Consider the following 216,741-nt stretch of genomic DNA (forward strand, 5'->3'; position numbering starts at 1 on the left):
TGGTTTAGCTGAGAGTTCTGCCTATGAATCTGTTGCAAAGATCTGTTGCATCTTTGGGAATTGGAGCTGCATTTATCAAAAGGGCGGCCACCGCTGCGTTATTAGGGGTGTGTGCAAATATTTGCACGCCTCGCCTGAGAGGCTGCAGCTTGTGCGTGTTAGTTTAATGAATGGTGACTCCCTATAAATGTTTATGGGCTTGGACACTCAGAAGTACATAATATGCACGGGGGTGGAAGGAAAGCCCTTTGAGCGTATGCGGAACTGGCACTGTTGCAGGCACCACTCTTTCGCCCTTTGTAACAAATTGACCACCTACACTCCGGAACTCCCTGCCTAGTGACATCAGGCAGGCAGGTTCCATGACTGTTTTCAGTGCCTGCTAAAAGCAATTTTGTGTAGGCAAGCCTATCCAAGATATGCAGAATGTTTATATGTGTTTTAATCTGATTTTTATCTTATTGCTAAATCTAATTATTATTTTAACATCTTAAATACTGTAGTTGTTTTAAACTTTTTTTAAGTTCAATGTTTTATTTTTTTGTAAACTGTTTTGAGTGATGGAGGGTTTTGGTTTTTTAGGAATCAAGCAGCATATATATTTTCTTTTTTAAAAAAGAAAATATGTGTAGCATGTGTTAAAGGCAGGAGAAGAGAACACAATTGCTGCAGTTTGGTTGGCCTAGAAGGGTCCCTTTACAGTAGCTCAGCCTTTGCTAAACTGGCCCTTTCCAGATGTTTTGGACCACCATTCCCATCGCTGGCTGGGGCTGATGGGAGTGGTAATTCAAAACATCTGGGGGGGGGCAGCTTGGCAAAAACTGCAGTAGCTGATTTCTTCTTTACCCCCTCCCCCCAACACATCAAAAAAAGAAAAAGCAGAAGCCTCTGGCACTTTGCCGAAGAGGCCATAAGGTAGTTAACTGCATAGTGTGCTGCTTTAGCAGGAATAACTTCTGTGGTTTTTCTCTCAGCAGGACTGGCCAGGTTCCCATCTGCAATGTGTTCTGGTTGGCCTAAGTGCCCATTACCTGCTACAGTTCCTCATTCCAAGTGCCGCGTCCTGCAAGCGGTTGTAATTCATTTGGAGCCGGTGACCGGCCAAACAAGTGAAAAAACCAGCGACCGTGTCCTGAGGAGCAAGCACAGGCTTAGTTTCGCTTTCCAAGAGACCAATTAAGAAAACTGGCTTCTATTGGAACTGTCAAGAGACACTTTTATTGCCTTTCCCTGACTCTTCCCTTGTCCTATTTGCCTTGATCCTTTGCCATCTCCTGGCCCAGTCAAAGCATGCCTCGGGGAGCGCTGGGAGGAAACTTGATTTCTTGGGATGCCAACTTTGCCCCCTGAGTGTTATTCCTCCAGGGGAGCAAAACATGACCTTGCAGCTGGCAAGGGAAGGACAGGAGAAGCACATATTCTGCTACGGCTTGGGCCAGTCGTGAAGTGTGCATGGATCAAATAGCTCCTTGCTGTTAAGGCTTTGAGAGGGTGAATATGCAAGATCAAGAACCCCATTCGCTCAGCCTGGGGACATGTCTGCTACAAGGACAAGAGAAGAGCCCCGCTGGATTAGACCAAAGGGGCATGAAGAATTACTGTCAGTTATTTTGTTGTTGCTGTGCATTTAGAAAATAAAATATTTAAAAATAATAATTGCTGTCAGCATCCGAGATTGAAGTGGGGGTTCCTTTCTGAAACTGGAAGCAAAGTTAACTGGCAGCACAAACCTAACCATGTCTACTCAGAAGTGAGTCCTGTTGAATTCAGTGGGACTTACTCTTAGGTGCGTGAGGTTAGAATTGGAGCTGGAGACTCTTACCTGTTGTGCTTTCTGCTAACATATCAGAAACTGCCCATGTCCATGTCATACAGGTGAGAACCTGGTCGCTCCCCCCCCCCCGAAATAAAAATGCTATTACTACAAACTTGACAGTAAACTTTGACTTAGTAATCAAAGGTATCCATTTACTTCATTGTTCTTGTTCTTGCAGGAAGAATCTGTCTCACTTGGGTTTATAGCTGTTTATATGGTGTTATAGCTGTACATGGTGCTTTGGAGGATAAGCAAAAAAAGGTTGTTTTCTGCCCCCAATAACTTACAACCGCAGTGTGGCACAGGAGGTAACCTTGGGTCTCCAGATGTTGGACTACAGCTCCTATCATCCCTGACCAATGGCCCTGCTAGCTAGGGATGATGGGAGTTGTACTCCAACAACATCTGGAGACCTAAAGTTGAAGGCTGGGCTAGAGGAAGGAGAGACAAGGGCAAAAAGTGATGATGCACACAACTGCATTTGCAGGTAAATAAGATTTCATTGCAGTTTGGGGAAGGTCCATAGCTAAGGTCTTTAAGCAGAGGCTTGACAGCCATCTGCCAGGAATGCTTTGATGGTGTTTCCTGCTTGGCAGGGGGTTGGACTGGATGGCCCTTGTGGTCTCTTCCAACTCTATAATTCTGTTCTATGATTCTAAGTGGTATAACATCTGTCTTGCAGGCAGAAGGTCCCAGGTTCAATCCCCAGCATCTGCAGCTAAGGCTGGGACTGTTCCTTGTCTGAAACCCTGGAGAGCCACTGCCAGTCAGTGTAGATAATACTGCTAGATGAAGAAGTTGAAGCTCCTTATATACCTAGAGAACATAGTGATGCTAAAGAAACAAACCAGGCAGGGGTTGATGGGGGTTGGAGGCCAACAACACCTGGAGTGCCACCCCTAGTTCTCCTCCCTGCTCCAGGGAGAGTTCTGGAATCCCTGGACCTGACTCATAAAAGAAAATGCCCCACTTTTGTGTAGGTTGGCAAAGCAATTATGTCAATGGTTGGGAGGAGATGATAAGTATTGGCAAATAGATAAGTATTGGCAAATATTTAGCAGCTGCAAATAATGATGGAACAAGAAAGGAATTTCATCACGTGGCCCAATGGGTGGAAGCAGCAAGGAGAAGGCAAGCTGTGTTGGGCGCTGCAGGAAAGCGAAGCAAGCTTTTGGGGATTGGGGCCACGTGCCCTTGCCACATCAAACAGCACAGAGGCACTCCAGATAGACGGGAATGGTTCTATCTAACAAGTTTGATGACTGGCTAAGATTATATTTGCCATGTCATGGATTTGCACTGCTCCAACAATGGACAGGGTCTTCAATTTCAGGTGCCACTGTGGTGTAGGAGATGGAATACGGGATTTGAACCAGCCAGTTGCTATGGCAATGGCCCAGTGCCTTCTATACAAGCGAGTAAGGCATGTCAGTTTATTAGTCATTCAGTGAATCTGTCTGTTACATCCATTATGTCTCAAGAGTCTTGAATTGCTGGAGCAACAGAAATGTACTTCCTCCTTGTATATATCTGTATCTGTATCTGCAAAGCCTAAAAGCTGTATGTATATAGACTGATGTCTGGAACCGTATTACTGAAGCCTGATCTTCTGCAGCATTAAACTATTTTGGACCTTAAGTTGCCTCTGTGTGGTGACTGGAACTGGATACAACTTCTGCTACATGGGTAGAATCATAGAACTGTGGAGCTGGAAGGGACCCTGAGGGTCATCTAGTTTCACCCCATGCAGTGCAGGAACCTCAACTAAATCATCCATGACAGGTGGCCATCCAACCTCTGCTTAAAAACCTCCATGGAAGAAGGGTCCACCACCTCTCATGGGAGTCTGTTCCACTGGTGAGCAGCTCTTACTATCTCACCTCAGATTCCTAGCAAGGTACCCATTTGTAGACAATTTGTCTTAACCATCTTTTAAAGCAATCCAAGTTGGTGGCCATCACTACATCTTGTGGGAGGGAATCACACAGTCTTAACTGTGTGTGTGAAAAAGTACTTTTTTTGGTCTATTCTTAATCTTCCAACATTCAGTTGCATTGGATGCTCCCAGGTTCTTCTATGAAAGGGGGTGAAAAACTTATCTTATTTCTCCACACCATTTATAATGTTATACATCTCTCATCCTTTCATACAAGCCCTTTGCATGTTGCCCTGAGCTCCTGGGAGGAAGAACAGGATGCAGATACAATTAGGAATACAATAGTTTCTGCCTGAAGCAGGGCATAGGTTCTCTCTGGCAAAGGCAGAAACGTGCAGAAGAGTGGGCTTTCCTCTTCTTTTTCTGGAGCTAAATCTCTCAGGAGAGAAGGTGTTGAATAAACTGGATCCTGATCATCTGCCAGGCCAGAAAAGTGGAATGAAGTAGGTTGCTCCACTCTGATTTTCGCAGCAACTTCTTTTGTGCAATTCTGTGATGGATAATTACCGGTATTTGGCTCTTGCTACTTACCTTTTAGGGACGCAGGTGGCGCTGTGGGTTAAACCACAGAGCCTAGGGCTTGCCGATCAGAAGGTCGGCGGTTCGAATCCCTGCGACGGGGTGAGCTCCCATTCCTCGGTTCCAGCTCCTGCCAACCTAGCAGTTCAAAAGCACGTCAAAGTGCAAGTAGATAAATAGCTACGTACCGCTCCAAGCAGGAAGGTAAATGGCGTTTCCGTGTGCTGCTCTGGTTTGCCAGAAGTGGCATTGTCATGCTGGCCACATGACCTGGAAGCTTTACCTGGAAGCTCCCTCAGCCAATAACGCGAGACGAGCGCCGCAACCCCAGAGTCGGTCACGACTGGACCTAATGGTCAGGGGTCCCTTTACCTTTACTTACCTTTTGCTGCTTACTTGTGTAGCATCTGCTCCCTAGACTGCTGTCCCCACTGAAGCACCAACTGTTTCTTCTTGCTCTCTGTGCCACTAACAATAGGACATCTATTTTTAATTTTACTTTCAATTTTCCTCAGCCTGTTTGGTCAACGTGGTTATTAGGCCACGAAGCATATGAAAGGCCAGCAACTCTTGAGTTAATGCATGCTGACATTAATAGCATAGATTGGGGGTTATTTTAATTAAAACATTAATGAAGAGGAAAATGAACTTTTTGTTTTCCCCATGGCTCGAGAAATTAAGTATCTTGGCCATCTGTAACTGAGGATGCTAGAAAAACACATATGTGGATACACACAGCCCCACAGCTAAGCTTCAAAAAGAAATAATCTGCTGAGCCGTTCTCCCATCTGCACCGCATCCTTTTTACAGCTTTTACGCAAGAGCAAGGAGGATATAAAGCACAAGCCAGTCAGAGATGCCTGCAACATAACTTTCAGGCTGCCCTTGCAGGCTGGCGCAGGGGACTGAAGAAGAGGGCCCATTCTGCAGAGTTTTCAGTTTAGCCTTGAGCTAGAGACGCTAACTGGAAACTGCATGCTGCTTCCCCATTTTCTGTGTAGGAGATTTGTTATGTACTGAGCTGAATCCTAGAACAATAGGATTCAGAATCAGCGGGAGCTACCCAATCCAACGCCAGGTGGAAGTGAATCCGCAACCTGATTGGCCTGCTGGAGCAGCCAATCAGGCGGCTGGCAGAAGTGAATCTGCTACCTGATTGGCCTGTAGGAGCAGCCAATCAGGCTGCAGGCAAAAGTCAATCCACAATATAATTGGCCCACAGGTGTAGCCCTGAAGTAGCCAATCACGCAAGGCCCATTGTGTAAATAATGTATATAAGCAGATGGTTTTGGGAAAAGAGCCATTCGTCTTCTCTTCTCCTCCTTGATGACTATGAGCTGAATAAAGAGCATGAAATTCACTCTTGACTCCGAGTATATTTCACTGGCGACGAGGATGGGATCCTGCTGAGCTGACCGCCACCACGCACTGCACCGCAGCACCGCCACCTGCTGCACCGCTGCATCGCACCGTGCATCCAGGCTTCAGCTCCAGGACCCAAGGAACCCAGAATGGCAACCGACAGCAGCTTCTCGCCATTCAAACCAGCATCAGGAGACTGGGAAGGGTACGCCGCCCGTTTCAACTTCCTCCTGCAAGCGAAAGAAGTCACCAACGATGCCATGAAGAGGGCGACATTCTTCAGCGTCTGTGGAGAGGAGACGTTTGAAATCGCCCGGGCTCTCCTTGCACCTAGAGATGTCGCTACCGTCTCTTACAAAACAATAATGGAACGGCTGAAGGAGCACTTCTCACCACAGCCCTCGGTGGTAGCTTGCCGAAATGCCTTCTACGCAAAACGGCAAGCCCCGGGGGAAACCATAACTGGGTTTGTGACCTCCCTCCGCCAAGCCGCCCGGTTATGCAACTTCTCAGAATTGGAGAACATGCTTCGTGACCGCCTCGTCGGTGGCCTGAGGGACGAGATGTTGCAACGACGCCTCTACGCCAAAAAAGACCTCACGTTCCAGATTGCTCTGGAGGAAGCCCTGGCAACCGAAGCCGCCGAGAGGTCAACGCAAGAGGCACGACCGGCCCCGCCATCCCAACCGAGGGTCTACCACGAAGACCTCACCGACGAATCCGAATCTGACAGGGAGGAAGTACACCGAGTACAGCGGCGCACTCAAGCAGCACACACACCACAGCAGCCTCGACGAGAAGGAGGGAACTGTGCAAGCTGCGGGGAGAACCACGAGAGGAGGACCTGTCGTTTCCGCAATGCAGAGTGCAGGCAGTGCAGAAAATTGGGACACATCGCCCGGGTGTGTCGGGCTCGACTCACCCGTCGACAAGCATCAGATGACCGACCCAGGAGCCCCAGGTCACATGGCACCATGCACCAAGGCAACTCGACAGAGATCACGGACTACCAGGTATTCCAGTTGCCCCATCCCAGCACAGAGAAAATTTATATAGAGGTACAGATAGAGGGAGCCCCATGCCGCATGGAGCTGGACACGGGTTCAACTCTATCCATAATCTCGGCCCGAACATTAAGGGAACTGTGCCCTAATGGGGGTCCCAAACTAAGGCCGGCCCCATTCACCCTCCGGGACTTCCAGAAACGTAAGGTCCCTACTATGGGGGTGGGGACCTTCAGGGTGCAATATCGAGGGCGAAAGCAACAATTGGACTTGCTGGTAGTTAAGGGCCCCTACGTTAGCTTACTGGGACTGGCATGGTTTGGACCTCTGGGGCTAGCCGTTACCGGGGTGAACCGCACTAGCTTACAAGTGGACGTGGACGCCATATGCAAAGAGTTTCCAGGGGTTTTCGATGGGGCATTGGGACGATATACTGGACCCCCCATTGCCCTACAGCTAGACCCCGCTGTACGACCCATCAGGCACAAGGCCCGCCGGGTCCCGTTTGCCCTGAAACCCCGCATAGACGAGGAATTGGACCGGCTCGTGGAGCAAGGAGTGCTGGAGCCGGTGCCCAACGCCCCCTGGGAAACTCCAATTGTCACACCCGTCAAGCCTAACGGTTCGGTCCGCATCTGTGCAGACTACAAATGCACCATAAACAAGGCTCTCACGGCCCATGCATACCCAGTGCCAGTGGTCAGCCATGTCCTCGCCACCCTGGCTGGGTCAAAAATCTTTGGCAAACTGGACTTGGCCCAAGCGTATCAACAGTTGCCTGTGGACGAAGCCACAGCAGAGGCTCAGACGATTGTGACGCACAGAGGGGCATTCAGAGTAAAGCGGCTGCAATTTGGCGTTAGCGTGGCACCAGGCATATTCCAGAATCTAATGGACTCTCTCCTTAAAGGGATTCCTGGTGTCACCCCCTTCTTCGATGATGTACTGATCGCCGGGCCCACACCAGAGGAATTTGAGGACCGCCTCCGCTCCTCCGTCCTGCACCGTTTCCAGACGGCGGGCCTCAAGGTGAAGCGGGAAAAGTGTTTACTGGGAGTGCCGCAGGTGGACTTTCTGGGATTTAAGGTGGACGCAGAAGGGGTCCATCCAACCGGTGACAAGGTACGGGCCATTTGTGAGGCCCCAGCGCCCAAGAGCAAGCCCGAACTTCAGTCATTCTTGGGACTATTGAACTTTTACCATGCCTTCCTTCCCCATAAGGCAGCGGTAGCGGAGCCCCTACACAGACTCCTAGATAAAAGGGCCCCTTGGGTGTGGGGCCAGCGACAAAGGGCCGCATTCCAGGCAGTCAAGGACTTGCTCGTCTCGAACTCGGTCTTAGCACACTTCGACGAGAGGCTGCCAGTGGTGCTGGCATGCGACGCCTCTCCCTATGGCATCGGCGCTGTCCTGGGACACCAACTCCCGGATGGAAGAGAGGTGCCGGTGGCATACTTCTCCCAGACGCTTGCTGCAGCCGAACGAAACTACTCACAGATTGACAAGGAGGGTCTGGCAATCGTGAAGGGCGTAAAAAAATTCCATGATTTCTTGTACGGGCGGCCCTTTACCATAGTGACTGACCACAAGCCGTTGCTTGGCCTGTTTGCCCCTGAGAAGCAGACCCCCCAAGTGTTGTCTCCACGTGTCCTCAGGTGGTCAATTTTCCTTGCCGGCTACCAGTATGCACTAATCCACCGCCCTGGGAAGGCGATGGGCCACGCAGACGCCCTCAGCAGGCTACCACTACCAGAAACAGGCCCCGACCCAGCGCCTGCGCAAGAGGTTATGACCCTGGAGCTGCTTCCCGACCGACCCATTCAGGCACAAGAAGTTGCGCACCATTCCACAAAAGATAGGGTCATCTCCCGGGTCCTGGACTGGGTGTGGCGAGGATGGCCCAGCAGCAGCCCCGGGCCAGAATTCGCTGGCTACACAAACCGCAAACATGAACTGTCGGCCCACAAGGGGTGCCTGTTATGGGGAAGCAGGGTTGTTGTTCCCCAGCCCCTCCGCAAAAGGGTCCTCACAGCCCTACACGAGACACACCCAGGGGTAGTGAGGATGAAGGCCCTTGCCAGGAGTTATGTGTGGTGGCCGGGGATTGACAGAGAGATAGAGGCCTGGGTCCAACACTGCCAGACCTGCCAAGAATCCCGCCCGGATCCCCCAAGGGCCCCAGTCCAGCCCTGGGAGTCCGCCCGACATCCATGGTCACGCTTGCACGTGGACTTCGCTGGCCCCTTCCAGGGAAAAACATTCTTCATAGTGGTGGATTCCTACACCAAATGGCTGGAGGTCGCACTGGTACCATCCACTTCTACGGCGGCAGCCATCCGGGTACTACGTAAGCTGTTTGCGACCCACGGGCTCCCTGACACCCTCGTCTCGGACAATGGAACCGCATTCACGTCAGAGGAGTTCCAGACCTTCACAGCGCAGAACGCCATCCGCCACATCCGCTCAGCACCATTCCACCCTGCCACCAATGGCCAAGCGGAGCGCATGGTGCGGACCACCAAGGACAGCCTCCGCCGCATGACACAAGGGGACTGGGAATACCGCCTTGCCGCATTTCTTCTAGCACAGCACAGCACCCCAAGCACAACGACGGGCCGGAGCCCAGCTGAATTACTAATGGGCCGGCGCCTTGCAACTAGACTGGACCGACTTCACCCCGACAGAGCTCAGGATGAGGTAGTGGTGGGGAAAGGCAGGAACCCCCGGACATTTGTGGCCCAGGACCCAGTGTATGCAAAGAATTTTGGGGCAGGCCCAGCATGGGTACCCGCCACAGTCACCAAGGTGACCGGTCCCGTGTCGTACGAGGTACTAACGGAAGGGGGGCAATGTTGGCGCCGCCACTGCGACCAGATACGGCGACGATTCCCAGGAGGAACCCGGGAGGAGAGCGGGACAGAGGGGTCCCAAGGGGACAGCAGGGCAGTGAGGCCTGTAGAGCGAGAGGGGTGGGCAGAGGAAGCAGAAGCAGTAGGCACAGAGGGGCGCCCCGAGGCTGGAAGGACACCGGAACCAGAGCTACAACCTAGTGGTTCAGTGGCGCCAGACCAGACAGCCCCGGCACAGCCAGCAGCCTCGGAACACGAGCCAGAACCAGAACCCCTGACCAAGGAACACCCCAGGCCACAACGCACACGGAGGCGGCCAGCAGACCTTGGGGACTACGAATGCAACTTCCCGGGCAGGACTGGAACTTAGAGGGGAGGGGTGTTATGTACTGAGCTGAATCCTAGAACAATAGGATTCAGAATCAGCGGGAGCTACCCAATCCAACGCCAGGTGGAAGTGAATCCGCAACCTGATTGGCCTGCTGGAGCAGCCAATCAGGCGGCTGGCAGAAGTGAATCTGCTACCTGATTGGCCTGTAGGAGCAGCCAATCAGGCTGCAGGCAAAAGTCAATCCACAATATAATTGGCCCACAGGTGTAGCCCTGAAGTAGCCAATCACGCAAGGCCCATTGTGTAAATAATGTATATAAGCAGATGGTTTTGGGAAAAGAGCCATTCGTCTTCTCTTCTCCTCCTTGATGACTATGAGCTGAATAAAGAGCATGAAATTCACTCTTGACTCCGAGTATATTTCAAGATTGGAGGCACAAAGGCACGTCACTGATTGCTCTAATTTGCAACCAGGTCAGTAGTCCTCCTGTTCTAGTGCGTCAGTTCCTTCCCCAGAAGTCTTCAGACTGGGTTAAAATGAACCTCTGGTTTCTCCTTTAGCACACCAGTGACCAGGATGCATCATGGGGAGGCGTGGGGAGAAGAGTGAGCAGGAAGATTCCAGTCAGATGTTAGGGTCAACACTGGCAGGGGCTGATGGTCAGGAATCCCCCCAGTGGAAGTCTGGAGGGCTGGCAGTTGCGATGTGAAATCACAGGTATCTCATAGAAGAATTGGAAGGGAGCCTAGTCCAACCCCATGCAATGCAAGAATAATCAGCTGCATGGGGTCTGTCCCAAGCTGCAAACACTGCTGGGTAAATGGAAGCCAGGATCCAAATATGAAAGTTATTGATCAGCAAGGCAAAAAGGTGGCAGATTATAAGCCCTGTCTGCTTCCTGGCAAACCTCATGCGTAACATCTGGGACTGAAGTTGACCTGTTTTGAAAGCATCTGTGTGCAGCTCCCAGCCAACTAAAAGGGAAGAAGGCAATCAGGACTGGGAAGGTCCCAGAGCCAGCAGAAGCACGAGTTGGCAAAGTAGCTCAGTGACAAGGCATCTGTTTTGCATGCAAAATGTCCAGGTTCAATCTAGCAGGATGGAAGTTAGTAAAAATGAATCAGTGGCAATATTAGGCAAGCTCAGTGCTTTTTTCTGGGGGGATGCAAGGGGATGCATACCCCTAAAATCTAAGTTTGGCCTCATTGAGGGGCGATATTATTTCAGTAGGAGTAGGAAAATGAGAGTATCCCTAAACATTTTTTTTAGAAAAGAAAAAAAACTAGGCAAGCTTAACAGTTTTAATGCTTTTTGGCTTTGTTTACCAAATACAATTAAGCAAATAAACATGCTTTATTAGATCACATTGCAGGGCATCTGAATGTTTGGAAGTTTCCCAATGCAAATGTCCCTAATTTGCATAAACATTGTTCCCCAAACCCCACCTCACTAGTTCAATCCCTGGCATCTCCAGGTGCAGCAGAAAAGGACTCTTGCCTGAAGCCCTGGAGAGCTGCTGCAAATCAATCACTGTAGGAGTGCTGAGCTAGATAGACCAAAGAACTGTCAGAATAAGGCAGCTCCCTGTGTTCAGTATGCAGTTATCATGCAGCAAAATCCCCTGCCTTTTTACTTGGAAGTACGGTAATTCCCACTGGTTGTGGTTAGGACTGGAGCTAGACAGCCTATACAGACCAATAGCACAACCACAATCCTAGCTCATATCTACTCAGAAATAAATCCTGTTGAATTCATTGGAGCTTACATCCAGGTAAGTGGGATTAAGATTGCAGCTTTAGGTGCACTTAAACATTGACTTCAATGACCTTAGGCGTACCTAACTCTGTATGTGGATGGAATTTTTACTACCGTACTTGCAGCTTCTGTCTTTGTTTCTGGAGGATTCTTGTCCCAGCCCCGCAGAGGCCAGCAACTGACATAGGGCTGTTTGTTAAAAGCCACATTTCTGGAGCAGATTCATCTGTCCCCTGTTGTTCTTTGCACCAGTCTCCCCCTTCTGATAAACACACACGTATCTGGGTGTTTATCCTTGCACTGAGACATCTATTACTGTTAGGCATGAGAATTTTTATTATTATTATTAAGTTCACATTTAATGGCAAACTTACCAAATTCACACTTTCTGAAACAATACATGAATACAGGACATAGCCATCCTTTGAAATTTATGCTTCTCCAAGTCTTGCAAGGGATGCGGGTGGCGCTGTGGGTTAAACCACAGAGCCTAGGGCTTGCCAATCAGAAGGTCGGTGGTTCGAATCCCTGCAACAGAGTGAGCTCCTGTTGTTTGGTCCCAGCTCCTGCCAACCTAGCAGTTCGAAAGCACGTCAAAAGTGCAAGTAGATAAATAGATACCACTCCGGCGGGAAGGTAAACGGCGTTTTCGTGCACTGCTCTGGTTTGCCAGAAGCAGCTGAGTCATGCTGGCCACATGACCCGGAAGCTGTACCAATAAAGCGAGATGAGCGCTGCAACCTCAGAGTCGTTCCGACTGGATAATGGTCAGGGGTCCCTTTACCTTTTAAGTCTTGCAATACTTCTATACGAATCCAAGGCAGACCTTTTAACATCACAGTAATCCAAGTTTATGCACCAACTACCGGTGCTGAAGAAACTGAAATGACACCAAAGAAGGATGTTCTTCTCATTATAGGGGATTGGAATGCTAAAGTAGGGAGTCAAGAGATAAAAGGAACAACTGGCAAGTTTGGCCTTGGAGTTCAAAACGAAGCAGGGCAAAGGCTAATAGAGTTCTGTCAAGAGAACAAGCTGGTCATCACAAACAATCTTTTCCAACAACACAAGGAGAAGGGGACGACAAAGGACGAGATGGTTGGACAGTGTTCTTGAAGCTACAAACATGAGTTTGACCAAGCTGCAGGAGGCAGTGGAAGACAGGAGTACCTGGTGTGTTCTGGTCCATGGGGTCACGAAGAGTCAGACACAACTAAACGACTAAACAACAACAACAAGTCTTGACCAGAAAACACCATCGCTTACTACAAAATCTAAACCATGCTGAAAGGAGAGCCATAGAAAATCTCAGGAACAACCCAGACATTATAATTAAAGAGGCAGACAAGGGTGGAGCTGTCGTCATCATGAACAAAACTGATTACATCCAGGAGGCCCACAGACAACTTTCCAATACTGCCTTTTACATGAAATTGGACTCAGACCCCACACAAGCATACAAAAAAGAACTGAACAAGATTATTAAGGAGCTACCCCTACACATCCAAGAACAGATCCTCACAAACACACCAGCGGAACCTCGGCCAGGAACTTTCTATCTTCTACCCAAAATACACAAACCAGGAAACCCAGGACGCCCCATCATCTCAGGTATTGGCACCATTACAGTGGGTGTTTCCGGCTATATGGACTCTGTTCTGAAACCATATGCTATCAGTGCTCCCAGCTACGTACGTGACACCACAGATTTTCTGAGGAAAATACAATATTTGAACAATCTTCCTAACAATACTATACTAGCCACTATGGATGTGGAATCTCTATATACCAACATCCCACACAATGATGGTTTACAAGCCATAAGGAACACCATTTCAGATAAAACCACAGCGGACTTTGCTACCAAACTCTGCCACTTTGTCCTTACCCACAACCACTTCAAATTTGGTGATGACCTGTTCCTCCAGATCAGCGGCACAGCCATGGGCACCCGCATGGCCCCACAGTATGCCAACATCTTCATGGCAGATTTAGAACAACGTTTCCTTAACTCCTACCCACTCAAACCTCTCCTGTACCTGCGATACATTGACGATATTTTTATTATCTGGACACATGGACAACAGACCCTGGAAACCTTCCACCAGACATTCAATGACTTTCACCCCACCATCAACCTAACAATGAACCAATCTATGCAAGAAATACATTTTTTGGACACTACTATAAAAATACAGGATGGACATATAGACACCACCTTATACAGAAAACCAACTGACCGACAAACATATCTACATGCTTCTAGCTACCATCCCAAACATACCAAACAATCCATCGTATACAGCCAGGCCTTACGTTACAACCGCATCTGTTCCAACTCTACAGACAGAGAATCTCACCTAAGAGATCTACAGCAAACCTTTTTAGAACTAAAATATCCACCTGATGAAGTTAAACAACAGATCAACAGAGCCAGACAGATACCTAGAGAGAACCTGCTGCAAGACAGACCCAAAAAAGAAAATAACAGAACACCACTAGTCATCACATACAGCTCCCAAGCTAAAACAGTACAACGCATCATCAGAGATCTACAGCCTCTCCTGGACAATGACAGCTCCCTTTCTCAAGCTCTGGGAGGAAGACCTTTCATTGCCTACAGACAGCCACCCAATCTTAAACAACTCCTCACCCACAATAATACAACCACCAGACTTAACATGGACACTGGTACCAGAGCCTGCAATAAACCCAGATGCCAACTTTGCTGCCACATACACCCAGACAACACCATTACTGGCCCCAACAACATCCAACATACCATCTCAGGACTATTTAATTGCTCATCTTCTAACATTGTGTATGCCATCAAATGCCAACAGTGCCCTTCAGCTCTCTATATTGGACAAATAGGCCAAACCCTACGCCAAAGGATAAATGGACATAAATCTGACATCAGGAACCAGAAGACAGAAAAACCAGTAGGAGAACACTTCAATCTCCCAGGACATTCTATACAAGATCTCAAAGTAGCTGTCTTACTACAAAAGAATTTCAGAAATAGACTGGAAAGAGAAGTTGCTGAATTGCAACTTATCACCAAGCTCAAAACCATGGAGGGACCTGGTTTGAACAGAGATATCGGATTCTTATCTCATTATACATGATAAGCGATCTTCAGCCATCTCAACCCTTGCTTTTTCATGCAAAACCATTTGCAGTCGTTTGCGGTCATCAACAGCTATCAGTCAGTCAATCACCCATTTCCACCACCCTTCTGAGTGATCCCCCCTCCCCACCCCCACCCCTCCCCACCCCTTCTCTACATAAGTGCCTGGAAACTTCCATTTCACTGTATCTGAAGAAGTGTGCATGCACACGAAAGCTCATACCAAAATAAAAACTTAGTTGGTCTTTAAGGTGCTACTGAAGGAATTTTTTTTATTTTAAGTCTTGCAATGTAGTTCTCCAGCCAAGTAATCTGTGCAAAAATGCATATACCAGTGTGCATATAAATACATTTATTAGTGAAAATGACATACAAAAATGCATTATATTAGAGAAAACAGCCCTGCAAAAATGTGTATGTTAAGAAAATGACATTAGGAGACATTCATACTAAAAAATCTCTTATAAATCTTAACAAGCATTTTAAAAAAATTGTGGAAATGTGAACTTAAGATTGGAAAAATGAGAAATTGAGAGACACTAAAATTCAAATATCCACCCATCTCTATTGCAATATGAAGGTGGTGGTGTTTAACATTGCCCTCCCCCCCCCCTTGAGCACAGCACTTGAGCTTTGTTTTTATTGTGGTTAATTCTGTGGGAAAAGGCGAATGTGCCCTGTTATTTCTTGAGACCTGGCCTCTGTGAAAAGAAATCTGATGGCTGGCACCATTCGCAATATCCAGCAGGCCACTGAGTGAGTCCTATCAACATGTTATTTCATTCTGCCATCTGTCACGTATTAATTCCAGCTCGTAGATTTATCTGGCCATCATTCATATAGAAGTTTTGGATAAAAGCTCACGACAAGATTTGCCACTCTATACGAGGCCCCTCTCAGCTCCAATATGCACACCATGCTTACCTTTGGTGTAGCATGTCATGCCGGAATTGGTTTAAAAAATAGACCACAGTCCACCAGTGGACTATTTACCAATAGCCAATGGATCATTTGAAGCATGCTGGTTGTTGGGATTCTTGCAAAGAATGCTAGCCAGCCAGGCTATCAACCTTTATTTATCATATTCAACAAACCACCTTCTCATGTTCTTATTAAGCAAGACAACAGCAGACTCAGAATCAATCAACATGGGTGGGTTATGCATTAACTGTTAAAAAGATCCTGAGTATGTACTCTTGCTTTGTAAATCTAATACACACAGGGAGACTTTGTGGGCTGTTTTGCCACAATAAATCTGCTAGCCTTTAAGGTGGCACAAAGCTCTTTGTTATACTTATTTCAACAGACTAATGCAGGTACTCTTCTATAAAAGATTAGTTATTGGTCAATCGCATTGGTATTTGCACATAGTGCCAAGATAGTTCAGTTGGTTAGATGGTGGTGCCAATGATGCCAGGGTTGCAGGTTTGATCCCTGTATACATATTTCTGAATTCCAGGGGGTTGCACTAGATGATCCTCAGGGTCCCTTCCAACTCTGATTCTTTAACTCTATGTTTGCTGGCTAGGAGACCAAGGTTTGCTGGGAATGTACACCATGAAGTTCCCAGAACATTACCAGCCTAGCCCCACCCACAGGCTGGAGAAAGAGCAGTTGCAGGGAGTCCCTGTCCCCACCCCGCAACAGTCAGCTCCATGGCCCATGGCCCTAGCATTTGTACCATTACAATATATTGTCAACAGCCCTGGTGGTCATTTGACTGCAAGGTGGAATATAGGAACCTTGGCCTTATATGCCAAGCCAGACCATTGGTCCACTAGCTCTACACCTGGAAGCAGCTGCTTGTCATGGTTTCAGGCAGAGGTCTCTGGAGCTACCAGGTGTTGAATCTGGGACCTTCTGCCTGCAAAGCTGAACTGATGCTCTACCCGTGGGTGTCCCCTTCATACATTGTGGGGCTCACCATGGGTAAACACGTTCACATTTAGTCATCTTATAATATGTGAAGCAGCTCTGAGGCTAGACTTCACCCAAGTGGCCCCATAGTAAAAGGTTACTTGGGAACAGATGCCTGAGGCTTCCATCTGGTTCCTTGTCTTTCAAGGCAATTTGCCTTCCTTAGAGGAGTGGCCACCTCCTATCTCCTCCCTGTCAGCACCCCAAGTTCTCAGATGGGTGGATTTGGCACCTTCTTTCTACCTTCCTTTTGTGGTGACCACCAGCCAGAGCTTTCAAATCGGAGAGCTGTGCAACTCTTGCTCCTTCTAACTTGCCCACCTTCATACTTCATCTGCTGCCTGGTTCTTTAAAAATGGTGGCCTCATTCCAACCTGGCTACTGCTAACCAGCTGAACTTCATTTGCTTGTTAATGTCCTACCTTCATTTTGATTGGACGGATTAGCTGAGACAACTTGAAGTGGTGCTCCAAACCCCCCAGGAATGTTGTAGGGTATGGTGCTTATCTGCAAAACTGAGTTTGAATGGAGCAGTCTGTAGGTATGTGTGCTATTATGGTGGTTACTTTGCTGTGTTCCTTCCTACCCACAAAGTATCTGTTTCATTCATTCATTCATTCATTCATTCATTCATTCATTCATTCATTCATACACTGTGTTTTCAGCTGAGCCCAGGAGAACCACCTGGTATGGAAAAGTGTTGCAATGGTGGCTTCCAAATTCATCCTACTTTTATGTTTTACTGGGCCAATTTATCTAGACAAACCTTTGAGTTATGTAGCATTGTTAACAGTCTGTAATCATGCAGTTCTAGGCCAAATGCTCTTTGGATAGTACGTTTGGCCATCATTCTTTTCCTCAACCTTTGCTTTACCTAGAGAGTCAATGGCCTACTTCCTTATTCTGCCTGACAAAGAACTATGCTTTTTGTTGGCTTATTCTAATTATTTATTTTCATATGCCTGTATTTCCCTGTGCTCCCAACTATTAATAGTCTGGTCCCATCAGTAAACCACTTATGATTATTATCATCATTTCAATTTCTATCCCCCACTTTCTCCCAAAGAAGCCAAGGGCAGCAAACAAAATGGCAAAACAGTATAGTTTTTGAAAAATAAAAACAAAAATTCTGAAAATGGTTTCCAAGTGCTCTTAGAGGGGGGATTTATCCAAATCTCGTGTATATCTTGCAGACCATGGTGTGTTCTTGTTTTCGTTAATCAGTAAGTGCTGTAGCTCAGTGTAGTGGCAGAGCATCTGTTTTGCATGTAGAAGATCCTGAGTTCAATCCCCAGCATCTCCAGGCAGGTCTGGGAATTTGTTCTAGTCTGAAATGATGGAGAGCTGTCAGTGTGGACAATGCTGAGCTAGAGAGCCCAATGGTCTGACTCGGTATGAAGCAGCTTCCTGATCTCCTAAGGCTGCATATGAATATCTATGGCTGGAGTGAGGAATGTCTATGGCCTTCAGCCCCCCCTCTCTCTGTGTGTGGTCCTGAACCCTCCCCAAACCATGCACCCCCAAGTGCTATTCTGTGACCTCCTACTATGTGCTTTTGCCTAGTCAGAATGTGTCATTGAACTGCAGGAATGCCTTTTGCATTTGTGGCTAGAGAGACACATAAGAGGAGCGTAGAAATCTGACTTTTGCATAGCTTGCATGTAACCCACTGTGCGAAGATGACACATCTCCTGGCCCTCTTTTGCCCCTGGCCCTGCCAACTATTAACATAATTGGCCCTTGGGAGGTTGCTTGGCAAGGGAATGGGTCCCTCTGGCTGAAGAAGCGTGCCCCTCTCTAACCTAAGGGGGTGGTAGTTGACAGCTCTTTCTCTTGGGTGTAGGTTCCACCAGCTTCAGCGCTCAAGTCTGAAAAAGCAGGTGCAGTTTTCTATAGTTTCATGCTGCAAAAGGGCAAGTGCACAGCTTTCAGATAACTCTTAGTTGTTGAAGGGAAGCAAAAGGATCCTAAAGTAACTGCTTGCTATTGATGTTGCCAGCTCTCAGGTATCATACAACTGCATTTTGCACAGCATGCAATTAAGATACTAGCAGCTTGAATAAGAGATGTATTTTCCCCTGAGGTCCAAAAAATTACGGTTTGGAGTGCTCAAAAAAATGGGATATTCATGCTGTGAAGGGAAAGACCCTTGAACCCCCTACAACAAATTGCTGTGTTTACTGTTTAGGGGGGGGGGGCTCATCGGCTAAGGCTGTTGTGATGCGCCCTCCCTTGTTTGCATTGAATAAAATAAAATAATTTCCTGAAGGGTTGTTCAAGGGCACCTGCAAGAGCTGGATAGAGAAAAAGGCAATTTATATGGGGAGAGCCCTCCCTTCCCTGTGAATCCTTTAAGGGATTAACTATGGTAGGTTGGGATTAAATTACTATACTTGGTCATTAGGATCCTGTAGGGTTGCATTGCTATGCTTGCCTTTGATGGCGGTTCTCTGTTTTGCCTCCCATTGTAAAAAGCAGCAGCCCCCAGTGGCTGGGAATTTGCAAGGGAAGGGTCTTTTACCTGCCAGGACATGGCCAGAAGGGCTTCCTGGGAGTCTTTGGTAAAGGCTCTAAAAACCCCTTCTTTAAAACAAGGGTATACATACAAGCACTTCAGAGCATGAGCAGAGTGTCTTTCCATCCCTACTCTTGAGGCAGGAGGACAGGCTATTGGCTCATGTGTGCACTTTATACTTTGGAGGGGAGTTGGGCTCTTCTTTTGCTAGAGGCATTTGAGCAGAGGCTGGACAGCCACTTGTCAGGGGTGCTGCAGCATCCTCCTCTATGGGAGGCCTTCCACTGGGCAATGGATTGAAGTAGATGACCTCTGGAGGTGCCTTCAAGCTCTGTGATTCTCCTGAGTTGCTGCTGTCAGCTGCCCCACATATATATGGCATCCAGGGACCTGAAAATGTGCTCTCTCTCTCCCCCCCCCCCTTGAGCCTTGGTATTCCCTTTTCAAGATACTGATTTCTTGATGTTCCTCTCTATATAAATATAGAGCTCCACTCATGTACAAAATTATCACAGTTTGTTCCTGTGAAGGGGGCTCTGGCTATTTAAGAGCAGCCCCGCTAGATCTCTTCAAAGGTCCACCTAGTCCCTCCCACAGTGCGATCAGAAGGTCAGCAGTTCGAATATGCACAATGGGGTGAGCTCCCGTTGCTCTGTCCCAGCTTCTGTCAACCTAGCAGTTTGAACGCATGCCAGTGCAAGTAGATAAATAGGTACCACTGAAGCGGGAAGGTAAATGGCATTTCCGTGTGCTCTGACACTCGTCACGGTCCTCTGTACTCCAGTAGCGGTTAGTCATGCTGGCCACATGACCTGGAAAGCTGTCTGTGGACAAATGCAGGCTTCTTTGGCCTGAAAAGTGAGATGAGCGCAACACCCCATTGTCGCCATTAACTGGACTTGACTGTCCAGGGGTCCATTACCTTTTTCTCTTACCCACTCCATTCCACAGTGACCAATTGGATGCATTTTGGTTTCTAAGTTGCTTTCTGCATGTGCTTAGAGACACACTTTTTTAAAATGGCACTCTCTGCATGCACCCAGAGGCATCTTTTAAAATACATGGCAACTTTCTGCATGCACTCTCAGAGGCACTCTTTTTTGAAAAGCCACTCTGCATGCTCTCAGGGGCACTTTTTAGTAGCCGCATGCGCTCAGAGGTCCTTTTTTAAAAAAGCCACTCTCTGCATGCTGCTTAGAAACCTCTGTGCCGGAGCTGAGGCTAACCTGGGAGAGGGCGCCCTCGGCTTTTTTGTCCTCCGCAGGGCGGAGCCGGGCGCGGGCCCGCGGGGCGTATCTCCCCACCTCCTGGGCGCACCTGGCCTCTCCATAGGCTGCGGCTGCGGGGCTCCCTCCTCGGCGGGCTGGGCTGGAGGGATGACAAAGCAGCCGTGGCGGCGGCCAGCCCAGCTCAGCCCTCCCCTTCCTTGTCCTCCTCCTCTTCCTCAGGCTGCCCAGCAGCGCCGCTGTTATGGCAACCAGCCCGCCTCGCCGGAGGAGCCGATGATGGAGCAGCGGCCATGGCCCGAGCGGCGGCAGGAGCAGCAGCGGCGGCGGCGGGAACCGAGGGCGGCAGCGGGAGCGGCGCTCGGGCCGCGGTGGCGGCGTCCGAGGAGCGGCCGTCGGGGGAGCCGGCGGAGCTGTCCCTGGAGGAGGTGCTGAAGTCTTACGAGCAGCCCATCAACGAGGAGCAGGCCTGGGCCGTGTGCTTCCAGTGCTGCCGCGGGCTGCTGCAGCCCGGCCCCGTCGAGGAAGGCGCACCCGAGCAGGAGGCGCGCCGCTGGGGGCCCGCTGGGCGCATCCGCGACACCGCCGACATCCGCCTGCACCGGGACGGCGCCGTGTCCGCCTGCGGCGAGTTCGGCGTGAGCGGTGAGTGGGGCGTGAGCCGGGCGGCACAGCACTACGGAGCCGGGCCGAACGACCCACAAGGGCGGCGGCGGGGATGGAGCGAGGAGAGCTCCCCCCCCCCCGGACTCGGGCAAATCAACCTTCTCGTCGGTTTCTGCAGGGCTGCCAGGGAAAAAGCTTCAGGGACTGCGGCTGAGCGCTCGGCCCCTCCCCCGTCTTCTCAGCCCGCAGGAATTAAGTTTGAGGGCGGGGAGCTTTTAGCTAAGAGCTAAGTGGTTGGGGGGGGGGAGCAAAGATGGCCTCTGTGTCCCGCAGTCCCGTAGCCACCCCCCTTCACCTGCTAGTCTCTACCTGAGAGGCTAGTGGGCGGGTGTGTCCAGAGCTCTTGACATAACAGGGGGTGGGGGTGGGGAGGACGATTCCTTGGCAAGGGAAGAGCCAACAACTGAACTGCCGGGCTAATACCCTCCTTTCCTTCCTCTCTCCTTTCCTTTTTTTTAAAAAAAAAGTCTGGAAGTATTCATTGGTGATTTGCTTTTGTGATTCCTGTTTTAGAATCTACTAATATACTAGTGAAGCCCTCCAAGTTCATCTAAGCAGGAAACAAATATATTGGGGGGAATAACTTTTGGTGTGCAGAGGTAGATTTAAAGGTGTTTTGTTTTGTTTTGTTTCCTTTCTGAGCCTGATATGTGTTCCAGAAGTAAACAAAAAGGTGTTATGGTGGGAAGTGAAATCTTGCTTCGGCAAGATAAGGGGCATGTAAAGACTCTCTGTCTTTTTAATAAACAACAACCTGGACTTGTTGTTTCTGAAGGGCAAAAGGTTTTAACAATTGGGTTGGTTCTGAATATCTCAAGGAAAGAACTGGAGGTGAATTGTGGATGGGGCCAGCCTCTCCCCATGTGCTAACTTAAAGCTGTTTTCTTGGAGCCTGAAAGCAGCCTGTTCCCAAGTAGACAGAGGGAATCCTAAAGGCATCAATCTGTCAGATGTGATGGCATTTGAGGACGCCCTGTTCTGTAGGAGTTGGTCTCTGTGCATTTTGGCCTTTGTGTTCCTGCTGATCCTTGCATATAAACAGACAAAACTTAATTCTTTGGAAAGGAAATTGAGAAGCAGAGAAGAAGTAGTTCAGATTAAGTAAGCTGAAGGGACTGTTTTCTACATGCTTTCACTTCTATGAATCGAATGATTGTGTGTGTGTGTGTGTGTGTGTGTGGTCTCCACTTGAAGGTGAAAGGCACTTAAACTGCAGGAAAGTAGATACAATATCATCATGCTTTAAATCCAAACCAAACAAGCCTCTTAATGGAAGACCCACCAGGTATGTCGTGACTGCCTTAAGCACTGCAAGGCTGTCCCAGGGCCAGCGCTAACATGAGGGAAGATGAAGCAACTACCTCAGGTGGCAAATGCTATGGAGTGGGTGGGGAGTGGACAGAACTGTGTGTGCCCTTACAGCCTGCTTAAACTAACCTGCTGCCTTTGAGTGCAATTGTGGAAATCTAAGAAAGCTGGCAGTCTGGTTGACTTTTGTACGCAGGGGCGAGGAGGTGCAGTCATGGCCATCTCAGGCAGCAAAACGTCTTGGACCGCCCACACGTTGCTGTAGAAGAACAACTTCTTTTTTTCTTTTTAAAAGTTTTAACACACTTTTATTCGGAAATTAAAGCTATACGTATTGTGATAACATGCCTTAATATAGCAGCTTTTTAACAAATCCTTATCCAAATTAATTATATAATTTTATTATGTGTTACCCAACCTATTTGGATGCTTTTCTTTTAAAGCAAATCTCTTCCCTGCCCCACCCCTCCCCCACTTGCCTGCTGTCACGCAAGTCCAAAGTCTAAGCTTCCCCGTGCACCTGCAAACTGGGTGGGGATCCTGGATTGTAGTAAGTCCTGGATTATCTTTCATGTGTGAGCAAAGAGATCAAAGTATCTCCCAAGGACACATTTCACATCCTTGGTATGTTTATGATGTGTGTAATTACACCAACGGCCAACACAAATCTGCTGCAATTTGCTGAGTGCTCTCATGTGCTAGCATAAACACAAGCCATCCAGTGCTTGAGAAACACTGCTTGCCTTCATCGTTTAGTACATCCATGCAAGGCAGGTGTAGATGTTTAAGAGCTATAGATTCCGCCTTCTTATCTGTCTCCAAGGTAGGGAAGTGTTCTGGCCCCAAGGGGTGAGCCAGGCCCTGTGTGGCCTCAGGGACATCAATGTTTGGGTGCTTAGCACCTCACAGTCACCAGCCACATGGCAGGTGATGAGAGAATTGTGTATTGAATCACTGCAAAGCTGCTCCCTTTGTGTCTTCTCTGAAATGTAGCAGAGGAGACATTCCCACCAGCGATGCACATAACTAATGCACGCACACATTCTTTTTTATGCCCTTGCATGCATCTCAAGGCTTGGGGCAGGCAGGAAGAGCTGCAGAAGACATTGTACCTGGAAACCCACTGAAGGGTTTTGGGAATCAAATGCGAAAGCTACAATACGTATAAAGCATCAAAAACGGCACAATATGAAAGCTATTAGCAGAACTAAAATAGACAGGATGTGTGTGACATGAAAGCAGCATGAAAGGAAATTAAAAACCCCAGGGGGAAAGAGGGGGGGGCTTTGACTGGCAGCACTGAAATGACATCAGTGAAGCATGTGGAGAGCATTGCGCACAGTCAGGAGGCCACCAGCAAGAAGGCCCTTTCCCCTGCATCCTGTTGACACACCCTGAAGGGGCAGCCAAAGGACAGAGCCTCTGCTGAAGATCTTAGAGTGGGGTATCTAGTGTAGTGTCCTCCAGATGTCATGGGACTTAAACTCCAAGCAGCCAGCATGACCAATGATCAGAGCTGATGGGAGCTGTAGTCCAACATCTGGAGGACCACAGGTTCCCAATTTCTGTCTTGGAGTATGGGCAGGCTGGTGTTGAGATGAGGTTTTAGACTACAACTCCCATCACAACTCCCTTTTGTGTGTGACTTTCCTGTTGTGCAGCTGAAGAAATAACAATGAGGATGTGCCTACATGTGAAGGATTGAGATGTTCTCAACTTCAAAGCCACTGTCCTGTTGTCTAAATTTGACAGCCTTATTGTCCTAATCTTCATATATCTGAATCAGTTTGGGACGCAGGTGCCGTTGTGGGTTAAACCACAGAGCCTAGGGCTTGCTGATCAGAAGGTTGGCGGTTCAAATCCCCGTGACAGGGTGAGCTCCCGTTGCTCGGTCCCTGCTTCTGCCCACCTAGCAGTTCAAAAGCACATCAAAGTGCAAGTAGATAAATAGGTACCACTCCGGCGGGAAGGTAAACGGTGTTTCCATGCGCTGCTCTGGTTCTCCAGAAAGCGGCTTAGTCATGCTGGCCACATGACCAGGAAGCTGTAGACCAGCTCCCTCGGCCAGTAAAACGGGATGAGCACCGCAAACCCAGAGTCGTCCACGACTGGACCTAATGGTCAGGGGAATGCAGCGCATGGAAGGAAAGGGGGAAAGTGTTGCCTTAACCCTCAACCTGTGATCAGGTGCATGCTCTAGTTATCTCTAGCTTGGACTACTGCAATGCGCTATACATGGGGCTACCTTTGAAGGTGACCTGGAAACTACAGCTAATCCAGAATGGGCAGCTAAATTGGTGACTGGGAGCAGCCGAGACCATATAACACCGGTCTTAAAGGATCTACATTGGCTCCCAGTACGTTTCCAAGCACAGTTCAAAGTGTTTTTGCAGACCTTGAAAGCCCTAAACGGCCACAGCCCAGTATACCTGAAGGAGCGTCTCCACCCCCATCATTCAGCCCGGACACTGAAGTCCAGCGCTGAGGGCCTTCTGGTGGTTCCCTCACTGTGAGAAGCAAAGCTACAGGGAACCAGGCAGAGAGCCTTCTCGGTAGCGGCGCCCGCCCTGTGGAACGCCCTCCCATCAGATGTCAAAGAGATAAACAACTACCTGACATTTAGAAAACATCTGAAGGCAGCCCTATTTAGGGAAGTTTTTAATGTGTGACATTTTAATGTGTTTTTAATCTTTGTTGGAAGCCGCCCAGAGTGGCTGGGGAGACCCAGCCAGATGGGCGGGGTACAAATAATAAATTATTATTATTATTATTATTATTATTATTATTATTATTATTATTTACCTTTACTTTACCAATCCTCACTGAAATCCTTTCCATTGTGCTCATCCCCCAGAAAGCACTTCACAATCCCACATGTTTTGACATCTCTCTGGTGTCTGCAAAGGCAGGTAGCAATTCTATTTCAAAATTCTAACTCTTTCCTGCTCATCCCAAGAGAATGAAATACTGGAAGGAATGCATGGGGAAGGTAATTGTTTTCTGTTTTGATGTTCTTTGTCATGTATGAAAACTCTTAAAGAATAAGAGATGCCTGGAGGGACAAAGCAGAATGGAACCTTTTGCCTTTGTCCTTGCGGGGGCTGCAGCCGGTTGCGTTGGAGTCTTTGCAGGAGTAGCTATTGCTGATCTGCTTGTTCTGATAATATTTACTTAGAAGCATTGCACAGAGTGCCTTAAAAACTGGTCTGCCCGGTTCTGGGCTATACATAGCCTAGGCTATGATTGTTAGCAGCAACTTAAAGGGCCACTGACTTCTTGACCTTCAACCAATGATGCAAAGCGAAGGTGACTCTTTTGGTGCATTTAAATAATTCCAGCCCAAGAGCTCTCTCTCTCTGCCCCCAGGCACCACTGATGTTTTAGTGGGGAGGAGGCCAAGAATTGCATCAGTTTAATGGCCCCTGAAGGAACACGGTGATGAACAGTAGCAGTATATAGCAAGGAGTCTTTGCTGCAGTAGAGAGAAGCTCAGTTCCTATCATGTTCCTTTCCAGCATCCATGGTATCCTGAAAACCTTCCTTTATATAGCTAGGGGTGCTTCCAGAAGGACACTTCTTAAAAATCATATATGGGAAGTTCAGATCTGATTTCTGAGTCACACATTACTTCCCACAATTTCCCATCCACACTAGAGCTTGATGGGATGTATCTGTGCTGAGCTGCTTTGCTCCTCCTCTCTGCCATGCCTCCCCTCCCCTCCTCTACCTTTTCTGTTCTGAACATAAGAAGGGCCTGCTGGATCAGATCAGGGGCCCATCTAGTCCAGCATCCTGTTCTCACAGTAGCCAACCTGATGCCTGCAGAAAACCTGCAAGCAGGATCTGAGCAAAAGAGCACCTTCCCCTCCTGTGGTTTTTAGCAACTGTTACATAAACAAAGGCAGAGCATAAACATCCTGGCTAGTATCCTCTGATAACCCTCTCCTCCATGAATTTGTCTAATACTATTTGAGAGCCATTCAAGCTGGTGGACAACATCACTGCCTCTTGTGGGAGCAAGTTCCATAGTTTTAACTATGCACAGCATGAATAAGTCCTGACTCTTTTGGGCATACCTGCAGGTATTTTTGCATCTGTGTGCACTTCTAAAAAAAAACAACCCACTGGAAGTCTGCAAGACCAAATGTAACCAGCCTTTAGTTATCACGCTTAACAATAGATAAAATGCAGACTTGTGCTTTTGAGGAGGGTGCAACTTTTCCCATTACTGTATTTAAAAAATAATCTTAATGGTGAACCCTTGCACAAGAACAATGTTTAGCTGTATCAATCTGCAGTTTGATTTGGTGAAGGTTGCTGGGTAGCAATATAAAATAATAATAATACCCAATAGGCCTCTGTAACCATTAACAACACAACCACCTGCTTTCCTCAGCCGACCCCAAAACAGAGCAGCAATTAAATACTGGAATGAAGAGTCTTGTGCAAGACCAGCACATAATTTTGTGAAGTGTTCTTGATGTGTGGCACTTTCTGCTGCAATCCCCAGCATGTTCTGTGTGGAGATACTGAGAGAGCAGTTCCTCTGAAATCCAGAGGATTTCCTGTTGAAATCCAGATGTGCTTTCAGTCTGTCTAATGTAGGCATGCCTGCAGATTGTGCTCACGTAAGGAGCAAATGGAAATAGGGGCATTAGAAAAAGGCTACTCAAAGTGGTGGTCCACAGAATAGTGCCAGTCCATAAGCCATCAGCTGCCAGTCTATGAAAACCTCATCACAGCTCAAGTTGGGTGAGATGCCCCTGGGACCAATATGGTGTTGGTTCCTGACACATTGTGGTGGGGGGTAGGAATTGCTGGTCTGCCACATCAGATAGTTTGAGAAGCAAGACTAAACTCTGTTACAAATGACTGGGTTGGTTCCCCACCCCTTATCTTTTCCCCCTTTGTCCACCAGAGACTTCTGTAAAGCTCTAAACCTTGCTTATATCTACTTCAACCTAATTTAAATATACTATTTACATACTATCTCCTGCGAACAGAGAAACTGTAGTGACTGAATTTGCATGTTGGGGACATTTTAATGCCAAATGCAAAGAGAAATATTTCCTGCTTAGCCTCTGCAGTTCCTCTTTCAAGGACTGGAGTCAATGGTGAATTGTGATATATGAGAGATACTAGGAACTGAGAGAGGGGCAAATCCATTCACCAGCTGACTTTGTGCCCCTTTTACAAGGATGCAAATCTGAGCTGCTGCTACTTTATTCCTTTGTGTGTCTGGGGTTTTTTTTTAGTTCTTATGCCACAGAATTGCTGCGTGGTGCTGCCTACGGAAAAGTTTAGGAGATGCTTTAATTTCTCTGAAATGTCTCGGAGTTGCTGAGAATCTGCTGAGTCTGTTAGACTGTGCTTTGCTGATGCGGCTGCCCTAGCAAGTTATGCCTCTTTAACAGCTTTTGCTCTTGTTGTCATGCTGATAAATGGAAAACAGGACTCTTGCTCCATTCATGTGGCTGTATGAAGCCATGCTCTGCTTTCTTCCAATGCAAGGCAGCCAATCTGGTGCAGCTCCAGATATTTTGGAGTACGATTCCCATAGCCCCAAGGAGGATGGGACCTGTGCAGTCCATATCTGGAGGGCACCATGTTGCCTCCCCCCCCCATCCTAGAGGTAGGAAAACCTTCCCCAGTCTGATAGTCTCCAGGTATTTCAGGCTACAGCTCCCACCTGCCCCAGCCAGAACAACCATTTCTTACTATAATACCTCTTAGCCATGATGCGAGTTGTCCAAAATATTTAGAGGGCACCAGCTTGGGGGAGGTTGTAGTATCTGCAAAATTTTGAGTGCATTGATCGTTGGCTATGGAAGTACTTCTAAACAGAGATGGCTTATTTGAGCCTTCTTTCCCCCAGCACCTCTTGGACAGAGAAATGATGGGAAGGCACTTAAACAGAAATAACAATAGGTTATATTGTTCTGATTTATATCCTTGGACCTTTGCCCATAATATTCCTCAGAGCGGCTCACAATCATTTTCAGTATACAGTAAAAACAACTTTTTGTTGTTGTAAGAAGCGCTGCCACCACTACCACCACCAGAACTACCCTTCCTCCACCACCTGCGACCAAACAAACCCCAAACCAGTCTAAACAGCATTAGGGAGCCCTACAGAAGGCATCCTCGACCTCTGCTTGCTGCACATGCTAAGAGAGAAGGAGAGCTTCATCCCTTCAGTGTCACTGGAGACAAGAGGCACTTGTGTGGGCCAGGCTGACCTCTCTGGAGGGCAGCCTATAAGTGGCTCATTGATTGGGGAAATGGCAGGAAATGGGGGGTCTGAGCTCCCTCGGGTCGCAGGGGGCATGTCAGCAAAGTGGCGCTCAAGCACTGCGGACAATTATAGAAAGTGGAGCAGGGGGAGCCTGGCTTAACTGCTTTATCCCTGTCTGGGAATTAAAACCTGCTCCATTTAGTGCTCTTCCTCCCCCCCCCCAAAAAAATAAGGCTGCGCATTCATAAATGGCAGGTTCTCTGAGGACTATGGTCCCCAAGTGGGTGGATTTAATGGCCTGCCTTTTCAGGGCTAATTTCTGTCTTGCCAAAGATGCACTTGGAAAAGCCCTTTCTGCCCCAGAGAGCCTTTTAGTTGCCTTTTTGACTGTTGGTGCACCAGCTGCCATGTGTCTTTTTTCTGTTTTGTTTCTTTTCCAAACTCCCACCACTTGCGCATTTTTGCTTCTTCCCCTCCCACCTCTTGATATTTGGAGTTCACAGCCTGTCCCTTGCAGAAGTGGAGGAGGCTGCTGCTGCTGTTCTTTTAATGTTCACAGGCAAACCCTGATTGTTCATGTTTCATGTATGCACTTGAGCCTGATCTACAGGTGCAGCAGACAGAGGCTTTCAGCCATGCAGACTTCCACCACCCCTTCTTTACCAGTGTGGCTCTCCATGATGATTCACTGCCAGCCAGCCAGGATTGAAGAAGGCAATACTTAAATGGCACATTTGGGCTTGGAGAAGCAGTAGTGTGTGCTTGTGTAAAAAACAGAAAATCATCATTGGTACAATGACAAGCCATAATTATCCCTGACCATGGATGGTAAAGCAAGAATAAACGGGGTTTGCAATTATTATAATACCTTTATTTATACCCCACCTTTTTCCCTGACAGGGACTCAGGGCAGCTTACAAATAACATACTGGTAGAAACAGCTAAAAACATAGCAGGGTGAGAGAGTCATTAAAAACATTTGAACACCAATAGAATAAAAACTATATATAAACATAAAAGATCTAAAGGAACAGGAAAAGGGAGGGTTTTTTCTCCTGTCTGACCAATGAAAAGAGACTTGGGGAGGAAACTGATGAGATCTCAAGTCCCCAGAAAAATAGCCACTGGAAGTTAGTTTTTGTTTTAAAGAGATTGGGGAGAGGAAGAAGCATTACTGGGCAGTTAGTTGGCTTGGATAGGGTTTCCCAGTCTTTAATCAGCTTGGCTTGGGACAGAGAAACTGCAGCCGTGGGGAAAGGCGAATACTACTCGTAGCCCTCTGACCATAAGAGATGTGAGTGTTTTTATGTCAGTGTGGTTCAGTCTGGCCTGCATCAAGTACAGTGTTGCATGCATTATGCTGACTGGGCTTTCTGTGAGCACCCCAGTGCTGTAGCTGAGCCAGCCATTCATTTTATTTGAGAGAACTGTGGCTTTGGCACCACCTCCCTTAATGCATTGAAGTATTAACCTCTTACCCTTGGTCTTGGTTCTTAAGCTGTCCTGTAGGCATCATTGGACAGTGTCTACAGCACCCTTTGAATTTCTGTCTTGTCTGTAGTAGCAGGGAATATGGGCTCCTGCTTTGATAAGGGAAGGAGGCTGGGCTGGAATCCAACAAAGGTGCACAGGTGAATCTAGGTCCTTTGAGTCTGGCCTGGCTCTTGTGGTTGGGAAGAGCGTGTGTACAACAAGGTGATATAGCAACCACAACTTGACAATATGAGATATGGTTCCAAAAGGCAGCAATCTTAATGGTGTCGTTTTCCTCTTGCAGAACTCCCATTGACCTTGACGCCCTCTGCTGAAGCACAGGTATGTTGATTCTCTCCTAGGAAATGAGGGGTCACTGAAACTTGCCCCCGAAAGCCAGCATTATTGGATCATTCTGGTGACCTGCTAAAAAGCCTTTTTCTCAGCATGTGGGTGAAGTCATTCTGCCTTCAGCCAGTTGGAGGACCGCATAGATTTTAAGTGATCAGTGCAGAAAACCTCAGACTGCTAAGAATATAAGAGCTTTGGAGCTGGATCAGGCGAAAGACCCCACCTTCTGGTATTATGAGAGAGGGAGAAATGTGTCTTCTGCAGGCCATGCATTTTCTTTAAAAGCTCCTATCATGCCTTTCCAACTTTATGTGAATGAAAGCGCTTTGCAGTGGTGCAAACAGAACCCTTCTGATTCTGAGTGATTTCTGTGTGTCCTTCTCCTGAGAAGACCTTTGGGAGAGGCTCTTTCCACTCTCTTCCTCCCCCCCACTTCCCAAACTCAAAGCAGCTGCAGCTCCACCATCAGCCCATCTCTCCTGGGTGCCTGTCGCCTTGGTAGCTAAGCCCAGGGACCGGTGCTCAAGCAATGAATAATTCACAAATGCTGAAGCATAACTATATTTAATGAGCTGTCCCAGGCCAAATCAAGTCCCTCCTTGATCCCATTAGAAGTGGCCAAAATGGTAGCTGGGAAGACAGGGGTAGTTTGGCTTGAACCAAAAGCAGCCAGGAAAGGAGATCCTTTGGCAAGTGCCATGCACCTGCTGGATCTGGTTTGGAGATCTTACAAGGGTGGAGTTTAGGCCCTTTTTATCTCTTTGCACACCCTGAACATGTGTGTCTCCCTCTCCCTCTTTCCCCAAGTCCTCCTCTTGGCCTCCATGGCTCAGCTTGACATGACAGTGTCTTTGTTTTTCTCCTATCAATGTACACCTCCTCCCTCTATGCCTGCCCACCCCCACCCCCCACTCAACTTTCCCACAGGGGAAGGAAGCCAGCTAACAGTGCAGCTTCTGTTTCTGCTCGGAGGCTCTTGGCTTTTCACATCAACCCTGTTCCCTGTGGGGGGCTCATGTTCCCCTTGACTTCTAGATAATGGAGCCCTGGTGTTCATGGTGCAGAGAGCAAGGAAAACAGGAGGGGGAGCAAAATGCACACCTTTCTTTGGGAAATAAAATGAATTGTTTTTAAAAATCATTTAAGGATATCCCCAATAATACCAACAGTAAGAACAAGAACAGTATACAACACAATACCTGCAACTAAGTGTTGCAGTATATCCTCCCTCTCAAAAGGAGTGCTCCTGTTCAGAGTTTCAGCCACTCCTCCATCCCACCCTCCAGTCTCTGGCTGTCACTCATACTGCCCTTATGCAGCTGCTGGGGGGGGAGAGGATGTTCCTCCCTCTTCTTAGGGCAGAGGTGCTAACTTGAATAAAAAATTGCTGGGGAGGGCAGGTAAGCCCCCCCCCCCCTGCATAATTGATCACATGATATGGCACACACTCACCATTCGAATGGCAATGCCCATCAACTTTGCACAGGGCCCAGGGCCCTCAAATTTTTATTGGGGTGTGTATGAAAGGACCTTGATCCCTAGGAGTTGGCTCCTATGTCTTAGGATATTCTTTTTCAAATCTTTGCAAACCTCAGGGCTTCCTGCAAGCATGCAGATACTTTCCTGTTGTTGCTCAGTGGCTCCCTTTTGCCTACAGTCCTGTCGACACAGCACCTACGTTTGCTGTTAGAAGGGGCATTCCAGAAGGCTCTTTCTTTCTTTCTTTCTTTCTTTCTTTCTTTCTTTCTTTCTTTCTTTCTTTCCTGTAGATTTTAACTCCATTTCTCAAAAGTGCCAATGATACAAATCTGGTGAGTTATCCCTGGGAAAGTGTTGAACAGGACACGAGAAGAAAGAGGTATCCACAGTCTTAAATAATAGCAGCTCTTCTCTCTCTCCTCCTGCCTGTTCCAGCCGAGGCTTTGAACCTCTGCCTCTCTTCCTCAGCCTTGAAAGTGAGGTTCCCATAAGAACAAAATAAGAGCTCTGCTGCTGGATCAGGCCAATGGCCCATTTGGTCCAGCATCCCTGTTCTCCCAGTGGCCAACCAGATGCTTGTGTGAAATCTGCAACCCGGACCTGAGTGCAGCAGCCCTCTTCCTTACTAGTGATTCCCAGCAACGGGTACACAGGGCCTTACTGACTCCCACAATGGAGGAAGGACATTGCTACATGTAGCCACATCTTCCATTGATTTGTCTAATCCGCTATGAAAGCCATTCAAGTTGGTGGCCATCACTTAATCTTGTATCCTAATGGCACAATCTCACGCAAACAACCCCTTTGCCTTAACCACCTGTGTCCATTTGCTTGCAGATGGTGCAATCGCTTGGCTTTGCGATCTACCGAGCGCTGGACTGGGGTCTGGATGAGAATGAGGAACGAGAGCTCAGCCCTGAACTGGAGCGACTTATTGACTTGATGGCCAACAGCGATTCAGAGGACAGTGGCTGTGCCACGGCAGACGAAGGCTATGGCGGGCAGGAGGAGGAAGAGGAGGCCGTGGCAGAGGGCACCCTGAGGGCCGTGTCCACCTTCAGCCAAGCCATGCGGCTATGTGCTATGCGCCTCACCCAGCCCCAGGAAGCTGAGGCCCACTACCAGGCTGTCTGCAGAGCCCTCTTCCTGGAGACGGTTGAACTGAAGGCTTTTCTGGCCAAGATTCGTGATGCCAAGGAGGTGAGCATTGCAAGTGGGCTGTGTTACTCTTGCCACATGGGCATTGATGGGAGGGCATTCATTGCAGCATCAGTGCTGCTTGGCCCCAAGAAGGAGCATGCGTATGCTCATGATATATTGTCTGCTTGCTAGGGGTGTCAGAGATTTCTGTTGGAAACAGAAACAGGAGTGGAAATGGCTGGTGTTCTCTTGTTCGTCCCATGCCCGGAATGGAAATCAATCTATTGCATAGAGTCTATGTTCACTACCGGCATTTCCAGTCCACAAATGATGCATAGTCGATTACTCTCCCGCACCCCAATTTACATTGCATTTCTTTTGCACTGAGATGAATGGGCTGGAATAATGTGACTACTACAGAGCTTATATATTTTATGTAATTAATTACATAATTTACACAAACCCGCTACCACCAACAGTGAAACCCATAATGCCGTTTTCGGTGGAAAACAAACTGCAGCAGAAAGGAAGCAGTGCTGCTTGTGAGGACATAGCCCTCTTGCATCCCTACTATTCACATGGCAGCTTGGAGAGTTACACAATGACATGCCTCTGCCTGCAAGGAACTAACAGTTTTTAAAATGCAGTGGGGAAAACAGAGAAAGGGAGAGTCAAGGGAGGAAAGGAAGATTTGTGGCAAACGGCAAACTACAAGCCTTTAGCTTGATTGGAGTTAAGGACATGCTCCATACAGGACAGCATTGCAGCTTTGTTGGAAGATGCACGTCATGCATGACAGCGTCGCTGCTTTTTGCCTGAAGCTGCAACATGGATAAGCTTCCTACAGAGCAGCTAGAGGAAGGATAAGGATGCTCCAAACCCTGCACCCACCTGTATCTGCAAAGCCGTGACCTTGTTGCTCTGGGAAGGGGAGGCATAAATTGTCTGCAGAGCTGCGGCTGTTGTTAAAGAGGCTGTTTTCCGCCTCATTGAGCTTATGAGGCTGCTCCTTCTGCCTGTCAGCCTGGTGATGGCACCTGTGTGTCCCAGCTTGGTCTGTGTGCAGGCTGCCTAAGTTGTGATGGGTAAGCTGGGAAGAGGAGATGTTCTGGTGGCAGTTGCAGAACAGGGTAGATAGGGATGGTGATCCTGTGGTATCAGAGAAGGGAAGCTGAGATCTGGGCTGGAGCACAAAGAGGTAGCTGAGTAGTTAACGGCACCTGGGCTGGGGAAGACCCCCTGTCCAAATAATCCTGGAAACTGTAGTTTATCCCTCAGAGAACTATAATTCCCAGCACCCTTAACAAACTACAGCTCCCAGGATTCTTTGGTTGGGTAGGGGAACTGTGCTTTAAATGTACAGTATGTTGTGTACACAGCCTTAGTCACTAAGCTTGCTGATTAATGAACAGTGACATTTCCCACCTTGTGCAGACTTTCCAAGAATTCCAGGGGAGGGCGGAGAGATGGAGAGAGTAGGCATTGGGCCACATCCTGATGCACCACTTGTCCTTCCTTCTCTACCCAGTTCCTGGTCTCTCGCATGCAGCCCATCCCAGTTGTGTCAACAAAGGTCCTTCCATGAGAATTAGGCACCTTCCCTACTTCCTTCAGCTGTTTCCTTGTATAGCCTCACTGGACTGTTGCAAAAAGCCAGCAGCAACAGCACCTCCTCCTGGCCAGTATCTCTGATCAGCAGCAACCTCTAGCCTACTGAGCTGCCCTCCTAGAATCTCAGGGAAGCTTTTCTTCTGGGAATGGGCGGAGCAGCAATTTGCATTCCTCTCATTCCAAAGGTTCTAAATGACACACCCGCAAAGAGACATCACCTGTCTCCTGGGAGGAATAAAGGAGGGCAGGCAGGCAATGCTGTCACCTAGCTCATCCAGCACAAAATAATAAGTGACATTCTTCTGGGCTTATCTCATGGGTGGAAACCTATTAATGCTAATTAACTTGTTGCTAATTAATAACTCTCCAGCCAAACAGTTCAGAAGCTACTCTAGGAAACGATTTTATGGAAACCCAGAATTCCTCCTGGCACATTTTTGTTTCTCTGGAGGGGTGAAGTCTGGCCATGCCTGCCCTTCCTGGGGATGAAATGTAACACAGCTCTTCACAGCCACTGTCCTTAAGTCAGGGATGTGTGTCTGTCAGTTGCTGTTAGATGCCTAGCTCCCATCAGCCCAGTGGGAGTTATTATTAACATGTTAGAGGAATTGTGGTTAATAAATGCCTTGTTCAGCTATTCGTTTGATAACCATGCCCTCTGCCTGTTCCATCTGTCTGCAGTAGAAATATGATGTGGGTTTCTCTAGTGGGAGCTGACAAAAACACATTGCAGATTTGTTAAGTGGAAATAACTGTTTGTACGATCGTGTCTCAGTAAAGCAGCTTGGTGGCTATAGAATGCCAAAAATATGGCCCTAGGGCAATTAGTGTCTTTTTGGGTGGTGGATCTCAGTAGATTTCACATCCTGACAGAATCTAGGAAAACTAACAAGTTCCCCTGGGCTGTTGGTCAAAGAGCCTGTATTCTACTGCCACTCTCATTGGTGACACTCTCTGGGGAGATGGCTGAGTGGCCTGTGCAGAAGGAAAAGCTAGCCTGTTTTTGTTGCCTTGTGGTGTGCAGATGCTGACGAAGCTGAAGGATGAGGACGAGAAGCTGAAGGACCGATCAGCTGCAGATCTAGACAACCTGAAGAACACAGACTGGGTACAGAGTGATGGGGTGGGGTGGGGTGGGGTGGGGTGGGGGAGTGTCACCTGGATAAATGGCTGGTGGCTCTAGGCTAGCCCCAGTGGGCTAACCATGGCAAGAGCTTCAAAGTTGGCCAATGAACTTCCGTTTCTTTTCCTTGGAATAGTCCTGGGGCTGTCAGGAGAGGCACCCTGCATACTGGTCCTGCTAGGTGTGGCATTGATTGCTACTCTAGCTTCACCTGGTCCAAATTGGGGAAGATTGCAAGGAGGGAATGTATGGGGCGTGTGTGTGTGTGTGTGTGTATGTGTGTATGCTAGGGCTATGTGGCACAACGGCCTTAGAGAGAGTTCCCCAAGGTGGACCCAAAGATGGATTGCAGAGGCTCTTTCTGGGGTAGGATAGGGCACGAGGTTTATGCCAAGCCATTTCTCGTCAGCGACTGATATTTCTCTGCCTGCTGCAGGCTCGGCTGTGGGTCCAGCTAATGAGGGAGCTCCGCAATGGAGTCAAGCTCAAGAAGGTCCAGGAGAAGCAGTTCAACCCCTTGCCCACTGAGTACCAGCTGACACCCTTCGAGATGCTGATGCAGGACATCCGGGCCCGCAACTATAAGCTCCGCAAGGTCATGGTGAGTGAGGAGGGTGGGTGGGTGGGTGTCCCTGGCTATTTTGATAGCTTCAGCAATAGGGGCCCTTTTTGTCTCTACCCCTGCCTGCACCTCCCAAAGCCTGGTCCTGCTGGACTGTGTAAAGTGACAGGGGAATGCCCTGGAAAGAGTGGGATAACACTTGCTTTGACATCAGTGCCATCTAACCTCCCCTCAAACAAATCAGGTTGAATGCTCAATAAACAGGTTGTTCGGAAGCGCCTTCCCAGTGTGTGGCTCCTGGGATTCAGCAGGTAACTGGCTCTGCCCCCTGTGCCACCTGTTTTGGTTCCCCCTGATGGACCCACTAACAGGGGGAATTCCCACAAACCTCAAGTCTGCCCATGCCTGGGCCATAGACCGAGTCCATCCATCATGCTTGGAAATATTTCCAGAGACCCTCTCGGGAGGGAGCTAAAACTGGTAGGATCACACATGTAGCAGCTCACACTTTCAATGCTTCTTAAGGCATTCACCAAAGGCAAAACTGGGGACTGGACAGGTGCTGGGAAAGAGGGACACTTGGATAGCATCCAGCTGCTAATTCTTCTTCTTTGGGGCATCTACCAGGTGGACGGCGACATTCCTCCCAAGGTGAAGAAGGATGCGAATGAGCTTATCCTTGACTTCATAAGATCTCGGCCACCCCTGAGACAGGTAGGTGGAAAAGGTTATTCTTAGGAAGAAGCCCCCTGCCCCTAGTTGTGGGTTGGCCCTGTAGTCTGACAGGGGTTTGCTTTTGGATCCAGGGAACCAAACATTATGAACTTAAGAGGCTACTGATTCCCTAGCCTAGCAGATTGGCAGGTTATTTCCTGGTTATTTACCCGCTGTTTTGCAATCTCCATCTAATTTGTGGGTGGCTCAACTACGGTATTGGGAAACCCTTTGAGAACCTCATGCCAATAAGGAGTGTGGTCAAGGTGGGCATGGCCCACCTAAGGTGTATCTACACAGTGTCTGCAAGAGAAGAATGGGCATCTTAAACCACACTCTGGGTCCCTCCAGTGTTTTCTTCTTAGGGGGACTGTGCTGTGCAGGAAAAGAGAATCCTCCTGTGAAACTTTATTTACTTTTTTCTTGCCACTGCCGTGTGACTGCCACTGGCAAAATCACAAGGTGTCTCAGGTTGGGCAGGCAAATGAATGCCTATGGGGATGGGCAGTTTGCCCCCTCTGTCTCAACTGGCTATGCTAGGGCTTGATCCTGGGCCCCTTCTGTAAGCTGAGCATGTGCCCTGCAACTTGACCAATGGGGGTTATATTTGGACATGTGGAACTTGTTGTGCAGTTGCTGTATCTTGGTCACTCTGTCACCTTAGTTTTGTGGGATCAATGTGCCTTAGGGATCCTTAATAAGGAAGGTGGCAATTAACTACAGTATATAGCCCTTCTGAAAGTGAAAAACTGCCCTCCCGACCTGGCTGCAGGCTTCGGAACGGAGGCTGCGCCCCATTCCTCAGAAACAGAGGACGCTCCATGAGAAAATCCTGGAGGAGATCAAGCAGGAAAGGAAGCTCCGACCTGTGGCATCACGGCACCAGAATCAGAAAGGTAAGCCTGTGATGATGAGAAAGGCTACGGGGAATCCTTAATGCTAGTGTGCAACATGTCCATCAGTAGAAGGGGCTGTTCGGGCCATATTTGTATAAGGTATTTGTATGCCGCTCTGCTCTGTCATTCACATTTTGATGCTGGGTCCAGAAACTACATGGGAAATGGGAGGGGCAAAAGTTGGGACCTAAGTTATTGGGTCCACTGGGAAACTCCGAACTCACAGTGCAAATCTCAGAAATGTCAAGGTGATCCAAGAACCTGGAACAACTGAAGAGATTCCGTTTTGTGGAACCAGCGGTTACTGGGACTGATGGAAGATGTCTTTGAAGCTGTCTGAATGTCTTGGATCAGCCAAAACATACGGAGGGCACGAGGTTAAGGAAGTAGAGTTAGTTACACAAAACACTCTCCAGTGAGAGAAGAAATGTCAGTTATGCTCCCAGTGTATTCCAAAGGTGGTACTCAATGCTAGTCCTGCTCAGAGTAATGGACATGACTAAGTAATTTCAATAGGTTATCTAGTATTCTAAATAGGATTTGGTTAAATACCAAATGTACCCCAAATGTATTTTTTTAATAAAAAGAAGAAGCAATATCAAAATATTCAATATGTCCAGCAATTTATAGATAGAAAGGGGCTGTATCCAATGTTCGTCCTACTCAGAGTAGATCCAGTGAAAGTAATGGACATTTTAAAGATGTTTCATCACTTGCTGCTTTCCTCCCTGGGCTTCTTTGGGTGGAGAGGTAGGATATAAATAAATTGGGCACATTAATTTCATTGGGTCTTTTCTGAATAGGATTTAGATCAGGGGTTCCCAAACTAAGGCCTGGGGGCTGGATGTGGCCCAATCACCTTCTAAATCCAGCCCGCGGACGGTTGGGGAATCAGCATGTTTTTGCATGAGTAGAATGTGTCCTTTTATTTAAAATGCATCTCTGGGTTATTTGTGGGGCATAGGAATTCGTTCATTTTTTCCCCAAAATATAGCCCCCCCCAAGGTCTGAGGGACAGTGGACCCAGGGCCGTCTTAAGCGTATCTGGCGCCGTGGTGCGAATATCCCTCCCCACCCCACCCCGTTTCGCAGTGCGGCTGTCTGCTGCAGGCACAGCATCGTGGCACCGCCGCCCGCCCCCCCGGCGGCCCGGCACCCTGGCGCATTGCGCCACCCAGCCTTGCCTTAGAGCCGGCCCTGAGTGGACCAGCCCCCTGCTGAAAAAGTTTGTTGACCCCTGATTTAGATGGCCACAACTCTAGAAGTTGTTGTGCTCCTACTGGGCCCTCATGGTGCTGCCATCCTTGTTCTTCTCCTCTTCCAGGGTTTGGGTCCCTCCCCTGCATCCTGGATGCCTGCTCCAGCAATGTGACCTCAACTTCCTGCATCAACCTCTCAGATGTCTCTGACGCCAATGCCCTGCCCCAGCGCCAGAGGCCTAGGGTCTTGCTAAAGGCTCCCACGTTGGCAGAGATGGAGGAGATGTTGACCTCGGAGGTGAGAACCAAGCCTTTTGCCTCTCTTGACACCTTCAGGAAGAAGAGTTCTTTAGCCCAGTGTTTCTCAACCTTTTTTGGGCCACGGCACACTTGTTCCGTCAAAAAAATCACACGGCACACCACCATTAAAAGACGGGGCAAATCCTGGGGGTTGGGAATGGGTGGGGGACTGAGGAATAGGGAGGATGAGGTTGGTGTACTTGCTGAGAGAGCCCTCGAGCACCGCCTCCGTCGTCCTGCCTGCCGCCAGCCCCCCGCTCCCTCCTGGGCTGGCCGCGGCTGAGCTGGGGCTGCTGCTGCTGCCGCCACCGCCGCCTCCCTCCGGCCTCCCCGCTGGTGTAGCCGCCGCCACCGCTGCTCCTTGGCAGCCCGAGAGCCCTCCCCGGCTGGCGGAGGAGGACGGCGAGGAGCCCGCCGAGGTGGGGCGGCTGCTGCTGCGGCTGCTGCTGTTACTGCCGCCGCTGGACGGGGCTGCTGCTGCTCCAGAGTCCCCGCCGCCCTGCGCCGCTGCCTTCTCCATTGAGCGCGCGGGGAGAGCGCGAGGAGGCGGCCTCGGCCATGAAGCGCTGCCTCGCTCAGGGAGCGAGCGCGAGGAGATGACGGAGGAACACCCTTCGCGCCCTCGTGCCCTCCAGACTGACCCAGCCGGCTTCCTTTCCGGCGGGTCAGCGCTGCCTATTGGCGGCCGCAAATCGCCCTTCTCGTTGCCTCACGTTGCGGCACAGCAGCCACCGTCTCGCGGCACAGTAGTGTGCCGCGGAACAGTGGTTGAGAAACGCTGCTTTAGCCTGATGCTGGGCTGCAATGGAGACATTTTTCCACCCTATTGCTCCTTGGTCCCAGCCACCATGTTGCCTTGTACTGCACATGGCACCCGGAGGTGCCTGGCAATGGTGGGGATGCACTTTGTGGTGGTGCGTGTGGAATCAGCCTTCAACTGCATTGCCTGATGTTGCCAGTTGGCACTAGGGATGGAGGATAGATTAGATTTTGTTGGCATTTTCACGAGAAGTTACCTAATGCACACTTCCTGAACCGAAATAATTACCCTTTTAAATTTGCACTGCTACAAATTTTGCAATGCAGTTCTCCAGCCAAACAGTCATGCATATATGAAGGGGATGCAAGCATTGCAATACATAACATACAAAAATGCATTGTGTTAGAGAGAATTGCTTGGAAAAGTGTACATATTTGTCAAAATGGCATACAAAAGGAAAGGCACACGGAAATGCTGGTTTTTCAAGAGGATAAAAAATATATAATTTAAAAAACACAAACTGCTGCATATATGCGGAAAAATTAGAAAACTGAAATGGGCAGATTCACCCATCTCTGCCAGTCTCTGGGATGACAAACTTGAGAGTGTTGTTGTTCTCCTGTCCTGCTTGTGGGCTTCTCCTTTGATTGGGTACTGTAAGAGCAGATACTGGAGTAGATGCCCAGCCTGACCCAGCTGCTGCAGAGATTTTCTGATGTTCTTGGGCTCAAAAGCCATTCCCTCAAGTGCAACCTCTTGCATCGATGAATACACCTATTCCTGCTCCCATTTCTCTGCAGGAGGAAGACTCTCCAAGCTCTGAGGCTGTACAGGAACCAGGTCCACTGATGCCCCTGAAGCGTGACCGCTCCTTCTCAGAGCGAGACTTGGCCCAGTTTCAGAGCGAAAGCTGCGATGGCCAGCCTGACTCAGAGTATTTGGGACCTAGTGGGTCTGAACCGAGACCCCGCTCAGGTACCGAGAGCCCTGCATGGACCGGCATGGAAAATACGGGCAAGTGCACTCCCCTCCCCCCCCTGCTTTCCAACTCCACCCAAGCCTTTCTTCCTAACTCTCCACACACTGACACTCTGGTTCTAAGTTGGTTAAATGCATGGGGTGTTTGCAACCTAAGAGACCCAGCAGCTCTGCACTAAAATAGTGTGAGTCCCACACTGACCAGTGTGGAGGAAATGGGCAAGTCTGTCTCTGTCTGTCTCTCAACGTGCACATATATCAAGATGGCACTGACTCTGGTCTTGTTGGCATTCTGTCGTTCTCCTCCAGGTTCGGTTCCAGCCAGCTACCAGCAGGCTCCCTGTGGTGCCAGTCCTTTCCCCCCCAAGCATGGCGTCCTCAGCTCCGTGGACGAGAAGTCGGAGGCTGGTTCCAGTACTGCCCCAGATGTCAACTTGAAATATTTGTGGCTGGTAAGTATCCGGCATGAACCAAACTCTCATGGAGTGTGGTGTTCCTGTGCACTGGGTGAACTCCCAGCCTCTTGATGTGAGGCTGGGCAGGGAAGGAGCATCTGTTCCCTGTCCCGCTCTTAGTCTGGCATGCCCTAAACGTGCAGTAAGTTGAGATGTTATCATAACCTGGAAGAAAACTTGCATAGAATGAATGGCCTAGGTGGAAGGAAGGGAGAACTGCTAGGTACCTGTAAGGTTTGGAGCATGGGCTCAGAGACTCAGATTTGCCAAAAATATGCCAATTTATATGTATAGATACAGATTTACAAATTAAATATGCCACAAAAGGCAAACCAGACAATATCTCTGCTCCAGATCACTCAAAATAAGTTCTTCCTTTTCCTCCCACCCCAGACAGTCCCAAATTGGTTCCTCTTAAATTCATCTGCCTTTAATTAATTTCCTTACCGACACTGCTCCAGATAGTCCCCTTCATTTAGTTCATTCGTTAGCCCCAAATCATTGAGAGAGAAAGTCATCTTAAAATAATTTATTCCTCCAATTAACATTACACCACCAAAATGCTTGTGGCAACCAGGAAAAGGGTTTGGGGCCTGAGCCCCTTTCCTCCACAGCCTTATCAACACCCCAGTGGGTGGTCTGAATTCCATGGGGGATGGAAAGATCTGTCTGTTTCAGTTTTCTCTGGTTCCCATTTTTCCAAATTGTTGGAAACAATTTAAAGAACAGCGTAATATACTTAGAGCCACCCCCGATTTAAGGGCTCTTCCGCTGAAGTAATAGGTGCAGATCCAAGTTTTGCTCTCCTGTTAAAAAGGAGATAGCAGGGGAAGAAAGACTTGGGAGAATTGCTGCTGGTCAGAGTGAACAATGCTGGGCTAGTTGGACCAACAGCCTGGTGGTCAAAAGTGGCTCCTATGTCCTTCTGTTCGCTCCTCTCTACAGCAGGAGTTCAGCCACCCTGTGGAGAGCCTGGCACTCACTGTGGAGGAGATGATCAATGTGCGGCGGGTGTTGGTGAAAGCAGAGATGGAGAAGTTCTTGCAGAGCAAGGAGCTGTACAGCAGCCTGAAGAAAGGGAAGGTGAGAGTTGGAGGAATCGGGATGGGGTGTGTGTGTGTGCTGCTGAGCAGGGGCCTCTTGTGTTGAACAATAGTCAGCTTGGAAGCTCAAGTGTCTCCTTTCCACCCCCCCCTCTCCCCTCTCAGATCTGCTGCTGCTGTAAAACCAAGTTTGCTCTGTTTTCCTGGCCCCCGACTTGCCTGTTCTGCAAGAGGTGAGCAAGCTCTGTTTGTGTGGTCAAGGCCCAGGAGTGTTGTTGGTTGATGGCTGCTGAAGGGGCTCCTTCCTTTGATCTGATGTTGGTTTCCCCTTTTTGGTTTTAGGTCTGTCTGCAGCTCCTGTAGTCTAAAGGTAAGAGACCTTTGGCTCTGCCCATGACATGAATATGCCCCTTGGTGCAAGAGCAAAAGGGGAGCCCAGTTGTGGCTCAGAAGATGGTTTTCTCCCATCTTTTGAAGATCTACACCAGATAAGGGCCATCCAGGTGTCATTGAACTCCCTTCATCCCCAGCCAGTATTATCCATGGCTAAGAATGATGGGAGCTGTAGATTGAAAACAGGTCCCCTATCCCTGACCTACAATAGACATCTCCTTCCCAATACAGTGGGATACAGTGCAGGCCCTTGCTGTGGTGATGACTCCCTGTCATGGCAGTGATGTCCAGTGCTTCTGCTCTTCACCTTTACTGAGAACCTTTCTTATGTCCTCCTAGATCAAGATGCCTTCAAAGAAGCTTGCCCATATCCCTGTCTATGCCCTGGGCTTTGAGACCCTGCCAGGCTCATTGGGTACAAAGGCACCTCCATTCCGGAGGAGGGAGGCTTTCCAGTAAGTAGGACCCCCGCACACTCTCTGCATCTCTCTCTCTCTCCCCCCCCAGTTCGTTCATGAAGGCACTGTGCTTTGTGTGATTCCTGGTGGAGGTAAGGGCCATAAATAGAACAGTGCAACTTTTTTACTACCCTCATTCCTCTGTCATCCAGGATTGGAGACAACACGCCTTGCCAGCGGCGGAGCTTCATGCTCCACCACTGGGGGCGGAGAGCAGGCGCGCTGCCCCCAGTGACGCGTGTGTTTTGGGGGCGGGGGGCGCCGTGCGCAATGACATGGTACGCGTTTGGGGCGGGGGGGCGCCGTGACGTGCACCGTGACGTGGCGTGCGCTGGGGCGGGGCGAGCGTTTTGGGGCGGGGCGGGCAGTGGCGATGGCACCCCTGGGATCGCGTCGCTCAGGGCGCACCGCCCCCACCGCCCCTATCTTCCTACGCCCCTGGGCCTTGCTTTGTTGCAAATGCTTTGAGAGAGAAATTTGCCATTGCAAATGTTATGTGTTCTTAGCCAGGTCCAAGAAGGATATAAGGTGGCAAAGTTTCTCCCAGGGCACTTGTGTGCTCATAATTCTATAAATACACCACAAAAGACTGGATTAGTTTTCTTTTAAAGAAGTCTTCTACTCTTTGTGGGGGTAAGCTTGTTTGCAGAAGTCTTACTTGAGCTACAGGGGGCTGAGAGTTCATACAGCTGAGCAGCAAAGCTCTGCGTAGAGTGGAGCTGGTACCATCACTCTGTCTTCTTGAAACCATGCAGACATTTGAAAGCTGAGGAGGTTGGTGTTGTTTGCAAGATGGGATTCAGGTGGCTTTAGAAATGAGTTACTACTACTACTACTACCGTATTAAAGGACTGAACTAAATAGTTGCACTAGTGGGAGCCAGCACAGAGAGTCCCACTAGTGCAACTGGGCATTCCTTCCAATCTCCTCCTCCAGAAATAGCTATGGGGAGTTGAAAGAACCACCAGAATAGTGCATGATGGGAGGAGAGCAGAGTTTATTCCACCATGAAATTGGAAATGATTATGCCAATGGAACTATTGCCTTAGCACAAATTCACCTAATAATAATTGTCATCAATATTATCATCATCACTCACCTTTCCTCCAGGGAGCTCAAATTGGGGCACTATGTGGCTCTCCCCCTTCCCATTTTATCCTCACAAACAACCCTGTGAGGTAGACTAGGCTGAGAGGTAGGCTAGGCAGTGCACTTCATGCCTGAGTGGGGATTTGAACCCTTATCCTGCCTGCCAGCCCAGTGTTCTAACCGCTACGTCGTCGTCATCCCAGCTGAGCCAGGGGGCTGTCAGTAACCAGGCTTAGTTGTCTCTCTTGGAGCGTTTGTGACGGATCCCCCTCTGCCCCCTCCCCACTTGCCTTTCCAGCTCCTTGCAGGGCACGCGCTGGCGCAGCGTGGAGGAGGAATTCCCATACATCTATGCGCATGGCTCTGTGCTCAAGGATGTTTGCAGCGACTGTTCCGGGTTCGTCACGGATGTCGTCAGCTCCAGCCGCAAGAGCATGGACATCCTGAACACCACCCCGTGCAGGAGCCGCAAGACCCAGTCCCTTTACATCCCTTCCATTTAAATGACCCACCTCTGCTGCTGGTCTCCTCCACAACCCCCCTGCCCTCTGCACCCAACCTTCATTCTTTGATCCTCTGTATTCCCCAGCCCCCAGCAAGGAGGATGCAGGTGCTCTCAGGCCAAGGAATCTTCAGCTGGCTTTGTCTGGACTTGTTGCCTCCTGGCTTCCTTGCTTCTCTGTCCAGCCCATCTCCTCCTTTCCCTCCATCCCAGCCTCCCATGAACATCCCCTGCCTGGCCTGCGTGCGTGTGTACATATATACATAACCTTATAGAGACACTATATTTATATCTGTCGATCAGCTGCTGTGGTCCATGGGCTACGTTCGGTCTGGGAAGGCCCCTGCTTGGCAAATGAGGACTTTGCTGAAGTCTTCCCACCCACCCACCCACCTTTTTTGGATTGTAAGAAAGACTGATTTGGGGCAGGATAATTCCAGTGTTTGGAAGCCTGGCCATCTCCGTTGCTGAAAATGCGACCTAGAAATCCCAGAGGCAGCCACCCCAGAGGATGACCTTGTTCCCTTGAGGGCTCTGCCCTCTCAGTTATACTAGCAAGAGAAGCTCTCTCTGAGATGTCTTACCTGTGCAGCTTCTAGTCTTATGGGAAGCAGGCCCATCGTGCCATGACCTGTCTGCTGCTTTCCAATATCTTCCTCCAAGCTGTTTCTTTCCCCGCCTCCCCTTCTCAGTGATGTCTTGATTATCTGCTCCCTCCCAGCACCAAGCAGCAGGAGGTGCTTTTAAAAATGTGTTCAGACGATCATTGTCTGTTTTCTAATCCTTGTTTTCTTTGGGCTCTTTGGGTTTAGGAGGCAGGGGGTATTTTGTCCCCCATGACTTAATGTGTCTCTCCCCCGATCCCCCTTCCATGAATTAATGTGTTTTGTTTTCTACAGCAAATAATAAAATGCCTAATTTTTGTAATCATTTAGACAAAGGCTGAACACTTCCCACACAGTGGGTTTTGTGTGGCTGCCAGGACTACAGTTGGGGGGGTGGTGGTGTTGCATGGCTGCTAGGGATGAGCCAGGCACCGACAATAGTATCAGCTGTGTGTGGCAGGATCCTGCTGCCAATGTCTCCTCGTGCAGAACAGGACTCTGGCTCTCCAAAGGCTGATAAGATGAGCAGTCTATTTCCACATGTCCCGTTCCCCCACTCCATTCAGGATTGCCTTGAAAATAGAAAACAGAGGTGGACAAAGGAGCTCTCCCTGTGAGGACAGAATGAAAGCCCATGCCAGGCCTAGGCTAGTCTTGCTGCTGCCCTTAAGAGAATTTGGAGAGAGGAGATTGGGATATGCAGGGCTGCCCCCGAGTCTTTCAACCACCTTCCCTGTCAAGCCTGCTGCCGTGGTGGCCAGCACATGTAAATTGGCCATGGCATCCTGAGCTCATCTTCCCTTGATAGCTAATTTCCAAACCCTGGAAACACCCCAAAAACAGAGGCTGTAGATGCAAAATCCACATCCCTAATATGCCAAATTAGCTTATCAGCACTATACATTTAAAGCACTATGATACTACTTGAAATAGTATTGGCTTCCCCCAAGGAATCCTGGAGCATGTAGTTTGTTAAGTGTACTTAGAGTTCTGAAGAGACTCCTATTCCCCTCACAGAGCCACAATTCCCAGCATTGTTTAACAATCCTTTGCAGGGAATTATGGGAACTGTAGCTGGGGGAATACAGGTCGTCTTATACCTCTCAGCACCCTTGACAAGCTACACTTCTCAGGGTCCTTTAGGAGAAGCCATAATTATTTAAAGCGGTATGATGCTGTTTCATATGTATAGTGCAGATGGGGCCTGAGACTATCGAGTGCGGCTAGCGGAATGGGGAGTGGATCAATTTATCTTTGACAGGTGGATAGAAAAGGGTCTTGCTTCTCCTACCCTTTTGTCTTTTCCCTGGATTGGTTTTATTCAACCTGGAAAGCAGCACTTCTGCCGTCTCTGGTCTGCTCTTATTTCTGCCAGGGATGATGACAGATCTGCCTTTGAATGTTCAACAGTGTGAGACCAGGCTGGGATGAGCTAAATTCCTCTCTAGCAATGGCCGCTACACCAGTCCACCAGTGAACCATTCGGTCTTCCGAGTGCATGCAGCAAAGACATCTAAGACCCTGTGGCTCTCTGAGGATGCAATTTATTATGGTATAAGCCAGAGGCAGACAACATGGTGTCCTCTGGGAGTGGTAGACCACAACTCCCATCAGCCCTATCCAGCATGGCTAATGGACAGGAATGATGAGAACTGTGAAAGGCACCCCAACTTAAGCTTTCATGGACTAGTGGACCACTGCATCTGACAAAGTGGATTTCTAGTCCCCAAAAGCTGATGCCATAATGAATGAAGTCTTTAAAGTGCCACAGGACACATATAGAGAGCCTTGTAGCTCTGGGCTTTATCCTGTGGCATGGGCCATGGGCTGCAAGGTGCCAGCCTGGTGTTGCCCATTTGTCCTGTTGAGAAAGTGGGCTTCAGCACTGCCACTTGGGTTTGGCAAGAGCCTCTGGGGCTCCATTCCTGCATGTTGCCTACCCACAGTGGCTCTGCTGCACAGGATCTCAATCGGCCACTTAAAACAACCTTGGACCACTTCTGTGGCTCAGAACTAGCACCACCTCCTGCCAAGCCTGCACACAGTCTCAAAAGCTACACACACATACACACACACACTCTCTCTCTCCTTCCTCTTCCTGCCCCAGGGCTTCCTAAAATGCCCCTAGTTTTGTGTATAGCACCATAGAGCTCCACATTTTGTATTTTGCCAATACTTGGAAACGCCAAATATACAGTTCATGCAGTCGGTGCTTTATAGTGGAACAGACCATGTACCTGCAGGTGCACAGCTGGATGTGCAAATACCTACTTGTACAACCAGTCAGTTATGGGGTAAGAATTAAGTGCTTGTCAATTTGCACATGATGCAAGTGGAAAAAGCAAGGACTGAGTTACACAGGGGGTTGAGAGAGGATGTTGTAGAAACAAATCAGGTGGGGTGTTATGAGGGTTAAAGAGGCAGCCAGATGTTTGCAGGTGAGCGCTCAAGCCAGTTTTTCCTCGGTGCTGAGAAAGGAAGGTAATCCAGCTATAGGAACCACTAGTGCTTTTCACTGCCACTGCTACTTCTATTGCTGTTTGTGCCAATCTGCTTGCTTGGCGTCTTGCCTTGGCTGCATTGTGCTGGCTGCTGCCTCTGGAGTTCAACATGCCTTATCACCCTGCTCACCTTCTTTGCAATAATTCATTGCACTCTGTGTCAAAAGGGGTGTGTGTGCTCCCTCCTTTTTCTTGTATATCCTGCCTGCACTTACTCTCCCCCTCAACTAATGTTTTATACGAAGCCTGTACTGTAAAGAGTTGTAAATAAAATGTAAAGTGAAACTGATCTGGTGGTGTGGCCTTGCTAATAAACACCTCTGGGCAGTGAGAGGTTTCAGATTCATCCAGCCCTAGTGGTGACTGATGGTGCTTTCCGTGATATATATATTTGCACATATATAAGGGGTTGAGTGGGAGCATTAAGACTCCAAGAAATCCTGTTCCCCAATACCATAACTTTGGATTCTCAGTGAGCAAGTCAGGCCTCTACACCTCTTCCCAGCTCCAGACCCAAGACTGCCAGATTTTGTTGTTCTCTTTCACACCTTCATGATGTCAGAGGCTGAGATCTCCTACCTGAGTGACAGCTTTTTCTCTAGAAACTGAGAAGTGGCTTTCAGGTGTGCATATATATGCCACAATGTCTGGATTAATAATCCAAACAGATAATTTCTATTCTCTTAGTCCTAAATATTTTTATTGCCATTTTCCTTTTTACAGTGTCTCCCAATTACAAGGAGTGTGATACCAAAAATCTGTAATAGCATTTTGACAAAATAGAAATCACTGTTAGGCACTGTTACTTCATTTAGAATTTACTGCACTCTCTAGCTCAGAAAAAAACGAGCAACAGCAACAACAACTGAATATACAAGACCACTGTGGTATTTATACATGTTGCTACATTTCCCAAGCTTTAATGGGCAGTTTCTTTGGAAAGCCAACTAAATAAATAAAAGGCCAAATGAAAGTGTATAGTCTAGTTTTGTTTGACTTTGCCTGCGTTTCAGTTGATGAGTACAGTAATCTTTTCCACAGTGGCAGTTCTAACCATATTAAAGCAAGCAGTCAAAGGCCCAGATAAAAGAGAACGATGCTCCTTTCTTCTTCTCAATCTCAATATCCACCCCAACTTGGGTGGCTTTATACGAGGATTAGGCAAATTCATGGAGGGCGCGGTTATCGACGGCTACGAGCCACGACGGCTAGGCTCCCTATCCGTAGTCGGAGCCAGCGATGTTTCAGTTGCTAGAGACCACAGGAGGGGAGAACGCTCTGGTGCTGGGGTCCCGCTTGCGGGTCTCCTTCAGGCAACTGGTCGGCCCTGCGAAAGCTTGTATGCGGGACCAAATGGCCGGATCCAAGAGGCTCTTCCTTCGCTCTTACGGTAATTCCAGCTGGAATCGAGGACCTGCGCACGCGCAGGCCGAGGCGAAGGCTTTGCTCTGCAGCCGCGACTTATTCCGCACGCTCCCGGTAGCACCAAATAACGACCGCGTAGGCAAGCGAGGCATGCGCAGAGCCGTCCGGCTCGTCGGAGTTGTCCTCTCGGGCAGCGGCGCGCTCACGTCACGAAGAAGCGCCTTTGCTCTCTTTCGGGTCCTCCAGGCGGCTTCCGGTCCGTCGGCGTCTCTTGCCCGGGGTGTTACGGTTCTATTATGTCGCGACGGGCCTTAAGGAGACTGAGGGGGGAGTCGCGGGGGCAGTCGCCTCTGGGAGGCCTCGATGTGGGAGGCGAAGAGGAGGAGGAGGAAGAGGACGGAGGAGGTGGAGGAGGAGGCGGCGAAGTGCCGTCGTTGTCGGGGGCTGGAGGCGGCAGGAGGCGGCCCCGGCAAGAGCCGGCGGGTCGGGTCACCAACCTCTTCGAGCTGGTGAGGGTCGGGTCTGCTGAACTGCCGCCAGTGTGGCCCTGAAGCGGGAGGAGGCTTGCCATAATGGCTCAGGAAGAAGGAGAAGAAGAGGCAAAGGGCCGCAACCCGCTTCAGCTTCCGCTGCTTTCCCGTAGTAGCCTGATAGATGTTTCCAAGAAGCTCAGAAGCAGCAGGGCGTGATGGCAGGCAGCAGACTTTTTATTTATCCTACACAGTTGGAGGCAGTTTATGCTCCTGAATGCCAGCTGAGAGAGTTGCTGTTGAGCTTAGGTCCTACTTGCTTGCTGCCCATAGGCCTCTGGATGGCCATCGTGAAAAGAGAAATGTTGGACCAGATGGCCCTTTGGCCTGATCCAGCAGTTAGGCACTTCTCCCTACCCCAGCAAATGGTATTCAGTTGAATACTCTCTCAGTATGTGGAGGTGCCACTGCTAGCTGTCATAGCAAATCAGAATTTCCCAACTGGATCAGCCCTAAGGTCATGTAGTCCAGCATCCTGTTCCCCATAGTGATCCAGCAAATGCTTTTGGGAAGTTTAGAAGTAGGACCTGAATTCAACAGTCCCCACCCCCACCCCAAAATCTGGTACTTATAGGGATTGGCTTTGTATTGGGAAGCTCTATGTGCCATGAAGTTGTCTAATCTTTCTTAAAGCAAGCTGAGCTATTGGCACATATTGTGTGGTGACATTAAGTTAATTTCTCCATTGCATGAAAATGCACTTTCCTTTGACTGCTGCTGGTCAGCTTTGTTTACTGGCCCTGCATTCTAATATTATAAGAGAGAGGGAGAGAGAGAGAGAGAAATGGGCCCATTTAATCTCTTCTCTTCTCCCCCCCCCCCCCGTTTTATAAACTTGGAAATCCATCATATATTGAATCAGGCCATTGGTCTGTCTAGCCCAGTAATGTCTGCTCTGAGCATAGCTGCCAAGTTTTCCCTTTTCTCACGAGGAAGCCTATTCAGCATAAGGGAAAATCCCTTTAAAAAAGGGATAACTTGGCAGCTATGACTCTGAGTGACAGTGGCTCTCTGAAGCATCAAACCAGAGGGCTTTCCTAGCTCTGCTTTCTAAAGTGTGTTTTACAAGAAATTGAACTTGTGATTTTCTCCATCAAAGCATGACCTGTTTTATCACCAATGAAAGAATCCATATCTCTGCATAATTCTGCTAGTCCGCAAAATGAAACAAACACAACCTATACTTTTATTTCATGGAATGATTAGGGAATATGTCCTGTTTGTTCAACTGGACTAATTTTTACCTGCACAGATAACCAATGAAGAAGCAGAGGATGATGTAGCATCTAAAGATGACAAAGATGATTCCAGGCTGCAGGAGGAGGGTGACACAGGGAACAAAGAAGGTCTCAAGAGTGACAGGCGGAGAGAAGGAGGTGAAACAGAGCAACCGGACCAGATGGCAAGTACCCTGTAGGCAGCTGGGACAGTAACACATATAACTGTGCAAAAGAGTAGTGAGTGCCTCAGATGTATCCCTAGAAAAGTCAGGGTGCTCTTTCCTTGGGAAACCCTTATGCATATAATGTGAGGCTGTGTAGATTCTGCTTCCTGGACAGGAAGGCTGCTGTGACATAAACTGACAAACTTGACTTTCAGGAGTCTGATGTGTTACATGATTGCATCTAATTCCTAGGATAGCCACTATGCAAATGTGTCCTGTGTGTTAGAATGTGTGAATCAAGAGATGATTTATTTAAAAAGAAATTCTGAAGTAATGCTTAAGTTTTTCTCAGGACTAGATCCCTTAGTTATGTTTCTACTTCTGATTTGATGCTGCAATGCATATATTTTAATTGTACCATTCACTTTTATTTTTAAAAGCCTATTTCAAATAACAAATCACGAAAGAAAAAGAAGAAAAGAAAGAATAGGAAGAATGCATCTGGCGAGTCTCTGGTAAATATGAACTAAGATTGTGGGTTTAGCATATGAACTAAGATTGAGGGGGGTGCCAAGTGAGGCTGGCTAATGCATAAAGGAAGGATAAGACAGGGCTGGATGAATCCCACCCTCCTGGCCACCTTGGGATTTGAAATATTTATATACCCTTGTGTAGGATTAACTCTTTAAAATGTGGTGGGGACGTAATTCTAGCCCCAGTGAAAGCTGACCAGTTAGATGTAGTGAGCAGAGACTAGATGTCATGACAGATACACAACCACACCATATTGGTAGAAGCAGGTGAAGAGACTTGTGCTACAACAAGTTAAAGCAGTATGTTTGGGTATGTGGAAGGCATTACAGACAGCTCCTTTATCAGGGGCTCAATCTCAGAAGATTGCAACTTTCTTTGTAAACTTTCATGTTTCTTAACAGTGCCCTGGAGATGAGGATGATGCAGAAGACATCGAAAGCATCCTTGTGAGTATTGAGAACTCCAATGGGCCACCTTGCCAGAGCCAGAGCACAGTTGTCACGGACCATCGGCCTTTGCTCTACATAGAGCACAGGTAAGAGGTCGAGTCTTAAGAAGGCGTTTTCCTAACCTAGGGACACTTGGGACTGGGAGCAAGTTGACCAAATGAAGTCTGTGGCTTGTGGAATGTTTGTGGGAGAAACCAAAATTCTTGCACAAAAATACTTTTGCTTTAGAACGGAGGTGGCTAAGTTGCAACCTTCCATATGTTGCTGGCCTACTGCTCTCAGCATCCCTGACCATTGGCCATGCTCAGTGGTCACAGGTTTCCTCCTCTGCTTTAGAGAGTGCTGTTAGAGCTTTTGTTGCTTTCTTTTTTCTGTTTGTTTTGCATTTAGACACCATTCACAGAAGTCCTTTATCTTCCTAATAAAGTCCATGTTTTATATTGTCACATCCACATGTATTCTGTGTGCTGTGGAGGTTTTGATATCTTGCCCAAGTTTCTTGAGCTTGCTCTTTATTTGCCAACAAAGTACCTTCCAGCATGCAGACTGTTTGTCTTCCCCAAAGATGAATGGGGAAAACAATCAGGGTCAGTGAGCAACTCATGTCTGGGAGTTGAGGCATGTTTTGCCACCTACCTTAGATTTTCCCAGTTGCTGCTTTGTGAACTATTAAAGAGACTGGAGAAGGACCTGGTTGCTGCTGTGGGGAATAGAAGTCCGTGCAAGAGGCAGCATATTATAGCCAAGGTAGTACCCTTCATATGTTGTGGACTGCAGCTCCCAGCATCTCGATGAGTATTGGCCATACTATCTGGGGCTGATGGGAGCTGTGGTCTGCAGCATTTGGAGGGCACCATGTTGCATATTCTTTATCGGGGAATTGTGGCCTGACAATGTCCTGGGATTAATTTCTATTTTTTTTCTATTTCTTTTACTTTGGGTTCCAATTCTTTGGAAATCCATAAAGCATCTATCCTTGAACTGCTGTCATGAACATGGGAATAAAAAGTGATCTGTTTATCAAACTAATGTTTTACTCTCCAAATCTCTATCAGATTTAAGATTTGAACCAAATCAAAGAAGGTCTTTGGTAATCTGCCTTCTTTTGTATCCTTTTTCCAATCTGATCTCTGTCATTTTCGAAAGCTGAACTTTTGAAGTAGCATGCGTTATGTAGAAGGGCAGATCAAATGACAAGCTTCCCTCAGTTTATTATTACATGAATGATGCACCATTTTCACTCTGACCATTGAAATGTCTGCCTTAAGTCCTCCTTTCACTTGGGAGGCGGGGGTAGTGGACCTGCCTGCATATTTCAAACCTTTCTCCACAACAGGGGTCAGAAATATATTTGAATCAAAACAGAGGGTTGCATTCTAAGAGATCAGAATTCTGCACCATATTTCAGAGAGTGCAACTGAATTCCAGCCCTGTTTACGGTTGCTTGTAGGATTGCTGGCAGTTTAGTGGTGTGTTAGATGTCTTGCACTGTTTGATCAAGAGAGGGCAGTATTGGCATTTTCTGTCTAGAAGCTATTTTGTAGCAATACTGAAAGCGCAAGGAGTGGTGAGATGAAAATACAGTATTAAGCTGCCCTGCTTCTTGCTGTGTTTGTTTACTGTAGTCCTTATTGGTTCTGCCCTTTTAAATATAGCCTCTGCTCCTCCAGTAGTAGAGATAAGTGAAACACTCAGAAGAGGTATGGAAAGAAATGTAAGGCTAGGTAGGGTGTTTCAGCAAAGGGGTTGCTGAATATATCTTTTGGGGAGGGCCTTTGCCATGTCTCACTACCTGTAAGCTTGAATCTGTCTCCCAGAACATCTTCATCAGGGACAGGAAAATTTGTGGCCCTCCAGATGTTGCTGAACTCCAACTTCCATCATCCATGACCATTGGCCAGCAATCTGGAGAGCAATGGGTTTCCTGTCCCTGACTTACGCCTAAGCAAACTGAAGCAAATTGGTGTTTGTCACCCGGCTGCCTCTGGCTCCATTTCTGCTCCTTCCCTTGTTGCATTAAAAGAGCCCTCTTGTAACAGGCAAAAGGCCTGTCTAGTTCTCAAAGTGGCCAATCAGATGCCCAGGGGAAGCCCAGAAGCAGGACCTGAGTACAACAGCGCTCTCCCCACCTGCTGCTGAATTTTAGATTGTAAGCTTCTCAGGGCACAGACCTGTTTCTTATTCTTTGTATATAATTAATAGAAATAAATAGGTGGATTTGTATTACATTTTTTCTCCAGGAACTTGAATCCAGAAACAGAGCTGAAGAGATATTTTGGGGCCCGAGCAGTTCTTGGTGATCAGAGGTAAGTTCAAACTCTAGAAGTGTAAAGCATGTGCTTAGTTAGGTCCTGTGGGAGACTAAAGCATCTGCCAGTTGGCCTATAAAAACATGCTTTTTGCTTAAAGTTCTTAGGCTGAGGAACTCTGAATGCCTCTTGCTTAACACTCCACTTTTAGACTGCCTCAGAGACAAGGGATATTGTGGAGATCTCAGACATCACAGAGTGCTGAAGATGAGGGAAATGGGACCTTCTCAGCACAATAGCTTCAGTGTTTCCTTAGAGATAGTGTCAGTTTTTAACCCTTTGTGCTAATCTAAGCAATCTCTTTAAAGCCCAGCCTACAAGTGTGAGGTGCCTGGATGCGGACCAGTACTTGTAGGTCATTCTGATGTGGTAGGAAGGAGGACATGGTGGTGACTTTGATCCATGATTATGCTGCTGTTCCAAGTGCAGGAAGCAGCTTATAATTTCTTCAGGAGGGCAGGGAGCCAAGACAGATATCTGAAGGTTCAGGAGCCATGGTCCCAGTTCTGATAGGCACAAGCCAGCAGTGTGCTGCTGTCTTAAATACCTGTCCTGTTGAGCTTCTTTTCCCTCACCGCCTTGCCATTCCCCAAGTATCAATTAATCAGCTGAATTTACTGAGGCACTACATATGACTCTCTGGTTTGTTTACAAAGAGCGTGTGAGCAGCCTGCAGAGTTGAACTTAAACATGTTTCCTCTCTGCGTGGGAGATCTTGTGGGTGTTTGCTTCTTTTTGGTGCATTTTATAATTTTTTGTGCTGTGCTTGTAGTTGGTGCTTCAGCAAGATAGCGGCAACTACTGGCAGAGCACAGGAAAGTGTAGAGCAACCTTCACTAACCTGGTGCCCTGGTTTGTCTTACAGTTCTCATCAGCCCCAGTCAGCAGCTTGTACTGGCTGGGGCTGATGGGGGTTGTGGGAGGCAACAGGTGGGGAAAGGCTGAAACAGAGAGAAATCTGCTAATGAAAAAGATGGCTTCCTAGTTAGGTAGGTGGGAAGGAGACAATATCTGACCTTCCTAATTCTGAGACACCAGATTGCATTTTTTCCCCTTATGTTATTTGTATAGCATAATAAATTTACAGTAATATCTATAATATATGGTTCATTATTAGTGGCTGGTACCAGATTATATTTATGATACACAAGCAGGTAACCACAGGAGGAAGCCAGGGCAGGTCAGTCACATGACAGAGCCCTTTCATGGTAAAAGAATGCTTCAAATGAAGCCATCAGCCATGTGGACTAGAAGACCAATCTGGAAATTAGATGAGGGCTCAGGTAAATAAATGCCCCTTAAGACAGGGCTTATTGGAAATCTGGATAGGAGATGAAATGCTGAGCCATCATATGGAGCAGATTGAAAATTGTATTTTTTGTTTTGTTTTTAATGTTTTATTGTGGGGGATTACTGTGTGTATTTTTATTGTTTTATTGGAATGTGGCCACCCTGAGATTGTTTGCATTAAAGAATGGGATATAAATTTTATAAATAAAATAAATATTGAAAGTAATTTCCATCAGTTTGTTCAGCTAAAATAACATTGTATTTTAATATTTTGTTGGAAGCCACCCAAAGTGGCTGGGAAAACCCAGCCAGATGGGCGGGGGATAAATAATAAAAATTATTATTATTATTACTATTATTATTATTATTATTTTATTTTAAATAAAAAATTCCTTCAGTAGCACCTTAAAGACCAACTAAGTTTTTATTTTGGTATGAGCTTTCGTGTGCATGCACACTTCATCAGATTATTATTTTATTTTGCCTAAGTGTCTCTGTTTGTTTGTTTGTGTATGTGTCTCTCTCTGTGTCATTGTGGTAAACCTTGTGGTATTCATTGGTCTTGCATTCAGTCTCCAAGTTCTATTTCTTCTGCAGGCCACGGCAGAGGCAGCGCCAGTATGTCCGCAGCACGTGGCTGACAGTGCCCAAGAACACTTGGCCACGCCATAGCAAAACAGGTGAGAGGCTTTCCCTGCTTCCCTCAGGTGCTCTGTGCACTCCCACTGGCTTAAACACCTGCGTTGGAAACACATGCCTGGTTGCTGATTCCATCTTCATTGCTGTTACTTTAGTGCAATCTTCCCCTTCCACTTAGTTTCCTCCAGATGTTTTGGACTACAACTCCCATCAGTCCCAGCCAATTTGAGAAAGGCTGTTTTATTTAGTGTGTGAGGAAGTACAACTTCACATGTCAAGTAGTAGGACTGTGTGTGCTGAGCTGACATGTAGGAGCAGTGTGTTTGTATGTCACTCCATCCACCTTTCTCTTTATGTGACCAAAAGGAGGTCTCTTCCTCTGTGCCTGGAGTCATTGCACAGTCTAGCTTTCTGGAAGATGTTGGAAAGGAAAATTTATCTCCTTACCCAAGTATCTATAACCCTGACTGCCCACACTTCTTTGCCTGTGTGCTTGTTTGGAGCCTCAATTTGTTTTTAAGCCTGGAGAAAGCAAGAATCCTTGCTTTGGCACAAGGGCAGGGAATCTTTGACCTCCTAGGTGTTGCTGAACTACCACTCCCATCAGCCCCAGCAAGCATGGCCAGTAGCCAGGAATGGTGGGAGTTGTGGTTCAGCAACATCCAGAGCAGCCTTCCTAAACCTTGGATTCTCAGATGTTGTTGGACTCCAACTCCCCCTAGCTAATGGGAGCAGTGGTCAGCAATGATGAGAGTTGAAGTCCAACAACATTTGGGGACCCGAGGTTGAGAAAGGCTCATCTAAAGGTTTCCCACACTTGCTTTAGGGCAGGCACCCCCAAACTGCGGCCCTCCAGATGTTTTGGCCTACAACTCCCATGATCCCTAGCTAAGAGGACCAGTGGTCAGGGATGATGGGAATTGTAGTCCAAAACATCTGGAGGACCGAAGTTCGGGGATGCCTGCTTTAGGGAGTCAACTAACAGAACTAGTTAAGTTTGGGTTGGGCATGCTCCCTTAGGTGCTGTAAATATATTGCATCGTGCATTAACAGCCCTCTTTCTCTCCCCTTCCCATCCCCAATTCTGCCTAGGCATATCCATGGCGCTGCTAGAAACAAAGCGAGGGGTACAACACTTTGCATTTGAGCACCATCGAGAATACCAGCAGGTGCAGTTCAAGTTCTTGGATGCCGTGGAGTCCATGGATCCAAACAATCTAGTGGTAGGTTCTCAGTCAGACAAGGCCCTGCTGCGATGATCAGAACCCACCTGTAAGAATGGCAGCCGTTTTTTCTGTTGCCAGTACCTGGTCTCTGAATATCCAGCAGTCTACTAACCTGTATTGTATCAGGCGTGTTGAATGTTTTACAAGAAGGACCTTCCTGTGTCAGAGCAATGGTCCAGGTAGCTCAGCATTCCATCTGTGGAATTGCTCTGATCCAAGACTGGCAGTGGCCACTGTAAGAGGTTCACAAGCAGGGCATGTATACTGTGATGTCCTTACACTCTGGTGGTCAGAGGTGGACAGCTGGAAAAAGTGGTTGCAGCCAGCATGGGCAAGAAGTGCCATGTCTTGGGACCAAATGAGATGTGTCTTTGCTCACGTAGTTTGCCATGGCTTGCAGGGGCAGGGAGCCAAGTCAGATTGTATCCCTTTGCCCCATAGCCACAGTCATGATCGGAATTTCTCCTCTCCCTGCACAACCTGAAGGGGAGCTTCCTTTGGTATTCCCCATCAGCAAACAGAATAATTGAATCGTAGGCATAGGTGGGTGAGCAATTCTGGTTGCGAATGTGGCAGGGGGAAATGGTTAAGAAGGCTCCTTCCCCTTCTGTTTTTAAACTCAAACACAGCAGAAAACAAACTGCATGACAAATGTCTAGTTTGGCCTTCGGAGTACAGGACAATGAGTTTGTTATTACATGGAGATCTATGACAAAAGACAGCAAACCCTGTTGCATTCTGGGCTCTAGTCCTTCACAGTACATAGCATAGTCACAGATCCTGCATCCTTTTGCCCAGATCTTATGCACAATGTTTGTAAGATTTGGACTGAAGGGTTCAGTGACTAAAGAGACCCTTGGTGGTGGTGGGTTTCTAAAGCATTATCTGCTGCCATGTTTTTGTGTCTTGGAAGATTTTGCTACTAGTGACTGATGTTTCCACCCAAGCCTTTTCCAAAAGCAAGCTATATTGGTAGCATCACAACATCCTGAGGCAGTGAATTCCAAAGGCTGACTCTGTATTTTGTGGGAGGGTAACTGGAAGTTCTTCCTTTGTATCTCTCTTTCTGAAAATTCAAAAATCACTTTTGTGATATTGCGATATAATTATGTTTGTTGACGCTTTGGTCTGTACTCCTGGTCCTGTGGGGAATCATAGAGTTGGAACGAACCCCCAAGGGTTATCTAGTCCAGCCCTCTGCAATGCAGGAATCTCAGCTAAAGCATTCATGACAGATGGTCATCCAACCTCTGCTTAAACACCTCCAATGAAGGAGAGTCTACACCTCCCAAGGGAGTCTGCTGCGCTGTCGAACAGCTCTTACTGTCAGAAAGTTCTTGCTGGTGTTCAGTCTCAATCTCCTTTCTTGTAACTTGAAGTCATTGGTTCGGGAAGAGGCAGTCTGTTCTGTTACTCTATGGAGCAGAACTCTGATGTGGAACAAGTCTCTCCTGCAGCACAAAAGTTGCCCTGCCTGTCATAAAGGAACTTCGATTTCCACATTGGGCTTGCAGCCATTGTTGTTGACCTGGATTAACTCATCTAGAAAGCAAGCTGAGGACGCCCCTCGTGCCTGGGACAGAAGGTGGGGGTGAGCAAAGAGAGCACTGAGTGGATTCTAACAAGCAAGATTTGAATAGGCAGATGCACTATTTTTAAACTTCGTTTTCCAGCTTTGAAGAAAGGAGTGCCTAATTTCTCTTGGTACTGTAGCAGAACAGGCTCTGCTTTGAGGCTTTTCCGACCATATCCTGATGAATTAAGTTGGGCAACAACTTTGATGGCACACACAAAGCACGCAAATCATTCTTGGCCTAATATTAGCATAATCAGGACATTGAGCTTAGAGAGCCCCCAGCCTCCCCCCCTTCCCCTTCCTCAATGAGGGCATACACGGCTCTTTGAAACTTCACTGTTCTGTTTTCTAGATAGAAGACCCTTTGTCTGGGGAAGACTCACGCTTTGCACTCTCACCACTCATTGCTTGGGCATGGGATCTATGCTTGATGGGCGTCTTTGGCTTGGGGCAAAACAGAAGGCAGCAGTTAGAAGCTGCAGCTTTGCAAATTCAGATGACACTCTCAGTTGTCGCAATGCAAGCCTTGGCACAGTGGGTCATGGTCAGACCAAATGTCTGCTGAGTTCAGCATTCTGTGGCCTACAAGTGGTCAGACAGATACCCCACAACTAGAGCTAGGTGATCCTGTTATTTTCCAGCTAATTGTGATCGGGATGGGAGCAGGTTGAGGTTGTGATTTGGGAGTTCATTCAAGGTGAAGTGCAGCCCATTACAGTTTCACTTAATACATCACTTCGGAGCAATCAAAGAACTGAATGTTTCACATCTTAGAGTAATTGTTTGTTCCCTAGCCTGTTATTGTGTAGCCTACTGTTTTCATGAAATGTCATCCTCCGGGTCAATAAAATATGAAGAGAAGGAAATGGCCATGTCGCAAATTTCAAAATGCTTGCTTCATCTGTCTGCTTGCAGCTTTTGCTCCAGATGAACCCTTCGCATGTAGACTCGCTCTTACAGCTCAGTGATGTCTGTCGGATGCAGGAGGACCAGGAGATGGCCAGAGACCTTGTTGGTAAGAAGCTGAGGGCAGCCAGAGGAGAAGCTGGGAGGGCTGTGCTGTGTTGCTTCAGCTGCTCCTGGAATTATGGTTCTCCGCAAAACAGAGGAGGGAGTCTAGAGGGATGCATGTGTTCTAAAGAGGGCCATGCCTTCCAGAATAGGGGATTGTGGGAGACATATGTGTCACCAGCTAGTAATCCAGAGCATTGCTCTTCACCCCCTAGGATGCAACTGTTTCATAGGACACCTGGATTAGGAAGCACCTTCCACTTCCTCTTTGGAATCAGTCTTGAAGGGAACAGGGCCTTCTCAGTTGTGGCACATCATCTATGAAGACCCCTTTCAGTTCATCATTGTCCCACTCTAGCCATTTGGACAACAGTAGAATACTTTTTTTTAAGTATTTCTAGCATTTAGTGGGAGCTGGGTTTAATGCTGATTTGACTGAGAAATGGGATAACAATATTTTTAAAAAAAGGAACTCCAGGATAGGGGTAACCAATATAGCATCCTCCAGATGTTATTGATTCACAACTCCCAGCATCACAAATGGTCAGAGATGATGGGAGTTGCAGCCTACAACATCCAGGTGGCATCATATTAGCTACCCCTGCTCTAGTGCTACAGGAGGGAACCCCCCCCCTAATTTCCTAGGTAGCTTGGACCAGAGTGGGATTGCTCTTGTGGCTACCCACAACAGCAAAAACCAACAGAACCAGGCAGAGGGCCTTCTCGGTAGTGGCACCCGCCCTGTGGAACGCCCTCCAATCAGAAGTCAAAGAGATAAATAACTACCTGACATTTAGAAGACATCTGAAGGCAGCTCTGTTCAGGGAAGTTTTTAATGTGTGACATTTTAATGTATTTTAAATCTTTGTTGAAAGCCGCCCAGAGTGGCTGGGGTACAAAGAATAAATTATTATTATTATTATTATTATTATTATTATTATTATTACACTATAACTTGCTTTCTTACTGTGTGTTATTAAATCTGTATTGCATAGTTTGTTTATAATGCATAGTGTATACATTAGATTTCTGTTCTAATACTTCAAATGCATTTGCATCACTCAGGCAGCTTGCAACAGTTAAAATCACAGTATCATTAAAAATCCACAATATTGTTATGTCTGGGCTAGACATGGAGGAAGGCCTGTCTACCACAGCTGAATGGCAGTTGCAGAAAACCACAAAAGTGGGGACTGCTCTTGTACTTGAGTCCTGTTTGCTGATTTCCCATAGGCTGGCCACTGTGAGAACAGGATGCTGGACTAGATGGGCCATCAGTCTGATCCAGCAGGCTTTTCTTAAGTTATGATGATCTTAGGCAGCATGCAAGTTGGTAGGGAGGAAGTAGTCCTTCAGGTATCCTGCACCCAAGCCATATGGGCTTAAAGTATTAAAATTTAATACCTCGCCTTGTTTTTGAAGAATATCATCAGTACATGAAAGAAGGTGACTCAGCCATGCCCCACTCTTGATGCCTCTTTTGCAGAAAGAGCCCTCTACACCCTGGAGTGCGCCTTTCACCCAATGTTCAGCCTCACCAGCGGGACCTGCAGACTGGACTACCGGAGGCCAGAGAACAGGTAAGAGTCCCATTGACAGTGCCAAATGAGAATTTGCTTGCTCAGTCAGGACTTCTCACTCTAAATATACAGTAGATGAATTTTGCAGAAGCCAGGAAAGGAGTCGAACCAGAATGTGTTGCCCTTCATGGCTGATCAAGCCTGTTGAATCTGTTTCAAGTTGCATTACTGGGCCTCTGTTTATGCCCTTTTCCATGCTCAGACTGAATTGTTGTTGTTATATTGTTAATCATTAATCTTTGCTTTTTTTGCTGTGCCTCTCAGAGCCTTCTACCTGGCTCTGTTCAAGCATATGATTTTCCTAGAGAGGAGAGGTTGTCCTCGCACCGCCCTGGAGTTCTGCAAACTTATTCTGAGGTAACTACTGGTTCTTATAAGGCAGCTTTAGGACTCTGGTCTGTCTTTTAGACTTGGTGGGAGGACTAACCAGCACACCTGTTTCCCACCTCTACTCTGAGCAGGAGTGTGTTTACATAAGGTAAACACCATTAGGTCCAGTCGCGACCGACTCTGGGGTTGCAGCGCTCATCTCGTGTTATTGGCTGAGGAAGCCGGCATACAGCTTCTGAGTCATGTGGCCAGTATGACAAAACTGCTTCTGGCGAACCAGAGCAGTACACAGAAACGCTGTTTACCTTCCCGCTGTAGCGGTCCCTAATTATCTACTTGCACTTTGACGTGCTTTCAAACTGCTAGGTTGGCAGGAGCTAGGACCGAGCAACGGGAGCTCACCCTGTCACGGGGATTCGAACTGCCGACCTTCTGATCAGTAAGCCCTAGGCTCTGTGGTTTAACCCACAGCGCCACCCACGTCCCCTTAATTTCTCTAAAAGTTTTTAAGGCGGCAGTTAACTCCCTTATGTAGACACAGAGAAGGGTTGATTAATTTGCTGGTTGGTCTTAAGGTAAAGGGACTTTCTTGCTGGTTGGTTTTGCAATAGACTCACGTGGTTTTTAATCTCCCCACCCTTGCATTCCACTCCCATCTCCAAAGCCTTGATCCAGAGAATGACCCGCTGTGCATACTGCTGATAATTGATTTGCTGTCGCTACGAGCAAGAGAGTACGCCTTCCTAACACGCATGTTTCAGGAGTGGGAGGTGAGTTGCTAGTGGGTGACCCTGGCAGGAAGTGTGCTGAGAACGGAAGAGTCTGGCTGAGTTGTCAGAAGGTTACCCTACCACCTGCGGAAGAATTAGGTGTGAGTCACTCTGGCCACAGCCTGTGGTGCTTCCGATTCCTCTGGAGCTGGTCATGACTGCAGCCTGTTCATGAGCAACTCTTATAATGCAATTTTCCACTAGAGTTACTGTTGGCTTTCCGTGTTTGGTTTTATGGACTGTTAATGGGTTGCATTTAACTGGTAATTTTCTTTGTGGCCCCATTTAGGGTCAAAAAGTGGGGTACAAGTTTCTTAAAAATCAGCTCAGCTGTCAACCAGATACTTACGTAGCTTCTCTTCCTCTTCTCTCCCCCACCTTTAGGGTCATCGGAACCTGTCTCAGCTCCCAAACTTTGCCTTCTCGGTCCCTCTGGCATATTTCTTTCTGAGCCAGCAGGAAGACCTCCCAGAGTCGGAGGTCAACCAAGCCCACGAAAGAGCTGCCAGCCTCATTCGGCAGTCACTGGTCATGTTCCCGAACGGTGAGTCTGTCTGTGTAAAATGTTCAAAGATGGGTGTACAGAAGGCCGCAGCTGTGAATAAAGCCCTTCATATTCCCTCTGCAGTGGTGGCTCAGGGAGGGCAGTAATGCTAAACCTCAGAGGGGGTTTGGTTGCTTTAATCAATATTTCTTGTGACTGGTTGTCTCCTCTTTGCCCACGCTTTCCCTTCAAGACACTGTCACGCTTTAGCCAGGAGCAGCACATGGGTCCTCCCTTTCATCATGTTGCGACTGCCTCATCCCTGGGAGGGGCCTGCCCAGTTTCCCCTTCCAGCCCCAGGCTCCGAAGGGATATAAGATCTGCCAAGACAGTCTTGCATGGCTGAGCAGTGAATGTCTTCTGCTCCAAACAAAGGGAGTCCAGTTTGGGCTGTTGACCCATGACAAGGCACACCCTTTCTGCTCCTTCACAGCGACTTCAAACAAAACCCCTTAAAAATAATAATTAGGGGCCAGAAAAAGGTCTCTTGTGTGGCTTTAATGGCACCTCACTCCTTGCAAGTCCATTTCATTCAGAACTTGTTTCTGTGGTGGGAAGAATAAAAAAAACAAGAGGCAGAGCAGTAGGATTGTGATTATGAATGAAAGCTGGTGAGTGAGGAGGGTGGAGGGTCTTTTGCTCAGGTTCCATATTGCAGAAACAACATTGTGACCCATTCTGAGCACCCTTGCAGCAGCATTTGTGGGGGTTGGAGGTCTTTCCCTCTCATTTCTTTCTCTTCATGCCTCTTCCAGTTCTTATGCCTTTGTTGGATCGCTGTAGTGTGCAGCCAGATTCCACAGTAGCATCCCATGCGTTCTTCGGACTGGATGCCCAGTTAAGGTAAGGAGTGTGTGAAAATGCCCTTTGCAGTCCAAGAAGATGCAAGTCTTACAGGAATGGAGTGAGGTGTTTTATGGTGTCAGCAGCTGAATCTTCTGGGTCTCAGATTTTGCAACCTATTGAGTACTAGCAAGATTGGAGGGAGGTTTTTCAAAATACCAAGGGAAGCATCAGAATCAGAGGATTGCATGTCAGCAACGTGAAGTCAAACTGGGTGCTTGTGTTGTCAATTTCTGGGGCTGATTGGAGTAAGCAGGAGAGCAGAAGCTTCTTCTAATGCTTTCAGCAAGCTTCAAGGGATCTCTACAGCAAAGAGGCTGGGAAGGTTTCTGTTTCAAGACTGTCTGGTCTGTTGTTGCCACAGTGTCGGAGGGGCAGGTCACAGTCTATGGAATGGGCATAAGGATGACTCTGCCTCTGACCCTTTTCCCCAGGACAAGGGCAGAATAAAAGTGTAATGTGTTGTGCTCTGCTAAAAGTGAAAATGCCTTATTGGGTGGCTCAGCTCCACTGTCTTCATCAGCCTTGATGCCTAGGAATTGGAACTGATGCCTTCTACTCTTGTTTCTCTTCCCGTGAGGAGTTGCCCTCAGCAAGTCTACCTCTAAGGCAGCAATGTGCTTTAAGCTGCCGTGTTTAAAGGTGTCTCATTTTCCCTCTGCAGTTCGCCCCCTGTGCTGAACCAGCTGGTTGCCCTCTATCTTGGGAGAACCCATTCCCTCTGGAAGGACCCGGCTGTCATGGCCTGGCTCGAAACAAACGTGCATGAGGTGTTGCGGATGGTGGATGCCAAGGACCCAATGTTGGAGGAGGCTGAGCAGAAGTGAGTCTCTGCACCTGCTCCAGGCTGATGGCGGGCAGAATTCATTCCCGCTCTGTCTCCAAGCATTCCCTGCCATATTCTGCTGACTCCTGCACCCTGTTACCCTCCTGTTGAGAGAAGAGAGTATTCAACAGCCGGTGGGAGGAGGGGGAGAGAGAGACGTAGCTGGGCAGTGGGCTGTGCTTGGTGCCTGCTTAGATGTGCCCAGCTAATTTGAGGGTGTTCGGGAAAGAAACCTTTTTGAAGCTATCCAGAACTGCTAACTGGACTGACCGAATGCAGCTACTTTTGGGGGATTCTGGCAATCTGTGAGCAGCCCTAGGTGCCAATGTGTTTCTGCAGAGGAGGCCTTTGCTGACATGTGGCTGGGGAAAAGAGCTCTGAGTGATGCATATAGCAAATTAGAGCCACTTCTCTGAAATCCTTTTGGCCCTTAGGCGAAAGGCAAGGTACCAGAACGCTCCCAGGAATGTCTACCGCCATGTGATCCTCTCGGAGATAAGGGAAGCCACAGCAGCATTGCCTCCGGTGAGAGAATGGATGGGGCAGGGGCATAGCTGCACCTCACAAACCTATTTTTTATGGGGAGCATATCCTGTCGGTATCTCTTCTTCTGATTCTGCTCAATATGGCCTTTCTGGGTTCCCATATCACACTTCTTTCGGCATAAGAAGCTGGCTGGCATTGAGCTGCCAATGGCCCATCCTGTACAGTGTTGTTAGCTGGAGAGCCGAGGGTTCCCCCAGCACTGTTGCCTGATACCATTTAATGGGAATGTCTGGGATCTTAACAGCTCTACTGCCAGGTAGGCCCCTCCCACCCGCAAGGGGCCTTGCTAGCCATCCCAGGGCTGCATCTGTCACCACCTTCAGAGCAGCCACATTTTTTCTTTCACAGTTCTCCCAGCTTTTACAAAGTTCTCTTCTCCTTTTGTCTCATATTTCTAGATTGTAAGCCTACAGACAGGAACCCGTTTTTTATCATCGTTTTTTGTGTACAGCGCCTAGTGCATATTTGGCACTTTATAAGTAATCCAGTAGGTAGCAGCAAAGGGAGGGAAGCAAAGCAGGGCCACTCCATCGGCTCTGCCCAGAGATCACTTACATCAGGCGCCTCTCCCTGAACTGTTTCCACTCAAGCTGGCCATTGTGGGAACAAATATTGTAATTTTAAGAAGGGGTGCCTGAATTTACTTCTCTTTTCCCTTTGGGGACATGTATTTTAGACAGGAAGCCTACTGACAACGATTGTCTTGTTAGTTACTGCTCTTCTGTAAGCTGTTCTAGGAGCCTATTCGCTGAAAAGCAGGGTAAAATTGCTACAACTAAATACAAAGATGGTGATGACTTCTGACCTGGATTCCATTTCCTTCCCTCTCCCAAGGAAGTGACCTCCCAGCCGATAATGGGGTTTGACCCCCTGCCGCCTCTGGACTCCATTGTTTCGTACACAAGGCCAGAAAGGTACCGCCTGTTGCTGCTTCCCACACACCTCCATCTATTTCAGTAGTTTGGATATTTACTTAGGTCTGTGTCAGCCTGGGGTAGACAAAAAAACCCAGTAAGGACCAGAAGTGGTCCAGTTCTCTGAATCTTTTAAACATGCATTGTGTTTACGAGTTTTTATACAGGCAATGGAAGCTGGTCCATTAGGGCAAATAGGGCACTGCTCCACCACTCTCAGTCTTCCCTCAGTAAACTCCCCCATTTACTTACAACCAGCCTAGCAAGTGTCACTGCCTGTCAGCTTCCTCCTCCTCAGCCTCAATGCTGCTCTTGTAGAACTCAGCAAGGAGAAGGATGGGAACAAAACTAGAAAGCTAGAATTAGTTGGGTCCACCTCTCACTTAACTCTGGCTCCTCTTGGTCTCCCTGCTTTCTAGTCCCAATGGACACCAGGCCAGCCTGCCTGCCCATCACGCTCATTATTGTCTTGTCTGAGTAGCAGAGGTGCTCCGGGGAATCAGGTAGAGAATGTTCTTCCCCATCGCCTCCTATTGGAGATAACAGGGATGGAACTGGGACCTTTTGCCTGCAGAGTACATGCTTTGCTCATAAGCTGTGGTCAACCTCCTCCTCAGTGCATCAAAGACCCACCCTCCCTCCCCCATGTTTCTTTGTCCTTCCCACGCAGTGGGCCAAATATTTATTCTTTGTGCATTGCCTTTTGTATCCCACCGTTCCTCCAAGCAGTTAAGATGACATAAAATCTGCCCCTTGCCCCTGCGATTGGTCGAAGTTTACCCAGTGAGTTTCATAGCTGAGTGGGGATTGGAACCAGAGTCTTCCTTATCTTAGTCCAGCACTAAGATCCGTTACACCAGACTGTCTTTCTGGATAGTAGTCCAAAATTGCACGCTCCCTGGCTCATGAAGTGCCATGACGTACCCCTCTCCTAGGAAAGAGGAGGAGGAGGTCCATTTGTGACCAGACTTTCTCTCTTTTTTTCCAGGGCAACCCATCCAGCCAATGAAAGCACTTTATCTCTCTTCTTTCGCTCACTCTTGCCAAACTTCAACTTGCAGGTATGTGGAGTGTGAAATGACTGGCCTAGGTAAGGCAGACATGCAGGTGGCTGCATGCTTCTGAGTACTAGATGCTGGGAACGGCAGGAAGGGAGAGTGCTCTTGCACTTGGGTCCTGCCTGCAGGTTTCCCATAATGGGCACCAAGTTGGCAACTGTGAGAACAGGAGGCTGGACTAGATGGTCCCCCTTTTGCTTGATCCAACTCACATCAGCCCATCTAGTATGCTTCTACAAATGCAGTCTGCCAGGTTCTCCCCCTGAGAAGACTGGAGTGTCCAGGCCATCCTCCCCAAGTGTATAGTATTTATAAGGAGCAGAAGAGGTGGGAGGTGGAGAATTTTCAGCAAAGAGACTGAGATGAGCTTCTTTCTAGCATTTCTTCTGAGGACCCCAAAGACTGGGCTGGTTTTCCTTCAATACCCAGCACCACTTCCAGTCAAGCTGCCTTGTTTAACTCCTTGCCCTGTGCTATGTTTCAGGGAGAAGTCAGAGCTGGTGGAGAGGAAGAGCCGGGCGCAGGACAGAATCTGAACCAGGGTGTGAACAGACTGATGGCAGCCATGCGGGACATGCTGGCAAATATCCAGTTCCAGGAGCCACCACGGGACGACAACCCCGAGGGGGATGGGGGAGAATGGGACTAGGCCCTTGCACCCCAGAACTGCCTTTTTGCCCCTTCTGTAACTTCCCTTGCCACAAAATAAACAATCATAAGCCAGAGGGGTAGAGTGCCTCTGTGCCTTAAACACGCACACACCAGGAAAAAAAAGGACATGGTTATCATCTTGGCACAACTGATAGGGCAGAAATAGCCCTTTGCTCTGAAAGCTGCACACAGTTGCTTTCATGAGATCCAGGTTTCGCTAACATGCGACTGTCCTGCCTAAGGAGAGGAGCTGCAAGCAGTAGACTGGGGAGGCACACATGCCCCCATCTGAATTCCTTTCACAGAGAGATTTATTGTCTCAATTGCCTTCCTTTTCTCAGTGGCTCCTGCCATTGAAACCACATAGGTTAAAGCACCAGCCTTCAACTATTGGATCAAGACCCACTACCAGGTCATTGCCTGTTCCAAGGTGGGATAGTGCAACAGCAGCAGCACCACCACCATATAACTATATGGTGTGAGGGGGGTGGATGTGTTACCAAATGCATGTCCTGGATTTGGAAAGGTTGAAGGCCACGGGACTAGTGGATGTGTTTTAAAGTTGCTTGGAGGTGTTCTGCTAATCAGAAAGGATCTTTAGTGCAGTTAAGATATGCTTTGTGGGAGGGAGGATATAGAAGTTCTGTGTCAGTGACTTGCTCTATCAAAATAAGCAAGATATAGAAGATCTGTTTCTCCTCATGTTGTTATTCAACGTTTAAAAATAGCTGCCTGGAGCAAACTTGATGTTTGGGGAGGAAGTGTTTAAACTTTTTCACTCCCTGACCTTTTTCATGAACATATTGCCCACCCCAGAGCTGTTATTAGTTCCTTTGGGAAAAGATGGGTACCCAGATTGTGGCTGTCTTGTTTCCCCACTATATTACACCCCAAGTTTATTAAGTGTATTTGTCGGGGGGGAAGGAGAGGATTGTGAAAATGGGGGTGGGTTAGGAGTTTCTCAAGCACTGTGTCCTTGATCCAATGTGCCCTCATGCCTGCTCTTAATATGCTTTTGGGACATCTGCTGACATCTTTTGTCATTTGGCTCTTTTTGGGCACCTGTGCTTGTGACCTGTGGGATTGGCATAAGGGACATTAGCACTTTTACTCTGTCCCTGCCTTTAAAGTGAACATCGCAAATCAGCTGGATAATGCAATTTACACGAGCAGGAGCGGCTGCCATGTTCTGAGTTTGACCAAATAATACAAGATTCTACTGAACATAATGAGGATAAAGTTGTTGTTGCTGCTGCTGCCACCTTTAGAGAATGTCCACAGACTTATCCTGGAGCTTAAGCAGTGTGTGTTGTTGTTGTTTAGTCGTGTCCGACTCTTCGTGACCCCATGGACCAGAGCACGCCAGGCACTCCTGTCTTCCACTGCCTCCTGCAGTTTGGTCAAACTCATGTTCGTAGCTTCGAGAACACTGTCCAACCATCTCGTCCTCTGTCGTCCCCTTCTCCTAGTGCCCTCCATCTTTCCCAACATCAAGGTCTTTTCCAAGGATTCTTCTCTTCTCATGAGGTGGCCAAAGTATTGGAGCCTCAGCTTCACGATCTGTCCTTCCAGTGAGCACTCAGGGCTGATTTCCTTAAGAATGGATAGGTTTGATCTTCTTGCAGTCCATGGGACTCTCAAGAGTCTCCTCCAGCACCATAATTCAAAAGCATCAATTCTTCGGCGATCAGCCTTCTTTATGGTCCAGCTCTCACTTCCATACAGTGTGAGCCCCTCAATATTTTCCTGCAGCAGAGTGGGTGACTGGCAGCCCTCTCTAGTGGGTGCAAACCCCAAGTCTCTTCTTTCTTTAAGGGACCAGCACCCACAGTCCCATCCAAACCTCACTCTGGAGCTACCCTGCATTATTTCTGCTCCCCTCGTAGTTGTAGCAGAAGCAAAAGTGTCTGCTGTATCAGGCTGGCCTCTGCACCAGGCATGCTTGACTATTGGCCCTGGCTTTGCAGCCTCGGACCAGACGCCTCCTGAGCAGGGGGTGGGACTGTGTTTTGCCTGCCTCTCTTGGCATCAAAGCAGACATGGTGCATCTGCTACTCTCTTCACACTTTGAAGTACTGCCTCTGGCTTGACTCTCAAAGGCCTCATTGATAAAGCTGTAAATAGAACTATTGGCCGGTTGCTGGCTTAGAGGCATGAAGACATCCGCCCAAGAGAGGATGGTTATAAAACGTATTTTCTCTCCTGTGCCTCTTTCACTTCCTGGCTCAGCCACCAGGCTCTGCTCCCATCCAGGCAACCCCATGCCAGTGTTTTAGGGCTGCACCAAGTGGTTGATTAGCTGATTAAAAACCTTTTGATTGGCTGAAAACAGTGCACCTGATTAATTAGGCAAAGCTTTTTTTAATGTTAATTATCCATGATAAAGATACCAGTACTTCTTTTTATTGCAGACATTCAGAGGTTGGTTTTCAGTATGACTCATTTCGGAGTGCCTGGCAGATACCCTCTCTAAGAGCACATCAAGCCCCTGCTATGAATAGTGACTTGGGGGGGGGGGCTAACACTGGAAGGACAAGAGCAATGAAATTACTCTAACTGGCAGCTGCAGCCTCTTTGGTTTGGGGAAGAGTTGGGATCAGAATCCTCTTGCATCAACTTTTCATTTGGCTTGGCCTTTTGTGGGCTGATAGAGGAGGTTAGCTTGGACTGTTTAATTAACTTGGGAGCTGGTCTAGTGTGCCACTGCTCTGCTAGTGTGTGTAGGGGGAAGTGAGTTACAGAGCATGCCATGTTTATGGGGATATAGTGTCTGTACAGCTTCCAAAGGGCAGGGCGCCAACCTCGTGCCTCAACCAACTGAACCCATGGGAGTCCAAGGGCCTGCTTAAATTGCAGCTGTTTCTTACACACCACATGCCTGGTGAGGGATTCTCCTTGCAAAGACTGAAAACAAGAAGTGGAATGAGCATAAAACCTCCCATGTCTTTATTCTACTCCTCCGCCTTGCACAGGACTGGAGTAGCTTGGTTAGTGCTGCAGCTTGATCCAGATGATTGCTCTTACATTTTCAGAGGGACAGTGGCTGTTGCTGCTTTGTCCCTGGTGAGCTCTGCTTCAACCTGGGATCATTTTCATGTTTGCTGGGCAGCTTCTCTCTCTGGAAGAATGCCAGCTTGTCAGGGGAGAATATTGACTGGGACTGTGATACAGGGGTGAAAGTGTTAAATCCCCTTCCCTGTGTGCTGCAATCCTGATCCTCATTCCCGGTGACCCTTATTATAAAAGTAAAAGCAAGACCTATTCAGTGTTCCCCATGCATTTAATGTCTGCAGCTGGCTCTCTGAATTAGCATCTTAATAACATCACCACATACTTTGGGCAGGCTAAAAATGCTTCTGCCCTAATTCAAAACCCAGAGTCATTAAAGGAAATTACCCTGCTCACCCTGGAATGCTGTGGCTTATCTCCAGTACAAACTGGTTAGCAGAATAGCATGAGCTGGGATCTGTCTGGAAACGGGATGTTAGAGCAGATGGGACATTGGTCTGAGCCAGCAGGAGTATATGATTGCTTACCTCCCCACCCTTCACTCTAAAGTCCCAGGGCAAGTTGAAACACTTCAAAATGGCAGATACACTTTAAGGATCAGCTTGTCTATTAATTGTCCACAAAATATGAAATGACTTCAAGTTATTCTCAAGCCATTTTTACACGAAAGTGTGTGTTTGCATGAATAGGTAAAAAATGGAGTTTGCTGTCCAAGTAGTTCCCACATGGTTTCTGTTTTCCCATCACGGGGGCTGTCACAAGGGTTTGCCTGTTCTTGTACCCAAAGTTCACCCATATTTATTGAAGAGGAAAACCTGCCCCATACCTTAGGAGTCTACTGGAATGGCTCATCTTGTCAGCATCCTGCTCTCACCCTGGCTATCCAGATCCCGGGTTGGGGGGTGGGGAGTAACGGTAAAGGGCCCCTGAATGATTAAGTCCAGTCAAAGACAACTATGGGGTTACAGCACTCATCTTGCTTTCCAGGAGCTGGGACAGAGCAATGGGGACTCACCAACCTTCTGATCTGCAAGCCCAAGAGGCTCAGTGGTTTAGACCACAGCACCACCCACGTCCCTACCAGAAGGAAACTCACAAGCAGGACCTGAGTCTCAGTGTCTGAGTCTCTAGTGGTTCCCAGTGAGTGGTATTCAGAGGCCTACCACCTCCAATGGGAGGTAGCACACAGCCATCATGGCTGATAGCCATGGATAGTCTTATCCTCCATGAATTTGTCTAACTCTCAGGGGCATCCCCTGAGGTGTGTAGTGCCAGTGTGGTGTAGTGGTTAAGAGCGGTAGACTCGTAATCTGGGGAACCAGGTTCACGTCCCCGCTCCTCCACATGCAGCTGCTGGGTGACCTTGGGCAAGTCACACTTCTTTGAAGTCTCTCAGCCCCACTCATCTCACAGGGTGTCTGTTGTGGGGGAGGAGGGGAAAGGAGAATGTTAGCCGCTTTGAGACTCCTTCGGGTAGTGATAAAGCGAGATATCAAATCCAAACTCTTCTTCTGAGAAAAAACGCTGCCCTGTCACCACCTCTTCCACTGCAGCCCACCCACCGCCATGCACCCACATAGCATCACATGTCTGCCACCTGCCAGCCACTGGGCAGTACATGGGCGCACAGAGGAAGAGGCTGACAAGTGCAGGACAAGCTCCATGGAGGCCGGATTGGCCACTCTCCCAGCTTTCTGGAACTTGCCACCCTGAGGGAACTGCCTCACCTCATGGGTGGGCCAGCCCTGCTAACTTCAGGATGGTGGCCATCATTACATCTTGTGGTAGCCCTTGTATCTACGGGTGAAGGGTGGTATACAAATTTAATGCATATTATATATATATATATATAGCAAATTCCAGACTTTAACTAAGCGCTGGGTGGAAAAGTATTTTCTTTGTCTGCATGGAATCCTCCAACACTGAGCTTCGTTCAATGGGCTGGTGTTATAAGAAAAGGAGAAATACTTCTCTCTATCAACATTCTCTACCCCTAACCATTTTAAACACTTCTCTTCTGTCCTCCCCTTACTCGCCTTGCGTCTAAACTAAAAGCCTCCAACTGTTGTAAAGGTAACTGGAAAAAAGTGATCTTGAACATAGTGACTGATTTTGTTTTGAGCAAATGAAATAACTATGACCCCTTTAGGGTCATAAATTCTCTGTGCTTGCAAAACAAAGAGCCCATCTTTTCCTAATGAGGAGAAGCACGCCCCTCTTCATGATATACCACGCTGCTTTGAATTAGTCTGTATCTTGTAAAATGAGCCAGCGAAACACGCAATGCTCTCTCCACAGAGTGAGTTGTTTGTGTCTCGCATGGCATATCACGTAAATAGTTGCATAAGAAGTCACACTTGCATGCCAAACTGTGCTGCTTACAGGGCAAGCTTGACTGCCTTTTGCATGCTCTGCCCTACTAGGAATTGCTAACCCAGAGCTGGGGGGAACCGGAACAAAGCAAGGAAGCATTAGCATGCGTGAATGTTGAAGTGTCATGGAAATGTGATGCTTGCGCACCGTCTAATTGGTGAAATGAGGAAAGTTCTGAAATGGAACTTATTTGTGCTGAGTCAGAGCCAGGTTTCCCATTTGCCTCTGGGTGGCCACTGTGAGAATGGGATGCTGGGCTGGATCGGCCATTGGCTTAATCCATCAGACTCATTTTACATTCTTGCATTAACAGTTTTAGGGGACTTACTGGACTCTGAAGCTTTGATTTGGAGTGAACTGTACAACCCTACATTTTAAGATTTTCAGGAGAGGCCGTTCTTTTTGCCCTGCCAATATCTGTAGCATGTTTGGCAGAACTTAAGGCAGGGCCTTCCAAGTGGCTTCCCCCAAACTCTAGAGTTCCTTGCAAGGGAGGCCCATGTAGCCTCTGATTACCTTCTGTCAGTAGGAAGAAATAGGAAGAACATAGGAAGTTGCCTTCTATTGAGTGGCCCTTCTAGCCTAGTATAGTCTGCACTCTGGCTGGCAACAGCTCTCCAGGGTTTCATGCAAAGGACATTCCCAGTTCGGTTACCTGGAGATACTGTCAAGGATTGAACCTGGGACCTTCTGCATACAAAGCAATGTTCCACCACTGAACTTTGGCCCTCTCCTAAAGGGGAATATTTTTAGTCCTCTTGATTTATGGCCACATGCAATGCTGCTATGTGTTCTACTGTCTGTTGTTGTTTGTATTGGTTGCACAGGAAAGTTGCCATTCCTCTAAATTCTTCAAAGCAGACCCTTTTTGCCAGACCATATTCACAGAGTAAAGTTTGCACTGGCTGCCCATATGCTACTTGGCCAGGTCAGGCAGCGAAATGAGAGATCAGGTGGTCCCTGAGATATCCTGGACCCAAGTTGTTAAAGGGCCTTGAAAATAAGAACAACGAACCTGGCTGGGTAGCATATGGGCAACCAGCACAAGCTTTCCAGCACTAGACTTATGTGCTAGCAATAGTCTATCCCAATCAAATCAACAGTCTAGCTGCAGCATTTTGCATAAGCTGGAGCCTCCAGACCAGGCCAACAGAGAGAGCATTGCAATAATTGAGTCTTGTCAATCAAGCTGGACAATTTCCTCCAGTAGAAGTTGTGGGGAATCTTCTGCAGCAGGAAAAAAACCCGGAGTGTGTCAAACATGGGTGAAGAGCCACTTGACTCTTCTTCCACCTATATGCAACCCTGCTCCTTGGTACTTGCATAAATGTAAGTTGAAGACGTCACTGAGATGGTGAGTAATGCTTCACTGCTGGACCCCCTTTTGCTTGGCATGGGAAGGGCAGGATGTTAATGAAGAGGAAAACTCAGCCAGGCTTTAAGGGCAGTTTCATAAGTTCTCCCTGCCATTCAGCGCCCTTGCCTCCTGGGCTGTTATCATGTGGATCACCCTCCGCCCCTCTGCTGATGGGAAAGCTGGGCATACTGTATTCCTTTAAAAGTAAGGGAGATAAAGGGTTCTTTCTTTGCTGTGAACTCCTGCTAATCAGTTTACTTTGGTGCAGAGGCAAATCAAGCAATGGTACCCTTGGAAGGAAAATAGGACTTGGGAATTCAGAGCCGGGAGAGGAAGAAAGAAGCTTGCCTTTTCCCTTTTCTTTTTCTGGGACAGAGAACCAAAGGAAGAAACCAGGAGCAAGAGAGCAGAAGCCAGGAAGACACGGGTGTTGGGCTCTCCAGCGTATTGTGCCAAAGAAGGTTCACTGGAAGCGTGTTGCAGACTCTGCAACCCCAAACCTTTGTGTGGAGCATATCTGGTCTCACAGCTCTGTTCTGAGACATCTATCCATCTATTCCCTTGGAGGAAGAGTGGCCACAGAGGTTTCTTGCAGGTTCCACAGCCTACAGGTGAGTTCCTGGACCATGCTAACTATATACTTGTCTCCCCCAAGAGAAAACTCTGTTGCAAAATCCTGCGGGTCTCCTTTGTCTTTCTGTAGCATTCCCACCAAGGTGCCACCATGTCTGTGCCATCACCCCTGAGGGTGCTGCCCAGCCCCCCGAATGCCACTGCAGTCATTCCTGTGAGCAACAAGACCAATGAGACGTTCTGCACAAGCAGCCAGCAGGTGGTGATCCCTGGCGAACTCTTCCTGACCCTGGGGATCCTGAGCTTTGTGGAGAACTTGTTAGTGGTGGCCGCCATTGTCAAAAACCGGAACCTGCATTCGCCCATGTACTATTTCATCTGCTGCCTGGCTGTGTCAGACATGCTAGTGAGTGTCAGCAACCTAGTGGAGACTCTCTTCATGCTTTTGCTGGAGCATGAGATGATGGTTGTGCAGCCCACCACCGTGATGCACCTGGATAACGCCATGGACATGCTGATCTGCAGCTCCCTGATGTCCTCGCTCTCCTTCCTCGGGGTCATCGCCATCGACCGCTACATCACCATCTTCTACGCCTTGCGGTATCACAGCATCATGACCATCCAGCGAGCCGTCACCATCATCGTGGTCGTCTGGGTGGTCAGCAGCATCTCCAGCACCATCTTCATTGCCTACGATGGCAAGGCGGTCATCCTCTGCCTGGTCATCTTCTTCCTCTCCATGATCACCCTGATCATGGGCCTTTACATCCACATGTTCAGCCTGGCTCACCAACACGCCCGCAGGATCTCCAGCCTGCAAAGGAAGCAGTCGGCGCCCCAGTTCACTAGCATGAGAGGGGCCATCACCCTCACCATCCTGCTGGGCGTCTTCTTCATCTGCTGGGGCCCCTTCTTCCTTCACCTGATCCTCATCCTCACTTGCCCTGAGAAGCCCGCCTGCAACTGCTACTTCAGATACTTCAACCTCTATCTCATCCTCCTCATTTGCAACTCTGTGGTGGACCCCATAATTTACGCCTTCCGGAGCCAGGAGCTCAGGAGGACTTTGAAAGAGGTGGTCTTATGCTTTTGGTAAGGAGCAGGCGGCACTGGGGGTCTGACGGTGCAAGTAGCCACTGGGGCTCTCCTGCCCTCCCCAGAAGCAGCAGAGGCAGCCACTTTGCAACTGGGAGCTCAGCGCCCCCTGGTGGCACTGGGGATGGGCAAGCAGAGGAAGCCTCTGGGAGGAGGTGCCAGGCAGCGTTCTCCACATCCCACGACCAGAAGGAGAAAATTTTGTGCATGTGTGTGGTGGGAAGGGACGTTCTTTTGCTTCCTGGCTGCCTTCAGCCTAGAGGCATGGCTGAGATGTTGTATAACTCTCTGCTATTTCCTTGCTAGTGATCTAGGGAAGCCATTCGTTCTTCCTCTGTGAGGGTTCCATGCTGTTCCCATCAAGGTGTGTAGAGCAGAGGGTGAGGATGACAACGGCAGGTGCAGCAACATTTTCCCAATCCAGAAGAAGGAAGTGTGTGTGTGTGTGTGTGTGTGTGTGTGTGTGTGTGTGTGTGTGGCTATGTACACACTCCCAATTGTGCTGCACCCAGTGCACAACAACCTCTGGTTTGGGAAGGGGCACACAAGTGATGTTAACCACAACCAATATTGATCCTCTCCTTTCTGAGGAAATGCTGTGTTTTGATGCATTCCCCGCCCGGCCCCCCAAACCAGCTCCAATTTGACTTGTGAAAAGATACAGCCTCACTGTGTTTTAAGCCAGTAATGTGTGCACAGCCTAAATATGTGTTTTGTATGTCAAGGAGCTTTGCAAGGTAATAAAGAGGAATGTTTCAGAGTATGTGTGCCCCTTGCACTTTTATTCCACCTTCTTATTATCTGATACACAATATTTTGTGGGGTTTTGTGGTGTATGTGGCATAAATGTGCAACTAGCAGGTTCTGTGTGCGAGAGGAAGTTGCGAGGGGGCTGCAACTATTTCTAAGAAGTGAGAGCTCCATCTGACCAGGGGCTTTTGTTTTGTTTGAGCTCTGACACAATGAGTCATGCCTATAGAAAAAAAATTGGGTTTTACTCCCAGCCATTCAGCAGTCTGACTAGTCTCTGACATGCCATTCCCCCTGGGAGGGAAAAGGGCCTCGCCTCTCTCCTCTCTCCTGTTAGTGGGCTGCAGCTGAGGTGCGAGAACAAAATCACAAGGTCCTTTGCATGCTCACCTCTGCCTCACATGCCTACCCATTGCCCATGCACCTGATGTATCATGCATATGGAGCATCCCTTGGCAATGGCATAGAGGTTCCATGCACAAGTCTGTTGCTCATGTTGCAGGCTGGAAATCCAGAGCATCCCTTCTACCCCAAGCTAGTGGCTCCCTGCCTCCATTCACAAGCTCCTGAGCAGCAGACACATACATGTTCTGTGGCATTCCCTCCCCCCATCCCTTGTTATGCAGCAGCCTGGTTGTTCTGGAATGTGGGCACCATCTATTAGCTGGAGATGGCACTGGTGTTTGCTACCCTTGCCTTTCAGGTCCTCTTGGGCAAACATCCTGAGCTGGTTCTATGTCCCCATCCAGGGAACGGCCATTGCTCAGTAGTAGAGAACCTCTTCTCCTCAGTTCAATTTCTGGTGTCTCCAGGTAGGGCTGGGAATGTCTCCTGCCTAAAACCCTGGAAAGCTGCTGTCAATCAGTGTAGACCAGGGGTCAGCAACCTTTTTCAGCCGTGAGCCAGTCCACAGTCCCTCAGACCATGTGGTGGGCCAGACTATATTTTGAAAAATAATAATGAATTCCTATACCCCACAAATAACCCAGAGATGCATTTTAAATAAAAGCACACATTCTACTCATGTGAAAACACGCTGATTCCCGGACCATCTGCAGGCCAGATTGAGAAGGCGATTGGGCTGCATCCGGCTCCCAGGCCTTAGGTTGCCTACCCCTGGTGTAGACAATACTAAGCTGGAAATCATCTGATACAGCATAAGGCAGCTTCATATTATTCCGGCAGGGTGGCTAACCTTTTTGTTAGGGAAGGACCTAAGTTCAGTGCTAAAAATAACAGCAGCTTTGCATGCAGAAAGGCCTGGGTTCAAGTATGGCTGAGAAAAGACTCCTACCTGAAACCTTGATGGGCAGCTGCTGCCTGTTAGTGCAGACAATGCTAAGGCTAGATGGTTTTCAGTGCATCCATTCCTTGCCAAGGCAGGTGCTTTACCTGAGAAAGAGGGCAAACCGGCTGTTTGCCCACTGCACAGTCACACTCACACTTGAGTTCCAGTGTCTCTCTCCAAGGCCTGATGTGATTCTCCTTCAGGCAAGCCCTTTCTCCAAGCTCTGTCATCTCTGAATACTGCTCCCTGCTGCTCACTCTGCAAAATAAGAGAGACCTCTTTCTGGGCAAGGCTACTCCCTAGGGCAGCAGCCACATTCACCATTCTGGGAATTCAGCTGCTGTGGGGAATGATCGCTGCTGTGGGGAATGATCTCCGAGTGCTTTTCCTTGCTAGGAACTTGACTGCATTTTACTGCCACTCCAGATGTAGGAGGGACTGTGCAGGCAGGAAGCCTGGTAGAGAGGCTGGCATGGGATGACCATGAACAGGCCCTGAAGTGCAGAAGGGCTTAGAGGCCAGCAGAATTTATCCTAACCTGCAGCTAGAAATGTTTTCATAGAATCATAGAATTGTAGAGTTAGAAGGGGTCCTGGGGGTCATCTATTCCAACCCCCTGCAAGGCAGGGATCTCAACTAAAGCACCCATGGCAGATGGCCATCCAACTTCTGCCTAAAAATCTCCAAGGAAGGAGAGTCCACCAAGCAATGCTGGATTACCAAATAGACAGAGGAGGCATCGGTCTAGGGGGCCCATGCCTTTTAGGGGCCCAATGACAACAGGTAAAATAATATTGATTTGATCTTGAAAGAAAATTACAGTCAGGCCTTCTTAGTTCAATGCTATCCCACTAGAGCAGGGGTGGTGGTGAGATTTTGACAGTCTAGGGGCCTCCACAGGATTTAATCCGGCACTGCTTCCAAAGGAGTCTGTTCTCTTACCAACAGAAAGTTCTTCCTGGTGTTTAATTGGAATATCCTTTATTGTATCTTGAAGCCATTGGTTCTGGTCCTACCCTCTGGAGCTGGAGAAAACAACCTGGCTCCATCCTCCATGGGACATATCTCTTCTCAGTCTCCTCTTTAGCAGGTTAAACATACCCAGCTCCCTCAATTGTTCTTCATAAGGCTTGGTTTCCTGACCCTTTGTGCATTAGGTGGAAAAATTGTCCCGTGGGAACTATTTGTGTGCATGCAGTTTGAGAATAAGGAATTATCAGTAAGGCGCTAGATTGTTCTTTGGAAAAGAAATAAATGAGATTTCTCCCTCCTCCCTGACCCTACCTCTTCCTGCTTTCTGAAAGAATAATTTTGGGGTGGAGATGCTTGTGGAGCGGATGGAGGGGCATCAATATGGGTGTGAAGCCTAGACCAGACACTGGGGGGCGCTGGTGTCCAGCAACAGGAAAGAGAGAAGCAGCTTTGCCTTGGTGGACAGCAAGACTTAACCCTGAGCCAGCCAGGATCCAAGCCCTGCCTGTGACATGTTGCCAGTGATAGAGCCCACGTGAAATCCTCTCAAAGAAGTGTTGGTGCCCTTGAGCACGTACAGAGTCCTGCCAAGAGGTCTCAGCCAAGCACCTGGCATCCCTCTGTGATTTAAGGGCTGGGCTTGCAGATGGGAAGATATCATCAGGCCTAGGCTTGCTGCTGGCGAGTAGCCCCCTCTCCTTGTATACTGGCTGGGGGGGGGGGGAGGACACTGAACGACCTCCCAGCTTCCAGCACTGACATATTCCTCGGGCATAGGAAATGAGTGAGTGACTGTGGGCCTTTCCACCTTCAGTTGTATACAGGTGAAGTGGACCTTGGTGGGGGACAGGGCCAGATTTAGGTTTGATGAGGCCCTATGCTACTGGATTTAATGGGACCCTTTATATGTCCAGCTGTCCTTTGTCAACAACAAATTGTAGCTGTTTTTTGTGCTGAATATATGCTATATGCAGGGCCCATTAGTTACATCATAGGAGCCTACACAGCACAAACACTGTTGCTGTATGTAGATATTATTTTATTTCTTTTTTTATCTTATATTTTGGAAAAGTACATCCAGTTTTTTTCCCTTTAATTTTTTTGTGGCCCCCCCAAGACAGTGGGGCCCTAAACTATAGCTTGTTTAGCTTATATCTAAATCCAGCACTGGTGGGGGAGCCTGGAGAGCGTTGCCTCTGAAGGGACCCACCCGTTCCCCTGGCAAGGAGCTCCTGCTTGTTGCAGCCTGCTGTTCTTCCTGCTGCGGTTCTCGCCTGTCAGAGAGGGGGCAGCCTTTCCTCCCCCCCCCAAACACACACATACACTTAGGGAAGAGGTCAGCAGAGTCTCCAGCCACAGGTCTTTGTTCTCCCCCAGGAATTGCAACAACCCAGACACAAAGGAGGGCGTAGGGGGGAAATGACAGGAAACAGATCTGTGGGGCCCCTCCCCATCTCCCCACCCAGGAAAAGGGGGAGAGTAGGGAGAGGCAGCTTCCTGCCCGAGCTGGCTGAACAAAGGGGAGGCGTGCGGGAACCCTCCTCGCTCTCTCCTCCTGGCTCCTGCGCACCTGGGACCGCGAAGGGGCTTTTGTTTTGCCGGCTTTCCCCACCACCATCCGCACCATCTCCCCCCACTTAGGCGATGGCCCATCTCCCGTAGCCCCATAGCTCTCCGCCCTTGTTCCCGATTGGATTGCCTTCAGTTGCCCCTTGCACATTGCAAACAGCCGAGGAAGAGAGGCCCTCGACGAGGCCCCACCCAGCGGGCAGGCGGCGGGCAGGGGCGGGCTAGGCACTGCTGAGTCAAGGGGGTTCGGCCAGCTGGCAGTTAGTCAGCAGCAGGTGATTTAGTCAGCACAGAGGCTGCGGGCAAAGAGTTGGCCAAGGGGCGACAGGTTCGAAGGAGGCGCCCATCATCAGAGCCTCTAGACGGCTCACTGGAAGGAAACACGCGTGTTAAAAACCGATTGCACCCAAACCTCAGCAAAACACACAGAGCTGAAATGCAGGATGGCCCCTCTAAAAAAAAATTCTCCCTCTGCCTTTAAAGGGCCGGGTAGGCGGGCGTGATATCAAGACAAGCGGAGAAGCCCCCGATCACAAAGCAGAGCGCTGCTGGCTTGCTGGGGAGTACGGAAAGAGGCACGCCAAGGAAGGATGCTTTCGCGACACCGTCCGAGGCCATCAAAGGCAAATCCAGGACTGGGGCGAGGCTGAAACTTGAGACCTGATAACAAAGATGCCCCACACCCAAGAGACACCCAGGAAAGTGGCTGTCCCCCTCACGCACCCCGAGGTTCCGCAGCGGCCCACTCTGGGATGTGAACCTCCAGGTCGCTTCAGGCAACAGCCTGGGATGCCTCCTGCATCAGCCGCCTCCCCTGGGCCTTTTCTTTTGCAAGGGCCTTTTCCTAGATACCGGGTTGCGGGCGGGGCGGGGCGGGGCGGGGCGGAGGAAGCGCAGGCCTTTCCCTGCCCCAGCCTGGCCACCCGCTTTGTGCAAGGCAGCGCGGCTCTGGCCGGCGCCGAGGGATGCGCTGCTGGTGCTGATGCTGCAGGGATGTTGCAGTATTTTGCGGCGACGCCTCCTGATTGGCCGCGGCGTCGACGCTGACGTCAGCGCCCCGGCCTGGGTGCAGCAGGAGGCGCCTATAAAACCCGCCGGCAGCAGCCTGGACGCCTCCGCCAGCCGCTCCGCCAGCTGCAGCCGCCGCCCACCCACCCGCCTGCCTGCCTGCAGCCGCCCCCCCGTAGCACCAGCCGCAGCAACATGAGGGAGATCGTGCACATCCAGGCGGGCCAGTGCGGCAACCAGATCGGAGCCAAGGTAAAGGCATGGGGAGGCGGAGACGCGCGCTGCTGGGGCTGCGGAGCTCCCCGCCGCCCCCCGACGGCTCCTCTAACGGAACTTGGGGGCTCCCTGGCTGACCCTGCCCGGCATGTTGCGGGCCCCTTGGAAAAGAGCCAAGCGTTGCGACGACGAGGCGCCCGGCTGCTCTGCTGCTCCCCTTGCCCTCGTTCCGGGCGAGGTAGCCAGGTGTCATCTCGCCAAGGCGGTGAGGCCGGTTCCCTGCCTTGGCACCGGGGTGGGGCGTGCGCTGCGCTGGCGGCGGCGGCCCCTTTGTTGTGGCCTCGTCTTCCCCCAGCCCGGCTGTGGGCGTGGAGGCACCCCAGGGCTGCGGGGCACAGCCTCCTGCAGGAGGTGAACGTGCCCTCCGGCTCCCTAGGAAAGGTGCTCCTTTGCCTTCTTGCCGGCTAATCATGGGTGGCCCAGGCCAGCGTCTCCTAAAAAGTCCAGGCATCCCGCTGGGCATCCTGACGCGGCTGTCAGAGGCCCGTGGTCACCCTTTGTTGTTGGCGCTTCTGATGGGAGACAAAAGGAAGGAGTGGTCTTCCTCCCGCCCCCTCCGCCACGCCCAAACAAGCAAGGGTGCTGCCACACCCAGGAAGCAGGGGGCCCTCCCGATTCTCTTAGAACAAAGAAACCCTTCCCTCTGCCTGTGACCTTGCAAGTTCCTGCTGTAACCTTGGCTAGGTCAGGAGGCAACTTGGGCGATCTGGCTATTTATTTACACTCCTTTCCCACCTTTTCTCTAAGTAATGCCTCTCTTCCCTCCTTCAGCCTGCTATGGGGTAATATTTCAGCTCTGCTTCTGCAGGGGAAGGGTGGGGCCACTTTTTTTGCCCTGTCTCCTTGTCCCATTGGGTTCAGGGGAGTGGCTATTCCTAAAGACTTTCAGGAGCCTTTTCCTCCCTTTGCCAAGTGGTTCTGTGGATGACAGATGGAAGGTAAACAGATTTCAGCCTGTGATGCCCCCACCCCTGGACAAAGCATCTTTGCCTCCCCTCCCCCTTGCAGCTTCAGGTAATGCAGGACACAATGGTGAAGAGTTGCCCACTATTGGAGACAAAGAGATGGGATTCTGAGGGTCCCGTGGCATCTTCTGATATCTGAAGCAAACAGAATGTTTGATGTCATGGGAGGATCCTCTCCTGTTTCTTGATGGGGCAGTTTTTTTCTAGCTATTTGTTAAGTGAAATGGCAGCTCTTGGCTGGTGCAATTGGGCCAGGGAGAGAAGCAGGGAGCACCCTCTCTCTGGACAGCAAGGGATGATCTTATTTTTGTTAGGGGAAATGTCCAAAGGGAAATGAACAAACCTGCAAAAAAAACAGGGGGTTTCCTCAAATGGGTTTTCAGTTTCTGTTTTCCCAGGAGACACCTGCTGCCATGACTTAGTGTCACAAAGACAGCTAATAATCCATTAAGTCAAACCCCCTCTCTCCCTGCTCTTCTCTCCTCCACCCTTCAAACCCAGACATCTGTGCCTGCTCTGAATAAAAAGGAAGGCCAGCCTGCTGCAGTGTGATTGTACCACTTAATGCTCTATCCCCGTGGGGCAGGGTAGCAGCACAGCAGGCTGAAATCAAATCAGCCCTCTGGAGCTCTTCTGCAGCTGGGGCTGGGAGCTCCCCTGCCTCTCCCCTGTCCCACTTAGGAGAGAGGGGTAGTCTGGTCATTATGCTGGATGCAGGGAGGTGGGCGAGGGGTATGAAGAGCACCTGCTACTCACCCACAGCTAGTAAGCTATTTAAGAAGCTGAATAATGAACCTTGAAAGACTGCCAGTCTCTTCCCACCACCACCCGGAGCTCCAAGTCTGTGGCAACTTCATCACATGTCTCCTGGTGGGGTTTGCCACACCTGCAGCAAGGAAGTCAAAATGCCCAGGATTGCACTTGAGATTCTCAGAAAGAAACATTCTCCTCTTTTTTCTTTTTCTTTTTTTTAAAAAAAGAGTTTTCTACCCTCCACCCTCAAATGCTGAACGTGGAATCCTGTGGAAAACCAAAGGAAGTTGAATGGATTTCACATGATCTGAGACAACCTTGGATTCTGTTGCAATCTTCCCTGAAACTGGGTTACTAAGGCAAGGGAATAGGGTTAGGGTGCGACTAAAATTCCCTGGTTCTCCACTGTCTTGCTGCTCCTGAGTCAGGGATTTGAGGGCAGGCAGTCATCAGTTGGAGTGGTGCTGGAGGCTACCGTAACATTCTGCATTGTTTACCTAAGCAGCCTCATGCATATGCCAATCTGCATGAATAATTCATTGTAAACTCACAAGTTCTGTAATTGACACATCTGATCAACACAGGATAGAAGCTGGCTTTGGTATGGAAGCCTGGCTTGGCAGCCCCTGAGATATTTAAGGATTGTTCTTTTGCTCTTTTTCTAAAATAAGAACAACTTTATTTAACCTATTTGGATTCCTGCATCACTCTAGATACGGTGTGCCCCCAGATAATTCTGCTGCCAAATCCAGGGTGTTGATTTCAGAAGCCTTCTCTGAAGCAATGCCTGTGCCACGACAAAGAACTATGCTTTATTCATGCCTTAAGATGGACAGTTCACTTAATTATGCATTGGTGTTCCTTTGAAACCTCTCAGAATATGGGCAGGAGTTAATTTGAAAAAGAGAGACTACAGTCACTTTTTCACATCTGAGTCTTTCCTTTCATGGAGCTAAGGGCAGAGTACGGCAGATTGTTATCCATTTCATTCTCTCAGCAAATTTGTATGGAAGGCTGGGGGGGGACCCTTGTAAGACCCATGCAGTGAGCTTTATGGCCGAGCCAGGGATTTGAATTTGACTCAGCCTGTTCCAAGTCAAATGACACCAAATGAATTGACAACAGGGCTTGGCCCTTGCATCTGTTTGCAGTCCTAGGGCTTAGTCTCACTTCCGTCACTGAGTAACCTTGGGCCACCTCTGCATATATAAGATTATATCACTTTCCAGATCTGCTTCATTTTTAGAAGCAATTTATTGGTGAAGAGACCTTCTCAAGGCAGATCTTTTTGCACTGGGTGCTCGGGGGGGGGGATCAGCCTTGTGGCATGTGGCTGACGCCATTGTGTTTACAGTCTTCCTGACCTTGCCGTCAATTTCAATTTGTCCTTTTAGTGGTGGGAGCTCCCTAGTAATTAAAGCTCTGTCCACTGGAGATGGTTAGCATTCATGACATGCATCTACCTCCCCCCCAGTTCAAACTAATTTAGCAAGGACTGAGCAGTCTCCTATAGGTTGCTGTAAACAAGCCTTTTTCTCCTGTCCTCCTCACTGCCTTGCTAAAAGTCCTTCCGTTAGTGAAATGCTCCACCAAAAGAAGCCCTCTCTGTTGCCCTCTAGAAATGCAGCTTAGCCCTTGCTTGCAAGAAGCAATTAGTCCCAAGGTAAAAAGTTCTGGAAAATGCACCATTAGCGGCTGTCCTTCCTGAGGGAGATAGAGTGCTCTTGCTGCAGTCTGCGTAGTTCTGTGGCTCGTAATAAGTTTGCGCCAATAACCAGCAGTGTGAAGTCATGTGCTTATTTGCCGGTGAGATGACTCTGCACAAATTTAGCTGCTTTTCCTTTGGCCTTTTTCCCAAAGCAAAATGCTGTGTTGCTTGTCAAAATGTGTACAACAGCCTGATCAACTCTTGCCCCTACCCTTTTCTTCATGGCTAAACACTGCAGATGACGGCAGGAGTTTCAACATGCGGCAATACCCTGTCTGAATGTTCTCACTTTCAGCAGCCTTAAAATGCTAAAAGCTCAGCCAAATGGTTAGTTCTCTGTCTACTTTACTGTGGTGTAGACTCTGCTTCCAAGAAACAAAGCTAGGAAAGCAGTATCTTTAAGGTAGCAAGAGGTCATGGTTTCAGCACCATGGCCAGATCCCTAGAACAGCACACAGTGCTTGCAAGAAGGAAGCATTTCTGCCCTGGGTCTCACTGTAGGCTGGTGAGAGAGCCCTTTCAAGGATGGCTTTTCTGAAAGGGCTTTTAGCAACCTTCAACTACCAAATGCAGCTACAGCTCCTGATGCGGTGCTACTTGGCAGTTGGGAGTAGCAAATCAAATTTATTTGTGTATTTATTTATATCCCATCTTTCCTCTGTGTTGTTCAAAGGGATGTACTTGGCTCTCCTCCTCCCCATTTTATCCTCACAACAACCCTGTGATGTAGGTTAGGCTGAGATGTGATGGCCCAAGGTCAGCCGGTGAGCTTCCTGACTTAGCAGAACCCTGGTCTCCCAAGTCCCAGTCCAATACTCTTAACAGCTACACCACACTGGCTCTCTACATGTCACTCAGTTAAGCACCCCCCACATTCAAAAGAAATACTTTCACTCGCACAAGGAGTGGCACACTGGATAAGATTTACAGGATAAGGTCAGTGCTCCTCTTAGCCCAGCATGGTGTCTCCAACAGCAGATCAACTCAAAATGCTTTCCCCCCAATGTGTGTAATGAAAAAGCTAAACAGCCCAATGCGGGTGGGAATTTCCTTTGTTTCTAATGGCATAAAACAAAAATGTCCAATTCTTTAGCTGACTTAACATGTAGAAATGTTAACTCTTTCTATCTTCCCCTCTCCACTCTTCTTTCAGTTCTGGGAGGTGATCAGTGATGAGCATGGTATAGACCCCAGTGGGAACTATGTCGGCGACTCTGAGCTGCAGCTGGAAAGAATCAGTGTTTATTACAATGAAGCCTCTTGTAAGTTGTGCTCCTACCCCAGACCTGGATGCTCTTCCTGATAGGCAGGGATATTCTAGTATACCGAGAAACTTCCTCCTGGCCTCCTCTCAGAGAGGACACTGGAAGGTTTTCACCATTCTAAGCAGATGATCATGACCCTTCCCCTAAGCACTTGTAGTGGCATAGAGTATTCCAATGCATCCTGCCACCTCCTTCCAAGTGAGGGGAAAGCATCCCAGGGCTGCCACTCTCCCCTTGGAATAGCAGCCAGTTTTGCAGCAACATTGCAAAAGGTATTCTTCCTTGTCGCCTTTATTGACCAGCCTAGTCCTCTTTTGAGGCAGAACGCTACAGATCTGATTAGCAGTCCTGGAAATGACATGGCTGGTGCTGAGTGCTACCATGGGGGACATGGGTCTCTCTAGTCATGAGTCATGGGCAGGCTGTTTTCAGCATGCATCCTTTAAGCATAACACTAACAGGAGAATGAGTTAAGGCAGCAATGATGGTGGGGAAGCCTGTGACATTCCAGATACTCCGCAATGCTCATCAGCTCTGACAACTGACTACCCTGGTTGTGGCTGATGGGAGTTGGAGTCCAACAACCTCTGGAGGGCTGATACAGACTCCCCATCCCTAGTTTAGAGGAAAAGATAAAGAAGCTCAGTCCCACAGTGTATTCTCCTTGGTAAAGGATTCTCCGGATTGTTGAGCAAGAACATCTAAAAAAGGCTAGGTGGGAGCCTGATGTCGGGCAGTGCCCAATTTTGGCTTTGGTGAGCATCCCCACCCCAACACAATAACTCCTGTTGTAAATCAGCAAGGTTGTCTCTCTGGCTGATTGCAATGAAGACAAATCTTCCTTTGGTTTTTTTTTCCAGCTCTCAAATATGTTCCTCGTGCTATCCTGGTGGACCTGGAGCCTGGCACTATGGACAGTGTTCGTTCAGGTGCTTTTGGGCACCTCTTCAGACCAGACAACTTCATCTTTGGTATTGTTTCTCTGCTTTCTTCTGCTGCCTGGCTCTCTTCCCTTTTCTTTCTATCATAGCTTCTCTCAGATGTCATCTAGTTTTCAGCCAAAGAAATAGCACAGTTCAACCTCAGACTTGCATAACTAATACTAAGTTGTAGTATTTCGAGGTTTTTGGAGCTGCAGGCAAGGAAGACTGGAAATCTTGGGACGGGGCAGCTGGTTTTTAAGGAAAGGGTTAGGTCAGATTCTTTCCAGGGTAGAGAATCTCCACTCCTTGATCACAGCTTGCTGCTGCCTAATACATCTTTATTTCTAAAGGATTATATAGGTGTTTCAAACACATAAGCTAAAATCAAAAGGCAAACATCTTCAGCAGACTCCATGCACACCTAATTTGTATGCTTGGCCTCTATCCTCTGTGCTCCCCACACAACCCCTGCTTTATAGGCCCTTCCCATGCCTGTCACTGTCCCATTTCTCTGGGCATTTTAAGTCTCCAATTAATGAGAATCTTACAAGAGCTACAAATGGAGGAAGTTAAAAGTGGCACAGCAAGCTATTGTTGCATACTTTTTTTTTTACTTTTTTAAAATTAACATATAAAACACATACATTTACACAATACACATACACAACACACTACTTTATTTTTGTAACATAAAACATACCTACATTACTCTATATCAGGGGTCCCCAAACTAAGGCCCGGGGGCCGGATGTGGCCCAATCGCCTTAAATCCGGCCCGCGGACAGTCTGGGAATCAGCATATTTTTACATGAGTAGAATGTGTCCTTTTATTCAGGGCCGTCTCAAGCATGTTGGGCACCATGGTGTGGAGATCGCTCCACTGCCCCCGCCCTGGTGGGCGGGCGCAGTGTACAGCGCGGCGCCCCCCTGCCAGGCCGGCACCCTGGCACCCGGCGCCACCCAGCCTACCCCTAGAGCCAGCCCTGCTTTTATTTAAAATGCATCTCTGGGTTATTTGTGGGGCATAAGAATTCGTTCATGTTTTTTTTCCAAAATATAGTCCGGCCCCCCACAAGGTCTGAGGGACAGTGGACCGGCCCCCTGCTGAAAAGGTTTGCTGACCCTTCTCTATGTAATACCTACCTATATTATACATATCAACATACCTACACACCTACCCCACACAGACACCCACCAAGTGACTTGACTTCCAGCCGTTCTTGTTATGCTACTTTATTTTTCCAACTAGCTTAAACGCATTTCATTATTTCTTTAATCTCTTCTTCTATCTTGACTTTACTGTACTCTCCTTTCACTCTAATCATTCCATCATTTTAGATAGCCAATCTGTTTTAGTTGGGATGTTGCTGCTTTTCCAATTTTTGGCAATCAATAACCTTGCTGCCGTAGTCGCATACATAAATATTGGTCAGACCGTTCTTTTTATTTCCTCTGACATGATACGTAGGAGAAAGGATTCTGGTTCTTTTCCAAATGAAAATCTAAACAACTTTTTCAATTCATTATATATATTTTCCCAGAATTCCACTTTCTCTTTGCACTCCCACTACATGTGTAGAAAGGTTCCTGCCCCATTGTTGCATCTCCAACAGACATCACTACAATTTATACATTTTTACCAGTCTGGCGGGTGATGCTGTGGTCTAAACTAAACCACAGAGCCTAGGGCTTGCCGATCAGAAGGTTGGTGGTTCGAATCCCCACAAAGGGGTGAGCTCCCGTTGCTCTGTCCCAGCTCCTGCCAACCTAGCAGTTTGAAAGCACGTCAAGTGCAAGTAGATAAATAGGTACCACTCTGGCTGGAAGGTAAATGGCATTTCCGTGCGCTGCTCTGGTTTGCCAGAAATGACTTAGTCATGCCTACCACATGACCCAGAAGCTGTCTGCGGACAAACGCTGGCTCCCTCTGCCTATGGAGCGAGAAGAGCGCCGCAACCCCAGAGTCATCCGTGACTGGACCTAATGGTCAGGGGTACCTTTACCTTTACCAGTCTGACCGGGGTCAGGTACCATCTGTATTGCATTTTCATTACATTCTCTCTTAAATTATAGCATGCCGTAAATTTGATCTCTCTTTTCCACAGCCGTTCCCATTGGCTAATCATAATATTTTCCCCTAAATCCTGGGCCCACTTTACTATCACTGTCTTCACTTGCTCCTCCTTTATCTCCCATTCTAGGAGCAAATCATATAATTTGGAAATAAGTTTACATTTATATTGGATTAAGTACTGATCCAGTCTTGAAATTTCTTTCTCAAATCCTTTTTGTTTATCTTTTGCCAATCTCTGATTAATTTGTTGTTGTTTTTTTACTTAAGTCCAGTGGGCTTTCAAAAATTTCAAACTCTAATTGGACCAAAGATAACAGGTGTCCCTGAATGTTATGCCATAGGGATGAGTAGATCTGTACCTTTCCCAGTTGACAGGACAGGGCACACAGATCAGTGTTGGTTGCTACACAAGATGGTGTTGGTGTCTCTTCCTTCGCAGGACAAAGTGGTGCTGGGAACAACTGGGCAAAGGGTCATTACACAGAAGGTGCTGAGCTGGTGGATTCCGTCTTGGATGTAGTGCGAAAAGAGTGTGAGAACTGCGACTGTCTACAGGGCTTCCAGCTCACTCATTCTCTGGGTGGGGGTACGGGGTCTGGCATGGGGACTCTCCTCATTAGCAAAGTCCGTGAAGAATACCCAGACCGGATCATGAACACTTTTAGTGTGGTGCCTTCCCCAAAAGTGTCTGACACCGTGGTGGAACCCTACAACGCTACTTTGTCCATCCACCAGCTGGTGGAAAACACAGACGAGACCTACTGCATTGACAACGAAGCCCTCTACGACATCTGCTTCAGGACCCTCAAGCTGGCCACGCCCACCTACGGAGACCTCAACCACCTCGTCTCGGCCACCATGAGTGGCGTCACCACCTCTCTGAGGTTCCCAGGGCAGCTCAACGCCGACCTCCGTAAGCTGGCCGTCAACATGGTGCCCTTCCCTCGCCTCCACTTCTTCATGCCCGGCTTCGCTCCGCTGACGGCCCGCGGGAGCCAGCAGTACCGAGCCCTCACTGTCCCTGAGCTCACCCAGCAGATGTTTGACGCCAAGAACATGATGGCGGCCTGTGACCCCCGCCATGGCCGCTACCTCACAGTGGCCACTGTCTTCCGAGGCCGCATGTCCATGAAGGAGGTCGATGAGCAGATGCTGGCCATCCAGAGCAAGAACTCCTCCTACTTCGTGGAGTGGATCCCCAACAACGTCAAGGTGGCCGTGTGCGACATCCCTCCAAGAGGCCTCAAGATGTCCTCCACCTTCATCGGCAACAGCACGGCCATCCAGGAGCTCTTCAAGCGCATCTCGGAGCAGTTCACCGCCATGTTCCGGCGCAAGGCCTTCCTCCACTGGTACACGGGCGAGGGCATGGATGAGATGGAGTTCACAGAGGCAGAGAGCAACATGAACGACCTCGTCTCCGAGTACCAGCAGTACCAGGACGCGACATGTGAAGAGGAAGGAGAGATGTATGAAGACGACGACGACGAATCGGAAGCCCAGGGTGCCAAGTGAAGGGCTGGGGCCACAGGCAGCGCTTGGGTTCCTCCCAGTGAGGGCCAAGCAGTGACATGGGCCTGTCGTTCATCGCCATCTTTGCTGCTCATTTGCTGAGTTGTAGACAACCAGCTCCTAGTTGCTTATGATTCAAGGGTTCCGAAACTTAAAAGCTGTTCAGTATTTAATCCCCTTCCTCTTTCTCCTCCCCCCCGCCCTATCTTCCCTCTCCTTTGCCCCCAAGTCTTATGAGTTAGTGCAGCTCTCTCTGTCCATAACTTTGATAACTTCAAGGGCCCTGGTCTTTATTTTTTACTGGTCTCTGTCTATTTTTATGTTTTGGAATACTTAATAAATCTATTGCTGTCCAGCATCTCAGGTGTCTCCTTTCTCTCATTTGGGATAGGGGAGCATGTTTGTGAAGTGGTGGGAGGGGTTGGAGTGTTGGGTAAAGGAATTGAATGAATCTTGTGGTATGGCACAACCACTCCCTTGGAGAGTGTTGGTGTGTGTACAGCCTTCCACAAGCTAGTGTCTTCATGGTGCTTTGGACTACACCTTCCCTCAGCCCCAGCTAGCACAGTCACAGGTCAGGGGTGATGTGGGTTGGAATCCAAAACATCTAGAGCAGGCATCCCCAAACTTCGGCCCTCCAGATGTTTTGAACTACAATTCCCATCTTCCACAACCACTGGTCCTGTTAGCTAGGGATCATGGGAGTTGTAGGCCAAAACATCTGGAGGGTCTCAGTTTGGGGATGCCTGATCTAGAGGGCACCAGATTGAAGAACACTATACTAGAAGGCAAATGCCAGCTGGAAGTCAATCACACACAGTTGCTTGGCAACTGAGGGCAAGTATCAAGGTCCAGGCTTGGCTTTTGACCCATCCACCTTGCAGTGTTTCCAACCAGAGAAATTCAGCAATTGCACTTAAGGCGGTCACTTTAAACACACACACACACAAACCCCCAACAACTTTAGACAATTTCATGCAGGCCAATCAGTGGTTACTAATGAAAACAGCTTCATATTCAAAGAGGGGTGAGCTTTGGGATAGAAATCCAGGCCTCCCCTCTTATCAGTGGGAGGTCCCCTACATGCAACAGAATGGCCTTGCCATAATTGGAAAGTAAGTAACACATTCCTCTATGAGCAGGAGGGTCGTGAAGTCCAGCATCTAAAATGATTTAACGCCACTGCTATGTTTAGATCCTGGGGTCAAGCTGGGAGGAGCTTTGAAATGGCCACTGCTGCAGGAGGCAACTGCGCATCTGGCTCTGCCTAAGAACTGATTTACTCACAGGACTGGCTTCAGCACATGGTGAGCCTTTGGCCAAGAACCGCCCCCCCCCCACCTGAATGTGCTTGTATAGGCCATAAGTTGTGCCACAGAATTTGTGGGACCAGATCAAGAGAAAGACAATGTGCAGCTTCGTTAGGAATGAGCACTTGCCTGTGGGTGTTGCGACACTGGTGTGTGTTCTCTCAATGGGCCCCTCAATTAGCTGAGCCTCAAGAAATGCCTAGTGAGAAGGCATCTTGGCAGCAGCTGTGATCTGCAGGGCGAATCCTAAAGTGTGGATTGGCTCAGTGATGTGTACAGCACACCCGATGTCTTCAGGGTGGTGGTACAGCCTATTCTAATCCCCCACCTACATGGCTGAAGGGAATGACACCAGGCAGAATGCAGACCTTACCCGGAAAATAGTAAATTAGAGTTTTGCACTGGAAAGAACACACACCTGCCTCTAATGACAACTGCTAAGATTCAAATGTTTGCTGCAACAGTGGACCACCTTTGTAACTTACCACAGAATAACCTGAAGCTATGATGGCTCTTGGAATCCAGTTGAACCAGCCTTCACCAACCTGGTGCTTTCCAAACATTGTTGGACTACAACTCCCATCAGCGCTGATGGAATCTTTAGTCCAATGACATTTGGAGACCACCAGGTTGAAGACTCTAGGATCCATCTTTTCTACCTTACTATGGTCCTGCTGCTGTGGACTATGGCAGTCTTTCTGGAAGTTCCTTCTGAGCAGTGTCCTGCAGGATGGCCCAAAGCTATGTAGTGCCTCCCTCAGCAGCACCATATCAAAGATGCCTCCTGCTGGGACCCACCCAACATTGTTGAGGTCCAATGGTGTATTCTGCACTCTTTCACCTGCCGCAATGGCATTCTCAGGAAGGTGCCTTATTCTGAGTCATTCTGCCATCAAGCTCAGCACTGTAGACTCTATAGCTCCCAAGGTTTTAAGACGCAAGGAGCTTATTTCCTGCCAGACACAAAGATGCTGCTGACTGAACCTCAGGCTGTCTGCCTGCAAAACATATGCTCTACCACTAAGTTTATGACACTTCCCCAGGGAACACAAGAAGCCACCATATACCAAGTCAGGCCTTTGATCCATCTAGCTCAATATTGCTCACACTGATTGACAGCTCTCTGGGATTTCAGGCAGGAGTCTCTCTCCCATATCTGGAGACACCAGGGATTGAACCTGTTACCTTCCTCATGGAAAACAAATGCTCTACCATGGAGGTTTTAGCCCCAACTCGAAATGTAAAGGGGAAGTTTCTACCTACCACTTTAGGTTATTTTTCTATACATATATAATTTGTGTATTATAAATGCACTACAACAGGATGGGCTTATATAGTGAAATCTTACTACTTAATATATCTGACGTAACCACAGGTGCCCCCACATCTATGTAAGCTGTTCACCGATGTAACGACGGCCTGGTAGGCTGACCCTTTACCGGTCACAAGAAGCACCAGGACCTTTCAGGAGCCTCGGCTTGTTTCTTGGCATTTGCACCCCACCTTTTGTGGGCCCTGCCTGGCATGGACCACCTTCGGGGTTTGCCAGCCACAAAGACCATCCCATCCTCCTCTTTCCTCCTTGTCCTTGCATATCCTTGGGAAGGGCTTTCTCGGGCCTCTCTTGCGAGACAGACACAGACTCCCTACACATCTAGAACTTTTATTCACTCCCTCACAAGAAAAGTCCGAAGGGATCCCTTCGTGCAAATCAATTAAGTGAAATGGGGCTGTGGCCGCGGAAAAGGGCTCCCAGAACTTCTGCCCTGATGTTTACATTAGTCAAAGACTGTCCTTAGTCGAGGTCTTGTTGGAGGGAGGACTGACAGCTATCTTTGCACGGAGCTTGCGCGGTCTGCAGTGCACTGCAAGGAAGCGGGCTGCTCGGAGCCAGGATACCGAGCCCCCTTCCCTCTGCGAAGCGTATCTCCTTTTCAATTTGCAAGGGCTTGTCTCGGGCCCTGCAAAGGGACCCGCACGGCTTTCTGCAGAGGCTCCTCCAGGCCGCGCGGGGGCAGCAGCAGGCCGATCCGCGCGGGCCAGTTTGGGCGGCGCTCGTCGCTGGCCAAGGCTTGGCTGGGGGAGCCCCGCCGAGTTGCCATGTAGCTAGCCGAAGGAACGGCGCGTCCGGGCCGGGCAGAGGCGCGGGCAGCCGGGCAGAGGCGCGGGCAGCCGGGCCGAGCCAGGCCGCAAACCCCCCACCCCCATGGGCGCGCAGGTAAGAGCCGCGGAGCGCAGGGGGCTCTTCCGGGCTTCTGCCCCTCGGGAAAGGGGGTCCCTGGGGTCGCGGAGTGGGGGGGGGTGTTAGGCGCTCCCCACTCTTGCTGCGCCCATCGCCGTCGCCTCGGATCTCCAGGGAGCCTCGGTTTCCCCGTCTGCCAACCTTTCAGGTCGATGGAGGCGCGGTAGGAAGCGGCTCGGGGTTGCTTGAGGACGCGGTTCCCCACCCTCGAAAGTGGGAGAAGTAAACCCTGCACCTCCTTCCTCTCCCCCTCCCGCGCCTCGAGATGTGGCTCTTCTGCTCCCCACGCAGGACCCTCTTTCCTCCTTCGACCCCCCGGCAAGAGACTCCGCCCGGTGGGACACAGCAGGTCTTGAGCGTGCAGCCTGACTCACTTGCTAAAGCCCTCTGCCTTCGCTCCTGATCTTGCCCTCCCTCTGGGACCGCCCTTCGCGTCTCTCCCCCCCCCCATAATAATCCAGTTGTGGGCCCCTTCTGATCTAGGGATCCCCTCCCAGGGATCTCTGCGTTTGTTTTCGTTGTTTTCACCCGCCCGAGGCCTCTCGCAGCCTCTTCCAAAAAAGCACGAATCCCGTTTCAAAACGTACGCCACACGAAAAAGGACGTGGCCATTTAGGGCTGAAAAACCTCATTCTCCCTGCCTTGAAAGTGTGGTTTAATATCCAGATAGACTCTGGTCCCAGGTGACAGGAGGGGGTGGCCTTTGGGGCTCCTCTCTTTGGCTCTGCAGTTCCCCATTTCTGCTCCCCTGATTCTCACAGCCCACCAGCAACGCCAAGACACTCAGTCCCCGGGCACTTCCTCAGTTGCCTTTCTGCCTTCTGCATCTGTTCTTTCATGCTGCTTTGGGTGCCTGGAAATTCCCTCTGTGCCAGCTTTTGCTGTTGCACCAAGCATACATGTGTGCATGTGGTGAGCACCTTGGACACTATCAGCCTCATGTGATTGGTAGGTACAGAATGTGGGACAAAGGATGCTTTCTAGCTATGGTAATGGGTTTGCTGGTACACTGGCATTGTCATCTGTTTATCTACAGAAAAGTAGGCTAAGACAAGAGCCCACCAGTTGCTTTGGCAGGAAAGTTCATCGCTCAGTGGTTAGAGCATCTGCTTTGCATGCAGAAGACCCCAGATCCAATCCCTGATGGTATCTCTAGGGAGGGATGCAAAAAAGCTCCTTAGTCAGAGCCCTTGGATAGCCCTTGGATAGCAGCTGCTAGTCAGTGTAGACAGTACTGAGCCAGATGTACCAATGGTCTTACTCCTTCGTATATTCCTAAAAGTGTGCAAGCAACAGTGCCATACCAGGTGTTTTGCACTATAACTTTCATTAGGCTCAGTGAGCACTGCTGTTGCTGGCATTTGGAGGGCACCAAGTTGATGAAGGTTTAATGTGTTATTCAAAGTATAATGTTATATGTAGCACAAATTGAAGTATTTAATCAGGTTTACTCATTTTTCAAAAAGAAAAAGATTTTAAAGTCAGCCAGATTCCCCCCCCCCTGCTGCTTATATTTTATTTTGTTTATTTCGCTATTTATAGATTGCCTTTCAGGCTGTTCACATCATACAACTCTGAGGTTGTAAATGTAAAATTCTGTACACGTAGAAAACTAAAACAGCAGCACCTTAAACAACAACAACCAGCAGAATAAAACTGAGCTGGAAGCAGGAGGTTTTTCTTTAAAAAATGCCTTAGCAAACATCACCTTTCTAAAGTGATGTGGACAATTATCAATGACAAACTTAGTTGGTCTCTAAGGTGCTACTGGAAGAAGAAGAAGAAATTTTATTTCATGGTGAAAAAAAGGTTTCTTGGATTCTATTTGAGTTGTTTCCTGTGGTTAGTAAAGGGAAGGTGCTAATAGCCCAACAAAGTGGAGATGATGTCATTTTAAAGGTCCTTAGAGCACGAGACAGAAGGGAAGAGCAGCTAATGGAAGGTTCTTACATATGCACTTAAATCTCAGTAGAGAAGTTGGAACAGAATGGTAAAAAGAGATTTGTACAACAACATGCTTGGAAATCTGTATTTCTTTGATAATAGTTGTCATAATAAGGATAATAATTTTTGTGTGGTTGTCACCCTACCAACTGATTCCTTGCCATCAAGGGACAATGAGACAGGGATGGTTGATGTCATGCTGGTTTCAAATTCATTTAGCTGGCTTTCTTATTAGCCCTTCTCTGAGGGTCCCTAGATAACCATCAGTGGTCATGTGATGTTATGGACAACTCCATTGTTGGAAGCTCCAATTCCCAAAGAGAAAGGCTAAGCATGGTTACATATAAAAAGTAGTCTCTCGAGCAAGTGTGGTTGTATGCAGCAGGGGTGGTCTTGGCCATGTGAACCACTCTTCGTCAACAGTGTTAGAAACGGGGATAGAAAACCTAGGAGCCAAATGACTTCTGGGTTGTAGGCACTTTTAATTTATTATTTTGATAAGCATGAACTAATATGCAATTCACATAAGTGACACATTGTTAACGTAACATTTTAGCAGAAATTGTTAATACATGTTTAATTTGGGGTTTACAATAAAAAATATTGGTACCGTACTTCAGTTTTCAAAATATTCTACTCTTTATTGTTAAACTCCTTAACATATTGTCTGTCCTTAACATATTCTTCAAGGCTTCAAAGCACATACATTTCAGTAATCCTTGAGTGTCAGCCAGGTGTAAAAAATGGCACCCAGACTTTTTGAGGTGCTCGCAAATGGGGAATCTTTAGGTGCAAAATGTGCCTGGTGCCCTGCTAATTTCGAACCCTATTCTTCAACCTGGTGGCCTCTGGGTGTTTTGGATTACAACTACCATCAGTCCCAGCCAGCATAGCACAAAGGATTGTATTCAACTAAGTCCTACTCAGAGTACACCCATTATAATTGGTGGTCATGTCCATTAACTTTGAGGGGCCTACTGTGAGTAGGAGTGGTAGCAAATATGACCACAAATGTCTGAAGGGCACCAAGTTGGGGAAGTTTGATGTAGCCTCAAAGTGGACAAAGTTTGCCTAGCTGTGCTGTCCACTGGAGTTCTTGGGGATTCCAGGAAGGAACTGGCAGTGACCTCATTGTGCAGGAAGGGATGACACCTGACTGATGCACAGGAGCTGCCCAGCTGGATGCCTGCATGACTCTGCACAGTTATTGTGTAGCCATCAAAAGCTGCAGAACTGGCTTTACTACAATCTGGGGGACAAACAAACAAGCCTGAGAAGGTGCCTATGAAGGCAGGAGCCATATGAGAGACACCATCCTGAGTGGCTTCTGGCTGGGCAGGGTCCTTATTAGGAGAAGACAAGCCAACTTGTCTACACCAGGAGTGGGGTCTGCCTAGTCCTAACGTGTAACACCTCTAGCCCCTCACCTTGGCTTCTGTGTGTGGCTTTGGCAGGTCGGACTGCTATGGAATATGACGAGAAGCTGGCTCGTTTCCGGCAGGGCCACCTCAACCCGTTCAACAAGGCCCCGCTGCAAAGCCAGCATGACCAGAAGACTGGGGAGACTGGAGAGGAGTTTCAGCAGAAAGGTGAGTAAGGCAACTGAGTTCTCTCCCCCTGGGTAGGGCTCATAAGGGCATAATATTGAAGCTTGAAGTTAGACCCACTTAAGAAGAGGGGGCATCTGTGTATGTGCAGAGCGTCTTTTGGGCCAGTGCCATCTGCTCAGGCTCGCAGGTGCTGTCCAAAGTCTCTGGCCTTGTCTGCTCCTGCTTCCTACAATCCTTTGAAATGCAGGTACCGAGAGTTGTACCTGAAGCCCTTTGGCATGTAAATATTTGGTACTTTTCATATATATATATTTTAAGTGATGCCCTGTATAAACCCCAGAATCAACACCACAGTCACAAAGATTCCTTTTGGTCTTGTGGGCATGGAGGAAGACAGGAGACTATGGCTTTTCAAATTCAATGAGTAGGAGGGGACACGGTTCACCCTCCAGATAACTTCTATGAAAGATGACCTGCTACTTCCTACCCTTAGTGGAGAAATGAGGTGACCCCCTTTCTGACATGGGCCTCCTAGCCACAGAAAAAGAGGAGCTAGAGGAATGGCAGGGGGCAAGAACAGATTTGGACCCAGGCAGGTTCTGATCCCTACATAAGAACCTGCTGAGTCAGGCCAATGGCTCATCTAGTCCAGCATCCTGTTCTCATGGGGCCAACCAGATGCCTGTGGGAAACCTGCCAGCAGGATCTGTGTACAAGAGCAACACACACACACACACACACACACACACACACACACACACACACACAGTGGTTTTCAGCAACTGGTATTCAAAAGCATTGCTGCCTCTGGCTGTGGAGGCAGAGCGTAGCCACCATGGCTAGAGACATGGCTGTGCGTAGCAGCTCCTCATACATTCTTTCAAGAAACTGGACACACCCTTGCACAGCTTTGGGTGGCTTCTTATTGTGGGGCAGGCATCCTCTGAGACCCAGGCAAGCCAGTGTTTGTGTGTGAGAGGGAGGGAGGGAATGTTGCAATTCTCTACCCTCCTGACACTTTTGTTTCTCTTTGCTCCTTGTAGGCTTGAAGCTGGGCTTGTCCCCCGAGGAGGAGGCTGAGTTCCTGTGCTCGGAGCGCACCATGGACTTGGGTCTGGCAGAGGATCACTTCTCGCGCCCAGTGGTGAGGAGGAAAGAGGGATGCTTCTGCATTCCGGCCTTGGGCTTGCTGCCCCCCTCCCCAAATTGTACCTAAAGACTTTTACGTATCTGGGGGAAAGCAACACTTAAAATCCCTGACACCAATCCAAAGTCCCCACACTTAACACCACACATTAAACAGCCAGCCCACCATTCCTTGCCTAGCAGAGCAGGCCACCTCTCTGGCTCCACCAGATCACTGGGGCTATGAGGATATGGCCTGCCTAGACCACTTGGCCATGGGAGTGGGCAGTCAAGGTTGTCCCTCTGCCTCTGCGCTGATAGTCCCTTGGTGATCTGCTCTTCCTTTGCAGGGCTTGTTCCTGGCTTCTGATGTTGAGCAGCTGCGGCAGGCGATTGAAGAGTGCAAGCAGAGGATTTTGGAGCTCCCTGATAACTCGGAGAAGCAAAAAGATGCCGTAGTGCGGCTCATCCATCTGCGGCTCAAACTCCAGGAGCTGAAGGTGCACAGACAGGCTTGTAGAGGGGCATGTCCTAGCCATAGAATGGGCTTGAGGGATAGAGCTCTGGCGTCTTCTTGCTGCTGGAGGAGTGACAAATCCAAGACTTCTTTCTTGCTTTAGTTCAAGGTGCAAAATTTGTAGTGGGTGGCAAACCTGCAGGTGCACCGTATGATCACGAGAGCCAGCATGCTGGACTGGATGCAAGATTGCTGTGGACCTCAGAGGCACCAGCTGAATCTCTGCTCAGCCATGAGTTGCTCAAAAGCCTCAAGTCAACATGCTGCTTCTCAACCTCAGTTTGAGATGAGACAATCCCCCACCCTGCATCTCTGGGCTTCTAGATCAGAGGGCCTAGCCCCCAGCAAGGTTGAGCCGCAGCACATCTCAATTTAGCCACTACACCATGCTGGCTTTCTGTTTAAGATCCAGCTGTTTTAAAGATATCTTTACTGCTATCTACAGGGTGATCCTAGGGGTGGAACACCTATGGGGGTCATCCAACTGTTGTTGTTGGACTCCAACTCTGATCAGCCCCATCAACTGATATGGCCAAAGCTCAAGGGTGGTGGGAGCTGGAGTTCAGCAATGCTTAGATGGCCACTGGCTCCCCACCACCAATTGCTTTAAATAATACTTTTTTGCAGTTGTTTTGCAGCCCTTTGGGCAGTGGGGAGGGGCACAGCTTTAGGGCAATGGCTTGGACTTCCAGAAGTGGGAGAGATGGCGGATAAAATCACAAGGCCCTTGTTGGGGGCCGTGATTGAACATCCCTACGTGGCCTGCCTTTCCCTGCTGCAGGATCCCAGTGAGGATGAGCCCAACATCCGGGTGATTCTGGAGCATCGCTTCTACAAGGAGAAGAGCAAGAGCGTGAAGCAGACCTGTGACAAGTGCAGCACCATCATCTGGGGACTCCTCCAGACCTGGTATACCTGCACAGGTGAGAAGCCACACACCCACACCCCCTCCCCTGGGGACCAGGAGTAGGAGGAGCTCCAATGGGAGATCAACTGCTATTCCTCCTTCCAGAGCAGCGGTGGGGAACCTCTGGCCTAGTGGCAGGGGGGCAGGGGTCCTATGATGCCATTTCCCCCAAGCCACACCCAAATATAGGGCGGATGAAGACACGGCTGAAAAGGACCAAGTGTGTAACCTGTGGCCCTCCCAAATATTGCTGGACTACAGCTCCCATCATGCCTGATCATTGGCCATGCTGACCAGGGCTGATAGGAGTTGGAGTCCAGCAACACCTGGAAGGCTACCTGCTGTGAGGCTCTTGCCAGAAGAAAGTTGTCTGCATGAACTGGATAGAAATTTAAAGACAGATGCTTGAAATAAAGTCTTATTCTGGATGCAGCATGGCCTGGATTCTGCAGTGCAGTGAAAAAATACCTACCAACGAGTGTTCTGGCCTCATCCTTTTAGGAGGGCACAAATATTACTCTCCTTTCTCATTCCTGTTGGCCTCCTCATTGTTCTGCCGATCAGGAAGCAGAGGCACCGTGAGTTCTTCCTAGGCTAAGTGGGGAAGATCCTGTAGGTTCTAAATCTTATTCTACCTGCCATGGGTATTGTCTCTTTTTATGCAGTACTGTCTTTTTATGTCCTGTGGAACTCCCTGGCACACAACTTTCAGTTTTCAAGCCCTCTGTGAATTAGCTTGAGGTCCTGCTGTGAGGTGTCCCTGGAGAGACCTTTAGATGGGGGGAGGGCTGCTGCTGTTGGGGCCCTGGGGCTTCCTCATGCTTTCCTCTTTTTCCTCCCCAGGTTGTTCCTATCGCTGCCATAGCAAGTGCCTGAACCTCATCACCAAGCCATGTGTCCGCTCCAAGGTCAGCCACCAGGCTGAGTATGAGCTCAGCATCTGCCCAGAGACAGGGTTGGACAGCCAAGACTACCGCTGTGCCGAGTGCCGGGTGCCCATCTCGCTCCGTAAGTGTTGGGGTGGGACTGGCTGGGGCTATCCAGACCAGGGGCTTGCCAGGCTTAATTTGGCCCAACGATGCCCACCTGTCGGACACTTGATGTCAGGTGTGGGGCAGGTAAAGATGTGGCTGGGCCAGAGGGGTTTTGTGATCCAAACAGCTGGCCAGCAGCACCTGCAAAGCCCTCTGCATGGCATTTTGCAGCTGCCCACAAGCAACTGATTGTTGGGCTTTGCATAACTCCATGTTATGTGCAAGCTCCAATGATCAGCTGCTTGGCCATGCAGGCAAAAAGGGCCACCAGACATCATTGTTATGCTGGGTGATTGATGGGTGAGTGGCCCTGGCCAGATCCAGTGCCCCAGCTCTGACCTAAACCTGGAGCCTGTAGGGTGCCTTCTCTGCCCTTTCCGTATGCCCACATGGACCGAGGGAAAGTGCCATGAGTCATGGTTAGATACCTGCCACCCCACTTCTGGAACCTCTCCAGGCACTAGCTGTGAGGACTTAAACCAGCCTTGGACTAAAACTCCCATGAGCCTCAGCCAGCTTTGCTGTCTGATGCTGGGACAGAGGGTAGTTGTTGTCAAACAGTATATGGAGGCCAATCTGACCCATGTTTTCCCATAATTATTTTGTAAGTTGGTGAATTCTCCAGTTGAGATTTGGCATGCATTTTAGTGGCAACTGCTTGCTGCCCTCCCTTCCCTTCTCACATAGAAATCTTTTACAGTGATCTGTAAATCTGTGGTATTACCTGTGCACATTCATGCAGGGTTGTTTTTGTTTTTAAATGAATGGTGCGGTCTTACCCTTTTGTTGGTTCATGCAGGCATGGCTTAGTTGTTTTGCTCAGAACTCTGTGGCTTGGACAAGGACTCCGAAGGGGCAGGATGTAGTGGGCTGGAAGTGCAGCTCAGGAGCAGAGTGAATACTTTGCATGTCAGGAGTCCCAGCTGTGAGCCAAGGCACCTCCAGTCAAAGAATCCCAGCAGCAGAAAGCTTGGAAAGCCCCCTCCCTGTAGCTGTGAGCTGCTTTGCTGCCAGTCAGAGTAGACAGGCTCTAAACCTTACTGGCCATTTGTTGCCAGAGCTCTGCCAAGCCTCTTGGGAGTTTTGAAGATAGTGCTGCTTACCTCGACTGATCTGCCTCTTTCCCTCTGTCCTGCTGCAGGGGGAGTTCCAAGCGAGGCCCGGCAGTGTGACTACACTGGCCTCTATTACTGTAGCAACTGCCACTGGAACGACCAAGCTGTCATCCCTGCCAGGGTCATCCACAACTGGGACTTTGAACCCCGCAAGGTCTGTGCTCAAGTTTCCCAATACCTGTTGTCAGAAGATGTAGCAAGTGGCATTAGAAGAGGACAGAGCAGGGATGGGGAACCCCATTGCTGTTGCCACTGTTGTCCATCCTTAATTGGTGACTGTGATTTCCAGGTATCTCGGTGCAGCATGCGCTACCTTGCCCTGATGGTGTCACGGCCGGTACTCAAACTGCGTGAGATTAACCCTCTTCTGTTCAACTATGTTGAGGAGCTGGTGGAGATTCGGGTGAGCATACGAAGAGTCTAAGAGGGTACACTTGGCCTGAAACCTCTTCTTGATGTGTGCATGGGGAAGTATTTGGGGTTTGAATGAGATGTGTCCTGTAGCACCCAAAAGAGAGGTTCACATTACTGGGGAAAGACTGCCTGGCCAAGTGTTTCAAGCGAGTCTTTCTCTCCCTCTGTAGAAGCTGCGCCAGGACATTCTCCTTATGAAACCGTATTTCATCACCTGCAAGGAAGCTATGGAGGCTCGGCTCTTGCTCCAGGTCAGGAAGAGAGATGGAGCAGCCAGCAGCAGTTTTCTCTTATGTCCATTTTAAGCCCTGTATAGGGGAGCACTTACAAAACATTGGGCGCTTATGTGCTCAGCCTCCCTTACAGATAAAACCAGGTGGCTTGAGGATTTCATTTATTTGTTTATAAGCATATTTCTAAATGGAGTGCTCTATCATATATATGATAAATGTCAAAAAATGGTAAAGCCTTAAAATACAGAACAAATGACCAAAACTGAACCACATTAACTCTCTAAAAATGCTTCGGGAAGCTGGGATGTTTTCAGCAGGCATTCAAGGGACAACCATTAAACAGAGGAGCCTTTGAGTTCTTTACTCATACCCCACTCACAGTTCCACACTTTTTCTTGCCCTCTGCCCCAAATTCATCCACTTGTGGTGGACAATAAGCAATCGTGCTCTCCCTTCAGCTGCAGGATCGGCAACACTTTGTGGAGAACGACGACATGTACTCGCTGCAAGACCTGATTGACATCAATGCTGGTCGCCTCAGCTGCTCCCTTACTGAGACCCACACGCTTTTTGCCAAACACATCAAACTGGATTGTGAGGTGAGGGTTCAACGATTGGCATTCAGAAGTACTGGTATTGCTTCATACTGCGCATTATTAAACTGTAAAATTTACTGCCACAAGATAATGGCAATGGCCACCAACTGAAGTAGTGATAAAAGGGAATTGGGCAAATTCATGGACAAAGCTATCAGTGGCCAGTAGCAGGATGGTCAGGTGTAAAAAGGGCCATCCCTCAGCAGATTTAACACTATGTAGGACAACATACATCTCCTAAAATGCCCAGTGAAGGAGTCCTGTCCTCTTTCACTTCAAGCCACCTCTAGCTACTAGTCAGGGTGGCTCTATGCAATCTCCAGGATCAGAGGCACCATGCCTCTGAAGGCATGTTGCTGAGGAACAAGAGTTGGAGAGTGCTGTGTTGCGCTCCTGACCTGTCTGTGGGCTCCTTTGAGCCATCTGATTGGCTTCTATGAAAAGGGGTGCTAGACTAGTTATATTTTTGGTCTGATCCAGCAGAGCTGCTCTTACGTTACTGTGATTCTTAGCAATTGACAGGCCCATTTTCCACCTCCGTGAATTTGTCTAAGCCCTCTTTAAAGCCTTCTAAACAAGGGGTCAACAACCTTTTTCAGCCGTCCACCGTCCCTCAGACCATGTGGTGGGCCGGACTATATTATGGGGGGGGGGGGGTTGAACGAATTCCTATGCCCCACAAACCCAGAGATGCATTTTAAATAAAAGCACACATTCTACTTGTGTTAAAACACCAGGCAGGCCCCACAAATAACCCAGAGATGCATTTTAAATGAAAGGACACATTCTACTCATGTAAAAACATGCTGATTCCTGGACCGTCCGTGGGCTGGATTGAGAAGGTGATTGGGCCTGAGTTTGCCTACCCCTGCTCTAAACTGATAGCCATCATCACCCATCTTGTGGTAGTGGAGTTCCTTACATCATATGTTGTATGATGGTGGATCATCTTTTGTCTGCCCTGAATCAATTTCATCACATGATCCCAAGTTCTAATATTCTGGGACATTGTACTGACCTTTGGCATTACACAAATACATTACTGACAGGTATTCTATAAGAGGAAGAAAAACTTGTTTCTTTCATGCATAATTTTATAATTTTATTTATTTAAGAATATTTATAATTTGCTTAATCTTAAAGACAAATCTTTACCTCCACCATGTCTTCCTCATTCAATGCAGCAGTTTATAGTACATGGCATTTCCCCAGAATATTTTGCTGTTGGGAAAATGCAATTCCTCCTTTGCAAGATTAGCACACCCATGTGGTTGTATGAGTGTTGTAGACACCCAGTAGCAAGCAAGAAACCTCAATGGTGTCATTATGAGCCCAGCAACTCCACCCAACCTCTGTTCACTGACTCACTGGCCTTCCTTTCTCATTTTTACAGCGGTGCCAAGCAAAGGGTTTCGTGTGTGAGCTCTGCAAAGAGGGGGACGTGCTCTTTCCCTTTGACAGCCACACCTCCATGTGCATGGACTGCTCAGCTGTCTTCCACAGGTGAGCCCCAGAGCGGTGATCTGGCTTGCTCCAGTGCTAAATGTGTGGGTTCAAGTCAGGCAGTGAGAGGTAGCTCCTGCCTCTCATCCAGGTGAATGAAACTGATGAGCCTTTGTGTCTCCTTTTGCAGGGACTGTTATTATGACAACTCCACAACATGTCCCAAGTGTGCTCGGCTAAATCTGAGAAAGCAGTCGCTGCTCAGAGACCCCAGTGTGGAGCTGCAGGCTTAGAGGTGCCTTTCCTTGGCTGGAGGGAGATGGCACAAAGGAATATGGCAAGCCCAGGATGCTGGGTTTCACCTGTACTTGCCTAGGAAGAGGTCAGCCCAGATTGGCAAGGAGGAGAACCTTCACAGGAGTGCAGCTGGGAATGGCTTCTCTAAAGGTTCCGGGAAATGATGCTGCAGGACAAGTGTCCTAGACTCTCTCTATCACTATAAGAGCCTTTGAGACTGCTCAGCACACCAGACTTTGCAGACTCTCCCTACCTGGAATCACGAGACTGATTTCAAGAAAGCACTGTCCTCACAGGACACAGTTTTTTGGATGTGAGGAGAACAAGCTTTTGGGCCAGGGTTTATTCATGGCAGATCCTGCTAGACTGAAAAACTTTGGAGAAAGGGCTGACTGACTGTGATGTGAAACATTTGGTAGCAGTTTTCTTTGGCTGTTGCTTATTAACGCCACTGCTCTATGCTGGCACATGACATTGAGAGTGCCCCTGTGGCTTCCGTTTTGACAGTGATACATCAGCATGGAAGATGATCTGAGGCAGGTGGGCTGAGGGATGATATGATATCTAGAATTCATTCCCTCTAACTTAGATGCATAAAGTATCTGTGCTGGAGATCAGGTATGTGGGAGAGAAGAGAAGATGCCCTTTTCTCCGTCACCATCCCCATGGCTTTTGGTGATGGCAACACAAGGACTGGATGGTTGATGAACTTGGAACTTGGAACAGACCCCAACAGCCAGTAAGAAGAGACTGGAGTGGGGCACTTCAACCACAGTAATTTATCACGAGCACTAAAATCACTTTAAATAAAGCCGTGTGAAACTCTGGCTGTGTTACTATGATTTTAAGTTCTGCCTGCACAGACCTTGTCTTCTGCAAATATGTTACCTTCCTTTTCCTCTCCTGGAAGGCTTCAATGTTGCATCCTCTGGAGCTATCCAAGACAGATTGTGGCCAAACATAACGTGAGGGTAGATAGCTAGTGCCACTACTTATTAAGATAAATTAATTTGGGATCACATGTCCAAGTAACGGAGACCATGTTGTAAAATGTGATGCATATGTGGTAGTTATCTGCTTTTCCTTCTTGGGGTGCCCTTAGCCCCTTTGTCTCTATGAACTAAGGAGCTTCAGGTGCAAGGAAGTTGCAAATACAACGGGTTCATCTTTGCTATGTGTACAGCTCAGTAACTTGCAACTGAACCTGTAAATTGTGTTAACTGTAACATGATTTTATTTAGTGGTTTGAAAGCTCCAAGTGATCTGTTGTAGCTGTTTCATAAATGTAAGTCCATAGCTGATAAATAGGTATGTGCAAGTTTAGCTTGGATTATAGATGGATTATAGAGGGATGTGGGAAGAGGAAACATGGGTTTCAACTTCTTTTTTCTTCTTTTTCATGGGTTTCATGCTCAGTTGGTTGAATAGAGAGTTATTTTAACATCACAAAGCTGCTAATATTCCAGGCCCATCCAAGCAGGTACCACAGTAGTCCTGCTCCCTTTTGCTTGATACCGCAACACAGTGTTACCAAAAAAGATTTCCTTGCCCTGCCACAACCTATTGGGCATACTGGGGGAGAAGGGACGAGGTACATATGAGATTTAGCAGTCAGGTAAGAACCAAAGAGCCCTGCTCCCAACTGACAAAATGGCTATCTAGACCATCATATAGTTTCTCACAGTAACTAACTTCATGAAAGCCCACAAGCAGGAAATAAGCACAAGAGCACTCTCCCTACTTGTGCTCCCCAGCAACTGGTGTTCAGAGGCTGAGCACTTCCAGTACAGTATTGGGCTAGCCCCCAGGCATAATGGTTGGTAGCCACTGGTAGCCTTATTCTACATCAATTTGTCTAATCTGCTTTCAAAGCCATCTTGGTTGGTGGCCATTGCTACCATCTTGTGCTAGCAGATTCTCTAGTATCAAAGTACACTGAATTGTGAGCAGTGAGAGCTTTTGTAACATAAGGCAGAAGATCTTGATTCTATATCTCTGAGCGAGTCCTATGTACTGGATTCCTAGTTCATAGCATTCTTGACACAACCTCTCCCATATTCTGGGGGTTGTACCATCTCTGGCTGACAATTTGAGGGTAAAATGTGGATGCTGCTGTATCTCCCGTTGGTACAGGAAAAAGAAGGTGGAAAGACAGACTGGGCTGAGAAGCCAAGCAGAGGGATTCCTGAGCAAGGGCTGATGGTTAGGGAATGCTCATTATGCCTTGGATATTCTCTGTTTCAAGGCTGGCCCTGGTCCATTTGAATTACTGGGGGGGGGGGGAATCTGCCTCTGCATAGCTGCAGAGTAAATTTCCCTGAATACTGTACTGAGTAGTCAGAAAGGTTGCCACAACTTCAGATCCTCAGGTATCTGAAGAAGTGTGCATGCACACAAAAGCTCATACCAAGAACAAACTTAGTTGGTCTCTAAGGTGCTACTGGACAATTTTTTTAAAAAAAAATTCTATACAGTATTTCTACTGCGTCAGACCAACACGGCTACCTACCTGAATCCACATCTGCATAAATAGGTTTGGGGTGGGGGGATGTACTCCTCAGCCCAGTAAAATGCCTCAGGTAATTTGCATTTCACGTGTACGCTGGGCTCTGACAAAATTTTATGGGATACGCGGCTAAATTCAATCCCGGAACTACATGTCGCCATATCAGAGTGCTGCAGCCTGTTTTCCTGGTTACACAAGTTGGTTCACATACCTCCTATAGCGAGAAACGAGAACGATAGCGCCTGCGCAGTGCAAGCCCGTAAGATAAACAAAAAGCGCATGCGCTTACGGCGCCTGAGTGATAGGACAATAATGGCTCATCGGCTGGCGGCGGCGGTTTTATCGCCACCTTTGGCCGCATTGTGGCGAGGCCACTGCCACAGCCGCGGACTTGCGAAGTTGGTACCGTTCTGGCAGGTGAGGAAAAGGCGGGTGCTGTTTTGTGTGGTGCACTGTCGTAAATACAACGGCGCCCACCCTATGTTCCCCATAATGGTCTGAGTTAGGAATGGTGGTCGCTGATTATGTCATCGCCGCGCGCCAGCGCTTCCATAACAGGTATAGACCATATTCAGTGGGCGTGGTCAGAACGCGGCTCATGTAACCCGGGCTCTGGATTGGCAGAGAAGGAGAAGCTTGATTTTTATAGTGGCATTAGAGTTGCGGATTGTATAGAGATGTGTGCAAGTGCTTTTTATACAATTCAGTGGGTTACGTTGCAGGGTTGGTGTAAAGCTGCTCAGCGAGTAGGGTTGATTTATGAGCGCACAGGATCCCGATGTTAGCCGTGCGCTTCTCCGTGTGCAATATGCCGATGTTTTAAGTATGGACGACGACACGCCCTTGCTGAGCTCCCCACTGCTCAACAATAGCAGGCCACATAGCATAGTTAGTTCATTCCCCTATCTCTACCTTATCTTGGTACCTTATCTTGGTACCTTCATTCCCCTATCTCTACCTTATCTCTACCTTATCTTGGTATCTGAAGAAGTGTGCATGCACACGAAAGCTCATACCAAAATAAAAACTTAGTTGGTCTTTAAGGTGCTACTGAAGGAATTTTTTTATTCTACCTTATCTGTATTCCTTCTTCAACATGGAAATAATTATCCTTTAATGCCCCTGAACTATGGGGATCATGGCACAAAGCCTTTCCTATAGGACTAGCACAAGCCATTCTCAGCTTCACCTGCACACTGGCAGAGAAGGGCATTAAACTGACCCTCCCATGGGCCGTGATAGGTTCTTTTTCTGGAATAATGGTAGTTTTCAGCTTCTGGTTTTAGAACTCCTGGTGCACAAACGATTCTGCATACGGATACTTGGATACTTGGTTTTGAGGCCTTTCTGGCCACTGTGTTGCATATTTGTACCTTTTATCTTGTTCAAAAGAAAGGGGGAGGGACCCTTGCTGGCCCTCAGGAAACCAATGCCGCCCTTTGCTCTTTTCAGTGGTGTGAGAGAGGCCATCCAGGATGTGGCATGTCCTTCCATCACTGGCTGTGCTCCAAGCCTCCTGAAGGTATGTGACTCTAGCAGAAAAGGGCTGGCACTTCTTGTTTGTGGCTCTGTTGAGAAGAAGAATGTCATGAGATTCCCCCCCCCCCCCCCGCTTAATTGTAGAGCACATTATTTGCATATAGTAGGTCCCAACTTCCATTTCTGGTACATCCCTTTAAAATAATCTCAGGCAGTAAGGCTAGCAAAACCATTTGTTGGTGCCCTTGAAGCCTGTGTTCGATCATGATAGACAGCCTCAGCCAGGGCCGGCTCTAGGTATAGTCCCGGTGGCACGGGGCACCAGGGTGCCGGGCTGGCAGGTGGGGTGCTGCGCGGCAAAGCCGCGCGGAAGCCATGCTGCGCGCTGCGAGGGCGGGGGCGCCGGAGCGATCTCCGCGCCTCAGCGCCAGGGCACCCGACCTGCTCGAGACTGCCCTGGCCTCAGCTGTCATCACTGAAGCTTTCTTCAGGCAGGTTTATAGTTACTGACTTACCAGCCTCCTATCAAGCTTTAAGTGTATTGTGTGGGCATAGAAGGTTGATATTGAGGCACTTCTGGTCACTTCAGTGTTAGGGAAGTAGAACATTGTGGCAGCGGTGGGGACCTTTCGGTGTAGTATAGAGGCTGGAAAGAACAAGACTGAAGCTGTCAACAGTGAGATCTGTTTTTGTCCTGCAGGCTTTGAGAAGAAAGATGAAAAGAGACAGGGTCCAACAGAGGCAGCCCCTGATAATAATAAAGGTAAGCACCTTCTTTTCCATGGCTCAGTGATAGAGCATCTGCTTTTCATGCAGAAAGTCCCAGGTTTGATTCCTGGCATTATTCTCCATGTAGGACGGGAGATGCTCTCTGAAGAAAACCAGAGTGCCGCTGTCTAGTGGTGCAAACAATCCTGAGTGAGATGGATCTTCAGTGATCTGACTCAGTACAAGGCAGCTCCCTTTGTTCCAATCTTCTTCCCCCTCATTTACTTCCCTAAAGTTGTTGAATGCCTCCCATTCCGAAAACTGTTCCATATCTCAACTCTCCCCAACCTGTTCTGCTCCTCTTCTACCGAGAGGGCTTTCTCGGTAGTGGCACCCACCCTGTGGAATGCCCTCCCACCAGAGGTCAAAGAGAACAACAATTACCAGACCTTTAGAAGGCATCTCAAGGCAGCCCTGTTTAGGGAAGCTTTTAATGTTTGATGGATTTCTGTATTTTAATGTTTTGTTGGAAGCCGCCCAGAGTGGCTGGGGGAACCCGGCCAGATGGGCGGGGTATAAATAATATATTATTATTATTATTATTATTATTATTATTATTATTATTATTATTATTCTACAATGCAGCCAGGAGCCTTTTAAAGCCTAATGTATAAGCATTTTTATTTTTTCTCTCCTTCCTAGAGCCTATTGGCTCCAAAAATCCCAGTCTTCCCAAAAATACCCAGGGAAGCAGTGGTGGAGAAGGCAAGAGAGGAAGGAAAGATGAGGATTTGGGGTGGTGGAATCACATGCAGAAGGTATGTGACCATTTTCTCTGTTGCATTTATGTCACTGAAATGTCCTATTAGCCACCTAAAACTGCTGGAATCGGGGATGGCTAAAGCAGAAAAGAAAATGACACGATGATAGCAGCCATATTAATTACCTACCTTTTTGCCCCCAGGGAGAATTCCCTTGGGATAATAAAGACTCCCGGTATCTGATTGTCATGGGAGCTGGCATCCTCACAGGGTTCTTCTACCTCTACTACCGAGATCCAGGCAGAGAAATCAGCTGGAAGCACTTTGTGCATTACTACCTGGCCAAAGGACTGGTGAGGCAATATGTGGCAGGCCATCTTCTTGCTGGGAGAGGAGGGCAGCTCATTTATGTATTCTTCCCTATTCTATTCTACCAGTAAAGTGTAGGCACCTGGAGGAGGCATTAGGAGCAGGACAGTGAATATGGGGTGATTTCTGCCCTTTGCTTGGAGTTCTCTGTGGCCACAACATACCATTCTGTACTCAAGTAAAGCTCAACCCAGAAAGAGTCACTCTTTCTGGTGCTGTCCACACCATAGATTTAAAGCACTCTTATACCACTTTAACAGTCACAGCTTTCCCCCGCCCCCCCAAAATATATGGTGTAGATGTGACCTCTCCTTCCTTCCTTCCTTCCTTCCTTCCTTCCTTCCTTCCTTCCTTCCTTCCTTCCTTCCTTCCTTCCTTAAGGTGGATCGACTGGAAGTGGTGAACAAGCAGTTTGTCCGGGTGTTTCCAATCCCTGGCACCACCTCAGAGGTAAATAATTCCAGGGGACAGAGGGATGAGGTGGAGAAAGACAGGGGATGCCCACAATCACTGCTCCAGTCTGCCACAGTTAAACCTTTGGAAGAAAAGCTGTGTGTGTGTATAAGGCACAGCAGTCTGGTGGCAAGGGAGTTGGGTCCATAGAGGTCCCTTTCACACCTGAAGCAAGAGAAGGCTCTGTGTATGCCAGGGGGTGTGAAAAATCAACACTTGTCCTTGGTTGCCACAGAAGCACATCTGGTTCAATATTGGCAGTGTGGATACCTTTGAACGAAACCTAGAGGCTGCTCAGCTGGAGCTGGGGATCAGTAGCGCCCAACAAGTGTCTGTGGTCTACAGCACCGAGAGTGATGGGTGAGTGACAGGACCCAGATCAGAAGCCGCTGTGCTAAAACTGCCCAGGTGCCACCTGCTGTAGCTCACGGGCCTTCTGACCTTCTCCTCTTTCAGCTCCTTTCTCCTGAGCATGGTGCCTAGCCTTCTGCTGTTGGGCTTCCTGCTGTTCACTCTGAGACGTGGACCAATGGGAAGTGGGCGTGGAGGGCGAGGAGGAGGGATCTTCAGTGTTTCAGAGACGACAGCAAAAGTCCTGAAGGACAACATTGAAGTGCAGTTCAAAGATGTGGCCGGCTGCGAAGAGGCCAAGCTGGAGATCATGGAGTTTGTAAATTTCCTGAAGAATCCAAAGCAGTACCAAGATCTCGGGGCCAAGATTCCAAAGGTGCCCACTTTTGATTTGTAGCCAATTCATCAGGTTACACAGACAAGTCCAAATGGCCAGTGCTTTTGGAGGAGAGGTGAAGACAGCAGTTGGCTGTCCAAGACCACCATAAATGAAGCCCATCAGAATAGCATTAGCTTGGAGGGTTGTAAGTGAATCTTCCTGAAATGAGGGACCTCTGAGCCCCAGCAATGTTGTGCAATTCCAGGCTTTGAGGCGCTGGTGATGTGGGTTGTCTGACCAGTTAAGGGAGGGACTGCTTGTCATTGGGCCGTATTGCTGCCCCACCTTCCCTCGTGTTGGCCAGCCTCTTGTCTCTTGCAGGGAGCGATGCTCACGGGGCCCCCGGGCACAGGCAAAACCCTCTTGGCCAAAGCTACTGCAGGAGAAGCCAACGTCCCTTTCATCAGTGTGAACGGCTCCGAGTTCCTGGAAATGTTTGTCGGAGTTGGGCCTGCAAGGGTGAGATTGGGGAACCTCGCAAAAAGTTCTGCATTGGCAAGCTTCTTAAACATAGAATCATAGAATCATAGACTCATAGAGTTGGAAGAGACCACAAGGGCCATCCAGTCCAACCCCCTGCCGAGCAGGAAACACCATCAAAGCATTCTTGACATATGCCTGTCAAGCCTCTGCTTAAAGACCTCCAAAGAAGGAGAGTCCACCACACTCCTTGGTAGCAAATTCCACTGCCGAACAGCTCTTACTGTCAGGAAGTTCTTCCTAATGTTTAGGTGGAATCTTCTTTCTTGCAGTTTGAATCCATTGCTCCGTGTCCGCTTCTCTGGAGCAGCAGAAAACAACCTTTCTCCCTCCTCTATATGACATCCTTTTATATATTTGAACATGGCTATCATATCACCCCTTAACCTTCTATTCTCCAGGCTAAACATACCCAGTTCCCTAAGCCGTTCCTCATAAGGCATTGTTTTCAGGCCTTTGACCATTTTGGTTGCCCTCCTCTGGACACGTTCCAGCTTGTCAGTATCCTTCTTGAACTGTGGTGCCCAGAACTGAACACAGTACTGCAGGTGAAGTACAGAAAGGATGGTTATCCAAAATCAGGAACTCGCCTTGTAACTATACATTCTGGGAGATAATAGAAGACTTTGGTAGGTGACATGAGCATGCAGGCTTCAGCTTTGCCCATTTGATGCTCCAAACAGATGCTAACAGATGCTTAGGGTTTGGACTGGTGCCTGAGCAGGGGAGTCTCTTGTTTCTTGCACCTGCTTGCATATCTCCCTGATGCTCAGCTGAGTCTGCCCTTTCTCCTAAAGGGGCAGGATTCTCCCACCTTGAGTCCCATCAGCAGCACCCTGCCCCAGCTGCTCACCAAAGCAGACTGCTTTCTTGCCAGTGGGTGTATCAGCTCTGTGGGGAAACATCTTTGTTTCAGGTTCGGGATATGTTTGCCTTGGCACGGAAGAATGCCCCTTGCATCCTCTTCATTGATGAGATTGATGCCGTTGGGAGGAAGCGGGGCCACGGGAACTTCGGGGGCCAGAGCGAGCAAGAGAACACACTCAACCAGCTGCTGGTAGAGATGGATGGTGAGATGGACCAGAGGCATCTTGAGGAGGGAAGGAGCTGGCATGCTCTTGTCTCCCTGGAGGAACAAGCAATCTGAAGTTCTCACCCCTGTTTCTTAGCATTAACAGAGGCTTCTGTGTTAATGTTTCCAGACCTTTAACATGGTCCCTGCCTGGAATAGCTTGGCTTTTCCCAGCTGTGTCCCCTGCTCCTTTTGCCCCATCACCATCTTTAAGATCAAGCGAGAACACCCCTCATAGATAGCCTTCCCCTCAACCTGGTGCCCCAACCAGATGTGGCTGGACTCTGAACACACACCTTCCCCATCCTCTGGTTAGTGGTGATGAAACCACCTAGAGGATACCAGCCCTGGGACAAGGCTGCTTTAACATGTACAATTCTTGCATAGTTGGGGATAAGGGAGAGTGTGTGTTAGCAGAATGGAAGGGGCATTAAATTGGGTTCTAAACTCAATCTTTTTAGTTTACTTTTAAACCATTCTGAAGGTGGGCTTAGCTAGTGACCTAGTTTCATAACTCTACAAAAGGTTACATTCTGAATTTTGTTGCAAAGCACTGTATTTCAATCTGGATACGTTAGCTCACACACACACACTCCTTCCACTAGAAGGCTCGGGAGATGTTTGTGTTCTGTGCACAAAATTGCAAGAGGCACCGGGGAGCTGATCTCTCATTTCCTGTGCAGGGTTCAACAGCAGCACAAACGTTGTCGTGCTTGCAGGCACAAACCGACCCGATGTCTTGGACCCGGCACTGATGAGACCTGGACGCTTTGATCGGCAGATTTATATTGGTAACAGATGCCATGTCTAGTCTTAGTTGTGCTCACCACTTTTGCCTGTCTCCCTGCCCGCCACTGGAAGTTTGCCCCTGGAAGGTTGCTCAGAAGGAAATGTAACCCATGGTTTGAGCCCCAGCTCTTCAATGAAACAACATCCTCCCATTGCTGGGTACCTACTGGGAGGTACCCAGAGTCTTGATGAGCTTCAGAGAGACTTGCCTTGACTTTTCCTGACCTGACCTGACCTGCTTGGAAGAGGCTCCAAGGAGCAGCAGGGAATTTCTTTCTGCCCTTTGCTTTTTTCTCTCTCATTCTGATACTTATGAGATATTTTGGAGTCAGGAGAGGTTTCCTGGGGTATTAAAGCGGCGATCTCTCAAGAAGGGGGAAATGTCAAACAGATTAAAATTATTTGACTTTTAGAAGACATCTGAAGGCACCCCATTCAGGAAAGTTTTTAATGGTTAATGTTTTATTGTGTTTTTAATATTTTGTTGGGAGCTGCCCAGAGTAGCTGGGGCAACCCATTCAGATGTGTGCCATATAAATTTATTATTGAATTATTATTGTGCAGCATGACCAGCTTCTTTTAACTCCTTCTCGTTTCTGAGGACCGCGTCTTTAACACTCTTTCCCCAACCAGGCCCACCGGACATCAAAGGCAGAGCGTCCATCTTCAAAGTCCACCTCCGGCCTCTCAAATTGGATGCAGATATCAGCAGAGATACTCTGGCTCGGAAGATGGCAGCCCGGACCCCAGGATTCACAGGTGAGATGTGGACAGAATGCCAGCATGTGGACAGGGGAGAGAAGGAGCGTTATTGGTCAGAGTGGGCACCTGAACGGGAACCTGTAGGGCAGCCTTCACCAACCTGGCGCCCTCCAGATGCTTTGTACTATAACTCCCATAAGCCCAGCACATGGCAATGGCTGTTGTGGGGCTTGGCATGACTTCCTTGTTTGAGTCATTTGGCTATGTTGTTTCTTTGGAAGCAGAGATTGCAACAGAAAGGCAGGGGCAGGAGCCCTAGTTCTGACACAGTCAGGTGCTATTTGTTACTTTGTGGGCCTCTGTCAGAGGAGCCTTCCTGCCCCACCCTGCTGATTGGCCTAGGGTTTGAGTGGAACTGGGTAGCCTGAGGTGAATGGTCCTTCCCCAAAGGAGAGTCTCTGGCAGCTGTGGAGGAGCACATCTGCTTTGGAAAAGAGCTTGCAGAGTCTGCGGCAACAAGCTTCAGTTAGAAAGAAAAGGGCACAGGGATGTGGACACCCCCCACCCCACCTTGAGTTAAAACAGAAAAGGGCATTGCCCTGCCATGCTGGCTTAGGAATGCCAAGGAAGAAGATGTTCCTTCCACTGCCTTTCATAATTTGTTCTGATGAGAGCCAGTGTGGTATAATTGTTATCAAGTGTCAGACTAGAACCTGGGAGACCAGGGTTCGTATCCCCCACTCAGCCAGGAATCTCACTGGATGACATTGGGCCAGCCACCACCTCACTCCTCACAGGGTTGTTGTGAGAACATAATGGGAAGGGGAAAGCCATACACACCACCTTGAGCTTCTTGGAGGAAAAGATGGTATGTTAATATAGGAAATAGAATAATAAATAAATAAATGTCTTGCCAGCTCCAAAGGTGCTTGAAGGAACTTTCAGGCCGATCTGGACTTCCTTAGAATAAAGACCTCCTTAAAGCTTTGCTAAACAGAAGGTTGCTGAAGATGCCAAGTTCCCTTTTCCTTCAGCTGTTGCACTAACCTCTCTCTCTATCTCTCTCTGTCTCCTATTGCAGGTGCCGATATCTCCAACGTTTGCAATGAGGCTGCCCTCATTGCCGCACGACACGCCAGTCCCACTGTGAATGAGAAGCACTTTGAACAGGCCATTGAGAGAGTCATTGGGGGTGAGGGTCCCTGGCTGCTCCGCCATGCCAGCTCTGAATATCAGTTGCTGGGGAACAGGAGCAGAGCGAAAGCTGTTCCCGTAGACTTCTGCCGCCGTGGGAAGCAGGATGCTGGTTTAGTTGAGCTTGTGGCCTTATAAAGAGATGTCTTGGCAGGCTGTCAGATCCTGAGCATTTATTTCCAAGCAAATCTTGCCAGTTTCAATGGGGCAAGTCAGGGTGCGTTTGCACTGGCAGCTTCCTGTGGATTTACTGGTGGATATGCCACTGAACGTGGCCTCATCTGTTCTTCCCAGGCCTTCCACGCTTTGCTTTTTAGGCTTCCCAGACCTGTCTGGTCACTGTGTGGAATGGGGCGCTGAATTAGATGCCCCTTTGGCCTGACCCAGTTTCCCAGTGACCTATGGCCATCGCTAGACCTCCAAGTACTTGCCTATCCCCCCTCTTGATGTCATCTCAGCTGGCGGCTGTCATCACATCTTGCAGAAGTGAATTCCGAACATCCTTCTTGGGCAGGGGTCGGCAAAAAAAATTAGCCATGGGCCGGTCCACTTTCCCGCAGACCTTGTGGTGGGCCGGAGAAGCAGCACCGGGGCAGGGGGGTTGGAAAAAGAGGTGAGGGGGCAAGTAGTCGTCCTCTCCACGCCCCAGCCCCAGCTGCTGCACTTACCTTCCCAGGGGCTGCTGCTGCCGCCACCACCACCACCGCTGCTGCTGCTTCTCATGGGTAGGCAGAGTGAGCTCGTCCGCTCCGCTCTCTGGCCCACAGGAGCACCAGGGCAGCGGCAGGGGTGGTGGAGGGAAGATGAGCAGTGCAAAAGGGCTGGCTCTGGAGAGGGGCTGTTTAAAATGACGCTCAGCCAGCTCAGCCCAACCCACTTCCTCCTCTAGGCAGGGCGGGGAGAAGCCAGGAAGAGGCACTGCCGCAGTGTGTGTGAGGGGGGTGGGTGGAATGGTGCAGCCCAAATGAACAGAATCCCCACACGGATCCACAGACAGTCCGCAGGCCAAATCCTGAAGGCAATTGGGCCTGATCCGGCCCACGGGCCTTAGTTTGCCGACCCCTGTTCTTGGGTTTGTGTGCCTCTGCAGCGAGAGCCTCAGCTACTGCCTTCTGCTCCTGAGAAGAGCAGAGCTGAGCAGAGCCCTGCTGAGTTTTGTGTGGGTGGAGAAGAAGTATTTGCAGTTCCCCAGTAGTTTTAACAACCCAAAGAGAAGTGGTCCCCAGAGGGACCCGGCCTTGAGCAGTCCTCTGCAGTTGCAGATACTTTGCTGTGAAAACTGTTAGTGAAAGGAAATTGAGAAGCAGGAGAGGGAGAAAGCTTCCCTAAGGGAAGTGGAGGCTTAGTGGCTTCTGTGCTGCAATTGGAGCATTGCTCTGCCTCTTGTGGGTGAACCAGCTGACCATGTTGCCTTACAGCTTCTGGTTGCAGAATGTTTCCTATAGCAGACTTAAAGAAGCGAGTCTTTGATCTTCTCTGTGGAGGCAAGAATTTGGCATTAACAGCTTGCAAGTTTTGTGTGGATTCTCCAGTGGGTTGGTATCTGCTGGGAGTGTGTGTGTGGTGAGTGGAGAGCTTTTTCATTCCTTTTGACAAACACGGCACTTTCCTTCTTCTCTCTCCCCCCCGCCCGCTTCACTCTTTCTCCAGGGCTTGAGAAGAAGACCCAAGTCCTGCAGCCCAATGAGAAGGCCGTCGTGGCTTACCATGAAGCTGGGCACGCTGTGGTGGGCTGGTTCTTAAAGCACGCCGACCCTTTGCTGAAGGTGCGTCTCCCCACAGCCAGCGGAAGCTCTCCTAATATAAACACAAAGCAGGTTGTGGAGCGGGTAAAGCCAGCTGAGCACCAGTTCTTTTCCAGAAGGGCCAGGAAGCTCAGTGAAGGTCCACATTTGGTTCAGAAGACTCAACAGGGTTGTTCTGTCCCAGGTGGTGGTCTCAGACAGATGAGGTTCCAGCCCCAGAATGAGGTTCCAGGCAAGAGTTCAGGTTCCAGCAAGCCAAGCAAATTTAGGTGAAGTCCGCTTTCTGGTTAAGCAAAGCAAGGCAAAGTCCAGCACCTGGAAAGGTAAAGTCCCAAGTAGCACTGGGAGATTCATACAAGCTGGAGATTCATACAAGCTGGAGATTCATACAAGCAAGCTACATTGTTGCTTCAGCAGCAGACCATCCTGGCCAGAGGCCTGAGCAGGGCTTCAGCACAGTCCAGGTGGCTAGCTATGCCTCTGCTGGGAGCAGTTTCTGTTCCTTAAAGGGGCCTTGCCTGTAGGCTCCAATGGAATAGGAGAGACGGGGGCTTCTGGCGGAGGTCCTCTGACCAAGAGAGTGACAGTGTGACTTCCTCAGGTGGTAGTGAGATGGGCTGCTTGGCACAGAGGTGCTTCCAGGAGAGCAGGGTCAGTTGTGGCTGATGTTGAGGTCACTTCTTCATGGCCTCATCCCGCAAACCTGGAGGGTCTGCCATCCCCTTGAGCCTCCCTGGTTCCAGCTCCAGGTGCTAAGTGCCTCCTGGCAGATCTGAATGAGGAAACAGGATCTGGGTGTTCCTCGCAGGATAGCACCCCAGGATGCTCCTGTTAAGCTAGGAGCGATGTAATGCAGGATACGTCCTTGACTTCACTTGCATTGTCGCTGGAGCAGGGGCCAAGTCCAGAGGCAAAGGAAGGAAGGATGGTGTAGAAAAATCCTCCTATATGGCAATGCTGATTCTGAGCAGGATAGCAGCAAGGGAGCATACAGGGAAAGGGCTGCCTGTTAGTGTAGGCAATACTGAGCTAGATGGACCCATGGTCTGACTCGGTATAAAGCAACTTATTACAGCTGGGTTGGACCCAAAACAGAGATCTCCCCCCCCCCAAGTGCCCAACTGAGTCAGACCCTCCCTTTGCCATTCCCAGCAGGGGAGAATTGCTCTCTCCTTCCAGGAATAGTTGTGTGCATAACAGACTGCTGTACTTGCAGATGTTGGCTGATGAGAGCAATTGGCGTTCCTTGTTTTGGAAATCACTGTATGCAATTTAGGTCCCTTCAATAGATTTTTTTCCCCCCTGCATGTAAATCTTTGTCCTTCAAGGGAACTGCAGCAACCTTTGGTAAGTGTCTGACTGACTGCGTGGGTTGTGGGGAGGTGAGTGGGTGTCTTCCACTCCCTGCTGCTCCACTTTCCTGTTGACTCAGAGCTGGACTGGGCTCTGCCTTGCTGACCTTGGCTCTGCATGTTCCTGGCAGGTCTCCATCATCCCCCGGGGCAAGGGCCTGGGCTATGCGCAGTACCTGCCCCAGGAGCAGTTTCTCTACACCCGGGAGCAGCTCTTCGACCGCATGTGCATGATGCTTGGGGGCCGCGTTGCCGAGCAGCTCTTCTTTGGCCGCATCACAACCGGTGCCCAGGATGACCTCCGGAAGGTGACGCAGAGTGCCTATGCCCAGGTAATGCCCCATCAAGACATGCCCTGTGCTGCTGGGTGCCCTAGGTGTGAGGACATAATAAGAGCCCTTTATCTGATGCAGCAGCTGTGTTGGATATGCCCTGTTTAAGAAGCCAAGGATAGTTGATAAGTGGGAAGCTCATTCAAAGTGTTGACTTCTTACTTTAGAAACAGAGGTTTGTTTTTCTTGCAAAGGCACTGGAACTGCTTACCTACTCCCCACCTCAGTCACACAGGTGTGCAAGGAAGACCTCTATGCACATGCACTCGTGTGTGCGCGCACACACAGACACACACACACATCCACATGCAACTTAAAAAGAGTCCTGCTGAAGGAGCCAACAGAGACCCACCTGGTCTAGCATTTTGTTCTCTCAGTGGCCAGCCAGATGCCTCTGTGGACTTTGCAAGGAGGACCTGGGTGCAATAGCACTTCCCTCACCTATGTTTCCTAGCAACTGGTATTCAGAGGAATACTGCCTCCAATAGTCATCTCAAGGGCAGACTTGGACAGGAAGGGATGAGAGGGAAAGAAATGTCAGAGAGTCAGTCTTCTGGGCAGAGCAGAGGGGAGGTTTATCACTTGTTAAATTTGTGCCCTGCCTTTCCCCACCAAATTGTAGGATGCAGCGATAATTGTCTGACTCTGCATTCACAGCTTTGCATGCACCCAGGCTGGTGCCAGCTGCCTTGTCTGTGCTCTGCTTCTCTCTGGACCTTTCTAACGTCTAATTTTGCAGAAAGCAAGTTTCTGTCTTCCAGGACCTGGGGATATGGGTGCAGCGTCCGGTGAAACTCATGGGAAATTGGGGCAGCTCAAGATGGATGCCCTGGGGCAAGAAAAACAACCCTGCACCCCACTCTGTCTGCCACTCCCCGCCCCCGCTGCCCCTGGTCCTGCTGCTGGCTCAGGAGTGTTGCTCTCTTTCCAGGTGGTGCAGTTTGGCATGAGTGACAAGCTGGGTCAAGTCTCCTTTGACCTTCCGCAGCAGGGTGATCTGATGCCCGAGAAGCCTTACAGCGAAGCCACCGCTGAGCTGATTGACGAAGAGGTGCGTGCCTTGATCAACACGGCCTATGAGAAGACCCTGGAGCTGCTGACTCAATGCCGTGGCCACGTGGAGAAGGTACGGAGCCAGGGCAGAAGCTCCCTGCTGACTTGTCCTGCACTTCAGATCGGGTCTGCTTGCAGCACACAACCCACGTGCCACCCCTATTTCAAAGATGCTGAAATGGGACACATTTGCAGGTTAAATGGGGACAGCACAGCAGGGACCATTAGAAGCAATGAAGGACACGGAAACTACTCTTGAGGGGAACAGTTTAATTTTGCTGCAGGAAGGAATGCACAATGGGAGTTGTAGCTTCTCTCCTTAATTTGCATTTTGTTTCTTAATGGGTTTCTATAGTGTTGCTTGCTCTCCATAGCCATATTTTCATTGGGTGATATTCAGCTAAGTTCTACACAGAAGAGACCCATTGGAATTAATGAACATGACTAGGTTAGGGCCATTAGTTTTGGTGGGTCTACTCACCAAACCTAGTTGACTACCACCCATTTTCCTAAGAGAAATAGCAGAAGTTGCTGATCCAGGTCAGGGCTGGCATTAGCACCCAGCCCCCTTGGGCACCTGCAGGGCTCCCAGTGCCCAGCAGGGCTTACCACTCACACGTTGTTCCTCATAAAAGATTCTGCCATGGCACTCCAGGTAGCTGTGCCTTCTTAATTTCTCACAATGCCTACATCAGGGGTGTTGTTGTTAGTCACATGGCTGGTAGCTCCAGAGGAATCCAGTGACCTGTTTACTTTTTATTTGGACCCTTGCAGGTAGGAAAGCGCCTCCTGGAGAAGGAAGTCCTGGAGAAGGCAGACATGGTGGAGCTGTTGGGGCCCAGGCCCTTTGCAGAGAAATCCACCTACGAGGAGTTTGTTGAGGGCACTGGGAGCTTGGAAGAAGACACCTCCCTCCCCGAGGGCTTGAAGAACTGGAATCTTGAGCGGGAGGAGGAGAGAGCCCAGGAGAAGGCCTCTTAGGGGAAGCCTGAAAAGAAACGCATGGCACATTGTCCATTGGTCAAGCACCAAGGCCTGTTTCTTTGGCTGGGGGCAGCATTGCCGAGAGACCAGCTGAGCCTCACTTTGCCATGGAATCATGGAACACTGTCAGGCTCCCCTTCCACCAAAGGACCAGCAACAATGTTCAAGGACCACTGTCTGCAGCAAGCAACCTTCTTCAGTTCTCCCCCTCCAATGAAGGACATGAACTGGGATGGTTGCTTGGGGCAGAGAAAATCAGGTGCCCTCTCCTGAACTGATCACAAACAGCCTCTGTGCCTCCAGTAAACCCACCGACCATCTGATACACACAGACCCAGAGGTCTGGGAAGGTAAGAGCAGGCGAGGAGCATACTTTCCAGGAGACTGCTCTGCTCCAAGGGACCAAGGGCTGCCTTATTATGCTCAGTGCCTTCACTCCAGCTCCCCCCCTGCTTTCCCTTCCCCTCCCTTCCCCTGCCAGCCTGCCTTGCAAATGCAAGAGTGAACAGCAGAAGGCCATGCAGAAGAATTTCTGTGAACCCCATGGACTTCTCTAAGGGTGGAAATGACCCCAGGGAGGCCTCTGCAGGAGAGCGAGGGGTTGAAAACAGGAAGGGTCCCATTGAGCAGGGTCTGAATAGGAACATGGTGCTAGTTTAAATGGTGCTACTTGAATTCTTAGCCTCTAGCTCTGTTGGCATAAGGGCCCCCAGAGGATTCTCCCCAAGCAAATCCAATAGGGCCACTCCAGACCATGGCTGTCCTGTGTGCAACATCAACTGCTTTCCCTTTGCCTGCGGAGCAACCTCTTTCCTTTACACAGTGCCTGTTATTTCTCACCACCAAATGCCTTCCCTGCAGAGGAGGCTTTGTCTTGAGGGCAGCAATGCAGGAACTCCCTCCTGGTTGTTTAGGCAGTTTATACTTCAGTCTCACCCGAGTCCCTGCAAAGGAGCAGCTCAGGGCACCTTTGGGCCATTTACTTCCTGCTGCTTTTGCCTTGGAATTGCCACCTATGGTGGGCAACTGATGGGCTTCCATGCAAGACACCTTAGTGGCTTCAGGGGTCTTATCTCCTAGATCACTGTTGGAGCAGTCAGGGCAGGAGGGTATGCAGCCCAACTCACCCCATCACCACTACCACTTCCAGCACTCCTTTCTTGGCACCAAAAGGCTTAGAATTCCTACCTGTGAGGGTTTTGATGTGGGTGTGTCGTGCAAACTCTCTTGAAGCCGCTGCCTTTGGAACCACTTCATCCAGCCTTCTGCCAAATGCCAAATCAACCTGGCATTTGCCCATGTAATGCCCACTGGGCAGAAGTCATCCTCAACCCCCTGCCCCACGTTGGCAAAGCTTCGCATGTAAAACCTGTGTGTCGGCCTTGTCCTCCCGCCTCCACTGCTAGCTGCTTCTGCTATTTACTCACTTGTATGCTGGCCGTTCCAAAGTGTTTGACTGACCGGCTTCTGAAAAGTGACTCAGCAGAAACAATATTGACTAGCTCAGCAAAACACTGCTGGGTTTACTGAAAGTCATATTTGCTACATTCAAAGACCAAAATAAGTTTGGGCACCACCTTCTTCCAGAAGTCCAGCATAGGAGGCATCTTCTGCATGATGAGTTGCTTTTTTCTTTCCCTGTCCTTGAGAACCTTTGCAGGGAGTCACATTTTCACATGAAAGGTGCCCCACATCTACCATATAGGTATAGGTCAGACTTATGTGTCCTTCTTGCCCAGTAATGCTGCATACTCCAGCCTTCCCCACCAAGGGTCCTCCAGATGTTTCGGAACAGGGGCTGATGGGAGCTGTAGTAATTGTAATGGTTTTGTCTGTTTTTGTAGTCTTTTCTGCTGTTAAAACCTGATTTGGGACCTTAGGGTTAAACAGTGAGCCACAAATCTTATAAATAAAACAGCTCAGAGCATCTGAAGAGGACCAGGTTGGGGAAGGCCGGCCGGCCCTGACTGGTGCAACTCTCCAGGGTCTTGAGCAGAGGTCATATGGATTGTGGGCACATCTGAGACACCTCTTGGCTTGCACTCAGTTCAGAAAGTTTCCCCTTCTCTCCTCTTCAGCTTTTTGCACACATTCCATAAATTTAGCCTTGTATAGAAGGAGAGGCAGTGTGCTGCTAGAGTGTGTGCAAGCGTAACCTAATTTAAAAATGAAACACTCAAGCGCTAAAGCCAGCCCCCAAAAGACAACCAGGTTTCTAAAGAAGAGGAAAACGTGCATCTTTTGTAAGCAAAGGCAGTTGTGCAAGCCTTGATAAGCAGATCTGCAGGGAGGGCAACAAGGAGCAATAGATAAAGTACCAAGAACATTACAGATAGGTGTGGTGTGGTGTGTCAGTGTGGATGCTACTGAATATATATCTCAGGTAAAATGGGAGATATATGGAGGCTGAAGGAGGCCTACAGGATTAGCAGATTGTGACGAAGCCGCTGATGAGGGGAAACAAATCAGGTTGGGCACAAGTCACCCCCACTTGAGCCTCAGTGTTATCAGTAGGGAGCAGGAAAACACATTTTGCAAAAAGCAGATTTTGTGGGCTCTGCAGCTGCTGGCTGGAAACTTACAGCACCCCACCACCACCTCACTTCCATTGTGCTGTGGATTCTGACTTCAGCAGTCTTTCCTTCCATGCAAGGACTAGGGAAGGAATCTATTGGACTTGGGAATGCAAGTGTATTTATATGATAAACAGCCTGTTTTCTTCTGCATGTGGGTTTGTTTGTTTCCTTGCTTCATAAGAACAAAGCAAAACGACAAAAAAGCAGTGATTTTGCTTTAATGGTTCAGACATACATTACCAGGACAGGACACACACGCTGTGATCTATTGCTGGGTCTGTTCCACAGCTTTAGAGGCCACTGCTGTCTGACCCCAGGGGTTGGAGGGGGGGGGGAACAGCAATAAATCATAACTGGGCACATTCAAACTTCAACCCCCAAGTGCAGAAACCTGAATTACACACGTCTATTTGGTGAATGACAAGATGGTGGTGTGCAGGGCATCATCAAGATCAGACTGGGTCTGCAAGGTTCATTGGGCAGTTTTCCTGCTCATGACACCAGCAAGTGGATTGTGTGACAGAGTCAATGCTGTGGCCCAGCCCCAAGAACAGCAAAGAACACTTTGGGTCATCGTTAGGTGATATCCAGCACACTTCTGATTGGCTCCTGCAAAAGTTGTAGTTCTGCCACGCTGCCTCTGCCAGAGCAACTGAGACTCAGTTTTGCCAGCTCTTACACCTTGCCCAATGAGAGGCAAGAAGTATCTGGAAGCACCACCTCCTGACCCCTATTCATTGTGTGCCTGCAGAAAAGTTCTGGTTGGTCCTCTGTGCCCGGGTCCTCTGTTGCATGTGCCAAGGAGCTCCCAGCTGAGTAACTGGCTTGTCGGTAACTACAGGCTGAGCATAGGAGCTTCCTGGCCTGTGTACTACCCAGGAATGGCACATTATTAGATGATGATCACTAGTATCTCTTAACTTTGAGCAGGGTGCGGGTGTCTCATTAACTTGGCATCAAGAACCCTCCATTTGAGCTCCTCTGGGTGGACCTGTTGGCATGAGGAAGGAGGGTGCAAGAGAATGGTGTGAGTCATTCTAGCTGCTGCTCCTAGAAAATTTGGTTCTGTGTCTTTAAGAAACCCTGATTGCTGTGAAGGACAGCCTCCAGCAGCTCTTGAGCGGAGACCCCAGGGGTGATCTGTCAGGGTTATTGAGGCTGTCTTCTCCCACCTGCGCACAATGCAAGGCTATGGGAATTGTGCTTTGCCAAGAGTGAGCAACCCAGAGGTGAGTCTCCAAGCATGAAGGGGCTGGACTTGATGGAAACATGAACTCGCCACCTGGAAGAGCTTCATTGTCTTTGCCTTCAAGTGGCCTTGATGCTGTCGCTGTGCCAAGTGAGAAAAATGCAGCACACCAGCGAAGTCTGTCCTGGCCGAGCACAGGCCTTGGCTCCCCTGCTCTCCTTGCCTCTGGGCCTCTGTAATTGTGCTGATCTGGTGGTATCCCTGCTGCAGCTTCCTGCCTGCACTTTGGCCAACAAACTGGCTGTTCCTCAGATCATAGCAAGGATGAAACCAGCCTCACGTCCTCCAGAAGAGGCTGCTTTTCGGTGAGGTCCATCTTCTGCCACAAGCCCCAGTAGGTCCAGCTTAAATTGGCACAGGGACTCGGGGTTCTAGGGTTGGCTTCCAGTGCCTGTGTTACAAACAACAAGCTGGGTTTCGTGAACTGGAAGGGTGTGGATGCACTTGAGAGCATCCCTGCAAACAGCTGAATTTGGCTGTGGAAGCAAAGGATCAATTTGGGAAGCAGGCAGCTGTTGTTCTCCCTGAGCCCCCTTGGCACATACAGACACACATTCCCTGGTGGCTCATATGTCATCTGGGCATCATGATACACCAGCATATCCACTTCAACTGGCTGCGAGATCGGTTTGTGCTGCAATCAGCAGATGCTTATCTGTTAAGCCGTGAAACTGGACAAGCCTCATCATCTACGCTCTGCACTCCACAATGGGGCTTGAAAGTTTATCTCCTGGCATGGCAGGCATAGTGGAGAGGGCTGAGGGCTGTGCATTTTTGAATTCCCCAAGAGGAGGAAGGAGGGTGGGTACCAGGGCATCTGCAGCTCCCATTTGTCTTGACACAAATCCCTCTTGCCTTAAGATGCCAGCATTATGCTGTAATAGATGGAGGCTGCAGCTTGCTACAGACTCATCCCAGGAATGCACGAGAAGATTTTGTCCCCCTCTGATCTGTTTGGCAAGGAAACAGGCTTTAAACTAAGGCCCAGACCACCTCTCTTGGTGGCTGTAAAGAAATGCAGCATTCCCTTCGCCCATGGCTACTGCGGTGTCTCAGGCTGTGGAGAGTCAGTGTGCTTGATGGATTAGAGGGCTGGGCTGAGCTCTGGCCTGTGGTCCCACCTAACTGGTCTCAGCTGCAAGTTGCCACCTCTCAGCCTCCGGTTCAATGTCACTGACAGGCATGTTTCGATAGCAAACACGGTAAGGACTGCGGCACATTTGCAAAGTGAATGGAGCAACACGATTTGAATGGTGTAGGGCTGGGAGAGAGAAGCTGCTGTTCCTGCCCCACCCTGGCTTTCTCACCCTGAGAAGGAGAGGAGAGGGGGGCTGTTTTTTGGGGGGGAGGGGATGCAACCCTCTGGGTTTAGCTAACTGGGTGCCAACAGCAGGTGCCCAGTCTTCCAAGCAGCAACACCAAGTGGCTGACCAGCCATGGTGAGGAAGGTAAGGTAAACTGGACAGTGGGCCCCCAAAGTTTCTGAGGCCCAAAAACCTCAATAGGGTACAAAGGGTGGGTAAGCCTTGGGGGGGAGCCGGTGTTGAAGGGGACCCCAGAGATTGAACTAACTCCCTGTCACTGCTACAAGGGCATTCAGGCACCAGAGTGCCACCACTAGGGGAAACACAGAAGTTGGGCCCAGCACTTGGCAGAGACCTTCTGGTTTAATGCACAACAGTGCAAGAAGCAGTCTGAGCAGCGTGCCTTTTCCCACTGGCACAAAGAGGCCTCCCCAGTTCACAAGGGGACGTACCATAGGATGGGTTTAGCTGCTCAATTCGGTCCTGCTCCTGCCTGGCTTCAAAGCAGTGGTTTGTCACCCTTGCCGGCCATGGAGGGAGCTCTTCCTCATGAGAATGCACAAAGTTGCAGGAGGAGAAGCGTGCAGCTGCCCTGATGCTGAGCCAGGCCAAGCCTGTGTGCTAAGAAGACCAAAACCCAAAGCAGCAGCTGGGAGTTAAGGCCACTGGGAAGAAAATGTGCTTTTCGGAAGTGAGGGCTGGTTCCACCCTTTCCCAGCAGCTCCTCCTGGCAGCCGGACCTTTGGCTTCACCACATATCCTGGAAGTGTTGTAGAAATGGTTCTGAGTTCCTCCCGGGTTCCTTTGGTATAACAGGGTTCCTTTCCCTGGCTGAGACGCTGCCTCCCATCACCCCAGCATTGCTCAAGGCACGTGGCTGAAGAGGGGGAACTTTTTCTCTATTGCTCTGTGCTTCAAGCCACTCTCCCTCTCCCATTTCTACTTGTCCCCAGCAAGGTAGCCTCTTGTTAGTGTGTCCATCACAACTGGCTTTGTTGAGAAGGTAGCAGCAGAAGGTTCAAAAGTGCCTAAAGGAAACAGGGCCGCAGCCGTCTCCCCTAGACGTGGCATCTGCTGCTTGGTGTTGATGGCAATGCAAAGAAGGTTCCTGATGGGCAAACGTAACTCATGGCCAGGGGCTAAGCAAAATGATTTTAACACAACCAGCAAGACTGGCAAATGTCTTGACCTGGGAGGGAGGGGGGGAGGCAGAGGAGGAGGCAGAATGAATGTCTCTTAAGGTCACAAATTGCTTGGAATTTGTGGTTAGTGCAAGAGTGAGTGTTGGCATCTTGGTCTGGCTTCTGGCTCTCATTATTCTTCTTTCGGCTTCTCCACAGTAAGGAAAGTGTCTGCTTTGCTGGCCTGGAGCTCCGAGTCACTGAGGTGCTTCTTCTCCCGGCCCTGCTCACCTTTTGACCTTGTCCAGGATGGGGAGCGCAGGTAGCCGGCCCGGGGGTGGGGGTGGGGGTGCAGACCTATGCCGAGAAAAAAAAAGGCAGGTCAGGACCTGACCAGCACACCTGGCTGCTTCTTCACACCTACAGACCTTTCGTTAGGACTGCCATATGTCCGGAATTTCCCGGATATATCTGGGGATTTTTCCGCCAAAAATAGCATCCAGGCAGAATTTTCAGAAATCGTTTAGAATGTCTGGGGAAATCTGGGTGTATAGCATTGTAAGTGTTGTAAGTGTTGGGTTTTTTGGGGGGGCAAATTTCCTATTTAAAAAAAGCTCAAAACTTTCTTTCTTTCTTTCTTTCTTTCTTTCTTTCTTTCTTTCTTTCTTTCTTTCTTTCTTTCTTTCTTTCTTGGAGATTTTGCAAAAATCAGGGCTGAGCCACACTTTGGTCTGCCTGTATTTTGATTGCATTGTGTACCAATTAATTCCCCCAGGTCTAAGAGTTTCCCCATTGTTCTGTGCCTGTGCCTTGGGAAAAATTGATTTTACCCATTGACTCAGAAGCTCGGTAAGCAACATCTCTCTTCAGATTTTCCATGCATCTGAGAAGATCCAGTTCAGTGGGTAAGAACTGGTTTTCGCAAGGCACAGCTGCAGAACAATGAGAAAACTTCTTGGACCCTGGGGAATTACCGTATTTTTCCATGTATAAGACACCCCCTATTTTGGGGGACTCCAAATTAAGAAAATGGAAAATGGCAGCCAATCGCCAGCAGCCCTCCTCACAGCCACCAATCACCAGCACTATCGCTGCTGAGAATCTCCTGCTAACAGCTGCAACCAATCGCCCAACCCCACTCTGCACTACCCATGTATAAGATGAGGGATAATTTTAAAGCTAATTTTTTAATTAAAGACCCTCCTCTTATAGACGGAAAAGTACAGTAATCAGGGCACAATGCAATCAAAATACAAGTCAAACTTAAGTGTGGATGAGCCCTTAATTTATGATCCATCTTTCCACATACTGGGGGATGTCAAAGGCAGCCATCTGAAGCAATGTGCAATAAAAACCAAACAGATTTCCAAAACAGATAAAACAACAACAGAGCAGAAGAGAAGCAGATTAAAACAGTAGCCAACTTAAAATTCTCAGTGAGAAAAACAAAGTCCTCCCACTCCAGCGAGGGGCAGCTAGTCATGTGCAATGCCAGCTCCCAGCTGTGGCCACATCAAAGGACACACCCAGCTAGTTCAGTGGGGCCTTCATGAGCAGCTCACATGGGTCTCCCTTGCTGAATTTGCGGCATATGCATCCAATACATTTTGCAAGGCCTGCTCAAAATAAAATGAGCTCCCTTTCCAGACGCAGCCTCCCAGTGAAAGAGGAAGGACTTTGAGCCCCGCATTTTCTATGAAGAGGTAGAACAGAGGTGTGGGATCCACTGGGTGTTTTTGGCAGATCCCCTGGGAGTCTGCTTGCCTCATTCTGTGTGATCCACACACATGATGGCCAATAATAACAAATCAAAAAGCCGACCTGCAGCCTGGATTTCCCTCCCTGCCTCTTCTTGTCTGCTGAGAGTGCAGGGAACTCTCCTCGTTAATTCCACTCACACTTTCCCACCAAGGAGGCTGATCTGCATTTCCACTCCATCTGTGTCACTGGGATGCAGCTGCTGCCTCCGCAAACACCATCGCAGACACCCTCTTCATACCCCTCTCAGCACAGCTGCTCATCGTGCCATTGCTCTGGGAGGGGCAGGAGAAGAGCAATATGCAAGAGGGCCTGGAATCATGGGGTGTGAGGAGCCCTCCCTACACACACACACACACAGAGAGAGAGAGAGGGAGCGCACAAGCCCTCCCTAGAGCGATAGCTTGCGCATCATCCTCAAGCAGATAATGAGGACATCATCACTCAGAGGAGAACCAGCTTGCCCCAGGGAGAAGCTTGATATTTTCCACAATCAAAGAGAACATACTCTAAGCCAAAGTGTCTCCCTTTCTGAGACACCTGTCAAATGCTATCTGTTTTCTGAGACTCTTGGCACAGCTGGGCTGCTTAATGAGGCGCACACCCACCCCTACCGGCATGCTTGATTAAGCAGATTTCACACTGTCACTCCATGCTTAGGTTCCTTATCATCACAGGTGGGGTTGATTGGCTCAGGTGACCTTTCTGCCGCAGCAGCTCTGCCTGGGGTGATGTGCAAGCCCAACAAGGCAGTTGCCAGGCACTCTCCCCCCCCCCCCCGCCACTGCCCTGGTCTTTGTGCCCTAGATCTTGGCTAGCTGCTTAAAAGCATCTTACTCTGTTTGCAATCCTGTTCCCACTTAACTGGGAGTAAGCACCATAGAACTCACTGGGACTTACCTCTGGCTATAGAGATGGATAAGATTGTGCTGCAAGAATTGGGCCTCACAGACTCACTCTTGTGCACTGAACATCAACAGTTTTTTAAAAAAGTAATTTTCAGAATAAGATGCATGACGAAAAAGAAAAAAGAAATTGGGGCACCTGAGTACAAAAACATACTTTGCGGAGCCGTAAGGCACCATACAGAGTTGCCATTTTGCAACTGAATATGCATCAAGTTGGAAGGCAACAGATCTCAGGGCATACATCTGACGCTTAGGCCCTTTGTGGCATCATGTCTGAACTGCTTCTTGTTAAACTTAAAGCCTGGGGAGGGGGACAACAGACCAGAATTATATTGAAATCAATAAAATCCTACTGAATGGGGTAACAACATTAATCCCATCCAGCAGGATCTATGGTATAAAAAGGAAAGCATTCTAAGAAGCTGCAGAAACGGCAACTTTGCTTGTGGTTAGAAAATTTTCTAGGATCAAAACTGGAGAGCAGAGTCGCCTCTCCAGATATGCGTCTCCTAAGTAATCTCAAACTTGCAAGTGAGATTACTAGAGGGTGGGGTGGGTGGAAAGGTGTCAGCTGACACAGACAGAGAGAGACACATACACATCCCAGTATAAGGCACTTGCTTAGCTGCTTTGCAAAGCCAATTTATGTGACACTGCCTCTCCCCACATGCCTAGCAGGATGAGTGCCACATTGATCATTAGATCTGCAGCTGTTGCCTCAACCCTGCAGTCTTGTCTTGCACTCTTTTGTCAAGGATGATAAGAGTTGTAGTCCAGCAACATTTCAAGGGCCACAGCTTGCTGATCCCTCTTTTGAATCCCAACATGTTTCTCCCCCCAGCCTTTGGAGCTATCTTAGATCTATGCAGTTGGAATTGACTAATTAGTTCATCCATTTTAAAGCTTGCATAATTAATTGGTTTAAGATTAAATTGGGCAACCACACTTACCAGCAGGGGATTCATTGCCTGTGTTCTCATCGTCGGAGTCAGCAAAGACCTCCGCCAGCTCCTGGTCAGACATGTCTGTAAGCTCAGTTAGGTCCAGCAGGTCAAAGTGCACCTCAAGGGAGGAGACACTGCTCAAAGGTTCTATGGAGACAAGATGTCATTGAGAACCATGACCAGTTATGCAGTGTGGTAACAGATGAGAAGGCCCTCTAATAGGGTCAGTTGTCCTGGACTCAGACATGCCCTCCCCACACTGCAGATGGTCTGCAGACTGAGGCCTGAGAGGGAACACTGGTGAGTTAATGGCAGAGGCAAGATTTGAGCCAGGGAACTTCCTGATTCCGTAGCTCAGCCTTTTAGCCTCTGCACTTTAAATGATGGGCCTTTCTGCAGCTCCCAGGAGATGCAGCTGTAAGGGAGTCCAAGTCCCCTGTCCTCATAGGGTCTCAGGGGGAGTTGCTGAGCTGGGCTAGGGGCCCAGAAAGGTCTTTGCCTTCTCCTGCAGCCAGCAGAGAGCCAACTCCTTCCTTCCAGGTTTTACTTACGCCTGCGCTCCACAACCTGCAGCAGCCCGGAAGTGGGGATTGGGATCCCTCCTTCTTCCTCAGCAGGGGGGCTGTGGGGCTCTTCCACCAGTCCATGTATGGGTACAATAATGGGGGCCAGCCGCTCTGGTGTTTGGGCCCCTTTAATCAGCTCTGAAACGACAAAGGGTTGCATCTGCTTACAGGAGACATGGTAGGAGAGCAGAGGGAGAATCACTACACAGGCCTGATCAGACCCACCCAGCATCAGCATCAGCATCCCATTCAGTCAGGCTTGGTGGCCAACAGGTAGGAGAGGCCAGTGTCCCATCCAAGCCCCACCCCCTCCAATTGGCATGAAGGAAGCTGAGTGGGACTGCCCTTTGTTTCTGCAGTGAATTCTGGGAACAGACCCCTAAACTGACCACCAGCCTGGATGGCTACTAGCCATGATGGTTCTGCCTCAATAGTCTGAGGCTGTAATGCTTCTGAAGACCACTTGCTGGAACCACAGGAGGAGAGAGTGCTATTGCACTCAGGTTCTGCTTGAGGGTTTCCCACCTTGGCCACTGTGAGAACAGGATGCTGGACTAGGTGGGCCACTGGCCTGTTCCAGCAGGCTTTTCTAATGATTCTCTGTTCTTAAACTCCAGCTCCTTATCTAGGCAGCTCCTGCAACTTATTCATGGCAGATGAGAAACCAAGGAACAACTTCCACCACCACCCCCCCCCCCCGCTTCTACCAAAGCTCAGACATTGGGTCACCGTTCAGCTGAGCTACAGCATTCCTCTTTTCTTTGGCTCTCCATTTTTGCATTTCTTCACCCTCCTGTACTAAATTTGGCTGCAAGGATTAATCCTGCCTGCTGCGTCAACCACGTCTAGCTGCAACTTGGCTGTCTCCCCTGTGTGTGTGTTTTATCCCCTCCTTGCATCCAGCACAGACTGGCACCATGTCAAAAGCGTCTCCCACGGTTCTTCCACTTAAACTTCAGCTTAAGATATTTGCTGTTGCTCTTCCTGCAGGTTCCTCCTGCAGCCTCACTCCTTAATAGCTTTCTGTTCGGCTCCAAGCCCTTAACCAAGCCTCTGCCAACCAAAGGCTTTACAAATTCATGGATGGTAAGTCTGTCAGTGACTACTAGCCACGATTGCAATGCTCTGCCTCCACAGTCAGAGGCAACCTGCTTCTGAACAGCAGTTACTAGGAATCAAAAGTGAGGATAGGGCTCTTGGGATCAGCTCCTGTTTGAGGGTTCCCCACTGGCATCTGGGTAGCTACCATGAGAAAAGGACGCCTGGCTATACATCCATACATATAAAATTTCATATGGAAATCTGCGCCCTCTTTTTTACGTAATTGGAATGCCAACCTGCGATACCCCTGTGGTCTTTGTCCTCTCATCTTCCCTTCCCATTTCCCTCTTTACGTGGCTCCCATTCAGGTCAAGCCAAGCCAAGCCACACAGATGTACTTCTGCGGGCTTATGGTCTTAGAATCATATAATTGTAGAGTTGGAAGGGACCCGGAGGATCGTCTAAGTCCCACCCCCTGCAATGCAGGAATAGGCAGCTGTCCTATACTAAGGTTACCCGATTTTTTTAAAATGAATCCGGGGACACTTATTGTTTGCTATGTACATGTGAATGCTGAGAAAGCTGTAAATCCAGGGACTGTTCCCGGGAAATGGGGACATCTGGTAACCTTATCCTATACAGGGATAGAACCTGCAGCCTTGGCATTATCAGCACCACGCTCTAACCAACTGAGATATCCAGGCTTCAAAGCATCATTGTGCAGCTTTCTTCTAGGATGGGCACCCCAAACTGGAAAAGGGGGTAAATGAGCAAAGCTGTACAATCTGCAGCAAGAGGCTCTTTGCAGCTGTGAGGCTGTTAACAAAGGGGCTGTGTTTGCAAAGGCAGACACCTGATACACCCCTCCCTGCCCCTGTTTCCTTCCTTCTCCTTGCCCTTCCTTCTGTTTGCTCAGCCTTGGATGAAGAGCTCATCCAGGAAAGGGGGAGGGAGCCTTGTCTCCCCTTTTCCCAGTACTAAGCACCCCCTGCCTCATAACTCATACCAATGACAAACTTAGTTGGTCTCTAAGGTGCTACTGGAAGTAATTTTAAAATTTTATTTTACCCAGAGAGGTGTGGGACAAAGCAGGAAGAGCAGCAGCTGGCTTTGCCTGAAGAGCGGCAAGGGAAGAAAGGTTGGCACTTTCTCCCAGGGCAATTTACAGATGGGTACCAAGAACCTGGGGCTCCTGCTAAGGAACTAGCTGCTGCTGGGAGTTGCAATGACAAAAGACTGGTCTGTTTCAGAGCAGGCCGGCAGGCAGACCCAGAACAAAGACTGGTCTGTCAGGAGGAAGGAGGATGCCACCAAAGCTACTGTCCTGACTGTGAGCCATGGGCTGTGTGCACTCAGATGTCTCCCCACTGACCCCCTACTCCATGGCCATCAGTTTTGTACCCAAGGGGTGGAAGACATGCCAGCAGCCTTGGCTTCTGTATGTGCAGGTAATCCCAGCAATGCAATTGCACAAGAGTCTAGAACAGTTACACCATGAGAGACTCTGAGCCAGCAGCCTTCCCCAACCTGATTCCCTCCAGCTGTTTTGGTGTATGATTCCCATCAGCAGCACTGGCTGGGGATGATGAGAACTGTGGTCCAAAACAGCTGGAGGGCACCAGGTTGGGGGAGGCTGCTGTAGCAAATCCTATTCTTTGGTGTTTCCTGTAGGTCATAGCTCAGGTCTCCCCAGATGCTCTGATGAGACGTTCACTTTGCCCAGTGTTGGCAGCTAAGTCAGGGGCTTGTTGTGGTACACATGACCCTCCCCAGGTGCCAGGGCTTTGCATGTGTGCCCCCCTCTATCTTTACATCATGGCTGGTGCCAGAATGGCTGTGTCTGCACAGTCCACTCATATAATGGGCTCAGCTAGAGAGACACAGAAAAGCAGAACCTCTGAGCTTGGGAAATCACTCTCCGCCTCGTCCATTGTGCCAAGGCCACACACAGGCACTGCCCCATCACAGTACCAGCTATCAGGCAACTGACACCCTGCAACAGGGGCACATGAGGTTTGTGCCATGAATGATTGGCAGGCTGGGTCCTACCCACTTATTAACAGGCAGGATGTTGGTGTTGTTACCCTGAACATAAATGCAAATCCCCACTAGCTAAGCATGCATGTTGATGTGCTGGGAAGACCCATGGTCAACACTGCTGTCATTTTTCACATTACTCTCCCCCACAAAACTACCCTCCTCCAGCACTTGTGTCCTGAATTTGAGTCCTCCAGCGTACCCTTACATGATTGCAAGTGTGCGTTTATGTATGCACTTCTAGAATTTTACTGTGGCATCCCTGCACATCACACTGGAAAAAACAAAGTGCTCTTTAATTTCCATGCCTCCTCCTCTCATCCACAGACGTGCAGCAGCAGTGCAATGTGCCCAGCAGGAGGAGGGTGGGGGAGTTGGGCATTGATTCCCAATAGAGATGTTCTAGCAGCACTGAATGAAGCGAGGGGCAATATTCCCTAATGGACTGGAGCTAAGGGGAAAGGGAGCCCATAGCCCTCGCTTGCTCCAGGGGCAATGAACCTATTAGCAGTGAGCAGAGAGAGCAAGAGGTCTCCATTTAGCCAGCTCAAAGCAAGGGCAGTGAAAGGGGGAATTTCAGTGAGATCAACATCTTCTTTTCCTGAGCTGCTGACAACATCTGGGGTTTGAGAATTCCTCCCAAACTACGTTGTGAGCAATCAAGCCATGGATCCAAGCTGCTGCTGCTGCTGCTGCTGCTTCATCATCATCTTTGCCAGTTCTGCAGTCAGCATGCCCTGTATTTGATTGGGATGATGGGGCCCTGGGGAATACATGGACTAGTGTGGGTAAAAATCTGGTTCTTTCTCAAACTAAGAGTCATGAAAGGGCTTTGGGGGTGCAGCACTGCCAGCAGGGGTGATGCTCATTTCAAAGGAGGCCCCTCAACATCCAAGAGCACACAACCATCCACTGTCCTTTTCCAACAACAGAGACAGAACAAACATGCTTTTCTCCTAGCCCAAACAGAGCTGTTTACTTAACTGTGTCTGGATTCTGTCCAAGCTCTTTGCATTCATCCAACCCATTCTACAGGTTGCAGAACTCCTTGCTGAGTCAGAATTGCCTGTTTAACCTGCAGCAGCTCTTGGTAATCAGCAGCTTCCACCTTACAAACAGCTCCAGTAGGGTATGCTTTTTTCCTCCAAAAAGATAAGTACCAGAGCTATGGTTTGTCTTGAAAAAACCGCCACCCCCCCATTGGTTTGTTGATTTTGTTGGTTAATTTCCTGCATGCATATGTAGTCTGCTTTCCTGGTAAAGTGGCCACCAATGAAACCATTTAAAATCATCTTAACAACCAATAAAAACCAATCTAAGTAAAGTTACGACAGATGTTTAACCAGCTAAGTATTTGGTAATTTGCTGCATCCCAGTGATAAACAAAATATACTCTGCACATGTTCAGAGGTGCTGAACATGTTCCTCATTCTGTAATATGGGAACAATTTTCTGGGCACATCTGGAATTTTAGGGGAGTGCCAATGCCTCTGATCTCTTCTCTCCCTAGAACACCCCCATCCCAAGAGAAAAAAAGAGTGAAAATCGTGCATGTGTGCGCACACACACAGACACACATATGCGTTCTGCTTTTCCAAAGGATCTAAATAAAATACTTAATCTGAGCCTTCAAAACACATAGAAGTGAAAGAGGATGTGGGAAAGAGCAAAATTCTTCCAACTTCCTCCTTTAGTGCTATAGCTATACACAGTACTTTTCAAGGGGGAGAAAGTAGGGCCACCCCCTTCACAACTTCACGGGCAATAAGACAGTGAATGGGGGCGGGTAGGCTAAAAGCCTTTGTGGACACCCAAGCAAGACCTCAAGGGCGCCATTGTGCCCACAGGTGCCAAGTTGCCAACTCCTGCCTTGTGTATGTGTATTATTATATAGATTCCACATGTTATTCCAGTCTGGGGGAAAGGAAAACAATTCCCCCCAACTCTTCTTACTGAGCAGAAGCTGCCAGTTTGAGCCAGTATCCTCTTTTCTTCTTTACAGTATTGACTCATCCTTAAGCCTTGGTTCCTTTTTCACTGACATGCTTTTGATTGGCTCAAAACAAACACAGTAGTCCAGACTCAGGAGGTCACTAGTAACAGCCACATCTAAATGTCAGATTTATTTCTCTAAAGGAGGATGTGCACTGTTAATAAGGAAATTTTCGGGTCATTCCTGCCACGCGGGGGGGGGGGGAGGAAAGAAGGGAGATGCTGCGTTAAAGGATCTTATTTCTGGTTGCTCCCCAATGGAGCACCATAATGCAAAAAATCATTCCTTCATAGTGTGTTTCTATCTTTAACAAAAGAGTTTTAGATAAGGTTTTATATTCTCGTGTGCCTGCTGCTTTTATGATCTCTTCTGCTTCCTCTGAAATGAATGCATATCCTTCCCCATCTACCCCACCAGTCTCCATCTCCCTTCCCTCCCTCTGTTGCCTCTTCTGTGTCAGAAATGTAGGCTGCAAAGCAGGGGCAGGGACAACCAGCGGTCCTCAGGCTCATTGCAAAAAATGCTCTGCAAGCCATCAGTTCAGGCCTCTGACAAGAGGGACCTGTCCCTCCCCTGGCAGTCTGCTGGGTGGAGAGGGAGAGGAAGCAAGAGGAGGGGTGTCAGAAAGAGAGGAGGGGTGTCAGAAAAAGACAGGGGGGTGTCAAAAAGACAGAGAGAACAAAGCATGCCAGAAAGAGACAGTGGTGGGCAGGGGAGGGGGAGAAGGGGCTGCTTGAGATAGAGGTGGAGAAGAAGGGGTGCCTAAAAGTGAGAGAGAAAATAGGCAGCAGTGGAAAAAATGGATAGCAAGGAGAGAAAGAAAAGGTGGTGTCACTGCCCATTTTTGACCCTGGTCCCACCCACTGCTGTTACCTGTTTTGCCAACCAACAGTATATAAACCCTACAGATTACCCTAGGGAAGGAGGCCCTTGCCTTGAGAGAGAGAAAAAAGTTTCTTGCTGCTCCTGCCAATGAATGCCTGGACTCCTCCTGTTCAATATAGTCCTCACCTATCTGTGCCAATGTGAGGCTGGTCGGGTCTGTGCCAGCCCTTGTTTATGTAAAGTGGCACCCCAGGGCTGGACTCCAGCAGGAGAGGTTCTACTAACTACATCTACCGGTATACTAGAGCCATCCCTGGATGTTTGATGAAATGCCTCTGGCCAGATCTTGGAATCAGGTTTGAAAATGTGTGCACGTTTAAATGTTAAAATCATGCCGATGCATTATAAGGCATTAATGTTGAGCATCTGCTTGCCAGATTTAGAAATTGCATCTTTCTTCTGAGGCTCCTAAATCTGACAGCATCCCTAATGGAGAATGTTGAGAGGGAATCAAATTAGAAGAATTTGCTGGTGACTGTTGAGTTGGAAGGACTGGAGCTGTCTGGGGAGATCACCCCAGCTGCTCTGCGGTGGCTGCCCCTTTCCCCTGCAGCCCCCTCCCCAATCTACACCCTCCCCCAAAAAAGGAGGGTGTCTACCTGCTTCTCTCAACTAGCATCATCTCAGCTCCTCTCCCAGCCTGCCCCCTTCCAGCATCCTTCCTGCAGCTGAAGGAAGGGGGCTTGGAGGAGTGGGGGGAGATTCTCACAACTGCTGCTGACTCATATTACGTGAAAGGCGCTCCAGGTCACCTGGCCTGGGCTGATGGAAGCTGCGCGTTTGGTAAGGGGAATAAACGGCTGGCTGCGGATACTCAAAGCAAGAGCTGCCACCCTGCCAGGAATCAGGCCAGCCTGAGATGGAAGCCTTTCCATAAATGTGTGAGGGACGGAATCATTGGGGAGAAGGAAGGTAGCAGGGGCCTGAATGAAATTCACGCTTTGTCTCTCCAATATTCTTCAGCACCCCTTCCCGCCCCCTGCTAGTGGCCAAGAGAGTTGGGGTAAAAGAGCAAGACACGCATCTATCAGCAGCTCAAGCCCAGGGGAGGGTGCTGATTGAGTTTATTCAGCGAAAAGAGGAAAGAACTCTGCACATGCTCAATGGCGCTCTTGCACGAGGCCTATAATTAAAAGCAAGCAAAGCCCGGCGGGGTCCTGGGCCAACTCGCCTCCTCCTGAGCCCTTGAGAAGCACAAAGGGACCCTCGTTGCGGGTTCCGATGATGGGCCTGTCTCAGCATCTTCCCAGCGGCAGGGCAGCAGCGAGGAGGCGCTTCCCTCCGGCCGCGGAGAACCAGCCTGCCTGCGGGCTTGCCCTGGTCAGGGGAAGCTGGTCAGGGCATCGGGCTGCTGGGCTGCCTTTCCTCGCCTGCTGGGCTCCAGATGTGGAACGGGGGCGATACCCTCGAGGGGTGCCACAGCTGGGGCAGCTGAGAGACCTTATGCCTGCTTCTAGGAGGGATGGGAAAGAGATCTTTCTCCAGCCTGGAGCAAAGTGGAGAGCGGGTAGCCTACTTGCCGTGGACAAGACCCCTGGAATTGCTGCCTCCCTCCCGCTCCACTAAAAGCAGCCGGCCAGGCTACTTGCAGCCCCACGTGCCAAGCAGGCGCCCCACAAGGCAGCCAGCTCCATCGGCCCCTCCAAGCACGCCTCGCCCCGGAGCCTCTTGAAAAGCAGCAATGAACAAACGTGCCCAAACGCGACCTCCCCACCGCGCCCACGGCAGCCACACCCTCCCCAGCCCAGAGGTCCAGACTCCACTCCAGGAGCATTCCGGTCACACCCCACTGCGCGCCCCATCCATCCTCCGCCGACACACTCCACGGCGCCTCGCCTAAGTTGGGGGCGCGCGGTGGGGATCCCCAAGGCGCCCTCCGCCCGAGTCACCACCAACTAAGACGGATGCCCCCCTAGCCACCAGCCGGGTGATGGTCAATCCACTTGGGGACCCTTCCTGGCCAGCGCGGGGACGGAGAGGATAGCGCCCCGTCCAACTGCCCCCTCAGAGCGTCCGTGGCGCCCTCCTGCCCGTCCAGGCAGCTCCTGCGCAGCAGCGCCCGCTGCAGGCGAGACAGAGCCCCTCACCACGGCATCGGGGCGGCGGCCCCACTTGCTCCAGTGATCCGCCAAGGGAGGGGGGGGCTCCCGCTGGGGTAGCGTCCTCCGTCGCGAGCGGCGCACTTACCCGGGGTGGCGGCCCCTCCCGGCCCCTCCATGCGTCCGGGCTGCTGCAGCCGCTGCGCTCGATCGCTCCTCCGCCTGACGAGCCGCCGCCGCCGCCTCCGTGCGCGCCGCTCTGGTCACTGCACCAGCCGCGCCAGCAGCCCGAGCGCTCATCGCCGGGGAGGAGCAGGAGCGGGCCCGGCTGGCCGGTTCGGGCGGGGGGCGAGGCAGAAAGGCAGGCACAGCAGAGCAGCGGCGGCCGCGGCAGCCCCCCACCTCGGCCGTCGAGGAGCGCCACTAGGCACTGGCCGAGGGGAGGGGGCGGGGCGGGGTGCGCGGGAGGCGGCCGCGCCAGCGAGAGAATGGCCCGCCCGCCGGTCCGCACCACCGGCTCACCCAACGGGCTACTGGGCTGACTTGAGCGTTCGGCTCCCTCCAGAACCTTCCCCGACCGCCTTGCGAAATCTGAGCCCTGGAACGTCGAAAAGGGAGCGCCTCTGAGCACATGCAGAGTTCCCGGCGCAATCCGCACCCCGCTGAAGTCAGAGGAAGAGACCTTCTGGGTGGCAGACTTGCAGCGGGGCAGCTGGACCCATGGCCAGGGAGGAGCAGAGACAGAGGGTTCCTTCAGAGAGGCGGGAAGAGGGACGGGTGCTGCGAGGCCTTCACTCCCTGCTTGTGAGGACCCCGGAGACAGCATTGGGGGAAGACAGCCCTTGGTCTGACCCACAACCTTAGCCTTGTTTTGACATTCTTAAGGGGAAGTCTGTTGCTAAGAACGAAAAACCTCCAGTTTCAGGGTCAGTCTACCAGAGCATTTCAGTTGCTGGGTGGGGCAACAGCAGAGGAGGGCTGGAAGTTGTGGGTTTGAGGGTGGAATGAAGACGATGCCTGTGGGCATCAGACTGAGCACTGCAAGAAATTAATAGAGAATAAGGCTATCCAGGACTGCTGATCATGATGCAGGATCAGATGCAGTTGATAGGAGTCACAGGTGGAGAGACAGCTCCTGTTGTACTTACAGTATGTTCCACTTCCGGGCTTCCCACTGGGGCACTTGGCTGGCCACTGTGAGAACAGGATGTGGGAGTAGATGGGCCTTTGATCTCATCCAGCAAGGCTCTTATTACGAATTTACTGCACCCCCAATAAATATTTGGGTTCCCTAGGACAGCACCACTTCTCTGCGTAGACATTAAGAACTGTCTGTCTCCCATCAGGCTCAGTATCCCTGGGGAACCAGCAAGCCCAGATGGAGATTTGCTTTTCTTTCCCCGCCCCTGGAAGACCCACAGAGAAGCTTTTCTCATCAGTCCTGCTTTGCACCTCCCATGTCCCCAGCGGGGAGTGGAGGGAAGTTGGCATCTCTGCCACCTGAGCTGCACTAGGCTTTTATTCCAGTCTCCAGCTGCAAAACCTCCATTTTCTTTATCCCACCCCACTCTACTCCACCCCACCCCCAAGCAAGAGCTTCTAAAAACAGATCCAGGTGCAAATCCAAGCGGAAAGCCCCAATTAAGCAATGCCAACAAGAGAAACCCCGTGGCTGTTGTCTTCCTGGAACAAGGTATCCATGCAGGACCGAAGCAGAAGGCAGAAGTCTAAACACTGCTCTAGCAGGCTCAGGGTGAAAGCGAACAGTGGGAATCAATGTTCCATAGGCAATGCATAGCACCCTAAACTAGGCAACTGGGTCCAATGCTTCCTGGAATCCAGCCCCTGTCAGAAATCCTTTAGTTCCACCATAAAATAAATACAAATTAAATAACTAAATAAAATAATGGTTGATTAGTTGACCCTGCAGGTACACTCTGCACACTGTCAGAAGTGCTCTCTACATCATTGTCAACTATAGCTGTGTGAAGCAGCAGGTCACCCTTTTTCACTGGTGGGGTCATTTGCTTGCTTACCCGTTTCCTTCCTTCTCACCACATGAATCTCAACAAATGTCACTCGCTTAGGGTCAAGACCAGGCATCCCCAAACTTCGGCCCTCCAGATGTTTTCGACTACAGTTCCCATCATCCCTGACCACTGGTCCTGTTAGCTAGGGATCATGGGAGTTGTAGGCCAAAACATCTGGAGGGCCGCAGTTTGGGGATGCCTGGTCAAGACCAGCCTCCCCCAGCTTGGATCCTCTAGTCTAGATATTTTGACCTGCAACTCCTGTCAACTCCAGCCAGCACAGCTGTGCTCCCATAAACCCCCAGCATCCTGCAGCTCTGCTGGCTGGAGCTGATGGGAGCTTTAATCCAGGTTGGAAAGGTTGGCTAATGCAGGAGCATTAGAGCTGCCTCTCTGGGGGTCAAAGTGGCCCATGCTGTGTACAGTACACAAATAGCTTCTACCATCAGAACCGGAGGGAACAATGCCATGATGGACAACCCCCAGTGGGCTAGGGGTGCACAGGTGGACAGAGCTGATGAAGGGAAGCCTCTTAGCCTGGGCAACCAAGCAATTTAGCTAGAGGATGGGGCTTCTGGGTAATTAACACAAGGCCATTGGGGTCAAGGCTAAATGTGAGGCCATTGTTTCAGCCTTGGAGATTAAAACAAATTTTGAGAGCTCAGCAGGCAAAGCTGAGGAGGCCTGTAATTGGACTCCACCTGCCTCTCCTCTCGTTGCCTCTGCCTGAATCACTCATCATCCTGTTTCCTGGCTCAGACACTTTCTGCTCCTCCTCCTGATTCCCCCTACCACCACCTTGGTGATAGCCCCTCCTAATCTCAGATTGGGATTGAGAAACAGGTTACCTAGTGGTTAAAGAAATGTGCTCTGCACATACCCAGAGGCATTTTCTTCATTCTCAGTGGACCTTTTTCTGGGCTGAGCTCCTCCAGCATCCCAGACTCAAATTGGTGGTTACTCAAGAGGGTGGGGAGGCATAAGGCAGGGATGGGGAATCCGTGGCCCTCCAAATGTTTCAGGATTCCAGCTCCCATCAGCCCCAGTCACACACAGTCAGTGGATAAAGGCAATGCAAGCAGGAGACAACACTGCCAGGAGGTCCCCTAGTTTTAACGCACAGTTGCAGCAAAATCAGCAATGGGCAAATATTTTCTATAAGCATTTGCAAATGGTCCAGGTAATTTCTTGATCTAAACCTCTAATGTTTTGATACCTGTCCTATTCCTGTCACTGTATTTTGTTGCAATGGCCTGTGATTAAAAGCAATAAAAACGACTTGCCTGCTTGCTTGTTTATACATTTATGCATACTGTGCCATCTTCCTTGGTGCCTTGTAGGGTTGGACAGGCGGCGAAGGAAGCTTCCTTGCTCCCACAGAGCTCACCACCTAAAACTGCAAGGAAACCCGCAGAGGTGGCTGCGGTGGTGGGCAGCTGCGCTTACTAAACCTCCATGAATTCTTATTGCTATTGTCGTCGTCGTAGCCAATTGAGTCATAAAACCTTCCTTGTTTTGCTGCATCACTGGCAAGGTCTGCCTCCATCATTTCCCAGCCCTAGAAGTAAGTCCCATAGAGTCCCATAGGGCTTATTCCCAAGTCAGAAGACGGAGCAGTTCAGCTTCCAAGGGCTGCAAGCGAGGATGAGGCTGACAACGGGCAAGGGGTGGGGCTTCTGGGCCTCCGTTGCTAGGGCTGGGGCCCGTTGCCAGGGGCGGGCCCGGCGGAGCCGGAACTCTCGCGAGGCCGGGGTGGCGGTTGCTCGGAGACGCGGCGACTCCGAGCCTGGGCAGCAGCCGGAGAGGGGTCTCAGTCGCCACCATGGTGAGGCCGGAAGCGGGGCGCGCTTGCGATGAGGGGGCTCCGGGGGGCTCCCCCAAAACCGGGGCGGTGCTGGGGCTCCTGCCCACCAAGAGGCCCCGACCTTCCACCCCGGAAGAGCGGGGGCTGGACGTGCTCAGCGACAGACCGAACTCTGCACGTGCTCAGGGGCACTCATTCCTTCGTCACTCTTCCTTACGCGTGCCAAGAGTAAGCCCTGATATAAGCCTTGAGCCCTGGTAAGCTCTGCTCTCACTATCACCCCCACCCCCACCCCCGCCCCCGCCCTATTTTACAAGTGTGCCTCCTCAACGCCATGGAGCAATTGCACAGGCAAATACTGTAGGTGCTGGCAGCCAGAACCCATTTGTCCTTTGGAGAGAGGAAGGGATGCATGGATCCCCTTCCTAGAGAAAACGGCACTTCATCATTGCCCAAAGGGTTTATGAGCATGAATTCACAGCCTCCTTCCTTCCTTTGGCTCCCCACTTCATCCATCACACTGAAGATGCTCTTCTCTCCTCTCTTGTCCTCTCCCCCACTACCACGTTTGTTCAGGCTCCCAAAAAGAAAGGAGAAAAGAAAGGTGGCAAGAAGAAAGGTGCAAAAAGCCCTGTGGTGGATGCTGTCTCCCCGGAGGGCATGACCAAAGAGCAGGTGAGAAGGGGGTCACTTTGCAGTGGCAACATAGAGAGGGCACATTCTTAAAAATGTGTGAATGGGAAATAGAAACTACAGTGCAAAGTGGTTTATTGCCAACAACAGGGAAACCAATCTACCTAGAGTTATTTAGGGGACTCCAGCAACACCCTGGAGACCACCCATGTTTCCCACCCCTGGCTTGTATCACATTAGAGAATGTTCAAGATGTCTCTTATTTTGGGGTGGAGTGATGTATGGGGTGCTTGGCCTACCCTCATTATCTCTGACCTTCCTGGCTAGGAGTAAGACCAAGTGTGAGTCATGCAGTCTCTCAGCTGGCTTGTTGCAGGTCCACTCTTTCCATCCCTCTGACACTTCACTACAGCACTGAGAACCAGCATTGGGAGAAGCCACTATTTTGCCAGGGGTCCACCCTTCTGCATTCCATAGGGTAGCAAAACTAGGCACCTCTTCAGTATAGCTAAGCTCACAGTTCCATTTTATAGTTTGGGTGCAGGTATTGTGAGAATATTGCACAGGAACAGTGTCCGCCATCCTGGTGGCTTCCAGATGTTTTGGGCTGCATCTCCCATTAACCCCAGCCGGCATACCCATCAGTGTAGCTGATGGTAGATGACAACCAGCACATCTGGAAGGTACCAGGTTGGCAAAAACTGCCCTAAACATTCTAAGCTGATTTATCCACTTCCAGAAAGCAACAGACTCATGGAGCCAAGCCTTTCTCTAACCAGATAATTCGTTCACCTATTTATCGTGCATTCTGAAATTAAACAGTTGCACCCTTTCTGGAATTAGCCATGCTTCTCATGCCAGTTCACAGGAAAGCCTTGGCTTGAAAAGAAAAAGAAAAAGCTTCGGAATTCACTGAGTCAGAAAAGGCACAATGCCAGTAGTGGCGATGGTGGGCTCCCTCAGTCCTTTATCTCGGCTCCAGCCTGGCTGTTGACTGACCCTCTTCTTGGCTTTGCAGCTGGAGGAACACATGGGCCGCATTCGGGAGGAACTGGACCGTGAGCGGGAAGAACGCAACTACTTCCAGCTGGAGCGAGACAAAATCCACACCTTCTGGGAGATCACTCGGCGGCAGCTGGATGAGAAGAAGGCTGAACTGCGCAACAAGGACCGCGAGATGGAGGAAGCCGAAGAGCGTCACCAGGTGGAAATCAAGGTAAGAGCCTGTGGACTTCACAGATCACAGATTTGTAGAGCTGGAAGGAAACCCAAGGGTTATATAGCCCAACTCTCTGCAGTGCAGGAATCACAGCTAAAGCATTCCTGACAGGTGAGTGATAAAAACATTATCTGCTTTGTATGGAGTATGTATTTAAGTAAAATAAAACATTTCCCATTGGAATAATAATAATAATAATAATAATAACAACAACAATAATTTATTATTTATACCCCTGCCCATCTGGCTGGGTTTCCCAACAACCTTTTACTAGGAACCTTTTTGCCTGTGAAACATGCTCTCTGGCCAGCCCCCCAATGTCTGGCCAGCCCCCCAATGTTGTGGATGGAATGTGGGGAAATGGCTATGGCAGTGGAAGGGTCTATACTTTTGGCATAAAGACATAGAGGCTCACATGCTCCTGAATCTTCTTCAGTTCCTGATACTTGATGAACTTGGAGCCATGGTGCTGCAGACAGAGTTAGTCACCAGCTTGGTTGGTCTGGCACCCCTGGCTGGGGCACCTCAACCGACTTCCATCCCCTTCCCCTGAGTAGCCACAATTGCCTCTCATTTACTCGGGCCTCTGCAAAAGAGAGTAGGGTACCTTGGCCGATGAGGGCCAATGCCTGCCTCGTCTTCCTTTTCTCTCAGGTTTACAAGCAGAAGGTGAAGCACCTGCTGTACGAACACCAGAACAACATCACAGAGCTGAAGGCAGAGAGCACAGTGTCTATGAAGCTGGCCCAGAAGGATCACCGGTCCCAGGAGATGGAGCTGCGTAAGGACATGCGCACCTTGAAAGTGGAGCTGAAGGAGCAGGAGCTGTCCAACGAGATGGTGGTGAAGAACCTTCGGCTGGTATGTCTGAAGTGATGCCGGACTTGGCTGCTGGGCTGGGCTCGGGTGGGAAGGGGAGGGGTGGTGGTTCTTAAACCTCAGTTGTTCCTCCAGGGCAAACCAGCCTTGGCTTTGCTTCTGAGCTAGGAGGAGTAGGCCTTTGTATATGCAACATATGTCACTAACCAGTATCATCATCTTGGCAGAAACAACAAGAAGACATAACACGATTGCGCAATGACTTTGAGAGGCAGGTGAAAGGTCAGTTTTGGGGCTCGCCACCAAAAGCTGAAGGGTTTGGGTGCGGAAGGGAAGGCTATATTTGTGCCCAGGCAAGGATCAGTGGGCCACAGTGTCACTTTATCACTTGGGTGCCCTTTCTCACACACATGCAGTGACAAGGGAGCTGCTTCCTTATGGCACAGTCTCACTCTTCTGGAAGGTGTATGTGTGTGACTTTGTAGCCATGGTGTGTAAGGCCCATCTTGTGAGTCCGCCCTATGTTGTGTGTAAATGAGGCTAAGTAGCAGCTTGATAGAGAGCACAGATTTGCGTGGGGCCTGTCTTGCATACCAGCTCCTGTCTGTTTTGCAGTCATTCCGAGGGAGGGGCCTGAGGCTTACTTGAAATGCCACATGCATTATAAGGTGGAACATGACAGCAGTTCTAAGCTCCTCATCAAATTAAATGTGTCAAAATAGCTAGGCACAGGAGTGCCATTTGCAGCTAGGCCTTCTATGAATTCCATCTCTGCTGGGAGCTTTGTAGAATTCCAGGCTCCATGGGCCCCAGAGTTGTTTATATATAGTCTGAGCATTTCCAGTGCCTTTGGGTGACAACATTCTCCAGTCAGCCTAGAGTCTTGCTTCGCCCTCTTGTTGGAGCTGGAGAGCACTTTGCCCCATCTCCTCTTCCCCACAGCATAGAGCAACAGCCCACAGATAGCATGCATAGCCTTATCACCTGTTTGCCTAGTAGAGCACTCAGTCTGCCCTGGGTGCCACTTCCCCAGAGATCGAGGCCAAGTATGAGAAGAAGATGCGGGTCCTACGCGACGAGCTAGACCTGCGCAGGAAGACTGAAATCCATGAGATTGAGGAGAGGAAGAATGGACAGATCAACACACTGATGAAGAATCATGAGAAGGCTTTCAGCGACATCAAGAACTACTACAACGATGTCACTCTTAATAACCTGGCACTTATCAACACCCTCAAGGTAAAAGACATGCACCACACGACACCATCCCCAAATCAGCCTGTTGGTAGTGGAAGGTCTGAGCGGATGGTGTTCATTGGGCTTTCTGTGTTTTGTTTTTTGTTTTGCTTTGGCTGATTTCTGTACTGCCATTGCTTTAGAGCCACTACATGTTGCATTTGTTTGCTCTGCCATTGTGGATACCTTGAGTTCTGGAGCTCCTCTCTCGTGCCTCTCACTATGGACCAACCCCTGTTGTAGTTGAAGGTCACGTGTTTCCCATTTGGGGAAGCGAACCATTCTGGTTTGGGGGGAAAGCCTGCTTCTATATCTTATATGTCAACCCTGACCTTGTTTGCTTGGAAATTTGTTCCATTCACTTCAGTGGGCCAGTCAAATGTGTCAGGGTGCAGCCTTGGTTATCCTCAGGTGATTCAGAGCTGCTGTTTCTCTTTGCCTTGGTGGTGGTGGGTCCTGTGGGAGGTTTGAGTAAGCATGTTCCAGACAGGTGGTCAGGACTGGTGGGATGGGGCTTGCTGCCTGTTTTTGAGGACCTGAGGCATACACAGCCTCCTTTCTCTGTGTGTGTCTTGGAGTACAGGAGCAGATGGAGGAGATGAAGAAGAGGGAGGAGCATCTGGAGAAGGAGATGGCTGAAGTGCTGCTGCAAAACAAAAGGCTGGTGGAGCCACTGCAACGAGCCCGTGAAGAGGTGGCGGAGCTGCTGAAGAAACTGGCGCACTATGAAAAGGACAAGGCCATGTTGCATGTGAGTCCCAGGGCTCTGCATTCACCAGGTCCCGTCCTGAGTGTCCTGGCCAATGAAATCTGAGTTGCTTAGTAGGACTGACTCACTGCTAGTTTGGTGTGAACAGCACTGGGCCATTTCTGCACCAGCCCACTTTCATGCCACAAATTTTTATTTCCACTCTTGGTAGCAGTTTGCATTGTCTCTATTCTCATGTGCCCTTTATTTCCAGAGTTTGGAAATTTGTACTGTGTGAAACAGGCACCACCCTTTCTGTGATGTCCTTCAGTGCTAACAGTGGTCATTTAGACAAATGTTACTGCTCCTTCCATTCTAGTTTTTGTCCAGCACGTTGCTTTTTATTTTTATCAGTGTTTCAAGATGAGAGTTTTGTGATTTTACATGCAGCCATGTACTCACAACCAGAGATCTCTTTTTAGGTTTTGTTCCCTTCTGATGCTGCACACTCCACCAAAGTTGTTGGTGTATCTGAATGCACAACAGTTTTGCCATAATTGAAAATAGTCTCAACTACATTCAAAATACATCTGCAGAGCCATTGAGTTACTATGTGAAGAGGAAGGCAGGGGGCCATAAGGATCATGAAACATGCTGGAAGTTGGGGGGCAAGGGACCCCCGAGCTGATGTTTCCAGGATGAGGGACTTGAATGATGCCCAGTCCCTGTGGAGCAGATAGAGGAACATCATACTTTCCCACTCTTACAGTTTGCACTGTCTGGTTTGGAGGTCAAAACCCATCAGTCCTTTCTGTGCCCTAGGAACTGTGTGCGGCTGCTTTAACCTCCTTCTCTTCCCTCTCCAGCACACACGTGCCCGTTTGAAAGCCACCGAGAAGGAATTAAAGGATCTCCAGTGGGAACATGAAGTGCTACAGCAAAGGTTCATCAGGGTAGGGATCAAAAATCACTGTTGCGCTGTGGCTGAACTCAAAAGTTGGAGAGGGTTGGATTTGATGGGTGGGCTGCGGGACAGGATGAAAAATATGGGCTCATTTTCTACAGATATCCAGTAGAGAGGCTATATACCCAACCACCCACCATCCATTGGGCCTTGAGAATTCTGTGGTCCTGGGTGTTTCTTGTTGAGACCTTTAGAGCAGATGGACAAGTCTGAGCCCAAACTGCCTGCAATGGACATTCCCTTTCATTTCCAAATTAGCTGTAAATTTTTGCGGTTCTTTTGGATTGCTTGAGCAGCTGGACTTTGTGTTTGTCTGAACAGCGGCATGTCTACTGCTGGGCTGGTCTAGTCATCAGTATGACTTTAAAAAGTGGGGACTGTGATACTGGAGAGGGGCAGCTCCCATCAGAAGGGGGGAAGGGGGGGAGGGGCTCTTTTTAGTGTAACTCATTAAGATATGGGGGCAGGTTTGCATGCCATTCAGCATTGATCTGAGACCTCATTAGCTGCCTTTGAAAACTGGCTGCCATGGTCCTATCTTAATGAGGGGATCCCTTACTAACAAGAATTGGGTCAGGATGCCTCCCTTCCCCCCTCCCCCACAGATCCTTGCAAAGTGCATTGGGAGAGAAAGGAGGCCTTTCTGTCCCCAAAGGCATCATTCTCTTGCTCTCCTGAGGCTGGCTTAAAGCCCATGGCCTAGTCTACCATGCCTTGCCGGGTGGTCTGTTTTTGTTCCTGAAATGGGAGAAAGAGGTTGCTGCAGATTCCTCAGTTCTCTGACTCCTGAGGAGGAGACAAGCAAGCGGGCTGGGCTCCTCTGTGGAGCTGCCCTCTATGACTGCTGCAAGGCTGGGGGTTGAAAACAGGGGCTTGACTCTTCCTGACAAAGGTCAGCATATGGGAGCACAGCATGGCAGTGAGTGGGCATTTGCATGGTGCGCACACGCACGCACACCCACCATATATATAGCACAATGCAAGAGGATATATAGCACAATGCAAGAGGTTTTAACTGCTAAAACTGATAAAAACCTGATCACTACCAGCCCTGTCTTCCAGCTCCCACTGCCTTCCCTAATAGCCTGAAGGGCTGCCTCAGAGCTCTGCATTGCCCCTCCCTCTGTGACTCACTAAAGTCCCAACTTTTGGAATAATTGCAACACGTTTTCATCTGTGTTGGTTTGTGACAGAGGGGGGTGGGCAGCTGTTGTCATTGGGTAGCTGGCTTTTTGTTTTTGGAAGAATATTTTTACACATGAATGTTAGGACTATAGGCAGTTGCCTAAATACACAGCCAGACCCTTGGTCCATGCAGCTCAGTCTGGTCTATGCACTGACAGTGGCTCTCAAGGTTTCACCTTTCCCAGCCCTCCCTGGAGATGTGCAGGATGCAACTTTGGACATTCTGTATGCCGAGTATGTGCTCTACCACTGATCTCCAGGCCTTTCCCGTGTGCTCACAGTGGACAAGCAAAACACACCAAAACCCAAAGCCCATTATTAACTGACAGAGTATCTGGTTCAGAGGCTTCATGGAGCACCCAGTCTGTGCCAAGGCTCAGAGCAGTGCTCTCTTTGACTCTGGGGTTGATGGTTGTCTCTGCACAGGTGCAGGACGAGCGAGATGAGCTGTACCAGAAATTCACCAAAGCCATTAACGAGGTGCAGCAGAAAACTGGCTTTAAGAACTTGTTGCTGGAGCGGAAGCTTCTTGGCCTCTCCAACATCCTGGAGAAGAAAGAGGTGCAGCTCAACGAGGTCCTGGCTGCCACCAACCTTGATCCCGGTGCTCTCAGTGTGGTCACCCGCAAGCTGGAGGTACTGTGCTCCTAATCACCATGGGGTTTATATAGATAGATTATAGATATTTTTCTAATACCCTTCAGTTAAACAAACAACCCCCAAGCCAGATGAGAACAATTGGTCAGATTCCTTCTTGCTGCTGGGAGGGAGCACTGTTTTGGATTAGGCAAGATCTAGGTAAAACTTTGCAATGCACATGAAAAAGGTGCACTGGCTAAAAGGGAGCTGCCAGGGGCTCAAGGTGTGGGCAAGTGTAGGGAGCCATCCTATAAGAAGACTCTACCCAACCTGACAAGGGGAAGTTAGTTTTTCTCTGAGCACTCCCTCTCATTAAGGGGCAATTAATAAATGTAGCCTGCACAGTATTTCAGAGGAGCTGCCCTTAGTTGTGCACAAGAGGCCCACAAGCATGAAAGAGCCTTTGCCTCAGCCCTCCAAGCAATCAGAGCATGTACACTGGTACCTCAGGTTACAAACGCTTCGGGTTACAAACTCCGCTAACCCGGAAGTAGTACCTCGGGTTGACAACTTTGCCCCAGGATGAGAACGGAAATCACACGCCGGTGGCACAGCGGCAGCAGAAGCCCCATTAGCAAAAGTGCGCCTCAGGTTAAGAACGGTTTTTGGTTAAGAACGGACCTCTGGAACAAATTAAGTTTGTAACCCGAGGTACCACTGTACTAACATTTTCATTTGCCAAGCAGGCTCTGAATGCACATGCACACAACTGGCCTCTAGTTGCCTCGGGTTGGCTAGAAGTTGCTGGGAGGTGTTTGTTTCCAGCAGCAGCTATAGAAGTCAGTCACATGGGCAGTACTGTGGACAGAAGGGACCCTCGCAACAGTGACTGAACCAGTGGTGGGGTGAATTGCTCCACTGGGGAATGCTTTTCCTTCCTATCTGACCTGAGCCTCTTTGGTGCTTTCTTGGGACATAGAATGCACAATCAGTCAGCAAGTGTCTGTTGTCCTTCTGGCTGTGGGAATACACTTGGCATGAGGGTGCCGTGCCTGGGGAAATCTGCAGGAGCCAGATTGAATGGGGAAGTTCCAGTGGTCAGAGACTTGTTTTTTTCCCCTCTGGCTGGTGGAGTTGGAAGAGATTCTACATGCAGATCTGCTGAACCTATGTGCCGTTTATTCTGGTCCCAGAATCCGTTCAGTACACAGAGCACACATGCCCCTTTGCAGCATGAGAACTGTGAGAACTGAAGCAGCAATGTGCCCTCGTTGGCAGTGTTTCCTGCTCTGCTGCTCGGTCTCCAGCGGAGATGGAAAGGGAGAGAGAGAATGAGCTCCTGGCTGCCTTCTCGGTTCCTTGCCTCCCTTCTTCTCTCCCTGTGGCCACTTGGGACTGTCAGAATCTTCTAGCCACACAAGCGTGGCTTGGGGACCTCTTGCCACACAGCTTTCTCTCAACCCGTTCCACTCCATGAGGTTTCCATGGTTGCCAATTTCCTAGCTGCCCGCTTTCTTTGCTAAGGTTGGGTTCTCTCTAACAGCGCCCTGGTGCACAGCAAGGCTATCTGCACTTTCAAAGCATTCCCCTGGCACGTCAAGTTGTTTCTGGGGAGCAGGGGCTGCCCATCGTGCTGGCAGGGCCCCTCCCCTCTGTGTTTCCAGCCCCAAGAGCCAAGGGAGGTTCTCCATCATAGGGACCTCTGTGGCCTCCTCACTCTTCAGGCTTCCTGTCCTGTCCAGTGTCTAAAATGCCTGATGGGATGGAAACAAAGTTATCTCCCATGACTTGGCCTGCCTGGGAAGGGGGCTTAGTTAGCGGCTTCCACATTCCAAGCACGGCTGGCGCCAGTAACTGGAGATTCTTCCCAGAGGCAGCTGCTCCTTCCACCAGGCCTCCCACATTCCTACCTTCAGCTGCTGCTTGCACAGGAGGCACGTCCATAGGGGATTCCCTGGGTATTGTAGCACCAGATCCTGTGCCAAATAGGGCAAAAAATGGCCTGGTGGCAGAAATGCCAGCCCACAGCTCTCATCTCCCATTACTAGCGGGCAACGCAGATGAGCCTTAATTTGAGTCACAAAGAGGAAATTGTGCAGGGAGGCAAGAGGCGCATTAGCTCCTGTTTGTAGATGGCATAGCAATCACAGTGGAGCACTCCAAGTGTGGGATGCAGTACTGTGATTCAGTTCCCGTGAGATTCTCGGGTTTTACCTGATTTTGTAAAAGTAGGTTTCTAAACCTCATGGCCGTAGAGACGCTTGGAAATACATTGGCACTGCTTAATGAAATCATGGAAGCCAACAACAGACAGATTAGGACATTCAGCGTGCAGAATTTGCAGAAAGGAAAGAGCCAAGCACAAGACTGTGCTGCAGAAGGGCACCTAACTTTGCATAAGCCTGTCGTGGCCCATTAAGAAATGGCCAGAAGCTCTGGCTGGGCCTTGACTAGTCCCCTTGTGGGCCAGTTCCCTTGCCTGATGTGTTAACACCCAAACAACCTTCCTTCACAGGATGTCCTGGATTCGAAAAACAATGCCATCAAGGACCTGCAGTATGAGCTAGCCAGAGTGTGCAAGGTAAGAGCTCCAGCTGAGGAGAGCCCTATAAATGTACTTGAATGTCTGTTGGAGCAAAATGTAGAGAGCAGGTCTCTTTAGACACAACCCAGGAAGGAAATATATTTTCCTTAGCAGTTGGCTTTTACTTATCCCTTGTTTGAAAGCCACTTATGCTAGCAGGAATTCACTATCCTGTGTCAGTGAGTTCCATAGGTTTATGCCAATAAGTACTTCCTCTGTCTTTTCTAATGCCCACTGCCTACCCATTTCTGTGAACAGCTGATGGGTTTGACAAATGTTGTACTAGCCACCGCTCCATCTGACCTACCAAGTTGCATCGTATTCACCTTCAGCCCCATTTTTCTAAGTTAACAAGTTTGTTCTAAGCATTTGTTCCTTGAGATGGTCTTGCCTGCAACCATTTTAGTTGGCCTTTTCCTGCTCTCTTGCATCCTTTTGGAGAAATATGGATGCAGCTGCCACTACCATGGGTGCATTGCGCTGGCTATTACCAGAGCATAGACAAGAGAAGTTGCCTTAGGTGGCTGTGTTATGATATATGATGTTTGATCCCTCTCCTCAACCTGCAATTGCCTCCCATTGCAGGCCCACAATGACTTGTTGCGGACGTACGAGGCCAAGCTCACAGCCTTTGGGATCCCTTTGGACAATTTGGGCTTCAAGCCCCTGGAGACCTCCGTCATCGGCCACACGCTGGGCCAGGGCCCTGCTGGGTTTGTCTCAACCCCCACGTAGCACAGCCTGACATCATACTTTGGAATGCCTTCAGCCTAAGCCTTGTGTGCAAGCAAGCCACTGTCCCGCTCCTGCTGTGGCCGTAGAGGGGAGGGAGGAAGAGAGCAGGCCCCTGGAAAGAGATTGCATCTGCTCCAGCCCTCATTTGTATTAAAGAGGCCCTGTGGTGGGCTATTCAGTCTCAGTCTCTGAAAGGCCTCCCTTTTTCTTTCCTGCCGACATCAAGGCAGAGCTTGGGGACTTGAAAACCATCCTCTTCTTGATTAATGAGCCCCTGAACTACTTAATCCCACCTTACCTAGAGCCTCCAAAGTCCTCCACACCTAAGTTGTCTCCATTCAAGCACCAATGTGAGAACCTCTGAAGAGCTTGGCTCCTGGATCCAGGCTAAAGGACTACCTAGTCCAGCATCCTGTTCCCCAGTGGCCAAGCAGATGCCTCTGAGAAGCCGACAATGAGGATGTGAGTGCAGCAGCCCTCTCCCCACTCATGTAACTGAGGGAGCCCTACCTAATCAGTAGAGCACACGTGTGTCATGGACCCAGACCCAAATCATGGCATCTCCAATTTAAAAGCAAGAGGCTTACAAGTATCAGTCTTTAGATTAATCTCACATTTACTACGAGGCAGCTGCTCATGGCCAAGCCCCCAGCCTGAGGCTTGGGCCAGAGGTGGCCTTGGATGTAACCACAGCCCTCCATCCGCTGGACTGTGCCAGCTCTCTCAAAACAGGCACCCTGGTTTGCTGAAGCAGCCCCTCCTGTTGGCCAGTCTCCCACTAGCTTCCCCTGTAGGTGGTGTAGGAATAGGGGCTGAGCAGCAAGGGGATGTGCACTTTTTCTTCCTCTGTGATGGTGAAGACAATCTAAACAGAGACACAAAGGGAGGGGGGAATAGCAGGAGGTTGGTAGTGCTCTTTGGTCTGAGATCCTTTCTTCGCTGCACTAGGCCTAGCCCATGAGAAGACATTTGTCAGGGGCACCAATGCCTGGTCTGGAGCACCTGTAGTGCCCAGTCCTGGCACACTTCTGGCTTTGTGCTCCTTCAGGGATTTCTCATGCACAACATCCAGCTCACCAGGCATCTCCTGCCAACCACCTGGGCCTCTTCCTGTAAGTTTCTGAGGGACTTCACGGCATGCAGCCTTCATAATGTAAAGTTTATGCTGATTTCTCCCATTTTCCAACTTTGTGCTTCTCCTGCCAGGAATTACATCCCTCAAAGGGCAGTGAGTCATGGTCACTGCCACCATCAGTCCTCCCTATGTAGGAAGGAGCCTTTCACCCCACCCCCTTCCAGGTATGAGTTTCATCTGGGAACCAAACTTACTTCCACATAAGGATAGAAGCTGCTGTATCCTTGTTGCTCCCAGTACTCCCTCGTCTCAAAGCGCAGCTTATAGGTGCCAGGTTTCAGCTCCCTGGGCATCGGGCTGTTTCTGTCCAAGCGCCCATCAGGGTTTGTCTTGCTGGAACAGAATAAATGAGGCTGAAACTGCAACGGCCCCAGCCCTACCAAGGGAGGGAGATTGTCCCGCTTCATCCCCTCTTACCTCCTCATGAGCTCTGCCCACGGACGTTGGGGGTCCTCCAGCTTAGAGAAGTGCATGGTCAGGCCTTGGGCAGGGAGGCCGGTGAGCACGTTCAGTGCATGGACAGTCAGGAAAGCGTGGTGGGCCTCATCTGAACTAGCCACCTGGGATTCAGAATAGAGAGCTGGGTGGAACAAAGGCCTCTGTACAAGTTCCTTCCCCTTCCATGACTCCCAAAGGAAGATGTCCTTGCCAGCCTCAGCAGCAGGCCCTTATTTTCCAAGCTCTTTCTTGCTGCCCTCACAACCTTCCCATTTTTAAATGTTTGCTTTTTCTCCCAAGTGCTGTGTGCATGGGGGCTTTCTATGAGGCGTTGTGGTTGTGGGGGGGGAGAGGGAGCAGAGCTGTGCCTGTCAATCCCAGCCCACCCACTGCTCACCCATCCACCAGCTGTGTGTTCAAACACAAACTCTGCTGGCTCCAGGATGAGGAGTTTTGTTGGAGGTGGGTGGGTAGGTGGCTGGGGTAAGGACAAGATGCCCTCGGCAGACCCTGCTTGCTTGCTGCTGTCCACACTGCCTGTTCATTTGCCCAAATTGTAGCCCTGCAGCTTAATATAGTGCCTGCCACTGTTTGTACAGAGAGGGCAGGTGAGCAAGTAGTGAAGGTGTAGAGGAGGTTCAGGGGCAATAAAGGCCAGCAGTGGTTCTTGGGCAGGTGCCTTACAATACCAACCCCTTGACAGAAGCCCTGCCTCACAGAAGTGCATTCCTCTGCTCTTAAGTATCGGGAAGCAGTACTCCTGGGTTTCAAACAGAGGTCCTTCCCAGCCCTATCTGGAGGTGTTGGGGATGAACCTAAGAACATTGAGCTATGGCCCCTCTCCTCCCAGAAGGCAGGACTGAACAATGGCAGCTCTGCTCCTCCCCCTCACTCCCCGCCCCATGTATTATTTCATTGCCTTCTTAAACATTTGATCCCTGGCCACACAGTTCCTTTACTTTCTGGCACATGCCAGGAAACTCCCCAAGACAATCAAGAGTGTGGCATTCAAGCTTCTTGTTTTTCTGAAGCTGCAAGAAATTTACATTCCCACCCTCTTGCCAAGTTCCCCAATGAAACATCAAAGCAGGAACGCTATCCCTTCTCTTGGGCTGAGCCCACCCAGCATCCTAGAATCTCTCACCACCTGGGGTCTCCCTCCTCCATCCCTCTGTGGTAGTTGGTTTCTCTCATCCATTCTGGGGCATTTCTGATGCAGCCCCTTCCAACTCCACTTCCTTCTTGCCTTCCCCTGGCAGGCTGGCTGCCTGTCATGACTCAGCAGAAAGTCTTAACCCTTTTGTGGTTTGTGGTGCCATGAGGGCAGGCTCAACAGGGGGACCCCTGAAAACATGAGAAAGGAGCCAATTCATTTCTGGGCGGGGGGGGGATTCATTTCAGGGCAAGGGGGGAGGGTTCCATCTCCATCTCTACCCAGCCTAATCTGTAAAATATACATTTGAAGTTTTTGGGACTTCTCACTGGAGTAAAATGCAGCAAGCATTTTGTGGGAGAACCAGCAATACCATCATGCCCCAGCACGAGCAAAAAGGAAGATACAGGAGCAGTGGCATGGTTACCCAGGAGTATTTGTGAGTTCTCAGTACTTACTTTGATCATTGCTGTTGCTGTAGTGCTAAGACCTTCTCTAAGCTGTCTGTAGCCTGCAGGATCAGAGTGTATTGGGGGGTTACTTGTAAAAAAATAATTCCATTAGCATTTGGGCAGAGGGGATAAAAGCCCCACATGGCAAAGCAGTGTTATAGAAGATCCTGAGAGCCCCACTGGCCAAGTAACTCAAGGAAACTTCAAACTCACTAGGGTACTTTCAGATACAGTAAATGGAAATGGGTCACAGCTGTAATACTAGACTACTCTTGTTCTTAAGAGTAAATGCTTCATTTTTGCACACCATACAGATAAAGCACATGAATTCCCCCAAAGGATCTGGGCAAATGTAATTTGCCCCTCACAGAGCTACAATTCCTAGCACCCTTGACAAACTGCACTTCCCAGGATTCTTTGGTTGGGTAGGGGAACTGTGCTTCCTGAGCGCTGTAGGTAGTCACCAGCTGCCCAGCAGGGAGGTCTTCAGACTTCGTCACAGACTTTTCAGGGGGATTAAAGATGGGGGCTTCATTCTCATCCCTTACGTTGACAGTGATTGTGGCCGTGGATGTTGGGAGAGTCACTGAAAAGGGAACTTCATTCACCACAGAAACCAGAAGGGTGAAGAGATCCTTCGCCTCAAAGTCCAGACCCTGGAAAGGAGAGAGAGAGAGAGAGAGAGAGAGAGAGAGAGAGAGAGAGAGAGAGAGAGAGAGAGATGATGCAATCGGGGTGTCAGTAACATCCACCTAAACACCAGGGCAAAGCATGAAGTCCCAGCAGCTTATGAGGCAGAAAGCTTAAGAGGACTGCAGCTCAAGGAGGGACTTCGGCTTACCTTAATGGTTGTCAGGAGACCATCATTGGTTTGGGGATCGGTAGCCACTTCAAAGTTGCCTTCCTCATTTCCTTTCACAATGGTGTACTTGGCTTTCCATGCTGAGGTCCCTGCCTGATCTGCGTCTTTCACCAAAAGCCTGGCAACTTGGAATCCCACCTTGTTCTCTGGCACAGTTGAAACATACTAGAAGACAGAAGGAAGACACTGACTTAGACTGAGTGTGGCTTTGCCTTGCTGAGGTGCAGAGGCCCAGCTCAGTGGGATGCTATGATGATGCTATTCTGGAACTTCCCCAGGGCCTCCCCCTCCTTTTCTGGAGAAGGCAGGAGTTTGGGATGCAGGGACAGAGGATTTCGGCAGGGTAGGACGCGATGCCAGACTGGCCAAGGAAGGCGTAGGAGAAGCCTCAACATTACCGTGAGTGGGTCAAATATTGGCTGGTTGTTGTTCGTGTCCGTGACAGTAATCACTGCTTTCCCTGTAGTACTTAAGCCTTCTCCTAACATGTCTCTAGCTTCAATGACCAGCGTGTACTGGGGGAATTTCTGAAAGCAAACAAAATAACCATGTTATGTTAACATTACAGAGAGAGAATTCTCGATGGGGAAGTGGGAGCTCATAGACTTGCGTGTGAAAAGATTAGCCTAGATTAGCCACTTCTTATCATTATCATTACAACAGTTAAACTCATACAACATAATAAGTGAAGAGGTGGCTTCAAATAAGCATTTGATCAGGTGCTTACGTATTACTGCTTCCAACAGGGTTTAAGTGCAAGTGACTCATTGCAAGTGTGCAGACTTGGAAAATGCGACAGGTGTGCTTGACAGTGATTGACACCCTCAAACACTGCCCGCCCCCGCCCACCCACAGCCAGGACATTCACCTCTCGGTCAAGGCCTGTTGTGATCACACTGATCCACCCTGTTTCATTGTTGATGGTGAACATCTGACTGTAGGGCTGCATGGGCTTCTGGTCGATGATGTAGTAGGAGATGACCCCGTTGTAGGTATTCACGGCATCATCTTTGTCCGTGGCAGTCACTTGCATCACTGGGGTACCTGGGAATGCATAAAAAGCAATTGAGAAGCAGAAACGGGGGGGGGGGGGCTGCCTTGATGCTAGTTAGGAAGGCAGAACAGATTCTGTCTCAGACAGGTGTTAAAAGACGTGCAAATCTCCAAGTGAATGCAACTCACTCCAGAGTTCAGGAGTGAGCATCTCACCCCCAGCATCTCCAGGCAGGGCTGACAGTGTCTTTCCAAGGTTTCAGCATACTTTCTGTGCTGTCAGCAACCCTGAGCTAGGTTCCTAAGCCACAGAGCACCTGAGCACAATACAGTGGTGCCTCGCTAGACGAATTTAATTCGTTCCACGGGTCTTTTCTTATAACAAAAAATTTGTCTAGCGAATCCCATAGGAATGCATTGAATTCTTTTTGCCCATAGGAACACATTAATTGAATTTCAATGCATTCCTATGGGAAACCGCGATTCGCTAGACGAATTTTTCGTAAAACGAATTTGTCTAGTGAGGCAACCTCCGCTAGAAAAAACCTTTCGTTAAGCAGAAATTTCGTTAAGCAGGGCATTCGTTAAGCGAGGCACCACTGTACATGCCAGTCTGCATGACAGCTGAAGGGATATGTGGGCTCCATTACCTGCTGCATAATCTACATAGGGAGGTGGAAGCACAGCTTGGCCTGAGCGGGCTTTGCGGAAAATAAACTAGAGGGGGGCAGTGAAGTAGTGCCATGCACATAAATCAAAATTGGGGAAGCCAATGGCCAGCACGGGCAATGGTCAGGGATGAGAGGATTTGCAGCAACTTCCCATGGAGGCTGGGTCCAGGAGGACAAATGGGGCACTGGCCCACAAATGTCTGTCTGTCCTCAGCTTGCCCAACCACTCTGCCCTCCTTGTTAAATGCATCCATTCTGGAGGGTGGGATGCCACTGGCTGCAGCCTTCCTTCTCCTTTAGCCTCAGTGTTGCCCTTGTAGAACTCAGCAGGGCAGGGGGGACAAAGCTAGAATTCATTGGCTCTGCCTCTCATTGGCTGCAACCCTACCTACAACCAGGCTCACTGCCTTCCACCCAACCAGTCCCAATGGGCACCAGCTACCGATGGCCTTTACTCACATACCGTATTTTTCTTTCTATAATACGCACTCTTTTCCTCCTAAAAAGTAAGAGGAAATGTCTGTGCGTCTTATGGAGCGAATGCGTGGTCCCTGGAGCTTTATTGCCAGGGGCTAAAGGCAGATCTTTTTAGAAAGAGCTAAAGGCTAACAAGAGGGAAAGGAGCTGGTTGCAAGAGATCAGGGAGGGAGATAAGAGAGCTAGCTCCCTTCCTGGCCCCTCCCCTAGGCCTCAATTGTTGTCTGCAGAGGGAGACATGTGACTGGCTGATTAGATTATCTGTCTGGAAACTGTAGAAATGGGTCTATTTCCTTTCCTAGAAGCTGCAGAACTGTGAGTTGAACCCCATAAAAACAGGATTTTTTCCCTTTGCAAGGAAACTCAGCAACTTTGAGCTGATCCTAAAAATGGAGCTTCCCCCCTTTGCAAAAAAGATGTACAACTCTGATCTGACCCCCCCCCCAAAAAAACAGGGCTTTTCCCATTAGCAAAAAAAGCTGCACAACTTTGAGCTGATCCTTAAAAAATGGAGCTTTCCCCCTTTGCAAAAGAAGCTTCCTCAAATATTTAATTTTTTTTGGGGGGGGGCAAAGGCACCTAGGCCTCTAGGAGTTGGCTGCTATGCCTAGGACAATTCAAGAAAGCAATTTTTTTCTTGTTTTCCTCCTCTAAAAAACTAGGTGCATCCTATGGTCAGGTGCGTTCTATGGAGTGAAAACTACAGTATATGCACACGCACACCTACCAGGGGTGGCTCCTTCTGCTACAGATCCTTCAAAGACGCTCTGGGTGAAAATGGGCTTGTTGTCATTCTGGTCGCTGATCTTGATGACGATCTCCATGGGGTACTCCACAGGCTGCCCATTCATAGACACAGCTTGAGTGAAAAGCTGCAGAGGAGAAGCAACAAAGGGCCATTAATTCACTAGTATGGGCACAAAAATAGAAAAAGTGCTCTTTTTCTATTTTTAAAGGAAGGAACCACAGACATAGAAAGTTTATTACTGTTCTAGGCAAAAGTCATATGATGGGGACAGCAGCAAAAGGCTTCTGCCAGTTCCCCTGTCACAGCCTCCTCCTCCTTTGCACCTTATAGCTTCACTCCAAAAAAACAGCAACTCAAGAAACAGGATGCCCAGCTTTTAACCCCTAAAGCTTTAGAGCAGGCATCCCCAAACTTCGGCCCTCCAGATGTTTTGGACTACAATTCCCATCATCCCTGACCACTGGTCCTCTCAGCTAGGGATCATGGGAGTTGTAGGCAAAAACATCTGGAGGGCCGCAGTTTGGGGATGCCTGCTTTAGAGGTTTCATGAGGCTTTAGAGATATCCACCCAATATTTCAAGAGGAAATTTCACTACAAAGAAACCTGAGACAGCCAAGAGACCTCATGGGAATCAGGACATGCTCTTCCATTTGCCAAATGGACATCATGTTCTGAAACTGAAAGTTCCTGAAGGAGGACTGCAACTATCTTCTCTGGTAGGGGAGCGAAAAAGAGGCAGGTAGGGGGGCCTTGTGGAAGGGCCATTGCTCAGTTGCTTTGCATGCCAAAGGACCCAGGTTCAATCCCCACAAGACCCTGCTACCAGTCAGGGCAGGTAAGACTGAGCTAGATCAATCTGATGCTTTATATCTCTGCTCACTCACTTAGGGGAGTCACTGTTGGTCTTGTCTTGGATGCACAGGTTTTCTCCACTAGAAGTCTCATGTTAAGAACTAAGGGGCCTTCCAGTTGAGGTCAGAAAGGCCCTACCCCACCCCCATTGAACTAGATGGAAACTTTTTATTCCAGCAGGCTTTTTAATTGAACTCAGATTTTATGGTTCAAACTAATTTTTAATCTTATTATACTGGGTCTCCTGTATTTTGCTTAGATGTGACTGCAATTAAGTGGTATAAATTATATGTGGTCTAAGTGGTAAATTATAAGTGGTATTTATAAAATTGAAATAAATAGATGTGCTAATAGTTTGACCCGTATAAGGCAATTTCATATGTCTCTAATCTACAACACAGCTTTCACTAACTTGGCAGCCTCCATATGCTCATTGGAGCTGATGGAAGTTGTAATACAAACTATCTGGAGGAGGTCAGGCTGGGAGAAGCCAGCTCTAATGCAGCACCAAACAGCTTGGCAGTTGCCGACAAACCCCTAGAGGGCACCCAAGGGAGACTTCTGTCTCACGTACCGGTATGTTTTCTCCCATTCCTCCCACCCACCAGAGGAGCAGCACCCAAGCACTGAATGCTGCTCAACAGCCAGCTCCAACTCCTGAAAGAAGAACCTAAAGCTTGATCGTGAACAGTGCACAGGGACTCACAACGTATCTGTCCATATCCTCTCTGTCCAGTGGGCGGGTCACCTTCAGCCAGCCAGTTTCCCTCTCAATGATGAAGACTCCAATCGGGGGAGTGTCAGCCCCCTGCCCAGTGATGCTGTAGAAGACTGTCGTCTCTTTATTCTTATTAGATTGGATCTGGTGGAGAAAATAATCAAGACGATGACAGATATTGAGCATTAGGTGGTCAAGGCTGGTTGAAACATGCCATATCCCTTTCCCTGACGCATGTCATATTTCTGCCCACTCTCCACACCAACAGAGATGCACCTGCAGCTCATGAGCCCAGCAGACAGCCTCCAATGATGCACAGCCCACAAGATGTAGTGATGGCCACTAACATGGATGCCTTTAGAAGAGTCAACCTATTAGATTATTACTTGCCAAGAATTGGAAGACTCAAGAAATACCAACTATAGAAGAATGGCAAATGAAGATGATGGACTTTATGGAACTTGCCGAACTGACTGGAAGACTCCGTGACCAGAAAGAAGAGACGGTGGAAGAAGATTGGAAGAAATTTAAATTATACCTGAATAAATATTGTAATATTTGATATTTTGGAATCTTTTGGAAGTGGATACAGTATAGGCTATTGGTGTAGAAGTAGGAATTTTATTTAGTGTGTTAATAAGTGAGGAAGTTTTTAAGAGAAATTTTTGATAAGGATATTGTAAGGGGAAGACAGTATAGAGAGCCTCCCCCGTGCATCAGAAGTAGCTCCTCCCCAAGCAGTGATGAAAGCGAACACGCTGAGGAAGCCTGTCAGGAAATGGAGGGAGAGGTCCGGGGCTCTGGCAGCATGAGAGAGACCCGGCCACACAGGAGGGAGGAAATAGAGGGGGAAAGGGGGGAGAAGGAAAACATGGAGCACAGACCCTTTCCTCCGGTTCCGGAATTATGCAGAAGAAAGAGGGGAACAAGGTTCACTGTCCCTAGACTCTTATGTTGGTGGAAGTCAAGGGGAGGAGCAGTGCCGGATTCTGCATCAGAATGAGCAGACATGCTTTTACACACCTGTCTCACTGAAAATGGACTGCACTAATAAAAACTGTTTAAAAACCGGCATGTGGAACGTCGTTACTCTAGAGTAGTTGCAAGAACCCCTGACAGATATAATAGATAAAAATTGAAATTCAATTGGGGGGACTCGAGGAAGTCACCCAAAGAGATTAAGAAAAATGATGAAATGACAAGAATTTATATGTATTGTGTGTGTTTTTGTGGTGGATTTGTATATATTTGTGTGTGGTGTTATAAAATAAATAAATAAAAATGGGGTGGGGGAATAGAAGAGTCAACCTTTTGATGGAGGGTAAGGGTACCAAGAGCTACCAGCCACAATGATTATATTCTACTTCCACGGTCAAGAGGTAGTATGCCTCTGAATGCCAGCTGCATGGAATCACAGGTGGGGTTAATGTTGGAGCACCCATGTTCTGCTTCTGGGCCCATCTAGTTCAACCCCCAGTGACCCTAAGACATTACCAACTTGGGCATCAAGTAACTTAAAGGGAAGCAGGCCCCTGCAGGGACTCCAGGAGATGCTGCCGCCTCAACTTACCTGCACCAGTTGCTTGGGGAAAGGACCTCTCTCATTCTCAGAGCAAACAATGGGTGGGATGACCCAGTCTCTCTTCTGCCTCCTCAGGCCTGGGCCGGATACTGGGAAAGTCAGCACCTCTCCATGACCAAGGGAATAGGGCTCCTGAAAAATAAAAATAAATGCACCTCTAGCTCAGCAAGGCATGAACAAAGCAGGGCATTTAATCATGGAAGCCTTGGTTGGTGCCTCTGGAAGGCTCCCTGGCAAACAAAGAGGGCAAGGGAGGCTGGCAGAGGAAGGAGGCTCTGAACAGAAGGCTCCGTACCGCGTGAGGATGCTGCTTGTGGGATCCATGGCCATGACTTCTCAGTGTCACCTTGGCAGAGTGTTTCTTTCCAGCCCCGTCCCAGGCATGGATGAAGAAGTGCCACTCGCGAATGTGGACAGGCCTTTTCACCACCACCACGCCATCCGAGCGCACCCTGAAGCGAGTGTCGTCCGAAGCGAAGGGTTGGTGTGTCCTTTCTGAGCATCCCTCAAAGTTTACTGCATGAAAGGGAGGAGAGAGAAAGATTGGGGGAGGGCATCAGAGATTCAGCAATTAGGGAGCAAGAGGATGAACTGGCAGGTGGGCTTTACCAAAATAAGCTTTTCCAAAAATGCTGCAGCCAGGGGGTGCTCACGCACCAAACTTATGAGCAGAGGAAGCACCTTTTCCAACACAAACAAGGTAAGTTTCCACAATCTGGGGCCACTCCCAGGGTGCGGACTCGCCAACTGTGCAGGCAGCTTAGTAAGTGTTTCAGCTGCTCCAGTTGGAAATGGTTCACTTTCGGAGAATGGTGGGAAACAGGCTAGCGGCTGAAGAGCTTGGTTGTGTGGCAGGTAGGGAGAGACACAGTTTGGGGATACCCCTTTCTGCTTACAAAACATACATTTAAATATCATTTGCATACACTAATTTATATGCATAGATGCACATTTTAAAAATTCCCAACTATAATTTTGATACAGGTAGGTAGCCGTGTTGGTCTGGATCGAAGTAAAATAAAAAAATTCCTTCAGTAGCACCTTAAAGACCAACTAAGTTTTTATTTTGGTATGAGCTTTCGTGTGCATGCACACTTCTTCAGATACAGTGAAATGGAAGTTTCCAGGCACTTATGTAGAGAAGGGGTGGGGAGGGGTGGGGATGGGGAGGGGGGATCACTCAGAAGGGTGGTGGAAATGGGTGATTGACTGACTGATAGCTGTTGATGACCGCAAACGACTGCAAATGGTTTTGCATGAAAAAGCAAGGGTTGAGATGGCTGAAGATCGCTTATCATGTATAATGAGATAAGAACCCGATATCTCTGTTCAAACCAGGTCCCTCCATGGTTTTGAGCTTGGTGATAAGTTGCAATTCAGCAACTTCTCTTTCCAGTCTATTTCTGAAATTCTTTTGTAGTAAGACAGCTACTTTGAGATCTTGTATAGAATGTCCTGGGAGATTGAAGTGTTCTCCTACTGGTTTTTCTGTCTTCTGGTTCCTGATGTCAGATTTATGTCCATTTATCCTTTGGCGTAGGGTTTGGCCTGTTTGTCCAATATAGAGAGCTGAAGGGCACTGTTGGCATTTGATGGCATACACAATGTTAGAGGATGAGCAATTAAATAGTCCTGAGATGGTATGTTGGATGTTGTTGGGGCCAGTAATGGTGTTGTCTGGGTGTATGTGGCAGCAAAGTTGGCATCTGGGTTTATTGCAGGCTCTGGTACCAGTGTCCATGTTAAGTCTGGTGGTTGTATTATTGTGGGTGAGGAGTTGTTTAAGATTGGGTGGCTGTCTGTAGGCAATGAAAGGTCTTCCTCCCAGAGCTTGAGAAAGGGAGCGGTCATTGTCCAGGAGAGGCTGTAGATCTCTGATGATGCGTTGTACTGTTTTAGCTTGGGAGCTGTATGTGATGACTAGTGGTGTTCTGTTATTTTCTTTTTTGGGTCTGTCTTGCAGCAGGTTCTCTCTAGGTATCTGTCTGGCTCTGTTGATCTGTTGTTTAACTTCATCAGGTGGATATTTTAGTTCTAAAAAGGTTTGCTGTAGATCTCTTAGGTGAGATTCTCTGTCTGTAGAGTTGGAACAGATGCGGTTGTAACGTAAGGCCTGGCTGTATACGATGGATTGTTTGGTATGTTTGGGATGGTAGCTAGAAGCATGTAGATATGTTTGTCGGTCAGTTGGTTTTCTGTATAAGGTGGTGTCTATACGTCCATCCTGTATTTTTATAGTAGTGTCCAAAAAATGTATTTCTTGCATAGATTGGTTCATTGTTAGGTTGATGGTGGGGTGAAAGTCATTGAATGTCTGGTGGAAGGTTTCCAGGGTCTGTTGTCCATGTGTCCAGATAATAAAAATATCGTCAATGTATCGCAGGTACAGGAGAGGTTTGAGTGGGTAGGAGTTAAGGAAACGTTGTTCTAAATCTGCCATGAAGATGTTGGCATACTGTGGGGCCATGCGGGTGCCCATGGCTGTGCCGCTGATCTGGAGGAACAGGTCATCACCAAATTTGAAGTGGTTGTGGGTAAGGACAAAGTGGCAGAGTTTGGTAGCAAAGTCCGCTGTGGTTTTATCTGAAATGGTGTTCCTTATGGCTTGTAAACCATCATTGTGTGGGATGTTGGTATATAGAGATTCCACATCCATAGTGGCTAGTATAGTATTGTTAGGAAGATTGTTCAAATATTGTATTTTCCTCAGAAAATCTGTGGTGTCACGTACGTAGCTGGGAGCACTGATAGCATATGGTTTCAGAACAGAGTCCATATAGCCGGAAACACCCACTGTAATGGTGCCAATACCTGAGATGATGGGGCGTCCTGGGTTTCCTGGTTTGTGTATTTTGGGTAGAAGATAGAAAGTTCCTGGCCGAGGTTCCGCTGGTGTGTTTGTGAGGATCTGTTCTTGGATGTGTAGGGGTAGCTCCTTAATAATCTTGTTCAGTTCTTTTTTGTATGCTGTCCAGGTTTCACTGTATCTGAAGAAGTGTGCATGCACACGAAAGCTCATACCAAAATAAAAACTTAGTTGGTCTTTAAGGTGCTACTGAAGGAATTTTTTTATTTTACTATAATTTTGATAGCAATACATGATCGAAAAGGCTGTTCCCTGGCTGATCTGCATGCCTGTTGTCCGGGTGCTCACTGTTGAGGAAGGGCTGTGGCTGGGTGGCTGGCTGAGCATCTGCTCTGCATATAAAAAGGTCTTGAGTTCAATACCTGGAAGAATCATCTCCAGTGAGGACTGGGAAGGTTCCCTGCCTGAAAACCTGGACAGCCATTGCTGCCAGTCAGCACAGACAATACTGAACTAGATTGGTGAATGATCTGAAGCTTCCCGCTTCCTATGTCCCTAACTTCAACTGGACAGCATTTCAAATGGGTTCAGCAGCTTGGACCTTTATCTTGGGCAGCCTTATCAAGAGTAGGCCAAGGCCAAGGCGGTGAGCAATAAGGCTCTAACTCACCCACAAATACCTAGACAGATTTTTCAGGCGTAATCTGGCAAAAAGATGCAACTTCACTTCCACGGAGCGTCCTAGATTCCAGGGAGAGTTTGGAGTGCTTTCCTAAATGTAACTGTTTCATTGTAATGTGCCCTTTCATCAAAGTGGGAGCCTTAAAAACCTCTAAAGTGGTACCATTTGGTTCAGGTCAGCATCACAGTATCTCATGTTGAATGTGTGAAACTGGAAGTCTAGGTTTTTATATGCAGGTGACTCTCAACTTATGATGGGGTTATATTTTGGGGAGAGCACCTAAAGCCAAAAATCGTGTATAGTCAAAACAGACTTGAGTTCAATGGTGGGTGGGATTGTCAAAGTCTTTTTCTCCCACAGATTCCTGCCCGCTTTTGAGCCCCCTTTAACAGTTCGCTCCTTAGCAGTCTTAAACTGCAGCGCTGTCTTATAGATTTATAGGCATGATAAAAATAATAAGGGCAGTAAAGGAATTCCAAGACCTTAAAACAAACCTAAAACTGCTCTAAAGCACCCTTAAAGCACTTAGAGGCTCTTAGGAACAGAAACTTTACCGAGTGCACGCCGAAGCTACCCTTCACGTCGCCATCTTGGATTTGAAGTCCAAGGCAGTCTAGTGAGTTTGTAGCAAAGCTGATTCAACCGTATGATTTCCTTGGTTGCAGCTCAGTCCTTTCACCACAACACCAAGCAACTCTCAGATTTGTTACCATAGCAGGAAATCACCAGCACTGACTCACTGGCAACAACCCCCAAAAGCCTGTGATAAGCAGTCCAATTGTGGGAGGCACAAGTGCAATTTACACACGCACACGACAACCTGACTCAGCTTCCCTCTAATTTTGCAAGAATGGAATCTAGTAACTGGCAAGAATGAACATGGGGAAGGGCAAGACTTTCAAAAGCCTCTCTTTTTTAAAAGTCTTGATATTACTAGTAAGATCTGTTACTTAAAAGTTAGGCTGCCTTAAACTTTATTTGATGAAATACCAATAATAAAAGCTGCATAAGCATGATGATTATGATTATTACAGGGGCCTGGCCTTGCATTCAACCAGGGTAAGAGGACATGAAGAGGAAGAGGTCAGGACATAGGATAGCGACCTGCAAAGACAGCTCAAATTCAGGATTATTTCATGATCACCAGCCAAGGTCAACAGTCAAGAGCCAATCTTTTTTCACAGCAGAACGGAAAATAAGACTCCAAGCTGATTCCATATGAAACAAGGTAAATGATTCACAAAGGATTATTGACAAGGCCCGCAGCCCGCCTCATCATGCTAACGAAACTACAATAAGCAGAAAAGCAGGAAGCCCCTGATTGGGCTGCCTGGTAACCAGTCAAGAGCGATAGTCAAAGTTCAGATGAACAAACACAAGCTACACACCCAGCAGTACTATAAAGTACTTAGGTTTATACCAGAGGACTAAAAAGCAGTCTCTTCCAGTCCAGTCACAAGCAGACAATAGCAGTGCTTCAGATTAAGGGGCAAAAACCTGGTATCATTAACTTGCCCCAAATATGAGAGCTTCAGAGCTTCTTAGGTGGCAATCTGCGCTCCCAGCTGGACACAGATTCATATGCAGCTGAGCTGAGCGTCTATATTCACCAACTTTCTTCCATTTATCATTCATAAACTTGCACTTTTTGTGCTTTGCAGAATAGCCTTTTCATTATCCCTATCACCTTGAAAGGCAAGATGTTATACCCATTTTACAGAAGAAAGAATAGCTTGCCCAGCATTCAGTCAGTTTCCTCTTACGGAAGGAGGAAGTAATCATACAAGTGAGCCAAAGCCCAGGGCATGTAATTTCTGTTATTATTTGTATCTACCTCATGGGTGCTATAGCCTGTTTTTTCTCGCAGGATTGTTCACACTTATCGGTTGTGAGTCATCCTTCGCCAGAAGAATGAGCTGCAATAACATTTAGGAAACAGGGCACTTTCTTGTCCCTGGAAACTCCCAGACGGTGACATCACAGCAGGGGGCTTGGGTTCTGCTCTTTAGCATACTTAGCAGAATGATGACTCCAGCCCCCTAAATACATTACTGTGTTTTAAAGAAAGAGACTGGGCTACACAGCAAATTTGACAAGGTTATTCTGTGATTATGGATAAGTAAAGGCGGAATGCCCAACCCACAAATGGAAATCTTAAGGAGAGGGGGAGTATTAAGAAATATCTCTTACCCTTGCCCAACACACGATATCTTTCCAAGTTAGACCTGGGCACATTGAAAGTGTAAGTCTGTTGACTGAAGCCTGGTTGACACGGGGCTGCCGTCTCCTCACAAAGCCACCTTCCAGCCTAGCATGCAGGAAAAATAAGGATGAATCAAGAGGCTAAAAACCACCTCCCTTGAGCTTCAAGAAAAGCAGTCACTTTTAAGCCTGCCTGCTAGACCTTGTGGTAGCAAGAAACTGGAAACAAGCGAATTGTAACCTGAAAGGAGACAAAGCTGGACCATTGTCTCGATTGACAACTAAGTCAAATAAACCTTCCACAACCAAAAATTTAGTTTTCAGAAGAAGGTGGATTGTTTTATAATTTATGTCAGCCCAAAACTGACTTCTACTTCCTTCTGGAAAGTTATTTTGGGATAACATATAATATCTTTATTGTACCACAGCTTCAGAGAAGGACAATGTTTGAAACTGTGACATTTATTTCAAACTGTGGGATGCAACACTTCAAGTTTATGTTCTCTCCACAAAACTTCCCCGCCTGTTTCCCGTTTACTACATCATATTAATTTTATTATTATTATTATTATTATTATTAGCTATCTGTGCATATTATTATTAGCTATCTATGTATATATCTGTACACTACACTTAACCCAAAAGTTTTAATAGAAATAGTTTCAAGAAAGGAGAAAGGCTCCCTCTCTGAGAGCAGGGTGGGCTTCAGCGGTCGCGGGGAGATTGGACAGATCCTCTAGCCGAGCAGCGCCCCGTGAGGCCCCTCTTACCTGTAAGAGCAGCAGGAATAAGCAAAGCCCCGACGGGCGTCCTGGCAGTGGCTGCAGCATCGCCATCGTGCAAGCGCAAGCGTCGAGCGCTAGGCAGTTTCTGGCCCTCGGCGCGTACTCGGCTCACGCAGGTGCGGTGCCCCGCCCTAAAACGAGGCTCCGCCCCATGTGTAGAGAGGGGCGGGGCTCCCCGCCAGCGCCACTCTTTTCCTCAGGCCAAGCCAGAGCCCCCATTGAACCCGAAGCGGGGCAGGAGAAGAGGGATGTGCCAGAGTCGTTCTCTGCTCCTTGCAAGGAGAAAAGTAGCGGCGTAGCGAGAACCCTTCCTCTGCAGCTGCGAGACTAGCTTTCTGCTTACAGGCAGTCTTGCCTTTTCCTCCTGAATGGGGAAAGCCCCTCTGCCGTGCTTCACGTGTAGAGCCAACCTGAAGGGGTGGGGGAGCGGGGGGCTGTGGTGCCTTTCTGCCCGAACCCCTTGAAAGGCGCGGGCGGGCTCACTGGCGCCTCCCTTCGACATCAGCACGTCCTGAAACTGTACTCGTAGAATCGCTCGGAGTGCGTCTCCCGGGGTAGCGGCAGCGGCACTAATCCGAATTAAGCACCCGTGCTTCTAATAATCTCGCAGGATGGGCTGTGCCGCATTGAAATTCACCTTCCTGCTCCCATGTTTCCCATCCGGAAGCCCCTCATACCAGTTGCTTTCCCCTCTTTCAGCTGTGCCGGGGAGAGAGTGGTGAGAGCGATTTTCTCTCGAGGAGGCTCTGTGGGGTGCTCGCCACGTCTGAGACTAGACAGCAGGGCTACATTTGTAACAGGGCTCAGCCTGGGCCCCTATTGCCAAGGGCAGGGTATATAAGACCCCCCCCCCCACCCGTTGAGCCTTTCAGTTGCCAGAAATAACACAAATCTCTGGCTCTTTGTTCCTGGCTTTGGCCCCCTTAACTCCCTGTGTGATTGACCGTGGACCATTTCCTGACTTTGCTTCTACCGGTAGATCACATTTTGGACCTAGACAGATTCTGTCTGCTGGACCTATGGAACTCTGCCCTCTTGGCTAAGTGTCTTGGTGAAGGCTTTACTCTCTTGTGACTGAGACCCTAGTCCTGGAGGAAGGTGCTCTCCTGGAACATGAGAAAGTGCTGCACGAGTAAGCAGAAGGAGGCAGACACTCACACAAACATGGGCACCACTGTATTATATCAAAAGACTAACCAGGATCTGGTCCTCATTTGTCTTGACGTTCTCTTTAAATCCCCATAGCAGAGATTTATCCATGAAGTTGTTAACAGCAAGCTAATGTGCAGATAGCAGCAGCAGAGGTTTTCCACAGAGGAGCACAAAGAATGGCTGCCCACCATTCAACTTCGGAACAAAGTTTGTTGCTTTATAAACTGTTTTCAAGCTAACGTGGTTGGCAGAAGCGCTGCCCTTGGCCACCACAAGAGGGCACTGTGAGTATACAGAAAAGTTTCCGCCTCCACTTAACTCACCCACCTCCACCACCAGAGCGGTATTTAAGCAAAAGACCCCAGACTGAGTGATCTGGTGGAAGCACTTCTCCAGGCCAGTGCAAAACAGGTAAGGTATTATTATTATTCCTGTCATCATAATTTTAAATAGTAATGGAATAAACAAGAATAATTGAAAGAAAGTGTAATAAAGATAAAATTGTTGTTATTATTTATTGGACCTACAATTTTCTCCGCATTTTTATGAGGATTTTGGAAGGAGCAGTCCCTTCTCTCAGGCTTATAAGTTAAGAGGCATGAAAGGAAAGAGGAAGCAGAGGAACAAGCAAAATTCCAAATCGTTTACTTTGGTTTTGCTGGCCAAGTGGCCATGGGATTTGTCAGAAGCCCCCAAGGCCAGTGGCACTTGAGATACGCCACTGACCAAATATGACATTTTGAGGAGCGGTGTCTTCCCAAAGTGCTTGGTCCACATCAGAAATCATTGTTATACCCAAACCAGGAAGATGCTGTGCCTCTCATCGCCTTTCATCAGGCCTCTGTCTGCACAAATGACATGAATTCAAACCCTATTCACATTCATAGGGGAGCAAATCAAGGTTGCCCCTTGTCCCCCCCCCCATTATTTTCCACCCTTTCCCTGTGACCAGTAGCAATTGCACTACATCTAAGGCACATATGAAGGGTTACTGGGGATGGGGAGAATAACATTTATTAAGCATCCGTGCTGGTTATATGGTATGCATGTAATCTAATTCATGGAAAGCTTTTATCAATGCTTAAATTAGAATTAGATAAATTTGGAAAAAGGGAGTCTTGGAGCTAATCCTAAAGGTAAAGGTAAAGGGACCCCTGACCATTAGGTCCAGTCGTGACCGACTCTGGGGTTGCGCGCTCATCTCGCATTATTGGCCGAGGGAGCCGGCGTATAGCTTCCGGTCATGTGGCCAGCATGACAAAGCTGCTTCTGGCAAACCAGAGCAGCACATGGAAACACCGTTTACCTTCCCGCTGTAGCGGTTCCTATTTATCTACTTGCATTTTGACGTGCTTTCGAACTGCTAGGTTGGCAGGAGCTGGGACCAAGCAACGGGAGCTCACCCCGTCACAGGGATTCGAACCGCCGACCTTCTGATCAGCAAGCCCTAGGCTCAGTGATTTAACCACAGCGCCACCTGGGTCCCTAAGAAGGTACTGGGTCCCTAAGAAGGTACTAATAACACGTTACGATATGTGGGAACAAATTAAGCTTAAGCAATGGAAACCCATTCCACACTGTAGGATAAATTTTAGATATATGAGGTTAAAAAAAATCCCATATAAATTGAATAAATTATATTCCATAAATTATACCATACAAAAAATGTGGGCACATCCTTTTATTAGACTTCTTTGTTCCTGGAGGTTTCTTCACCTTAACCAGAGAGGAAATCCAGGCTGGGCATCAAATTCGGAATAATATGGAGGAGGGAAGAGGAGAGGAAGGAAAGTTAGGAGAGAGAAGGACAACTCTGTTCAGTTGAACTTCCTCTCCTGTGACTCCTTTGTTGAGTCACAGATGAGGCAGGTTGAATAGGGGATGATTCCACACTATTCCCAGGAACATTTATATACTGCATATATATATATTTGTAATTTTCAGTTATATACATTTCAATAGTTTTACAGGCATTTTAACATTTCAAAACTTGACTTCCTCCTCTTTCTACGGTTCCTTAAATTTCTATTTATTATTTCCTGCATATTCTGAATTACCTTATTCTTTTATTGATCTACTTTAATTATTTACTCTTATGAAACTGCAAGTCATTACAACAATCCTGCCAATGTCCTTATTTGTTTGCAATTTATTTGTACATATTCAGTAAACCATTTCCATTCTTTTATAAAAAGTTTGTTGTCTTGATTTCTTATTTTTCCAGTAAGTTTGGCCATTTCTGCATAGCCCATGAGTTTTTGTATCAAGTCGTCTTTTGTTGGGACTTCTTCTTTCCATTTATAATATTCTTGCCGCTGTAGTCGCATACATAAATACATTTCTTTACTGTTTAGGTAAATTCCCAGAAGGAAAGCTTCTGGTTTTATACAGTGGACCAGGGCCGGCCCTAAGGCAAGGCTGGGTGGTAAAGGTGCAGGGTGCAGGGCCGCCAGGGGGGCACTGCGCTGCAGCGCCTGCGAAAGCCGCGCTGTGCCCACCAGACAGCCACGTGCTCGGAAACCGGGGGGGGGGGGGCGCCGGAGGGATAGCTCGCACCAGGACGCCAGCTACGCTCAAGGCGGCCCTGAAGTGGACGCTCAGGTTGCGAACGTGATCGGTGCGGGAAGCACGTTCGCAACCCACAGCGTTTGCAGCCTGCAGTGCCGCATCTGCGCGTGCGCAGGTCGTGATTTAGTGCTTCTGCGCATGCAGTATTATAACCAATATTATAACCAATGTCTATTGCCCAATGTATCATTGAAGATTTTACTTTCTCATCCTTTGTTTCCCAGTCCAATAATATCTTACACATTTTAGACAGCACTTTAACATTACATTCCAACAGATCTCTTTCTCCATTTGTGATATTTGTTCCCCAAACCCTCGTTTTTTATTTTTCTACTATTCCTAGGAACATTAAACAAGAAAAGACAGAGTATGTCAGAGAGTTTTTCTCTCAATCTGTTCTTCCTCAGAAGGCCTGCTGGGCCTTGGAATCTCCTGGGACACCCTAGTACTGTATCTCTATGTATGGGTGTGGGTGTTGTTATTTGTTTTATGGATCAAATTCCAGTGGCAAAGCATATTAATTGTTATTGTATTTGCCCTCCTTACAACAACAGTATTTAATTAATTAATTCGATTTCTTGACCGTCCTTTACCACAAGGCTCCAGGTTGCCTCGCAACAATGAAATATGCAATTAGAAAACAAATAGAACAGTTCCCTACATAAAACAATGCACATTTAAAACACAACAACAACACTATTCCATGTTTAAAAATAGTTCCAGTAGAGATGCAGACCGAGATAAAGATCTCCACTTAAAAGGTTTATGCTACCTTAAGCTCCCTAGAGAAATAGGTGAGATATAAAGACAATAAGTTTTAAAAAAATGTTTAAAAAAGAACCCTTTGGAGCCCAATTGCTCTCCAGGATGCGAAGCAGATGCCTTGGCTGCCCAAAGACTTGCCACAGACCTCAGAAGCTGAAAATGCACTTGTGAAAAAAGAGTGAGATGGGGGCAGTGAGTGACCCCACTCTCTATTCACCATGCATGATACCAGGAGGGGCGAGGAGGGCTTGGCTTTGCACAAATGAAATTGCAGTTCCAGGTCTGCCTGATCCATTTACCTGCTAATGCCATTATGTGGAAGCAGTTAGTTCCCTTATTTAGCCCTCAGCGACTTAGGCTCCAGTATCTGAAGCACAGCCACCTTGGACCTTCTTGGACATTAAAACTGGCAGGGGGGCCCTCTTGGTAGTTCCACCACCCGCCCAGTTCTCTATGGCAGCCCCAAAACTGTGGAATTCCCTCCCCACCTAGCACCTTCTTTATGCAGCTTTCCTCCTGTACTGAAGATGCAACTCACTGGCCAAGCCTTTGAGGATGAGGATATAAGTTTTAGGAAACTCCTTAGTCTCTTGAGCACAATTGGCTTAGCTTATTTTAAGTTGTTGTAACCCTCCTGGAATATCAGGGTGAAGACTGGGTAAGAAAATCATCATCATCATCATCATCATCAAAGATAGCTCAGTCAGTAAAGCATGAGACTCTTAATCTCAGGGTTGTGGGTTCAAGCCCCACATTGGGCAAAAGGTTCCTGCATTGCAAGGGGTTGGACTAGATGACCCTCGGGTCCCTTCCAACTCTGGTGGCTAGCTCAGCTGGTTAGAATGTGGTGCTGGTAACACCAAGGTGGCAGGTTCGATCCCCGCATGGGACAACTGCATATTCCTGCATTGCAGGGGGTTGTAGTTGATCCTCAGGAACCCTTCCAACTTAACAATTCTATGATTTCTATAATTATTAGCTTTAATTCAAGCTGCCTCAGTCACTATACAGAGCAAGGCTGGGGGAGAGAGCAGGGAGAGTGGGAAGCTTCAGAGTGTCTTCTCCAAGTTATTGGACATAACTAAAACATCTCACAGTGCTGGTGAAGGGTGGGTAATAAATACTTTTAATACGACTACTGCAAATGATAATAAAAAGGCACATCCCAAGGGTAAGGACCTCATTGCTATTTCCAGGGTGAATTGACAGTTAAAAACAATTGCATATTAAAACAATTTTTAAAAGCAACAATAACTATACAGTTTAAAATAACAGCACAGATATAACATCAGATCGAGGACAGATAACCACTGGGATAAGGATTTTTAAAAGGTTGGTTGAAAGAGGGATGTCTGTAGCAAGGACTGGCCCAAGGTCACATGCTAAGCTTCATGGCCAAGAATCAAGTGGAGATTTGAACCCCAGTCTCCCAAGTCCTAATCCAATGCTCTAACCACTACACCACACTGGCTCCCACCTTCATGTTGAGACTGCAGCTCAACCCTGCCATCAAGGCAGTCTTTATCTAGCTGGTGCCCTCCAGATGTTTTGGATTACAACTCCCACCAGCCCCTGCCAATGCAGCTGCTCCCATTATCATCATGTGGCCATACTGGCTGGGGCTGATGGGAGTTGTAGTCCGAAGCACCTGGAGGACACCTACTAGTTGGCAACGCTGCATGGAGGCTTTGCAGTGGCCCAGTGGGGGTTGGGAGGAAAGGGACCTGGAAACCTCCCAGCTTATCCTGCCAGCCATGCATGGATGAGCCGGAATGAACAGCCAACTCGTGGGCTGCGAGCAAAAGGAGATCAAGGCTGCGTTTGCAAATGCCAAAGGGATGGAATCACTCATGAACCAACGGCAGAATGAAAGGACTATGGACAGGCCCTGGGTGGGGGAAGGGAGGGAGGGATTGCATACAAAACAACCGAAACCACTCCCTCTGGCTTGCTGAGGGGAGAGAGAAGCACCTTCTGTTTGCATTCTGGCCCATCCGCCCTTCTTTCATGGACAAGGAAATGCAGATCAGAAGGTGTGGGAGAGGAAGTCAGTCGGATGCTTTCTCTGGAAATATAGTTGGCAGGTGGCAACCTGATGAAAGCTGAGCTCCATCAGGATATTGTGCCACAGAGAGGCCTCAGGTGTCACCTCTGTGCCCAAATAAGGAAAGCTCAGCCAGCCATGAAAATGCATTCTCCTGCTTCTCCTGTCAGGATCTCCTTAGACTTTTAAAGCAGGCATTGGGAACCTCTCTTAGCTTGAGAGCCGCATTCCCTTGTGGGGAATTTTCCAAGGGCCACATGCTAGGGGTGGGTGGGGCCTGAGGCAAAAGTGGGCAGTGCAATGAGTTTCGGGCAGAAAGCTAGTTTCTACACACACACTCTTCAGCCCATTCCTGCCCACTTGGAGGGTGTAATCTCCCCAGGCTAAACATAAGGCAACTGAAGAAATGTGAACATTATAGGAGCAACAGCCTTGCTCTTTGCACAGCCCTGAGAGTCACTTACCTTCCTATCCATGTTGATGAAGTGTTCTGTGTAACTTTAAAGCTTGCACAGTCCTATAGGAACAAAAAAACAAATCCATCTGGCGTATTAACTGGCATTCAGAAGCAGTCAGGAACTAATGGGAAATAGAATCCTTTTAACTGTGCTAGCTGCCTCCCCCCCCTTTACTGAAGCAAGAACAAATAATTCAATAACATATAAGAAAAAAGAAAGGTAACACAAATGAATAAAAATTAAACACAGAGAGGAAGGGACACTACCAAATTTGGGTTGTTTTGTTCACAATCTCTGGGAGAAATAATTATCTTTACTTGTATTGGGGGTGGGGTAGTAACTTTTTTTTTTTTAAGATCATGATATTGACCTCAAGGCCTTATGATATTCTCACTTAAAATTGAAACATGCCTACTAATTCCAAATAGTAGCATATTTCACAGGGGGCATTTCAACACTGTTATCATTATTGATATAAACAGTATATTTTTGCCGCATGCTTGAAAATGAATCTTTTTTTTGCTTGTCCTCTAGTATCGCTTAATTTTTGAGTTTATTTTTCAGCAATAGATATGTAGCAGATTTAACTTGCTGACCTTAAAGCCCTAAACGGCCTCGGTCCAGTATACCTGAAGGAGCGTCTCCACCCCATTGTTCTGCCCAGACACTGAGGTCCAGCGCCGAGGGCCTTCTGGCAGTTCCCTCGCTGTGAGAAGCCAAGTTACAGGGAACCAGGCAGAGGGTCTTCTCGGTAGTGGCACCCGCCCTGTGGAACATCCTCCCACCAGATGTCACCAGAAAAACAACTACCAGACTTGTAGAAGAAATCTGAAGGCAGCCCTGTTTAGGGAAACTTTTAATGTTTGACAGGCTATTGTATTTTAATATTTTGTTGGAAGCCGCCCAGAGTGGCTGGGGAATCTCTGGGGAAACCCAGCCAGATGGGTGGGGTATAAATTGTTGTTGTTGTTGTTGTTGTTGTTGTTGTTGTTGTTGTTAACTATACCACCAGGGTGCCATTGCCAGCTGTTGGTACTGTGGCTTGGTAGTTAGAGAGATGCCCTATTTAGCTTGCAGTGGCTCCCAGGAACATCCTCTCTTTTGCCTCCTCTAATACAATCTGATGTTGGCCAGACATGGAAAATGTTAGAGTAGGAGGATAATCCATATTCCCAAGGGGGCTTGAACTTGCCAGGCCCAAGTGCTACGTAGATGCAGGTTGTTACTGGAAGCTGGTTCTGTCAGACGGGTGTCTCTGGCTTCCCTCATAGCCTGCCTTGAATGAACCTCTGTTTCCCTGCTGGGTTTTCCTTCCCCCAGTGGGTCTTGAACCCCTCCTCCAGGAATGGCTGTATCTCCTCTTCTACTAATGGGGCTGTGTGTCCTGGTGGCTTCATCTGCTTTCCCTCCATGTGTGTGTGAGAACAAGTGTGTGAGAACAAGGGAAGGGCCATGGCTCAGTGGCACAGCAGCTGCTTTCCATGCAGATGGTCCCCAGCATCTCTAGGAAGGGCTTGGGAGAGATTTCTCTCTGAAATCCTGAAGAGGAATACGTAGATGGTGCTAAACTAGCTGGGATCACAGTTAAATATTTGTTTATTTTTATTGCTATCTAGCCTCTTCCACCCACGCTGGGTGTTCCGAGCAGCATACAAATCTTAACCACTCCTGCTGCGATCCCCTACAGGGATTCTTGGGTCATTGCTGACTGTGCCACAGGATGGTTTGACTATCATTCATGCTTTGTTGTGTGTGTGGTTTGCCTCGCACCTAGCTGAGTATATGATATGGAGGCCATCCTCTTGGCACAGTGGTGGCGTCACCCGCTCTCTCCCTGGTGTGATTTGTTTAAATGGCTCTGTCAATCTAGAACAGTTTCCTGTTTCCTGATTCCCAAGACAATCCCTTGGATGCTTCTCAGAAGCAGATAAGTGAAGCAGAAAGCAATGGGCCATTCCCTGCCCTCACCCCAGTTACTTGCCTCTCTAGCAACCAATATTCAGAGGCAGACTACCTTTGCACAGGTTTTCATGTAATGATTGTGGCCAACAACAGTCACAGGCAGGCAGCTCTTCCTCCATGAATTTGTCTAATCCAGGGCTTGGGGAGACTGTGGGATTCATCCAGATGTAGATGGGCTACAACTTCCAGCAGCCCAAGTCATTGGTTGCACTGGGAGGCTGATGGGAGCTGGAAGTCCAAAGCACCCAAAGGGCCACAATGTTCCTCATCCCTCATATGATTCTTGTAAAGGCCTTGAGCCTGCTAAAAGCCCATTTTCATGGCCCAGACTGGACATAAAATCCTTCAGTCTTTTGCCAACTATTGATTCCATATGCACACTTACCTCCATATATTAAAGCTGTGGTGTCATATTACCCAAGTACCTGTTTTTAGCCTATTCATTGGAAAACTGATTAAAGAGCATGAATATTTTAAGAAGAAATACAAGTGACCTTTAAATAATGTTTTTGGCATTCTGATTTTTTAAATTAAAAAAAGTCTTTATTAATCATGTTCCAAATCACCATCTCAAGGTAATTTACACATAAGGTAATTAAAATTGAGTTTAAACTGCACAAAAACCACAAATAAATTTAAAACTAGTCTAAAACCCTAGCAATTGGGCACTCATCTCTAGTTGACAGGTGAAGGAAGCTATGCCTCTGAGCATGGCAAAAGGGCCTTTTCTGACTGTTGTGAAGCTGTCCACAGGTACCTTCAAACAGGAATGAGAACACAGGATCCCAGCTTAAAGGAGGGCACAGCTTTATGGAAGCTCAAACCCGAGCGCCTCTCTGCTGGAGACGCTTTCCAGCATCTTCTGGAATATTTCACTGTCTCCCAAATTGCACAAAGTCCTTCCAGGATCTTCTACCACTTGGGGAATGATAGTCCCTGGACTGGGGGCTCCCCCCCCACTGGTGCTCTACAACTAGGCCCTTGCAAATCTTAGCTCCCACAACCTTGGAGAGCTAGTGCCTTGGGGTCCGGGGCTCCTAGCGAGAGAAACCACGTGACCTTGTAGAAGGGATGGCCAGGATCGAGCCCCAAGAAGAGTTGCAACAACGAGGGGGGGGGCTCAAAGGCGTGGAACTCAAAAGTGGGAGCGAGAAGTCAAAGAGAAATTTGGCCAATCCCCTTTTGAGGATGTCACTGTAAAAGTTTTATTTCCTTCTTTGGGTACTTTTTATTTAAAAAAATGCAGCCTCCAGCTAAACCCTCTTAAAAATGCAGAAAGCTAAAATCGCGTTAAGCGATGTAGGGAGGTGAAAGCAATTTGGAAGCGGGTGCTGAATAAAGAGGGAGGCTCCCCCTGCCAGAAAAGCGCCCCCTGCGTAACCGAAACACAGCCGTCGACCAGAGTTTCGGGGGGTTGAGTGAGTGAATGTGTGTGTGTGAGAGAGAAGAGGGGGCCCCCTTGTAGCGTTCGGGATAGAGCCGGTCTCGCCCCTTGCTCGCCTTTGCAGGACCCGGGGAGGCGGGGAGGGGCCGGGGCGTTGGCAGCGGGAGCCCCGCCCGCGGAGCCTCACCTGGCGCGGCGGCTTTAAAGACGCCGGGCAGGCCGGGCGGAGCCCCGCAGTGGTAGTAGCAGGCAAAGCAGGCGGGCGACGCGAGGGGGCCTCCTTCAGGCCAGGCAGCTCGAGGCGACGCAACGCGGGACGCGCCCGGAGCTCCGACGAGGTTTCTCTTTGCCGACGGCGGCCTTTTCCCTTCTCGTCGAGGCGATGGGGCTCCAGCGGAGCTGCCTGCGGCCCCTCCTCTTGTTTCTTCTCCTCGAGGTGAGTGCCTAACTAAGCGGGTCCCCGAAGGACGGTGTCGGTAAACAGCACATCCCAGGGCTGGAATGGAGCCGAGGGGCGCACCAACGCCTTGGGGAGAGGGGGAGATGTTGTTCCTCGAGGGGAGGGGGGCACAGGGTCACGTTTCCCTTTTCCGCTTCACTGAGGCTTCAGGTGCCTGACTGTCCCTCCGTTTACCCCTCTCAGGTGTGGACTCTGCTAGCGGACCCGACGCAGCCTTGCTCCGCTGGCTTCACCTCCAGAGTCTTCACCTTCGAGGTGCCGGACGGAGACCTGCCCCGGGGACACGTTTTGGGCCAAGGTGAGAAGGAGGCGGGGGGCGGGGAGGGTGCCCTGATGACTTTCCCGGACCTGGAAGAGGACTGGGGGCTTTGTGTGCTGGGCTTAGGGGAGGCGATTGCACGATTTCGAGTATTTGTCTGAAGTGAGCCCCTCTCCGTGGCATCTGGGCGCGCTCGCGTCTCCCCCCCCCTCCTTTTGCTGTCCTTTCTGCTCTTCCGGCTTTGTTGCCCCCCGAGGTCTCCTGGCTGATCCTTTCCCTGTGCTGGTTTTTTTCGATTTCCCGTAGTATAGTTTATGGGACAGGGCGGGGGTGAGATCCATCTCGGCAGTGCGCCTCGAGGGCTCCGGTTCGAAGATTGCGACAGGGCAGGCGAGGCGCCTTCGACGGCTGCGACGGGCTCCTCCTGCAGCCCCGGGCACCGCTTTTATTATCCGCGGGATTACAGAGCCTTTTTTCCGCCCCTTGCAAACTGGACTGTGGGCTGACCACTCCCCGACCCCGCCGTTTCTGAGAGCTTCGAGGGGGGTTGGCAAGCGCTGCTCGCCCGTGGTCTCTGGCCCTTGAGGTGGCCGCGCTCCGCCCGGCGCGGCAGTACTGTTGGAGGTGTCTTGGAATGGGGGGGGGTCCTGCTTCCTTCCTGCTTACTCCTGGAGAGACGCTTTGTCCCCAGCCATTCTGCATGATAATCCTGGGCTGATGGCCCTTGATGGGTACCTGGTTGGGCCTGGGGGTGGGGTGGGGCTTATTCCGGCGCTGCCATGTGCTCTCCCCTCCCCCTCCAGGTGCTTGTGAAGCTGTGCTGTCGGAGGGGGTCGGAGCTGAGTTGGTTTTCCACAAGGTGTGGCTTGGAAATGACCAACTCAATGGAACGGAATTCCTGGCAAGGCAATAAAGGAACTTCAGTTGTGGGTTGATTTCCATAACTCTTGAGACTATCCTACCGGTATTACCTAGTCCGTCTTCTGATAACCCCCCTCCCTTGTCTTGCCTTTTTGCAATTCAAATCCCAGCAAATTGGTTGTTTTGGCATTAGCATATTCTCTCTCATTTGCCCAACTTCCTCTCTAGTCCATCTTTTTTCCCCTTCTGTACTTAAGGCCCCCAAAGGTTGCTCATGAATTCACTCCCCCCCCCCAGTTAACCTTTAGTGGAAGTTGGCCAAAGGGTTTGCAATTTTGATATTAATTTTTTAAAAATCGTTTATTTTCCCAGGAATTCCTCCCCCCCTACATTATGAAAACTTGTATTCTCATACACCACAACTTATACATCTATATAACACATTATAACGTGATCCACAGATCATTATAAATCTTTGAAATTGTTCTGTAAATGAAACGAAGCTCCACCATTCTACACTTAAATTGTTTTACTGTTTCCTGCACTCCATAAGGACCACCAAATCCATTGCCTGAATAAGCTTCAGCCAAGTTTTGCCTCATGGTATAAGCTTACAGTGGGACAAGGTGGATTTTGCTTCTATGGGGACTGAGGCTTATCATTACTTTTCATACTTATTGCTATCATTAATAATAGTTACTAATATTGTAGTTATCCTGTCTTCCTCCAGATAAGTTGCCATGGCCACATTACTCTTGCCCCCCCCCATTTTATCCTCTCAACACCCCTGTGAGGTTGGCTAGGTTGATTGACAGAGTGAAAAGTCCAAGCTCACCTAATGAGCTTTGCAGCTGAATGGGGATTTGAACCCAGGATTCCCCGGTCATCTCTGCACCACCCCTGCCTCTCTGGCAGCTTTCCCAGAGGAGGTTGTTGTGCCCTCAAGGCTGATCTTCCTGAGCCCCACTTGAATTCCTGTAACAAGGAGCAGGTGGGCCTTTGCAGCCTTTGGGCCAACAGAACTGGGCTTGGCTGATGTCCCACATTCCGGCTTCCACTGTTCCACCCACGGATGGATGAGAATGTGTTCTTTCCTGAGGGTGGGTGCTACCGTACCTCAATTTCGTGATAGACCCCCAGGCACCTGCTGCGTGATGCCGTTGCGGTTTCTCTCCATCCTCCATCTTTCTTGGGGTCTGCTGCTCCAGATGATGCTGATGGGCGGGGGGGGGGGGAGGCAGGCAGGCAGGCTGGCCTAGCTGTTCGGCATGGCATCCTAATTGCCAGCAAATGTGTGTCTAGTTGTTTTGTGAAACAGGGACATTGTGCATGGAACAGAGGCTGGTCTGTCTCCTTTTCTCGGTCACCCCTGCCAGGAGCAGGAATCCGTTTAACTCTCTCTGTGCCAGTGACTTAACTCTCCCAGAGACCGAAACTGCCCCTTCTGCTGCAAGCGACCAGCTCTCCCTGCCTCCGCCTCCCCAAACAGAATTCCTTCCACCTGCCTTGGGGTTGGGAATGAAAGGCGGAGGCATGAGCGGTGAAAGAGTACTGGCACACTGGAGCTGGCCGTCCTCGCTCAGCAAGTCCTTTCAGTGTTCAGAAATGACCTGTTCACCCAGCCATGGCCTAATCCAACCTGCACACAGAGTTTGCTGGCTGGCACCCAAAGCCAATTAAAAGGCCTTCCAATGCAAATGTTTGTGTCCTTAAGGTCAGAACCTGGGCTCCCTGCATAGTTCGGTGGGAGGCTCTGTAGCCCCAGTTTCGTGTTCACAAAACTTTCATCTGATCTCCCCTCTGTATGGTAGGGAATTCTCAATTTGCCAGATTATGTGCCAGCTCAGTGCTAGAGCACAACGAGGAAATCCTGGCTGACTTAATCTCTCTAGATTGGCCTCTGTTTCTCTGCTACCCCAGGGAGATGGTCCAATTGTATAGCGTTATGATTTCATTGTTTGTTGCTCATGGTAGCCTCTGGAACTTGGAGGAGGGAAAAGTTTACAGCTCCTGAAAGTGTCTGTTACTCTCCAGAGTGCAACTTGCAGTCATATAGGCCAGGAATGCCTCCTTATCCTTGCCCAAGGTATAATTTAAAGCCAGGGCTTGGCTATGATGCATACAAAGTAATTAGGGCTTTGGTTCATGTGCAGAGTACATTTTAATTTCAACTAAATAATTGCAGCATGTATATTTGAGATTCAGGAGCAAGACTTCCTGGCCGGTCAGTGTAGCTACTGTGCAATCTGTATGTTTCTGCTACAAACAGATTTCTCTTTATGCTTTTGCACTCTAATGTCTTCTTTTGTATATTGGTGATGGTGATGATGTTTTACCTGCTCCTTCACCGTTAGGCTCCCAGGGTGGGTTACAGCAATTCAGTATTCAGCAAAGAGTTTCAAACAAACTACTGTACATTCATAGTAATAGAGTTGGTCCTGGAATGTGTGTGTATGATGTCAAAGGCCAGGGTAAACTGATACCTGACGGAAACTACAGTAATCAGAACACTTTGGCAGTTGTGAGCGGATTAGCTGAAATTACTGCAGCATCTCTCTCCCCCCCCCCCAGTTTTATCAAAGCTGTTGTGCCTATTTGCCCTCTGTTGCAAACCTTCCTTCGAAGGTGGTTCTGTTCAGCCTTGTCTTCCATAGGGCCAGCCTTGGTGGGTTCCTGGCTGTAATCTCTGCCCCTTCCAGAATTTGCCTGATGTTTACTGAGTTGCTGAAGGAGAGTTTAATCTGCTGTAGCTGCAGCTCTCCTCACCTCTTTGCACAGCTTGACCTCCATAATGGAGGGGCCTTGAGATAAGAGCGCAGAGGGAGGGAGGGGGGAGCGAATTCCATGCATGCTGGAGAAAGGGGGAGGTCATAGTGGGGGGCAGGGCTGCACTGTAAGCTTGTTCCCCTGTTACCTACTGTGAAGTGGGCCGAAAACTGCTTGCCCATGTGGGCACAGAAGGAGCCCCTGTGCCATCTCTTCTTTCTCCCTTTGGGCTCAACAGCAGCACCAAGGGCTTCCTGTGCCTCTCTCCCTACTGCCCAGCTCCTTGGAGGGCTGGAGTTGGAGCCCCAGTCCAGAGCCAAGTGAAATATCTGAGCGATTAATTGCTAACTCCTTCGTTCTTGTTACACATCTTGTTGATGTGTGGCTGGCTGGGGATTAACTGCTCCACTGACTGCACTGACTTAAAGGCTGAGTTACGGCTTCAGGGGCAGGTTGCAGGATGTGATGGGCCCCTGCCTGCCTCTTCAGCCCTTGCTGTCTGCTCTTATGAGGCCCCAGCAAACCTTTTGGTTCCAGCCCTGCACACGCACATGACCATTAGGAGCTGCCTTGCTTGTGGAAGGAGGCATGGCAACCCACTTGCTTTCCTCTGCTGCTGCCAAAGCCTCTTGGGGAAGGGAAGAAGGAAGCTATTTCCAGTAATGGCATACGGAGGGGTCTCTGCTAATGGCTTTGGGGCGCGGCAGATTCTACTAAGTGATGAGAGCTCAGAGATGGACTGAGATGGCTTTGACCTCCAAACCTTTCCATGCCTGATGTGCACAGAGTCGGAAGCGTCTGTTCTTTCCCAGCATAAATGCTGGTCCTTGTTCCAGAGAGGTCGCAGCTAAGCAGACACATCTCTGCAGCCACAAATCCCTGAGCTGGGAGGAGGAACTGCAGTGGGAATTACCCACTGGTATTCCATACTAGTCCTACTCTGAGTAGACCCTTTGAAGTTAGTGGATGCAAGCAACCTAGGCTCATTGATTTCAGTTGGTCTCCTCTGAGTAGGACTTAGTTGAATGCAACTCATAGTCCTGAATGTCACTGTTGGCAATGAGTGTTTGTTCTGCATTTTAGGACCAGTACAGGGTGATTTTGATGCTTCTGAAACAGGAGTCTTGAGGTACTTTTAAAAGATAAGCAAATTTGTTATGGCATACGATTTTTGGGGGTGTGTGTGTGCAAATTTATTAATGAAGACAAAACAAAAAGTGGAAGGAGGGTTAAGGGGGGAATAACAGCAAACAAAAAAGGCGGCTCATGTTGACAATACAAGAACCATCATACATCCATCTTTCTTTATACATATAGCTTGGTACTCATCATCCAAATGTCCAGACTGGTAACTCAAGTTCAGTTGCTGTTTATAAAAAGTGCAAGGGCTTGGAGGCCTTCAGACTCTTGGGTAATACCATGTTTCCCCAAAAATAAGACACCGTCTTATATTTATTTTCCTCAAGAAGACACACTATGGCTTATTTTCAGGGGATGTCTTATTTTTATTACGCATCCAGCCTCTTCCTTGGTGCCCTCCAGAACTGTGCCTATCACTATGTCTTATTTTTGGGGTATGGCTTATGGCATAAGTTTGCATGGCATAAGTCAGCGTTTCTCAACCGCTGTTCCGTGGCACACTAGTGTGCCGCGAGACGCTGGCTGGTGTGCCGCGACGTGCGGCGACGAGAAGGGTGATTTGCATTGTCACGTGCCTGGCGGCCGCCAATAATCAACACTGACCCGCCGGAAAGCAATATTTCTCCTCCTCTTTCCCAAAGCTCAGTGCAAACGAGCCTGGCGGCCGCCAATACACAACACTAACCCACCGGAAAGCAATATTTGGCAAGTGTTTCTACAGTCATAATTATAATATAGGGCGGTACAGAGTTAAATTTTTTAACTTTTTTAATGGTGGTGTGCCTCGTGATTTTTTTCACGGAACAAGTGTGCCGTGGCCCAAAAAAGGTTGAGAAACACTGGCATAAGTTATGGCATAAGTTATGGCATAAGTTTGTTATGGCATAAGTTTGCATGGAGGAAAGTCTGCTTGACCAGATGCATGGATCATGTGCTTGACACACAGGTGCTACCTTTCTGGAACTTGGTACTTCTGTTCATGGGTTTCACAAGCAGTTGTTGATGGCATCATTGCATGGCTCTGCGGGTTCTGTGTTTTGTGCAGTGTTACCACTGGGGCTGCCTGAGTCAAAGGGCAAGATGGTGCCTCCTCTCATTCCAGGTGCCAGAACCAACCAGATGGACACTTGAATCTTACTTCAGCAAGAGCAATGGGGCCATGTTCTCTACTGAGCTGCCCAGAGTGGCTGGGGCAACCATGTCAGATGGGTGGCATATAAATAATAAATTATTATTATTATATTACTGCAGTTGAAGACAGGAGGCTAGCTGAGGCAATGTAGTGCCAACCTCATAGAGCACACAGCTCTGTCTGCTCTGCACCCCTCAGCATTTACCACCTGAGGTGACTTTCCCTCTGCCTAACAGTAGGGCCGGTCCTGGCTGTTGCCATCAGTGGTTTGAAAGCTCTCTTGGAATATTAATGGCTCTCTCTAGTCCAATAAAGAATTGTTTCATTTAGGGTCTCATTTCAGTTGTGGCTTCAGATACTCTCACTGATGGGGCATGACTCATGAGCCCTTCTGCTCTTCAGAGCCTCACAGTTGTTAATGGTGTCTGCTAATTACTCCAGGCTTTTCACTGTCTCCCACACAGGGCTTGTCAACAACAGTCAGATAAGCGTAGTTGCAAAAAGTCACTTGTATAATACTATCACTAATTGTCACCAGGGATTTTCTTGATCTCAGAGTCATTCTAGAGCTTTCTTGGCCACTCTTGTACCCTCCAGATCAGGCATCCCCAAACTGCGGCCCTCCAGATGTTTTGGCCTACAACTCCCATGATCCCTAGCTAAGAGGACAAGTGGTCCAGGATGATGTGAATTGTAGTCCAAAACATCTGGAGGGCCGAAGTTTGGGGGTGCCTGCTCTACTGTTTCAGCTCATACCTTGGAACAGCTTGAGAGACTTTGATAGTCTTCATCCAGGTTCCATAATACAGGAGCGGGCAGAAGGTAGATCTATTAGTAGATCTCTGGAGTTACTTGCCATACATTGGCAAAGTGCTCTTGTTTCCAAATGGTAGAACAGCAGCAACTAAAAGCCTCTTTCTAAATTAGGCTGTCTTGGGGGAGCGGGTGGAAATGAGGAGGGAAGACTGGAGTTGGTTTTTGTGTGGAAAAAGCTTGACTCAGTTAAGGGACTGAAAACACATTCCTGGGCTGAGCATATGCACTCGGAAATAGTGCCCTTTACACTTAAATCTGTGTGCCTACCCCACTGGTCCCCCCCCAGAAGGGGGAACCTGCTGTGGTTCTGGAGATGTTGTTGAGCTTCCGTCAGCTCCAGCCAGCATGACCAGTGGTCAGGGCTGATGAGAGATGGGGTCCAACAATATCTGGAGAAAGGGCACAATCTCCCCATCTCTGGACTATTTGACTTCAGTTGGTGGATCTTGGGTGTCTAGTTTAAACAATGAGACAGGAACAAGATAAAGGTCTAATGTAGCCTTTGTCAACCTGCAGCCCTTCAGATGGTTTGGACTACAGCTCCCATCAGCCCCAGCCAGCATTGATGGGAGTCATGGTCCACAGTATCTGGAGGGCACCAGGCTGCCAAAGGCTGGTCTAGAGTGGGCAGTGAAGCCCATCCTTGAAAGGGCATAGAGGAACTTCTCTGCAACAAGCTCAAATACTTATCCCTTCCTATGACTGACTCATAAGCCACATGACTGAAAGCAGGGGCTATAAAGAGGCAGTGAAACTAGTTGGGCTTTTATGAAAAGTCTCAGGAAGTGCATCATGCATCAAATACTGCCACACAATTTCCTGGTGGGAAGGGCATATTTTCCCAGAATGCAGCAGCTGCAGGCGATTTAGGGTGTGTTGCGGTTGCCTGCACTGGTGACACCAGAATTAACGTGTTCGGAGGGTTTGCTAGATGGCTGGAAACAAGAATATGGGGAGAGGCAGACTAATATTTGGGGTGGGTACACTGCCTCACCTTGTCCCCCTCAACATTTGAAGCAAAATGGGAGACATACCGTAGTAGTGGCATCCTGGTGGGATGGGGATTTTGACTTGTTGTTTATGGGGTTCTACTATTTCCCAAAACCTATGTTGTGTTTGTTTGGATCTGACCTCCCCGGAATTCAAAATGCTTCAATATGTTTGTCTTAAGTACAGGATGCAAAGCCCTTTTTAGCCAGGGAGCAAAATTCCCTTCTGGGCAACCTTCAGAGGGCCACGTGCCAGAGGTTGGGCAGGGCCAGTGGTAAACGCCGGCAGAGTCAATAATGAAAATTTCAGTTTTTCACACAGTGGGCTGGTTTTTGCACACACTCCTCTATCCTACGTCCCATACGTCCCATTCAAAGTGTTGGTACTGACCTTTAAAGCCCTAAACGGCCTCAGTCCTGTATACCTGAAGGGGCATCTCCACCCCCACCATTCAGCCCAGACACTGAGATCCAGCACTGAGGGCCTTCTGGCGGTGCCCTCGTTGCGAGAAGCCAAGTTGCAGGGAACCAGACAGAGGGCCTTCTCGGTAGTGGCACCCTGTGGAACGTTCTCCCAGCAGATGTCAAGGCAATAAGTAACTATTTTACTTTTAGAAGACAACTGAAGGTGGCCCTGTTTAGGGAAGTTTTTAATGTTTGATGCTGTACTGTTTTTAATATTCGGTTGGAAGCTGCCCAGAGTGGCTGGGGAAACCCAGCCAGATGGGCGGGGTATAAATAATAAATTATTATTATTATACCCAGACAGGCATTCACGGTCAGTTTTACCAGCCAGGCAAAAATATTCAAGGAGGGTACAAAGCAGGGGCAGTTCTGAGGGCCATACAGAGGCCTGGGGAGCCACATTGGCCCTGGCCTGAGGTTCTCCACTCCAGCACCAAGACATTGGAATACAGTTTGGCCAGGCATGTGCATGTATATGCAATTGTACACACAACTCAGGGCTGGCTCTAGGGGTAGGCTGGGTGGCACGGGGCGGCCGCCCACCAGCCGCAGCAAGAAATGGGGCGGGGCGCGGGAGCGATCTCCGCACCACGGCGCCCAACATGCTTAAGACGCCCCTGACATGTACTTATCCAATTTCTGTTTCTTGGATCTGGCGCAAAGTATATTTTGTTCTCCTGTTGGCTGGAAAAAGGCTTCTCAACTTGTCTATATTGATGCAAATGCTGCTGCTATCACTCCCTGGCCATTTGGGGGGGGGTCTCCATCTTAGGAGCTGCAGCTGAAATGTGAGGCCAGGACTGGGAGCAAAGTGGACGCTTTGTTGTTTGCATTGGGAAAATCCAGATAATCTGATGATGACAAGCAGCCCGCTTTGGGACTGGGTGTGGGTTCAGTCGTGAGCAAGAGGGGAGCCCCTGGCATATTTTGTTTAAGCTGCGGTGGACTTCTGCTTCCAAGGCCAGTCAGTGGGATGTGTTCTGGCATGCACAGAGGGCTTGGCTGCTTGCTACATCAGCAGAGCAGAGTGCTCTAATCAGTCTGGACTAAGCCTGGATTTCTTCTTCTGCTGCTGCTCTGGCTGTTGCTGCTCAAACAACCCCTTGCTCCGTAGCCCCTGCGCAAGCAATCCAAGGTTCTCTGAGTGCCAATCCATTAAAGGGCAAACAAGACCCCTCCCATCCATTTGCAGGAGTTGTCTTGAATGCAGTTAAGCTCTTTCAGTGCTTCCCTTCCTGGGTGATGCCTTATCAGCAGCACATTCCAGCTCTCCTCCTCCAAACTCTTGCTCCCTCAATTAGGAAACTTGTTTGCACATGTGCCGAGACAGGTCAAAGTTTGGCTGGCCCTGATAAGGGTTGCTGATGCTCAGGGTGGATCTAAATAACTTGGACTGTGAGCTGCAGATGGCTTGGAGGATCATCAGGGCCAAAATATCTCTCCTCTAAGGTTAAGATTTAATTCTTAATGTTATTGAGTGGAGCTTTTTCCTGCTAGGCTAGGATCCAGGCTGACACAGCCTCTTTTCCTTCTTCTCCTCCCTTCCTCCCTCCCCAACCCACCAGTCCAGTTTGCAGACTGCCAGGGATGGAAGCTGGCCTCGTACACAACAGAGGATGCCAACTTCCGGGTGCTGCCCAATGGGACGGTCCTGGTGCAGCGCCAAACACTGCTCCATGGGCAGGAGACGACCTTCGCTGTGCATGCCTGGGATTCCACGGGTACCAGATCCTCCTCTGCCTTGGTGACTGTGCTGGTGCGAAACAAAGGCCCTCCTTCTCCAAAGGTAGTGTGCAAAGCAGCTGGCAGGGGCCTGGGGGGGGGAGTGCAGGTGGCAGGCACCATGGCAACCTTTGTCCTTTGAGAATGGCTGCTGTGTTGGAAACTATGCTAATAGGGCAAGGCTGTACCTCTGCAGGTGGAATGCACCTCTCTGAGGAGGGGCTCTGTTTGCCACAAGGAGGGAAACTCTTCCTGCTACAGAAATAACTCTGGATTTCCCCACAGCCTTCATTTGCTCTAGCTTTTAACTCTGTCGCTCTTAAGAGCTTATTTTTGGTGTTTTCAAAACTGGCTCTTTTTCTGGGTTTTTGCAGAAAACTTTGATGGGTACTTGCTCTCCAGAGGATGGCATTTGGCTTTCCATGAAGGGTTAGAATTGTATATACAGGTGAAACTTGGAAAATTAGAATATTGTCGAAAAGTGCATTTATTTCAGTAATGCAACTTATTTTTTATTTTAATTTTAATTTTTACAAATGCTTTCTTTTGGAAATTTAACAGTAATAAAACAAATAGTTACAATAATAGAAAAATAAACAAAAATAAACATTGCTACTGTATTAGGTAAAGGTAAAGGGGCCCCTGACCATCAGGTCCCAGTCATGTCCAACTCTGGGGTTGCGGCGCTCATCTCGCTCTATAGGCCGAGGGAGCTGGAGCAGTCCCTATTTATCTACTTGTACTTTGATGTGCTTTCGAACTGCTAGGTGGGAGCTGGGACCGAGCAACGGGAGCTCACCCCGTCGCAGGGATTTGAACCGCCGACCTTCTGATCAGCAAGCCCTAGACTCTGTAGTTTAACCCACAGCGCCACCTGGGTCACATTTCATTAATTCCATTCCATTTATAATTGACCTGCCTAACGACAAATAATTACAATTACATCAAATAAAGACTCTACATACCTTGCTTTGCATGTCATGCATCTATCTCATATACAGTGGTGCCTCGACTTACGAATTTAATCCGTTCCGAAGGCACCTTTGTAGGTCGAAAAATTCGTACGTCGAAAAGCGCCATTGGAAAGGCGATTTCCCATAGGAATGCATTGGAAACGGAAAAATTCGTAAGTCGAAGCAACCCCATCTAAAAATTTCCATCGAAAGCAACACCATCGAAAAAACCCTATCTAAAACCGCCGCGGTTTCCGTTTGGATGTCGAGAAATTTGTAAGCGTGCGGCCATTTGCCCCATTCGTAAGTCAAAAAATTCGGTTGTCGAGTCGTTCATAAGTCGAGGTACCACTGTATTGGTTTCATCTTTTAAATTGTGTTACTGAAATAAATGCACTTTCTGACGATATTCTAATTTTCCTAGTTTCACCTGTAGAATTCCCCATTCTGAAGCTGCTGGTAGGTTTAGCTGGGCCAGCTACTACCGTCCTGGCGGGGGCTAATGTCAGCTGTTCTCAAAGCAATTGACAGCGACTTCCCCACACTGCTGGCCTTGCAGCCTGCAGTGCTAACAGACCTGCCACCTGCCTTCTTTCCTTGTTGATAGTTGGATAGGATATGTGTGCAGTCAAGGCACCAGAATGGTCCCTCTTACTCTGCTCTGTTGTTTTTGCTCAGCCTTCCCCAACCTGTGGGCTCCCAGCTGCTGGAACTGATGGCAGTCCACCCACACCTGGAGAGCAACACCTGCTTTGGGAAGGCAGCTGCTGTTGCGGAGGACTCTAAAACTCTTGCTCCCTTCTTACAGGAGGAGTTTGAGCCTGCCAGCCAAGCAGAAGTGCTGTATTTCTCCCCGGCAAAGCCTGGCCTGAAGAGGCAGAAAAGGGACTGGGTTATTCCTCCCATATCTGTTCCTGAAAATGAAAGGGGCCCGTTCCCTAAGAACCTTGTTCAGGTATGGCAGATTCCTGTGATGGTGGGGGTGTCTGTGGGCCTTGCCCCAGAGGTAATAAGGGCAGGTGGATTCATTCCCAGGGTATCTGTGCTTAATGCCCTTTTATAATAGGTTGCTTGAGGTTGCAGGTGGCTGAGCTTTTCGGATAGCGAAGGGTGCTCAGCCTTCCCGAACCAGCAGCCCTTTTTGGAAAGTGGGCTTCCAGTGTTTTGTGCAGCATCTCCTATCTTTCTCTGCCTGCCTCAGATCAAATCCAACCGGGACAAAGAAACCAAGATCTTCTACAGCATCACTGGTCAGGGTGCGGATAGCCCTCCTGAAGGAGTCTTCATCATTGAGAAAGAGACAGGCTGGATGAAAGTGACTCAGCCGCTGGACAGGGAGGAGATTGACAAGTACCACGTAAGGGAACTCTTTGAACTAGCGCTCAGGAGACCAGGGTTCAAATTCCCATTCGGCCATGAAGCACACTGAGTGACCTCGGAGCAGTCACCGCCTCTCATCCTAACCTACTTCACAGGAGTGTTGTGACATGGCTGGGGGGGGAGGGGGGGAGGGAAAAACCATATATGCCACCTTGAGCTCCATGGAGGAAAAGGTGGGATATAAATCTAATAAATAAATAGACCAGGTCCCCTGCTCGGTTTAAGTCTGTCTGCAGGCATTTAGGCTGGATGGAAGCAGAAGAAGGAAACCTCCAGGCCACGGAAGTGCTTTAAATGTGGCTCTCCTTCTCTCTGCAGCTTTTATCCCATGCTGTGTCTGAGAACGGCAAGCCTGTGGAAGAGCCCATGGATATCATTGTCAGAGTCACAGACCAAAATGACAACAGGCCTGAGTTTACCCAGGAGGTCTTCAGAGGGTCTGTCTTGGAAGGAGTGACACCTGGTAAGGAGGGGTTGGAAGAGGGAGCAAATGGCACCATGCGGGTGGGGTGTGTGAAGAGGGGGCATCTCTGGCCTGGTGATGCACACGCCAGCCTGCATCTGTAATGGGATTGTTTGTAGGTATTTTATCGCTTGCGCATTTGCCACCCTGATCCCCTTTGGGATGAAGGGCACGGGAGATAAGTTTAATAAATAAGAAACAGTAGGATTTTGCTTGTGGTTGCTCGAACTTATCCCTGGCTTGGCTTATCTGCCTTCTCCTATTTGCAATTTGGCTGCAATAGTGGGTGGACTTCCCATGGTTTTAAAATTAAAAATAAAGCAAAATCTGGCAGCACCACACATACAAATGGCTCTTCTAACTGGGAACTATAACAATGCTTATTTAAATAAAGAAGAAGAAGTCCCCCTCTTGGTAGATGAATCCAACATCCACTTTGCAAATTTATTAATTCTGTTGGCTTATTCATTTTGGCAGCAGATTATATTTCCAAAACTAAGCCTTGGTTATACAGTGGATGGGTTTGACCATTTTCATTGGATGCTTATGGCTGCATCGATGGTGCAAGCTATGGGAGGGCTATAGCAGCTGGAGCAGAGCACCTGTGTTGCAGGTGCAAGGGACCCCAGTTTCAAGAGGAAACAGTCATAGGCTTGATAGACAGATTTTGCTTGTCTTTAAGGCTGCTGCTTCATATGCTGGGCATTACGTTCAATCTCTCCTCCCCCCCCCTCCTTTCTCTTCTCCCTCCTCCTCTGCCATCCCCTTTGGCACCAATCCAGGCACCTCTGTGATGCAGGTCACCGCTACTGATGCAGACGATGGCATAACACAGCTCAACGGTGTCATTGCCTACTCCATTTTGAGCCAGGTTCCCGAGGTGCCCCACAAGCAGATGTTCGCCATCAACAAGGCAACAGGGACCATCAGTGTGATTGCCAGTGGCCTGGACCGAGAGGTAAAAGGCCAGCACGGGGGGGGGGAGCCATATTAATGGTGGAGTGGGTAATGGGCCTTGGCTGCCTGGGGGAAAAGGCAGCCTCGCAGTAAGTACAGTGAATAGCTAAAATCTGGGCTCTGCTGCCATAAGAGGTAGTGGCCGCCAACAATTTGGAATGGACAAATTCCTGGAGGGCTGTGTTCTTGTGATACGGCATGTTTGCGTGTGTGAGAAAGTCTGCAGTGGATGGCGTACTTTTTCCACAGGCTACAGAGTGAAGGAAGAGATGCCTTTACTCAAATGGAGCCTTTGTCAATCTATCACTGATACCAACCAGAATACTTGCCTCTTCCAGAGAGTGAGTGAATACACACTGACCCTGCAAGCAGCAGACTTGGACGGCGATGGGTTAACTGGCACCGCAGTGGCCGTGATAGAAGTTGCAGATGTAAACGACAACGCACCGGAGTTCAAGGATCCAACGGTAGCAATCCTGCATTCTTTGGAGCAACTACTTGGGGGAGGCTTGTGGGGAGATGCACATGACATTGGGGTGTCTCAATAGGGGTCAGACAATGCAGCAGCTCCTCTGAATGCTTAGGGTTTTGTAACTGTTGTGTAGACAACTGCTGCTTATAGCAACCCCCATTGTTTTAGATCTTCCTGGTTGCAAAACGGCCTTTGGCTTATGTGGGTCAGGAATTTCATCCCAAAGCTCCAACAGGATAGGCGCACCCCTGGCTGCACAAATAATTCCAGCAGACTAAGGACTGCTGCTGACAAGGCCGCCAGGAGTTTGCATACTAAGGGGTTGGGGATTGGTGGGTGGTTGGGTTGTGTAGTGCATGCATGATGGGCCTGTGCCTTGCAAGCAAAGAGGAGCATTTCCCTATCCGTGCAGCTAAATGCGTGGTTCCACTTCTAGTACTCTGCAGAAGTACCAGAGAACGAAGCAGGGCTGGAGGTCGTGAGGCTGGCTGTGATTGACAAGGATGAAGTCGGCTCCCCAGCATGGCTTGCAGAGTACAACATTGTGCAAGGCAATGAGGGGAATTCCTTCACCATCTCCACTGATCCAGAGACCAATGAAGGCATCTTGAAAACGGCTAAAGTAGGTGCTGGAATGTGTGTGCTTGTACACCTATTTTTTTAAGCAATTTTTTTGTGCTGCTTAATAAAAAAAAGTATCATTTAAGCGGTTGGCAAAGAATTGTACAAAATATTTGTGGGTAGGGTGGGGGAACAAAAGCAGGCTTTAAAAACAGTAGACATTATAAAATCAGAATATAGATAAAATCAACATTTAAAAAAATATACATAATAAAACAGCATGCCTGGATAAGCTTCCCTGTGTGGAAGAGGTTTTAAGAGGTGTCAGAAACAGTCCAATTGAGGTGCGTGTTGAATATCAATGGGCAGGGAGTTCCAGAGAACAAATGCTGCCACTCTAAAAGATGAATACCTTGTAAATGTGGAATAAGGAATTAGGATGCTGAAGGAGCAATAGCAGCAATGCTGTAGTCAAGCTGTGCAAAACATCTGGCGGTTGGCAAAGACTGCTGTTGCCTACAGCTGTTGTCTTTGCAGTAAGGTAGTTTGCCTAGTCCAAGAGACACACACGGCGAGGGAAGCAAATGCCCTTGCCCTCTAGTTCACAACAGTGGTTGCTGCAGTTGCCCTCCCTGGTTTTGCCACTCCACTTCTCTCCTGCTTCAGCCCCAGCAAATGCCAGTTCCACATGTCTGGTCTTTTTCTTGTTTTTAGGGCTTGGACTTTGAAGCAAAGAAACAGTACCTGCTGCAGGTAGCTGTCACCAACCAGGCCCCTTTTGTGGTGAAGCTCCCAACCTCCACAGCTACTGTGATAATCAATGTGAAGGATGTGAATGAGGCCCCAGTCTTTGTGCCTCCCATCCACAAGGCAGAGGTTTCAGAGGACATCCCAATAGGGCAGAAAGTCACCGCATACACGGCACAGGACCCAGATAAGATGCAACCCCAGAAAATCAAGTAAGCATTTCTGTTGCTGGTTGGCCAGGAGTTGAGCCTAGCGGGGTGAATAATGTTAACAGACAGGCAGCATTGGCTTAATGGCTTGATGAGATGTGGGTGGAGATCAATGGGGCTGATCGCCGATAGCAAAAGCCACATCAGGCTGGGCTTTGTTGCTTCTAAACATTTCCACCTTCCAAGAACGGGATGTCCATCAGTGCTCAGTGGCTCCGTCTTAATAAATGGAACTCTGGGTGCTTGAAAGGGAGGGCAGGAAATGCAGGGAAGGTAAAGTGATACCTCTTAATGGACCAGCTCAGGTTGGTGTTGAGAAATGTGTAAGTGCTGCAGAATGTAAGGAGAAGTCAGTCTTGAGTTTCAGAGCAGGCATGCAGGCTCCCTGGATCAATAGCAGCAGCTGGTCAAATGAGACTGCATTTTATCTGCTTTTGAGTTCAATGCAGCAAGCATATTGTGCTGAAGTCAAAGACATGATGTTGGCCTGATCCAGAGAAAAGATTGAAAGCAGGATAAATTGCATCTTGAAAGATGTATGTCTCGAGGGGTAGGGATCGTTTACCTTTCCCGCTGGGGATGGGGCAAAAAGCAGCAGCTTCCAAAATGCAAGTAGGCTGCCCCACAACCCTTTTCTATGTGGCTCACTTGTGATGCATTGTTCTCAAAAAACAAGGGAGGTATATATTTTAGATGCACACAGAAAAACTGGGAGATCAGGGAGGAGGAGAAACTTAGGCCAGCCTCTCTGGCATGCTAAGTCTTCACAAGCAGTTTTTAAGGAAGAAGAACAATGAAGCAATGTCTCCACCATCCTAACATCGCTGTAGCAAACAGCGTGTGCGAATTAGCCGCAAAGCTGAAATTCTCAGGGGCTTTCTTGCTGGCAGGCCTTACAAGGCACATTCCTCCTTTTGTGGTCTCTTGGGATTAAACGTGTTCTCTCCTGCCAGGTACTCCATGGGGAATGACCCGGCTGGCTGGCTGGCCATCCACCCGGAAAACGGCATCATTACAGCTAAGAGCAGCCTGGACCGGGAGTCCCACTTTGTCAAGAACGACACCTACATGGCCATTGTGCTGGCAGAGGATGATGGTAAGCTCTGTGTGGTAGGAGGGACGAGCCCCCTGCCCTTGGTCACCATCTCTTGTGGGGGAAGGGAATCAAAGGACTCTTTGTTGGCCTGGGGATCAGCCGACTGGGAGCTTCCCCTGTGAGGGGCACGTGGCTGTGGAGCTGCAGCCTCTTCACGGCCTGTCACGAGAAACCACATCCCAGACCTTGGCTGTTTATCTGTTTAGAAAGTGGAGACAAGGGCAGAGGCGGGTGCAACCCAGGCCTTCTAAAGACACAAATCGGGGGTCCCAGACAGCTTCCTGCTGGCTGACTAGAATGGGAGTGAGATGGAGCCCCAGGCCCCAGTGGATGGCAGTGGGGAAGAGGAGGAAAATGTTCATCCACACATTACCTGGGGCACCTTTTGCCCCTTTCCCACCCCAGCCCACTTTCTGCTTCTCCTGAGAAGAACAGTGCTGCAAGGACTCACTTGTGGATGATATGCACAGCACCACAGCCACAACTCTTACTACCCAAAAGTCTCACATTCTGTGCTTAAAAAAAACAACAGGCTAATAAGCCACATTCTGCAGATTAATGCTGAATTAAGCATGCTCTTCTCAACATTGCATGCATTTTGAACAGGGTTTAATGCTCTTCAAAAGCCAAAGCAAATAGGAATATCTAAGCCGTGGCAGTTTGAGCATCAATCTTAAATAAAAAGCCTATTTTTGATGTACTTAAGCATGTTTTACTTCAAGAAATCATACACAACACAGAGCCTCAGAATTAATTACATTAATGCAGATAGTTGGCACAAACCTGAATGTTTTGCACATGTCCTCATTCTGTACATTCTGAACTTACTGTTTGTAATTGGTAGGATGCTGGACTCCTTTATGCTTGGTTCTGTTTTGTTTTTGCAAAGAGCAACTCTTGGGAGCAGGAAGCCATGAGAGAGGGTCTGTAGCTATACAGGACCCAGAAGCTCCATCATTTGCATGCTGGTGTGTAAGGGGACACTGCCAGCCTTTATTAAGGCCTATCTCTGACCATATCCATTAGAAAAGTTCTGAAACCTATGGACATAACTTGAATGCCGGGCTCCTGGGATTCTTGCAGAATTGTGTCTGGGAAGGTGTGGCAAATGAGTCTGAGCCAGAGTGCAGCCATGCCTCTTGCTCATTCATCTCTGGGCTGTTTCTAAAGCCACCTTCTTTCCTTCCTGCTCCAAACAGGAACGCCTTCAGCAACCGGGACGGGCACCCTCCTGTTGACTCTGCTAGATGTGAACGACAATGGCCCCGAACCCGACCGGCGGGAGATCATCGTCTGCAACAGCAAGCCAGTGCCCCAAATGTTGCGCATCCTGGACAAGGACCTTCCCCCCAACACCTCCCCATTCCGTGCAGAGCTTCTTCACAACTCGGAAGAAAATTGGGCCGTAGAGATGGACAACAAAGGTGGGGTGAGCAGTGGGGAGGAAATGGGGTGCCCTTCCAGAATAGCTGTGCATGGTCTGTGCTGGAACAGGAATCTTCTCTCCTAATGCAGCAATGCCCAAGTGACTCCCTCTTCTTAGTTCTCCCTTCTCTCCTCCCCACTTTCCCCCAAGGTCTTAGCCAGCCAGAGATGGTTATTCCCTGTTCCCTTTAGGATTTAGGAATATCCCAGGGAAGCCAATTGCCCTGGCTGGGGTGAGCTCCCCTGTCTGCACATGCTTGGAAATCCTTTTTCTAAGACAGTCTACTTGGGTAAGGTCCTACACTGTGTACGACCATTGTTCCTTTTCAGCAAGTGCAGCTGAAGAGAATTCATTAGCTGAGTGTTGACGGAAGGCTTCTTTCGGTAGCCATAATCCATTCTCCATGAGCCGACTCCGTTCCTCTTTCGTTGCGCTTATGCTCTGGTTGTTCCTTTTGCAGGAGAAACTGCAACCCTGACACTGTTGCAGCCCTTGAAGCAAGAGACGTACAAAGTTTACCTCCAGCTCTTTGACAACCAGAACATGGAGCGGCTGACGGTCCTCACAGCAACTGTCTGTGATTGTGAGGGGCATACAGAAGGGTGCCCGGGTCCGCAGGGGACTGTCTTTGAGGCTTCCATCATCTTAGCCATCCTGGGAGCCATTTTGGCTGTGCTGAGTAAGTGTGCAGGTCACTGTCCTCCTGTCTCTGTGGGCAGAGTGGGGGAGTGAAACCATGGAGGGCAACTTCTTATACCAGGGGTTTTCAACCTTTTTGAGTCCACAGCTCCCTTGACCATTCTTTCTGTGGGGCTCAGGAGCCCAGTTATGTCACCCCTTGCCTGCCGAGCTGGCAGCATCTCCCCCTTTTTCGAATATGCTCCCTTGTGGAGTGTTCCCTCAGCCTCCTCTCCTCGGGAATCCTCGGGGCAGCTGCTGATCTCTGAGCTGATCCCCTGCCCCATAAAAAGAGGTGCCTCCTGACACTGCCCCACGGGGGCCTGGGAACCACCCCTTGGCTATCCCCAGAGGCACCATTCACCTGTGGAGCTTGTAGCCAGAGCTGCTACAGCTGTGCAAGCCTTTCGGAGGCAGAGACTCCTGCTTCCAGTAGAATCTCGGTTCACCCTTCCGAAACCTGGTGCCCTCTCTTTTGGACTCCACTCTCATCAGCTCCAGCTTCATATAGCCATGCTGGCTGGGACACATGGGAGTTGTAGTCCAAAACACCAGGAGGGGGCACCAGACAGGGAAAAGCTTGTTCCTCCGACATGAGTGCAGAAGCTCCTGCTAAGATGCTGTGCTGAGCCTTTCTCTGTTTCTTTCCCAGTTATCCTGCTGCTGCTGCTCCTCTTTGTGCGAAGGAGGAAAGTGGTGAAGGAGCCTTTGCTGCTTCCAGAAGAAGATACCCGGGACAACATTTTCTACTACGGCGAAGAGGGAGGTGGCGAGGAAGACCAGGTGGGTGCCCCTTCAGCTCTATCCATTTAAAAGGGACATGAGGCAATTGAGAGCGTGTCTTCTGCAAAGGATGTGCTGTGTTGCAAATGTCTGATGGGATTATGGTATCTTTTATATGTGCAATGCCCCCAGAAGACTCTCCTCCCAGAGATGAGCAAGGTCTTTTGCTGAAAAACATGTCCCATCCCCAACAGTTGTTCATTCTCTACAGCCCACAATGGGTCAGGTGGTGTTGTGACCTGATCTTCATCCTCTCCAAGTGTCTTTATTTTGTTCCAGTACCTCCAGTTGCCTACCATCAGCATCAAAATGGCAAGGAAGGAGAGGCAGCTTCCTTGCCCTGTTGCATTCTGCAGTTTTCAAGCTGCAGAGCCTCTGCATCATCTTTTCTCTCTCCTCTTCTCCCCCTTCCTCTGAAAGGACTATGACCTCAGCCAGCTACACAGGGGCCTGGATGCTCGTCCAGAAGTCGTCCTCAGGAACGATGTCCTGCCCACCCTTCTGCCAGCTCCACAGTACCGCCCACGCCCTGCAAACCCAGATGAAATTGGCAACTTCATCCATGAGGTAAGGCTGGAGGAGGAGGGTGCCAAAAGGGAACGCCAGTAGGCAATCTGCTGCATATCCCGATGTTGTTGGACTCCAGCTCCCAGCAGCCCTAGCCAGTATGGCCAGTGGTCAAGGATGGTGAGTTGTAGGGAGAGCCACAGGTTTGCCACCCCTGTTGCATAAGGCAAGCAAATGGCTAAAGCTTGAGTGTGCATGTCTGGGGAAACCCAGCCAGATGGGCGGTGTATAAATAATAAAATTATTATTATTATTATTATTATTATTATTATTATTATTATTACCGTATTATTATTTATTATTAGTTTGTCTTTTTATACTGCTCTTCAACCCCTAAATAGTTTCTAGAAGTCTGTCCTTTTAGTTTGGTACCATCTAAATTGACAGGCAGCAGATTTTTGGTTTCCCAGCTGTGCTGCTGGAGACTCTGCAGTCCACAGACGACTAGGACTGATTTTACACTCCACCTCTCTCACAGGACGTTGTTTGTTCATTCAGAAATAACTATCCATTCTACCAGATTGCAATGTTTATTTCTTAAGAGAACTGCAGTTTGAGAAAAAAAGTTATCCTGCACAGTTGGTTCTTATCTCTGGTGTAAAAGGTGAAATTCCTCTTGACCCTCAGAGATATAACTGGCTGTTCTATACAGCTGAGACCATTATTATTATGAATCACGTTCCATGAGGCATCCCAAAGCTATTTAGAATATACTGAAATCATGTGTAAAACTATTACATCTATAAAGGCAGCATCTCCCCTTGCTCCTGCAGAACCTGAAGGCGGCTGACACAGACCCCACGGCGCCCCCCTACGACTCCCTGCTGGTGTTTGATTATGAGGGCAGTGGCTCCGATGCCGGCTCCCTCAGTTCCCTCAACTCCTCCAACTCCGACCAGGACCAGGATTACGATTACTTGAACGACTGGGGCGGCCGCTTCAAGAAGCTGGCAGACATGTACGGCGGGGGCGTCGATGACTAAGAGGCGTGGGTGGACTTTTGCAGCCCAGAGACAGGGTGGTCGTGGCTGGCTCTCACCCCTGCTGTTGGGGATCTCTGCAAGAACCACATGCTCCTCTTTCCCAGCAAAGCCTCCCTTGCGTTGCACCGGCTCCTGTCCGAATGCCAAACACACAGCACCTCCTCCTTGAGTCCCTGGTGGCAACACCTGAAGCCCTGAGAAGGACCCAGCAGCTTCCTGGCAGAGTGTCTGGCTTCCTCTGAACTCACAGGCTGCCTTCCTGAATGTGCCTGCAAAGGCTTTCTAGCCAGATGAGCGATGCTGTATGTTACCTGCCTCTAAGTGCCTCTTGATGAAAGCGTCATCCTTTGCCAAGGAACCGGTCTGCATTCTGTACCCTGGTTCCAAGAGAGGGCGTGTGTCAGAAGATGCCCAGTTCTCGCTGCTGGAGCTGATGTGTGTTCCACCCATATTCATTTGGTGCCTCTGTACAAGATTCATGAATGGACTATGGGGATGGGGCTGGTGTGGTGCATGGGGATGTAGTAGCTCTGTGTGTGCTGTAGTGGAGCAGCCCTGCCCAGACTCCTGCGATCAGCTGGGGCACCTGCTCCCTATTGGCTCAGCCCCCAAAGTGCCAGCAGTCCTCTTAGAAACTCTTGGCTGCTTTTTTTTTTTTAATAAGCATCTCCTAAGTGCTCCTAGGTCAGTTCTTTCCTACTTTTAGGTATGAAATAGACTTGGTGTTAAGCTAAAGGGTTGGACAATCAGGGTGTAAAGTTTTAATAAAGGATTTTCTTTTTTAAACATGGGTGTTTTCCCTGAGCCTGCCTGGGGTGCGTGATGGGAGAGCATCAAGAGTTGCTCAGGGATGTCATGGGGCACCAGAGCCTACCCTGAACTGAAAAGTAAAACTTATCGAAGAAAAAAACAAACCCACACAGAACATCTCCTGATCTGCCCCCTCAAAGCCAGCTGCTCCACTAGTGGCAAGTGCAAGCCTGTTTCCATAAACCTTTCTCACTGGCCCAAAGCTGACTGCAGCTGGGGCAGAGAGAGGGCAGCTCAGTGCACGTGCAAAATGCTCCATCCCAATTGGAATGCCTCTCTCCCCTACCCTTATACCATACCACCTCATAAACCAGCCTAGGTCTGTCCAGATGTTTTGGTCTACAACTCCCAAAAGCCCCAGCTATGAGGGGTTGGCCCTCTAATCAGTTTTTCCCACCCACCTCTCTCGTTTCACTTTCTCTGCACCCAACTGCTATGCAGGGGTCAGCAAACTTTTTCAGCAGGGGGCCGGTCCACTGTCCCTCAGACCTTGTGGGGGCCGGACTATATATTTTGGGGGGGGGGAGAATGAACAAATTTCTATGCCCCACAAATAACCCAGAGATGCATTTTAAATAAAAGGAGACATTCTACTCATGTAAAAAAACACTGATTTCTGGACCATCCGCGGCGGATTTAGGTAATTGGGCTGGATCCGGCCCCCGGGCCTTAGTTTGCCTACCCATGTTCCTATAGCCTTGTGATCTCTTCCCAGACCATCCCTGACTGAATCTTCACAAATTCTCAGCTTTGCTTCCCCTGCCACAAAAGGCCACCTCTCTCGGCCTCCCTAGGAGGGCTGCCTTTTTTAACCTTTGCAACTGTATTTTTGTCCCTGTTAAACTCTCCTAAGGGAGCTGGCAGGAAAGGGCTGCTAGGGTTGCACAGCTGCTCTGGGGAAGAGGCACGGCACAGGGCTGGGGGGTGCAGGTGTCTTCCTGGCACTGCACTGATGCAGCTGCATACACCACCCTGCCTCATAGAAACCCTGTGGGAGACTCTGGCTGACCACTACCCCCCCTCCCCAGGGGCAACCATCTGCCTCCAGCACATTCCTGGACAACAGTCTCCTCTGGAAGCTCACCTCTCTCTTTGAAGGGTGGGGGATTAGCTAGGCTAAAAAGACCTTGCCCACCCACTCCTTTTACTTTGCCCCTTCTCAAGTATCACTTGCTTCAGGGCCCCTTGGCTTGCTGTCAGTCCCCATACTCGCCCAACAGGTTTTTCCTGCTCCAAACGCCTCCCCTCCCCACACCCTTTCCCTTTTAAGTTACTTATACTGGGTGACTGCAAGCCCTGAGGACGGAGCCAAATGCCAGGGAATGCTGCTGTTGCTGCTAGACTGAGAAGCAGAGAAGGGGGTGCCTAGGGAGGGAGGGTGGATACATGAGTGCAGTTAGCTGTTTGTGGCCCTGGGCAAACACAATCTCTTTTCTAATAGTAGGTGTCTGGCTTGTAATCAAAACAGGAAGGCAATATCAGCATGCATAACAGATTCTGTGGGGAGTCCTCAGGTTTTCAGAGGTACTTATTTTTATTTTTATTTTTTTTAAAAAAAAGCCTTGGGGATCAGCTAAAAGCAACCCCTCCATGAGCACTGAGTGAGTGAGGCTGCTTAGTAGCCATGGAGTGCAGAGTCAGCCACAAAGCTCACTGGGTGTCCTTGGGCCCAGTCACTCTCACTTAGCCTAACCTACCTCACATGGTTGTTATGAGGATTAAATGTTTAGGTGGGTTGGGGAAAACCCAATATGCTGCTTGAGCTCCTTGGTGGGATATAAATGACATAATTTAAAATATATTTTAGATAAAGAATTGTTGGCCCTGATCAGTACAGATTAGAACCTAGGTTGTTGTTGTTGTTTAGTCGTTTAGTCGTGTCCGACTCTTCGTGACCCCATGGACCATATCACACCAGGCACTCCTGTCTTGCACTGCCTCCCGCAGTTTGGTCAAACTCATGTTCGTAGCTTCGAGAACACTGTCCAACCATCTTGTCCTCTGTCGTCCCCTTCTCCTAGTGCCCTCAATCTTTCCCAACATCAGGGTCTTTTCCAAGGATTCTTCTCTTCTCATGAGGTGGCCAAAGTATTGGAGCCTCAGCTTCACGATCTGTCCTTCCAGGGAGCACTCAGGGCTGATTTCCTTAAGAATGGATAGGTTTGATCTTCTTGCAGTCCATGGGACTCTCAAGAGTCTCCTCCAGGTGATGCTTTGTAACCTATGTGATGCTTTGTAAGTGTCATTTGTTTTAATAAGACTTTTAAGGGTAGCACTTCTCTTGATTTTTAGCAGGGTTAGAATCTTTAATCAGCTTGGTAATTAACTTCACTTTTCACACCCCAGTCCTCACCATGTTGTAGTGGAGTGCTTTCAAGACAAATGCGTCAGGAAGTGAGATGCATAACTTTTATTACAATCACATCAAGCAGTAGTACCGTGTTTCCCCTTTTTTAAGACACCGTCTTACAACTTTTTTTTCTCAAAAAAACACAGGGTGTCTTATTTTCGGTGGGGTGTCTTTTTTTTTTAATTACCTGATGATGATAAGATATAGTTTGCATTTCTGTACATTACATTTCTGTACATTAATTAATGATGATGATAAGCTATAGTTTGCATTTCTGTACATTACAAAAAGAGAAGAAAAAAAGAAGAAAAACTGGCTTAGGCGGTCCGCCCGGCCCGGCAGGGCGCTCCAAGCGCTTGGCGCTGCGCCGGTTCTGGGCGGCGGGGAGGCAGGTCTCCTCGGCTGGGTCAGGCGGAGACCGCTGGCTCGGGCACTCCGCCCGGCCGACAGAGCGCTCCAAGCGCTTGGTCTTGCGGAGCGCTCAACGCGCTCCACGCTGCAGCCGCCGTATCTGGGCGGCAGGGAGTCAGGTCTCCATGGCCGGGCCAGGCGGAGGCCGCTGGCTCAGGCGCTCCGCCCGGCGCGACAGAGCGCTCCAAGCGCTTGGTCCTGCGGAGCGCCCGACGCTGCAGCCGCCGGATCTGGGCGGTGGGGAGGGAGGTCTCCACGGCCGGGCCAGGCGGAGGCCGCTGGCTCAGGCGCTCCGCCCGGCGCGACAGAGCGCTCGGTCCTGCGGAGCGCCCGACGCTGCAGCCGCTGGATCTGGGCGGTGGGGAGGGAGGTCTCCACGGCCGGGCCAGGCGGAGGCCGCTGGCTCAGGCGCTCCGCCCGGCGCGACAGAGCGCTCCAAGCGCTCGGTCCTGCGGAGCGCCCGACGCTGCAGCCGCTGGATCTGGGCGGTGGGGAGGGAGGTCTCCACGGCTGGGCCAGGCGGAGGCCGCTGGCTCGGGCGCTCCGCCCGGCGCGACAGAGCGCTCCAAGCGCTCGGTCCTGCGGAGCGCCCGATGCTGCAGCCGCTGGATCTGGGCGGTGGGGAGGGAGGTCTCCACGGCTGGGCCAGGCGGAGGCCACTGGCTCGGGCGCTCCGCCCGGCGCGACAGAGCGCTCCAAGCGCTCGGTCCTGCGGAGCGCCCGATGCTGCAGCCGCTGGATCTGGACGGTGGGGAGGGAAGTCTCCACGGCCGGGCCAGGCGGAGGCTGCTGGCTCGGGCACTCCGCCCGGCCGACAGAGCGCTCCAAGCGCTCGGTCTTGCAGAGCGCTCAATGCGCTCCACGCTGCAGCCGCCGGATCTGGGCGGTGGGGAGGCAGGTCTCCTCGGTCGGGCCAGGCGGAGGCAAGACCGCTGGCTCGGGTGCTCTGCGCGCTCGTCGCTGCAGCAGCTGGCTCCAGGCACCGAGCCGGCAGGCTTCCTCCTGCTGCTGCTGCAGCCAGCGTTCTGAGTCCCGCTGGCTGGTTGGGGCGCTTGGCGGTCTCTCTCCACATGGCATGGAGGTATGTCTTATTTTCGGGGTATGTCTTATGTTTAGCAAATGTTTAAAAATCCTGCCATGGCTTACTTTATGGCTACGCCTTAAAAAAGGGGAAACACGGTATATCCAGTGCTCTTTTCTTCTGGGGGTACGCATACCCCTAAACATTTTGTGAATCTTAGTAATTTTTGTCCATTTACTGTACAGTATTTATTTTTCCTGATTTAAACTATAAAATGGTGGTTTTCTTGAGTCAAAATGAGAGTACAGTCATACCTCGTGTTGCGTTAGGTTCACGTTGCGTCTTTTCGGCTTGCAAACGCGGCAAACCCGGAAGTGTGTACTTCCAGGTTTCACCGCGCGCGTGCGCACAGAAGCGTTCTGCGCACTTCGCACATGCGCAGAAGCGGCGCTCTAGTTGGCGGACTTTTCAGAGTGTGAACGGCACCCCAGAAAGGATCGTGTCTGCAACTAGAGGTACCACTGTACGCCTAAACATTTTTTCCGAAAAAAGCACTGGTATATTTATCTATTTACACAAACCTAATAGGACATGTTCCCATCATTGTTTGCCTAAGATAAAGTACCATTTTCTCTGGAAGATGGCAGGATCCTCAAGGACATGCTTTATGGGGAGCTGGCTTCAGGCACTAGGCCTTTTGGCAGACCAGCTCTGTGTTACAAAGATGTCTGCAAATGGGACGTGAAAGCTGGCAACATTCACCCCACTGTATGGGAATCCCTTGCAGATGACAGCAGTGCCTGGAGACAGACAGTCAGGTTTTGCATCTGTAACAGTGAAACCCGACACCTTCACCTGCAGGTGGGGAACAACTGTGACTTTCTAGATGGGGTTGGACTGCTATCTCCCAGCAGCCTGCCTGGCCAGTGGTCAGGGATGATGGAAGCTGGAGTCCAGCAGGTTCTGGAGGGCACCAGATGTTCCTCGTCCCTGACCTGCACTATCAACACACACCAAAGTTTAGTGACCATACTGAGGTGACGAAAAAAGGTGTCACCTGAGCAAAAAAAAGGTGAAGAAAAGAGCTTCCTGGGCAGAGCACTCCACAGGCCAAGAGTCTTTTGGTTGCTTTTTTTTTTTTTTAAAGGAAGGATCTTATGGCCATGGGCAAAGTAATCTTATAATTTCATTAGGCTGGCACCAGAATTATGCCACTGCTCAAACCAGGAGGAAAGAAGAACAGGAATATACAAAAATATCAGAACAACAAACTTTCCCACATTGTAAAGCCTCAGGTTTCCTGATGCTTCCAAGGAGACTCTAAACTTTTTTTAAAAAAAAGAAAAATCCCATCAAAAGTCTTATAACATTAAAACTGAGGTAGGTCATTTTGCAGAAGTACAAAAGAAGCATATTTGACTATTTTATATCTACATACTGATCTGTTCCTTCTCAGTGAGTGACAGCACACAGGTGGCTCTTTAGACACACAACATGCTGTCAGTTTCTTGGGTGTATAGGGCCCAGATATCTGTTTGCTCTTACTTTCCTTCCAAGTCTTCATTCCTGGTTCTGTCTGCACTGGTTCAAAAGGAACTGTTTCCTGAAGAAAGTGTTCTGCATGTCTAATTTGTACAGTATGTCAAGGCAATGTTTGTGGAGCGACTCTACCTTCTTTGAAAGCCTTTCTCCTTACTGTAATTTGAATTTCTTAATACATGCTATATAAAAAACATGACCTAAATTACTTATTTCAGGAAAAAATATGTTTAGGGTGGCAGTTTTATTGTGGGCATATCTCACCCACTTAGAATTGTACTTTGCCCTTTCTGTCCCTCGTCCTGCATTTTTTCCCCCTGGTGGTGTCACTGCTGCTGCTGAGCCCAATAGGGCAGAAGAAAAACACAATAAAATAGAAACATAATGAAAACAACAAACACATTGTAAATCTCCAAATCCTAAAGCCACTCAGCTGGCTTGACTCCCAGTATCGCAAGTGGGCTCTGATCCAGAAGAGATTCTGTCACTATCAATCTGTGTCTATATAGGATGGGGGGAAATAAAACTCTTGGGTGCTTTCAAAACCATTTGGTTTTGTGGGTGGGGGAACAGCAGCCAATCTGAGTAGGCAGAGGAGTTCCTGACAGTGCTTAAGTATGCAATCCTAAACACTTCCTCGAAAGAAAACCCCCTGAAGATAAAACTTCCTGGAGAGAAGACCCAGCACAGCTTGCTTCTGAATGGATGTGTTTAGGAATTCATGAAGCAGAAATGGCTGGGACTTCCAGCACCACCTGATCAGAAGCTCTGACTGTTAAGCCCCCTCTCCCTTACAAAAATCCTGGCTATGCTCCTGGGAAGCTGGCACCTGTGTGGAGACACCTGATTGTGCCTCCTCAGAATTTTGCACCTGGGGCGACTGCCCCATGCCCCCCCCCAGCCACACCACTGGATGATTGCACAACATCCCACAATAGTCTTCTCTTCCAGTGAGTGGTTCTGTTCTTCTCTTTCTAAAGTGTGGCTTTCCCTCCTTCCCACTTGAAATATTGAAGTTGTATCAGCTTCTGGCTGATGACTGATATTGTGACAGACTGATTGTGGTGTGGGCTAGACTAGCAGTTCCCAAACATTTTTTCTCATGAACCACTTGTAAAATTGCTGGTGGTCTTGATAGAACACTTAATGACTTTTCTGGGGGGGTCAGACCATACCACTTCCCTAATTACAGCTCTCAAAAATAAGCAAGCAAGATGCTAAAGCAGTCCTGTGAGGTAGATTAGGCTGAGACACAATGACTGAGGGAAGGCTGAAAAACTCGTGTTGGAAGGATTTAAGATCAACTGTGAATGTCCACTGTGAAACATTCCCATTAAGTTCAATGGATTTTACGCCTAGGTAGGTGGATATAGTATTGAAGGCGAAATTCTTGAATTGAATTTTTTCCCTTTGTTTCCTTTTTCCTGCATTTTATACCGTAACCCTTTCAGGACAAGGACCTGTCTTGTGAAACACTATATGATTCTACTCAGAAGTAATTCCCACTGAGTTCAGTAAGACTTACTCCCCTGTAAGTGGGTATAGGATTTGAATTTTCTTCCAAATGCTATACAAAAATTAAAATAAATGATACAGCATGATGCAGCCATAACTTAAGCACTTTAAAAAGCCACAGCTTTTTAGTGTTACGTGCGGAAACCAATGAAACTTCAAAACGCAAGGGGCTAACCTGTGACCCTCTGATGTTGATGAACCACAGCTCCCATAATTCCTGATCATTGGCCATATTGGCTGCAACTCAAGCGGGAAGAAAACCAGATTTACCAAAGTGCATACTAGCTGCATGCGCACAGTTGGAGAGTCCAAGCCCTGGGAGTGGCAACAGATTATGGAAGCTTAACCTTGTTTGTGTTCAGAAAGGTGCTTCCTCTGTCCAGAAGGGTGAAGCACTAGTGCCCTCTGGCTGCAGTAAAAAAATGTAGTATAAACACTGACAACTGGGGAACACTGGCCTGCGAGTGCTCCAGTTGGAGAACAGCCTTTACCAAAGGTGTCATGGGCTTTGAAGAAACTCGATCTCAGGACGCAAGGGAGAAACGTGCTAAGAGGAAGGCACGTTTGGCAAATCCACACCGTGATCAACTCCCGCCTGGAAACCAATGTCCCCACTGTGGAAGGATGTGTGGATCCAGAATTGGCCTCCACAGTCACTTACGGACCCATTGTTAAAATCGTGTTTATGGAAGACAATCTTACTCGGCTACGAGTGATCGCCAAAGAAGAAGAAGCAGACCTTTCTCTTTCTGCCACCTCTTTCTCTCTCCCTAACCAAAGGTCTTAGCTGATCTCTGCAAAGCTTCCCACTCCCATTCCACCCTTCCATTGCTCCATCCATTGGGAATGACCCAGCAGGGTGGCTGAAGATTAACCCTAAAAATGGCATCATATAGAGCCCTTCCGCACAGGGAGTCTAAATTTGTGATAGACAACACCTACAGTACATGGCTCTTATCTTGGTGAGTGATAAGGGTAAGTGGGACACATTTTTAGCTCTTTTCCTTGGGCTCAACTCCTCCTCCAGGATCCAGGCAGGAGCAGGTCTTTTCTAATGAGACTACAGAGTCAACATTTCCCCCCACCCATCTTGTTGTAATCTTTATGCCCTAGACCAGTGGTTTCTGATGGGTGCTCCATGGAACCCAGGGGGTCTATGTAACCCACACAGGTGTCTATGGCACCATTCACATAACAAAAACTACCCTAGAGATAATTTTTAGAAGCTGGGGTTCCATTGCGTGGCTTTTCAAAAGTAGAGGATCTGCAGAACTTAGCTAATTGGGAATCACCATCCTAGACCATCACTGACTAGATCTTCACAAACTAATTGAGAGCGTCACTTGGATCATGTTTGTAAAATGCCAGTGCAGTGGGGTGAATCATGCTCCTGGTGCCAGAGCCCTTCTTGGCCTTTTCCAACTGGTCCGGCACCTTTTCCTCAATAAAAATAGCACTGGTTGTAGGTGTCTTCCTTGGCCGTGGTGCAGGTATGGTATGCATTACCCTGCTTCACAGCAGCCCTGTGGAAGGCCCTGGCTCAGCACTCTCCCCTTCCCCAGGGGCAACCACCTGCACCCAAGAAAATCCTAGGAAACAGCCTCTTTTGGAAGCTCAGCAGAAGAGGGAATTGGTGGAATCTAGAGCAGGCATCCCCAAACTTCGGCCCTCCAGATGTTTTGGACTACAATTCCCATCTTCCCTGACCACTGGTCCTGTTAGCTAGGGATCATAGGAGTTGTAGGCCAAAACATCTGGAGGGCCGCAGTTTGGAGATGCCTGATCTAGAGTCCCATTAGGGGAGTGGGTGGGCCAGCAGATTAGCTACAGGTAGGATGAAAAGACCTTGCCCACCCTCTCCCATTTTGCTTTGCCTCTTCTCCAGCCTTGCTTGCTTCAGGGCACATGGGCCTGCTGCCAATCCCCAGTCCCCATTCTCACCTGGCAGGTTCTTCCTTCTTCAATGAATCCTCCCCCCTTCTCTTTTAATCTGCTTATGGGTGACTGCCAGGTTGAGGGCTGAGCCAAATGACAGGTGATGCAGCTGGGCTGACAAGCAAAAATGGATGGGCAGGCAGTTAGCTGTTGGTGGCCCTGGGCAAATGCAGCTCCAAGGAGGAGACTCTTTTCAAAACAGGAAGGTAATATCAACATGCATGGGGGGTTGGCCAGGAGTCCTTAGGTTGGCAGAAGTATCAGTAAAAAAAAACAAAAAACAGTAGCACTGAGTGAGGCTCCTTAGCAGCCATAGAATGTCTAATCAGCTGAGATAAGGGGAATGGAGGGCTCAAACCCTGAACTCGGAACACTCCTTCTGGGAAGGAGGTTGCACTGCAGAGACTGCCTTTCTCCCTTAAGCTCCGGATTTCAACCTGTCAGGTCAATTTGGTTAGGGCAGAACCTTGCGGGGCCCTTTGGGCTTACCCTCCATGGTTCTCCTCACTGTATTTGTTTTTTATTGCATTTATATCCCACCTTTCCTCCAAGGAAGTCAAGGTGGCACAGATGTGCCTAATGCCACCTAGTTTACTTGTGCAGCTGGGCTGCCCATGAGGCAGCAAAAGGGTTTATCCAATCAGCCTGGCATAGTCTGGAGCCTCCACAGGGATGAGGAAGTCCTGCCCCTTAGAACACAGCCTTGGAGACTTGCACCCAAGGCTATTATAGCTTTGGTGGATCCCTCTCCTCAGCAGGTGGCAGCATAGGGCAAGTGCTGTGTGCAGGTGTAGTGAAGCCTCACCTGCCCCAGTCATGCTAATATTCAGGAAACGTGTAACCCAAAAGCAATTTTAGGAATGTTAAAATCTGCTCAGCTAAAGCCCAACTCCACTGGGTTTCTTCTTCAACTGTCATCAGCAGTGGCCATTCTGTCAGGAGTGGGACAAAGATGGGATGAGACAGTAGTGCCTCTCCCTCATTACAAGAACTTTTTAACAAAGAAATAATGCTGGTGTTTTCTTTTTTCCTCCTCCAGTCCTTTTCCTCCCTTTTGTATCATGTCTCTTGGATCGTAATGTTTAGCACAGGAACTGTCTTCTCACTGAAATTAGTTAAACCACATTTTTTTGTTGCAGGAGGAGAATGAAGAGTAGGATAAAAATGTTTTAAGTAAATAACGAAGGCTGATCTTGAAAGGATCCGTAATCCCTAGCTATAATTTATTTCCTAGATAAAAAGGTGTCATGCTTCTTTCCAAAGACACTCAGATTTCCTCCAGGGCAAAGAGAGCTCCACAGGCTAAAACCATCCATCAGAAATGCTTTCCCCAAGGACATATTTATTGGGACTATTACACACACTATTACCTGTACCTGTCATAGCAGTATATTGAAGAGAGGTTCAGAGCTCAGTGGCAGGTAGAGCAACTCCAGGTAGAGCTCAGAAAGTCCCCTACTTGATTTCTTGGAAGGTTGTTGCCAGTCACTGCAGACAATACTGAGCTAGACTATGTTTAAATATGAATATGCAATGCGAAACACACTTCCTAGAGAGTAAACCATTGGGACTGGTGAAGCAGAAGGCAGGGAACCCAAAACAGGGGCAGCCTTTGGTTATCGTTGGTAATATGGCACCCTGAGGGAGTCCCAAATGGATCTTCTCAACTATGGATCTTCTCAATTTTGTGCTCCCTTGGCTCAGAGCCCTGTGCAGGGAATCCACCCACACTGCCCTAAATCTGATGCTGCCCAACATCAAGTGCATCTGTAGCCCATGACAGGCAGGGCTAATAACTCACCTAATTTTGCCGCCGCCCTCCTCCTCCTCCTCCTCCTCCTGAATTATGAAAGGGCAGGACTGAGGTGGAGGCGTCAACTGGCCGTGGGTGCCACCTCCTGGACCAGTTTGCAAGTGAGAAAGGCAGGCAGGCAGGCGGGGGTGGCTGAGGATTGAATGAGGTCGGTGGGGCAGTGCCCCATTTGCCCTGTCCTTGGCAATAGGG

The 216,741-nt window shown here is 49.0% G+C and overlaps 10 protein-coding genes across 16 annotated transcripts; 8 read left to right on the forward strand and 2 right to left on the reverse strand.

Moving 5' to 3' along the window:
• Positions 1-20,495: 20,495 nt before the first annotated feature.
• Positions 20,496-48,491, forward strand: SPIRE2 (spire type actin nucleation factor 2). 2 transcript variants are annotated; one of them, XM_035119858.3, is made up of 15 exons: positions 20,496-21,006; positions 30,348-30,385; positions 32,711-33,073; positions 35,649-35,732; positions 36,184-36,348; positions 36,937-37,023; positions 37,796-37,919; positions 39,244-39,416; positions 40,979-41,192; positions 41,466-41,608; positions 42,557-42,694; positions 42,820-42,887; positions 42,997-43,024; positions 43,387-43,502; positions 44,893-48,491. In XM_035119858.3, exons 1-15 carry the CDS (start codon positions 20,655-20,657, stop codon positions 45,095-45,097), a joined length of 2,298 nt encoding a protein of 765 aa, XP_034975749.2. In that variant the 5' UTR covers positions 20,496-20,654; the 3' UTR covers positions 45,098-48,491. The 2 variants fall into 2 exon arrangements, with proteins under 2 accessions (XP_034975749.2, XP_034975748.2); XM_035119857.3 differs by having other exon boundaries at positions 20,510-21,006; positions 40,979-41,153.
• Positions 48,492-49,836: 1,345 nt separating this feature from the next.
• On the forward strand, positions 49,837-68,651 carry TCF25 (TCF25 ribosome quality control complex subunit). The gene is made up of 18 exons (XM_035120144.3): positions 49,837-50,076; positions 51,350-51,499; positions 51,922-51,996; positions 52,417-52,550; positions 54,705-54,770; positions 56,661-56,743; positions 57,795-57,925; positions 60,420-60,519; positions 62,002-62,095; positions 62,360-62,452; positions 63,090-63,195; positions 63,580-63,739; positions 64,495-64,582; positions 65,247-65,405; positions 65,843-65,933; positions 66,789-66,868; positions 67,857-67,929; positions 68,411-68,651. The coding sequence occupies exons 1-18, from the start codon at positions 49,864-49,866 to the stop codon at positions 68,573-68,575; spliced, it is 2,061 nt and encodes a 686-aa protein (XP_034976035.1). The 5' UTR covers positions 49,837-49,863; the 3' UTR covers positions 68,576-68,651.
• A 5,854-nt stretch (positions 68,652-74,505) lies between these two features.
• Positions 74,506-77,747, forward strand: MC1R (melanocortin 1 receptor). The gene is made up of 2 exons (XM_088671980.1): positions 74,506-75,927; positions 76,020-77,747. Exons 1-2 carry the CDS (start codon positions 75,367-75,369, stop codon positions 76,983-76,985), a joined length of 1,527 nt encoding a protein of 508 aa, XP_088528106.1. The 5' UTR covers positions 74,506-75,366; the 3' UTR covers positions 76,986-77,747.
• Positions 77,748-82,122: 4,375 nt separating this feature from the next.
• Positions 82,123-92,407, forward strand: TUBB3 (tubulin beta 3 class III). The gene is made up of 4 exons (XM_088671981.1): positions 82,123-82,823; positions 87,427-87,535; positions 88,399-88,509; positions 90,975-92,407. The coding sequence occupies exons 1-4, from the start codon at positions 82,767-82,769 to the stop codon at positions 92,048-92,050; spliced, it is 1,353 nt and encodes a 450-aa protein (XP_088528107.1). The 5' UTR covers positions 82,123-82,766; the 3' UTR covers positions 92,051-92,407.
• A 2,982-nt stretch (positions 92,408-95,389) lies between these two features.
• On the forward strand, positions 95,390-107,599 carry DEF8 (differentially expressed in FDCP 8 homolog). The gene is made up of 12 exons (XM_035118602.3): positions 95,390-95,575; positions 98,998-99,132; positions 100,137-100,237; positions 100,569-100,718; positions 101,517-101,658; positions 102,486-102,650; positions 103,818-103,945; positions 104,081-104,194; positions 104,376-104,456; positions 104,897-105,037; positions 106,428-106,537; positions 106,668-107,599. Exons 2-12 carry the CDS (start codon positions 99,009-99,011, stop codon positions 106,768-106,770), a joined length of 1,359 nt encoding a protein of 452 aa, XP_034974493.1. The 5' UTR covers positions 95,390-95,575; positions 98,998-99,008; the 3' UTR covers positions 106,771-107,599.
• A 1,959-nt stretch (positions 107,600-109,558) lies between these two features.
• On the forward strand, positions 109,559-126,209 carry LOC118086678 (mitochondrial inner membrane m-AAA protease component AFG3L1). Of its 5 annotated transcripts, none has more exons than XM_035118598.3 (17): positions 109,559-109,697; positions 110,733-110,802; positions 111,460-111,522; positions 112,170-112,285; positions 112,432-112,581; positions 112,979-113,047; positions 113,286-113,410; positions 113,507-113,777; positions 114,102-114,239; positions 115,177-115,330; positions 116,016-116,123; positions 116,755-116,880; positions 117,905-118,015; positions 119,668-119,783; positions 121,246-121,446; positions 122,378-122,572; positions 123,274-126,209. In XM_035118598.3, exons 1-17 carry the CDS (start codon positions 109,560-109,562, stop codon positions 123,478-123,480), a joined length of 2,358 nt encoding a protein of 785 aa, XP_034974489.2. In that variant the 5' UTR covers position 109,559; the 3' UTR covers positions 123,481-126,209. The 5 variants fall into 5 exon arrangements, with proteins under 5 accessions (XP_034974489.2, XP_088528108.1, XP_088528109.1 ...); XM_088671982.1 differs by having other exon boundaries at positions 111,460-111,517; positions 112,168-112,285; XM_088671984.1 differs by lacking the exon at positions 109,559-109,697 and adding an exon at positions 109,895-110,168.
• Positions 126,210-126,261: 52 nt separating this feature from the next.
• On the reverse strand, positions 126,262-142,529 carry DBNDD1 (dysbindin domain containing 1). Its single transcript, XM_035118600.3, has 4 exons — positions 142,053-142,529; positions 133,895-134,047; positions 133,350-133,490; positions 126,262-130,090 (listed from the first exon to the last, which is right to left on the reverse strand). Exons 1-4 carry the CDS (start codon positions 142,081-142,083, stop codon positions 129,927-129,929), a joined length of 489 nt encoding a protein of 162 aa, XP_034974491.3. The 5' UTR covers positions 142,084-142,529; the 3' UTR covers positions 126,262-129,926.
• A 3,166-nt stretch (positions 142,530-145,695) lies between these two features.
• Positions 145,696-156,564, forward strand: DRC4 (dynein regulatory complex subunit 4). 2 transcript variants are annotated; one of them, XM_035118597.3, is made up of 11 exons: positions 145,696-145,995; positions 146,315-146,413; positions 147,390-147,587; positions 148,245-148,451; positions 148,637-148,691; positions 149,443-149,648; positions 150,229-150,396; positions 151,200-151,286; positions 152,909-153,118; positions 155,577-155,642; positions 156,231-156,564. In XM_035118597.3, exons 2-11 carry the CDS (start codon positions 146,399-146,401, stop codon positions 156,378-156,380), a joined length of 1,362 nt encoding a protein of 453 aa, XP_034974488.1. In that variant the 5' UTR covers positions 145,696-145,995; positions 146,315-146,398; the 3' UTR covers positions 156,381-156,564. The 2 variants fall into 2 exon arrangements, with proteins under 2 accessions (XP_034974488.1, XP_034974487.1); XM_035118596.3 differs by having other exon boundaries at positions 145,696-145,759.
• Positions 156,565-156,978: 414 nt separating this feature from the next.
• On the reverse strand, positions 156,979-173,009 carry LOC118086676 (cadherin-1). The gene is made up of 13 exons (XM_060276028.2): positions 172,923-173,009; positions 172,141-172,258; positions 166,758-166,978; positions 166,451-166,594; positions 164,869-165,024; positions 163,289-163,433; positions 161,289-161,464; positions 160,819-160,947; positions 160,400-160,585; positions 160,107-160,214; positions 157,933-158,075; positions 157,710-157,848; positions 156,979-157,245 (listed from the first exon to the last, which is right to left on the reverse strand). The coding sequence occupies exons 1-13, from the start codon at positions 172,986-172,988 to the stop codon at positions 157,159-157,161; spliced, it is 1,818 nt and encodes a 605-aa protein (XP_060132011.2). The 5' UTR covers positions 172,989-173,009; the 3' UTR covers positions 156,979-157,158.
• Positions 173,010-183,503: 10,494 nt separating this feature from the next.
• Positions 183,504-205,941, forward strand: LOC118086674 (B-cadherin). The gene is made up of 16 exons (XM_035118591.3): positions 183,504-183,706; positions 183,914-184,028; positions 193,724-193,944; positions 195,642-195,788; positions 196,035-196,190; positions 196,532-196,676; positions 197,459-197,634; positions 197,972-198,100; positions 198,542-198,727; positions 199,381-199,625; positions 200,576-200,718; positions 201,918-202,142; positions 202,605-202,823; positions 203,475-203,605; positions 204,026-204,172; positions 204,946-205,941. Exons 1-16 carry the CDS (start codon positions 183,653-183,655, stop codon positions 205,153-205,155), a joined length of 2,649 nt encoding a protein of 882 aa, XP_034974482.3. The 5' UTR covers positions 183,504-183,652; the 3' UTR covers positions 205,156-205,941.
• Positions 205,942-216,741: the final 10,800 nt, after the last annotated feature.

Source organism: Zootoca vivipara, chromosome 6, assembly GCF_965207765.1.
Source record: "Zootoca vivipara chromosome 6, rZooViv2.hap1.1, whole genome shotgun sequence".
NCBI lineage: Eukaryota > Metazoa > Chordata > Lepidosauria > Squamata > Lacertidae > Zootoca > Zootoca vivipara.

What these genes read in the sequence shown, in the direction of transcription:
- SPIRE2 (XM_035119858.3), top strand. Translation starts at nt 20,655, where the DNA reads ATGGCCCGAGCGGCGGCAGGAGCAGCAGCGGCGGCGGCGGGAACCGAG. An exon ending in ACTTGCCTGTTCTGCAAGAG is followed by an intron (nt 42,888 to 42,996) that starts GTGAGCAAGCTC and finishes TTTTGGTTTTAG; the next exon opens with GTCTGTCTGCAGCTCCTGTA. An exon ending in CGGAGGAGGGAGGCTTTCCA is followed by an intron (nt 43,503 to 44,892) that starts GTAAGTAGGACC and finishes TTGCCTTTCCAG; the next exon opens with CTCCTTGCAGGGCACGCGCT.
- TCF25 (XM_035120144.3), top strand. Translation starts at nt 49,864, where the DNA reads ATGTCGCGACGGGCCTTAAGGAGACTGAGGGGGGAGTCGCGGGGGCAG. An exon ending in TACCGGAGGCCAGAGAACAG is followed by an intron (nt 62,096 to 62,359) that starts GTAAGAGTCCCA and finishes TGTGCCTCTCAG; the next exon opens with AGCCTTCTACCTGGCTCTGT. An exon ending in GGACTGGATGCCCAGTTAAG is followed by an intron (nt 64,583 to 65,246) that starts GTAAGGAGTGTG and finishes TTCCCTCTGCAG; the next exon opens with TTCGCCCCCTGTGCTGAACC.
- MC1R (XM_088671980.1), top strand. Translation starts at nt 75,367, where the DNA reads ATGTTAATGAAGAGGAAAACTCAGCCAGGCTTTAAGGGCAGTTTCATA. An exon ending in GCAGGTTCCACAGCCTACAG is followed by an intron (nt 75,928 to 76,019) that starts GTGAGTTCCTGG and finishes GTCTTTCTGTAG; the next exon opens with CATTCCCACCAAGGTGCCAC.
- TUBB3 (XM_088671981.1), top strand. Translation starts at nt 82,767, where the DNA reads ATGAGGGAGATCGTGCACATCCAGGCGGGCCAGTGCGGCAACCAGATC. An exon ending in TTATTACAATGAAGCCTCTT is followed by an intron (nt 87,536 to 88,398) that starts GTAAGTTGTGCT and finishes TTTTTTTTCCAG; the next exon opens with CTCTCAAATATGTTCCTCGT. An exon ending in ACCAGACAACTTCATCTTTG is followed by an intron (nt 88,510 to 90,974) that starts GTATTGTTTCTC and finishes CTTCCTTCGCAG; the next exon opens with GACAAAGTGGTGCTGGGAAC.
- DEF8 (XM_035118602.3), top strand. Translation starts at nt 99,009, where the DNA reads ATGGAATATGACGAGAAGCTGGCTCGTTTCCGGCAGGGCCACCTCAAC. An exon ending in TCAAACTCCAGGAGCTGAAG is followed by an intron (nt 100,719 to 101,516) that starts GTGCACAGACAG and finishes TCCCTGCTGCAG; the next exon opens with GATCCCAGTGAGGATGAGCC. An exon ending in ACATCAAACTGGATTGTGAG is followed by an intron (nt 105,038 to 106,427) that starts GTGAGGGTTCAA and finishes TCATTTTTACAG; the next exon opens with CGGTGCCAAGCAAAGGGTTT.
- LOC118086678 (XM_035118598.3), top strand. Translation starts at nt 109,560, where the DNA reads ATGCGCTTACGGCGCCTGAGTGATAGGACAATAATGGCTCATCGGCTG. An exon ending in TGATCGGCAGATTTATATTG is followed by an intron (nt 116,124 to 116,754) that starts GTAACAGATGCC and finishes TTCCCCAACCAG; the next exon opens with GCCCACCGGACATCAAAGGC. An exon ending in CCGGACCCCAGGATTCACAG is followed by an intron (nt 116,881 to 117,904) that starts GTGAGATGTGGA and finishes CTCCTATTGCAG; the next exon opens with GTGCCGATATCTCCAACGTT.
- DBNDD1 (XM_035118600.3), bottom strand. Translation starts at nt 142,083, where the DNA reads ATGGAGGGGCCGGGAGGGGCCGCCACCCCGG. An exon ending in GCAGGTTGTGGAGCGCAGGC is followed by an intron (nt 133,491 to 133,894) that starts GTAAGTAAAACC and finishes TTGTCTCCATAG; the next exon opens with AACCTTTGAGCAGTGTCTCC. An exon ending in AGGCAATGAATCCCCTGCTG is followed by an intron (nt 130,091 to 133,349) that starts GTAAGTGTGGTT and finishes TTCTCGGCATAG; the next exon opens with GTCTGCACCCCCACCCCCAC.
- DRC4 (XM_035118596.3), top strand. An exon ending in CACTTATCAACACCCTCAAG is followed by an intron (nt 149,649 to 150,228) that starts GTAAAAGACATG and finishes CTTGGAGTACAG; the next exon opens with GAGCAGATGGAGGAGATGAA. An exon ending in TACAGCAAAGGTTCATCAGG is followed by an intron (nt 151,287 to 152,908) that starts GTAGGGATCAAA and finishes GTCTCTGCACAG; the next exon opens with GTGCAGGACGAGCGAGATGA.
- LOC118086676 (XM_060276028.2), bottom strand. Translation starts at nt 172,988, where the DNA reads ATGGCGATGCTGCAGCCACTGCCAGGACGCCCGTCGGGGCTTTGCTTA. An exon ending in TCCCCAAGCAACTGGTGCAG is followed by an intron (nt 165,025 to 166,450) that starts GTAAGTTGAGGC and finishes TTTCTCCACCAG; the next exon opens with ATCCAATCTAATAAGAATAA. An exon ending in CAATATTTGACCCACTCACG is followed by an intron (nt 160,586 to 160,818) that starts GTAATGTTGAGG and finishes TCTGTCTTCTAG; the next exon opens with TATGTTTCAACTGTGCCAGA.
- LOC118086674 (XM_035118591.3), top strand. Translation starts at nt 183,653, where the DNA reads ATGGGGCTCCAGCGGAGCTGCCTGCGGCCCCTCCTCTTGTTTCTTCTC. An exon ending in TCTTGTTTCTTCTCCTCGAG is followed by an intron (nt 183,707 to 183,913) that starts GTGAGTGCCTAA and finishes TACCCCTCTCAG; the next exon opens with GTGTGGACTCTGCTAGCGGA. An exon ending in CCAGTGGCCTGGACCGAGAG is followed by an intron (nt 197,635 to 197,971) that starts GTAAAAGGCCAG and finishes TGCCTCTTCCAG; the next exon opens with AGAGTGAGTGAATACACACT.